Source organism: Xiphophorus hellerii, chromosome 7 (genome assembly GCF_003331165.1).
Source record: "Xiphophorus hellerii strain 12219 chromosome 7, Xiphophorus_hellerii-4.1, whole genome shotgun sequence".
NCBI classification, from domain to species: Eukaryota; Metazoa; Chordata; class Actinopteri; order Cyprinodontiformes; family Poeciliidae; genus Xiphophorus; species Xiphophorus hellerii.
In genome coordinates, this window is record NC_045678.1 from 30,043,487 (window position 1) to 30,290,163 (window position 246,677).

General features: G+C 38.8%; 1 protein-coding gene and 2 long non-coding RNA genes across 3 annotated transcripts; 2 read left to right on the top strand and 1 right to left on the bottom strand.

Annotated features, from left to right (window-relative positions):
* Positions 1 to 124,356: 124,356 nt before the first annotated feature.
* tmeff2a (transmembrane protein with EGF-like and two follistatin-like domains 2a) lies at positions 124,357 to 243,516 on the top strand. The gene is made up of 10 exons (XM_032567616.1): positions 124,357 to 125,030; positions 142,779 to 142,888; positions 171,911 to 172,040; positions 183,640 to 183,666; positions 220,590 to 220,686; positions 231,785 to 231,933; positions 233,016 to 233,066; positions 233,189 to 233,306; positions 240,555 to 240,713; positions 242,754 to 243,516. The coding sequence occupies exons 1-10, from the start codon at positions 124,853 to 124,855 to the stop codon at positions 242,848 to 242,850; spliced, it is 1,116 nt and encodes a 371-aa protein (XP_032423507.1). The 5' UTR covers positions 124,357 to 124,852; the 3' UTR covers positions 242,851 to 243,516.
* On the bottom strand, positions 208,379 to 210,544 carry LOC116723070 (uncharacterized). Its single transcript, XR_004339897.1, has 3 exons — positions 209,580 to 210,544; positions 209,372 to 209,484; positions 208,379 to 209,266 (listed from the first exon to the last, which is right to left on the bottom strand). It is a non-coding gene; the product is annotated as an uncharacterized LOC116723070 (long non-coding RNA).
* LOC116723068 (uncharacterized) lies at positions 213,132 to 220,240 on the top strand. The gene is made up of 3 exons (XR_004339896.1): positions 213,132 to 213,142; positions 215,340 to 215,346; positions 219,737 to 220,240. It is a non-coding gene; the product is annotated as an uncharacterized LOC116723068 (long non-coding RNA).
* Positions 243,517 to 246,677: the final 3,161 nt, after the last annotated feature.

Sequence of the window (246,677 nt, forward strand, 5' to 3'; positions counted from 1 at the left end):
TTTACGTAACCAGCTATGTAAAACCATTCAGCTGGAGGTTTTTTCAGTATTTTATCCACTTTGTGAAATTCAGCACCACTTGGAGCAAAACAGACAACTGACACAAAATGATTACGTTTATAAAACTCTCCTTGACTTATTATTTATTTAACATTTTTGAAAAAAATTACTTTTAGGAGTATTTTTACTTTGAGTAATTGTATTATGACGTACTTCTACTCTTATGTGAGTACAATTTTTGGTTTTTCTACCCACTGAATGAAAAACAAACATGTTTTAACCTAAAATTCACCGGACTCAGACACACACCTGCAATTTCTGTTAAAGTTTTATACGTTTTTATTGAAAGAAACTGATTAGTAAATATTTCCTTTTGCCTGATTTTATTATATTTTATTACTTATATGAATTATTATTTTCATCCTGAATATACCAAAATTTCCACTTAAGTTTATATTATGATGATGTATTTTTAAATATTAAACGATTGACAATATGATCCGTCACCCAGTAAACTTTTTACCAAATACTTTTTACTTGAATAATTTCTTAGATGACTACTTTTTACTTTTACCTGAGTAAAAATATGTTGCAGTAGTGCCAAACTTATTTGAGTATAATTTTGGATATTTTACCCACCTCTGGATATAAAAGCATGTGGTCCAGATGCAAACTTCAAAAAAATATACAGTTAGCCCCCCACCCAAAAACACAAACCCAAAACTGTTCAAACAAAAAGGTCAAAATGAAAGTGACATTAATGCTAATCAATAGAAAATGCACATTTCTGTTTGCACTGATTTATTTATAATGTTATTGTGCATCAAAAAGAGAAAATGGTTCCGATACGTGAACCATTTCCTGGAACAGAGGGGGATTCTGCCAGTGAGAACACTTCCTATTATTTATGCAGAGCAAAGAGGCAAGCTGAGGCCAGCCTGGGTCCATTTAATTTCTGGGCTCATCATGAGGACAGTTTCTATTTTTAGCCTGAACACGGGGAAACTGAGAAAGATGGAGAGGCTGAGGGAAGCGGAGACACGCAGGGACAGAGGGAGAAGAGAGAGTCTCAGGGTGACAGAGGGGTCCAATCGGTCATTCTGACAAACCTTATTATAACCTCTAAAGTGCAAGGCTGGAAACACTCCCGCTGTTAAACAAATAGCACCCACTCTCTGTTTTTCATTTGCCTGTTAAATGGTGCTAATATGTTTGGGGTAATATTTCCAAAGCTAAGAATATTCTGTCTCCATAACTTGTAATAAGATGTGCTAACATTCAGACTAACCACATTATTGTCTCATTGGTTCTGTTTTTACTGTATTTTCAATTAAAATCTCCCTTTTTGCTGATAAATTATTGAGTAAATTGACATGTGAGATCAACAACAAATATATTTAAGGTTTTTAATCTGTTATTTAGGTTATTCAGCCATCAAATTGGTTCAAAGTGCTTTTACACCCATTTTATTATTCATGGAACTAGCTAGCCACTACATGTTTATCACTGAGATGCTATTTTAGGCTAGCATAGCTTCTTTGCTAAGCTAACTTGTTTTAGCACAGGTTGAACACAACAATAGTCTTCTCCAGCTGTGCATCAGATTGTTTTTTAAGCAGAAATTAATCCCCACCGGGTCAGGAGAAGCAGCTTTGCCGTCCATTGATGTTAGCGAACGTCTCAGATTTACAGCGTGGAGCATTTATAAGTAAAAAAAAAAATCAATATGTTAAAATCTGTGTAAATAATTAATCAAAATCAAGGCGTTAAATATAACATTTTATGTACTTGGTGTCAAAAAGCGGCTAAATTAGTACAGCCTAGAAATGTAAATACAGCACAGGCAGTAAATATAATTGGTATGCAAATTAGCAACATTATCCATTATTGGACACAACTCTGACCACTAGGTGGCAGTAAAGTGCTTTGAATCTCATGGACTAACTATGAATATAGTTCCATATAGTGACTGTAGTAACATCTGCTAGTCTCCCAGCAACCACAGCGATAAGACAGATTTTATTTTCTACTTCTCGGAAGCCCCGCCCCTTTCTAATGCTGCCCTGGGCAACCGCCGATGCAGTCCATACCTAAAAGCACCAAAACCTACAGAACTACAATGGGCTGAAATGATGTAACCAATGCAGTTTAATCAAACTGCAGCCAATGAGAGGTTAAACTCCATAACTCGGAATCAAACATCAAAACATTTAAGGAGGTTTTTAAAAAATCCCTGATTCATTTGGAGTTTAACCTCCAACTGGATGTTAGCCAGTTGGAGGTTAAACTCTAATTGGTTAATTTGAGTTTAACTCCAAAAACCCAATCAACTAATTGGTTATTTAATTAACCAATTGGTTAATTGAAAGTATTAACCAATTAATTACAGGTATTTACCAATTAATACCACAGATTAATTGGAGGTAGTACCACATATGACCACTTGGTGGCAAAAACCCATTCCTGGCTCTACAGGTTCAGGGACTCAAGAACGGAGAATAAAACTGGCTTTTCAAAAACCTTTTCTTTCTTCAGACATTTACTGTCTTTTATTAGATTTATCACATCTGATTGGTGTGCTTGTTCAAGATGTGGTTTTTTTTAATCAAGTTTCAAATGTCAACTCTGCTCCACCTTCTAATTCAAACACGGTAAAGTCTTCAGACTCCGAAACGTTAAAAATAGAATCGGCTGAATGTCAAACTCAATGCTTCAAACTCAATTTAATGTGTCTGCAATTAAATTGGATTGTAGACACAGTACTATCTTTCTTAATGCAACTTTCTTGAAAATGTACTAAACTAACAAAAAAAGTGAGTTATTAATGACTTTGCTGAAAGTGATGACCACACAAACAATCGAGGAAAAAGCAAGTAAAACAAGCAGTTAAGATAAGTTTAGTAACATAATAGCACAGGACAAAACCGAATGAAACATAGAGAATATTTAAAATTATACTAATTAAAAGTCATAACTCAGCTCACCTTAAATGGTGCAGAATCAAAACGTTTAAGGAGGCTTTGAAAGAATCCTCGGTTCTTCTGAGAACGTCTGCTCAGCTGACCTCACCGACCTTTTTGGAAGCACAAAGTGAAGAGAAATGGCAGATGAGACGTTGCAAATTTGTTCAATAATTTGAAAACAAACAGGAAAGTGAATAGAAAGTAAGTTCAGAGGAGTCGGGGCAGATAAAATCTTATATTTGTCTCTTAGAAGTTGAGTTGTTGCATATTCGCTGTAAATCAAACACCAAAGTAAGAAAGGAAGGAAAACTTTCTTAAAGCCTGAAAGTCATGTTTCTGGCATTTAGCATGGCTCTATTGTTCATTACTCTGCTAATTGTAGGAATAATTGTTGTCAAAACATCCCAGAATTAAAACTGTGGGACTTTTGCAGAAACTCTTGGACTCTGTGTTCTTTCAGACAACCTGCTAGTTTTTTATTATTTAGATAATCATGAAGCATTTTTCTCAAAACAATAAATTGTTTCTGCAAACAGAACCTCTGTCAACTGTTAGCCACTGTCAGCTGCACTGAATTTTTCATGAATCATAACAGGAGATCATGAAGGTTAGTTTCTTTATTCGCTTTTAATTAAAATAATGCATCATTAGTGCATTAATGTTCAATATTCATTATGAAGCCAAATGAAGCAGCATTTATCCTGTGAAATGATTACATGTGTTTGTGCTGCTGCTGCTTGGAAATGCTAACCAGAAAAGAGAGCGTACGCTACAAAGAGCTCCAGTTTCTAACTGTAGCTGTTTACCATTAGCATCAGGATCAAAAAATGGTTTGTTAGAAAGACAAAGATGCTTCATTGTCACTTTAAACATCAATTCAACAGCTTCCAGGTGGTTCTGGTTTGTATTAGCTCCTGTAACTGGCATTACCTCTAGCTGAAGGTGTTAACTCCATCTAATGGTGTTAGCTCTAGCTAAAGGTGTAAGCTCCTGCTAATTGTGTTAGCTTTAGCTAATGTTCTCAGCTTTAGCTGATGCAGTTAGCACCATCTAACAATTTTAGCTCCATCTAATCGTATTAGCTCTAGCTAATGTCATTAGCACCATCTAACAGTTTTAGCTCCATCTAATTGTATTAGATCTAGCTAATGTCATTAGCACCATCTAACAGTTTTAGCTCCATCTAATCGTATTAGCTCTAGCTAATGTCATTAGCACCATCTAAGAGTTTTAGCTCCATCTAATTGTATTAGATCTAGCTAACGGTGTAAGCTCCATCTAATGGTGTTAGCTCTAGCTAATTATGTGAACTCTTGCTAATGGTGTTAGCTCCCCCTAATTGTGGTAGCTTTGGCTACCACAATTAGGAACTAGCTAGCTGCTAGCTAGCTAGCCTACAAGCTCCTACTAATTGTGTTAGCTCTAGCTAATGTTCTTAGCTTTAGCTGATGCTGTTGGCACCATCTAACAGTTTTAGCTCCATCTAATCGTATTAGCTCTAGCTAGCGGTGTAAGCTCCATCTAATTGTGTTAGCTCTAGCTAATGTCGTTAGCTCCATGTAACGGTTTAGTTTTGTTTAGTTAGTTATATCAGGTTTAAAGGAACATGAAACAGTTGATGTTTTGTGAGCCGCCCTGCGTAGCATCTACACCTTCTTGTGTTTTGTTTATAGCTTCTAGTCTATAGACTATAACCGACCCTCATCATGGCCAACATACACGCATTGTGTAGGTAAAATAATGGTGACCTCCACAGGTGAAATATATAATAAAGATATAAAATTTTTAAGCTGTTTTGAGTTTTATGCACAAACATCATCTTTCAGGTTAATAGGAAACTTACATAATATTTAGGCCAATATGGTCAACCTGTCGTTTATCATTTTAATATCAATAAAGGTTTTTCTTCTTGCTCAGTATTTGAGTCAGCATGTCTCTCTTCTGACATTCTAATTTTCCATAATCATTCACAGCGCGTTCTCCTCTGATGCTGTCAAATGATGGTTTTATTTATTCATCCAAGCCTGAAAGTGTTTGCTTAGCCAGCTCATGTAAAGGTTTTTTCTCCTGCAACAAAAGCAATTCACAAAGAATAAAAATGAGTTCACAGGGTCTCCTGGTGTCTTTATCTGCCAAAATAAAAATATACGAGGAGCCGCAAAGCATGATCTTTTTATTTATTTATTTTTAAGAGAGGGACGGGAGATTGTTAGAACGGCATTAAACATTCACATAACTAGTCAACACAGTCCCAGAACTTATATTAAATTGAATATTGTCTGATATTAATGTTTCCATTCAAACTATGGAGAATAACACCGTACCTGCAGTCAGACGTGAATCACTGTGTGCTTCAGTCTTCAAGGCCTCGTCTCAAAGAGTGTAACTGTGCCTAAAACCCTCATCAAACGCCCATGACCACATCTCTGGTTGAAAGGATGTTTTCCATACAGAGGAAAATTAGGATCTCTCTCACGAATACAATGTCACTGGAGTGTTGAAATGCATTGGATATGGCCTCTGCAGAGAAGAGCCTTGTCAGGCTCTTTTCTGCTTTGTGGCTTTAATCTTAGGACCATTGAAAAATGAATTTCTCTCAGGGGGAAATGGGAAGCATGTAAAGTTCAACAAATGGACAGCAGACCCTGTTTTGTTGCCAGTCTGAGGGTATTTTTATAGTTTACATAGATGTTTGAGTTGATTTTAATTGTATGTCTAAATACGAGGAAATGAAGAATATTTTGTGGAACATTAAGTCATCTCATGTTTTTGAAAAATAGGTCACTTTTAATGTGCTCCTGTTCTCAGTAGTATGGGATCAATGGTGAGGAATTCACAGTGTTCTGCTGCACAATGACCGAGTACATTACTTTAATTTCAGTGTTTTCCATATATAAAAAAATAAGTTTAACAAATGGGAACGAAATTACATAAGTGCTCCCAGGTGGTCGGATAATGATTTAATCAGGAAGTAAGCGATGCCCTTACATTCAGTTTCAATCATTCAGCATCCTGAGGTGAGTGAAGTATCTGCGTAGTGTATAAGAGTTTAGATTATGTTGTTTCCAATATTTGCTGCTTTTGTAGCAACTGCAGCTTCACACATAAAATATCCCATTTAGATTTAAAATCTCTTTTGCCAAGACCAACAGCAGCACAGAGTTTAAGACGATCATAAATAAACACATTAACCAATAAAACATGTATATGTAGCTGGTTTTGTTGGTGTTCCACCAACAAAGCTCTGCGTTGTGAAATCAAGATAGCGCCTCCATAGCTCTCATCTGGTCTTTCATCATAGTATTGAGCATTAAATTATAAGCATTTGACTTAATTTACATCAGGACAGAACAAATCAAAGTAAAAGAAAAACACCACCGGCTGATCCCTGTGATTAATAACAGAAATTCATAACAATTTACATATTATGAAACTATATATAAAATCAACAATAAAGATTAATAAACAAAGACAGATGAATGACAACATACTTGCACAAAATGGAATTAAACAGCTCAGCAGGACAAAAACACCCAGGAAAAGCAGTTAGCTTGTTCAACGGTAAGGCCTAACACTCGACAAAATCAATACATTCTCCGCAAAATTACATACAAAAAAATTTAACTAACATCTTAAAATCACGTTAGCCAGAAGACTGTAAAAACATTTTGTCCTCCACAGCAACTTCTAAACACTTTTTCTACAGAAACTCAGTGAGAAACTCACCTCTCTCCGTTAGAGCCATTAACGGTCTGGTGAAGAAGGAAGTGACGTCACATGTCACGAACGCAAAATAAAACTAAACTTTCCCAAAATTATTATTTAGATTTTGTTTACATTATAATGTCAACATAAAAATTAAAGACAATGAAATTAAGAACATAATTTTGTAAATAAAAATATCATCATAAAAACAAGTGAGAGTTTCTACATACAGACAGATTCTTTCTCAAAATCATTAAAAGCAATCTTGAAAACATCTAGTGTAACTGGTTCTATGAGGATGGATTCTTGTTCATAACTAGGTTGGACTTTTAGCATGGAAGTAAGTTCCGGAGAGGATGACATCTAGTGGTCACGATTGTCCACGCAGTGTTGTTTTGTACCTTTATCGTTTGAAGCTGTTTGAGGAAACTGAACGCTAACGGTTTTCTTACCCTGCATTATGTGGCCAGGAAGACCTTTGCCTGTGAGTATGATTATGTTCACTTGCTGTATAACTTGATACTGAGCCTATCTTATTGTAAATCTTGTTTATTAAACAAAAATAAGTTTTATATATTTTACCCGTTTGAAAATGCTAACCTTTAGCATTTGTATAATTTTTTCTATAGGCGTTAGCATTAAGCTAGCGGTCCGGTTTTCCATTAGCGTTAGCATTAAGCTAGCGGCCCGTTTTTTATTCGATTAATGGACAGTGTTACTTACATGAAGGGGACAAATGTAACAGTGAGCTTTAAGCTCACTGTTACATTTATTGAGCTTGTGTGCAAAGCTAAAAAGAGAAGCCCAGCATGCTGCTTTTCTTGAGAAAATCTATTTATTTGTAGAATTTGCCGAGACATGCAGGCAGGGGCATAAACAGAATATCCTCCAGTGGCTTTCCAGTTTATTTAGGCAAACAAATAAGTATGAAAAAAAAAAAAATCCAAGTATGGCCTTAGAAATAAAAATGTTCCCCTCATGGAGTCTACCTCCTTATTAGATAAAATTGTTTGTTTAGTTAATCCATAGCATAGTTAAGCAACAGTCTAAGGCTGAGTGGGCTAGAGTCCCTATATATATATATATATATATATATATATATATATATATATATATATCAAGCTAATATATCAAGCTAATACTTGTTTGACGTCCTTTTTGGATTTATTTTCAGTATTCACATATCTTTGGTAGAAGTCAGCATCCTGCATCTCGACTTGCTGTGTTTGTTTAACTTGCCTTCATTAAGTTATCCAAATATATGAGATCCTGTCAGAAGTCATTCCACCTTTTCTCTTATGAAGCCAATCATGCATTGATTTGAAAGTATTTATGCCTATCAGGTAGTTTGCTAGATCTGGTTCACTGGGGAAAAATATTGCAACATTTGTTTCATTTTCAGCTGCTGTTGTTCACTTTCTCTCTGCACTGTCAAATGATCCAACCCATTGAAAAACGTGTTCTGCACCAAGAACCTCTGAAGTAGGGAATATGAAAACCTCTGAAGAAGACACTGCACACAACTTTCTTCTTCAGGAAATGTAAACAAAAATGGAGTGGCGTCAGAGTTTAGCTGTTTAGGATTTCTCTTTTGTCTTTGGCTAAAGATCAAAAGCCATTTCTCCTGCTAGAGCTAGACTTGTTTAGGTTGAATTTACCCAGAATGCCCTGCACTCCTTTACGCTTCCTGCTTTTGGAGCAATCTCTAGTCCACTTGATGTTCACATATGCATTCGAACTGCAACAGAGTTCACTTTAACCAAACTAAGACCAAGGTTTGCGGACCAGAGTTAGCTTTTTTGGTCCACATCAGAGTTCACTTACATATTCACACCTCCACAAACGAATTGAACTTTATAGACAAATGGGTTGGAGTTGGATTAAGGTGGACTGAACAGGGCTGATTACAATGGACCCTAACAACAAAAGGTATACAAGTATACCCTTTGCTAATTAATTTATTTCCAATATGAAACGAGTTAAAAAAGCTCTCGATTTAGTTAAATTGTGCTTTGTAGCACTGTAGAAAGTGTCTGAGCTGTACCATAATTCTTCCCCAATAAAACACCTTTCCAATAACACCTACACCAGTTTTAGTCAATGTCTGTTTTAGTCCCAGTCGAGGCTCTTGTTCAGTCTCTGTTCAGATTGGATAAAGTTAATCCTGTGATTTGTCTGGTGATGCAGATGCAGTTTTTCTCTCCAGAGTGACATTACTGAATCCCCGATAAGAAAGAAAAAAGATGGGGAAAACTAATTGCCTGACCTTTATCGACTCCTTTAGAGGAGGAACACAGCAACGTGCACCAACCCTCGTTACATCCGCATAATTAACGTCAATCGATCCGACTGCCGTTTTCCTCTCCGCTGATGTACGCTGATGTGCCAAGAAGGAGAGTGACAGCTGTCCCGCAAAGTGACACGAGGCAGATTTCTTACCCGATGAATCATTGACCGCAGCTAACGGGCAAGAAGAAGAAAGAGCAAGACAAGGAAAATCTATTAAAACCCTCAAACAGACCCGAGCTGTCAACCAGAAGAACTATCGACGATCTTTATTCTGGGATCAATGGCTTTGTCCAGCTTATTGATTTAGTTTTGTTGCCTTTCTTTAGATGACTACTTGAATGTCAGATCAAACATCATGTCATTTATAAAATATCCAGGTCCAGACAACCTACAAAAAGATGATCAGAGCAGAGAGTATTCCAGAAATATGCCCCATCTTCAGTACTTTTTACTCTCATAGAAGAAACTAAGGGGTTACAAGTGAAATTTGTTTCCAGAACAAGGAAACACATCATCATGAATCTGTTACCGATATTTAAAGGTCTTATTACCGTCATCCATGCAATCTATCATGAGGGTCGCGAGGAAAAGAAGCCCTGCCACTGACTCATTATAAACCACTTCAAGTTTAACATTAAACATTTAAACACGATACGGAGAAAATAAAGAGCAACTCGAGCCTAAAGCTTTATTGCTCCAGTATCTAAATTGCTTATTGTTGAAAAAAAGCCCCACTTAGAAGTTCATCGTACATTTCCCCCACCTGAAGGATATAACAGCTTTATTTCCTCTCGGGAGCCCGACTCCTTCTTCACTGTCAACCCTCGACGGATTTGCATATGCGGTCAAGAGGTCACCGACTCAGAGGCTCAGGCTGACATTTTAATTCTGCACAGACAGCCAGAGTCTGGCCCAGTCCATTCCCGCCCCGTCTCCACACCCGTCTGACAGGTAAAGTAATGCCAAAGTTGGGGGCGTTCAGCCATGAGGAAGCAAAGGCAGCAAACTTTGTGCATATTTGACATTGAATCACCGCTTCAGAGTGAGCGGTAAAATTCATTCTGTTCTTCCAATCATGCAGTTTAAATGTTCTGCTCACACTGACAAATTTCAAATATGATTATATGCTGCCTGGCTAAAGAAAAGTCTCCACCTGGATTTAACTAAGCAAATAGGTATGAGCCTCCTGTTGGATGATTGTCTTTCAGCTGCAACAAGTTATTGAACCTCAACTGATGCAATGAGGAGCTTCTCATTTCGTAAGCAACTATGTGGAAAGACACATCCTGTGGTCGTGGAAAAGATGTTGGTCTGTTTAAAAATGGTCAAACTCCATTGGCATCAACCATAAGAAACATCTGAGATGATGCAGAAGCTACTTGTACTAGATTAATCATGGTCCAATTCATCATTTAAAACTGGAAGGAAATTTGGGAAACCATCATCTGCGAGGAAGTTGTCCTGCATCAGTTCTTCTGTTTCTTCTTGTGCAGTCTGCTGTGTTGTGACAGATGGTCGCTTGTCCTGAGCCAGGTTCTGGTTCTTCTGGAGTTTTTCCTCTCCACTGCCACTGCATGCATGAGGGATTGCTGTAAAGTCAGCGACTTGTTGCATTCTGCTGTTAGAAAACTTGATAGAAAACTTTTTAAACTCATTGCAACAATGAACTGATTTGATAACTTGGCTCAGTTGGAATGTATGTGACTGAATTCAAATTAGTGTTGTTGTAAAGTTCCTTGAGACAAAATTTGCTGTGAAGTGACGCCATATAATAAAACTGAGTTGAATTTCCCAAAACTAAACATTATGATTATGTTTAAATGGTGGCCAATATTGGAATTGGTAGATTGGCTCTATTGTAGTCCAAGAGAAAAGTGAAAAATTTATTAAAGCTACAACTTGTTCACCTCTGCTTGTCTCTTCTGGGCCGGGAAACCCTCTGCAACTGCAGACTCTTGCAAAGAACGGAAATGTCTACCCTAGGCTATTTGCAAAAAGTAATTCTCTACATCAACTTGTGTTTGCTTATTTAATCTGTAGCCCTTATCATAATTTAATCACTTTAATGCAGCAGGGAAACCCTAGAGTTTGGCATAGCTTATAGGAATAAAATCAGTCTCTTCTGGTCAGGCAGGCAGCTCTGCTCTGACTTTGCATGTCTTATTCTGGGGATTTGTTTGAGCATCTGCAAACTGTTGAAGTTTATTATGCTGCCTTGTGCAATGACTCAGAGTCTTACATTCCTTCCATAATAAAGTTAAGTTAAAAATGAAGCTCTCAACAAAAGAACAACTATAGTGAAGCTAAAGTAATTTTATCATTTTATTTGAAGAAAAGAATGAAGACAGATGTATGGACTTTAAAGTAAGACATTGATAACAATGAATATGGCGAAGATTTAAGGAGAGATAACTATGTAGGACATTAGTTTGAAGGGGGAGTCCTGCAGATAAACATTTCTCTATAAGTTTATTTTAAGTATTCCTGATGTTCTGTCACACCAGCCTTGTTGTATTGAAGTCTTGTTAATTTGCTCAAAATGTCCAGTTTATTTAGGGGGTTTGAATGAATAATCAAAACTCTGCTGCAGATCAACAAAGCGAACACTGTTCAGCCAATAAAAGTTATTGCACTTCAATTGAACCAATAATAAACGGGCAACAATAGAAAGTATTGTGGGTAGACCCAACCAAACCAAAGACCATTGTAGCAAATGGCAGTGAGAATTCACTCCAGGACTTACATGGAGGGAGATACGTCATGGGAAAAGTCTGGTTTGTCGAATGTGCTTTACTGTAGCTGAGAGGTGGATTGGTTTGTCCACCCAGTGTGGTCAGAACCACTCACAGCTTAATCTGCTAAAGGCCGTGAAGATGATGGTAGATGTCCGGAGAACATCCTCCATCCTGCCTCCCCTCACCATCCTCAAGAACACCATATCTACTTTGGATCACTTCCAGTTCTAGGAACCAGCCTTCTTTTTTGAGACCTGAGATGGTTCTCACACATAGACACTGGTCAGAAGACGGCCTAACAGGGACCGGACTTCCTGTGGAAACTCTACAACCTTCAACAGAAACTGTTCCGTGCCACCATTACTCTTTACTGTGCCCGTTCATCATTGTGTGGTTTGGTTCAACCACAACAGGACAGGACTAGACGGCAAATTTGATCTGCAAAGATGATCATCCAGTGTTGTCACATCTTTCAAAATAAAAGTGTTTTGCTTCATTTTTGGGGAGCTTGGAGATGTATATATATTTTTTCAGAAAGTCAAGCCCAAATAAGCAACTTCACATTCAAAAACAATCCCAAAGAAGCACAACTCGTGACAACTCTTTTACAAGAGACTTTAGAGAAAAATAAGTCCAAAGCGGACTTGGCAGCAGTGATCGGGACTGACCTTCTCTCCTACAGGGACTTGAACAGGTCTACGGGCAGGAAAAGAGCAGCTAACATCTCTGGACACAGACTGCAGAAGGTAGTAGTAGTAGTCAGTCCAAAATCACTCCTAGGCCCCATCATTTTAGAAAAGTGATTCAAACAAGTAACATTTTATCTCCATTAGCCATATTCTGGGAGTGTTTCATGATTGGTCAGTGCATTTATTCTGACCAATCATGGTCACCATAAACATGGTGACACACACCATGTTTATTTGAGTAAAGGGACAGCGACTCTACAAGGAACAAAAATGAGGAACGTTGCTGATGTCATCTGAGATTGTAGTTATTTGTAGCCTTGAATACTAATTCATCCACCAGTTTTTGCTTCTACTGTGAGGCGTGACTGGGTGCACTGGGGTGAAACCATGTGTTCGTCTGTTCTCATTAGCCAACCCTTTTGGTCTGTTGTGCATTTAGCTGCTACATGTCTTGGCATGAACTGATCGTTTTATCTCCTTGTAAAGCTGTTTTTAATCATTTATGCTTACTTGCAGGCCCTTTTTCAAGTAACAGAACAAACTTGTACCAAGTAGCTAAAACTACTGCACTACTTTCTGCTCTACTTTTGAGTGTGCAGATGTGTTTATTCTAGCTTTTACCTGAATTGGTAACCATCTGAAAGAAAAGACATTTTGGTGATTTCTGACCAGGAAGTTGAAAAATCTTATAGTTTTTGACTGATGAATCCTTAAAGCTTTGAAAACAGCCTCTTACTGAAACGAGAATACATGTTCTTCTTTGTTCTGCTTCTGGCCATTTTCATAATCGTTCTTGTGTTCTTTCTTTTTGGCACCAACTTGAAGTTGATAGAAGTGTTCAAAAATCGGACAAAGGGGCGTGCTGTGGTGGCGCAGGGGGTTAGCACGCCCCACGTTTGGAGGCCTTAGTCCTCGATGCGGACGTCGCGGGTTCGACTCCCGGTCCCGGCGACCTTTGCCGCATGTCTTCCCCCCTCTCCTCACCCTCCTTCCTGTCTGCCTACTGTCGAAAAAATACGAGCCACTAGCGCCGCAAAAACTCTTCGGAAAAAAAAATTGAAAAAAAAAAAAAATCGGACAAAAACTTTTCGACTCCAAGCAGGTGGAAAAACTAGAGGAGCTTTTACCATTAGAGTGGTTAGAGTTTGTGGTACTTCAGCATCTTTATAAGTATTTCTGTAAATACATCTTGAATAAATCTTTGCTACAAAGGACTTGCTGCTGAAGACCATCTGCTGCTGGACTCCTTAGGAGTGGCATGTAACTGTAAAGTTGAAAGTGATTTATAGAGATTTAAGAAATGATAAACTGGGAACATTCCCATGTCACACATCCATTTGTGCACTTAATCAAAGATTTCCTGCTGAAGACGTGGTGGAGCAAACTCCCTAATGAAAGATTTCGAATTCATCGTGAAACCATCCCAGATAACCTTGCAACGCTCCGGCTCATCTGAAGCAACCCAGCCATAAAATCATTCCACTCAACGTGTCGTTATATCCTAATTCATCTCAGAGGAACTGTGAGTCAAAGACTTTGTTTAATAATCTTGTTAAAGTCACTCTGAACAGAAAAAGCTCACTATGAACGATAAAATCCTTTCTGTCTTTATCACTGCAAACGATGATGAAAACACTGCTGCAATCTGCAGTATCAGCAACACCTTCCTGATTTAAACCACCAGACTTGTGTCCACTCACTTGATGACCCTGTCAAAGCATTGGCTGTTGCCTTCTACTTATCTGAAATCAACTACTATGACAGAATATTAAGGCCACGCTAAGAAAGTAAGAAAAAATAAAGTCAAAATAATACAAAGTAGAGCCTCCTGCACAACCAACAAGAATACAGGAAGTTATTTCTGGATGCTAAGTCAACAACAAAACGCCTGTCTTTTCCAGAATATCGCAGTAAAGCAAGCTGACCAAACATGCTGGAACTCAGCTTGAGTTTATCTTTATAATTCTAAATCACGCAGTTTTATGGTCAATGGAAATACAGCTAATGTAAACTTAGAGCAATACATAAGACCTAAGGAGCACAAAATGGTCACTAAGTCCTTCACACAACATCAACTAAACTGAATACTACTTTTTCATTTTAGAGTTGCTTTAAGTCGCCCAGATAATGAGCTTTTAATTCATTATTACTACTATTTTTTTGGTTGATATGAATCATACTTGTCCAGTAACATCTAAACCACAAGGAGTTGATCATTGGATCTGTTCTCTTGTTCTCAGAGACAGAAAATGGAGCTGATTGCAGAGGTCAGGGGTGAACTGCTTCCACCATGAAGCAACGCAGCAGAGCCTGAATCTCAAGCACTCAAATCATTTAAATTTAGGATGTGCCTGATGAGGCCTGACACGCTGTGGCCGCAGCCAGCGCAGATGTGGAGAGAGCAGAGCATGAACATATGAAACACGTGGAGTAACATATGTACCGACATACACACAGTATCCCCAGAGGGACGGGGAAAAGGCCATGACGCTGTGCCGCACCACTCCCAGCCGGGCCTTTCGGAAGAAGAAATACGGACCCCCGGAAAGGTCTGCTTCTTCTCCTGCGTTGGCGCGTTCCCCACGCATCCATACATCACATGCCTCCTGCGTGCCAGCGCAGGAAAACCCAAACGCCTGAGACCGCTGTGGAAAATCACTAAAGGAGGCGACTGGAACAGAAGGAAGAGAAAATTAGACCTGGAGCTGATGAGGGAACTGGCACAATGGTCCGGGACGGAGAACAAGTGGTATGTGGAACGCAGTGCAGCGTGAGTGGAGGGATACGTCCAAAAGAAGAGGGTGTGCTGGTCAGCGAGATCCCTAGATTGTCCTTTGGGTGTTGAAGTGTGATGCCAAGAAGAACATTATGTGCAAAAACACAAACACACATGAATATATTTAAATCTTAAAGGCACAGTATTTGAGTGTTTGTGTCTGAATGGGAATATTTACTCAACCTTAAAATTCTGTGCAGTTTTAGAAACTCATCCTGTGTTTCTTTCCAACTTGCCACACGTTCCTATTTCTTGTCTTGGGGTTTTGGTCACCATGTTTGGTAGACAGATTTTTTAGAGGAATGTTTTTTAGTTGTTAAGCCACTTTAATCTGACCTTTCCCCCCAAAATACTCCAAACATCCACTGACTTTTTAACAACCTGTCAGAAGAATGTACGTTCGTATCTCATTAAAGCAAGAAGCTTTCTCTATGAAGTGAGAAAGTTTCTTGTTATAACAAGATATAAAATCCATCCCGTGATGACAAGACACCGCTCCTGAATTGGCGGAAAAATTAATTCTAGTTTACATTTTATTTAAAAAATATATGCAAAGTCGTTGCCTCAGTTAGTTGTAGGTTTCATCAAGTCAGTTGAGTAACATTAACTTGTACAATTTTAGTGAGCGTAACTCAAGTTAACTTAATAAATCTGAGTATATTGTAATTACTTAAATAGCAGCCAGAGCTTATTTTTTTATTATGTAAATAAATCCCAAAGCTTTTCGAAGACATTAAAAAAATTAAAAAAAACTTGGAACTACTTGTATAAAAAGAAAATTAACTAAAACAGTTCCTGGCTCCCATTCTCAGTAAATATGCAACCCTGCAAAAATGTGTGGTTGTTTTTATCGGCACCTTAATGAGATTGTTGTGTTCACATCCCCAATGGGGGAAATAAATCTGAATTTGTTTCAAATAGACTGATCTTAAATAAAATAATATAAAAAACACCCTTAGTAAAGAATGATGCAACTCTCAGGTTTGGTTTAGATCTTGACTTTTAGATAGTTTTGATACATCTTAGTCCAAATAATAATAATACTGCACCTTATTTGGTTGAAGCATCCTACCTTCAACTGCCATAGCGTCACATAATGCTGCTATCAGGGAAAAGGACTGCAGAGAAAACGAGCAAAAAAGCAGGTAAAACTGACAGTTCAGTGAACCATAGCTGTGTCTCCATTGACCATAAAATTGAGCATTTTGACATTTTGAAAATAAATGTGCTTAATGGAAACATGTCAATTAAAAAAAATAATACTCGTTTGTTGATAAAAAGTTTGTGGATGAGGTGGGTTTTTTTGTTGTATCGAAATTCTTTTATTCTGAAAAACTGCAGTGGAAACATTTTTTTCACTTCAGAGGAGTCACATGATTAACAACTGGATGTTACTACTGGCAGAAATGACAAAGAAGACAATGACAGGAAGTAATTAGAGCATGATGTTTTTTAAGTGTGATTAAACTTATTCACGTGTGACTTTAATTGTGTTTTGTTTTTTTGCTGCAATTCTGAAATTGCATATTTTTTTTCAACATTAGCGGGATATCAACAACGTTTTGCGAACATTTGTAACGGAATCGCGACTCTTGAGTGCATCATGATAAAAAGCTGCTATTATTGTGAAATCAAACTTTGGGAAACGTGAAAAACTTTAAAAACAATTTTCTTTTGACGTTCTAAAACACTGAGCTTCATATGATTTTACTTTACGGTTTGTGCAGCAGTCGCCAAGGTTACCCGTTCACCCCATAAATCTGCGGCGCCATAAATACAGCACACATTGAGTCCATGTGTTCTCTGTTGCTTAAAGTCAGCTCCACCTCATCTGTTTTAAATGGATGAGCTGCTTTTGACTGACCTGAGCCTTAAACCCCAAACACTGAAAAACTGCAGCAATCTGACTCGTGATTCACTGCAGCACTCAGAGGGTTTTTTTTACCGTAAATTTCAGCGTCGTAAAAATCTAGAGACAAACTTTTATCCCCTGTAATAACTCGAGTAAACTTGAACAGGATTGCTTGTTCAGTGCCAGACTTTTGCAGATATTCATTCCCAGAAAGTTGATCCTGTTTGCGTTTTATTATAATAACATTGTTACTGTAGAGGGGGTCGTCTCTAACGTCCGCGCTGCACAGTTTGATTCTGTAAACTTGATATGAGATGCAGGTATTCAGTATATCCTACGTCTGTAAATCAAAAGGATCTTTAGCGGGCCGATGGCAGTTTTTATTAAAACAGATGTTTTTGTATTCGTCAGAGAAAATGAAAAGAAAAGAAAGAGAAAATGATTCCTCAGGGGAAACGGAAACATTTTTGCTTTGTTTTTAAGAAAGAAAGCCCAAATATTTTCTTAGAAAAAGTGCAGCTGCTCATGCTGCCTTCATAACTTTTCATGAACAGTTTCATGATTATAAAATTAAAAAAACAACACAAAATTTGTTTGATTTCAACCACTGATGTAGTAAAAGTAATTATGAAGATTATAATGTTGAATAAAAGTTGTCCCTGTTTATGATTACTGTGATTTGCTAGATTTAATAATCTGCATTATATGCATATTATTTTAACATGGTATATGTTATAAAATAAAAATGTAATTTTTCACATAAGATTTGGTGTAAAATTGACTCCATAAAAATGACTACAAAAACATTAGGGCCAATGTAGATAGAAAATAAAAGTTTAAGCCAAAAAAAATCACAGAAATGTTCTAGAAAAAAAAGGAGTTTGAAAAGTCGATCATTTTCGACTTTAAAGCTCAGAAACTTCCCCCAAAAAATCTTTAAAATTCCTGAGATTAATTTAAAACGTTTTCCTAGGAAATCTTCAACTTTTCAAACCCAGAACTGTCCTTGTTTTTTCTGCTAAATGTAACTCCAAATTCACAGATTCATAAATTTTCTTTTTAGCAAATCTAAAGTATTCTAGAGAAAATCCAGGTTGGGTAGCCAATCCGGGAGCGGCAGTCATCATCCTTGGCGTTAATTAGCTAAGCCATAGGAGTCGAGATAAGGAAGACTGTAAATGTTAGCTTCTGTTGTAAGGCTAACCACTGTGGGTATTGATGCATATTAAGGTGTTTTCTCAGCTGATAGGCCGGTAGACTCGGTTCAGTTGGGCACCAAGATCTCAACATTTGTCCCATTTTCAGCTGTTCTCTTTCTCTCTGCTCTGAGTCAAACCAACCAAACCCTTGGAAAAACCTGTTCCCTTCCTCGCCTGTGGGGGCGCTGCACCAAGAACCACTGAAGGAAATGACACTAATACCTCCACAGAAGACACTGAACTTCCTTCTTCATAAACTGTAAACAGAAATAGTAGCATCATATTTTATCGGTTGTAGGATTTCTCGAGCCATGTCTTCCGATAGCGGTAGGCTAACATGTTTGTTTTGGTTGTATTTACCCAGAATGCCCTGCGCTGTAGCCCACTTCCTGCTTTTGGAGCGGTCTCTGGTCCGGTTAGCGTTCACATATGCATTCAAACCAAACCAGAGTTCACTTGAACTGAACTGAGACCGAGATTTGTAGGTGGACCAGAGTTTGATTTTTTGATCCGATTGCACGTTCATACCTCCACAAACGAACTGGACTTTCTAGGCAAACAGACTGCAGTTGGATTAAAGCGAACTAAACAGGGCTGTCCATCAACCTTCCACTAAGTTTGGATTTTTGCAGTTTTCACGCTGTGACCTTGACAAAAAAAAATTTCCGTTCCTGGGAAGATTAGCTGCTGTCTGAAATGTTTTCTGCTCTGACTTGTTTTCAGATTAATTAGCATCAACCGTTGCTTCTAAACTATCACTGCTAATGCTAACAATATGATATAATGCTAATATACTGCACTTATAAGCTATTCTTTGTACAGAGGTGCTCAAACTTACATATAATTCACTAATTCATGCATTCTCTGTTAAATTCTGCAGAATTACTTTTTGTTTTTCCTTCCTGTAAATCACTTTAAACTACCCTGTGCTTCTTTTTAAAGGCGTTTCCATCTAAGTTATGAATGTTTTCCCTTTCATTCGACAGTTTTCAAGATTCTTTCCTCTCCATCTTTTAATTATTCTCCCTTAGCCGTGCTTTTGATGCAGCCAGCATCTGAATTGTTCATCTCTATGAAGAGTGTTATTTATGCCAAGACATCTGGTCTGCTGTGGTGATGTACTATGTTAGGGAATGAGATAAATGCTCTTATGACATACTGTATGCGCTGATGAATTGATCATGCCTGTGTGCTAACGACCAGAGTGAGCTGCTGGGGACGGCGTTATGCCAGTAATGTGTTTTCCTTTGACACTGGGAAGCCTCTTTATAGACGTGAACACACACCACTGCTTTTAGATGGCTTAATTAAGACTGTATCATTGGCAACAGATGATTCCGTGGAAGGAGACATCATTCTCATTAAAATATTTCCAGCTTTGCAGCCTCAACATAATGGTGTTTTGTTGTTATTTCTTTTGCTGCATTGCTGTTCAGCTTTCCGACTTTACTGCTGGTTTTGTAGTTAAATATGCATGGTCCTGCAGCCATTACTGTTTGGGGAGTTTGCAGTGACAGTCAGGTATATATTATTGTTGGTTTTAGAGCCCAATTCAGCCCAATGCAACTCTTCCTGTGAAATTCAAGGAAAGCCCCAACTTTCTTGGGTCTTCTCAAGTTTTACAATAACATGAAAGCACAATAATATGAAATATGGCCCAGAATAAATCAATAGCTTGGATACAAACCAGTTTTTCATTGTAACATAAGCTAGTAGCCACAATGTCAACATGGCACCATAGACCAGCAAACATCTAAAACACATTTAAATATAACCTAACTTTGATGGTGCATTGCCGCTTCTTCTCGTATAATTTGGATTAAATTACTAAAACCAACAAAGGAACAGTTTGGATCAATACTTACTGTATTTTCCAGACAATAATTCTGTTTTCCCACCTGATAGTCCGGTAGACTCGTTTTGACTGGGGACCAAAACGGCATCATTTGTTCGATTTCCAGCTGCTGTGGTTCTCTTTCTGTCTGCTCTGAGTCAAACCAACCAAACCTTTCAAAAAATCTGTTCCCCTCCTCACCTGTGGGGGCGCTGCACCAAGAACCACTGAAGGAAACACTGAGCGCAACTTCCTTCTTCATGAAAGGCAAACAAAAATTGGATTAGCTTCAGATCTTAGCAGTTAAAGGATTTCTGTTTCGTCTTTGGCTCAAGACTGAGAGCCATTTTTCCAGGTAATGCTAACGTAGCAAGTTTGTTTTTGTTGTATTTACCCATAAAGCCCTGCGCTGTAGTATGTTTCCTGCAGTCGAGATTGATTATGCACTCCCACCATCCCTGTTTAGTCCGCTTTAATCCAACTCCAGTCCATTTGTCCCAAAAGCCCGGTTTGTTTTAGGAGGTGTGAATGCGAATCGAACTCTGATACAGACCAAAAACTCAAACTCTGGTCCGCCTACACACCTCAGTCTCGGTTGAAGTGAAGTCTGGTTCGGTTTGAATACATATGTAAATGCCAAGCGGACCGGAGACTGCTCCAACAGCAGGAAGTAGACTATAAAGCAAGGCATTCTGGGTACGACACAAAAACACGCTAGGCTAGCTCTAGCAGGAGAAATGGCTCGTGGTCTTTAGTCAAAGAGAAATCCTATAACCACAAAAATCTGATGCCATTCCATTTTTGTTCACATTTCATCAAGTAGGAAGTTGCTCTCGGTGTCTTCTTCAGAGGTTCCTGGTGCAGCGCCCCCACAGGCGAGGAGGGGAACAGGTTTTTCCAAGGGTTTGGTTGGTTTGACTCAGCAGATCTTCTGGACTATCAGGTGGTAACACGCTGTGTTCAGTTGTTTTTTAACAAACTACCAGGAACTGCTCCGGTCAGTTAACGCATCAGTCAGAAAAACTAATAGGAAAAAAACATTTAAATGTGTTTATATAAGCGAATCTGGGAGATTTTGCTCCAAACCAGCCGTACTTTTCTCCAGCAGCTCCTGAAGGACAGCAAGACAAACCTCAGGTATATGTGTAAAGAAATGAATTCACGTAAATTTCGTTTGTGGCTTTCATGCGCCGACGACTGAAGAGCATCAGGCCGCATATTAAGCTCGGCTGTCAGTGTTTTCCTCTTTGAATGAGAACCCCCTTGAGCTGAAAACTAACTTTCATCCAGTTAATGTCAGAGGTTGACAGCATCATTCGCTGTTTGACGGGACGGTACTGTTATGAGCAGCAAAAATCCTCACTGAAATATTTTTGATCTTCCATCCAAGAAAATAAAAAATAATAATAAAAAATAAAGCTTCTGGCTTATTTCTGCAGTGTCTGTAATATATTTGGAATAATTACTAGACCCTGCACCATCCTGTGGCCATCTGTTTACAGAGGCAGAGGGAGAGGCTTCGCTCCGTCCGGGGGGTAAATGCCATTCAGTATCAGTTATGATCAAAGAGTGCCAGGCTCTGCCTCCTGGGCCACCATGTGCTGATAATTACACGGAAACTCTGGCCAGCGGGCTGAGAGCCGCAGACCGCAGCTACAAGGTGGAGAGGAATGAGAGCCACAATAAAAAGGTTAAACATGACATTTCTACGGCTTTTTTTACCCCATGGCTCTGAACGCAGAGCTTTTTGGGAAACAAATTTGTTTTTTTATCTTTATTGATTCCAATGGAAGCTAATTTATTCTCAATATCATAATGCCAATTTCAATACTTAAAAAAAAAAAAGTAGATGTGCATCATCAACGCTAACTTTGTTTATTTATTAGGTTCAAAGCGCCCAAAAATTGTCCTTAAGAGTAAAAAAAGTATTTGGTAAAAGTACTGAGCGACCGATCAAATTATCAATCATTTAATATTTAAAAATACATAACCAGGCAGACCAAAATATAAAGTTAAGTGGAATTTTTTTAGGGATGAAAATGACAATAATTCATATAAATAAAAAATAAAATAAAATCAGGCAAAATAATTTCTTTCCTAATCAGTTTCTTTCAATAAAAAACTTCAGAAACTTAAACACAAACTGCAGGTGTGAGTTTGTGTCTGGTGGATTCCTGGTTAAATCATGTTTGTTTTTCATTCAGTGGGGAGAAAATCCAGAAATTTTACTCAAGTAAGAGCAGAAATACTTCACGATAAAATTACTCAAATAAAAGTAAAAAAAAATTGAGTAATAAAAATACATATATATATATATATATATATATATATATATATATATATATATATATATATATATTTTGTTGGGTTTTTTTTCCAAAAAAGGTACTCAAGTAAATGTAATTGAGTAAATGTAACTATACTACTACTGTTGGTTTGTCTTCTGATAATCATTCTCTGTTCTCTTGCTGTGTTGCCATCAGATATTTGTTCTTTTTTTCATGATGTATTTTGAAGAAACCTTCCGGTTGTAAATATCCTGCAGGGCATTATTAATCTCTTTCCAGTAATCTCCAATGGCTTGACAGAACATGATGGTTTTCGTGCAGAAACTTGTTTTTCTAACGAGCGCTGAACTGAGTGCTGCCGGAGCTATCTGCACTAATTGCCTCTATACCCCACCGCGAGTTTAAACTACCCCGACTTCCTGCGGCACGCAGCGAGTCCCCAGCTGCGTGTTTGACCTGCTGGCCTGCAGCCCCACATCGCAGGGTTAACGTCCCCCAACGCTCTGCAGACGCCCGGGCCCTCCACCAGCAGCCGCCTGGCCGGCCAAACCGCAGGCGCAAAATCAGGAGCGGGGGGAGAAAATACGCTTGTTGGAAACCTTTTCACATTTCAGTTACAAACCTCAGTATGTTTTATTGGATTTTAATGTGACAAACATAATGTGGTGCACAAAATGGGCAAGACAATTATACATGGTCTTTAAAGCGTTTCAAAAATCTGAGGAGTGGGAAGTGCATTATTTTTTTAATTCAGCAGGAAGGCTACACATCTTGTATCTAAAGTTAAAGCTGCAGTATACAACTTTTATTTAAAAAATGTTTTTCATATAATTGTTCAAACTGTAACAATGTTGGGACAAAATATTTTACTCGCTAACTGAATATTTAGTTTGTAAACAAAATATTTATTTAGCAAGTGAAAGATTCAGTTTGAAGATAAATGATTAGCTATTTAAGCTAAAAAGGCAAATTATTTTGCTAACTAAATATTTAGCTCCAAACTAGATATTTAAGTAGCAAGCAAAATATTTAGTTCTGAACTAAATATTTCTTTAATAAGCTAAATATTTAGTTAGCAAGCTAATTATATAAATATATATTAGTAACTAATCTTTAAATATATTTTGAATCTAAATTTTTGCTTCAATTAGAATGAAAATGTGATATTTTTACTTTAGCTTATTGCACCGTGTTCTGACCAGGTCCAGAATAAAACGTGTTTCTATCATTTTTACCCCCGTTTGTTCCTGGGCTTTATATAGCTCCAAACCCTCATTAACATTATTATGAGAGAATCCTGTGCGACCTTGGCTCTCATTAGTTTAAATCCACTTGTCAAGAAAAGAATCAACTTAAGCCTGAAACAGATGGAGCCAATATTACAGCTCAGAGTGAAAGCCAGAGCCTGGTGATTGGATTTAATATGAGCCTGGAAGCAGGTTTATGGCAACAGCCCCAAGCTTAAATATTATTTAAATCAAACCGCATGCAAACAAGGAGAATCACAAAGAAAGATGGAGGAATTTCCATCGTCCCTGTCGGACCGAGAGACGATTATTCATGGGTGAAATGGAGCATGTACTCTCCTTTTTCAGAAAAACAAGAACAGGGGAAATTAATTAGAGAGGTTAAGGTCAAAGAGAAAAAACAAAAGGCTAAATAACAGGAAGGGAATCTGATTACAATGATTAATTTTGGAGATTGGAAGGTGATTATGCATGGAAATATGTGGTTAATTACTTCTCCTAAAAATATTCTCAGCAACAAAGACAGAGGCAAGAATGGAGCTTTAAGACTAAATATATTAACCATGTTGAAATAGACACACTAATATATACCTTTCTGATCCACGACGAAAGTCCAGAGATTTCAGACAATCATTTATTATAACTGTACAAAAAATATACAGTTATGCTTTGTAAGATGTTTACACACAAACAGCAACATAACTCAAAGTTATTCATGGAAATGTATTTATTGCCAATTTATTTGTAAAATGTATCTGGAATTTTTAAAAGAAAATGTAGCATGGAAAGTTAAAATGTCCACGAAGCTACTTGATAGGCTATTGGCTGGTGTTTATAAAGCAGCCAATCCAGGAGCGGCATTTATCTTTCTGGCCACTGATTGGCTGAACCAGAAAAAGTAGGAATAAGGAAGACTGTGGTTGTGCTTTGACTGCTTCCAGTTAGCTTATTAAAGCATATGAAGGTATATTCGGTGTTTGAAACGTTAAACTAGGCAGTCATGCATGTTTGTAAGTTGTTTTTACATTAATCACAGGTCCTAAAGATTTTGTGAGGCAAAAATTTGCTTTCAGAGTCGAGGTGGTTCCAACTATGGTTAACTAGCTGCTAATGTGCCCTTCCTAGCTAGCTAGCTAACTAGCTTTTTTTTACACCCACTTTGTCTAAGTTCAAATTTATCGCAAGTTAACTGGATGATGTTCATCTGAGCCACTGGCTAATTTCTGTTTCTGTTTATTTATTAGTGATTTTCTTTTGTACATCTGTCGTGATTCAAGCCTTAAATTTCATTCTTAATGGTCTTTTTAAAAGTCTTAAAAAGCCTTAAATCTGAGTTGCTGCAGAAACCAGGATGTGAGTTTTCATGCTGTAAAGCAGCAGCATTAAAACCTGCCTCCACAGAGGGAAGCCTGTGTGTTTTGTTTCTGTGTGAGAATGAGAAAAATGAATCAGGAAGCTGAGTGAATGAGAAAATATTTGTTGAAAAGCTTCTGACCTTTCCGTCCAGCAGAACGCTTGTAGCTCCGGTCAGACGGTTATTTACCATCGTTTAGAGTCAATGTCAGGCTTGACACTGAGAGCAACACTACACTGCTAGACATTACTGAAATATGGCATCAAATTCTGCAAAACAATGCAGGTTGATGCCAATAAACAGCATTCTGTTTGTGTTGAAGTAGTTTTCCACAAATTTTCACTGGTGGCTTTGTCTGGTTTTCAGAAGTAGTGACAGTGTTGAACGTGTTTTTGTTTACATGCCTGTTTGCTTCTGGCCTTTCATTCAACAGGAGTCTCATTTTAACATATATTTTACCAAAATTAAACATAAATGTTCTCAGAACTGTGACGGCGTAGTAGGGAAACTGTAGGTAAAAAAAAAATACATTTCTGCAAAAAAAAATCTCATAACTGTGAAGATTGATCTCAGAACCTTTTTCAGAAAAACAAGGACATTTCTGATTCAAATTCTCAAGCTCAGAAATTACCTTGTTTTTTGGGGTTTTTTGTAGTTTTTTTTGTGTGGAAAATTTCTAAGAATAATCTCCAAATTTTTTTGTCTGAAGTGTACTCCAGTTCTTTTCTATCTGCAGTGACCTTGATATAGTTTTGTACAAAACATCTAGTCCTGTTTGCATGCAGTTTTAGGAAGTCAGCAGTGTTCTCTGTTAAATATGAGACATGACCAAGTCCAAGAAAAATATTACAATTTTATAATTATTTATAACCAAATGGAGTTTAATGGATTGAATTTAGTTTTCTGGACTAATTAATAGAAATTGATGGAATGAATTGAACTGAATGGGATCAATGGTAGTTTATGGCATCGCATTCATAGATTATTTCACTTTTCACTTGTAATAAGACATTTTTTATGTTATAAGTGAAACTAAAACTTTTTAAACCAATACTAACAAATTATTGACTTAAAAGAAGCTTCTGTCGTGATTCAGCTGAAAAGTTTCCTATAAGTTAGATTTGTTTTATTTTAAGTGTGCAGTAGAAACCACACCAAAATTATTGGTAATAGTTTTTGTTTTTGCAGTGAATGACTTCATGTTTCACAGATTTTCCTAAAGTTTTTCATGTTTTGAGCCAAATAACATCAAAATATGAAAAACTTTTGTGCACACAGTAAATATTCATCTTGAATCTGCTTCAAACATCCCAACACAAACATTTATATATCACATTTTCCCCAATTAGTGCATAAAAATGTTGATTTGGTGAATATTTGATGCCCAACTGCAGATATATTGCTCTGACAGATTCATTTTTGTGAACTGCTCTGCCTCTGACTTTAAGAAACCAATAATCAATTCATCTCTCACACAGCTGCCTTTTTCATAAAACCATCCAGTGATCTTCAGGAAACAAACAGAGCAGACACGAATCACTCGGCAGGTACTGGACCGTCCAGAACCCGTCTCCCTCTCTTCTCCAGTCCTGAATTAATTCAGTGGTACCTCCAGACTGAAGGACCATTTAACAAATCCTCTTTTGATTCTAAGTAGCCCTTAATGTCCCTTCTTGGTGCAGCTATTTTCAATTAATCCTCCTGCATTATGCATGATTACATTAAACAATCCAATAAATTGATATGGAGTCTGGGGTGACGGAGGGACTCTGTTAATGGATATAAAATGGAGTCTGGGATGAATTCATTATTTCTCTTGTTGTTTTTAAAGGCAACATGGAGACTTTTATCCCTTCACATTCAGACTCCAGCATCATCACAGCTTTATTAGTCCAAACTGATCAGGTCAGGATGTTTTTCTAGTGTATATATTTGCATGTAAGTAATGGATTTGCTAATTATACTTTATTAGTTAAAGATTTCCAGATGTGCCTCAGCTGTTTCAGCAGCCACACATTTAAAATGCTGATTCATGCCACAGAACCAAGCTGAACCAAAAGTTGGATTTTTTGGGTTCATTTTGTTGTTGGAACACATTTCAACCTTCCAAGAGATGGAAAACAGTTTCTTAGCTCAGTTTAATCAGATTTAATCCAACTACAGTCTGTCTGTCTTGAAAGTCCGGTTCGTTTGTGGAGCTGTGAATGCTAATCGGACCAAACAAATCGAACTCTAGTCCGTCTACGAACCTCGGTCTGGGTCCGGTTTGAATGCGTATGTGAATGAATCCTACAACTGCTGAAAACTGACATCACTCCATTTCTGTTTATATTTTCATGAAGTTGCGCTCGGTATTTTCCTCAGAGTCTTTTTGTGTTGTTTACTTCAGGTGCTTCTTTCATGGTGCAGCGCCCCCAAAGGCAAGGAGGGGAAAGGTTTTTTCAAAGGGTTTGGTTGGTCGAACTGAGTCCACTGGACCATCAGGTGTCTTAAGAAATGACTTGAGAAATCCTCCAACCTTTAAAATCTGATGCTGCTTCATTTTTGTTTCCATTTGGTGAAGAAGGAAGTTGCGCTCGGTGCCTTCGTCAGAGTCGTTTCCTTCAGTGTTTCTTGGTGCAGCGCCCCCACAGGTGAGGAGGGGAACAGGTTTGGTTGGTTTGACTCAGAGCAGAGAAAGAGAACCACATCAGCTGGAAATGGAACAAAGGCTGCAGCTTTGGTCCCGAATAAAACCCAGTCTACCTGACTATATTGGTATTAGATGGTAATACTAATTACCATCTAATACCAAAGATGGTATTGGATCTTTGGTAATTGGGCGTCCCAACTGGACACTGACAGTAAACATTAAAATCTAAAACAGTTTTTTAAAAGGATAATCAGTTAAAAGTCTGGTGTAACCTGACTGCATTTGGAGCAGCGACAGCCACTATTACTGATTCAATATCTTTCTTTTAATTGGTCATTGTCTTTTATAAAGTGTCTCTCTATTGGTCTTAGCAGTTACCTCATGTACTTTAATATGTAAATGACTTTGTGTTGCATTCGCTTATAAATAAAATTTAGTTTGATTCACTGATTTTAACCAAAGGTTATATTTTACGTGTATTGAAGTATTACGTATTTTATGCATAACTTCAAACCTGTTCAACCTTTTGCAGTTAATTCTTACTTTTAAAAATTCTTGTGGTTGTAAGTTGTATAAATATTTCACAGCTGACGACGTACAGTTAGAATAAACCATTAAAAACCAAAATTAGATGAACTCTAATGGCCATAATGAGAGGATGGAAAAGTCTGACCACAGCTGTGCTTCTGAACTGTGTTGAAAAATAAATGAATCCAGTCCAGTAAATGTGTTGTTCAGCCAAGTGCTTGTTAAGCTGTTGCAGAGATTTGTAATTTGCCTCAGGAATATTTTAATTAGGCAGAGCTGGATTTTTTTTTTTTGGCCAAGTTGAAAAAGGAAAAGTTGACGCGAAGCCAGAACATTTCAGCTGCAGCCAAAATAAAAACATGAGTAATTGCCTGTTAAGTACTTACAAAACTTGCTGACACACAGTTCAGGTGCTGAGTGTTCAGAGTGCAATAAGAAATTAATTTGCCCACCAAGTGATGCTTTTTGCTTTTCTTCTAGCCGCTCAGAAAAGCTTTGAGAAGCTCTGATTTGGGTCGCTGCTGAGTTAACGTCACCAAAGCTGTAAAAATGAATCTCCTGATAAAAACGTGTTTGTGGCTAAATTATATTTACATGCTTTAATTTTCTCACGCCTTTCTTATTGTGTAGCTGCCTGCAGCCAGACCAGCCAATCAGATTAAAGGCCTGCGTTCAAAACCAATGCAGTGACATCATTGTAAAATTTAGCAGTTTTATACATTTATCTTTCATAAAAATTACTTTTAAAGGCGACCTATTCTGCAAAATATATATTTTACACATTTTTGTTTCTACTGCTTCTGAAAACAACCTAAGTGCTTGGAAAAAAAATCCTACCAAGCCAGTTTTTGGCAACAAGTAAATGTTTTTCGATGAGCCGTTTCGAAAACCTTCCAAATGTAATGTCACAATCCACCGTTACTTAGCAACGCCTGCTGAGCCCAGCCCGTTGCCTAGCAACCTAACCTGAGTTCCAGCACATTTTGTCAGCTGGTTTTATCGCTGTCTGCGCTGTACAATGGCTACTGGAAAAGACAAATGTTTGGTTGTTGACTTATCATCCAGAAACCACTTTTCTGCATTTTTGTTGATTGTACAGGAGGCTCTACTTCTGCTTTTCAAAGCTGTACAGTTGTATAATTGTGCTTTGGCATTTTCACGTGCGATTGTAAGCGTTGAGTTGAAGGGCGTGGCCAGCAGCAGCTTGTTTGGATTTAAAGTGACAGGAGGACTTGGTCGCCTCTGATTTCAACAGAAAATGTTTATTTTTGTTGGGAAAAAAAACAAACTAAAAACGTTTTATAGACCAACAAAAGAGAAAATAATTAGCCTAAAACAGTAAAATATTACATGTTTATTTCATTGCTGTGCAGGTATAAGAGAAATAATTAACAGTAATATTATTTTGCATTTTTAATTGTGGCAAAATAAGAACATTTTGGCCATGTGTCACTTTATATCTACATTCGGCTAATCTTTATCACTTAGTTTGAGCAGAAAGCTGGATAACATACATTACAAAACCCAGATCTAAAATGTGTTTTTCACTTTAGAACAGCTAAATAAATACACAAAAGAGAGGAAATAAAAATTTTTAAGGAGTTTTCTGGCCGTCATGTGTCACATGACACATCATTTCTCCTGTACGCCGAATTCGCCTCTGAGATTATTACCCAGCAGCGACAGATGCAGAAGGCAGTAATAAAACGTTGGGAGTGTTGGCAGTAACTCAGAGCTAACTTGACTATCAGAAGGTGTCTTCTCCAAACCGCCTGCTGTCTCACCTCTCATTAGACTCCCTTCTCGCCTCAGTCCTGCGCCGACCCTTCAGTCCCTTCCTCTTCCTCTTCCTCCTCTGCTCTGTTCAGGCTATTAGTGCCTCATAACTGTCAAGAAAGCCTTGGCTTGCCCGAAGCGTTATACATTACTCTACCCCCTGTGGTGCTGAATGTAACTCAATTCCAGCCGTTCTGAGGCAGACAGTTAAATGGCGCTCAGATTGGGAAAAAAGTGAAAGTGAGAGACTTCCAGTTAGAAAAAAAACCAAACTGAGGGTTTGGAATATTTGTTTCTGTTTATTTGTTATGGTTTTTAAGGTGAGAATGTGAGTAGAAACTTTAACTGAGAATATTGAAATATGGTTAAAAAAGTAAATAAATTAATAAAAAGATCGACAGGTTGAATTGTGATCCCGCCCCCTACTGGAGGAGAAAAAAAAGCTGCTGGCATGACTAGCATCGGCTTTTACGACGGCGTATGAAAGCCGTTTTAGATTTTTTAAAAATCTGCCAAATAACTCAGAAATATTGATATTAATCTCAGAAATGTTCTACATAAAAGAAGGAAGTTGCTCAGTTTTAAATATCAAAATTCTTGCTTCTAGTAAAAACTGGTCAGTCACGGCGTCCATTTTCTTTTTCTTCCATCATTTTAATGTCTGTATTTTGATGCTGAAATCACTTCAGTCCACTGCTTTAAACTTTGGGTAAAAGTAAAAGTCCTGATAGAAAGACATCTGCCTATTTCTTATATATAGATGTTTCCAGTAAAGAGGTTTGTTTAACGATCTGTAATTTAATCTGGCATAAAGCATAGCTGTGACATACGGCTCACCAGAAAGGCACTGATCCCACAAAATGGCTTTAATGGCCAATTATCAACACTGATTGAGACACTTTTCACTCCATTACTCTGAGGAAGATTATGTTACTTATGTTCATGCAGATCCTACGAATGCAGGCCAAAAACAAACGAATCAATGAACCAAAAAAATAAAAACTCAACACCGTTTTACACACAGTTTTAACATCTCTGAACCATTAATACGGATTATTGTTAATCAGTTTTAGAACAATTTTACCTCACTTACTGTCCGACTCCAATGTTCTCTTGTCTTTTCTATTTTTCTAAGACACAGAAGCCTGTATATTTATCCATCCATCCATCCATCCATTTTCTGTTCACCCTTTGTCCCTAATGGGGTCGGGAGGGTTGCTGGTGCCTATCTCCAGCTACGTTCCAGGCGGGAGGCGGGGTTCACCCTGGACAGGTCGCCAGTCTGTCGCAGGGCAACACAAAGACATACAGGACAAACAACCATTCACACACACACTCACACCTAGGGAGAATTTAGATAGACCAATTAACCTGACAGTCATGTTTTTGGACTGTGGGAGGAAGCCGGAGTACCCGGAGAGAACCCACGCATGCACAGGGAGAACATGCAAACTCCATGCAGAAAGACCCCGGCCGGGAATCGAACCCAGGACCTTCTTGCTGCAAGGCAACAGTGCTACCAACTGCGCCACTGTGCAGCCCCTGTATATTTATATTTATATTTATATAAATAAATATAAATATTTATATATATATGTATATTTATATTTATATTTATATGTGTGTTTATTGGTGTTGAATCCTCATAATCTCTGCTCTGTCGGCTAGCGGGGCTGTTGTCTGTCGGTTGCCATGACAACAGGTGTCCATGTGGAATAAGGCCGATGTAGAGCAAGACAAAATCAGAAGACGATTGTTTTTAGTCGTTTTTCTGCGTTATTTTCTCCTTACTGGGGCGAACTGCAGCGGCTGGAGCTTAATAAAGTTTAATAAACAACAAACCCAAACTAATTTAATCCATCTATTCGTCACAATATTCAATTATAGTTTAGGGATATTTTGGTTCTAATGAAAATAAAAAATTTTTTGTAATTAATCTTTTCATTTTAAAGTTTATTTTTAACTTTTTAAAATAGTTTTCTGGTTTAAATTCGATGCGGCTCCTGAATTTCTTTCCCAGCCAGTCGAAGGAACTGAGACGAATCAAACACAAGTAGATGCAAAATGTTTGGGAATCATTTGTGAGCTGCAAATAACACATAAACACACAGACCTATGTTTGAATTTTAACCAATTAGAATCATTTTCAAAATGCAAAAAACTGAAATTTGATGAAATTATTAATCTGTTAAGTTTAAATTTAGATCTGATGTGTGTAGCTTTTATAAAAATGTTGGTTTTTTTAAACTTATTTGTTAAAACTGTCACAATATTGTGACAGTTTGTTATGAGACAGATAAAATGGAAAAAAAATCAATCTCTGTCACCAATCAGAGCCAGGAGGCGGGGCTTAGCGCTGTCAACCATCCTCATGTGCTTGTTGCTAAATTTGCTAACAGCGGAGAAATAACAGAAACAACCATCATCAAAGGCTATGCTAACTAGAATTAGCATTCATAACATGCTAGTCTAGCTGCAGCCTAGCATGAGATTGTGATTGACAGCCCTAAGCCCCGCCTCCTGGCTGTGATTAGTTGTTTCTAGTTAGCACAGGAAGAAAGCACAGAAGAGACTTTCTTCACAGGTTTTCTGTTTCATAACAAACTATTTCAATAAGTATCTAAATATATATATTTTTAATAAAAGTTACATACTGCAGCCTTTGTGTAAAATGTTTCATCTTCAGCAGTTTTTGGTTTTAGCTGAAGTTTTAAGCATTTATTCCCTGTGTGGTTTTTCCCTCATTGTTCTTCCTGTGAGGTTTCAACATGGCCGCCGCTCTCTCTTTCTCTTTCTCTCTTTAGCAGAGAGAGCGAGGCGCAGCGCGAGGCAGAAGTGAGAGCGAGGGTGCAGAGATGAGAGAGAGGGAGCGAGAGAGAGAGAGGGGAGAAGGAGCGGAGGGAGAGGAGAGAGCGAGGGAGAAACGAGAGGGAGAGAGAGAGAGAGAGAGGGGAGGGAGAGAGAGAGAGAGAGGGAGAGAGAGAGAGAGAGGGAGAGAGAGAGAGAGGGAGAGAGAGAGGGGGAGAGAGAGGGAGAGAGAGAGAGAGGGAGAGAGAGAGAGAGGGAGGAGAGAGGGGGAGGAAGCGGGCGGAGAGAGAGAGAGAGATAGGGATCAAGAGAGAGCGATCGTGAGAGACGAGAGAGAGGGAGAGAGAGCGGGGAGAGAGCGGGAGAGAGAGAGAGAGCGGGATCTTATCTCTATCGGATAGCTAGCTCGATATCTCTATCTCTCTTCTCTCTTTATCTCTCTCTCTCTTGTCTCTCTTTCTCTATCTCTCTCTCTTCTCTCTCTCTTCTCTCTCTCTCTCTCCTCTCGAGTGCGCATGTGTGAGCGTCTGCTGCATGTGTGGAGTGGAAGAGAACGAGTGTGAGTTTTTTTTAAAGGTTTGATTGTCACTTTTTACAGTGGTGTTTCATCTGTTTCGCACGGTAACACATTTTTGTTTTCACTGGTGTTTAAATAGTGTTTTTTCCGGCAGCACCGAGTTTTTTTAGCTCGGTGCGATGGCCGGGAAAAGTTACGGTGCTGCTGGTTTTAGGAGCCTTTCACGCCGACATGGTATTAAAATACCAGTTGGCGTGGATTTTTCGGTTGAGGAGTGTGGGTTGGCTGTTGGGGAACTTGTTGGGTGTGACAGTGTGAAGGCAGCGTCCAGGATGAACAATGCAGTGGTTATGTTTTTGGACTCGATTGATAAAGTGAACAGCGTAGTTGAGAGGGGAATTGTTTTGAAAAATACTCAAACTACTGTTTTCCCTTTAATGAACCCTGCTAAAAAAATCATCTTGTCTAATTTGCCACCTTTCATCAGTGACGATGTGTTGTTAAAGGAATTGTCACGTCACGGTCAGGTCGTGTCGACAATGAAAATGCTCCCGTCAGGTTGCAAATCAGCAAAGTTGAAACACGTTGTGTCTTTTAGAAGACAAGTGTTTATGATTCTAAAAAATGATGTTGAAGAATTGAGCATTGTGATGAAATTTAAGGTTGATGGTTTTGATTACACTATTTTTGTGACAACGGAAACTATGAAGTGTTTTGGATGTAACCAGGAGGGCCATACTGTCCGAAATTGCCCTGAAAATATTCAAAAAGAGAATGTTCAGGTTGATGAAAATCCAGAACCAGGAACATCAGCGGATGCTGCGAATGGAGCTATAGTGGGTGTAACTGAGGAGGGAGCTTCGGTGGCTACTGCTGGGGAAGAAGCTCAAGAAATTAATCCTGAGGAAGGAGTTTCAACGGGAGAGCAAAAACAGTCAAATGTTTCAGAACATGTCATTGAGGATGTCATTACTTCTGTTGAAGGGAGTAAGGAGAGTCAAACAACGACACAAGAATCATTACAAGAAGAAATGGATGTTGAGGATTTAGTTCATGGTGGAGGAAATTTGATCAGAGATGATGAAAGTGTTTTTAAAGTACCAATCACTAAAAGAAAATCTAAAGACTCTAAAGGGGTTAAACCGAAAAAGGCTCAGTTTAAAGAAAAGAGTGGGAAAGAAAGTGATTCAGAGGCTGTATCTGATTCTGATAGCGATAGAGAATCTTCTGATTCCTCTATTCCTGATGGTCAGAGTACCAATGGTTACAGTCTAGAACAGATTAGAAGGTTTTTGGAAGTGACAAAAGGGAAACGGGATGTGGTCATAGATGATTTTTTCCCGAATAGAAAATTATTTGTGGACTCAGCTAAATGGTTAATGAGACAAAGGACATCTGATGGGTTAAGGGACACTGAAGTATTCAGACTTCGAAAACTGGTGCAAAAAATCAGGGCTCGAATTAAGTGAGTTATATGAAAGTTAAAAAACAGCTGATAAGATGCTGTATTTTCTTTCTTTTTTGGATCTTTTTTTGTGTGATTATGAGCAGATTTAAAATTTCATCTTTGAATGTTAATGGTGCAAGAGATGTGAAAAAAAGGGCTATGTTTTTTGAATTTTTAAAATCTAAAGGCATTGATATAGCTTTTGCTCAAGAAACTCATAGTAATGTTGATAATGAGGTTGATTGGAAGAAAGAATGGGATGGAAATATTATTTTGAGCCATAACACCTCGCTAAGTGCAGGGGTAGCTATTCTTTTTTCAAGAAATTTTCTTCCAGTTTCTATTGAAATTGAAGATGTTGTATCTGGAAGATTGTTAAAGGTTATTGTCAAGTATGAAAATATAAAGTTTATTTTACTGAATGTATATGCTCCTGTGAACTCAAGTGAACGTTGTGTTTTCTTAGAAAAATTAGCAAATACACTATTAAATTGTGTGTCAACAGATTACTTAATTTTAGGAGGTGATTTTAATTGTACAATAGATGATTTAGATAGGAATCATTTGGAGCCACATTTACAGTCAAGGAAAATATTGAAACGTATTATTGAAACTTATGATTTAGCTGATGTGTGGCGTTTTAAGAATGGAAAGATAAGGCAATACTCATGGGCTCATTGTAAAGAGAATTATATTACTTTGGCAAGATTAGATAGGTTTTATTGTTTTGGGCATCATTTGCAAATATTTAGATCATGCACTTTGTGTCCAGTGGGTTTTTCTGATCATTGTATGATCATAGGAAATGTGTTTATAAATAATTTAAGACCTAAAAGTGCATATTGGCATTTCAATACTGTTTTGTTAAATGATGGTTGTTTTAAAAAAGGATTTTGTTTTTTTTGGAAACAGTGGAGACTCATGAAATGTCAGTTTGCATCTGTACAGCAGTGGTGGGATATTGGTAAAATTAAAATTCAACAGTTTTGTACTCAATACACTTACAATGTTACAAGAGAAATGGTAAAATCGATTGAAGAATTAGAGACTGAAATTGTGGATCTTCAGAGTTTTTGTGAGTCCACAGGAAATCGGGGCCATATTCAGACGCTCAAACAAAAAAAAAACGCTTTGGCTGATCTGCTTGGGCTCAGAGTGCAGGGAGCTCTGGTACGTTCACGTTTTCAATGTGTCTCTGAAATGGATGCTCCCTCAAAATTCTTCTTCAGTTTGGAGAAGAAAAATGGACAAAATCGTCTCATTCATTGCATTCGTTCTGAAGATGGAAAAGAGTTGACAGATCCCACCGAACTGAGGAAAAGAGCTGTGGACTTTTTTTCAACGTTGTATGCCAGTGAGTTTAAAGAAGATTCTGTGATAACAGAAGAGTTTTTTAAGGACTTGCAAAAGGTGTCAGACCAAGACAATCTCATTTTGGAGCATGCTTTGACGTTGGAAGAACTGCAGGAGGCGCTGCTGAGCATGGAAAATGGCAAGGCTCCAGGAATAGATGGCTTGTCTGTGGAGTTTTATAAATCGTGTTGGCCTGTGTTGGCTGAAGATTTGTTGGAAGTTCTAAATAACAGTGTGGCAAGAGGAATGTTACCCCTTAGCTGTCGCAGAGCTGTGCTTACTCTCATTCCTAAGAAGGGTGACCTTTATGAAATAAGGAATTGGAGACCTGTCAGTCTATTGTGTACTGACTACAAGATTTTTTCAAAAGTTTTGGCATGCAGATTGAGAAAAGTGATTGATCAAGTTATACATGTTGATCAGTCTTATTGTATCCCTGGCAGATCAATAAGAGATAACATAACTTTAATTCGAGATTATTTGGACGTCTCTAATTTATTGGGTTTAAACTTTGGTCTGATTTCTATTGACCAAGAAAAGGCATTTGATCGAGTGGAGCACCAATATTTATGGAATACTTTGAAAGCTTTTGGTTTCTCCCCTGGGTTCATTGCCATGATTAAAACCCTCTATTGTGACATTGAAAGTGTATTGAAAGTCAATGGTGGTTTAAGTGCACCTTTTAATGTAAAGAGAGGTATTCGCCAAGGTTGTGCAATGTCAGGAATGTTGTATTCATTGAGCATTGAACCCTTGTTATGTCAAATCAGGAAAAGGTTGCAGGGTATAAAGTTAAGTGAAGTTTCTTTACCTTTTCAACTTTCTGCATATGCTGATGATATTATTGTGGCAGTCACAAAAGAGTCTGATGTTTTTACTTTAATTAAAATTATTGAGTGTTTTGGTAAAATTTCTTCATCCAAAGTTAATTGGAGCAAGAGTAAAGCTTTGTCAGTTGGTAAGTGGACAAAGCAAGAACCTAAATTACCTGATGAATTAAAGTGGTCAAAAAATGGTTTTAAATATTTGGGTGTTTATTTGGGGGATCAAATAGAGGTTATGAAAAATTGGGAAGGTTTTATTGAATTAATGGAGGGCAGATTAAAGAAATGGCACTGGCTTTTGCCACGATGTTCTTACAGAGGCCGTACACTAATTATTAATAATCTGGTTGCTTCAACTTTGTGGCATCGCTTATCTGTTCTTGAACCCCCGCCAGGTCTTTTGGTAAAATTACAGACTATTATTTTAAATTTCTTTTGGGACAGATTACATTGGGTCCCTCAGAGTGTTTTGTTTTTACCAAAGGAAGAAGGAGGGCAAGGCTTAATTCATTTAGAAAGTAGGAAAGCAGCCTTCAGATTGCAGTTTTTGCAGAGTTTTTTGTATGGTGATCAAAATGTTTTGTGGAGACAAGTTACAGAATATTTCTTTTCGAAAGTTGGTAATTTAGGTTTTGGTAAAACTTTGTTTATTGTTGACTTTTCAAAACATAATGTAAAGTGTTTGTCATCTTTTTATGTTAGTGTGTTAAAATCTTGGAACCTCATGGAAACGAAGAGAGTTGGAACGTCCACATCTTTAAATTGGTTATTACTGGAACCAGTCCTCCAGGGATCTCGTTTGGGTTCAGCGTGGGACAAAATGGCTATGATTTCTGAACGTTTGATGAAAAGTGGGCTGTTACGTTGAAACATCTGCTTGAGCTTGTTGGATCTGAGATGGATGATGTTGTTCCTTTGGCTCGAAGATTGGAGATTCACTCTTTAAGACTTGTAAGCATTATGTTGGCAACTTTTAAGCGAATGTTATCTGAAGACGACAAAAGACTCATAAAGGGATGGTTTGATGGACGTCTAACACCTGATGAAGCAGATCCCTTCTTTAAGCTGTGTTTTAAGCCACAAATGAAAGACATTGAATGTCCTGGACCTTTTTTAGAACAAGGAAAAAGTGAATGGACAATTTTGGAATCTGTGAATGGAAAGTTAATATATATGAAATGTGTTAAGGCTTTGAACAAAGTCAAATTAAAAGATAAAAAAGATACTCCTTGGAGAGATTATTTTAAGGCTGGTTTTGATGTGAAACCTGTGTGGGGATTACTTTATAAGCCACCATTGACGAAAAATGTTGGGGATTTACAATGGAGAATTTTACATGGTATTATTGCGGTTAATGCTTTTGTTTCTATTATTAATCCTGTTGTTTCCGATAAATGTCCTTTTTGTTTATTAAGAGAAACTATCTTTCATTGTTTTGTACAATGTCTTAGATTAATGGATTTATTTGCGTTACTAAGAGATATTTGGAAATTATTTGGAGAAAGTTTTATAGAACAGTCTTTTATTTTTGGTTCTTTATATGGCAAAGGAAAAAAGAAAATTGGACGGTTGTTTAATTTTTTTTGCGGTCAAGCGAAGCTTGCAATATATTTGAGTAGAAAATTTAAAATTAGTAATGAACAGAATACTGATTGTGTAAAACTTTTTAAGAGTATGGTTAGAGCAAGAGTGATGTTAGAATATAAATATTATTTAAAAGTGGATGAGCTAAATATTTTTCAGAAGATTTGGGATTATGAAGGTGTTTTATTTACTTTAAATAACTCAGAACTTTCATTTATGAATGTGTTAATTTGACTTGGTGTTGATTGTTCCTATGTATCACCACTGAGTGAATAAATGAGTTTTTAAAAATCAAAAATCTCTCTCTTTCTCTCTTTCTCTCTCTTTGTCTCCTGACATTTGAGCTGCTGTTGCCGCCTCAGCCGCCTGCTTATCCAGCCTGTCACCTGTTGGTTCTGTTCTGCTTCCTGTTTGGATTTTTATCAGCCTGGACCTCTTGCGTTTCCTGGCAGAGCCGTTCTGGTTCCTCCAGCAGCTCTGATTAAAAAGCTGCTGCCTTGTTTCTCTGGCTGTCAGGCTTCCCGGCCGGTTGTTGGGTTCTCCTTTCAGTCGCAACCTGACGGGTTTTATTTTGTCTTCACATGGCATCATATCACACAGTCCAGGGCTTTCCTGCCATGCAGCGTTTTGCTTCGACGGCAATCTGTCGAATTTGGTTATTTAAAGCATCTGCAGGAAGGAAAGCAGGACGCTCCGAGGCTTGTTGCTATGCACATCTGTCCCCGGCAACAGGCCGATGATAATCACCATCATGCGGAGATACTGAGAGGCCTACCAGCGAATATTTCCTTAAAATTATGAGAATAAAGTCAGAATATTAGCTGAATAAAGACGCAATAATATGAAGCAAAATCGGGGCCATAAAATTTGTTCAAAAGCAAAAATATTTTAAACTGTGTCAAAACATCATCTTTTAATAATAATAATAATAATATTTTTTATTATTGATCAACATCATATTGGAGCCACTAGAAAGAGAAAAGGAGTAAATTTCTGCCAAGAAGTTCCCAAAAATCTAATAATTTAGAAAAAAAAAAGAATATTTCTGAAAAAACTCAGAAATTTTGAGATTAATCGCAGAAATCTTATAAGAAAAAACTTTAACATTTGAAAAGTCAAAAATTTGCACAAAAAAAGAAGCTTAATCTAAAGCCTTTTAGAAAAAGCCTGGAAATTTCTGAGTTTGAAAACTTTTGAAACTCCGAAGTTTTAAAGTTTCTAAGATTAACGTAAACTTTTCTGCATTTTTGACTTTTCAAGAAAAGTTCTGAGATGACACAAACCGACTCAAACCATTGGTCCACTCTCCAATACATCCTGAATTATGTTCACTTTCTTTGAGTTCATATGAACTGGTGTGAAATATTAGACCATCAGGTGCTCAGTTACTAATTTGTTTCTATAATTAGGTCTTAAATGTTCATTGGGTTTGTTAATAACTTCAGATTAATGCTCTGTAAAATGTCACAATGTTTTTTTTAAGTTTGATAAGACGATCTGCCAACGACTGGATTAACATTTCTGGTCTCTGCTGTCCATATTTAAGATTATTAATAATAGAGTTAATAATATGGAAAGTGAATGAAACAGGCCTGGGGGATCTGCCTCTGATTGGCTGTTATGAAATCTGCAGCGTGGGTTTATTGTTCCAGCTAATGAAAAGAGACGCACACATCAGATTAATAGATCACACAGAATGAACTCAGTTTTTAGAGTCGTAATGAGCAGTCGGCGTTTTGACATCGTTCGGCTGCAGCCAGGAGACAAAAGCTGCAGCTGATGAAGACAGAAAGAAAAGAAACGGAGGCAAAGAAACAAACGCTGCCCACCGGTGGACAGGAGGCTTTTATGATCTCTGTTAGTGCAGCAATTAGCAGCGTTTCAGACTAACGCTGCTAATTAACAAGCAACAGAGATGAACTGAACAGAGCATTCATTACTATTAGAATTATGAAATTACCCAGAATTATGAAATGAAAGGCACAATTATGAAGAAAACATGAATATTTCATGATTTAAAGTCATGATTATGTGGATTTTTTATTTTATTTTATGACTAAAGTAAAAATTAAGCAAACAGAATTTTAAGATTAAAGTCAAAATTCAGAAGAAAAAAAGTCAGAATTTTGCGTTAAAAGTAAAAAAAGTAAAAGTAGTAAAAGTAATTCTGGAAAAAAAGTCTGAATTTTATGATTAAATTTAGAATTCTGAGAAAAATTGTACATAGAATAAAAAAAGATGAATAAATTTCCATTTAAAATCTCTGGAATTTTGACATTAATGTCGGACTTTTTTGGCAGAAAAACCTTTTGAAATTTTGTGAGTTTCAAAAGTCAAAAACTGTTTGACTTTTGAAACTCACAAAATTTCCAAGAGTCGAAACTTTTCAGTCTCAGAGATTAATCTGATTAATCCAAGAGATTAAATTCTGACTAAGCTCTGAGTTTGAAAATATTTTGACTTTAGGATATATCACAGATTTTTAAAGCAAATTTAAAACTTTTGAAACTCAGAGATTTCTGAGATTAACCTCAAAATTTCTGAGTTTTTTGTTGCAATGTTTTGACTTTTAGAACTTGGAAATTTCCAAGTTTTTTCTAGAAAATTTCAGGGATTAGTCTGGAATCCATTTTTCTGTGCCAGCTTCTCCTGACTCTGATCTTGTGTTTTTACCCCTTTTGCCTCCTTAGCAGCGATTTTCTTTAACATAAGCATCGTGTAAGATGAGGGATCTCCTCGGCCGAGGCTGCAGGGCAAACTACATCATTTATGTGATTTATGTAATTTATCCTCATCACATTCTGCACATGGCTGAATGAAGCGAATATCTGCACTGCTGGGAAAGCAGAAGGTCAAACGAGGCTGTTGATTCATTCTGAGGAAGACTTTTTAAATTCAGAGCGACGCTGTTGAACATGATAAACGTCTGATTGAGGTTTTCCATTAACACCAGGACCTGTATTCATTCATAACAGTAACATATAGAGCTGCTCTTGTAGGGTTCAATTAGAAGAAGAAAAGAAAGATCATAGTATCTCCAGGTTGTTCAAACCAGCGTCACATATTTCTCTGAAAATCAGAAAAATGGCTCAGAGATAAAGTGGAGTTTGTATTCGGTGAATCAGATTTATTTCACCATTTGTCCTCCTCAGTGTGTTGCTTTAATAAGGAAGACGATTAGAGATACTGGAAAGATTATTCAGACGTTTTTTCTCAGAATTGGGATTTTGAGGCAGTTTGGAGCAAAAGTGAGAGACAGAGAGACGAGAGTTTTACAGCAAGAAACTTACTGAATGGTTCAGGTTTAGGTTTGGTTTTTAGGTGGCTGATTAAAGTCAGGATTCTGGTATTAATTCAGAAAAAAAAAATCTGAATTCTGCAAAAAAAAAAAACTGAATTCTTTGAAAAAGTTAGAATTCTGCAGAATAGTCCGAATTTTGAGACTAAAGTCTGAATTTTGCGAATAAGTAAAAATAAGACCAAATTTTACAATATGAGAACAAAATTATTTTTTGACTATATTCTCATAAAAAGTTTTAATATTACAAGAATACATTTGTGACATTTTGACTTTTATGCAGATAAATTCGGGACGCTGTGGCTTTTTGTTGGTAACTTTATTGTTTTCTTGGCATGGTCCTAATATTCGTTTATAATAAAATAATGTAAAATTGTATACTTTTCCTTTAATTTTCTTTAATTTCATTAATTCCATCCAGTTTTATCATATTTTCCAGCTGCAGTGAATATAACTGCAGTAAATCAGTCTGAGATAATCTGACAGATTAAGCGATGCTAACCCCTGGTAGCATGTTCCTACTGAATCCTCCCAACATGGCCGCCGTCTCAGCTGTTTTCAGAACCATAATAGGTGTGAAGCGGTTTGGACTGGTAAACTGGGCTGAATGGGAGCAGAACTCCTTTGTGTTTACATGGATCTGTAACCAAATGGACATTTAGCAGGTCTGAGAAGCAGATTAGTGTCTCTCTGTTTTTTTCTCTGGGGATTACTCTGGACCGCTCCTTTCCTGTTTGCTAATTATTTGGATGTTGGGGTTGCTGCTGCTGTTCTTGTGAGCTTTAGGGATAATCTGCCAAGTGTTGAAGGCCAGCCAAGGAACAAATGCAGCCGTTTGGTGTTTTGTCAGAGTCTCTGTTTGCCATTTCGGTTTCAGTGTTTCCCTTTTCATTCTATCTTCACTGCAAAAACACAGAATCGCTCCAAGTATTTTTGGTCGAGTTTTAGTGCAAATGTCTTAGTACTTACAAGTTTCAGCAAGATATACCAGCTTATTTCCAGTCAATAATTCCTTCTAATTGATGAAAAAGTTCTAGTTATTCTGGCAGATTATTTCACTTAAAACATTTTAAATTTATGACTTTATATTTCATTATTATGACTTTGAAAGACAAAATTATTACCATCTATATCATAGTTGTGAGTTTAAAACATGAAATTATGACTAGTTTTCATTGTTATGACTTTAAAACTTTTTCTTTCTTGGCATGAATGGGCTTCCATATTTAGAATGTAGTATAAAATTGAAAAATAAATAATTAGGAGAATAAAGTAAGTAAACTTTAAAATAGACAAAACTGACTTATAAATAACTTTTCGACAACATATAGGAGCTTATTTAAGTCAATCATTCCTTAATATTGATTAAAAATGTATTACATTTTTTTATCAATATTAAGGGAAAAAAAGTTACTACAACTTGCAGAAAATTTACTTAAAAGTTAGTTTTGTTTTATTTTAAGTGTATTAAGATACTTGCACTAGAAACTAGATCAAAAATAGAATTATTTGGTGTTTTTGCAGTGAGTTTTATGGAAAATAAACCACTTTGTGCCTCTGCAGGATTGAAAACATGGAGCAGTTTAACAAATCCAGTGAATCAAACCAGCATGCAGTGAATTATCGGCTGCAGATTCTGTGTCTAACTGATCATGTGCTGCCTGGTATTTCTTGTTTTCACCGATAAATCTGTTTTTTAGGCTGATCGGTAGCAGATGCGTCTCTCCTGCTCGGCTCTGTGACTGAAAGTGATGCAGAAACGACCTTTGCTGTCGGAGCAGCCGGGCGGCCGCCGTCACACGCAGCGGCCAACGCAGCTGAATGCCTCACTCAGGTCTGCTTTTGTTTTATGCTTTTGGATTTTTTAATTATTCATCCGACAGCGCTATGATTCACTTTAGCACATCTTCTGTGGAACAAGCAGCCTGGAGAGACGGCCAGCTTCGCTTTTCGCTCTTAAAACCTGAATCTGCTGCTTCTAGTGACAAAGGCGCAGTGAAACTTTTATGAAAAACGTTTATTAAAACTGACAGTTTATGAGATAATCTGTGAAAAGATCGATCTCCCTGAGCTGCAGTTGCCTTCTCAAGAAATGCACCAAAAATAACCAGGAGGTGGGGCTTAGCGCTGTCAATCATCCTCATGCACACTAAATGTGCTGATGGTGGATAAACAACTCACCGTTACAGGAAAACTGTTTCTCTGTCGTCATCAGTGGCTATGCTAACTAGCATTAGCATGGAGAACAGGATTGTGATTGACAGCACTAAGACCCGCCTCCTGGCTCTGATTGGTTCTTTTTAGTTAGCACTGAGAGAAGGCAGACCAGATGCATTTTTTACAGGTTATCTGTCTCAAACCAAACTACTTCTACACATATGTAAAAATCATAAATAAATAAAAGTTAAGTTCTCAAGCATGACTTTTTCTCCAGATGAAATTAACTTTTTTTCAATTCAACAAGTCAATATTTTGCTGACATTACTAATATTTAATGTTTAAGAAAAGCAGAGTTATGGATAAAATAATAGATACATATTGTCGTAATGGGTGAGATTAAGTGAAAACAACCAAGGGATCAAATACATAAAAAAAAAATAATTTTTATAAAAGTTACACTTCAGCATGACTTTTTCTCTGAGTGGACATTCAGTAATTAATTTTTTTTAATTAACGTGACAACTTATCAATATTTCTCAGATATTTTTAAGAGTTAATATTAAAAATTCAGTTAATGGATAAAAATAGATACGTACTGTCATGAGGGGTAAGTTTGACACATAAACACTTAATAATTACACTTAACACAAGTTGCTTAATGAGTCAGAAAAGGTGACATATTTAAGCCAACAATGAAAATAATGAGAGCCGTATTTTCCTCAGCAGCTCTGCGAATTATTATTCGAGCCAATAAGTGAATTTCTTCCCAGTGCAGCTTCGTATTTGCTGCTCAGCTTAATGTTTGAGCTGATCGTGTTAATGAGGCTGCGCTGCTTCATCGCCCTCTGGATTTGGGTTTGTCGGTAAAGATGTGGAAACTGTGACAAGAGTTTAATTCTGCATCATTATTTGGTTTGAGCATGGTTGTTAATTAAGGAGGATCACTTGTACTTGTGCCAGTAAGTCTTCAACAGATGTGTGACCAATGTTTCATTTCACAAATCTGCGTAATTTTGTTAATTAATTTCCTCTTAGCTTGGAACAAGAAGGCGAACAAAATGGTGACGAGTTAAGCACTATTATTATTTTCCTGATGAAATAAGGAAATAAAGATTCATAATAATGTTTGTCAAAGACCTCTCGGGTCTTCTGGTTCTGGTTCTGGTTCTGGTCTGCCTGCCCAGAATCAGAACCTAACATGGAGAAGCAGCATTAAGTTTTTATGCTGCACAAATCTGGAACAAACTTCCAGAAAACTGCAAAACTACCGAAACAATAGTCTCCAAAAACCATGAAATTGCTCAAATTGTTATTACAAAACTACATTTGCTTCATGGAATCATGCCATTTTTATTTTACAAAACTGCAATGGAAACAGTTTTTCATGAGTCACATGAGCAACAACAGGATGTTACTACTGGTGGAAACAACAAAGAAGACGACAGGAAGTGGTGGGAGGATGATGATGGCGTAACATGTTTTTTAATAACTTATCTCGTAAATAAACTTATTTCCGTGTGAATTTAATTATGTTTTTCATTTAATGGAAACAAAGCAATTGTGAAAATGAGTATTTTTCGACATTAGCAGAATATCATCAACGTTTTGCGCGGCTATTGAGAGCTAGTCTGCACATAGCCTCATAAAGTCCAGGAAAATAATTACATTTTTATGCATTTTGGACTTTCATCCACCAAAAGCTCCACTTAATATCACTAAAAACAATTATTTATATATAAAAAAACAGATGAAAACAGAGATGTGAGAAAACTTCATGTTTGTGTTTGATTGTACATTGGAAATCAGAGATTAAGGGTCTCTGACAATAAATCCTCAAACAATCAACGTTGTTTTGTGTTTTATTAACTTTATATTCCAATATGCTACTTATAAAGTTCAGCCTGTCCATAGAAATGAACGTCTTAGCTCCATGTTTAATTCCTAACAGGAAGCTGCTGTTGTTTTAACACAATTTGATTGGCTGACAGGTTTTAGCTTTGCGCTACACTGCCCCCTATGGGTCTGGCATGTTTAAACCTTTGGTCAAATGAAATCGAAGAAAAACAACAGCAGAACTCAGGAGTATGTTTAATTGTGAACACAAAAGCATTTCCACACGCACAATGCGAAGGGAACTCAAGGGGTTGGGATTGAACAGCTGTGTAGCCGTAAGAAAACCTCTAATCAGTAAGGCTAACCAGAAAAAAAGGCTTCAATTTGCAAGGGAGCATAAAGATTGGACTCTGGAGGAATGGAAGAGGGTCATGTGGTCTGATGAGTCCAGATTTACCCTGTTCCAGAGTGATGGGCGCATCAGGGTAAGAAGAGAGGCAGGTGAAGTGATGCACCCATCATGCCTAGTGCCTACTGTACAAGCCTGTGGGGGCAGTGCTATGATCTGGGGTTGCTGCAGTTGGTCAGGTCTAGGTTCAGCAACATTGTGTGCCCAAAGAATGAGGTCAGCTGACTACCTGAATATACTGAATGACCAGGTTATTCCATCAATGGATTTTATCTTCCCAAATGGAACGGGCATATTCCAAGATGACAATGCCAGGATTCATCGGGCTCACATTGTGAAAGAGTGGTTCAGGGAGCATGAGACATCTTTTTCACACATGGATTGGCCACCACAGAGTCCAGACCTTAACCCCATTGAGAATCTTTGGGATGTTCTGGAGAAGGCTTTGCGCAGTGGTCAGACTCTCCCATCATCAATACAAGATATTGGTGAAAGATTAATGCAACACTGGATGGAAATAAATCTTGTGACACTGCAGAAGCTTATTGAAACAATGCCACAGCGAATGCGGGCTGTAATCAAAGCTAAAGGCGGTCCAACAAAATATTAGAGAGTGTGACCATTTTTTGGTGGCGACTTTTTTTTGGCCAGGCAGTGTATTTGTTACTTGAGCTATTTTCTCTGGCCGTAGCTTACAAACATATGAGCTGTTTGCTCAAAATAGCTTTAGAAGCATATCTGCCTTCGCAAATCACTGTCTGCTCGTATTACCGTAATAACTTCATAGACAGTCCCATCAGTTTCTTAGTCTCCACTAACCTTTTAGGTAAAATTGCGGTCCAGTCGAGTTCTTTGGAGTCCTGAGACTCTCTGAACTCATGCAGCCTGATAGCGATGCCAGATCCAGCCATATTTGACCACCGGATGACGTCAAACCACTTCCGGATCTGAAGAAATTCACCAGCGATTCAAGGATAAGATAACTGCAGCTCACTCTGGGGATCTTACTAAGGAAGAACAAACAGACTTATGAAACATTATGACTAACATTGTGATCCTGTGTGCGCGAAAGTGTGAACTATTAATGACTGATAAATTCACAAATATGAACTTGACGCTCAAAAATGGCGGCCGTATTTCATGCGGCTCAACGGCCAATGCGAGGTCTACTCTTTTTTATGTGTATTTTATACTTGGTACACCTCGCTGCAGTACCAAGGTGTACTGGTCCGACTGATGTACACAAGCTGTTCTGTCTACAGCTACAATACATAATGTAATGCTACATTCACATATGGGCTAGCATGGTCTGCTGTTAGCAAAATAAAAAAACAACAAACACTGAAACAAAATAAACACTGAAACATTTCTGCTGATATAAGTACAAACGGGAATTAATGCAGAAAAACTATTTATAATAAGAATGACATTGTGCCGTTAAAAAGCTAATGAAAACAAACTGAAAATATAGATTACAACTTTCTTTATTTTAACTGACAGCCATCTTGGTAGGCAGTTGCTATGACAACAATAAACAAGACACAACAATACTAGTACAACTATTGCTCATTTACAATTTTTGAGTCTTAAGCCTGATAATAAAAACAAGGCTCAATCATTCCGACCCAACTTTCAACAAGATTTAGAAATCAATAGTTATAGTTTTTATCTTTTACTTTTTCATGTTGTTATAAATAAATAACCACAAAAATCAACAGATCCCCACATTTTTTCTGAGTTTATCAAAACTTTTTCTCAAAATTGGCCAAAAACATTTGGTGACCGCTGTCTCAGCCTCACCTGATGTCAAGTTATAGTCCATGACCTATAGAGTGATTAATAAAAGAAAACATTTAACATCATATATTAGCTCAAATATCGTAAAAATTCCTTACAAATATTTCTAAATTAGCGCCACAAAATCTGTGATGATTGCAGAAAACCACAAAAACAATCCTGGACGGACTGATTAGTGTGAAAAGATGTTCAATATTTTGTTATTTTAAGAATTATTGAATGCTGAAACACCTATATATTGATATTTTAACAACTGAATTGGTTTTTATCAGTACGATCTGGTGCAACAGGCCCTGTATGAACATTCAGATTTTGGCCCAAAATGGAAATGAGTTTGATGCCCTGATATTTGGGATAAAAACGAGTGAATCATGGACTATTTTGAATGTAAACAAGAATAAATAGTGAGATATTTGGTGGTGGAATGATGTCACACCACCAGCAAAGGAAGACTCTGTGATGTCACTGGCGATGCAGTCTGTGATGTCATCAACTGCAGAATTGTATGCAACACAATTCTGCATATTTTTCATTGCTTGCAATATCACTGACCAGTTCAGACGTGCGCAAAGCTCTTTAAGGTAGTTTACCAATCGACAACTTTAGTGATTGTATTGAGGAGAAATGTTTCACTTATTTCAGCAATACTGCAACAAAGTGAACAAAATGCCCCAGGCGAGAACGGGAGTCCAGCAAAACCCCCAAGGCAGGTTCCCTCCTGCACACCCGAGAATCTTTCACGGGGAAATCCAAGAACTCAGCTACGCCCTGGAAATGGAGAGTGCCGGGAGGGTTGAAGACAACCAGAAACTGGCCCACCTGGAGCCTGAGCTGGAAGAGACGAAACTCCAGTTAAAAAAGCAGAAAGCTCTCAAAGAAACATTGATCAACCAGGCCAAGGAGGCAAAGAGGGAACTTGAGAGACTAGAGAAGTTCAGCGATCCAGCAGTCCTTAACGCTGCGGTTCACAACGATGTGAAATACATGAAGAAGAAGAACTTACAACAAGACTTTGAGGAGTTAAAGGTGGCCCACCTCCTCAGCCGGGAGGCATTTGTAGCTGACATACAGGCTGAGCGAAAGAAACGTCTGGCCCTCCAAGAAGAACTGAACCAACTCCAGACTTCATACGAGGAGCTGCGTTCCCAGGATGAAGCAGATGATGCTCTGCTGAGGCAGGAGGCCGAGACACAGAAGTATGATGAAGCGAGGCTCAATGAGGAACAACAGCTGCTGGAGAACTTGAGAGCTGAAAAGGATAAAATGTTTCAAGAAATGTCCCAAACGATCACGTTCCTGCAAGGCAGTGAGAAACTTTTGCAGGAGGAATTAACTCAGCTCAAATGTTCATACAATGAGCTCAATTGTAGATACGAAAGGGATGTTTCTGGATTACAGCAAGACGTGGATAGATATCAGGAGGAAGTGAGACATGAGAAAGAGGCCAACATAGAAAGAGACAACGAGAATCTGCAGCTCATCAACAAGCTGAGAGCTGAAAAGGAGGAGCTCCTCCAGAAAATGTCAGGAGAAATCGAGACATACCAGCATCAGGTAGAGCAGGAGAGAAAAGCTCACCTGGAGAAAACAGAGGAGGACAAGAAGCTTCTAGACAATATGAAAGCTGAGAAGGAGGAGCTCTTTCGAAAAATGGCTAGAGAAATAATAATTCTGAGAAAGAGAGAGAAGCAGATGCTGAACGAACTGGATCAGGTTCACATTTCGCACGAGGAGCTGAAACGTAGGTTTGAAAGAGACAATATGGATTTACAGCAGGAGGTTGAGACATACCAGCATCAGGTAGAGCAGGAGAGAAAAGCTCACCTGGAGCAAACAGAGGAGGACAAGAAGCTTCTAGAGAAGCTGAGAGCTGAATATGCCATCCTCCAAGAAATCACAACATCAGAGAAGAAAATCCTGCAAGATAAGGAAAGGAGTGCAAAGGCTGAGCTGGACAATGTTAACGGTTTGTACATGGAGCTAAACAGTCGGTTTGAAGCCGAAGTAACTGCATTAAAACATCAAGCAGAAAAACACCAGGAGGAGCTCATTTGTGTAAAAAATGATTTACAAAGAGCAAGAGACGATCTACTGCTGGCCGACACTCTGAGAGCCGAGGAAGAAGGTTTCCAACAACAACCCATCACAGTTTCCCAAGAGAAGGAAGAAAACCAACAGAACCAAGTTAAAGTCTTAAATCAAGAGGTTTCTTCAGAGGAGGATCTCTCAGGAGAACCTTTGCCAGGTTCTTCCATGGATCCAGAATCCTCAGAAGAGACCGAGGTCGCTGGAGAAACCATCCTGGAGGATTTGGACAATCCAGATGGTAAAAAGATAAAGTCTAAAATTTCATTCTGGAAAAAAGTACAAAACACTCTGGGATGGAAGAAGCCAAAAAAGAAACAAACAAGTGAAGACAATCAAGAACGTGTCTAAAGTTCTTGATTGTGATATTTAGAGAAGGAGAAAGACGTGCAGGAGACGAACCGAGGACTGGAATCAAACGCATGGAGGTTGTAGCCTCTGTGAACGGGGCGCCATGCCACGCTCCGTCAAGACCAAATTTAAAAAGTTCTTCCCCCAATTGACAAACTAGAAAATAGATCCCTTCCCAACCCAATTGGAAAAAACGTGGGCAGCACGGTGGTGCAGCGGTTAGCGCTGCGTCTTCACAGACACCATCTGTGTGGAGTTTGCATGTTCTCCCCGTGTTTGCGTGGGTTTTCTCCGGGTGCTCCGGTTTCCCCCACATCTCCTAAAACATGTAGGTCAGGTCAGTTGGTCACTGCAAATTGCCCCCAATGATTTGAAGAAACCCCAAACACACGTGCAGCTTTATTGTTAAACTTTAAAATTAATTGAATTAGCCGTACGTTAGCCCTTTTCCCTTCGCTGCTTTAGCGCCGCAGCAACACTGGGCTCAATTTTTATAGCAACGTATTGATTTAAGAATTAAAATTTCTTCTTTTAATAGTAATGATTTCTGTTTATTTCCACTGTACTTGTGCTTTTATGGTTTGTCCTTTAGTTTACCGTTTCTACTCACTTTTTATATTAAATTGCTCTGAATTGTAGCTTTTAAACTGTTTAAATCTGTATTTTAAAGAAGATTAGCAAAAGGATCATGCAGTGGCTGTTTTAGTGCGACTGTGGATCAGTGGGTAGAGTGGTCGTCTTGTGACCAGAAGGTTGTAAGTTCGATTCCAGCTTCCTCAGCCACATGTTGAGCTGCCCCAGGGCGGGGCACTTAGCGGCAAGTTGCCCCCCGACCTGCATGTCGGTGTGAATGTGTGTGTGTGTGAATGTGACTGTAGTGTGAAGCGCTTTGAGTGGTCAACATGACTAGCAAGGCACGACACAAGTTCAGTCCATTCACTGGTTTTTCTTTGATAAATCCTGTTTTTCTTTTTATACCAAACAGAAAAAGCTGATTTAACAGGTTTGGATTCTTCAGGTTCCAGGATGTTAAATGAAGATTAGAGTTCAATCTGTACATAGTAATAGATGATAATTGTGATCATAATTTAATACTCCGGACCCTGAAGAAGCTCAAACTTGTTTTATCTGGTTTGTTTGTTATAAGGAAAAAACAGGTTTTATCAAAAATAAAAGTTACTGTGATCTTTCAGTTAGTCTTTATTTAGAAATACAGATTCAAGATAATATTAGAAACTTAACAAAAAAGTGCAATTTAACATGAAAAACTGTAGAAAAGGTAAAAAGAAGAACAATCTATGAAAGTATGAAAACAGAGAACTTAATCAGAAATCATTTCCACTACAGGAAGAAATCGATTCTTAGATAAATATTTTGTAATAAATATGAAGCTTTTGTGTTGTTGAGCTTATGTGCTGTCTGCTTGTATAAAAGAGAAGGAAAAGGAGCTAAGAAATGAATAATTCAGTTATTTTTTTAAACCAGATTTACAGTAAAACTGTAAATTATGTTTTGTTTAGGACGTTACTTATAGGTTTTGTTTTGTCAACCTGGGTTCAATTCCCAGTCCTGGGGAATCTGCTGCATGTCATTTCCTTCTCTCTCCTCCCAATTTCCTGATCAGCCTGTTAAATAACGGCCTAAAAAACTTTATTAGAGCCTAAAAAAATTTTTTTTTAAACTACAAAGATACATTTCACCTCACAACTGGACCCAAGGTCAGAATTTGCTTCCCACCACATTGAGTTTGTTTCCTCATCTTAAAAAACAACTTTCTTCCTCTCTCTCATTTTCTCTCTGTCTTACATAATTAACAGGTTACTTCATATTTACACACACACACACACACGCACGCACACACACACACACCCACACACACCAATTGAGTTTGTTTCCTCATCTTAAAAAACAACTTTCTTCCTCTCTCTCATTTTCTCTCTGTCTTACATAATTAACAGGTTACTTCATATTTACACACACACACACACACACCCCCGCACACACACACACACCCACACACACCCACACACACACACACACATTTACACGTCCCCTCCATGGGCTGCCACCTTATCGTGGTGGGGGGGTTTGAGTGTCCCAGTGATCCTAGGAGTTATGCTGCCGGGGCTTCATGCCTCTGGTTGGGCCACCCAATGCAGACAGGTCCAAGGTGAGGAACCAGACCAAGTGCAGCCCAAAGATCCCTTATGATGAAAACGACCGTTGGAAACAGTGGTTCTGCTCGCCTGTACATGAGGTCCCACCCTGGAGCCAGGCCTGGGGTTGGGGCACGTTGGGGAGCCCCTGGTGGCCGGGCTTTAACCCACAGAGCCCGGCCGGGCTCAGCCCGAAAAGAGCCGATGTGTTCCGGCTAGAAATAGTCGGACTCGGGGCGTGCTGTGGTGGCGCAGGGGGTTAGCACGCACCACGTTTGGAGGCCTTAGTCCTCGAAACGGACGTCGCGGGTTCGACGACCTTTGCCCCCTCTCCTCGCCCTCCTTCCTGTCTGCCTACTGTCAGAAAAATACGAGCCACTAGCGCCGCAAAAACTCTTCGGGTTGAATGTTCTCCCACCCTGGAGTTGCCCCTTGTGAGAGGCGCTGGGCAGGAGTGGGCTGACTTGTTGCCTCCCGTCTTGGTGCCTGTACGTTGGGGTGAACACGAGGACAGCCTCTCCCTCTACCTACGGGTTTGGGTCGGGTTCTGACTGTTTACCCAGCCTTTTTAAGTCCTTGGAGGGGGTACTGGAGAGTGCCCCTCCTGGGAACTGCCTTGTTATCCTGGAGGGGTTTTCTCCGTAGGGTCTCCTTAGAGACGGGGTGAGAAATCCAGAAATCCAGGAGTCATTGATGTTTATACATATATCCAGGGTTTCCCCCAGCACATCTGCTGGTGTCGGCCAGCGGGTGACCCGTCAGTTATTCAGTTGGCGAAACCTCAAAAAAGCAAATAAACCGGCGACCCGCCAGAACCGCACACTGTAAGAAGCTCAGGCGGGATCTTAGAACTACGGGAGGTTCAAACTCCACTCATTCATGTTTAGCTTACAGAAAAACGCCAACCCGTGAAATAAACAAAAGCAAACTGACCAATCAGATTTAGGCTTTATGCCCCACCTCACCCCCACAGACTCTACACAGCTGTGTGTACAATATCTTTGGACACAAAATATATTTTTTTCTCCACAATTTTGTTAATAGTAAAGAGGGTTAGATAATAAAACAAGAACTATTCTTTTCTTTTTTTTTATTCAAAGGAAAATCTCAAGGTACTCAGTTCGTCCAGCCGTGCAGCTGCAGCACCAATCCAGACTCTCAGTCACTGGTGGGCAATTTATCATCACACAGAAAATCTCCAAAAGGGAATCAAACTTAAAACTCTGAGCCAAGAACTTCTGATCACAATATAGCAATTAACCATATCTGCCATGGTAAATTATTACTGATAACTACTGTGAGTAGTCCCTAACATTAATATGATCAGGCAGCATGTAATCGTATATACAGTATATATATTATTGTTATAAAGGCTGAGCCAAGAACATTTATGTCTGTATCAATAAGTAGCCCTTCGTGTTACTCTGGACCCGTGAAGTAGCTCCCAGTCTGAAAAAGGTCGGTGACCCGTTTTAGACATTTCAAACCCAGAAATTGTCAAGGTTTTTTTTGCTGTTGTTTTTGGGGGGTTTTTTAGGTTAATCTGAAAATTTCAGAGTTTTTCTAATTTGTTCTAGACTTTTGAAACTCAGAAATGTTAAAGTTTTTTTCTACAAAATTTTTGAGATTAAGTTAATATTTTTTTCAGCTTTTTAATGGAAATTTACTCCTTTTTTGTTCTAATACACTCTTGTATATACTACGGCTTATTCCTGCTAGATCAGGGACGTGCGGTGAGGTTCATAGCTGGTGAGGCACTGACTTAATCATATTCAGATTTACAAATATAGACCCCCTGCATGTTGTTTATGTAAGGAAATTGCGCGCATGTGGACAACGCTGGAGGGCAAAAAGACTATTTCCGTTCACTCAATCAAACTTGGACATGTAGATATTATTCATTTCGTGCTGTGCTCCACAGCGAAGGGGAAACCCGTTAAAGTACAACTCAAAACCACGTCTTTTGTCGCTCGGTATCAGCGCAGCTACGCACAGACTCGTTGCCATAGCAACTGACAACAACGACACAATAAAAAACACTCAAATATTTCTCACGCAAAAAGCAGAACATTCAGTCTGTTGCAGTAGTATGGTTTTAGTATTATTTTGCGATTATTAATTGCTGTGGTAAGAGGAGAAAACTATAAATATATCGCTGCACTTGACCTTATTGTATGGCTAGCTCCATGGCTAGCTCGCTTACAGTATCTTACTCTGCAGTTGTGGAATCACAATGTCTGGGATCATGAGCGCCTCCTGCCATGAGGCAAGAGAACTGCCTGCCTCACCTCGAATCTGTTCTCTGCCGTTTTTGATCGCTCTTCAGCACATGAAACACGTTACACACACAATTGGTGACAAAAAAAACCCACTGTACATTATATACATAAGTTAAATTATGGAAAATCAGCTCATACATTAAATGTTTTTTTAGCCATTTTATTGGCGAACACGCTCTCAGAATGGCAGCCAGTGCAGTTAGCGAGAAGTTGCGCAATCCCAGGTGAGGCTCAGCTCGCTGCTGCCTCACCAGCTTCGCTTCCGAGCATTTGAATGGGAAAATGCAGAAATTCAGCGATTTTGAAGAAAAAATAATCTGAACTTTTTTAAATTAAATGAAAAATAGGTATAGTACAAACCACAGGGTGAAAATAGCAATATAAACTAGAAAATTTCGGAAGAAATTTAGCCGGGGCCTGCCAAGGCGCGCCCGTGGGTCTGGGCCCGGCGTTGTCACGCTACAAATCGGCATCGACGCTAAAGAACGCCGCAACGTAATCAGTGGCACGCGGAGAATCGCAAGAACGTTAAGTAAGGCGGACGTGCACCGTTCAGTATTATAAAGTAAGTATATCAGCTAAAATCAGCAGAAACGCTAATGTTTGCGTCATTGCTTTCATCAGTATGTGGGAAATCACTAGGATATTTTCTGTAATTGATTTACTCCATTCAGTATACTAAACATTGCTAAAAAGTAAAATAAATAGCTAATAGCTTATTGAAGCTAAAATGCTAACGCTAATGAACCTTGCATTGAACTGTTTAGTAACAGTTCAATGCTCATAAACTGCAGGAAGGCAGTTCATTAGCATTTACCTAATGATTGTCACAAATATAAATTTTCAATAACGCACACACACAACATATTACAGTTTAAAAATATATATTGACCTTATGTTAAAGATTTCTACAAACTTTTTACAGGTAAAGTTTACAATGAACCAAAATTACAACATTTAAAGAATACCATAAATTTAAGAATCTAATGTCTCTGCAATAAAAAGAAATTGCTATCTTTTTTATTTTTAAACAACACCTCATATTGTTAAATAACTGATTTTATGTATTCAAGTTTTAAATATTACATTTGAGTTTGCATGGATGTAAAATTACTGCTCAGTTTAAAAATTACAGTATTTTTAAACTGAGCAGTTTAAAAATATGCTCAGTATTTTTAAACTGCTCAGCTAAACTTCGCTCTTTAGCTCGTTAGCTTGTCGATGTTTCAGTTTTATTCGCTGGGAAAATTATTCTTTGTCTGCTTTGAAGATAAGCAGACAAATAATAAAAAACAAGTTTTGATATTAACTCTCAACTTCATTCACAAAACCTTTTCGTTATTTATTACGCAACGAACATGCATTTCACATAAGAACAAAACAATGAGGTGATGTTGCCTGTCCTTGAACACAACGCTGATCCCTCTTCACCCTGTCACCAACTCACACACATCCTCATTGTGTTGTGTTCTGTAAATAAACAAAACACAAGCAAAATCAATAAACTATATGCATATTCCAGTATACTGAGTTTTGGTTTTACATTCATTCTATTTAAATGTAGTTTGTTTGTGCTTACCAATGTTTTCTGGCCGGATGTCAGGCACCGTTTTCCCCTGGTCAGTTCGTCCATGTCTGGTTTTAGTTCTATTCTGTGGCAATCCGCAAAACGGCGTGTAGGTTTTCGTCAGTAATGCGCGATCTGTGCTTGGTCTTGTTTAAAGTCATTATTGAAAACATCTGTTCGCACAGATAGGTGCTTCCAAACGTGGACAAAACACGAGCTGCATGGAGTCGAAGCTGTGGCATCAAATCAGGGGGCAGTAGACGGTAAAAGTCCTCGATTGAAACATCACGGGACTTCGCTCTTTAGCTTGTTAGCTTGTCGATGTTTCAGTTTTATTCGCTGGGAAAATTAATAATCAGCTTGAGGTGACTCTGCTGCACTCTAGTGGCGAGAAGCCGTAATGTTGGTTGGTAAGAATCGGAAGGCATTATGGGATATGTAGTTTGTAGTCAATTCGTGCTCAAAACCCATTTTAAGTCAATCAATGGGGCTGTAAAACGGTGGTAGGGGGGAGAGGGCCACATAAAATGACGTAGCGGGCCACATGTGGCCCGCGGGCCTTGAGTTTGACACATGTGCAATAGAGGATCTATCTGCTGCTCATGCAAAACAGTCTATTTTAATCCCATGTGTAATAGTCATTGGGTTAAATCAGTTATATAATGCTGAAAACGCAAGTAGTTGATGTAAAAATATTCAAGGCTTTTATTTTGAAATTTTCAGTATGCTTCATTTCAAAGGGCCAAACTAATACCATGTGTAACAGTGCTTTGGATGAAAAAGTCAAATAAAGCCAAAAACAGCAATTACCTGATGTAAAAATATTCAAGGCTTTTATTTTGAAATTTTCATCAAGCTTAATTTTAAATTGCCACACTAATCCCATGTGTAACAATTGCTGGGTTAAATCAGTTATATAAAGCTCAAAAGAGCAATTTTCTGATGTAAAAATATTCAAGGCTTTTATTTTGAAATTTTTGTTAAGCTTCATTTCAAAGGGCCAAACTAATACCATGTGTAACAGTTACTGAGTTAAATCAGTTATATACAGCCCATAGCAGCAATTAGTTCTAAAGGCCAGTTCAGTCCTGATCTGTTTCAACTGAGGGGTCCACTATAGATAGAACTACAGTGATGCGTATTTGTAGTCCAAACCAGCAGCCAATAGCCTCTTGAGATCCGTTGCTATGTTAAATAAGTTTCACACCAAGGTGTGAAGTGTTACTGAAAGAGCCTGAGAGCCTCAGAAAATCCTGTTGCATGACTTTGCTCTGAAGCACCGTGACAGAAAACCGTACGGTCTAGATAAATTTCGAAAACATTTTACCGGAGCAGACAGGCGTATCAATGTCAGGACCGATTTTGATACTAATCGTGCGATATTTGTGGCCGTGATGGCGATTTCAAAAATGATTTGGGCTGAAAAAGTTGTCTTCATCTCTCACTCTAATCAGCCAGAGACGCACTCTAACTTTAGGAAAAATGAGAAACTTTGGGTCGCTTAGAGACAAATTGTGGACAAACCGTAACTGGTATCGACGAGCCGTCTTCACTTTCGAAGAGATCACAGACGTATCTACAAAATGAAATTTGAATGGCATTTCTAGGTGAATTTGTGACGACACAGAAAATCCTCAAAAATAGGGTATTTCTAGGATTTTTCCCATTGACTTATAATGGGGTTTTTTTCGTAGTTTTTTGCGAATTATGTCGCCACGTTAAGCCCAAATCCCACCAAAAGTAATAGCTGGAATGGCGTGAATTTTCTGCACGTTTTGATACCTCATTTGTAGGTGTGCACCCAGCGGTACGAGCCGCATTAACGGTTACGGAAGAAAAATAAAGAAGAAGAAAGAAACACTTTCTCCGACAATAGTAATAGGTTCCTGCCATTGCTTTGCATGGCAGGCCCCAATGATTTTATCATTATTATTTTTCCATGATTACAGGTGAGGCTCTGCCTCACCTGCCTCCCCTGACCGCACGTCACTGTGCTAGATAGAGTCTGCCAGGAATGCTAAAGCTAGTTAGCATGGCAGATAACAGTTTTTCCTGAAACTGTAAGTTGTTCCTCCTCCATTAATACACTAAGCAGTGTACAGGAGCTTGATTGACAGCACTTTGGCCCTCCTTCTGGTTCTGATTGGCTGTTTTTGACCAGATCATGCACACTTTGTGACCATTTCTTCAGATGGCAATAGCAGCACTGGAAGGAGCTGAAGCAGATCGATATTTTCACTCTTTATCTGTTTCACTCTAACATATCCTCTTCATGAGATTGCTTTGGGAAAATAGAGTGTCTTCAGTCAGAGGCTTCTTCAAATTTGCTGCAATGCAGACCGCTACAAGAAATCTTTCCTGCCAAAAGTCATCACTGTCTACAATAACTCTTTGAAGAATTTGAATTAATATTAGTTACAAAAAACATTTAATTTGCTTTTGGAATCAATTAAGTATTTTTGAATTTGAATTAACAAGTATGTAAAAAACATATTGACAGTATATTTAAAGGGATTTTAATCAGCATGTTATTTCTGTTTAAGGGTTGGAAACAACTCTGTTCATGTGGAGGATGTCAACTTTTCCACACAAAATAAATCAAGCTAAATACTTTGTTTTAAATGTAGAAAACTTACCTGCAAACGTGAAGATCACTTCTTTTCCTCTCTTTGCTGAAGAAACCTTACACTCGGCATCGCAAGCTGACACTGGCGGCGGCAGCCTCTCCCTTACAAACAGGTAACATAATAATGTGATTCACTGAATGCATGGTTGTTCTACGTTTTAAAATGAGAAGCCACATCAATGCTGGTTGTTTTTTTTTCCATTTAAAACATATTAATTTAATGTGCAAATAAACATCCTTGTACTTTTGTGCAAACTGAGGATTTTGTATTGACTTCTATTCGTTTTTGCTACGCCTAACCCTAACCATAATTAACTAAGTGAAGTCGAATCACTGAATTATTCAATGAGAATGGTATTATTTTTTTCAGAATAATTGTTTCTTCATTGTTTCTCTATTTTAAGCTCCATAATTGCGAGGAGTTTCTGTTTTATGTTTTATTCTGTCTCTTCATGAACCAAACATCTGTTGTGAATTTTTTTTGTTAGAGAACTGTAAGTTGTGCATAAAAGGCTGAAACACTGAACAGTTCAAAATGCGCATGCAAAGGTTCAGAGAAGGTCACATTAAGTTCACCTGTTGAAGTTCATAGTTCAATTTGATCAATTAGACCTCTACAAACATGCTAGACCAGGGGTCTGAAGCTCAATTTACCCGGGGGCCACTGGAGGTAGAGTCTGGGTGAGGCTGGGCCGCTTTCACACACACGGCCTCCTCAGCCGAACCTTTCTGATTGCCTATTACCATATTTGGCCGTAGTCAGGCGCTGTAACAGCCGTAATTGTGTAGTGTCTCTTTAAGATACTCTAGTATTGCTAATGATGTCAGAAGTATGCGCCACGGCTTCTCTGTAGAGAGCGTGGGAGAAACGTGCTAGACGGACATGTTAGCTCCCTAACTTTTTAGTAATGTTCCGGGTTGTTTGGACGCTGCTCAATTTTCATGTCTGATAATATAGCAGCCGTTCAACCGGCTTTGTAAGGTTGGTGAAGAGCGTATTTATTAAAGGACAACAGATTTGTGTTGGTTCATGTGCATGAAAACGTTTTTGAAAAATTCTGTCATGGTATTTTTTTAAACAACGTGGCAGAAATATTCGTTTTAATGAAGATCTGGAGTTCTTTTAAATCAAAGCTAAAAACCCTCCTGTTGGGTTGTTATTGATTTATAACATAATAATTAATAATAAATGGGATATTGATCTAAATATTTGATGTTGGCATTTGACAAAATGTTATGTTTGTTGCTTGTTTCTTCTCAATAGCTTCATTTCTCTACAAATATGAGCAAAACTTTATCAATATTCTGCTAATTTAAAAAAAACCCACAATTTTCCATTAAATAAGAAACATAATTAAAATCAAACCTCAAAAAAGTTTGTTTACATTATATGTTGCAAAAAAAATCATGCTGAGTCTTCATCCTCCAACCACTTCCTGTTGTCTTCTTCATCATTTCTGCCAGTAGTAACATCCTTTTGTTGAACATGTGACTCCTTTGATTGAAAAAAGTTTTTTTCTTTGCAGTTTTGATTAACTTTATTCTAGCACAAAAACGTCTTATTAAAAAAAAACTTGTTATTTTATAATTTGGTGTTTCAAAATTTATTTTTGTAATTTGAATTTCTGTAATTTAATTGTCAGTGGAAACACATCTTGTAGCTGAAAAGTTTTACACAAATAAACGTCATTTAACTAGCTAAAAGATAATCAATAATCATCGTATCTTTCAGTTCAGTCGTTCATCAAACTGTCATCTTTAGCGAATAAATACATTTTCCAGCTTTCAGGGACCATAAATGTTTCCAGTTGCTCTTTTCCACCAGAATCTCCAAATATTAATCCTGTTTTTACTGTTTACCTCCCAGCAAACAGCCACAGATTATTTTATTGTAACAGAGAAAACGAGAAAAAGACCAAATTTTACCACATGAGAAGAAAATGTTTCCTGCCTCTCAGTAACAGCTGCTGTTTTGTAGAAAACCTCCTTTAGTGTTTGGGAGGCATATGCTGCATTCATATTTGTGTTTGTTGTGAGAATATTATTCTTTTGTGATTGTCGGTGACAGTTGCTCGGCTCTTCGGGTGTTCGTCTGGACTCAGTTTGAGTCTGCAGACGTTTCCCTCCTCGTGTTTATGGTTACTGCGGATGAACTGAAACTCCATCACACCGCGGGAGTTTAGTAGTCATCACTACGAACATCTGGCAAAACAAAAATAACACAATCAGTTAGGAAGGAGGGAACAAAGGAAGAACTACTATGGAAAAGGATTTGCCTTTATTTGATGTTTATTTTGGGTAAAGTTTGAGTTACCAACAATAAACTGTATTTGTGTGATAATTTATGGTTATTTTTCACTGTGGTCATCAGAAAACTTCAGAAGCAAACGATTAATGCATGTTGTGTTTTACACTGTATGGTGCAGATGTAGAATGTAAACACTAGCATGGTGGCTAACGAACATAGAAACTTGATACAATTATGTTTAGTTCGCTTTACTGCGACAGACTGGCGACCTGTCCAGGTGACCCCGCCTCTCGCCCGGAACGTAGCTGGACCACCAACCCTCCCGACCCCATTAGGGAAAGGGTGAACAGAAAATGGATGGATGGATGGATAGTTCGCTTTAATCCAACTCCAGTCCGTTTGTCTAGAAAGTCCGGTTCGTTTGGGGAGGCATGGATGCTAATCGAATCAAAAAATCCTCCTCTGGTCGTCCAAACCTTGGTCTCAGTCTGGTTGAAGTGAACTCTGGTTCAGTTTGAATGCCTATGTGAACACCAAGCAGACCAGAGATTGCTCCAAAAGCAGGAAGTGGACTACAGAGCAGGGCATTTTGGGTAAATGAAACCAAAACATTATGTGTTAGCCTAGTGCTAGCGGGAGAAATGGCTCAAAATCCTACAACCGCTAAAATCTGACGCCTCCATTTTTGCTTCCATTTTGTGAAGAAGGAAGTTGCGCTCAGTCTCTTCTTCAGAGGTTTTTGTGTGGATTCCTTCAGTGGTTCTTGGTGCAGCGCCCCCACAGGCCAGGAGGGGAACAGGTTGCTCAAAGGGTTGGTTTGGTTTGACTTGGTTCAGAGAAAGAGAACAACAGCAGCTGGAAATGCAACGAATGTAGCCATCTTAGTTGCAAATTGAACAGAGAATACCGGAAAGCAACATTAAAGACCTTACCCAAGTTTAGTTATTAAAATGTCCATTCAAAGGAACTTTTTATTCAAAAATATATGTGCATTCATTTATTTCATGGCTCCTGTGCGAGCGCTGTTGTCATAAAATAATTTAAACTGTCTAAGCTAACAGAAGCTAACGCTATGGATGTTAGCTTCTGCGCTAACATTAAAGCGTGTCTACGGTGCATATTTGTGCATTTTATGGTAAATTATTTTATGGTACATGTTTGTCTGGAGACTCAAACGTAAAGCTGATTTTAGTGGTGAGAAGTAAACAAAGTGAAGAAAAGCACAGAAAGAAACAGAGAATCTAACAGGTTGTTAATCATCACCAGTCGGACCAGAGCAGCAAAGCAAACGGAGCCTTTGATAATGGGACACCAGGAAGGACAAAGCAGCAAAATTAGTTTTGGGACTAGGCGATGAGCAAGCAAGCAATTAGTTCCCAAACACAATAAAGTGTCGCCGTGCTAAACAAAGGTCCGGCGTGAGCCGGCGCATATTCTGAACAGCTTTCCCCCCGTGACACGAAGATGTTAAAGAAAAGAAAAGCTGCAGGATCACAACCTGACTCTGGATCGTCCAGAGAGTCGTTCCGATCCATTCTCATCGCATCGTTTAAGTTCTGTAAGGATTTATTACTCTGCTTAGGATCCACTTCCGCTGTTTCATAACCACATTATGTTAAAGACACAGAAGTTAAAGTTTAATCAATGAAACTGAAATGTTTTCAATGATTCCACTGCAAAAACACAAAACTGAAGTATTTTTATTTTCTACTGCAAATGTGTTAGTACAGCTGAAATAAGATAAAACTAAATTATAAGTAACTTTTTAGCAAGATAAAGAAGATAATTATTTCATATTAATTTTAAAAACCAGTTCTTTTTTATATCTTTTTATATCTATAACCTAAACCTTCCTGAAAAGTTACTTGCAAAATATTTGATAAAATATTAAATAATATTTTATTTAATGATTATTTGTTTAATAATCATTAAATAAAATATAAATGTAATTAATAAATTATTGAAGTATTTAAATGACATATTTAAATATATATTTATATTTAAGCATTTAAATAAAATTAAATAATACATTTAATTTAAAAGTAATAATAAAAAATATTTACTTAACTCAATATTATACTATTTATTAAATACTTATTTAATAATTTAAATAATTAGTAATTATTTAATTTCCTTTTGGGATCAATAAGTTATTTATGAATTAAACTACAGCAAAAATACTAAGATTTGGTGTTTTTACAGTGTGCAGTGGGAGGCAGAGACATGAGGGAAAAATTAATACATTATAATAAGATAATACATTTTTTATCATAAAATAAAATCTATTGCTCAGTCATTAATCTAAAATATAAGTTAAAGCAACTTTTTAAATATTATTTGACATGCTAGTCAAGCTAGCATAGCGGGGCAAACTAAAATCAGAAGGTTTGATGCAGCATTTATGCCAAACAAACATAACATTTATTCTGAACAAAGAAAAATTAGAAAAATCTTTGTGAAAGTTGATGTTTTTTAACATTTAAAAACTGTGATTTCGCGCCCAGAAGCTAACGCTGTTTGAGTCGGCCATGTTGAAAGGTTTTGCAGTGTTTCCTGTCTGCTGATACTGAATTATTGTTACTTTTGCTCCATTTCTTCGATTTAGTCTCAACATTTTGCAGCTTCCTGATCTCTGCTCTCACATGTTGACGAGCGAATCAGCTGCGAACAGATTCAGTCCCTGATCATATCCATGTAATCTGATTACGTATCACATCGTTGTTTCCACCTGCAACACAGCTGTAAACATAATTATTCATTTGTTATTGTAAACAAACCGTAACTGCTTGTGTTTCTTGTTTTCTGCGTACAGACATTAAATTGTCAAGATTTAAAATTCAAAGACTGAAAGGAGCTCTGAGAAAACGGCACATCAAATGAAGCCGTCTTTTAGTTTCAGTTTATTGCTTCTGGCTTTTGCATTGAAATTGTTTTTGGGTCATTTAGTAAACCTGTTCACTGGCAGCATTTTCTCAAGAAAAACACAAAAGTTTAACGTTTCAACATCATGAAACGGCTCTAAAAACACAGCCGGGTCAGAAAAGGGTCGAATTATTTACCTTTAAGAGAAAATGACAGTCATCAGAGTGAGTCTTTTAGAGAAAACAGAAGAAAGGTGGATCTGAGAAGGCCTGAGAGGCAGCTGACCCCGAGGCGAAAAGTTCAGAAAAACGCCTGACGGATATTTAAAAGCTTTGCTGCTTCCAGCGTGGGCGGCGCTGTCAAACGGGTTCACCAGAACCAGCTTAAACCGTTTTAATGGAGTGTTTTGTGCTAAGCTGCATCTTTTGTCGCAGCCGTAGGAAAACAGACTGTTTTATATCCCCTTATGCAACATTTGCATATGAAAGCGCCGCATGTTTTCATATCATCTCGTTGCTTGAAGTGGGCAAGAGCGCTGGGATTATTTCATAAACAAATCAATGGCACTTTAATTGGGAAAATCTGATGTCAGGTATTTCAGACTTTCTTTGCTCTGGAGCAGCAGTGGAAATTTGCATCACAATGGCTGCTGCGTTCACAAACCTCAAACAAGCCGGCTCATTAGCATTCCAGAGGCGAACGCCAATTTACCGGGTGATCATGAGAGGAGACGCTCTCTAAAGTTGTGGGAAACAGTAACGATAATGCAGCTTCTTACAGGATGAATAACTAAGCCAGGTAAATCAATGTGTTGAAATTCACCGTAATCCTTCCTGAGGATCAGACTCTCTTCTCGAATATTGAAATTTTCACATGAGAACCTAAAATACTGCGAGGTTCTGTTGGGGATGTTTTTGGGTTTTACGTTACATGGACTTTAAAAACTTTAAAACAAACTGAAAGTTTACAAAACAGCCAATCCCTGTAGGATTTAAATTAACTTAGGGGAATGTTTTCAAGGTAACCAAAGCGCTAAACAAAACATTAGCTCCACTGTTAGCGCATTAGCGGTTTAGCTAAAGTGTGGCCATTGCTACCAATAACTTATTATTACCTGTTTTGTTTTTGAGACAAACTTCCTTAAATAACTGTAGAGGATTTATTTATTTGTGAACACGGCGAACGCGCGCGCACCCTAACTAGACTGAGCATTCACAACAAGCTATACTAGCTACAATTTAGCATAGAACAAGGGGGGGAAAGAGAGGATGAGCAGCGCCACACTAGATTGTGATTGACAACTATCTTCTGGCTCTGATTGGTTGAGTCTAGTTAGCACAGATGAGTTCAATTTAATGAATTAAGGAAATATGATCATTTCTAGTTATTTTGCTCACAATCAGCAGACATTTTGACTGCAGGGAGCTTCTCGCTGTTTTAGTTCTATTTTTCTGGCCATTCAAGATAAAGCTAAATGTTTTAAGAGAAAATCCAACATTTCCACTCAACTTTATATTTTGGTCTATTTGATGGTGTAATTTTTAAATATTAAATGATTGATAATTTGATCAGTTACTCCATACTTGAGTAGATTTTTTTACCAAATACTTTTGACTCTTTTTTGATGGCAGTCCAGTGGATGCTGACGTAGCGTGACGTCCTCTGAACCTGCAAACTGCATAAAATAATTCGTTTTGGTGCTTCACGTCACGGCCTGTAAACGGCTAACAGCTTCTAGTTTTAGCATCATCAGTCCATTTCCCCAGAACAAACAGATTAACTAAACACTGCAGCTGCTTTATTGTCTAATGATTTCAAATCTCTTTTGATCCCTGCAGTAATAACTCAACATGTTTCTGAATAAGGGCGGATAAATATTTGTTTGATTACACTGAGATGTTTCCCTTTGGATCCGCTGTGGGATTTGGACTCGGTGAGTCTCGGTTTGTGTTTTGGTCGTATAAATAATCATCTTAATAACCGTGGGAGGAAAAGTCAGAATGCTCTGATGAGGCAGAAGAATCAGATTTGTGCTGAAGCGCCGGTGTTTGACACCCAGGCGTGATCCGGGGACCCGGTGGCTCCTGGCGCCGGAGAGGCAGCAGAACCAACATGGGCCTGTTTGAGCTGAGGATTAGACCCGTTTCACTAAATTAGCTGCAGCTTCTTAAACAGGATCTGCAGCAGTTCATTATTCTGCTTCGCCTTCATCCACAGCAACACGCGAATTTCAGATAAACCTTCAATTGTTGAATAAAAAACCTTCTGCGTTTCCAAAACATCACTTTTTTCCACACTATGTCAAATTGTTTCTGGTTGTCATTGACTCCATTTTACTGATTTACTAAAAAACTAGAATTGAAAAGCTAATTTGGTCCAAATAAAATGCAATTTAGTAAGAAAATATTTAGTTACGGGTGGATTTTTCTCTCGCTGTCGTTTTATTTTCATAAAATCTTCTCATGCAGAAATGTTTTTTTTTATTTGCTCAATCAAAAATTAATGCTGTAAATAAATTCTTTCCTCTTTGTGTTTCCACAGCCAGAAGTTTGTTATATCACTTCTTATTCTTTATAAAAGTAATACCTGCACCACATTGCTAAAAAAACAGTATTGTACACAAAAACGTTTTCATCCACAAAACCAACACAAATCCGACCTTGAGCGTTGCTACAAACATGCCAGACCTATAGGGGGCAGTGCAGCGCAACGCTAAAACCTGTTAGCCAATCAGATTGCTTCAATACGACAATGACTTCCTGTTAGGAATCAAACATGGAGGTTTATTTATGTGGATAAAGATTGTATTCATTGTAGTTTAGTTTTATTTAGGTTTTAGAGTCTGTTTGCTGGTTTTATTAGTTAAATATTATTGAGTATTACTTTAGTTTTTATTAGTTATATTAATAGTTTTAGTTTTCCCATTTTGATTCATTTTTAAGTGCAGAATTCAAAACTTTCAAAGTATTGTGATTATTTGCACATCAATTGGGTAATAAATACTGAACAGAAGAAACTATTTTCAGAAAATGTGAACAATAATATTTACGTTAATACGAACAGTTAAGATTAAAATCTAAACTGCTTCCTTTATTCTCCTGTATTGATAGCATGACTTCATAAATTAGGTCTGTTTTTATTTTCATGTGTGCAGCAGTGACAGAATCATTTTCATGCGTATGTCAGGAAATAAAAAGGATTTATGTGTGCGCCGCCGCCGCCTCCGCCGCCGCCGCTGCGTTTCGATCAGGATGTGGGCCACGCAGGAATCCTATTGGCCGACGCCTGAATGAAGGAGGGACCGTTTACGGGAAATATAAATAAACCTGCAGGCGAGATTTCTTTCTTTCTTTCTTTCTTTTTGGTAATGCGGGCCGGACAGAAATCCACCAACATGACAGATGACGAGAATTTGTTTTGTGTAGCAGCGATGAGAAGCAGAGCCTTCGTGTTTTTAAAGAGCCAGACGGTTTTTGGCATCTCCATTTTTCCCACTTTGCTAAAAAGAAATGAAGAAATGAAATAAACAGACCTAAAGAGCTGCTTTCAGCGGCTCCAGCTCGCCATGAGAGTCAGGTTTCACACATAAACTAAATATTTTTACAGAAAAATGGATTTTAATGTCAAACTTATGAGCACATCTTTAATGGAGGACATTTTTCTGCCTACAAGTTTCAAATTGGGTTGATAATGGATGAAACCTGGATTATTAGTGAAAATCATTGAATAGAGTGTGTTTGGAAACAATTTCCAAACACACTCTATTCAAGTAAATGCTCCCATGGCTTTAGCAGGAGATTGAAAAGAGTTTCTAAGCCCCGTTTAGTTCACTTCAGTCCAACTCCAGTCCGTTTATCTAGACAGTCCGGTTCGTTCGTGGAGGAGTGAATGCTAATCGGACCAAACAACCGAACTCTGGTCAGCCTACAAACCTCAGTCTGGGTTTGGTTGAAGTGAACTCTGGTTGGTTTGAACGCATATGTGAACACCAAACGGACTCAAAAAGCAGGAAGTGGACTACAGCGCAGGGCATTCTGGGTAACAAATGGGGTAGCTTAGGATTAGCGGAAGAAATGGCTGCTACAATCACTAAAATCTGTAGAGTTCGGTGTCTTCCTCTGAGGTTTATATGTTGTTTCCTTCAGTGATTCGTGGTGCAGCGCCCCCACAGGCGAGGAGGGGAACAGGTTTTTTAGAAGGTTTGGTTGGTTTCAGAACCAACCAAACCTTTGTAATGTAACAAATGTTGCAACTTTGGTCCCAAATCTACGACGACATATTAAGACCATTGTAGATAGAAAAAAAAGAAGTAAGTTTCTGCCCCAAACTCTTTTAGATCAGACTCAGAAACTTTCAAGAAAAAACACAAAAAACGTGAAAATCTGCTGGAAAAAACTCTGAAATTTCTAGAAAAAGTTTTTCCTAGAAATTTCTGAAATTAATCAAAAATTTTTTGAGTTTACTCTTGGGTTTTTTCAATGGCCCTAATGCACTGCTGTACCAATCAAACTGAGTCTACTGGAGTGAAACTCACTAACATGGGAACATATTTAAGGAGCTGCTGCTTGCAGGTGGACCAAAACATGAACGTATCGACTCACTTTTACATACTTTAACTAGTTTAATTACAACTTGCTTTTGTTGACTTTTAGTAAGCAGCTTTTCATTGGTAATTTTAATGCAACAGCTGAGAAACACAGCAGAACACGCCCTCTAAAACACTCATTACTGACTCATTCTGAACTCAAAGAGCTTTTAGCCGCATCTCTCCTGCTGCGTTTGGTGGGAAGGCACCTCCCAGTTTGCTTGAGGAAATAATTGTAACCTTCTTTTCAGTGTTTACACACCGGTTGGCAGTTCTGGGCCTTGAGTACTGTGTCCTTCATGTCTGAAATGTTTCGCTGTTTGAACACGGCTGATTAAAATAAATGTGTTATTAGCAGCAGAACTGGGAGACAGGCTGAAGAAATTAAACTATTAGATTCAGACATGCTGAACACTGCTCACAAAATAACTAAAAGATAGCTATGCTAACCCTGAAGCCCTTAGCACAAGCTAATGCTGAAGCGCTAACTTTAATTGCAATTTGATCCCTGAAGCACAATTAAATTTTGACATTTATAATTTACACATTTTATAACATCCCTAGGTATTTATCTGACTGTGTTTTATTCTGTTCCTGTATGTTTCCTATTTTAAACAAAGTTATTGGGGGGGAAAAAAATTATAGAATGTGAAAAGAGGAAGCAGAACTACTGTCTTCCTGCACTTCAAAATAAGAGCAGAAATGTAAATTTTAGGATACTTGAATAATTCTTAACAGTCGATAACCAAAACTTCATCACAGATGTCAAACTTTATTCAACTGAAAGTTTATAAAACAGCCAAATAAATTAGCGCTTTAGAATTTATCTACAAAAAAATAATAATTTAGGGGAAGCTAAGTATGCTACATATTTTAAAAGCAAAGTAAATTAGCTACAAATTTGCTCCATTATTAGCGGATTAGCCCACCACTGATGATAAACATTAAATTTCTTTCATTTGGATATATTATATCCCTCTAAAAACACTAATAACGGACTATTTTAATTATGTAAACACCAAATATACCTTAATATGCGTTAATAGAAAGAGTGTTAGCACTACCGTGGTGTTAGCATGGTCAGTCTTCCTTATCATTAGAGCTGAGGCTTCAGCCAATCAGATTCAAGGAAACTGAATGGTGCAACTGGATTGGCTGTTTGGTAAATGAATACCAGCCAGCTCTGTGTCAGGTCGTGTCTTTAGCTTCCCAAGCTGCATTTTCTTTTAAATATTTTAGAAATGCTCGTTAAAAAAATAAGAATATTGGTACATTTTCCAGAAAAATTCAGAAATATTGAACTGTAAATAGAAAATTAGCGAAAATCTCATGTTTATTACGAAAAACTGTCCGATAGTTTGAGCTAAGAGACGTGTTTATGCAAAAACAAATTGACCAAGTAAAGTTTTTCTTTTTGATCTACCTCAGTAAGTTAAATTGTACATTTGATCTCCTCCTCCTGATGTATGAATGTGACTTGAATTTATTTTACTGAACAGGTTTAATAAATATGCCATCATAATGATGGGCTTAGACAGATTCTTCAGGCGTAACGAGTTACACCTTCTTCAATTCAACGGCGTCAGATCAGAGCTTAAATTGTGGATTTTTTTTTCAGGGATTGAATTTATGAGGCTGAATAAAGACGAAGATCTGCTGTTAATTATGACAGCAAGGCTGAGAGCCGTCACTGGAAAACGGATCAGAACTCATTAAACCTTTTAAAACACTACAAGCAACAATAAAAAATTATTAAAGGAGAGTTAATTAAAACATGATAGGATATCATGTCAATATCAAACATTAAAAATTAATTTAATTGATTTCAAGGTTAAGAAATACACAAAATGACTAGTAATGAGAAGCAATTAGCATGATGGGGATAGTCCAACTCATCAATATTTTTTGAGGTTTTAATTAAAATATTTCTATTATTACATAACAGCCCAAGAGATCTTAAGTGGTCAGCTTGGACTTTTTAAATATTTAAAATGGTTTTTAAAGATTTTTAAATATTTTCTGATCACTGCATTCAAAATAAACTTTATTTGCATCACGACTGGAGAACATGTGGAGAGGAAACAGAACTGCTGCTTCAAAATAAGAGCATGATAATAAACATTTAACTGTTTGAACAATACTTAACAGTCAATAACAAAAACTTAAATGCAGATGTTGACCTTTACAGAAACAGCTAAGTAAATTAGCATAATTTAGGAGAAGCTAACGGCGCCAAACATTGTAAGTTAGCAGAAACACAGTTTGTTTTGTTTTTGTTGTTTTTGTTTTTTTTGTTTGCCCTAAAAGCGCTTTAGGAAATAAAAAAATAAAAATTAAAGTTAGCATTTAAAGCATCAAATTGTTGACTTTTGAATGTTAGAAAACTGTATTACAATGAAAACAACTTAGAACAAATTTATTTGTTTCTGGAGAATATGCTGAGATAATTGGTGGTCTGCATATGAACCTTTGGCACCTCTATGAGGGAACAAAAGATGTTAAACAGAAAAAACAGGCGCAAGCATGAAAGGTGGGATATTTTTCCCTTGGTCACCATTTTTCTTAACAGTGGATTATTGTGAAATTTAAGTGCTAAGCTCACAGAACTGTTGACCCAGCCTCGCTGCTGTGCTGTGGCTAACAGCAGTGAACAGCAGGTCTGGGAGCCTGGGACTCTGCAGAGCCCTGAACCCTGCGGCAACCCAACAGCAGCTGGGTCCAGTTCCTCCGGGAGCCTCGTCTCAATTAACACCCAGCTGTTTTCCTCCGCAGAGCAGGGATCAAGGCCTCTGTGGCCTCTTCTTCTGCAACAATCTGAAGAGTCAAGCCTCACACCGAGGATCTGCAGCCTTTTTCACTCTTCAGAGCCAAGGCTGATGTGGCTCTGCAGTGCAGTGGTGTCAAGTGTGAAAGGAAAGGATGACAGGTCGGGGATTTTACCTGGAGATCAACCTCTGAACTGTCAACAGAACCAAGTCAAACTGGCACCAACACTCTGCAGACCTCAGAAAGTCAAATTTAAGACTTTTTAATGCCATTTACATTAAATTTAAGACGAAAAAAACTAAATGTAAGGGTTGGGAGGACTTGCTGCATTATAATCAAGCATAGCAGAACCCGTAAACCTGGCTTCAGGTAGCCCGTACTGCCTAGTTTTAGGTTTTTTGCAACTAGCATCATATGGACAACAGAAGTGAGCCAGTGACGAAAACAAACGTCATACAGCCAATTGCAGGTTTTAATGCTAAATTTTAAAAATTTTATGAAAAAGAGTATCAGCTCAAATTCAAGACTCTTTAAGACCTTCTAAAGGTCTTAAAACTATAAGAATTTAAGACCTGTATCTCCATAGCAATGTATGAACTTCATCCAGCAACTGGCAAAAAATCTGCACTTTCCCATTATAGTTGCAAATGAGCTAGCTAGCTACTAGAGATGTATTAGCAATTATTAGCAGCTAGTTAGTGTATCCACAGAAATCAATCAATCAATCAATCAATCAATCAATCAATCAATCAATCAATCAATCAATCAATCAATCAATCAATTAATCAAAACTTTTGCCTGACAGAAAAGTCCCTCAAGAACCAAAACTATATTAAATAGTCCTGCCACAGCATAATTTAAGGCCTTTGATTAAGGTCTTTAAGACCAACTTACGTGTTTTATTATGATTTTAAGGCATTTTAAGGATGCACGGACACCCTGACCAATGAGTGCTGAGCTAACGCTGCTCGCCACTTCAGGTCTGCAGTGGTTTAACAATGATGTGCTTTTCTACGCCAATAAAGTTCAAGTAGTCTCTGAAAGGCCTTGTTTCATGTAATGATGTGGATGAAGTTGAGCATTAAACGCCGATGAACAACACTTCCTCCCCTGTGCAGTTTGCTGCAGTGAATCAGAGCCAAACTGTGATTGAAGCAGAACAATCCAAGGAGCTCAGGCAGATGGGACGGCCTGGCGCGGCGCCACGGCGGGCCTCGGAGTTGAGACGCAGCACGCCTGCTGCAGGCGCCCAGGAGGGCCTGACCTAATTGACTGACGAAATACAAATGTAAACCTTCATGCCAACATTTACAGCGTTTTCATCTCGCAGACAAAAGAGAGCTCCAGCGGATTTTTACCCTTTAAACTTTCACATTTTGTTTCGTTCCAACCACAGACAGCAGTGTGTTTTGTTAGGATTTTATGTAATAGAGCAACAAAAAGTCATCCATGTTTTTAAACAAGTTTTTACAAGTAATATTCTGAGCTTACCAGCAAGGTAAATCTGATTTTTTTCTCCCATAGTCAATTCTTTCATCACAGTTTGAACGGCCCAAAAATTTATTTATTTTTACCGAAAAATAAAGATCAGATTTGTGCCACGTTTGTATGTGGAACTGGATTTATTACTGTTGGCTCTCACTGCTGAATAAACTCTAAAATCGATCCATAAATGGCGGCGTCCATTATGAGTTCTGTAAACGTTGCGTTGCCGTGACGTCGTCGTTCTCCTGCGGATCGCTTTGGAGTCGTAAACAGAAGTCTGACTGTAGTTGCATTTAATTAGAAGTATGAACGACGACGTAAAAAATAATCCGAATTCAGCAAAAACATTTCGATTGAGCGAATGCAATCCAAATCCGGTTTCCTTTGGTCACACTCAGCTTTTACAGGGAAGTCTGAAAGGCCCGGTTCTGATCAAATCAATGTTGAGCCTCTTTCATGTAAGTCTGACATGTTTCCGATTGTTTTCACAGCTTTTTCGTTACGTCATTCCACACATAAAGAATAATAAAAGCAAGCAGCGCTAACACTTAGCGTTCCTTTTCTTAGCGTCCATTGTTTCGTTATGACCTTGTGCCGATACTGTTGCTTTCTATCACTCAGCAACTTTAAAATCAATCCGTAGCCGTTGGCGTCCATTATTGCTCCCCGTTACTTCTGCTGTTGTTTGACGTCAACGTTTTTCTGACTCTGACTGTAATTAGTGGAAGGAACAAATATCTCCCAAGCATTTCAAAAAGAAACTTTTCACCTTCTGAAAATGAGTCCGAAATGATTTTATATTTGTAATAAAGCTCTCTGAAATGAACTTCAAAGCAGAAAGGTTTTTTTATTCAGTCGTCGTCTCGCTCTCTATTTGTGTCATCTTGACAGGATCAATAGATAAAGCAGCTACATCCAGAATCTGATGCCTTGTTGGTAATTTTTAGCCCAACCTGGAGATAAATGGCTGAGCGTTTTATCACTGATGTCATCTGAAAACAGAAATCAGGCAGCAGTGAGCTGCGCTGCCAGAGGTTTGATTGACAGGTGAGCCCAGCAGGAGTTTGTCCTGAGGGCTGGATCTTTAATGTTGTCTCCCAGTCTGGATTGTTCTTTTTTTCGGCTGCTGAGAGGAGGGAATCGCAGATAAAAAGCCAGAGCTTTAGGGGAAGAAGTCTACTCTGCATTTTTAAGCTGCATTTAAACATTTTTTGACAATATTTGTCAGAAGAGAGGCTGGTGTTTGCCTTCAGTTCTCAGCCATCTTGGTTAAAATTCAAAGCCGTCTCCAATCAGACGTGGGTCAGCGTGCCGTTCCTCCATCCACTGTGATTATCCAGTTACCCAAATGGATCCCGACAATCCGCCACCTAATCATTTGTCTCATTCTTGAGACGTGTTGCTGTGTGAACTGAATATCAGGTTGGAAGCCTGTCATTTTCCATTTTTAAATCAAACCCAGCATGACAATGTGTGCACAGCCCACAGATCCTCCCAACAGCTTTTGTCCACACTGAGAGGGAGCCGATGTTGCAGCCAGTGATGCAGGGTCACAAGCGACAAGACGAGAGCACTCGGCTTATTTTCTGCCTGTGCCTTTCCATGCTCCACCGGAGGGCATGGCGGAGTCCTGCCACTGTCTCCATCCATCATTTTACCTCATCTTTGATCGTCCTTTATTCCTGTTTTGGTCTGCTGTCCCCCACAGAGGTCTCTCACTGATCTTTTACCCTCTTTTGTTCTCTCTGTTTTCACCTTGTAGCCTGAAACTCCTCTGAAGGTTGAATAAAGGATTTAAATGCTTTACTCCAAAATAACTGCCTCCGCTGGTACGCATTAGCCCCCAAAAGGTTAAATAAATGCACCTTTTAGTGCAGCAGCATGAACTCAGAGCACAGTCAGTTGGAAAATAGCTGCACTGCAAAAACACAACATGTCACGACCATTTTTGGTCGAGTTTCTAGTGCAGCTATATTCACATATTTGAAATACAACAAAGTTAGCTTACAGGTAACATTTGGATTAAAAAGTATTAGTTCCATATGCAGATTGTTTCACTTAAAACAATGTTCCCATATTACAGGTGAAAACTCTACCAGTGAAACAACTTTTAAAATCAATATTCAGGAATTATTGACTCCGATCTCGTTGCTGAAAAGTTAATTTTGTCTTATTTCAAGTATGCTAAAATATTTGCACTAGAAACGAGACTAGTTGTAATATTTGGTGTTTTTTGGTTTTTACACACTTCTACTAATGCGCTTAAAGTGGAGCTAATTTTTTGTTTTAGCACGTTAGCCATTTTGCTAACTTTGAAAACGTTTAGCGCACTGACGTTCCCCTGCATTCATTCTTATTAACCCTAAATTATTTGCCTTTTTTGTACATTTTCAGTTGAATAAAGTCTGAGATGTTACGACTTCTTTAAGTAGTTAGGTGTTTACATTCATGCTCTTATTTTGAAGTGGACGCAGCTGTTCCAGTTCCTCTCCACACGTTGTCCAACCATGATGCGGTGCAGCAAATGATGTTTATTCTGTACCCATAATGCATTGCATCAATATTTTAAAATCGGCTGATAGCCTGTGTTCTTTCACATTAGCTCCTGATAAATACAATGATAGCGCTTCAGCGTTAGCAGAGCTAATGGTTATGATTAGTGTTTCAGTGTTACCGCAGCTAACGTTTAAGCTAGCAGTAACTCTAAAGCAGTTATTAGCTCTCCCAGCAATTCCTATGTTAAAGTTAACGTATCTGAAGCATTGTGGCTTTCATGCCTGACGTTTCAAGATGAATCAGAGTTTTTATGATCTTCAAAGATTTCTTTTCCTTGAGAAAACGCACGGAGGAGTCTTAGCTTACTAGCTAAGACTGCTAGCTAAGACTCCTCTTAGCTAGCAGGATGATGGCAACAGAGCTAAAAACATCTCAAAAGATATTTTGTAGAAAAGTGCATGGATTTATTTATGTTACAGCATTTAATTACAGTAACATTAGTAAAAACTCTTACTTAAGTTTTGGAATTTACAGTAAGGAATCGAGTTTAAAGGAGAAACATGATAAAACCATAACAGATACAAATATCTTCATTTATTTATCAAGACACGTTTTACACTAATTCATGTTCTATAAATTATAAAATCATAAATTTATGCAGCAGGTATTTGACCTGGTTCATGTTTGAATTTATTTCAGCCGTGTTTGATTAAAGTGACCTTTAACTGGAATAAATCAAACGTCAGAGGATATATGGATTGTATTTCATTATTTATTTGATTTCCCTTTTAAAGACGCCTCTCTGTCAAATAAATGTGAACAATTTACACTTTCCATTCAGATCCATTCTTCCTCTGCTGCAGCTTAGAGGTTTCTGATAACCTGCCTGTATGGTGGAATATGGATACATGTTAGAAAGCACTTAAAATAACCCCCAGTTTGAGGCTCACATAGCGAGTGGAGCTCAGCCTGATCAAAGAACATCAGTCCCACTGATTGTTGGTTACAGCAGCTATCAAAGCCTCTTTGTGCTACCTCAAGCAATCCTGCAGCTACTGAAGTGTGCAGAGCTGAAATAATTCAACAATGAGCTGAATGTCTCATTTCAATAGTCCACAGAGTTGAGTTTGATTCTGCAGAAACGCTGCCTAACTGGACTGAAATATTCACTGGTACAATGAGGTTATATTAATTTGAGCTGTTCATTTCATTTTTATTTCTTTATTCATTTATAAGTATATGAAAGAAAATAAAATATAGATTAGAAGAAGAGAGATACCTTTGTTGTCCTGACAATAAAGGATGTGAAATATATGAAAGCAGAATAAAGAATAACATTCTGTACAGTAAGGGCAATATAGTGTAGTTTTTTAAAAAAGTCATCCAACGGAATGTGCAACTGGGTAGGTTCATTTAAAAAAAATATATTTATGCATTCAATAAGACTTTTTACAATAAGCTACTGTAAAAACTGTGGAACAACAGAAATGTTCTTTAAAATGAGCAAAAACTGCAAATACCAGCAGAGATTTAGACACATTGAATTTGATGCCGGGAGGAAGGATCTACGATAATGTTCCTTTGTGCATTTTGGACGCAGCAGTTTATTACCTGTGTTCCCATAAATGTTTTTTTATGAGCATTTAGAAAAGGTTGATGGAAATGGTAAAATTCAAAATCTTCAATTTCCCCCAAAATATTTTACTCTCACTTAAAGTGGTTTTAATGCGATGAAGGCGAAACGGAAACACATTTAAAAAAAATAAGGTCTGACCTAAAGAACAGACCACCACACATCGGTGGGTCTGTGCCTTACCAGAGGCATGAAACTCTGGAAAATTTCCCAGTGCGAACCTCCAGCTCGGACAGAGGACTTTTCTGAGGTGTCTCATCCATGCTAGTTTGCTCCGTCTACTTCCTGTTTATTGTTAGTCATTTGTAGCATCAACATCTGACAAAATGAAGCAGATCTTTATTTTAGCTATTTCATGTTTAGCATTTCCAGTTACAGAAACTGGCAGTGAATCAGAAACGTGACAACTTAAAAAAAAATTAAAAAGACATCTTAAAATGGTTGCTATCTGCTCTAAGTTAATCATATTCCATTGAAGAGCCTCTGATTTGATGTAAATGTTTAAATAATTTCCAGAAGAAGCAGTCCCAGTGACCAGCGCTGGACAACCCATCCTCAGTAAGAACATGCGATGCAGAGATTAAACAGCTGCAGGGATTTTGAATTAAATCTGAAAGTATACTGGATGCTAACCAAGAACACTATGCTTCATCATTAAATTCACGTTTGCTGTCAGCCGCCAGGAAGCGCTGGATAAATCCCGGCAGTATCGCTCCTAAAGGTGTTTTACTGATGCTGTTTGCTTTTTATAGTGTGTTCTTAAACTTCCCTTAAATAAGAAGCTTAAATATTCTGTTTAATATCATCATTATAGAGCCTCGTTGTGTGGAGATGCGGATCCAGAATCCATGTTTAAACACGTTGCTGCCAAGAGGTGTGACTTCAAAGCTAATTATGTAACTAAATATATCCAGAAATCCAAGGTTGGAGGCAGTACACCTTTGCTTACCGGGCCTTAATAGCAATGGTTCAATAATGGATTTATTCATAAGGAGAGCAGCCTTATTAAGCTAATGATGCCCCTTAAATTGGAGTGTATATGCAAAAGGGAGAACTGGCAGAAGGTGTTGGAAGCGCAGCTTGAAGGGGTTTTTGGCAGCATTTCTGCAGGTTTCTGGTTCCTCAGCTGGAGAGATGGAGCATCAGTATTCCAAGAGACGAGGAAACAAACGCTGCCATACTTCCTGTCTGCGCCGAGCGCACTGGCAGCGCGGAGACATGAGCAGAGTTACTTCCGGTCAGAAGTGAAGCCCAGAAGTTAAATACTTTCGACAGCTGCCTCTGTTCCAGTTTTCAAAAAAAGGGCAAATTCATAATTGAATGCCAGATTTTTAAAATCCAAAAATGTGCTTCAATGCCTTTTCCAGCTTAAATGTGACATACATTTAAGCCTCAGTCTGGTTTTACTTTATACCAAACAGATTTTATGCTTTGTTTTTACTTTTAAAGAACAGAAATGCAAATAAGCATAAACACCATTTTGTATCTGTTGCACAGAACACATGGTGATATTTTAAATAAATGAAAACTGGTAAAACATGAGAAAAAACACAACTCAATTAGATTTCTTAAGTCAACCTGAAAAAAATTTTTTATTTTAAAAATAATGGTGGAAAAGCTAATAAGTTTTTATATTTTTTCTTCCAAAACAGTAAATTAAAGGTCTATAATTGGTGCAGGTAATAACTGTGAAACCTGAGAATAATCAGGCTTTAAGTGATGCAGCATCTCTGCAGACAACCAGCTGAAGCCAGTGTGAATTTATTCACCTGAAAATCTCCAGAATTATTCATATCTTTGGAACAAAACTTAATAATTCATTTGGTTTTATTTAGACGAAGAGGGAAGACGCTGAGCCAAATTTCAGATATAATTTTATCTCTCTGAAGCCTCAACTTCTGCAGATAAAACCCCAGCACATTTAACTTACAAGAAGTTGCTCAGCTTGTTTTGGAGGTTATTCTTCTAAGCCAATGCGGAAATTAGAAACTATTTTTATTGAACAAAGAAATATCCGATTAGATATGGCAACAACGGATTAAAAATAAAATATTTTCTCAGCATTAACTTCCAGGTTGTAAAAATAAAGCTTGATGGTGTTTCAGAAGCATCCCTTTGTGGTATTTTATCACAACAGGAACCTGAATCTCTGTGGCCGGCTGACACTAATATATTGGCTCCTGGTGAATCGAGTCTTCAGACGGAAAGAGTAAAAGCGCCGTCAGCGAAGGCGATGGCGGCTGATTACACCCACACACTCACACCTGAGCCCTTCCCAGCCTGTCACACGCTGCAAAATACAGCCTGATGCACACGTGCAGCTACATACAGGCCATGCATAAACATGTTAAAGATAATTTCACCATGGCAACAGAGATGTCTGGGCCTCTGTCCAGCTTTTACAGGTGCAAACAGCTGGTTACGCTTTCATCTTTTCATTTATTAAAGTAATAAAACCTGTCCTGTTTTGCTCAACGCGCATGCTTTCCACCGCAACTAGATCTTTATCTAAGAATTTTAAAAAATAGAATATATAAAAAGTTGACTAGAATTCATTGAGTTTAAGTGTTGAATATGTTGGAGATTAAATATTTAATTTCTTTGTTCAGATAAAGTGAAACTAGAAAGTTGGTCCATTATCTGTTTCTCTTTGCCAAACTATTGGTTGTTATATAAATAAACCTTATTGAATTGAATTGCTAAGCTCTTCACGTATTTGCTCTTCTAACGCTCTAAGAAATCTGTATTTATGCTTTTATTTTGAAGGTGTTCTGTGCCGTTGCTTCCTTTTTTCACGTTTTCCACCGGAAGTCGGTGCGGGCAGCGTCTCTGACATGTAAGTAGAGTTCATATTTACATGAAATTAATATGGAAACGTTGCTTACCACTTCTTATGGTGTTGGTTAGTGATGGGTGTGAAATTACAGCCTTTAAAATGTCCGTTTTTACTTGTTAGCATGATCGCGATTTAGCATCATTTAAGCTTTAAGTATGTGTGGATGTTAGCCTTTAGCTGCTAGCCGTTAGCACTTAGCTGTAAGCTGTGGAAGCTATATTGCTCAGCTTTAAACAGTATTTATGAATATTAGATGACGCCTACTGAAGTATATGTTTATTTATTCACTGGGAAGTGTTAATTTTTCAATTTAATTCACCACGATGCTAACAAACTGCTCTCTTTGTAACCAGAATGCATCGCTGTAATCTCTGTTATACAGTAAACAAGTTAAACCTTCTGATATTTTATTTTCTGACTGAAGCCCAGCAGCGCTCTATTAGGCTAAAAATACATTAAAAACATATAAAAGAACAAATAAAACACATGACTCAGAATAAACTGGTCAAAACCGATTTATTTTGAGCCAAACCATCAGAGTGCTGCTACCACTGAAGTTACACTGATTTTATGAGTCAACTGTTAAATTAGATTCAATCATTAAAGCCATACAAAGCACAATGTAGCAGGCATCTAACAAGTTTGCCCGTCTAAAATCATGTTTTTATGCCATTATGCATCGGTTTTATTGTTGCTCCTTCTCCTGGTGCTTTCCATTATGTGGAAGAACCGCTCCTATAAAAGCCTGTGTTCACATAATGACACAGGTTCCTGCTTCACAAAACAAAACCAGCTGAATGTAACATCAGAAATGTCATCTCTGTTCATTGTTCATATCTTGTGGCTCCGGTGGAGCCCTGCGAATGAGCAGGTACCTCCAGCCTTTCCGGGTGTGTGTAATTGAGGAGGACAGGTTGAATCGACTATGGCAGACATCAAGTATCTCTGCATCACAGAAATGAGACAATGAAATGCACACCGCCTCCGTGTCAACAGGCTGGGAGAAAGGTCATCTATTTTTGAGTCAGAACGGAGTAAATGTGATGGAAAGGTGATTTTGATTGAGGTTTGAAACTTTTGGTTTGTTGGCGGCAACCAGCTTAACTTCAGTGGGTTTAAATGTTTGTGGGCAAAAGGCCGGAACAAAGTGAGTTATTATTCTGAGCTGAAAGTATTTTATCAGCATTCCATGGTGGAAGAATGTAAATTGTGTGAAATAGACCCATTTTTGAGCACATGGATAATAAGGACACTTTATCGTTTTAATGAGACTTAATAGTTGTAAATTGCTTGGAGACATACAGTATTTTGTTTCAGCTGCAGATCCAAAGGTACATTTACTTTTTATAAACCAACATCAGGAGCAAAGATTTCATTTCCAAGCATTTATATTACATGTTCTAAAAACCACAAACATGTCAGACATGATATTCATGATGAACTGAAATTCTCCTCCTCTCTCCATGCTACTGATGGTTCAGACTCTTTGGTTTAAACCCTGCAGTCGGATGTATCATGAAGACTCTTCATCAGTCTCAGTTTTAACATCATATTGATATAAATATAAAGGCAACTGTTGCATTTAGGATTAACTGAACTTCATAGTTTTGAGTCAGAAAAGGGAGAAAGGTAGATTGAATCTCTGAATCGGGGAGGATGTGGGGGAGTTTAGGCATCTAACCTTTGTTTACAGATGAGGAAAAAAATACCCTCATTATTGTCTTCCTTCATATTTATGTGAAATTCTCATCTCCTTTCAGTTCTCTGTCTGGGATTTCTCCCATTCAGCTCAGTTTAGATTTCAACCGGGCCAATCAGAGAACAGAAGGAGTGAACGATGGCGTTAGTTTTCTGTTTGGAGTTATAGTTTGCTTTGTAGTTTACCAAGGAAGTGAACGAAGCCATTCAGTGCTTTCAGATTCTGAATTAACATCAGCAGCCATCTTGTTCAGCTTGGTACTTCTCTCTTCGCTGTTCACAGCGCAGGCAATTTCCAGTAAGCTTCATAGCGTCAAACTGGCGCATTGCGTATGCCACAGCCAAACGTTAGGGGCAAAATTTAAAACTTCCTCCAGCAAGCAATCGTTTCTCAATCTGAAGGGCCAGACTCTTCGTACAAAGCAAAGCGTAGAGCAATGGACTGATAATTACCAGGATAGTGAAGCAGGAGATCTGTAGGCATCTGCAGTGGTGCAGCGCAGCACCAGTGTGTTGTCATGAAGAATCTATCTACTTTCCTGCCTTCCACCTGTGGTCTCGATGTCTGGGTAGTGACCGAAAGAACAAGATCGTGAAACTGGTTTCGCCTTCAGGGTGTCTGGTTGAGGAGCTCGGTCAATCAGGAGGGGATCAGAGTAGTAGTCCTCTCCGAATCCAGACAACTACTACTGTACATCTGGTTAGGATGCCTCCTCGGTGAGGAACAACCCGCCGGGATGAGACCCAGAGGAAGATCCAGGACACGATGGAGGGACTGGGAACGCCTTGGGATTCCCCTGGAGAAGATGGTCCATGTAGCTGGAGAGAGGGAAGTCTGGGCCTCTCTGGTTAGCCTGACGGATGGTAGAGAACCCAAAAGTTATACTCTAGTACCAAGTAAGAGTAACAAGCTATTTGGTAAAACGTCTAATCGAGTACTGAGTAACTGATCAAATTATCAATCATTGTATATTTAAAAATTACATCATTACATTCTTGGATCAAAATATAAAATTATGTAAACATTTTTGGTATTTTATGGACCAAAATGAAAATAATTTACATAGATAAACAAAATAATAAAATCAGGCAAAATAAAATTTTTCCAAATCAGTTTCTTTCAATAAAGAAAATCAAACAAACTGCAGGTGTGTGTCTGTGTCTGGTGGATTTCTAGTTAAAACATGTTTGTTTTTCATTCAGTGGGTAGAAAATCCAGAAATTTTACTCAAGTAAGAGCAGAAATACTTCATAATAAAATTAAAAAGTAAAAATACTCCTAAAAGTACATTGTCTTTCTCCAAAAAAAGTTACTCAGGTAAATGTAATTGAGGAAATGTAACTAGTTACTACCCAACTGATTAGCTTACCGCTGATCAGAGATTAAGTGGAAGATGATGGATGGATGGATGGATGGATGGATGGATGGATGGATGGATGGATGGATGGATGGATGGATGGATGGATGGATGGATGGATGGATGGATGGATGGATGGATGGATGGATGGATGGATGGATGGATGGATGGATGGATGGATGGATGGATGGATGGATGGATGGGTGTGTGGATGGGTGGGTGGATCGATCAAGCTAAGCTGATCTTCCTGCTGAGCTTGATAGAATGTTGCTCAAGATGTTTTGTGAAATTCCACATCTTTGTACTTTTCCTCCCACGTGCAAAATGGCAACTAAAGTAACGTCTGGGGAGAAACCGTGGACATCTTGACCCCGAAGCACTGAGGTCATTCCTCCATGTGAACCTTTCGCTCTGCAGCAGCAGAATCAGCATGCGTTACGTGTCGACATGAATTCAGTTTCTTTAGCGGCTTTCTTCATATTTTCTTTGATTTGTTGCAAGAACTAAAAAAGAAAGCATATCTGTTAAAAATGGTCAGTCGGGGGATTGGAGCTCTCTGCAGATAAGACACAAGTCAGCAAAAAGATACAAAGTGCACACAAGAAGCTAAAGGCAAATGTCAATACTATACAAGACTTTGCAAGAAGTTTTATTTGGTTTCTGGTTCCAGCAGAAATAGTTCGAGTCCAACCTGCTGAGTCATTCACATCCCTATCAAAGAACTGTGGAGATTAGCAGAGAGAGACAAAGCTAACTGAAAGGAACGGTCTTCCTTCTGCAGTCCTGCAGAGTCAGACTGCGCTGAAGCAATTACTGTAATGCTGCAGGGAAATGTATCACTGCACATCTCTCATATTGGTAGTAGAAAATAACAGATGTAGTCATCATGCTGCACACTCATCCACTCCACCCACACATATGCATCTCAGTTACTCCATTATCAACAAACTGAAGAAACGCTCCGAAGCTAACACCACTTGTTGGAACATTAAAAGACATTTTAACACTTTTATTAATAGTTTTATTGATAAACAAAGTCAGTCGTTATCTGTTGGGTAACTCCTGTCTTTCCTACCTCACCTCGTTTCTGCAGCGCTGCATCCTGCGGTTTCTCATTTATGGAGCCACATTCCCAGAAACTGTACAAATATGCAGGCAGGTGAGCTGAAAAAACAATTGTCATCATTAAATTTAATGTTGAGTATCTTTCCAGGCGGGAAGCAGTTTGAATGTGAGCAGAAGATGCAGCGGTCCACGCTTAAATTAATGTAGGAGAGGATGTCATTTATAGTCATACTGTGAGCAAGCCAACCGCACACACACACACACACACCCGCACACACACACACACACACGGTGTCAGCCATCCGACCACTATCTCTGTTGGTGTTCACGTTTCCCCTGGAGTGTTTGTTTCCGGAACTCAATTATGCCGTACGAGCAAATTAGCCACCATTAGCAAGCCACCAACGTGCCTCACTGGGGGAGGAGAGTAAGGCCTTTATCTCATCTTGTGGCCTGTTTTCCTGCACACCAAAACACTGATTAGCTTATATTTCACACTAATGCAAAAGCAATTGCCTTAGATCTCCACACTCTTATTACTATCCAGAGTTATCTGCGCACATTACGCGGGTTACATCATTCTGTTTTTCTCACCTTAAGCTGAGCTTGGTCTCCTTGTGTGATCGTTTGTCGCTACATTTCAGGAGTGGGGGACTGTGAAAGATGCCGTGTACTGTAGGCACGCTCTCAGAAAGTAAATACAGTTATTTTCAAACAAGGTCCCCAGGAATGAAGCACACAAATGAAGCTGTTTATTTTATCTTTCTGCCACCTTGAGGCGTGTTAATTACATGTGCAAACAGCATGTGGCTGCTAAAGTTTTCTCCAGACATGTAACAGTGGATCTACATGCTGCTAGATTCTCCTGAAGGCGATTGTTTTACAGCCATGGCTTCTACTGTTCAAGTCAAGCTAATGTGTCTGTGGAAGTAGCTCTCCTCATTGGGCCTCATAGACGGAGGTAATACATCGCTAGCTTAGAAACCGACTCAAACCTTCCTCCTCCTGATGTGTTTGTTGATTTGATCAAATCTCGACTTTGCCTGAATTCACGCCACATAATTTATACCATTTAATCATAAAACCACCTACACCAGGAAAGATTTAAATGCTTACAACTGTCCGGATGCTTAGCAGTGTTTTTTGTGTATGGCTTCACGATGGAGGGACGTTCTCTCCATTGCTACTGATTATACCTTGACCATAACGCAATATTTGCGTGTTGACCCTTTGAACGTGACGTCTGCAGAACTCCGCCCACTCCGCCATGATGGACGACAAAACAAGCAGTGCCTCCTTTAAAGTTAGTCTAAAAACAGACATCTGTAATCTAATATCGCTTTTGTCTAATTGATTTCACTTTTAAAATGGTCTCAGATTGCTGCGCGGTCGGCTGCACAAAGCAGACAAGGATGCAAACCAAACTTGCCAATTTATTGTTTAACTTTTAATGAGGAAAGATACGGCAGCGATTGATTTCAGCAGCCAATCATAATGACTGTCAGGCCTCGGTGTAATCGCGGATTTGCAGCAAAGACTTTTTACAAGGTAAGAAAACTAACGTTCATATACTTTATAAGTAAGCATGATTAGAAACATATCAAATATCGCATTATGGAGAAGGGACGCCTCTCTAACCATTGGTAACCATGGAGACAGTGCGGCACCATCACGTAACCTAGCATGTATGGAAAAAAATGGTTAGCATCTTGTCTATTGCACGTTTGTAAGGCTTCACTGGCGTAAGGAGAAACGCTGATTATGAAATGGTGATATAAACCATGTGGTGTGAATTCAGGCAAAGTCGGTAATTTGATCAACACGTCAATTTTCATGTAATGTAATGGTAAAATAATGCAGGTACACACTTTCAAAGATTAATAAACTTTAAATTCTTATGAACCTTTAACACTGGAGCTGGAAGACATTTTAAACATCCAAAATAAAACAACAGAAACAACAAATAAAATGGATTATTTAGTTTCTGCAAACAAAACTGTCCTTCAGAAATAAGACTAGTTGAGACCAAAACACCAGACTGAAGACTTTAATCATTCAGAAAGAGAAAAACTATAAATCATCCAAATGGAAATCCTTGAGGTTGTTGAAGTTTATCATGCGATTAACTGAGTTATTGCTAATTGCGACAGGCCTGGTCGTAACTTACTGTAATTTGGTTGGTTTTGGAAGTTGTTGAAATCCAATTCAATCCAGCTTTAATTATAATGTTTTTTAAAACTACGCAGAACCAGAGAGAGGTAAAAAGGCATCAAAGAAGGCCAAGATGTAAAACAACAACTAAGACACACATAACAGGGTTAACAACCTGCCTTGTCCTTTGTGTTTCTTGCATTTGGTTTTTTATCTTGTCTGATCTCTGAATAAATTGTGTCTTTGCAAAGTTGCTGTGCCAGTCCCTATTATAACCCGGCTCTTGCTGTTACAACAGACTTTAATGGCAAAATATCCCTCTGGAGAAAAATTCAGCCTCATTATTTAGAAACAGGAAGCCATTAAGGCTTTGTGGAGGAGAACAGAATAAAAGCAACATGTTCATTTGGCTTACTTTTGACTCTAATGTGAAACTGGCACATCTCACTTTGTTTTGGCTTCGTGAAAGGAGTTTTCATCACTTTGTTGTTTTTATTTTCATTGTATTTGCAATTTTAATGAAGATGTGGTAGAAAAAGCACGGCACTATGTTTACAGGGTCATGAAATAGAACATGCTAAGATAAAACATATCCTATATATTGTGAAAACTATTTAATTTGTGTAATTGCACTGATCACATCTGTGTTATTAGTCATCTTAATTAAACAGCACTAAACAGCATTTATGCAACATTTGAAAGATAGTTTAATGTTTTTCACAACGCCTCTTTGCATTTTTGTCTTTAGAGTCGACACCAGAGCGAGACAGAACCAGAAATTTACTCAACCAGGAGAAACCTTATGTCAACATATGTTTACTCTAAGAAAAGTAAAAAGTAGTCGTCCAGAAATGACTCAAGGTTAAAAAAGTATTTTGTAAAACGGCAACTCAAAACATCAACCATCCAATATTTAAAAATTACATCATCACGCAGACCAAAATATAGAGTTATGTAGAATTTTGGTTATTTTAACAACCAAAATGACAATAATTCCTGTAGATAACATAATTACAATATAACACGATCAAGCAAAAGAAATGTTTTTTTAAAATTTCGTTCAATATAAAACTTCAGAAACTTTAACAGAAGCTGCAGGTGTGCGTCTGGGTCTGGTGAGTTTTGGTTAAAACATGTTTTTTCTTCATTCAGTGGGTAGAAAATCCAGACGTTTTACTCAAGTTAAAAATATTCTTACAAATACAGTTTTTCTCCCAAATGTTACTTGATTAAATGGGACTGAATAAATGTAACCAGTTACCACCAACTATGGTGGACACGTGACAGGAAGTCAGAGCTTGTATTTTGACATTATTGCATATATATCTTGTATATATTTATTTTTATATATTTTTTAGTTATTCTTTAATGGTTTTCCTGAATAACTCAAAACCACTTTTTCTCACTCTGTCAACTGCATTACACACTAACTGACTTGTTGCCATAGAAATTGATGATCTGTCAAAGTTGGTGTGTGGGACGTCTTTTTTATGTTTTAACTAAACCGAAACACCGAATTCCACAGCACATCTACATGTTAAGGTTGTCATAGTCAAGCTAGCATGACCTACTTCCTTCTCCCTCGATAATTTTCTCTTAGTTAAAACTTTTCCTGATCGTATTATCTAGTTGTCATAAATCACTGCATCCTTTTTCTTTTAAATATCATGCATATTTTTAAGATTTAGGGCGTTATGTTGATAACATAACAGCTGAAACCAACGCTAGTCATCATTAGCCATTGGCTTTTTGCCCTCCAGCAGGCAGACAGGGATGTGACGTCACACTGCACCGGGTCCATTGCTCAAACCTCTGGATAAAAAGCCTGCAGTTCTTCACTGTTTAAATATAAACAAGCAGTTTAAATAAAAGTCTTTAGTCCAGTTGTTGCCTCTGACTAAATGATCTGAGGTTTCTGGATGCGTTAAAAGGTCAACAATGTCAGAACAGACCAAGCCGGGCTTTAAAGGCGAAAACCAAGATCTTTAATAGAAACATGAATATGGAGCCAATATAAAAGCACCAGAACAGAAGTCATGTTCTCTCTGTGTGTTTTGTTTAAAAGCCTCACAGCAGCGTTTTGGACTGACTAAGGTCTGTTACTCTCCGTCTGTGAGCTCGTTAAAAGACTCTTCCAGAAACCCAGAAAAGAGGAGACAAATGCGTGACTAATCGTCTCCATCTCAGTGCCGTAGTTTGGAGACATTCCTCAACTAAAAGAAGAAGTTATTAATCTTTTTTTATTTTTTATCTCCAGGGACAAATCAGAGTCAAAAACCACAGCAAAGTTTCTGATGTTTGTTGATCTGTAGAAACGAACAAACCTGCTGGAAATCAGAACAACGGCTGTCAGGAGCCGTTATCAGTTCCTGATTCATCCCATCAAACCAGCCAAACCCTTTGAGCAACCTGTTCCCCTCCTGGCCTGTGGGGGCGCTGCACCAAGAACCACTGAAGGAAACAACATGAAAACCTCTGAAATAGACACCGAGCGCAAATCGTAAACAAAAATGAAGTGGCGTCAGATTTTAGTGTTTGGAGGATTTCTCTTTAGTTTTTGGTTAAAGACCACGAGTCGTTTCTCCCGCTAGAGCTAGCCTAGCGTGTTTGTTGTGATTGTATTTACCCAGAATGCCCTGCGCTGTAGTCCCCTTCCTGCTTTGGTTCAGTTGGTATTCACACATACATTCGAACTGAACCAGAGTTCACTTCAACTGAACTGAGACCAAGGTTTGTAGGCGGACCGGACTTGGATTGGCATTCACATGTCCCAAAACGAACCGGATTTTCTAGACAAACGGACTGGAGTTGGATTAGAGCAGATTAAACATGTCTGGTGTGATTTTAATGGTAAACTGGAAACATCCTGACAGTGGAACTGAACTTCAAAGCTGTACCTGGAACCAAAGTTTTAATTGTGCTCTATTATTCTCCAATGAAAATGTTCTTATGAATTTCCAAACGGGTTTGACAGGAAGTGGTTTATCACCCTGACAGACGGTTCAGGTCTCCAGAGACGCACTGTGAGGAAGACGTGTCACGTTTGAAGATTTCCTTGCTGTTTCTGAGAAACGACCCGTTTTCGGAGGCCATCTTGCTCCTCAGCTTCTCAAACTCTTTTTATTTTATTTTCTGAATTAGGATGGAAGTGCTGACTCGTATCTCTGAGCCACTGACCCGCGCTGCATTTATGAGGCGTTCAGCTTCAAAATGTACTGTTTAACAGTCGCCTGCTTTACAGCCTAATGAGCTGCGTCTCTGGAATATCAAATCAATACTGAAAGGCATCATCGGGCGAAGTGAAGTAATTGGATGTTTGAAGGCCTCCTGCATTGTAACTGTACAACTTGACAGTATTTATATTAATTTTGATGGATTGAGCTTTAATTAAAAGGGGAATATGCGTCAGGCAGTCACATTAGCTCACTGAAAAGAACAAATCCTTCATTTTAAACCCAGTTCAGTCTGAATAAAGACGTCGGCCGGTAAAATGGTGGTGTTTGTAGTGTCCTGGTGTGTTTTCAGAGGTCAAGTAAGGTTCATATCAGACACAAACATCTGTGGATGCACCATCTATCATTTCTGTTCAATTTTAAAGTTTATTCAGCAATGGGAGCCGACTGTATCGTCACAAAATCATAACAAGACAAGGGAAGCTGATAAAAACAAAGCATAACAAACAGCAACGGCCTTGGGTTGAGAATTAAGCTTTTGTAGAGAAATATATCTGGATGTAATGTGGTGAGATTGTGATTTCACTGACTCAAACGTCCTTCATAATTTAATAATTATATTTTTCAGTCGTTTACGTCCAACACATCGGACTTCTGGTGCAGAATTATGACACGTTTCTCACGTTTGTTACATAAAAGTTGGGTTAAGATGGCCGTTCAGACGCTTTGAAAACTATAAAATAATTTAGTTTCTCACAACGAAGTGGCTCAAAGTGGGTTTCTTTTAGAGTGAAAAGATCAGCATTTGATGGTTCATTCTGCAGTGAAAAAGTCAGATTTAGCTGCTGTGCGACTGAAGTCTTTGCCACTTTGCTGTTGTCATTGAGTAAAACACTTACTTAGGGTCAGAGTTCAAACCCAGACCCTTCCTGCTACCAACCGCTCCGCTGTTTAGCCTCAAACTTTACATTTGCTGGGTTTTTCGCAGGATTTCCAGCTTTTATTTTCTAAGACATAAGCCTTTTTACAAATATTTACCAACGCAAAGATGAACTGTGCCAGATTTTGCTTGATATAAACAGATTGGACTCGGTAAAAGCAGCAGAGGAAGACGCATCAGCAGCTTTTAGAGATCAAGACAGAACCTCTGATTGGCATCATTCTGCAGTTTGTGCTGCATGTGTAACGCCGCGTGTTTCACTTCCTCCCCTTCTCTCTTTAACCAGCCAGTAATGTAACGTGTAACACACTGCAGGCCTTCGGCAGCCATGCAAAGTTTGATTCATTACATTTCTGCATGTCTTCAGACAAGATGAAGCTATCAAAGCTGAAAATCCTCCTTATTCCTCCTCCACGCTCAGTCTGAACCAATCAGTCCTGGGAGACGCGTCTGTCAGCGTCGGCGGTCAGCAGGAGCTCTCCTTTGATCAAGTGTCATGCCGGATGATACTCGCTGCTTTATGAAAATGGAAAGAAAATTCAATTATCCTCAGCTTTGTTGTTGCATATTAATTATGGTACAAAGTGGAAGCAGCGGCGGCGGATGGTGTGACGATGGATTTAAATAGATTACAGGGCGACTGGGTGAGTGTGTTTGTATGCCTGTTAAGTGTCGCTTTTACACATATTTGTTTAGCGAAATTGGGAATGTAGTGTCGAAGCTTAATGGAGATAAATGAGCGCCGAGGCCAGCGAGGCTTTTAGTGACCGGCTTCTGTAGCAGGCAGAGGAGGCACTGCGGTCATCCTGAGACGGGTTCCCCTCCAGACGAGTGGTTCTGGCCCAACATGAGCGGTTCTGGCCCAACATGAGCGGTTCTGGCCCAACATGAGCGGTTCTGGCCCAACATGAGTGGTTCTGGCCCAACATGAGCGGTTCTGGCCCAACATGAGCGGTTCTGGCCCAACATGAGTGGTTCTGGCCCAACATGAGCGGTTCTGGGGATCTAATCAGTTAAAACACTAAAGCTGAAACCAGATGTTTACCTGCACCAGATAAAAAAACAAACATCCAACACAACCAGTGAGAGAAACTGATCAAATTCTGATGAACTTTCGTTTAACAAACGTTCTTGTTTGACTCAGAAAATGAAAAAAAATAGTTATTTTAATGCATTAATTTTGATTAGTTACATAGATTGTCACTGTTATTCACTCTTTTTTTAAATTATAAACTCCTAAGCCGGAACCTTTGTTTTGTGTTTCTGCTACGCCAATTAATCTGACGCGCCATCTACATCCACTATCACCAAAGGACGATGAAACTTCATCTCTTATTTTTATTAAATAATTACACAACTTTTACTGTAATTAATCACTTTTTTTTTCTCTTCATATACAAAACTCCCAAGCCGGAACCTTTGTTTTGTGTTTTCGGTACGCCTGTAAATCTGATGCACAAGCTACATCCGCTAACAGGGAATGACAACGAAGCTGCTTCTCGTGCCTCACTGGGGGTTAATTTCTGCTTCTAAACGTGATCTGATTGGACGCTGGAAAAGACTATTGTGTTCAAGTTGTGCTAAAAGGAGTTAGCCTATCAGCGAAGCTTTGTTAGCCTAAAGTAGCACTTAATGCTAACGGTTAGCCGGTTCTATGAATGATCAGGTTAATGAAACACTGTAAAGCTGAAAACGTGCCAATCTGATGTTTGATTAACAGATTAAAAACAATAAATTTATTTGTTGAGTTCATATTTCAATTCAATAATTTAGCAGCAAAAAGAGTTTTTTAATTGAAAATGTTGTATTCCTGCTATAAAAATCAATTTGTTCTTGTAAATCCATGTCATAATTCATGACGCCTCACACAGGAAGTGCGGTTGACTTTTATTCATGTTCATACGGACCATGTGATCTCCATCATGTTTATCAGCGTGATTTTCTGAGAACTCACTGTTTTGCCTGGAAGCTCAAACCCTTTTAATACTGACACATGCATTGCTAATGATGTCAGCAACACAAGGTATTAATAATTTATTGTAGTTTCTGTTGAGTGGTAAAGGGTTATTCTAATGAGAATATCTGGAACTTCAGGATTGGAGGAATCATGTCTGCTCTCTGAATGTTTGAAGTTATCGCTTCTCGTCCGTCGTCCTCCAGAATCTGGGAGATGATTTTAACAGGAGAAAAATGAATCCATGCACAAAAACTAAAAAAACAAATGATTGGATCTTCACAGCTCCTGTATTTACTTCATGTTGACGCAACCAGTTGCTCTTTTTTAATCACAGAGAGGAACTTCCTGGCTAATCCGCTAACAGTGGAGCTAATTGTCTGTTTTTGCTTACTTCGAAACACATAGCTTCCTCTGAATTAATTTTCCAGATAAATTTTAAAGCTCTAATTAATTTATCTGTTTTGTAAACTTTTATTTGAGTAAAGTTCGACATCCATGTTTAATTTTTGGTTATTGTCTGCTAGGAATCCTCCAAGTAGTTTGACGTTTCTCTCTATTTATAAAACAAATTTAAGTTTGTAATTTAGCATTAGCTTCTGTTAAACACCATGTTGGTGTGACGCTTTAGCATTAGTGAAACTATTGTTTGTGATTAGCGCTTATGTATTAGCTTCTTCCAAATGCCTTGTTACCAAGCTAATTTTTACCTTTCGCTGTTGCTAACGTTGAAAACAATTTGCGCACTTAGCTTCCTGCTAAATACATTTTTCCAGATAAATTCTAAAGTGCCGTCTTGTTTTGCTGTTTTCTGACCTCTCATAAGGACGCCGTGGGTTTGATGGGTGAGAAAAACAGTGGGAGAAAAAAATTTAATGCTTAATTTATTGCATGACACAACAGTACAATTTATCGGTTTCTCTCCCTAAATTAGTTCAGTAGAAGTGGTGATAAAGTTCTGTGCAGAACCTTCCTAAAGTGAGTTTAAATTCATGAATCAGGCTGAAACGGTCTGATGGGTTCCCATCCATCCACAATGATGTGCTGTGTGTCCCTGAGTATTTACTATTCAACCCGAAGCCTTTTATTAGCGGCGCACAAATCAATATTTGCCTCTGTTCCCTCCCTCTCCTGCAGATTTCCAGACAAGTTTAGACTTAGGTGATATCACAGATGAAACAAAGTCACTTGAAAGTAATTCAGACTTAGCCGCAGGCGGCCAAACTCCCTGACAGCTCAGCTTTGTAAAGCAGAGGAGCTGTTTTTTCTCTCTGCACTGACCTTTGTCGGGTTTTTGCAGCGTTGGAGTAAGCAGTCATCTGCAGAGTTCTGAACTTTCATTAGCTGGATGCTTTTACATCCCGAGGCCAAAGAGTCACCGCGGTTCATCTTAACAAGACAAGACTAATGTCGGCTGTAATTAGCAACCAGAAACGGTTGCAGCAATCAGAGAATCTCCCGGTTTGTTTGAGCCCGCAGTTTGATTGATTGAAGTTTTAACTTTCAAACAACCGTGGTGCAAATCAAAACGTCAGCCACATTGACGAATGTCTTGCTTCCCGGTGTTGGCAGACAGGTTACACACACACGCTGGAATGTGCAACCCGAGCGGCTTCATCTCGAAGACAAACATCCTGAACGCGGCGTCGCCTTGGGCCTCGGGCCGCGGCGGCGGGGCGGGGGGCCGGCTCTGGCTCCTCAGTCTCCTGAAAGTCTCAGTCGGGTGCCAGGAGTGAACGCCGTGTCTGTCATCGGCCGTTATCCTCCGTGTTTCAGGTGATTGTGGAGACGTTGCTAATCGTGTTTTAGTTTCATCCAAACAAGCTCCAGGTTCGCCGTGACGACGGCGGCGGCGGCTTGCTTCTCGTCTCCAAGCTGCTCCGTTTGATTTATTATCTCGATCGTTCCAAAGCATCAACATGTGACGCTCGGCTTTCAATGGGAGGTTAACTCCACAATTAACCTTGGCGCCTGTGGAATTAACAGGAATGCTTGCATAATTCTCTTCCCATGGAAGCCGCTCAGCTGGAACTACAGCAGTGGAAAAATGGCTCCTGTTGAATTATTGGAGGGACAGTTGTAGATCAGTATGGATTATTTTGGTATTTTGTATCTTTTTGATCATTGTTCTGAATTTAATTTAGCAATGATTCAAGCAGATATTTCACTATGCAAGATGGAAGTTTTTGCAAGAAATGTTTTAAATTAAGCTGATGTTTTTGTTCTAACAAATATCTGAAAAACCGTTTATTTTGGAGAAAGTTTAAGATTACGTTCTGAGGTGGATTAGGCGCTAAAGTGATCCATGATCAGCAATAAACTTTGAGAAATATTTATTTCACATTTGAAAACAATGTAGTAAAAATATTGAAGGCTGTTTTGTTGTTATACATTTAAATACAATAAGTTACCACATGGACGTTGCCATGTTTGCGCTGCAATGCATCATGGGTAGCTGAAGTATGCTAGGTGCTACAGCGCTAGCTCCATCCGGCTGTAGCAGTTATTTAGTCACATTCAGCCCTTTCAGTTTAAACTGCAGTGCGTTGAAATAAAAAATGGTGCATAAATGATGAGGATACATGAGAATGAGGAATACCAAATGGGTGAAGAGGAGAGACTTGTCTTGAAAAGCTGCTGAATGATTTGGTACAAACATTTAGAGATGCTAGCTCCAGCTTAAAAAGGTCAGTGAAACCTGGATAAACACAGAGAGACGTAGAAATGACCAAATATTTACAACAAAACGCCTCATAAAAGCTTTTTATTGCTCTACTTTCCTCAATGAACAAACTTGGTGATAAATTGTAATATTTAACAGCAGTGAGTTTATCCTATAAAGGTGTTGAAAAGTAAGGTGGTCAAACTGGTTTGGGTTCTCTGATTAAATTTCCTGCTGAATCACATGCGGTTTGGACCAAGATTTCTAATTAAATTTGAAATCCAATTATGGGAATGGTAATGAAATTTCCAAGTGGGGAAACTCATAATCTGCTCATTGAGGTGTTTAATTACGACGAGGTCTGCTCCTCTCCGATACGTTACACCTCAGGATTCGCTGGACTCAGTTTGATCGTCAGAGTTCGTCAGAATGATGTCGGCACTTTGCTAAACGTATTTATTTTTCTGATTTTTATCACATGATATCAATATGGACTAAACTTAACATCTGAGTTCCTGTTCAGGACATAATTCAACATAGTGGGTGAGAAATTTTTACTACAATAAAATCAGAGAAAGATAACATATAAGTTTGTAAATAAACTGCTGAAGTATTTATATTTTCATTTTAAGCCCAGTTTTGAACACTTCCTCTGTTTAAACCCAGATTTCTGTGATGAAAACTGAACTGGGTTATCAATTATTCTACTAATTTATTAATACTGACCTAATTGTTTGGTGTAAGTGGATCAGAACAGTTGCTGCTCTAATTAGGATCGTCAGCCTTGAGAAAATGAGTTCATACGTATGAAAAACTGAGTAAATAATAATAATAGTTTCATTATTACTGGATGGATAAAACCAATTAAAGCCCAGTGATACATATTAGGATGTAACAAAAATAATAAATTAATCAAACTTTATTGTTAGATCTGTTTGCACACAGTGAGTCAGAAACAAAAAGAAAACAGACAAAAACCAAGTGGTGTCCAAACTGTGGTTCGGGGAACATTTTTGGTCCTCAAAGTTATTTTCAGGGTCCAACAACTGAAATTCATGAACATAAACCAACCAAAATCACAGCTTTTCTATTTGAACTCAATCTTTGTTTTGTAAATAATTACAATGTGGAATCTGTTGTCTTTTTGTTAAGTTGAGTTTAGTTTAACAGAATCTTCGATTTGTTGTTATATTAAACTTTATTTGAGAAAAATGTATTCCATATGTAAAAACAATACAGTACAATACTGTAGACTGCTTAGTTTTAATAATTTGAATTAAAATATTGTCTCACGGATGGCGCCATGTCATTTACGCTGCAATGAATCCTGGGTAGATTACGTACGCTGTTAGGCTAGCTCTTTCCAATCAGAAACTGTAACTTTTGAGCAATGTGCAACCTTCTGGCCTTTTAATTAGAACCAGAACGTGTTGAAATAAAAAGAAATACAGAAAGGACAAGGAAATGGATGAAATGGAGAGAGTCGGCCAAAAAGCTGCTGCTTGTGCCAGGAAATGCTAACCAGGAAGTAGAGCGAATGCTTCAAGTAGCTCCGGTTCCTAACTCACCCGCTTACGGTTGGCACCACTATCAAAACATTTTTTCAAATATATTACAATAGTTTGTTGCAAAGACATGTTACCTCTAGCTAATGATGTTAGCTCCTACAGATTGTGTTAGCAGGAGCTAATGTTGTTAGCTCCTGCTAATGGTGTTAGCTTCATTAGCAGTAGATCACAAGCCGATCAAGTTTGTTTGTTTGAACAGATTTCTCGTGTTTAACGTCATGAAAACATTGACGTTAAAAGTTTTCCTCAATTCAGATGTTTTATCAAGTAAAATCGAGTTTTAAGTACCACAAACAACTTTTAGGTTGCAAAGTATTTAGGCCAAAATGTTGAACTAGTTGGAGATTATTATTTAAAAAAACTTTGGAACCTGGAACTGGAACGTTTCTTTATTTTGGGAAATATTTGTTCCTCACTCCCTCCCGACCCCATTAGGGTGAAAGGTGTACAGAAAATGGGTGGATGGATTTATTCCTCAGAACGGCCACATGGTCCAAAAGTTAGAAACGGAGGTAAATAAGTAGAAGTAATGATGATTGAGATGAATTTGTAAAACCAACCAGCCGAGGGTTACAGTTGCAGATTCATGCTGTTATGAAACCAACTTTGGCCGGTCTTCCATGGCTCTGACCGTAAATCCACGTCGTTGTAGCTCGACTCAACGGTTCTGGACAGTTTCTTAACCTTTCGCCAACACATGGTTGTTCTCAAAAACGTCGTCACAGCTGGAAACACTCACCTTGGTGTTTCTCCAAGTGTCAAATATTTAACTTTTGGCCCCACATCCTTGGGAATTCATCCAGCTCTTGTTGAAGTAAAACTGAAATTAGCCGTAAACTGAAGGCGTGTGGCTGTGATTAAATTCATATTCGGTATATTCTCTTGCCGTTTATCTTTCAGTTCCTGCTTGAGGCTGGGGAGATTTCTATCTAACTCTGTTCCTTATCGCTGAGACTCTCTGAGCTCTCTGCTTGTCCAGCAAGCTGATCTCTGCGATTCCCATGTGGTTTTGTTTTCATGCCGCTTTGAGTCTCCTGCGGTTATTTCTGTCTCCCTCCAGTTTTGTTGTTGTCCCGATCGGCTGCCCTCCCATAACTCGCCTCGTTTGCGTCTCTGTCGCTCGGTTCATGATAAAAGCCATCCTTCAGGGTCTCTACAACTTGCGACCCGGCTCTCTTCAAACATCTCTAACGCTTGGTCACTGGAAAACAGAAAACATCCCAGATGAGGTAACACTGAGAGCTGTTGAAGAGTTACGGATAATAAGAAAGACGTGTGGGAAAAGATAAGAGTAAAATTAAAAGTTAAGCTTCTAAAGATTAAAAAATAACAATCAATGAGATGAATATTGGAAATGAAAAACCGTTTTTAAAAAGTTGAATTGGGATTTTAGGCTGTTTTTCAACCTAAAACTTCGGTAGAGTCGTTTTGATTGGGAGAAAAATCGCAGCATTTGTTCCTCTCCAGCTGCTGTGGTTCTCTTTCTCTCTGCTCTCAGTCAAACCAACCAAACCTTTTGAAAAACCGGTTCCCCTCCTCGCCTGTGGCGGCGCTGCACCAAGATCCACTGAAGGAAACTGAAAGTCCAACTTCCTTCGTCACAACTTCCTCTTAAACAAATGGAGTCGCATCAGATTTTAACGGTTCTAGGACCACGAGTCATTTCGCCCGCTAACGCTAACATGTTTGTTTTGGTTGTATTTACCCAGAATGCTTTGTACTGTAATCCACTTTCTGTATTTGGAGTGGGCTCCAGTCCGCTTGGCGTTCTCATACCACACCAGAGTTTGATTAGCATTCACATCTCACCAACTGAACCGGACTTAGTAGAAAAACGGATTTGGGTTTTCTTTGTTCAGTAGAACATCGTTGCTTGTTTTGCTGCATCAGTCTGTTGTTGCACGACTTTCCATCATCAGGAAAACAGTTTGGACAAATCCAGGACTTTCTCATGACATTTATTTATAACACCAACTCCAACCTGTCCATCCGTACCAATATTCTTTCTTTTTTTGTCTTGTTGAAACTGGTTGACAGTTTAACAAACTGCAGTGACATCCTGTTGCTTTTCAGAAAACACGAGGGTTTCTGCTGAGCAGGGGTAATGTCCACCCAACGAGGAATCCCAGTGTTCCTGGAAAATAATGACTGTTGGCTAAAAGATGAAGGAAATGATGACATAAACTCAAAGAAAATGAAAATAACTCAGTCAACCACGATTCTACTAATTATCATCTTCACTAGAGAGCAATCAGTGGTTGTTGCTCAGATTTCCTCCATGATGTAAATTCTTGGTAACATTACTATTTTTTCTTTATTGTTTTGTTTCTTGGAAGTCTTTACAGAACATGAATCACAGTTGGTCCAGTCCCAGAACCCTTCTGTTTATCACAATGCATGCCAACCGATAACTAAGCCGGCACCCACTCTTTATTTTTTCATGATTTGATGAAATGTAAATACTGCTGTATTCTCTTTAAAAATATCTTGGAAAGGACGGTGACCATGAGCGGCGCTGAGCGATTAGAGGGAGACAAGATTAAGAGAGAAGAAACGGTGCAGCTGTCATCATGTGCAGGAAAATATCAGTTTTTATCAACATTAGTTAAATCATTTTTAACTCTTTTGTTGTCCTTCATTTTGTCGGCCTGTTAGAGATGAAACATTCACCTCAGTTTTGCTGAAAATAAACGGTTATATAACTGATCTTCTACATAAACAGCCAAGCCAAAATCCTTCTTTATTACTGACATTTCAACTGTTTCCCCTTCGCCCAGATTATGGGTCTTGGATAGCAATTTCTTTCACAGCTCCAATAAGTAATTTCATCTGGGCTGTTAAATTCCCCCAACAACGCCTTTAAAAAGTGTACACTCCTCTTCATCTATCCCACATATTGTCAGGTTTCAGCCACATATTTCACTTTAATTTATTATGACTTTATGTGACTTTGTGTTCAACCCCCGTGAGTCAGAGCTTTGTAACCGCAGCTTCACATCAAACTGGTTGGAGGAACGATAACTAACAACCTTTAGACCTTTTTCTCACTTTTAACCTGCTTTCACACCGGCCCTGTTTAGTCCAGTTTAATCCAACTCCAGCCCGTTTGTCCTGAAAATCCGGTTCGTTTATGGAGGTGTGAACTGAAATCTGATGTGAACCAAAAAAGCGAACTCTGATCCGCCTAAAAACTTTGGTCTCAGTTCGATTCAAGTAAACTCTGGTTTGGTTTGAATGCATATTTGAACACCAGTTGGACTGGAGACAGTTCCAAAACTAGGAAGTGGACTACAACGCAGGGAATTCTGGGTAAATGCAATCAAACCAAATGCAGTAGGTTAAAGCTAGCAGGAGAAAATCAAAAGAGAAATCTTCTTAAATCACTCAAACCATTTTGGTTTCCATTTGGTGAAGAAGGAAGTTGTGCTCAGTGTCTTCTTCAGAAGTTTTCGTATTGTTTCCTTCAGTGGTTCTTGGTGCAGCGCCCCTACAGGTGAGGAGGGGAACAGGCGGCTCAAAGGGTTTTGTTGGTTTGACTCAGAGCAAAGAGAAAAAGAACCACAAATGTTTTAATTTTGCTCCCCAATCAAACAGCATCTACCAGACTGTCAGGTGGGAAAACATCTCAAATCCAGACCATAATATTCCTTATTTAATCAGAGAAAGCATACACTTCTTAATGCTCCTGAATTAAAATGTTTTCCCTTGTACTGTAGCCAGACCTGGATCCCATATCCTCCTGTTTAGCTGTTTTTTGCTAATGAAACCCAAATATGTGTTTAAGATCCCACTCACTGCTTGTTGCTGTTTTGTTCTGAACAGAAATTCAACAATCAGAGACCATAATTCATATCCTGTTCATGCCTCTAGACGAAAAACAATCAACTGTTCTGGGGTTTGTCAGTTTAATAAAATAAACATATTACCTAACAGAAAAGTTGACTTGTATCTCTCCTGCTTTGCCTTGTAAACATTTCTTTGTTGAAACGTCTTTCACAGCCGTTTCAGCAGCAGACGTTTTGGGTTATGACTCCAGCAGCTTCACATGCCAAGAAACTGAAGAGTTTTTCCATTAATGCTTTTTTATGCACATTTGAATGTGTCACAATAGAAAAGTTTTATAGAAATTACTAAATAACTTCCTCATTTTTGCTAAAATGTTGACTGCAGTTGGTAGAGGTTGTTTTGGCTTTTCCAGAAAAATGGAGATGGAAACACATTTTCAGCCTAAACTTCCTGTTTTTAGTGTCTTTTCTTTTTACATCTTTTTAAAAGTTTGCTCAAAATTTGCCAGACAAAAGAAACAGCTTGACAGTTTTTCCCATTTGCCTTTGCAAAACAGCACAAACTCGGTGTGACTGGAGTTTGAGGATGTAAGCATCAGATTTAAACTCTTTTTTAGGTCAGTTTGAACCGACGGCCATCTTTTGTTGGGATTATTTTTAACGATTATGAATATTCTTGTCGCAATAAATCAGTTAATCACATGATAAATTAAAACAAGCTCCATGATTTCCATTTGCTTTCTACCAAAACCTGGATGCTAAAAGTTTTCAGTCCGGTGTTTTGGTCTCAACTAGCTCCGTTTTTGAAGGATAATTTTGCTGACAGAGACAAAAACATTCATCTTATTTGTTGTTTCTGTTGTTTTTTGGGTTTTTAAAAAGGATTTTCAGTTGTGGTGTTAAATGTTCATTAGAATTTAAAGTTTATTGAATGCCATTACAATTATCACTGGAAAAACACAAAATCTTACCAGGTATTTTGATCTATAGTGTCTAGAGAAAATATCTTTGTAAACTTGAAATAAGACAAAACTAACATACAACTAACTTTTCTGCTAGATATGCAGATTTGTTTTAGGTAGAAGTTACCTAAAATGAAAAAGTTCTTGTTCTTGGAAGATAAATTAACTCATAACATGGAAAAATGTCTTCTTATTAATTACATAATCTGCCAATGAAACTAGAACCTTTTCATCAATATTAATGAATTATTTACTTAAAACAAGCCTGTATATCTTGCGGTGAAGTTAGCTGTAAGTTGGTTTGTCTTTTTTCAAGTGTGCTATGTTATTTGAACTAGAAACTAGACCAAAAATACTTGGTAAGGTTTTTGTATTTTTCCAGTGAAATGGCCTCAAAACAACAACATTATTATTTATTGGGACAATTTAGTCCGGTAACATAATTTTTAGTTGTTGCTACAGGCCTAGTTATGGACCACTTTGTGCTTTGGAGCGTCTAGTATTTCCAGGAGATAATCTGTTTTTATTAACACATGAGGGGAAGACGTTGGTTGAGATCTGGCGAGGAAGGAGAAGCGGGGAGCCGGCGGTTTGAAGCCGGTGGGCGGAGACCCTGTGATGAGCCTCGGATCAAACATCAAGCTTGGGTCGGGAACAGAATCATTTGTTCCTTTGTTTCCGTTTTTGTTTCCTGGCTCGGCTGGAGCCGGCTGCTTTGATCATTGCCTCAGAGGCTGTAATGCTGCAAAGCGCCGCATATGTCAGATTACTGAGGAAGGGCTGGAGGGGCGTTCCCAGCTTCGCCCCCCACAGAGGCAGCCGCCGCAAAAAGATCTGGGACTCCTCTCAAATCTCCAGCCATTGATCTGGATCCTTATTATTAGGTTTCACTTTGGTTTCAAGGCATAATGGAAACCAAAAGAGACAAAACGGTGGTGGAGTCTTAAGTTTTTACACTTTTGTCTAAGTTTTTGTGGAATAAAAAGTCTAAAACATATTATCCTTCCGAACATTCAGAAAAATTACCAATACATCTCTTACTAACATTAAATACAAAAAGAAAAAAATCTCAAAACCAAGAGCTTTAATATACCTTTTTAAAAGTTATTTGAATGTTAACTCTGGAAAGCAGGAGGTTGGCAGTAGATTGGCAGTAGGTTGGCAGGAGGTTGGTAGGAGGTTGGTAGGAGGTTGGTAGGAGGTTGGTAGGAGCTTGGCAGTAGGTTGGTAGGAGGTTGGTAGGAGGTTGGCAGGAGGTTGGCAGGAGGTTGGCAGTAGGTTGGTAGGAGGTTGGCAGGAGCTTGGCAGTAGGTTGGTAGGAGGTTGGTAGGAGGTTGGCAGTAGGTTGGTAGGAGGTTGGTAGGAGGTTGGCAGTAGGTTGGTAGGAGGTTGGCAGTAGGTTGGCAGTAGGTTGGTAGGAGGTTGGCAGTAGGTTGGCAGGAGGTTGGCAGGAGGTTGGTAGGAGGTTGGCAGTAGGTTGGTAGGAGGTTGGTAGGAGGTTGGCAGTAGGTTGGTAGGAGGTTGGCAGTAGGTTGGCAGTAGGTTGGTAGGAGGTTGGCAGTAGGTTGGCAGTAGGTTGGTAGGAGGTTGTTTATGACACCACTGAGCTGCTGCTTCTCTCAACCTGATCAAAATGCTGATTTTTTACTTTGGCACTGCAGGTAGACAGAGAAGATGGTTACATTTGCCCGGCAGCTCTGCTCTGCTAAAAGGATATCTAAAGATGCTATCATAAATGCATGATTGACTTTATTGAATCAAGACTGCAGCTGGTTTCAGAGCAGACAGGCCACATCAAGGGCATAATAACCTGGATTTGTTTGACCTTGAGCCATTTTGAAGTGTGTTTGTGTCTGGTGAGACCCAGAGAGGCCGAGACGTCTCACTGATACCAAACCAAAGTTTCCGCCAGTGTATCATCAGCCTGGCGGGCCACCAGGTTTTATTTGCTCCACCAGGCTAAGCATTCTTTATTTATTTGAATTTTTTTATATATATACACCAGTAATAGTGATATTAAAAACGGGTTGAGCTTGCTTTATCAGCAAGCTTATGTTAATGTGAGAAGGTGAATGCAGGTGTGAAGTTCATCAGAACTGGGGTTACAATTTGAGTTTTGCAAACCCAACTGCTTCAGTAGCAGTCTCTCTGCAAACTAGAAAAACTGAGGTAAGAGAAAAGACAGGCCTGTAGGGAGGAGCCTTTATAATAACTTTTATAAAAATACATAAAAACAGCTCTAGGTTTATCAGAATCAACCTTTATTGTTGTACAGAAGCACAACAAAATTAGTTTCTGACATATTTGTTAAAAGTTTCACTGCTACGCTATAGCTAGTTCAGACTAATGAAGCTTGTTGTGAATGTTAATGCTAGTTAGCATAGCCACTTATGATGGCTGATAAATGGTTTTCCATTTAGTATGAGTTGTTTCTCTGCCATTAGCACATTAAGCAGCACTTACATGAGGATGATTCGCCGCGCTAAGCCCCGCCTCCTGGCTCTGATTGGTTGTTTTTGTGCATTTCTTCAGAGAGCAACAGTAGCTCAGAGAGGAGGTGGAGGAGATCAACCTTTTCACAGATTTTCTGTCTCATTCTGTCACAACATGTTTTAACAATTATGGAAAATCATTTTCTTTATAAAAGTTAGATTAATTCTCATGCTACGTATTTTGTGTCTCTTAAAATGACTTCATTTCCACCTTCACCGCCTGGTTCTTGTTTTTAGGTGCATTACCTCCTAAAATGTCTTCTCCAGTCGATCAGGCTTGTACTTTAGATGAACATTAGAGCTAAAAACGAACCCAGCATCATTTGACCATGACCGCACTCTGGGATATTGCTTTGATGAGCCCGACGTTTGGAGCTCCACTGAATATTCTCCACACGAACCTTTTTGGAAAAGTCTTTGTTACACAGTTTGGACCCAATTTCCCTTTTTACTAAAAAAAGAAATTCAAAAAAATCGTTATCAGTGCTCATTTGAGGCAAACTGTTGAAGGAACAAACTGTCCAGAACCATTACCACGCAGGACTCCATCAAACTTCCAAATTAGAGCAAATTACAGAAAGTGACTATTTAGCTTTAAGGAGAGTTTCACCGCCCATTAAGCCGACCTGTGGACAGATTGTGTGCCATCAGAACTCTGAGTCATTTGTGAAAGCTACATTTAATTCGACTTCATAATTACTCTCACTTCCTGTCCCCAGTGGCCAGCCAAATTAAAGAGGGGGCCAAATTAACTCTGCCTAACCAATTAGCCGAGTGGGCCGCTCAAGCAAATGACATGACATGTCTGTGGTTGCTGCGCCGCTGCCGGAAACCCCAAGGTCTGCGGCGTCCCTCCCTCGCAGATGAGATGATTTAAAAAGCATTTCAGAGGCCGGGCCAACTGGAGTTTTAATTACTTTAAGGGGTCTGGAGGATGATGTAGCTTCTCCGCCCTCCGGGGCCACAATTGAATTTAGTTCAATTGACCTGTAGCAGAAGATTTAAACAAGCCGACGATAAAAAAAACGCTACCTGCAGAGAAACGAGCCTCACATATACTGAGCAGAAACAATCCGGCGTTGGCTTAAGCACAAACTGGATGGCCTTATTTCTTTTTTTATGTTCCCCTCCCGCCCCGCGGCAGCCTGAGGCCAGAGGAAAATGGTTCCTGGATTGCTTCCTACTGGTATGAAATTCATTGTAAATGGTTTAAAATTGTAATGGTCTCATGCCGGGGAGTCGGTGAAGCTGCGGGTCACATTTTATTCACAAAGAGAGAGAAAGCTGAATATCTGCAGAGAAAAATCATTGTCCTAATTTCAGCTGTCAGGGTTAACAATTTTATTCTAACACAGAAAGATCCAATAACAATAAATTCATTTCATAATATCGACATCAAAAACGGTGAGAAGATCTTCAATCGTTCTATAAAACTAGGGCTGAAACGATTGTCAGAATAATCACTAACTAAAATTAAACAATATACAAAACATTCAGGATTTCAACGTTTATCTGAAATGTTTGTCAGCTGATTTTACCTGCTGTGGATTTAAGGCGCCACGTTTCCATCACTGATGGTGGTCAGCCATTTTGTTAGCATCCTCTGGAGCGTTTACCTTCTTAGTTGAAGTTGTTTATGGGAAAGATCAACCTTGTTGGTTTCCATAGCAACCACCAAACCTATCAGATCTCTTTCTGATGCTCATCTGTCATCAGAAAGAAACTCCAGTTTCCTCTCCATGTCGCTCTTCTCATCTTCTTCTGTTGAAAAGAGACAAACCTCCCTCCGTTGTCCACATTTATTTATCTGTTGCCCTGTTAATAATTCAGAAACACGACATAAAGGATGTTTACGTAGCAACTCCATGGAATAAATACTCGTATTTATACATCTGAAGGTTTCACCACAGCTTTTCATTTCATTTCATTTGCCCAGGAAATAAATTCATTGCGATTATAAATCTCTTTTCCAAGGATGTCTTGAGCAAGATAAAAGCACAAGATGCAAAAAGTGATTATACAAACACTAACAATGTTATCAAATTACAGAAACTGCACAGTAATAAACAATAAACAGGCACAAGATGCGACTAAAACCTGAATCTGAGGTGAAAACTCTATGGAAGATTAGATTGGGTGTAACATTTATCTCCTTATAATAATGATAGTTTAGAAATAACCCCTTAAAGCTCCTCCTCCTCTTTTCTATTGTCCCGACTACAAACTGCCCATAACGCTTCATCGAGATGCTAACACTGATGATACTCTAACAGATCAATGCATTTGATCACCAATTTCTGGAAGCTACTTCCCATTTTTAATCCCAGAGAGAATTTATTTCATTTTCCACCTGACTTTATTGACATTAACAGTGGTATGCTAACAGTGGAGCTAATTTTTAGCTTAGCATTTTTGCTAACTTTGAAAACATTTAGTGCACTTGGCTTCCCATAAATACAATTTTCTAAAGCTCTAATTTACTTGGCTGTTTTTTAAGATTTCAGTTGAATAAAGTTCAACATCTGTGTTAAAGTTTATTTGGTTGTTGAATCTTAAGAAGTAGTTAAATGTTTATGTTCAGGCTCTTATTTTGAAGAGAGGGAGGCAGTTCAGTTTTCTCTCATCGCATTCTCTCTTTTTTATTCAAAGAAACTTTATTGAACATATGGCTAGTAAACAACAAATAAATGAATGAGGTTTACAGAAAAATTAAACAGCTGAGCAAAAAACACAGGGATAGTAATTAAACAAATACATGCAGAAATTCACATATGTGAATCGTTTTGAGAGCCTTTTAGTTTGTACTCTTGACAAACTAAAACTAATAAATGACGTTTATTCTGTAGGTTTGGTTTACCCAGAATGCCTTGCTAGCTCTGCACTAAACAGTATAAAATCTTCTGGTATTTTACCAAAAACTCTCCAGTCAATTAGGCAGAATCACTTCCTGAAGAGCAAACTGTGTGTAATAACAAACCTGACCCAGAGGAGGTGATGCATTATGTTGTAGCACATGGTATTTAGCATTAGCTTCTGCTAAATACCATATTGCAATAGCGCTTTAGCGTTAGCATAGCTAATGTTTATGATTAGTGGCTTAGGATTAGCGAACCACTGGAATGCTTGCCATTAAAAAAAAAGAAATGGCTAAAATTTCTCTCAAAATTCACTTTATGCTGTAAAAAGAAACATTTTCAGGTTAAAATGGGATTTTTTTTTTTAGCTATTTTCTTCTTTTCTCCTCATCTAGCATTCACATCTGGGTGGATTCAGTAACCAGAGCTCTAAATGTTTTTTTTCTGTTTGGGACCTCACTGGAAAAATTACATAGATATTGGCACAATGTGACAAACCCAACTATCTGTTTAGTTTGAATTTACTCTCAGATGAAGTCAAGAAGTGAGGAACCACTTAGCCTCAAAGATTCACATGAAAATTATTTCCACAGGCAGTTTCTCCTGGTTTAGTTGCATTTTAAGGACTTGTCTCTGGTGTAGACTAGGATTAAGAAGAAAAGGAAAGACTTGGTAATTGATGTTCAGGTATTCCAGCAGCAGTGGATGTGAAGTTAAATCTCAACCAAAAATAAATCCTTAAATCTATGAGAAACCCTTCCTCTCTGGACATGACCTCATTTATGTGTGACTGACAGATCGAGGCAAAGGAAACAGTCCTGAGGCCTGAATCCAAAGTTGAGATTTTCTTGGAAATCAAGGCTCCAGATCTTAACTTCTTGTTAGAAATAGCATAAGACCTTGAAAGTCGACGCATCTTGTACAATGACAGCTCTGTCGTTTGTTTTTGCAGCTATTAGAAGTATAAAAAGCATTGCTAACCACTCAAGATATGAGAAAAATACTACAAAGACGATGTTATTGTGGAGCATATTTAAAGAGTGTTAAGCCTGAAGGGATTTGCTTCGTTTGACTCAGAGAAGCTGTTGGAGGAAACATGCAAAGAAACTGTAAAATTGATTATCAGGATGAATCTAAACTCGGTTAATAATCTGCCGGGTTATGGGTGTGGACCTCTTGAGTTACAGACGCCGAAGGGAACTTTTCACACGCATGGCTTCATTTTCACTTTGACAAACACCTTTGGCTCGCTGCTGACAGGTGTGTGATGTTAATTATGTGGAACACGCTCAGTTGGCTCCACAGGTGGATTCTTGTTTGGAAACAGAAGCAGCACAACAGCGGCTGGTGAAACCATCAACCGTATAGGGACTAATACTTAAACACAGAGGAGTTTCTACATTTCCTTATGTTTATATTCAACTTATTAAAGGTAAAATCAACTTTTTTATCTTTACATCATGTTATAATGTTATTCCCTCATCAAAAACAGGGAATATTTGCTGGAGGTTTGCAACAAACCTGGAGGATGAAGCTCCTCCCCCACTCAGATCCTTCAGACTAGCCAGCAACAATTAGCATCTGCTGCGCTCATCATAGGAGCTACTTCTCAGAGCAGTCGGGGATTGAAGCTGTTAGGAGTTTCTAACTCAACTAGAATAAAATAGAAATATCCTTTATTGTCCTAAATTGGGTAATAAACAAGCAAAAGTGGCAGGCAACACAGCCTGGATAGATATAAAAACTGTTGTCAGGTCTTTAATGTGTTAATTCTGATTAATTACATAGATTTCATTGCAATTTAAAGCTTCTTTTTTTTTTTACATGTAAACATTCCTGCCAGAACCTTCGTAGTTGCTCGTTTCTTGTACGCCTGTAAAATCTGACGCACAAGCTACATCTGCTAGCAGCAGCCACTTCTTTTGGCCCACTGGGGGTTAATTTCTGCTCCTAAATCCGATCTGATTGGACGCTGGAAAAGACTTTTGTTGTGTTGTAGTTGTGCTAAAAACTGTTAGCATATCATGTCACTGCTAATCATGTTGCAGCTAGCTAGTTCCATAGATGATTGGTTCCTGAAACAGCCTAAAGCTGGATGGCTAGAAAATAACTTTGCTCCAATCTAATGGTTGGATAATCTGAATTACAGATTAAGAACTATAAATAAATTAGTTGCTGAGCTTTTATGTCTTTTTATCCAATAATTTAGCAGAAAAAACTGTTTTCGAATTGAAAATGTTGCTCATTTTGATATATAGTTTTCAATTAAATTGCGATTAATTACATATCCTCCGATTAACTCGATAACATTTTTACTCACCACTAATAACAAAATGGACAACATAATGGACAGTAAGGACAAAATATCAAGGTAAATACATTTATTAGAAAACAGAATACTAATATGTAGTTTAATTTAAAACATTTACAAAATGGGAATTTTTGCCTTTAACTGCAAATTATCTTAAAATTATGAAAAACTGCACAAATAACAGCAGGAATGAAAACTAATTGAGTTTGTTGGGAGCAGTAACAGTGAAAACATCTGGGAGGAAGGATCTGTGTTAATGCTCCTTTGTGCACCTCCTGCACTGGGTCAAAGGTCATCCCAGCACACAGCTGGCCGTCCTGATTTGGTACAAAGCTGGACTGTCTTCTCATCATGCTGGAAAATAAAGAAATAAAGGTTGACGTCTTTAATGTTTTGCTAAAAAACAAACTGTCCCATCCATACACATTCAGTCCTGGTGGGAAACTAAAACACTTGGTGGAACTGAACTGACGACCTTCTGACCTCCAGTTAATCAACCAGGTCAAAACCTGGATACATTTGATGAAGTCCACTTTCATCCCGCCTCCGTCTGTAATGTAGCCTAGATTCACGACTATCATCTCAATATAGTTCTTCCCTTTGCCATTGGCTGTTGCACTAATTTCTCAGATAGGAGCGCCCTACAAACCCTGTTCCAAACTAAAACAGTTAAAGTGTAACTCCAACTAACGTCTGTAGAGATGGATTCACACTGAAGCACCTTCATGTGAAGAAACAAACAACTTTCTTCTGTCAGTCAAAAACTTTTGATTTTCTCTCTGGGTTTGGTTTCAAAGTTGTGCCAAGCAAACAGGAAAGTTTTTATCACAAGAAAACTGATAAACTTTTATTTCACTTTTTACTGACAGAGTTTTGCGCAGATTTGCAATGGAATCGTAATTGGAAGAAAATTACTTTTTACTGAACCACCGATAAATTTCCTGGTTGTTTGGAGGATTTTTAAATCTGATTGCCTTTTTAAAAATGTTCTCATCAGACCTAAATTTGAGTTTTGTAACCAGCCATTCTGAGCCGACCTTCAGCCTGGTGGAGCGTTAGTTAGACCTCATTCAGACCAACCTGGTTGAGCGTTAGTTAGACCTCATTCAGACCAGCCTGGTTGAGCGTTAGTTAGACCTCATTCAGACCAGCCCTTCGGCTGTTCCGTTTTGCAGTCGGTCAGGTTGGCTGGCTGACATTGCAGGCTTCGTGCCGTCTGTCCTTCTCATTAAAACAAACTGTTCTCAGTTAGAAAGGACCTGATTGGATCAGAGTGCATCTAGTTGGCTCAGTTGATGTGAAAGTTGCTGATGCACTGAGCCTCACACATTGCACCAATGTGAACATCTGTCCCTATATAATTACTTCAGAGCATATGCCCATGAATGCACACACTCAGGTACATGAATGTAATTACAGCAGGGTGTGCTGATTCTTTCCTTTACAGGAAAAATAAAGCAAGTGAAGCAGAAACCATATTGTTCCATTTTTCTGGCCATGATTCATATTTACCGACACCAGCAGTGAATATGCAAAGTGAAAAGTGATTCGAAAGTCCAGAAAAAATTTACATTTTTAATGTTTCAGGTGTTGAACAGCATAAAAAATCTACCCAGAGTCGGTTTGTAACATTAAAATGTTGAGTTTTAATGGCTTGATGATGTTTTACATCCTGCTGTTAAACATGTAGCATTATGTGTTGTATCCTACCTGATACACACACAGGCACATTTAACGTATTTCTTTTTATTTTTCACCCAGTTTATCTCTTTTGCTGTATCATCATTACTCGATGCTAGCCAATGGTGGCTAGCATCGGGTTTAGCTGTCACGTTATCAATATAACTCACTAAATCTTAAATATATGAAGGAAAAATAGACGCAGTGCTTTGCTACTAATGGTCAAAACCATGATTAGTAGATAAGTTCAGTAAAAAGTTTTAATTAAGAAAGAAAATAACGAGGGAAAGAGATGCTAACTCAGTTATGCTAGCTTGACTTTGACAATCTTAACATGAAGATGTGCTGCAGAATTCAGTGTTTAAAAAAGAAGATAAGGCGACTCACACCAACTCTCATCAGATCATCAGTAGAGCAGGAGTTTAAATTGGTTTTGTTCAGATGATCAATTATTAATAATTGCAAAATAAACAGCAAACCTGAAAACATTAAACTGTAACGCACTGAACTCATAATTGTGAGAATAAACTCCCAATATTACCATAACAAAAAACGTAATAAACGAGAATAAAGCCATAATGTTTTGAGAATAGTCATAATATTAACAGAATAAAGTTATAATATCGCCAATAATGACACATATTAGTAGTAGAAGTCATTTTAATATATAAATAAAAAATTAAGTGCAGAATGTCGAGCATCTTGTAAAGTTTTGCTTCATTATTGGATATTTGAACAATCATTTTAAAGTCCTGCAACTGATAATAATAATAATTTGATGCTAAAAGATAAAGTATGTCCTCATTTGTGGAAAAGAAACAGACGGACTGAACTTCATAACTACATCAAAGCTTTACTCTCTTTAAAGAAACTTTTTTTTCTCATAATTTAACAACTTTCTTATGGTAATATTATGACTTTATTCTCATAATTAAAAGAAAAAAAAAACAATTATCTGGCTCTAATACTTTGTCATAGTTGCACAATTTAAACCTTTAGGTAAAAACCTTTAGTGCCATCACTCCCTGTATTTCCCAGCATGCCTTGCGGTTCTCCGGCAGCAGACAGAGCTTGAAGCGTTTTGCTGTTTGAGGCGTTAAAACGCTCAGATCTCTGTCACAAAGCTCCAGAGCGACGCGTTCAGACGTGTTCGCTCACAGACAGGTATGTGAGCAGAGTAATTAAAATGCCTTTTGGAAGTGAATTCAGATCATTTTCACTCATAATTCCTCAATAACTGACTGATGTCATGGAAACGCTCCAGGATTTTACTCTGATTTCAGCGAGGCGAGCGATCGACCAGAAACCTCTCAAATGAGCTGTTCACACTGCAAAAACATAAAATATTACCAAGTATTTAGGTTTAGTTTATAGTGTAAATATTTTAAAACTCTTGAAACAAGACAAAACTAACTTACAAGTAACTTTTTAGCAAGACGTAGGGGTTTGTTTGAGTCAGTAATTCCTCAATCCGGATAAATAAGTACTAAGGAGTGAAATAATCTGCCAGTGGAACCAGTGTGTTTTCATCATTATTAAGGATTTATTGACTACAACAAGCTTAGATTTGTTGCTTAAAATTTACTTTTAAGTTAGTTTTGTCTTATTTCATGTATGCAAAGTTTTTTTCACTATAAACTGAACCAAATAACTTTGTGAAATGTTGTGTTTTTGCAGTGCTGATGGTTGTTTAGAGCGTTAGCGACGCCGAAGCTCACAGACGTTTCCATTTCCCAGATTCCCACAGCGAAGATGCCTGCTTCTTATTTTTGGGCACACACACATAAACAGTTTCAGGATCCAGGGATCAAGTTGTGATGAAGCTTCTCAGCAGCAAATGACACAATCACACAGCGCGCCGCCGCATGTGCACTCCAACCTTTCAGCCTTCGCAGCGGGTAACGTACACCAGCCACCGATTCCCGAGACGAGGCCAGCTCCAGGATTTTCAAAATAAATGGATGATTTATTAATACATCAAAGTAATTATGAGGTAAAAAATCAATCAGCAGCTACCCAATACAGGGTTGAGTGTTATTCCAGAACGTCCTCTCAGGAGACGGTGTCCATTTCAGCAAGTCAGAAATGTAATTAGCCTTTCGCCTGGGGGCTGCAGGCTGCGTTCAGGGCGACCTCAGTAAGCAGGCGTGTCACTGATAGCAGACCTCATGTTCAGGCCCACTGCTGCAAATACAAACAAGCCAAAGAATAAAGACAGTTTTTATGCAAAGTCTGGTTTAGCCCATTCACACATTTATTGATAAGTTCAAGAAAAAATCAGCTGTAGCATTCCTGAACTGTTCATAAACTCATGTTATGAATGGAAACATGGAAATCCGAAAAGCCAGAAGATAAACAACATGGCTGACGGCTCACAGGAGACAAATCCAGACTTCGACTGCTTTAAAGGTGCAGAGTTGTCTGCTGCTAAACACCTCATTCAAGAGTCAAACACCAAAATGCAAGAACATAAGAATATGTGGTAAAATGAGAGTAAAAAAGTTAGTTGCGCTAACTCTAACGTAGCAGTCATAAACATGAGTTCTGCTAACGCTAATGCGCTACAACAACACAGTATTTAGCTGGAGCTAATGCCAAACGCTAAATTCAACCATGTTGATTCCCACCAGGTGTCGCCAGCAGAACGTGAAAAGGCTTTCAGAGCAATTTATATGTGAAGTTTTTTTATGGACGTCTTTAACACAATAAACAGTAAACAGTCTACTGCCACTTCAAAATAAGAGCATGAATAGAACTGTCTAACTTTTTTTTTTAAATCCCTAACAATCAAGGACCAAAACTTCAACACATGTTGAACTTTATTCAACTGAAAATTTACAAAACAGTCAAAAATTATTGTCAAGGTTAGAAAAATGCTTCTGGTTCTGGAACCAGTCCCCTTGAGAGGGGCTGGACATACTTCCACTCTGGAGTTGCCCAAGGTGAGAGGCGTCGGGCAGGAGTGGGCATACTTGTTGCTCCCCATCTCGGCGCCTGTACGTTGGGGTTTACCCCGGTGAACGAGAGGGTAGCATCCCTCCGCCTACGGGTGGGGGGACGGGTTCTGACTGTCGTTTGTGCTTACGGGCCGAACGACAGTTCAGATTACCCACCCTTTTTGGAGTCCTTAGAGGGGGTACTGGAGAGTGCTCCTCCTGGGGACTCCCTTGTTCTGCTGGGGGACTTCAACGCTCACGTGGGCAATGACAGTGAGACCTGGAGGGGCGTGGTTGGGAGGAACGGCCCGCCCGACCTGAACTCGAGCGGTGTTCTGTTGCTGGACTTCTGTGCTCGCCATGGATTGTCCATAACGAACACCATGTTCAAGCATAAGGGTGTCCATATGTGCACTTGGCACCAGGACACCCTAGGCCGCAGTTCGATGATCGACTTTGTCATCGTTTCATCGGATCTGCGGCCGTATGTCTTGGACACTCGGGTGAAGAGAGGTGCGGAGCTGTCCACTGACCACTACCTGGTGGTGAGTTGGCTCCGGTGGTGGGGGCGAAAGCCGGTCAGACCTGGCAGGCCCAAACGTGTTGTGAGGGTCTGCTGGGAACGTCTGGCGGAATCCCCTGTGAGACGGAGCTTTAACTCCCATCTCCGGCAAAACTTCGAACACGTCCCGGGGGAGGTGGGGGACATGGAGTCTGAGTGGACCGTGTTCCGTGCCTCCATTGTCGAGGCGGCCGATCGGAGCTGTGGCCGCAAGGTTGTCGGTGCCTGTCGCGGCGGCAACCCTCGAACCCGCTGGTGGACACCTTCGGTGAGGGATGCCGTCAGGCTGAAGAAGGAGTCCTATCGGGCCTTTTTGGCCTGTGGGACTCCGGAAGCAGCTGATGGGTACCGGCGGGCGAAGCGGCATGCGGCTCGGGCGGTTGCTGAGGCAAAAACCCGGGCGTGGGAGGAGTTTGGAGAGGCCATGGAGAAAGACTTCCGTACGGCTTCGAGGCGGTTCTGGTCCACCATCCGGCGTCTCAGGGGGGGGAAGCGGTGCAGCACCAACACTGTTTATAGTGGGGATGGTGTGCTGCTGACCTCTACTCGGGACGTTGTGGGCCGGTGGGCAGAGTACTTCGAAGACCTCCTCAATCCCACCAACATGCCTTCCACTGAGGAAGCGGAGCCTGGGGACTCTGGGTTGGGCTCTCCAATCTCTGGGGACGAGGTCGCCGAGGTGGTTAAAAAGCTCCTCGGTGGCAGGGCCCCGGGGGTGGATGAGATCCGCCCGGAGTTTCTTAAGGCTCTGGATGTTGTAGGGTTGTGTTGGTTGACGCGACTCTGCAATGTCGCATGGACATCGGGGGCAGTTCCCCTGGATTGGCAGACTGGGGTGGTGGTCCCCCTGTTCAAAAAGGGGGACCGGAGGGTGTGCTCCAATTATAGAGGGGTCACACTCTTAAGCCTCCCTGGCAAGGTCTATTCAGGGGTCCTGGAGAGGAGGGTCCGTCGGATAGTCGAACCTCGGATTCAGGAAGAGCAGTGTGGTTTTCGTCCTGGTCGTGGAACGCTGGACCAGCTCTACACCCTCGGCAGGGTCCTGGAGGGTGCATGGGAGTTCGCCCAACCAGTCTACATGTGTTTTGTGGACCTGGAGAAGGCGTTCGACCGTGTCCCTCGGGGAGCCCTGTGGGGGGTTCTCCGGGAGTATGGGGTACCGGGCCCTTTGATACGGGCTGTCAGGTCCCTGTATGACCGGTGTCAGAGTCTGGTCCGCATTGCCGGCAGTAAGTCGGGCTCGTTTCCGGTGAGAGTTGGACTCCGCCAGGGCTGCCCTTTGTCACCGATTCTGTTCATCACTTTCATGGACAGAATTTCTAGGCGCAGCCAAGGTGTTGAGGGGATCCGATTTGGTGGCCTTAGGATCTCATCTCTGCTTTTTGCAGACGATGTGGTCCTTTTGGCTTCATCAGATCGTGATCTGCAGCTCTCGCTGGAGCGGTTCGCAGCCGAGTGTGACGCGGCCGGGATGAGGATCAGTGCCTCCAAATCCGAGGCCATGGTCTTGAGCCGGAAAAGGGTAGAGTGCCTTCTCCGGGTCAGGGGGGGTGTCCTGCCCCAAGTGGAGGAGTTTAAGTATCTCGGGATCTTGTTCACGAATGGGGGAAGAAGGGAGCGGGAGATCGACAGGCGGATTGGCGCAGCGTCTGCTGTCAAGCGGGCGCTGTACCGGTCCGTCGTGGTGAAGAGAGAGCTGAGCCAAAAAGCGAAGCTCTCGATTTACCGGTCGATCTACGTTCCCACCCTCATCTATGGTCATGAGCTTTGGGTCATGACCGAAAGAACGAGATCGCGGATACAAGCGGCCGAAATGGGTTTTCTCCGTAGGGTGGCTGGGCTCTCCCTTAGAGATAGGGTGAGAAGCTCAGTCATCCGGGAGGGACTCAGAGTAGAGCCGCTGCTCCTTCACATCGAGAGGAGCCAGTTGAGGTGGCTCGGGCATCTGGTCAGGATGCCTCCTAGACGCCTCCCTGGTGAGGTGTTCCGGGCACGTCCCACCGGGAGGAGGCCCCGGGGAAGACCCAGGACACGCTGGAGGGACTATGTCTCTCGGCTGGCCTGGGAACGCCTCGGGATTCCCCCGGAGGAGCTAGAAGAAGTGGCTGGGGAGAGGGAAGTCTGGGCCTCCCTTCTGAAGCTGCTACCCCCGCGACCCGACCTCGGATAAGCGGAAGAAGATGGATGGATGGATGGATAGAAAAATGCTATTAGCGAGTTAGCGGAAGTATGTCCTTTGTTTTAAAGTAAATAAAAATGTATTCTAAACAAACGCCATAGAAAACTTGCTAGCATGACTTTCATTTTTGCATGTTGTTGACTCTACTGGGATGTTAATGGTTAATTTTTCTCCCAGTGCGTCGCAAAGTTCAGGTAGTGACTCATTCATTAAACAACAGAAACTCACTGCTGCTGATCGATTCTCGTTCTGTTGAGCAAAACCAGAAAAACTGGAAAAAATAAAACATGGAAGCTGCAAACTTCACCTCAGTGTTTGTAAAGTGTGCCTGAAACAATAAAACAAAATGAAATATGCAAATGAATCGATAGTTGAGTGTTTGTAGATCTTAACAAGCAGGAAACATCAACAGGAGAGCCGTCAGAGCGAGTACTGCCAAGAAGTTAAGAAATGAAATCAACCTGGAGCTCTGAACAAAAACGGAAAACACACAAACACGCTCAGGAGGCTTTAAAGTGTGAACAGAAAGCTAAAAGCAAAGTGTTTACTCCTAAAAAAAACAATTTTTTAAATATTTCTGACCCAGGAGAGGATAAGCTAAAAGGAAGTGGAGTTTAAACAGAGAAATTATCCAAAATACAAATGCAACTAAAAGAAAGTTGAATTCTTAAAGCTTAAAATGTGAAGTTTTTCCACTTTTAATGTAACATTTAACCTTTACAGCTCAACAGAAAACAATACTGGTTTTATCACACCTTCATGGTCTTCAAGCTAAGGCGTACAGGACACTATGGACTTTGTTTAACCCTTACCCTGACCAATACCTTTACAAAACGATTATTTCCTATATAGCATCTCTGGATTTTGCTACAAGATGAGCAAATATTGAGAAAATCCAACTAAACAAACTAACTTTATTTCAGCTTAATTGGATTCTTTGTATTTAATTACATTGTGATTCCACGATGAATTAATGCTAAAAATAAATCAAAAAGTTGCTCAAAAATTAAGTCATTAGTTTAAAAAAAGTGACGTCACATGTAGATTTTGTTTGGGTTTTTAGTTAAATTGTACCAAAAAAAGGTTTTTTTCACTAAATATTTAATAATTTCTCCACTTATATTCAACACTTTTCACTTTTCTCCCCTTTACATTTTATTTTTTGCTTTTTAATTTGCTGTTCTTTGTGTGGATTACTTAAATTGTTGCCGACATCTGGTGTGGATTTCGTATGTTGGAAATTATATTTGCTGTGAAAATATAATAATCCTTATTTTACCCGTTTTGTTGCACATTACTGTGATTACTTTAACTTTCTGGCTGCGTCGTTTTAACAGAATTACACCAGGCTCTGGTTTTTACGCAGCCATTTTTACGTCCAAAAGAAAAATGAAAAACATGTGGTGTGGTTTCACAGCTCAAACTTTTCTTTTAAAAAACAGCTTAAACTCTACAAATCTATGAATATTCATTGTTTTGGTAAAACTTTTCTGCCAGAATTATTTATTTCTCCATGTGTGAAAATTGATTTGATTCTCTGAAGCAGAAACTTGTAACTGTCTCTGTCCTTCCTCGTCATGTTGACTAAAAACACTCTGACTGTTTTTGTTGGTGACTGTTTGGGTTTTGTTCTGGTTCCGTCTGTCTCTGGTCCAAATCCTGTGAGTCGTTCTGGAGACTCTTCCTTTCAGCCGAAGCTGAATTTCTGATGACGCTGCTCTGCTTTGTTTACGTTACCTGCAGTTAAATAATCATAAACAAACCTGCAAATGTTTGATAAAATTAGCGTTTCTAGAAAGGCGTGTCTGACAAACTATTGATGAGAAGTAAAAATATTACTAAGCTTTCATAAAGATGACTGAATCAGAACATCTCTTGATTATAGATAGATAAATCTTTATTGTCATTGTCACAAGCACAACGAAATAGAAAAATCTGAAACAAAGAAAAATATTAAATCCTATATTGGTGTAGAGCTTTAGCATTAGTGGAATTATTGTTTATGATTAGCATTTTATAATTACCTTTTCTTAAATACCATACTGGCATAACGCTTTAGCATTAGCAGAGCTAACATTGATTATTAGCGCTTTAGCATTAGCAGAACTAACATTGATTATTAGCGCTTTAGCATTAGCAGAACTAACATTGATTATTAGCGCTTTAGCATTAGCAGAACTAACATTGATTATTAGCGCTTTAGCATTAGCAGAACTCACATTGATTATTAGCGCTTTAGCATTAGCAGAACTAACATTGATTATTAGCGCTTTAGCATCAGCAGAACTAACATTGATTATTATCGCTTTAGCATCAGCAGAACTAACATTAACAATTAGCGCTTTAGCATTAGCAGAATTAACATTGATTATTAGCGCTTTAGCATTAGCAGGACTAACATTGATTATTAGCGCTTTAGCATTAGCAGAACTAACATTGATTATTAGCGCTTTAGCGTTAGCAGAACTAACATTGATTATTAGCGCTTTAGCATTAGCAGAACTAACATTGATTATTAGCGCTTTAGCATCAGCAGAACTAACATTAACAATTAGCGCTTTAGCATTAGCAGCATTAACATTGATGGTTTGCGCTTTAGCATTAGCTTTCCCTAATTGCTATGTTTTTGTAGTGATTTAGCATTAGCATAACTATTGTTTACGATTAGTGCTTTTGGGTTAGCATCACTAACTTGTTTGTTAGTTTAGAGCTAATATTCCCATAAGAGCAAAGTGAATTATTTTTCTCAAAAAAGGGAAGCCAGAGTGAAAAATGTGAGACCCACTAATGTTGTAAACAAGCCAAGAGGAAAGGGTTAGAGAAACAATCCCTCTTCTGTCGGGGTTTTAAAAAGCATAATCTTGTTTTTCTCTTTAAGAAATCAACTGAGACGTAACACCATGAAGTATAGAAAATAAGCTACAGCTCAGATTTAACAAAGATTGGCAGCTTTTCCTACTTCTATTTTATTACTCAAAATAGAAACACAACAAATTAAGGACTCTGTGGCTTCTGCAGCTATTGATTGAAGCCACTTCACACATTTTGTCACAGTGAAACTGTGACGATTTTGTTTTTTCTTCTTCTCTGATTGTATTTACAGATAATATACGGGGTTGAGTGGAAAGCAGCAGCGGCGGCTCAGTTTGCCCAAATGATTCATGGGACAAAGAAAAAACGCTGCAAGCAAAGAGAGCAAGCTTCGTTTGAAATCAGAATTAAACCAGAACAAAGCAACCCTGGTTCTGCTTTCCTCCCGCTCTGTTGGTTAGCCTCGTGTTTCCACTTCCACGCCGCTCTTTAAACCCACTCTGTGGATATTTATTCAGCTTACGCTGCACTTCGGTGAAAGGACTGAAACAAACGGTAGCATGGACTTCATTTACATGGCACTCTCCTTGTGTTCTTGACCTCTAAAGAGCGCTTTACACTACAAACTATACTCACTCATTGATATAACACTTAGCGCTCCTTTACAGGTGGTGCAGCTGGAGAAAAGCTACCTGCAGCTTATTATTTAAAAAATAAAAAAGCAGAAGTGAGGAATCAAACCCGCGACCTTCAGGATGACAGACCATTAAACTTCATTTTCATCTGCAGCTGACCAAAATACAAATCACAATTTAATGTTTCAGAGGCTCTCAGGAAATCACTTGACCGTAGTTTCATAAATGGCCTCCAATTAAGGTCGTTAGCCTTTAGTTAGCGCTGATAAAACTCCGTCTGCTGAAGGAGGACCAGAGGTGTGAAGAACAATGTTGTTTTTGTACCAAGATGGTCCAAAAAGCTGCTAAATATCTACACATTTCTGCAGTGGTAAATATTTTTAATTTGCTTCATTGTTTGCTCTCCAAATACATTAGCATCAAATAATTATCATCTACATTTTGAACAATTTCTGCCTGGTTAATATGAGGTGAAGCTATACAGTCAAAAATTAACCATAATTATAATTTTTATGAAACAAAAAGATAGTGGTTAAGTTTTCCAAATAACATTTACACAATGTTATTAATCCATTTAGAAATGTTAACACTAAAAATATCATTAATAAACAAAATATTTAGCAAATTATGTATGTTTACCAAGCAAACCAACTTTAGCTTCAAAGTAAATATTTAGTCAGTCAGCTACACATGCTACTAGCTAACATGCTAATTTACATGCTGACAAGTGGAAGTGGACTGTCAAAATAAAAGCATAGTCTTGCGGCCTCTAAATAAACTCCTGCTGGTGATGAAGAGGTGACATGAGCAACAATTGAAGTAAATCAGAGACACCACCTGGCTTTTATTTTGACAGTCCACTTCCACTTGTCAGCATGTAAATTTGCATTTTAGCTAAATGTTTAGCTCTGAGCTACATATTTAGTTTGGACCTAAATATATAGCATGTTAATTAAATATATAGTCTAAAACTGTGACATTGAAAGAATAAGATGTTGAAATTTATCCTCATTTTTTTCTCTTAAAACAGAATAAATAAAACAAGTTATTGCTGTAATATTTGACTGTGTAACTTTACAAACGGTTTGAAAAAAAAAGTTTAATAGCTCAACACAACAAAAGGTACAAGCTTCTTCAGGAGGTTTTTGTGTTGTTTCCTTCAGTGGTTCTTGGTGCAGCGCCCCCACAGGCCAGGAGGGGAACAGGTTTTTCAAAAAGTTTGATTTGTTTGACTCAGTTGAGAGACAGAGAACCACATCAACTGGAGATGGAACAAATGTTGCCGTTTTGGTTCCCAACCGGTCCGAATCCACTGGACTATCAGGTGTGAAAACGGTCATAGAATCAGACGTTCTCGTCCAACATCAGTGTTTGACCTCACAAATGTGCTTCTGAAAAATACCTTAGATTTACATCTGAACTTTGTAAACGGATTCCTAGGAGAGGTAAGGATGTTTTAGCTTTTATTTCAACAACTGGAGATGAAGAGTGGAAGAACTGCTGGTGTTTGTCTGAAAAGCTGTTACTAAGCGAGGAGAAACCACGAACTAATCCGTAATCAACGAGCAACAAAGCGATTATTTGTTTCCAAACATTTGCAGCTTTTCTCCCCCAGAACATCATGAGGTCATGTTTCTTTCCCAACCGATTTGCTCCAACGGGGGCAAATCGAACCCTTGACCTCTTGAACTCCTTCAGATGTGGGACGCGTCCAGATCCACGACAACAACGGCTGATTCCACAATCCGTCCCGGAAATAAAGCCGCAGCCACTGGAGTTATTTCTGGAGCGGTAGAGACAGAGGCTCCGTGTTGTTTCAGAGAGGAGCCTGCTGGACAATAACCACGCTGTGTGTGTGTGTGTGTGTGCGTGTGGGTGGGCATGCACACACACATGCCCACATGCCTCTGTGTGTGGCAGAAATCAGCAGCACACTGAGCCTTTTATAGCTCCTCTCTGGTTTTGCCTTCAGGCTGTAGCCGTTCACTATGACGGAGTTTTAGGACCAGGCTGACAAAATTAAGAAAATTTAAAAATTCAAAGAATAAAGTCATAGTTTACTTTATTCTCCAGATATTGACTGTATTCTTGTATTATTTATACTTTATTTTATTTTTTTTACTTTAATTTAGTATTTTTTAAATATTTTTCTATTTTTTGACTTTATTCTCCCATTTGTCCGACTCTTACGATTGGCTGAAACAAAGCAGGTATCTGATTGGCTGCAGATCATTCTTTATTTTTTTTTTTTAAAAAGTCATGGAAGTCTGAAAATTCACAAACCTTTGTTCATTTATTTCAAACTATTGTTTAAAAGCAAGTAGGACAAGAGAAAATGTGCATACATAACAAAAAACAAAATATTTACCTTGCCCTTACTTTTCTGTTCAAAAAAGAATAATAATAAGTGAACGATTTTCTCAATTTAATGAAATATATTCAGTAATTATCAGAAATGTATAATTAAAGTTTGTAACTCCAGATCTGTTTGCATGTGAATCTTGTTGTTGTCATGATGTGTAGATTTACAGTGAACCCAAATGCAGAGGCAGCTTGTAGACGAAGGTTTAACGACCCAAAGATGATGGAGGACAACAGGGAGCCAGAGCAGAACAAAAACCAGGGACAACTGGGAAGTAACAGGATCAGATGGGAGGAAACCAGCAAGGAGGAACCGAGAATGAAGTGCTTAAATACTTGGAGGTCGAATGCTGAACAAAGACCTGGGCTGATGAGCTAACGGGTTCCAGGTGAGGAGAGAGAGAGAGGAAGTGACACAGGGGGCGAGGGAGAGCAGACTTTAATCTGACTAAATAACTAAACACAAGAAACACGATAAAAACTGGAGTGACTAGACACATGAAATAAACGTAACTAGAATCACTAACCAGTGGCGGTCAGGAAGTAAAACTAAAGTCATGAGAAGTAAAACAGATGCTAACAATTCTGAAATAAATTAAATCTATCCTCTTTAGTTTTCTACAAATTTATGTCCTTTTTGTTTTTTATGGTAAAATCGCTGAATTTATGCGTCTCACTACAGAGAGAGGCAGTGTAGTGCTCAGCCTCACCTGTGGGGGCGCTGTGTCACACGCCTGAATGAAGCAGACATATCATCATTATATTTGTTTAATTACACATGTTCTACGTTCCACAGTCTGTGTGGAACATATATTTATATATTTAGTCTTTCTAATTGCCGTGAAAATGCGGCGGCTGAGGCAGAAAGTACCGTGATTCACTGACAGGGGGCACTGCTGAGCCCCGTAGACACAACAAGCAACTTCTTCTACGCTCTTCTTCTACGCTTTGAAAAGAATGAAAACTGTGAGGATTTGAGTTTTCTGTGTGTTTATTTTGGTTTCTGTGACAGTTGTGTCTCCATGTTGTCCCGTCTACCCCCTGATTGATCCCAGCTGTGTCTCGTTCCCCTGATTATCCTCCGTGTATTTAAACCCACCTGTGTCTCTTGTTCCTCGTCTATCCAGTCGTCAGATGTTATTGTCTGTAGCTGTGTTTCCATCCGCTACCAGTTCTGAGCTCCTAGCCTTCTGCTCACCTGTGCATTATTCCTAGACCATCATTTTCTCTACTGCGTCTCCCTCACTGTTCCACAACTGCAAAACGTGACAAAAACAGTCGAGGAGGAAAAAAATACAGACGGAACAAAACCATTCAAGGCCACTATTTTTGTTTGAAAGCAAGAAAAAAGAAGACATAAAAAACCCAGAATGACAGGAACATTTATGGACCTCATTTAAAATAAGATCATACAGGATTTTAATCAGAAAAGAGAAGTCAGCCAAAGAAAACAGACACATAATTTAAAAAAATGTGACCTTGCTAAATTCTTTTATCTTTATTGCTATATTGTTAGATGTAGTCAAATTAAAATATGGCTTCTATTTTGGGTTTTGGATTTGTATGTGTGACTCTGGTGGCGTCTCATCGCCGCTCGTCACTGAAGGAACTGAAGTAAAAACAGAAACAATGCAGAACTAATAGACAGAACCGACAAAATATCCCGACAGTTTTCTGTGTTTATTGGCACTGTTGTAGCTCCATATACTCCACTGAACTCCTCCTCTGAAACTCAGACATTTTAATGTGAGGAACTCTCTCTCTCTTCTCTCTCTCAGAGAGAGATCTCTGAGATAGAGAGATAGGTAGAGAGAGTAGAGAGAGAGGAGAGAGAAGAAAAAAGAGAGAGAGAGGAGAGAGAGAGGGAGAGAGGGGAGGCAGAGAGGGGAAGACAAAAGAGGAGGAGAGGGAGAGAGAGAGAGAAGAGAGAGACAGGAGAGAGGAGAGAGAGAGAGCGAGGAGAGAGGAGGAGCGGAGAGAGAGAGAAGAGAGGGAGAGAGGGAGAGAGGGGAGAGAAGAAGAAGAGAGAGAGAGAGAGAGAGAGAGGAGGGAGAGAGAGAGAGAGAAGAGAGAGAGAGGGAGAGAGGAGAGAGAGAGGGAGCAATAGAGAAAAGAGAGAGGATAGAGAGAGGGAAGAGAGAGAGAAGAGAGAGGGGAGCGAGAAGAAAAGGAGGGAAGCGAGGAAAGGCAGATGCAGATAAAAGAAAAAGAGAGAGAGAGGAGAGAGGGAGGGAGGAGGAAGGGACTCCAAAAACATCTATCTCCCCCCCTCTTTCTTTCTCTCTCTCTCCCTCTCTCTTTTCTCTCTCTCTCTCTCTCTCTCTCCCTCTCTCTCTCTCCACGTGACCAGCGGCAGCTGCCGGAGAGCCAGGCGGACAGAAACATTGTGGCTGCGGCTCTGAACGCACCGGAGGAGCTGCTTCTGTCTCACCGCGGATATTTGACCACACGCCTCCATCCTCCTCTCCCCTCTTCCTCCTCCTCCCCCCGCTGGATCCCTTCTTCACTTCTTTTTTGTTGTTTTTATCCCTGAATCACCTGTTTCCTCCATCCCTCCATCCTGCCTCCTTCCTCCTCACAGTTCAGCATCCTCTCCTCCAATCTGCCTCGCCAACTTTTTCCATCTCACTCATCCTCCCTGCTGGCTCCCAGCTCTGGTTCTGGTTCTGGTTCTGGTTCTTGCTGTACCGCCTCGGATCGGCTCCGTTGCTCCGGGCCGCTGCTTCATGGGGCGCACCGTGTCGCTCGGAAAATGCTCCGCCGTCGGGCTGTAGGCGCCCCGCTGCTGCGCGCCGTTCCCCCGCCTCGCCCGAGCTGCGGCCGGGGCCACTGAGAGAGAGAGATGGGTCCGTCCGCTCCGGCTCGGCCGAACCGGTGTTGGGTTACGGCCGCGGCTCTAACTGGAGGCTGGATCCGGATCACCATCGTCTCCTTCCTCGCTACTTTACCTGTGGAGCAGCTGCGCGCCTTCCCGTCCTCCCTCAGCGACTGCCAGACGCCGACCGGCTGGAACTGCTCCGGTGAGACCCGATTCGGTTCCGGATTCTCGGTCCAAGTCCCGCCGGACTGGAATAAAAGTTTATGGTTGTGCTTTTGTTTCGTGTTGTGGTGCAAAACGTCACAATCTGACAGTTATTGCAGTTGCAGATTATTAAAATGAATGTATGAAAAAACATTGATTAGGATCTGCAGAAACCTGAACAGTAACATCTGGAGTTTTCTCCGTTTTTATCCACATTTTGTGGCTGTGAAACCTTAAAAAGACGTAAAGAGAGCAGACACGTTTCCCCTGCTGCCCGTCCGAGTCTGAGCCCTTAAAAAAGCTCCAGGACGATCAGCGGCAGCAGCAGCGGGTTGATGTTACAACATCCACACCGATATGGAGCCATGCTGCCGTTTCCGATTTAAACACCTAAATCATCCATTTACGTCTAAATGCTGAAAGAAAAACTCAACCTGATTGGGAAAGCAGAGATTATTTCCTTCACTTTCTGCCTTAAAGTCGCAGCAACTGAATGAGCTCATCTGTTTAAACCTATTAGTGATATTTTCCGGTCATTTGTGCCGGAGATCGATCATGTGTTGATCGAGATACGCCCCTCTGATAATCTCCACCCTGCATTATGCATTGAATCATCTGATAATGACGCGCACACACACGCACACACACACGCACACTTCCTGACACTCTCATATGCATTTCAGCGAAGCCTTTTATCCAACACGCCTTGAGGAGGCTTAAGTGCATACACTACACACACAAACACAAACACACACACACACCCCTACACACACCCCCCCACACACACACACACACACACACACCCCCACACACCCCCACACACACACACACATCGAGAATCAATTGGATTGAGCAAACCGTGACGAGGAGAATGTGGGTCCACTGGAACAAAAAGATAAAGCTCTCTCTGTTATAATTATAGCGCTTTAATAAACTCTCTGGCTTAATTATTCTCTCATTTCACGCACTTTAAAAACAAAACCACCTTTCTGTTCAGAGATTAACTGGAAAATGTTCAAGAGTTGGTTCAACAAAGATTTTCACTTGGTTTAAAATCTAAAAGTCAAAGAGTTGTGATGTAACAGCCTCAGGTCAGGACATTTTGTCTAATTCAGGAGGTTTTAATAAGTTTATAGCGTGTCTGCTGGTTTTTATTAATTATTCAAAGTATTGTGATGATGTTTGCATCGACTAGCTGATGAATACTCAGCAGCTCTTATTTTTTAAAAATGTCTTCCTCAACTTTTGCTGCCACCATTTTGCGACTTGCATAAGCGCCGTAAATCGCCGACCGCTGACGTAAACCGCTGGTGTTTATGACATCAATTCCACGTCTGTTTGAAAGGCTAATAAATAAATTCATAAACACAAAAACGAAGGTTCTCTCTATAATTTATGTACGTTTTAGTTTTATAAACGCACAATTTAGTTGCAGTTAATTAACTACCTTTTCATTTCAGTTATTGTTTTCTCAATAACTGAAACTTCATTAGTTTTAGATAATTCTAATAATCATTTGGATTATTATATGGTTATATTATATGGTATGGTTGGATTATTTGGTTGTTACGTTCTGAGAGTTTCGGTTTGTGCAGAGTTGGAGTTGGTTGTGAGTTTCTGAAACTTCTTGGACACATTTCTTGATTTGGGTAATTTATGCTGATTTTTTGCTTCTTTCAAACCAAAACTTGTTGTTTGTCTTTGTCTTCTTGACATACAGAAGAGAAAGCAGCCAATACGAGGCAGCTTTTTATGGAAATGTGTTGTTTTTCTCACAGTGGAGGATCCTGAGCAGCTGGTTCATTTCCATCAGATTTAAAAAAGAAAAGAAGAAGAACCAGAAGCGGTCAGCAGTTTCTTACGCACGCTTCAGTGAAGCCACAGTAAATGGACGGACGATCCATTTAATGGGACTACTGCGTTAGCACGGCGGAGGAATTGATCTATTGAGCGAAGTCTGTCAGATTCCAGTTGGATAAGTGGCAATATTCCCAGTTTCAGCTCATTACTCCCAGGTTTTTCCAGTTCACGTAATATGTCACTGACCCAAAGAATTGGAAAACAATCTAGCTGGTGGTAAATTGGGCGGTCAGCTGGACATTTGTCTCCACTGTATTCATAAATCTATAGGCTGTTTTATTACGTTTAGCTGTGGTTAGCAGTTGTCGTGCTTTGGGATCCATATGCAGCTTTTAGAGTCACAGAAGTGATGAGAAACCCAACAAGATTTATCATTTAAAACATTTTTTCATGCTTAGTGAACCGTTTACGTTCACAGGTTTTTCTGTGGAAGGTAAATCCAAATTATTTGTGGAAAATTTGCCTATTTGGTAGCAAAAATGCAGCGTGGGAAGCTAAAATACCTAGCTTAAATGCTACTTGGCACGCTATTGGCTGGCGCTTTTGCAAAGTAGCCAATCCAAAAGCGCTATTCATATTCATATAAAATCGGAAACAAAGAAGACTGTAGCTGTTAGCTTTTGTTGGAGTGCTAATACGGTTTCTGCTGAGTGTTTTGATGAATATTTGGTGTTTAAACTGTTAAAACATTCAGAAAATGACAAAAAATATATAATTTAGCAATTCCATTAAATGAGACACAATAAAACTCACACGTGAATAAGTTTCTTCAGGCGATAAATCATTAAAAAACATGCAATGACGTCATACTCCAAGTACTTCCTGTCGGGGTTTTTTGTTGTTTCTGCCAGTAGCAACATCCGGTTACTGATCATGTGATTCATTTGATGCAAAAAAAGTGTTTCCATCAGAGTTTTGCGAAATGAATTTCAATACGGCCAAAAAAAGGTGCTTTTTCAAAATTGCCGCATGTCCATTGAGCAAATTCATTTTCATAGTTCCAATTTGGCCAATAGAAACGCAGCTAGTGATTTATAAATTAACAACAGTATTTTAAGGTCTATTTTCTGAGTTACACAGAGCCAATTTATAAATCTGGTTCCCTGGTTTTAGTCAGAGCTTGAGCAGCAGCGATCAACAGCCGTTACAATTAACTAGTAAAATTCAATAAAGTTTAAATTATTGAGGTGTGATGAGATACAAAATCAAAATCAGCAGGTTAGACATTAAAGAAAACCAAAAATAGATGTTAGTCAATAATAGATGATACTAAACTTAATATATCTAGAACAGAGGTGTCCAAAGTGCGGTTCGGGGGCCATTTGTGGCCCTTGGGATGATATTTTTCTGACCCCCAACTGGAGTTCAACAAAATACAAGTTTGTTTATTTTACTTTTTATTTTAATCACGGTAAAATTATTCCAGACATAAGTTTTTACAATGGAAAATGTTAAGTACAACATCAAGTATTTGTATTTTAATGATCAAGGTTTTACAGTGAGTAGAAATAATTTTATCCTGAGACGTTGCTGGACCCAAATTAGCTAAAAATATCAACTGATCTGAAAGAAACTGACCCAAAATTTTGTTCTTATTACTGAGAATAAATCATTTAACTTAAAAGACTTTTTCTTTTAATACAGCAGAAGTGTGAAATCCTTTTTATCTGTTGGATCTACAGTGAATAAAATCCCCTTTTTTACTAAATAAATTGAGAACTGTATCTTGGTTTTTTTGAAGTAAATTTGAATGGACAATTATTGCATGTAACAAAGTTTTTGTCACCCCTGACCTCGGATGTATGGCTACATAGCAGCAGCTATCCTGTTGAATTTATTTAAACCTTAATGGATTTAAAGTAATTTTACTCCTTTGCCTCTTTTCTGACCTTTCTGGTCTTGAACTTGTTGCGTAGCCTTGAGAGAGGTCACAAAAGGATGTTTCACCACTGTGGTTGTTCTGCCTTCATTACTAATTCATGGAGCTTCATTATTGATCAGCGCGATGCTTAAAACACCAAAGCAGGACTTCTTGATCTCCAGGTAGATGGAGCTGCATTTGGCTGACATCGTCTCTCTTTTAGACCAGAAAGTGCTTCTCCTGCCGTCTTAATTGTTCACATATAAACATTATGTGTTCAATATTTGATGTTTGGCAGCTTGTTTTCGTTAATTATTCAGGCGACTGTAATCTCCTCCTGGAGCGGCAGGAAGTATAGGCTTTCCCGGCGGCCATGTTCAGGTGTTATTTGCAGGAAGATGACATAATCGCCAGCAAACCTGTACAGTTCATGTTTAATAAAACGTTTGTCTGTTTTTGCTAAAACGATTCTCAGCAGAACAAACGAGATTTTAAATTACAGCAGCTGAAAAATAAAAAGTGCTGACAGCTAACAGGACGTGCAGCAGAAATGTTATCAAGATGTTTTTGTAACAGAGTTACTTGATTCACTTTTTTTTTTTTTAAATACATAGTATTTTTATGAGTAATTTTATTTCTTCTCTTACTTGAATAAAATTTCAGCAGCTTCTGTTAAAGTTTCATAAGTTTTTTTATTGAAAGAAACTGATTTGGAAAAATGTTGTTTTTTTTTACTTGATTTTGTTATTTTTTTGTTACATATGAATTATTGTCATTTATGTCCTAAAAATACCAAAAATTCCACTTAACTTTATATTTTATTCAATGTAATTTTAAAATGCTAAATGATTGATAATTTGATAAGTTACTCAGTACTTTAGTAGACTTTTTACCAAATACTTTTCATACCAAAAAGTATGATGAAGTAGCACTACTCTTCCTTGAATGATATTTTTTGCTTCTTTACTCGCCTCAGTTTTTTGTGTCATTTTTGTTTATTTAATATCAGCCAAACAGAATCTGTAAAAATTAATGCAACTAAAGCAATTTGAATTTTAAAAAGATTTCATTTGTTGTTATTTTTTTTACGTGTCTCACAAGTGGGGAATTACAGTTTTCACTAGAATGCTGGAATACAATCATATGCATATCAACACCTTTGAAATCTGTTTCTACAGAAAGAGAGAAAAAAATTAAAACCATAGCAACATAGGCATGTATAATAATAATTACAACATCACAGAAAAGTACAGCTTAATGCTAGACGTATTTAGTGGCAAAGAAGACCAGAAATACCTTTAGCACAATGCTAATAGACATGCTATTGCTAATGTTTGCAAAGCAGCCAATCCAGGAATGCGGCTAAGAAAGACCGTAGATGTTAGCTTCTGTGGTAATGCTAAGACGGTTTCCACTGCATAATAACTTATATTTGGTCTTCGAACTCTTGAAATATGCGGTTGTAAGTGTTTTTAGAGGGAGTTTAAAATTTTCAGGTGATTTTAGCTGTTAGAATAATTTAATTTGAATTATTATAAGGTGCATTCACACCAGCTGTTTAATCCCCGGTTCGTTTGGAAGGAGTGAATGCTGATCCAACCTGGAACCAGACTCTGCTCCACCTCCAAACCTTGGTTTTGGTTCAGTTGAAGTGAACTCTGGTTCAGTTTGAATGCATATGTGAACACCAAGCGGACCAGAGACCGCTCCAAAAACCGGAAGTAAACTACAGTGCAGGGCATTCTGGGTAAATACAACCAAAACAAATGCGCTAGGCTAGCACTAGCGGGAGAACTGACTCGAAATCCTCCAAGTGCAAAAATCTTACACCACTCCATTTTTGTTGTTGTGCTCAGTGTCTTCAGCGGTTTTTGTATCGCTTCCTTCTTGATGCAGCGCCCCCACAGGCCAGGAGGGGAACAGGTTTTTCAAAGGGTTTGGTTGGTTTGACAACGAGCAGAGAGAAAGAGAACCGCAGCAGCTGGACATGGAACAGACGTTTCAGTTTTGATCTCAAATCGAACCGAATCTACCGGATTATCAGGTGTGAAAACATTTCTGGCCCAACAGAAATGGAAAAATGTACAAGATGATCCCCTCAGGAACAAAGCATGTGTTTGTAGCATCGATCAGATTGTTGGTTGATTTATTGGCTGAAATTTATGGCAGTTTTGATTCATGGAGCCGATTTGCTTAAAAAAAAAAACATCCAGAGTTTCATATTTTCTGAGCATGAAGCTGCTTAACCAGCCTGCACCTCAACTCCTATCTCCACATCAGGAACTTTAACCAAACGAGTCGTAACTGGAGTCCCGTCGGCTCCGTCTCTTTAAAACAAACACTGCGTCCTTATGCTGATTATCTAAACCTGTTGCATCATCTGCAGAAAGGTCACGCATCTGGAATCAGAGCCTCCGTAGCGAGTGTCACATCGCCGTGACCTTTCGTTATGTTGCTAAGAAACAAAGGAAACTTAGGCTGTGTGGTAAACACCAACAGAACAGGCGAGGACCACCAGACGAGAGCAGAGCTGATTACAGAATATTCAAACATGCCTCCGGTAACAAACCTGCCAGATCTGAAGCGGACCAGACAAACTGTTGTCCAAACAGATGAAGCACAGACAAGCAGACGCTTTCTTTGATTCATCACTGAGATTCTGGATGAAGTTTTGACACGACTGGAGCTGCTGAACTTCTAACCTCCTGCTCCGGGAAGAAGATGCAATCTCTTGCAACATTTCCTTTATCTGTTTTTATTTCATAGTCATGTGTTTGTTTGGTTTTTTGTTGTTGTTGTTTTTTCCACCCTAAACAATATGCAGAAATCTGAGCCTACAAGGCGCGGGGAAAAAAACATGCCGACTTGGCTTGAGTTTCAAGTATCGATGTCTTCCAAACATATGCACAGCTGCTTCTGCAGGGACTCGAAAGTAAAGCTGCAGAAAGCAGAGATTGTTTTACGCTCAGAAACGTGGTTGTGATGAACAGCTAACATGTTTGCATGTCTGGAAAAACTGGCTGTGAGAAACGAAGGGACTGCAGACTCAGCAGGAAGATTCATCGGAGCCGCCGTTCCTCCAGAGTGGGAGCGTTTTACAACCGGCCTGCACGGATTTCTAAAAACAAGCTGTGTTTACATACACCCAACCCTTATGAAAGGGGCAGGATTATGTTTTCCAGGCATGAAGAGCCAATTTTGTAGCACAATCAAGTAACTATGTTAACCTCAGATGTCATAAAAATGCTAAAAATATCAAAGATAACTTAGAAATTTTAATTCATAATTTAATGCCTTGAAATTGGGTCTCTGTCTCTTTAAAAATTCCTGCTCTCTCTGAAGTCATCCCAACATATTAACTCCTTAACAAAGTATCTACTAGTGATCCTCTGAGAAGCAGCTCCTATAACGAGCTCACCAGGTGTTTGCTAATTGCTAGGCTAGTCTGAAGGAGCTGAGTGGGGGGAGGAGCTCTGACTAGAAGGCGGAGCTAAGCCCATTCAGTCGTTTTTATGCAGCTGAATGGTTGCCATGGAGATTAAAGGATTTCTCAAACATGAATAAAAGAATCAAAGCAACACTCCAGGATTGTTTGTCTGATGAGAGAATAACATCAAAACATGATATAAAGCTGAAAGAAAAGACGTTGATTTCACACAATACTGCCCTTTTACTCAAAATACACATTTTCTATAGACATTTTTTAAGATCCAGAATCATCAGCTCAAACAACTGAAGTTCAAACCTGACATTAACTGGAATATCTGAGCTAGGTTCCTGAATTTTGAGCGAACTTTTGAAATGTTGCTAAGCAGAAAGAAAGAAGAAAATGTGAATTAAAGATGTTTCCATCAACTGGTTTGGAGCGAAGAAACCAGGCTACGATAGCAATGTAGCTTTGATTATGTAGCTAGCTGCTAATCACTAGCTGTGTTTCCATCCGATTGTCATGCAAATTTTAATTTAACTTTTAAAAAGTTGTGAAAAAGAAAAAAGAAAATGTGAGTTATGTTTGTTCCCACTGACTGGTTTGGAGCAAAGTGTGATTTCACCAGATGCATTACGGTAACAAACAGGAAGTAGAGGAGGTGGCCTGGACCAGAAAATCTCAGAAAAAAGTTTTGGTTTGTACCAAGAGATTTTTCAGAGTTTGATACCCCTGGTAAGGCACAGTAAACCTGTCACGTTCCACAATTAAGCAAATGTTCAAAATGTCAACATTTCTGGGATTTTGTGGAAATTTGCTCCTTGGTGGCCAATTATTTAGTGTTTTCTTATAAATTTGGTTTTATTTTTTTGTCAGATCTTCAATTAAAATTTTTTTATTCCAAATACATTAAATTAATCTAAACATTTCAGATTTTGTGACATAAATTTACACCTTGATGGCCAATTATTTTCTATTTTCTTATCTAAAACACATTGAATATAATAAAAAAAACTGTAAAGTGATTAAAATACAAAAGCGAGTTTACAATCTTCCCAGCGGTTTTCACTGAAGCTTGAAGCCTACCTCCCGTTTGTCTGAAAAATCGTCGTTTCATCGTCGGTTCCTTCAAGTCCTGAGAGATTTACGTCGGTAGGAAACGGCGGCGCTCCTTTGTGGCCGCTTCACAGAGACGGTTCCTTTGTGTTTGTGGTGCAGACGGAGTGACTTCCTGCGTGTAAGTCATGATTGGATTGTTGTTCATAAGACGATGCGAGAGCCTCCAGCGGTAATGAATCCCTCGGCGGTTCTGTTTACGGTTTTCCTGTAGTTTCCAGGCGGAACATCTGGTTCTGGCTGCTGCAGACGGTTTAACGGCATTTCTTCTTCTTCTTCTTCTTCTTCTCCTTTCATTTCAAAACACTTCAGTGTATTTACCTCTTGGAGAAACTGACACTATTATCAGATTTTACTAAAATGTTATTTCTTGTTATATAGCACACATTATGAACAATTTATACATTGGCACAGAGTTGGTAATTATTCTGATGCTTGACATTTATGATGCTCATTATTATTATTATCATTATTATTATTATTATTATTGTTATTGTCCATAGGTTTTCTTGTCTTGACAGTCAGTTTATAATAATTCTGTTTATCTAATATAATATTTTTCTTGGTTCTTTAGCACAGTAAATTGAACAGGCATATGAATACCATAAGATAGTTTTGATTACAAATTTCTGATAATTATTGAGAAGGTAAGTAATACACTACTTAGTCTGTAAGTAAAATATTACATACAGACTAAGAAATATATTGATAAGTAATATATTCAGTAATATTTGTTGCTAAAGAAGAAAACATCAAATAGATAAAATATTGATATTTAGGTAATATTTAGAGACTAAAGTAAAAGTTCAAGAATAAAACATTTTAAAATGAAGTCATAATAATATAATAAAAATACCTCAAAAAGTCTTAATATCTAAAGTATAAAGTCATAATCTTATGAATCTTGTTATGAGTTAGTTTATAATCATTTTGTTTATATAATTTAATATATTTGTTGGTTCTTTAGGACAGGATATTGAACAGGCATATGAATACCATAACATAACTTTAATTACAAACTTCTGATAATCGTTGAGTTTTAAATTGATCGATTTAATGAAACTGGAAAAAGCTTCAGGATTAAAACGTCTTCACTGAAACAGCCGATCCTGGAGTGTTTGAAAGAAAACTGTAAGACCGACAGCAGTGACACTAACATTTCCTCAAAGCAGACATCTGTGGCTACGTTTTGATGCATAAATTATTTCTGCAGACTGAAATATGAATGAACAGCAGCATTTTGTTTGTGAGAAAGTTATAAATCTTCAGTCGCTGTAGCGCACTCTGTCAGTCCCGCCACATTAGAAACCTGGAAACGGGCAAAGATCTCATTTAAACTTAAATTGAGATTTTAGAAAAGCCCTAAGAGATACCAAAAAGCTGAATCGTTTGAAGATAGTTGAACATCTTGTGACTTGTTTAAAAGTTGAATGGTGTTTCTAAGTTGAAGAAGGCAGAAGTAACAAGCTGTGAAAGAGCAGAAAGTTTTTGCTGAATTTTGTGGAATTCTGAAGAATTTTAATGAATTTCAATGGGGCTGAAATTCTGAAATCTGAAACAGAAAGGCTAATTATTTTGTTCTTGGTTAAGTATGCAGATGTGTTCTTTTGTCCTGCTGATTACTTGTTTTATTGAAATAAATGAAATGAAACCTGAAAACTCAGCAGGCTGTAGTATTTGTAGTTTTTGTTTCCAGCAGCTGAAGGGAATCGGATTTTTCCGCGGTGTGGCCGCCGCCGCCGTCGTCAGCGTGCCAGCTGCCTGACCGCCAGCCTCTCTGGCATCTTTTTATTTTTTTTTGTTCGCAGCTCTCAGCCCGCCTCATGTGGCCCTCTCCAGGCTGAGGGCCTCGTTCGGCGCGCGGCACTCGGCGCGTTGAGGCCTCTCATGTCGGCGCTCTTGGCTCCATGATGGTATATTTGAGCAGAGAAGTGACTCTGCCAAGCAGCAGGTTGGTTTGCAGCAGCCTGATGAGGCGGCGCCGTGCCAGAGAGGGCTTTTACGAGAGGAAAGGTGTATCGATTGGTGCGCTTCGTTTACAGAGGGTGATGTGCATGAGTGTCCATCATCATGAGACATGCAGCTGAGAGAGGAGGCTTTATTAAACATCTGGCTGCAGATTCTACAGCAGAGAACCAGACTGAGCAGAAACATACAAAATAAATAAAATTACAAGAACAGAGTCAGACAAGAAGAAAAGAGTAATAATACGAGAATAAAGTCATAGTAAAACAAGAAAGTGTTGCAAGAATGAAGTAATAGCTAAAGAATAAAGTCATATTTTGAGTATAAAGACATAATATTGCAGAAAATAATATTGTACAGGAATAAAGTTATAATATTACCAGAATAATGTAAAGTTATGTCTTCATAACTTTTCCTTTCGCCTCAAACGATGTTAACGTTCAAGTTACATTTCAAAATAAGAGCATCAATGCTTATTTTGATGCTCATAGGAGCTAATACCGCTAAGCTGTTTTAGTAGTGATTTATTATAAGTAGAGAAAGTCAAATATAGATAAACAAAATCTATTTCGGTACCTGAAAAAATGTAAAACTGACGTACGTAGTTAAACAAACTATTAATAAAGTAATAACAAATAAAATGGTCATTTTGAAATCAATGTTAGAGGAATGATTGCATCCTGAACTTTGATGTTCCTGTTTATCTTCTTCAAGCGATCACTTCAGATGATTTCTGAAGACATTTCATCTGAAGTAAAAGCTGCGTGTTTGGTGAAAATCCGGCGTCTTCACGCCGTTCTCCCGGGTTACAGTGATTTTCCTGGAGGCGGCACCACATGAGCAGAGACCAACACGGGAACAAAACTCCCTCTGTTTGTCTGGAAACTTTCAAAATGACCATCTTTGATGTGCAGACGCTGCTCGGAGTTGTAATTGCGCTGCGGCTTCTCGACTTCAAGCGGCTCCTGAGTGGCGCATTATGAAAACTGGAGCTTCATTTATCGTCTTTTCAACGCTGAGAAGTCTGCAAGCTGCTGCAGGTCACGGCTGGCTGCTCTTAGATGAGGTCAACTACCTGAACAAACAAACACTGAAGGTTTTCCTGCTGCGTTGCTTCCTGTGGAAACGAGATAATATATATACTGAGCCACAAATAATTCAGCTTTTTAAACGAGAACATAAAAAGAACAAGTTTTAAAAGAAACACGCAGAAGATGTGGTTATTATTTACAAATATAAACACATAGGAGAAAATATATGCAAGTCCAACCTCTCTGCTTCCTCTGTAATGCTCCTGCACTGCAAAACACACAAAATCTTACCAAGTAATTTTTGCCTAATTTCTAGTGCAAATATATTAGTAAACTTTAAATAAGACAAAACTGACTAACAAGTAACTTTTCATTAATATATAGAAGCTTGTTTTAAGTCAATAATTCCTTAATATTGATGAAAACGTTCTAGTGAAAGATTATTTCAATTATAACAAGATATTTTCCTCACATTATAAGTAAAATAATCTTCCAGTCCCTGCTCCTACAAATATCTTGGGCTGTGGCTGGACAGTAAACTGGATTGGTCAAAACACACTAGCCACCTGTATGGGAAAGTGCAGAGCAGGATGTACTTCCTGAGGAGACTGCGGTCCTTTAACATCTGCAGCAAACTGCTCTGGATGTTCTACCAGTCTGTGATTGCCAGTGTCCTCTTCTACACCGTGGTGTGCTGGGGAGGCAGCATATCCAAGAAGGACACGTCCAGACTGGACAAACTGACCAGGCGTGCCGGCTCTGTGGTCGGCATGAAGCTGGACTCTCTGGTGACGGTGGCAGAGGTGAGGACACTGAACAAACTGCTGGACATCATGAACGATAGCAGCCACCCTCTACACGCCGTCATCAGCAGCCAGAGGAGCCGGTTCAGTAACAGACTGCTGCTTCCCAAGTGCCGGACCAATAGATTTAAGAACTCTTTTGTCCCCCATGCCTTCAGACTGTACAATTCCTCATTGGGGGGGGAGGTGACACAGGACAGAGGGTAGAGAGTAGTGACCCCTTGTATTTTTCTCCATACTTATCAGGTCAAACCACATAGTGCAATACGATATCACTGGTCAATCTATCCGTCAAATTCTTATATTTTTTTTTGTGTTGTATTTATATTTACTTATATTCTATATTCTTATTCCTTGTTTCTTGCATAATTTAAGGTTTTTCTTGCATAATTTAAGGTTTTGGTTACTCACATTTGGTGTGTACCTTAGTATTTAATTTGTATTTTGTATTCTTTTGCACTTTTGCTTACTGTGTGTTAACTTTGTGTTTTGCCTGGGAGCTGCTGGTAACTTCAATTTCCTGAGGGAGTCTTCCCAAAGGATCAATAAAGTCTAAGTCTAAGTCTAAGTCTAAGTCTCTTTCTGAAGCTCAGCCTGCAGGAAGTCATCCAACATGGCTCCTTTATTAACCCTTTAACAAAGTTTATATCAGCTTTTCACTAAGTAGCTCCTACAATAAGATCTATTGGCTGCTGGCTAGTCTGAAGGAACTGAAAGGGGGAGGAGCTAGGTCCACCCAGGCGTTTTGTGCAGCGGAATGGTTGCCATGGAGATTAAAAGATTTCCCAAACATGCATGAAAGAACCGAGGCAAATCAAGGGAATAACATTATAACATGTTATAAAGCTACAAAAAGTTGATTTTACATGATGCTGCTCCTTTAAATCTCATTCTGACTGGACTCTGAATAAATCCAACATACTTCGGTTGTAAAATCCTCCTGACAAAAAAACCGGATGCTTTGTTAGCATCACTAACATCCGGATCTGAGCTGATTTTCTCTCTGATTTGACATCTGCCACTGAAACATAATCCTGACTAATGAGAGAAGAGTTAACGTCCTGTCAACGCCGTCCTCTGTCTCTGGGAGACACGAGACTCAGCAAACAGAAACGGCGAACAGAGTCAAAGCTGGAGGAACGTCAGAGAGAAAACAGGAAAGTCTGAGTGGTTTTAATTTCCCCCGTTAAGCTGCAGCAGAAAAGCAGTTCCTGACGTGTTCAGTCACATTTAATCTGAAATATATCAGATTTATTCTGCTGTCTGACATCTGAATGCAGATTATTTTATAAAGGTTGAGTTATATCATGTTCTCTGTCACTGCTGGTTATGCAACAAGGAGGGCGATTTTTATTTATTTTTACATTAAAGCAAAATGGCTGGAGGCTTTTTCTGAAATAATACAAAAATAATTACCTAATAATAGGAATTAGTGGGAAAAAAGGTTTCAGTGACTGTAATTAGAGGATGCAAAGCATTAAGATGCTTCGTTAACTGAAGAATAATAATCACATCCTGAGGTCAGCCAGGATTCACAGCTTTATTTCTGTTTCTCCTGCAGTCGTTTAGTTTCTCCTTCTAACCAACTTAGATCTGCAGAACGGAAATATCCGTGACGAAGCTCCTAGAAGAACCAAAGCAGCGTCAGCCAGCCGATTGTTTTCTGTCAGCGAATGTTGTTCTGACCTGAAGTGGTTCATCAGTTTCCCTTCCACCAATAAACCTGTTTACAATCATAAAAATAAAAAAAACGCTTAACCATGATTAATTTACCTTAATTAATCATGGTAAATTAAGGTACCATGATTCCATGGTACCTTAATTTTCCATATATACACAATATATGATTGTGTATATATGGAAGTTTCACCAATTCAAATTTAATATGAATAAAATTTAAGATATAAATCACGACAGAAATTTACAAGAAATGCCTATATGAATATAAACTGTGATATTTCTGGGCTGTTTTATGGCATGCCACAGCACAGAAAGGAACCAGGCTAACTTCACATCCATTTGAAGTGCAGAACCTTTATTGTGGCTTGTCAACTACTTCCACTAGGTGGCGCTTTTTCACAAAAAATACTAAAAGAAGACAGTTTAGGAAATATCTAAATATACAAAAGGTAATCATACACAATAATAAACAATGTTACAAGATGACAGTTTTGTCTCTTAAACATGGCATATAGCTCTCTAGCTAGCTAGCAACTATTAGCAGCTTTTTGCCTCAACGAGTCAAAGATCTCAGTGAGTGAAAATATCAGCGTGTGATTCAAACTTTTGTCTGACAGGTTTTTTTCTCGTGGGACTTTTTCATGTGAATATACAAGATTAAATAACAAACTTGAGTTATTTAAACCCAACGTACATTTTCTTTAATGAATTTAAGACATTTTAAGGCTTTTTAAGAATGGATGGCCACCATGCTATTCATTAGCGTATATGCTACATACAACAATAATATGGTGCAAACTCTGGTTGTTTTTGGTGGATTTCTTCAGATGACAGGAGCAGCTCAGGGAGGAAGTGGAGAGTCTTGTATCATACGGTCACAATATGGTGAAAGAGGTGATGGAGTACCCAGAAACTGTACTCAAGTAAAAGTAGCACCACTTCAACATGTTTTTAAGCAAGTAAAAGCAAAAAATAGCCGTCCAAGAAATTACTCAATGAAGAGTAAAAAAATATTTGGTAAAAAGTCTATTCAAGTACTGAGTATCTGATCAAATTAACAATAATTTAATATTTAAAAACTACATCATCAGATGGACCAAAATATAAAGTTAAGTTGAAATTTTGTTATTTTAAGGAACAAAATGACAATAATTCATATAAGTAACAAAAAAATAACAAAATCAGGCAAAAGAAAAATATTTCCAAATCAGTTTCTTTCAACAAAAATCTTATGAAACTTTAACAAAAACTGCAGGTGTGTGTCTGGGTCTGGTGAATTTCTGGTTAAAACATGTTTGTTTTTCATTCAGTGGGTAGAAAATCCAGAGATTTTACTCAAGTAAGAGAAGAAATACTTTGAAATAAAATTACCCAAGTAAAAGTAAAAAAGTGGAAATACTCCTAAAGTTACCTTTTTTCACTTAAATTACTGAAGTAAATCTGCAGCTGGTTGTGTGTTTGTGAATGTCCAGTCTTGGTTCTGGTTCTGGTATCGGGGTTTAGCTGGTGGCTCTAAATTGCCTGTAAATCTGTCCTGTTGTCTTTCTCTCTGCATCATGATGGAGCAGCAACCTCTCTCCAGCTTCAGCCTCAACAACCCGACACGTCGAGTCTGCATCAGCTGGACGATGCTTTAAAAATAACCTCCGCTCTCCTATTTTAAATCAGAAATGAAGGACATGCCTCTGCCCCCAACAAAGACATTTCCATCTCCTGTCAGCTGGAATCTGTCTGAATGTAAACCATTTTGCTTTCTAAATGGCTTCATGTACATAGGGGCGGCTTCTTGTAAGCAATCATTCCAGGTAGACAAATCGCCCTGAGCTGAGTGTCTCCTCCTCGTATGACTGTGATTTGATTCGGAATGCCATTTGAGATTCATAACACGGCCTGAATTGGATCATGTCCCAGCACCTTGCCCTGAGAGTCCGCCAGCATTCAAACAAGCAACTTAAAGAAACGCAGGAAAATAATGCAGTAGTGGCTCTCCAAAAGCAACCAAAAAGCATCCTTAAGGTTGCTATTATACTGCCACAATTAAATACGATGAGGTGAAATAGAAATGTAGTATTTGTAATGATGTAAATGTTTCAATCATTTATGAAATACATAAGTAAATAAATGCTTAAATGAGTAGTTCAAATTAAATGTACTATATTTATGTATATAAGCATGTATAATTATTTCAGTATTATATTATTTCAAATATTTCAGCATATATTTAAATATTTCAGAATATTGTGTTTAAGTATGATGGTGTATTAGGGCCATATTACAAAAATAAATTAAAATACTTATAATAATAAAGTAATAAAATTAAGAAAATAGTTATAATATTATGAGAATAAAGTAATAAAATTGGGAATAAAGTTATAATTTACGAGAATAAAGTCGTATCAGAGTTGAAACAATGTGAAAGTATAGTCATATTATGAGAATATAGTTTTATAGCTTTATTTCCATAATATTTTGACTTTATTCTCATAATTTTTATAATTTTTTTAGAATGGCCATAATACTCAGTTATATTTAGGCCACCGCACCAGGGCTGTAACGATTCTTTGGAATGATTCGAGTACCTCGATTATTAAAATTCCTCGAATGCTTCGTTAAATTGTGTTTTATTATTTAGCGCACCGTGTTCCAGCCGGGTGATTATTTTTGTGGCACCACGCTCTCGCTTCCGGCTACGAGTGACGAATGCTAAGTGCTGCTAGCATAACATGTCCAGTTTTCAAGTTCGATCCGGTGCATCCGGGTGGATTTCATTGATTGATAATAATATCCGGGTTTTAATCGTTTATCGGTGTATCAATTGGCATCTTTAAAATAACTGGCGCCGGAACACAGTAGCCGGTGTTCTGACTACTTGTGCTACCCAACAATCCGTCCTACTTCGTGGTAGTGCGCATGCGCACAGCGATGTTCGGAGTGAAAGGCGTAGAGCTCGGTAGGTGTATTTATACAGGTGGAATAGATAGACGGAACGGCTACTGTAGTCGATGGTTAGCTTAAGTATGGCTTTATGAACGAACTAGAAAATAAATTTCAAACCATGTCGGTCACAACAAATACGTGGCGGAGCGCAGTGCGGCGCTCATGGACAAAAAAGCTACAAATGGCTGGACGAAGTGAGAGTTAATCTGTTAAATTGACTGAAGATGAATACAGAAACTAGAGATTAGACATTTTTATAAGTGTCTTTGTGAGCCTGCTGCTTTTTATTATTAAACTGAATATAACTCCGTTTTTTGTAGAATCAATCAAAAAATTGAGCTACTATTGTAAGAAGTTGATTTTTTTAACTACAGAAAAATAATTGTTTCGGATGCACAAATATGAAAAATTGGGCTGTTGTTGATCTCCAATATTAATACTGCTGTTAATTCAGTATTTACCGCTATTTTATTTGACCACATTTAAAAAAAAATTTAATTTCTTGGTTAACTGTCAGAATAATTGATAGATTACTAAAATAATCGTTTACAACAGCTTTAGACATCTTTTCATCAGTTGGCTAACTCTGTTATAGAGAAGTACATTGAGCTGCAGTAAAACTGTTGTTCACATTAACCAATCAGGTTCAGGCTTATTGGTTAATCAGACCAGAACCAGAAGACCAGAGAGGTCTGGACGGTTGATAAAACAACAGCAGATATTAAATATATTTTAGTGCTAAGCTGGTCAGAGATTTATAAACTGACAGAAGTATTTTAAAGTTTATTCTCTGACCTGTGAAAACACTGTTGCAATAATCAATGCGATAAAAATAAACGCATGGAGGAGTTTCTCTAAATCTAGCTGAGACGTTATTCCTGTTAATATTCTTCAGGTGATAGAAGGCCGACTTTCTAACTGTCTTTATGTGACTCTGAAGGTTCAGCTCTGATCTCTAGTCTCTGGCTGTAATAACTGAATCTGTGCTGACTCTATATGGTTCCTCTTTGAGTCCAAAGATGATAACTTCAGGTTTTATGTCTGTTTTTGACTTCCTGTGCTTCAGGTTTTGATGACCGGGACACGGACCTGTTCTTGTGCGACACCAATACCTGCAAGTTTGACGGGGAGTGCCTAAGAATTGGGAATATGGTGACGTGCATTTGTGACTTTAAGGTAAGAAGATAATCTGGTTCCAGATTGTAAAGAAGTTCTTATATCTGCTGGTTGGAGAATTAGTGACTGTTTTTCATTATCTGTGTTGTGTATCATTGTCTGGAGCATAATGTTGTGGAAAGAGGCATCAGATTTCAGCATAAAGGACTTGAAATGTTTTATTTTGTTTCCAGACCGGTTGATTGAAGTGATGAAAGATGTGAATTATGCATAAGGTTGTGTTTGACATGCGGGCAAAGGTCGACTTATGTTTTCAATGTTTGTATTTTGATCTTGTTTGGCTGTTTTACTTTGTTTCCATAACTGGAATTAGAATTTTGTTTGAGTTTGAGACGTTTAGGGTGACACACATGCTTCATGTTTACCTCCAGAAGAGAGAAACCGTCAGTACAGACGAAAACACGTTGCTCCTGGAGCAGCTGAACCCCAGATGATTGACAGCTTGACGTTAATCCAGCAGCTGTCAAAGATGGCTGACCTAGCGCTACACTGCGGTCATGGCTCTTCCTCACCTCCACAGCAGAAAAATACCAATGAAATTCACCTGGAATTAATTTTATCAACATTTTGCACCTTTTCTTGCTAAAAGGACTAGCTGTTAGCATCTGTTTTTAATTGGTTGGCTTCAGCAGTGGGCACATTTCTGCTAATAGTGAGGCAAATTTTCAGCTTAGCGCTTTAGCTGAATGTTGACTTTTGAATTTGATTTTTCCAGATAAACACTAAGCGCTAATTTATTTTATAAACTTTCAGTTGAATCTTTGTTGACATTTTGGTTTTCGTTCGACTTTCTCCTCTTTCTCCTCTTTCTCCGTTTGATCTTCCTCATCTTCTTTTCCTCTCATTCCGATTTCAAAGCGCTTCGGATCAAATTGAAGGGAAAACTTTTTATTTTTGCAGAAAAATTACTATTCCAGATTGGCAGAGCTAGCTAGCGCTGTAGCACCTAGCATACGATATCTACCCAGAATGCATTGCAGCGTAAACAAAATGGCGACGACCATGTGGCAATATTTTATTTAAATTTCTAAAAACTAAACAGCCTACAATATTTGCACTGTATTATTGCATCTGAAATAAATGTTTCTAGAATAAATTTGCAACTCTTTAATACGAGGGTGTGCAAACATTTCTGGACACAAAACTGACAAATTTAAAATGAGTTTATTGCAATTATTGTATTTCTGTCACTATAACAAAGCTTGCTGGACGATAAATTTACCCCGTATTTACTGCTTTAACTGATGATTTTTATGTTTGAGACCATTTTCAAGTCATATATTGTTAATAATAACAATGGAAGTTAATCTTCTCACAGACTAATAAACTTTTACTTTGTAAAGAGCAATTGACGCAAAAACTGAAAGATAATTTAAATATCCAAAAGAAAAGAAGATATTTAATATCTAAAATAAAACACAAAAACATTAAATAAAAAGACATTAAAAACCTCACACAACTAGAGACCATAAGTAAAATGGATTATGAAGTAAATAAAATAATCAGAATGAAAATTATTAATTTATCATGCGATTAATTGATTGTTTATTGCATCAAACTTAGTTCATTGTGAGTTTTCTTCTAGTCTGTTGTACTTGCTTGATAATAAACTAAATATTTATGAAATCTATGAATTCTTAAATAACATCAAAAAATATAAATTAAAAGAATAAAAAATTTTTTTGTTGTTAATCAGTTGTTTTTTGTTTTGTTATTTGTGATCTGGGGGCCGACCAAAATCATTTCAAGGTCCGCAAACGGCCCTTGAACCACACGTTGGACACCAGAGCTTTAACTTATTGAAACTTTCTGAGCTAAGAGGACCAGTGTGTTCCTGTCACCGTGTTAAAGTTATGGCTGGTCGTTTCCATGAAATACAAAGTTGGATAATTAGTTAGATTGAAGTCAGACATTTTAGTTTCATAGTCAGAATCCGGTTTATTTGTCCCTGCGGACTCTTCTTCTTCTTCTTCGTCATAAAACCTGGGCCACACACACCACTGACGGCATTCCTGTGAATTTTTACTGTTCCCTATAATGACTCATACTTTGCTTTAACAACCAAACCTGTAATAAAAAAGAAGCAACCCAGTTATCCCAGTATTGATTCTGGTGTAACAACTACAAGCGTCACCCAGATGAATGAAGCCGGGGCGGTTTACAGGCGTAGCGCGCCTCCACATCCATCGTCGCTATCGGGACGCCATCAGTCGGCACGCTGACACTCGATTGGCTGGCTTTTATCTCCATTTCCTGCTTCCCTGAGAGCAACGCTAACAGATAGATGACATTACGGCTTCATTCGTCTGCTGATGCTGCTGGTTTCTCCCAGCAGATTACCTGAAAGTTTCTGTCCTGACATGGTGTGAGTCTGAGGTCGACTCGGATTTGTGTGTTCTGGGTTTGTTTGCACGGCGGTTTCTGATTTATTTCGTCAGACGGAGGAAACGTGACCTTTGTGACACCATCGATCACTCTCAATCAGCGTCAGATAAACGTGATTTTCCTCCTGTTGGCAGTTTGTTCAGGCCAATCAGGGGAGACTTGGGATAAATCCTCATCCCGGATGGATTTCCTCTACTACAGGGATGTTCAAAGTGTGGTGCGGGGGCTATTTGTGTCCTCTGGATGATTTTGTTTGGCCCGTTGGTTTGGCTGGTTGTCTTTGGGGAGTTTGGCTGGTTTTGGGATTGTGGGGGGATTTCAGCTGGTTGTTTTACAGTTGTGCTGTTTTTTTGTTTTTTTGGGGGGCTGGAAACTATCAGTCAGATCTGGCAACCTGTGCCTCTCTCTCTCCCTCATGCTCAAAATGCATGCAGGGCGCTCTGTGAAGAGGAAGTGAGTCTGATGTGGTTGAATCAATGGACACTATTCATTGCCAAGAAGCATTAGAGTCGCCACAAACTGACTGGAAGGAACCGAGTCTTTCTCTCACCGCTCCAATCTGACGTACTTCAACGCTGCATTTGTCTAAAAGCGATTCATTGTTTTATTTTCACCGTTTCCCTGGATGCCTGCGGTAATCACGTAGCATTTCCTCCTAATTCCTCTCATAACATCTGTTGGGAAAGCTTTAGTTTCCTGGTTTGGTTATGTTAATGCCAGGTCACATTGCCGATTCCCAAAGGGCTCGTCCACTCTAAAAATATGTGCGCTCACGGAGCTGCGCAGCACTTGAGCTGAAACAGAATAAAGAGCACATTTTACTGTTCTGTCTGATGCTCTGTAATGTAATGTTTGAGCTGTGACTCATAAAAAAATTCTTTGAACAACCCACTAACCACATAAAGTACTCCACTCGATTTATTACGCTTCAAATGACATTGAACAATATAATTTATGCAGCAAACACTGTTTTAGAAATATTGCTTTGCAATTTTATTGTTTGTACTCCCATTTTCCACAGAAATACTATAAACGGATAAGTTTGTTTATTTACATTATATAGAAAAAAGGGAGTAGCAACTTTTCGCCAAAAAAACTCAGGAATTTTCTGGAAAAAAACAAGGACAAATTGTCGACTTCTGAAACGTGCTGAAACTCTGCAGGGGTTGCTAGGTAACGGGCAGAGCTTTGCTGGGGTTGCTAGGTAACAGGGAGTTCCTGCTGATTTATGATGTTACATTCTGAAAGTTTTTAAAACAGCAAATTTTCCAGACACCAAAAATATTAACTCATTGCCAAAAACAGCTGAATGTTCTTCTAAGAACGTGGGCTATTTGTAGAAGCTGCAGAAACCCAAATAGAAGTACAAAAATGTGCAAAATGTGAATTTCCAATCATATGTCCCTGCCAACCATATTATGAAAAATTCCAAAACTCCTAAAAAGTTTTTCTATAAACGTTCTGAGATCAAGCTGAAAAATGTTGACTTTTTTCGAGCAAATTCTTTGACTTTTGGAGCTCGGAAATTTCCTTGTTTTTTTTCTTGGAAATTACTGAAATTAATCAAAATATTTCTAGTCATAACCAGTTTGACCTGCTAAAGTCTATCATGTTGGCAGCACATTCAGAAAGGTTCCTGCTGCTTGTTTTAATGCAGCCTGACCTCAAATCTCTCCCACCTGATGTTACACTGGAATGCTAACTGTTGATGCTAACCGTGTGACGTTGGTGGGAGGGTGGAAGGGCAGCGCGACCTTCAAACCAGAAGCCGAGAGAAGGTTTTGTTGCTCCTTCCCAGATCACACATGAGGTAACAGTTTCACGACTCCGATCCCAGCAGCAACATAAAGTAGCTCTGCCCTCCGATTCTCCCAGGAAAGGCTGGTAAAGATAGCAGACCTCGTTCCATATATTTGCATCCCATCAAGCACCGTGTGAGCGGACCGGAGATTTTTACAAAAAATATGATTGATCTTAAAATGTGGGTCAGTAAACAGTACACATTTGTAAAAACCTACGTTTAATAAATTAATTGTTCTTAATCTGGTCTGCCTGTTTAAGTATAGTTTAACAGGAACATATTATGGAAAATAAAATTTTTGGTACTTCTGTTTGGATCTCTGCTTCTACAAACAGCCCACGCATAAAAAAAACAAAAAACATCCAGCTTTTTTGGCAGTTAGTTTATGTTTTTTGGTGTCTGGAAAATGAGCCGCTTTAAAAACCTCCAAAATGTAATGTCACAAATCAGCAGGAACTCCCCGTTACCTAGCAACTCCAGCAGAGTTCCGCCTGTCACCTAGCAACCAAAGCTGAGTTCCAGCACATTTGGTCAGCTGGTTTTACTGCAGTTCAATGGTAAAAGACAAGAGTCTTATTGTTGACTTACCATCCAGAAGCCACTTGCTTCATTCTCGTTGGTTGTTCAGGAGGCTCTACTAACGCTTTTCAAAGATGTACGGTTGTATAATGGCGCATCTGTTTGCAGCCATTTTCACATGGCGATTTTGAGCTACCCTGGAACACAGTGCAAGAGCAACTTAAATTTGCTTCCCAGTTCAGGCAGTTTGATGGAGAAACACGTTTAAAAACTGTAGTTGCCTTCCCATTAAGCACAAATTTAAATTACAAAAGTAAATGGAAAACCTCTGGTTTTTCGATAGAAGCCACATCAGTACATTAAGTCTGTAGAGCTTTAAATCAATATGTAGTTTCAGCTGAATTATTAGAAATCCTGACAATTTCTGACAATCTACTGTTTTTGTAATAAATGTTTTTTTATGAAGTGGAACCCACAAAGAGTAGCCATTGTTACAAAGGCAACGGGAATCCAAACAAACGTCATTCCACCTTTTGTCTGTCCGCCCGTCCATCCATCATTGAATATAATCCTTCAGTTATTAGCACTTTCTGTGTTTTTATCCCTTCATCCAGTAGCATCAGAGGAATTTTAATTATTTAGATTTTTCTAAATGCTTTAAATTCAAAACATGGTAAAGCGTTGATTAGCTTCTGTAAATGTTCCTGGGATCTGAAACCAGAACATGGAGTTTTATCCCCATGTTGTTCTGCTTGTCATTAATGTTGCCATCTTGTTATTTCTAACAGCAGCAGAAATATTACAGTTTAATATCTCTGGAGCAGAATGAATCCCGATTAGCCCAGACAAGGTCCACTGCTGTAAAAATAAAGTGTGTGTATATTTTATCTGTTTGGGTGATTTGGGTCAGTTCATTTGTCAGGTAGCTGTCGCCGGCTCTCTGCGGCGCTGCAGTCACCTCTCCTCGTCTGAGAGAGATAAATATACTAATTAAACGCAGTGGAATGAGCGAGGAGAGGTTCGGGTCTGAAGGACGGGAGCGTTGAACGAGAACTTGGTGTTACAGTCAGTCTGAGCAGAAATCGCTCCTGTGTGCTGTTTACCACCAAGTAGCTTCACAAATTAGCTGCAGTTAGCACAGATAAGTTGGTATGAGCTCTGAAATGCCTTTAAGGGGACCTGCTCAACAAATTTCACCTTTTGCACCTCTTTGTTCTTCCATTTGGGTTTCTTCTGCTTCTGAAAACAATCCACAAGCTTAAAAAGAAACACCCAGATATTTTTGGCAAATAGTTCATGTTTTCTGGTGTTTGGAAAATGAGCCGTTTCAAACACCTCCCGATTGTTGTGTCACATTCCACCATTACCTCGCAACCCAGCATGTTTGGTCGGCTGGTTTCACCGCTGTACAATGGCTGCTGGAAAAGACAAGTGTTTTGTTGTTGACTTACCATCCAGAAACCACTTGCTTCATTCTCGTTGGTTGTGCAGGAGGCTCCACTTCTGCACAACCTGAAGTGGTTGCTTCTGGTTGTATTTTCTCGTGATTGTAAAAGTTGAGTTGGGGGGCGTGGCCAGCAGCAGGACCTTGTTTGGATTTAAAGAGACAAAAAACCTAAAAAAAAGGTAAAATCTCATTATCAGAGAATAATTTTGTCCAAAAGGTGTAATGAGCATGTTTTGTGTAGACCATAGATCTACCCTAACCATAATAGGTTACCTTTAATGATGTGTTTGGGTTTAAAAATAAAAGCCTGTTAGTTTGAGGCGTATAAATCCAGATTTAGAGCAGAAACCAGGAAAGGAGATGCTGGACTGGAGGAGGAATTGTGTCAGGCACCTCTGCTGAAAAAACGTAGCATCCGTGTCAGTTCCTCTGTGGCTCTGGCTGGCCTGTCACACACCATTACAGAGCAGAGCGTCTCCAGCGACTCGCCTGGGCAGACTCCACCAGGACTGGCAGGCTGGGCCCTAATCAAGAGGAGACTGCCAACGGTTAAAGAGCAGCAGCAGCAGCCAACCACCTCTGAGTCTCCCTCCATCTCCCTCCATCTCCCTGCTGTCACGCTGCCGCGCCGCTCTCCCCGCCTATCTCTTTGTGTTTTTCTTCCTTGGAAGTGCTCGACCGGAGTCTGTAAACATGGCTGGGTATCATGGGAGAATAGTTTGTCACTTGCACAGACAGCAGTTGACACATTTCCGTCCAGGAGGCCTGTGGAGAGACAGCGGTGTCAGGCACAGAGCAGATTTATGGCTGTTGTTCCTCCATGTTTCCTCTTCTGACCTCAGTCTGGTTCTGATGCTGCTCAGATCTGCGACTCACTGAATCCATTTCTTGCCCACGTTTGGTTGCTCCAAACCTAATTAGGCTGTCCGTAAAAATGTTATGTTCAACTGTATACTCCCAACTTCAAAGCAGAGGAAATCGCATTTATCAGGCTTTGGTTTGTGCTTTAGCTTTAATTTTTATATGATTGATGAGATTTTTGCCTGAAAATAAGGTGGGACCACCAAGGATCCAACCTGTTTCTGATCTGCATCTGGAGGCATTTCAGGTCTTTCTTCAACTGTTTCTGTAGTTTGTGTTGTGTTAGTTTTTCAAAAATACTATGTAGAATATACGAGATTACATAGTTCAGCCACGACAAAATGAACAATTAACAGTTAACATATGTAAGACCTATGTAAACTTATATTTTTGTCGATTAATTTAAAAGATTTTATGGATGCATGGAAACCCTGTGTAGATGTTAGCTTCTGCTGCTGCGGGTTCTGTTGGGCGTTTTAATGCATGTTTGTTGTTTGAGCTATTAAAATAAACATTTTTAAAATGTGGATGTTAGCTAATCGTGGTTAGCTGCTGTCCCTTTAACTCCAGGAATACCAGGAATTCGCTGTATATCGATAATCTGTGTTATTGCTGAAAGTCAGTGATCCATTTCAAGTGGACTGTATTGTATTATAATTAATCTGAACTGGATTAAATCTGACTTCATTAGTGTAATTTGAGTTGATCTGGATGTGAATTGAAACTTCTTGGGCTGTAAAGTGCAGTGAGATCAGATTTATTGGGAATTGGTGACGCATAAACAAACCGAATTGAATCAAATTAATGAACTGAACTGAAAGGTAATTTTAAGCTGTAACCTAAAATTTGTGCAGCAGACTGAATGTAATCTGTCTTCATTTTTAAACAGCATGCTGTTGCTGAAAAGCCAAAAACAAAACAGAATTTATATCAGCCATTATTCAGTCTTTATCTCAGTGAGAGACTAAAATAATTAATAACTGTGACTTGGTGCTTCCTTCCTTATACATTATTCAACAAGTGACCAAACAAATGGGGGAAAAGGCAATTATTCTGCAGAGATTGAAAGCTTTACAGGGCATTAATAATAGCCATGTTGGTTCGCAGGACAAAATGCTTCAGTTTCACAAAAATACTTAAAATTAATAACTTTTTCCTCCATTTCCTCACTAAACACAGACAATTGTTTACATCTTCCTCTTGGTCTACAGAGATTTTCTGTCTACGTCGACATAGACATGGACAGATGATGTCTACATTTGACCCTGATTCTTTAACAAGGAGAAGCAAGGAGGAATTATTAAAAAAAACCAAAAAAAACAAAGAGATGCCATCAATAATCACACAGTTATGCTGCTGGAGAGCTGGATTTATGCACACTTTCTGTCCAATACAGTTTAGTTGGAAATGTTTGGAGTTTTTCAATGTAAAAGATCTGGTGAAAATACATACAGTAGTAAATTGCTTCAGCTAATGTGCAAATAGCAAAGCTATTTTTTTATTTTGTTTGCTAACTTTGTAAACCTTTAGCATACTTAGCTTCTCCTATTTTAATCTTTTCCAGATAAATTCTGAATTGCTAATTTACTGTTTCTTAAGCTTTCAGTTGAATAAAGTTCGACATTTGTGTTGAATCTTTGGTTCTGACAATTTTTCAGTTAGTTAGACATTGATATTCATGCTCTTATTTTGAAGTGGAGGAAGAGTGTTTACTTTCCCCCCCAATAAATATATTTAAATCAAGACACACACAAACAAAATGAAACATGGACAGTAGAGAACTAGATATAAGTGCAAAATCTAAGATTAAAAGCATTATAGAACATGTAATTATAAAGTAAAGGGAAATATAATTTGAATTGAAGGTAGCACTTTAGCATTAGCTTCTGCTAAATACCACAATAGTGTTGTGCTTAAGCATTAACTGAGCTAATGTTTATGATTAGTGCTTTAGCGTTATCACTGCTAACCATTTAGCTAGTGCTTCCCACCGCTGTCTTGTACTATTATTTCCTTACGATTATATTTATAAAAGATACAACGCACATTAATCAACAAAAAACACAAATCCAGCATGTAAACGTATTTCTTTTTGTCTGTTTCAGCTTTTTACACAATGACAACCAATAATTATTAATATCATCTATTGATATTCGTTTCTATATCAATTTAATATGTCAGTCTCTCTTTAAACACCTTATGGGAAAACATACAAATAGCTGCATTACTATTAAGATGTAAACATGTATTATGTATCCAGTCTTTAATTGTAGTTATTATCTTTCTTTTGTTTGCAACTCACTGATTGGTTTTTGCATTTAGGTATAAAACACTATCATCCACATATCTGAGAAGCTACATTTAGGAAAATGTTTTTTATGCCAACCAAAAACCAGAGGACCGAATACACACCCTTGAGGTACAACAGTATTGGTGTCAGCCATTTCAAATATTTGGCAACCCAGATGGACTTGTTTCGTTTTTCTCCATTTTGATGACATGGCATCCTCATGGTCGACTCTTTTCAAGGCTTTCCTATGATGAAATCAGATGTGTTTCAGTAAAATGTTGTTTTAAAGCTCCATAATATTCTAAACTATGACAAATGTATGTATTAATCGTTTAGCAATGGTTCACTATTATGCAGCATACTGTGGAAAGAAAAATATTCTTGTGTTTTTGAAGGTTTTATGAGAGTGAAGCTGAAAATACAAACGCAGCAGTTCCAGAATGAAATACTGAGTCAGTAGAGCTACGTTTGTGTTTTTATTTATATAAAACACCAGGACCAGGACTGTTTCCCTGTTCCCAGTCCACAGTCAGTTAAAACCCAGTGAGACTCTCCCATCCCATCACATGCAGGAATCTCAGACTTGAGCGTCTGTCTCGTGTCAGCGAGCCTCCGGTGCCCTCTGCAGCCGCCGTCGGCACTCACACGTCTCTGTCACAGTTGATGAAGCTCCGGCTTTGATGAATGTGAGAAGCAAAGGTTTCGCTGCTGTTGGGTTCGGGTCTGAACGAGGACAAGGGAAGGGAACGGCGGAGGCAGCGAAGGTCTGAGCAGGCGCAGTGGAGCGCGCTGGGCGGCGCCGCCTGCATCCTGGGAGGCCAGCCCTAGTTTGGAGATGTTTATTATTGATAGAGGTGGATGATAGCCTTGGGATGGATTGCATAATCGAGGGCCGCCTCTAATGGTTACAGGAAATGGATCAGGCTATCAGTCAGGGCTCTGTGGATGAAGGATGCGCCTGTGTTTATACGTCGCTCTCCTCCTGCGAGTATACAGGAGTGTGTGTGCAGCTCGCTTACCGCGTACACACTGTGGCGTGGAGATGTTAGAAATGTGTTTCATACACTTTAAATGATTGAAATTAGTAAAAAATACCAAAATGAAAGTATGTTCTAAACATTAATGGGACGTAAACAGGGATGGAAGTTATTATTGATTAATCTCAAGTTGATTGATTCATTGATGCATCCAATTTCTTAAAAACCTTAGAGAGTTTTCTCTTGTATGTTGTGGATTAACAGCCTTTCAGTAACATAACTGGAGCTTTTTTTATAATATCCTGAATTTCTACATGTAGATATATAAAAAAATAATTAAATTATGTTGAGTCAGCTGTGTGATATACTGACTGCATAAACAGGAAATTGTGGTTTTGTCACATTATTAAACTTGGAAGCGATATTTATAAAATATAACCAAACAGAAACATTCCTGAATAGAAAAATAATAGATGAAAAGAATATAATATGCCAAATACTAAAAAATATATTTATACAGAAGTACCGTCAGAGTTGCTCTTGAATAAATGCTGAAACTTTGCTCCATGAAGTGCATTAACATCATCCTTGCTTATTAGCATCATGTTTTTCATCTTAAGCAGTTTGTTGAGTGTTTATATTTCTGAACAGAACCGCATAAAGTGAATTTTACGTACCAACCTCTAGTGTTCTGTGCATGCTTGAAATATCTGAATACATCAACTGACTCCATTTTAACAATGACCAGTGGCGCCATCTCCTGGATGGAGGCCAAACTACAACGCACAAAAAATGATCTAAGTGGACATTATAATTAATCAATTAGAGCAAATTTTAATCTAATAAATAGACAGAAAATTAATTGTAAGTTGATGAATTGTTTCCATTCCTACATAAAAACATTTTCATCTGAGGTGAAACTCTTAAACAAGAAGCTAATCATCACTATGCTAGTACATGAATTAATTTTCTTCTATGTTTAGTGAGAATTTGATCAGAAATTCAAACGATTGATGATTGAACAGGAAGAGAATAAAGAATCGTCCCTCCTAACAGGTGCAGCCTGTCAGCGTCTCCCACGCTGCCGTCAGAACCAGATCCAATCAGGTACCAACACCTGTGTGGGTGGACAATGAAGTGCATCGAATATTTGGAGGAGATCCTGACAATAACTGATAAACAGCCCAGCAAATGCTCTGCTTGGTGAAACACAATAGGAGACGGAGGATTTGGAAGGAAACATGGCTGACAAATGCGGATCTTTGAGTCAAATATGTTTGTATTAGTTCATCATCATCCAGCCGTGGTGTGGTGTGTTCATGTCCAGTGTTTCAGTGCGATCTGGAGGAAAATCAACAGAGGTTTTCTGAGTGTGTGCTAAATGTCAGACCACTATCAGGCCACTAATTATTTCTGCTCAGGCCAGCCAGCGTGTTTAATTAATTCTGCGAGCTGACAAAACGTATAATTCTGGGAAAGATATTAGTCTCAGCAAGGAAGCAGTTGTTATGATTAAAACTTCATTATTCAGTTGAAATAAAACTAGAAAAATTACCATATGTCATGTAGTTTTTCCTATATAAATGAAGGATTTTACCAGCAGCCCCAGTAGAAATCCAGTCATCGTTTATATAAAGTGTTTTTAAAGGGAATTGTCAGCGACTGCAGCTTTTTTCACTGAGGTAATACTGACATTCCTCTAAATAGTTGATAATTATGGGCTTAGCCCCACAAAGGAGGAGGGTAAAGCATTATTAACTCGGAGAGGCTTGGTGCAGAAAGCTGCTGCTCGTGCTGACTGAGCACTATTGTTGTTGGTAACTATTGATTCTTTATGAATGCCATTATACTTCCATTTTCTTTTAGCTGCTCTATTGCTTTTTTTAAATCGTGTTGTCACCAATGCCTTACAGCGTCTACTTTTGTTTGTCTACATGTAGCTGCACAATTCACAGCTTCGGCTCAGCATTTTCAAAAAATAAATAAATAAAAAGCTGTAAGTCCAGACTTTCTGTGGTAACATGGATACAGTTGCGGTAGCATTAGCTTGGCCTGTGCAACTCACAACTGTTTTTAATGTTATTTGAAATAGATTTTTAAATCTATTTTTAGAAATCAGATTTCTGTACTTCCATTTGTGTTTCTCCTGCTTTAAAAACAGACTAGTAGTAGGAAAACAAACAGCAGCTGTTTTCTGGCAGGAAGTTCATATTTTTTGATGTTTGGAAAATGATTTTTTTCAAAACCCTTCAGAATGTAACGTCACAAATCAGCAGGAACTGCCCATCACCTAGTGACCCCAGTGAATCCTAACCCGTTACCTAGCAACCGCAGAGAAGTTCCGCCCCGTTACCTGGCAACGCAAGTGGAACTCCAGCGTGTTTGGTCACTACCTAAGAATGATTTTGTGGATAGAAATGTAATGTACATAATTTGTTTTGCCTGTAGATTTGACCTAATCACAACAGCTCAGCTTTAAGGATAAAAAAATCAACTCGGTTCAGTTGATTTGACCAAAGGTTGTTTCTGTGACGGCCGTCTTCCTGATTCATGGCCGCTCTGTTTGGAAACTACATCTTCATCCTTCACCAACCTTTATATTTACATGTATGCACCTTTGACATGCTTGAGCCCGGTGATCTTGTATTGGTAATCATTTATCGTGATCATTTTTTTCTATTATGGACATTTAGATTCATTGTTGTCACTATAAAAGCCATTTAAAATCCTCTAAAACTGTCCATGTTGTTGGGACTGTTTTGTTGTACTATGTTCTGCACAGTTTTTCAATAATAGAGTTGGTAATTGTCAATAAATGTGGAAATATGATTAGATGCACATAAACTGTGCAGTTTAGTGATACTAATTTAACTTTTTTAAGTGTCTTCTGTCCTTAGAAAAAATATGAATGGGTAGTTTTACAAGAGTGCTGGTGTAATCACAGTTATCTAAAATAGCTCTTCAGGCTCATTTTAATCTGTATTTCCATGTCAGATTGACACAACTTCATCACAACAGCAGATTATGACGGTTAGATGGAATCACTGCTCCGTCTCTCCTTTGATATCTTCGACTTTCTGAGGGCCGTGTAATGAATTGTTGTAGCACCTTAACTCCCAGCGAAGATCAGTGGACTTCATCCTCTTGAAACAGTTTTCTGCTTCTGCAGAAAATGTCAAAGTTGTCATTGAAATTCATTCTATATGCCACACATGCTGATGAAGGGGGAGCAGCGTAGTGAAGCGTTTCATACTCCTTTTTATGTTGGGCTGGTGCCTGAGATGCCTGCACAAAAAGGTTCCCAGGAGTGTCCTTTAGTGGAAAAAAATCCCTTTCAGCAGTTCTGAACCACTGACTCTGTGTTTAGGAGGATAGCGAAACGGCCCACACACTCAGACGCTCTCTGGAGAAGTGTCGACTTGGTGCGGTGCTCACTGTGTTTGTAGACGGTTTGCTCCTTTATTGTTGAGTTAGACGGAGCTGGGAATATGTTGTTGTGTTGTTTTGTGTAATAAAATGAATTAAAGTCAGCAGCTTAAGCGCTGATGGTAAATTGGATCAGATTTCCTTTGTTTTGAGAGATCAGCTGATAGTTATTAGCGTTGATTGATACTAAGTAAAAACGGGGCAAATATCGCCAATACCGATACGATACCATACGGCTGGGCGATACGGACTCACAGTTTTATCACAATATTTTCTGGTACTATTCCAATAACAATAAAAGTGAGAATAATAACTATTTATAACTCCTCAATTATAGCCCCACAAACACACCTGAAAAACTGAATTTTTAATTTATTTAGGACAATACTCACATGAAAAGTGAGATTTATGTCACTGCACACAATAACTGCATTTAATCATATTTTAGATTAACTGATATTTATTGACAATATTATTGAACAGACGGTGAGGAAAATGGTTTAAAAACGCAACAATCCAGACAATAAGGACAGTCTGGGGGACATTTAAAAATCATTAATTGACAACAATAAATTAAAGTTAATATGATTTAAAAGAATTACCACAATAATTGATAAACAATACAATACAATAGATACACCCCCATAATATTGATACAACTTATTATTAATGCTAGATCAAACTTCAGACCTTTTGGTGTTTTTCTGACTTTTCCTTTTAATTGTTTTGCTTAAACCAAGAACAGAATTTTAGTTTATAAGTGTCTACAAAATATTTGAATGTAAAAACAGAAAGGATAGAAAAAAAAATCTGCATTTTTCCTATATAAACAAAGAGTAAAAACTGTCTGTTAGAGCGAAGCAAAACAAAATATTTTTTGAGTGTAGAGTTGAGAAACTACAACAAAAATGAAATTCCACAATGGAAAATGAAACTGAAGTATCAGTTTTACCACATTAGTTTGGTACCGATAGTATCTTGATATCGATGTTCTGATTGACTGCAGATGTGAACCAGGTGAAGCTAAACCTGCAGCTTGAGGAGTCTTTGGTGGAATATATTTACAAAGAAGATTTTTATCTGAAGTGCAAAATGTTTATATTTTCTACAGTTTTCACTTAATTACAGCTTTGAACATGCTTTTCTGTCAGCAAAAAGAGTCTGTCTATTCCAGTTAATGATTAATGGATTACTAAGTTAGTTGATAGTTATTTTAATAATGCATTAATCATGATTGATTTGATTCGTTTCAGGCCTAAAGTATTTCTGTAGTTAACCGTTTCCTCCTCTCTTTCTGTCCATTTCCTGTCTGTTTGCATCAGCCACTCTAACCCTGTTTTATGTGTTTTTGTTGAATTCACGGCCGATCCACCTAAATCTATCAAAAACTTGCCGTTATTTGTTATTGTTACAGTACGACTTGGAACTACAGCAGAAACACAAAGCATCTGCTTACATGAAAGGAGTTCATGACAATTTATGACTAATAGGCTCTGCAGCGGCTGTCCCATTTCTCAGGAGCATTTTTCACGCCGCTCCGCTTGTACTTTCTGAAGTAAGATAGTGATGACCTGATCCTGTGGGGGCGTATGCCCTGCTTTAACACAAATTCATATTTATTATTAGTGTGATGCAGAAACAAGTCCAGGTTGCAACAGGGAAGGCTTCAGTGGTGCCAACCTGAGTTACCAGGATGCTTGGTTGGCTCCTGCAGAGAGGAAGTGAGTCAGCTGTTTTACTCACCCGTGTTGGAAAACAGTGAAGCAGTTTGTCTTAGGCAAACGTGATTTTAACCAGACCAGACCGCCAGCAGCAGCTACAACGTGAGTGTTACATTGTTTTTACAAAACCAATATATAGGGTTCATTTTGTCTCCATACTTTGTACGACAACAGTGAAGTAGGGGAATTGTAGATAGAAAAATAATAGAGTAAATTTCCTCCAGAATATTTTGAAATTTCCTAGAAAAAAAAAAGAAATTTTTGGGTTTGAAAAGTTAAAAATTAGTTAGAAAAAAGTCATACATTTTTAAATTAATCTCAGAAATTTTCAACAAAAAGCAAGAACATTTCTGAGTTTATAATGTTTATTCTCTTTGTCTTTACAAGCCCAGGAAATGTCCAAAAGTCAAAAATGTTGGACCTTTGAAACTCAGAGATGTCCATGTTTTTTTTGTTTAGTTTTTTTATAGAAAATTTCTAAAATTAATCTCTAAATTTCTTTTTTTTTTTTTTCCATTTTTTTCTCCGAAGAGTTTTTGCGGCGCTAGTGGCTTGTATTTTTTAGACAGTAGGCAGACAGGAAGGAGGGTAAGGAGAGGGGGGAAGACATGCGGCAAAGGTCGTCGGGACCGGGAGTCGAACCCGCGACGTCCGCGTCGAGGACTAAGGCCTCCAAACGTGGGGCGTGCTAACCCCCTGCGCCACCACAGCACGCCCCAATCTCTAAATTTCTGAGTTTTTTCTAGTAAAAGTCTGACTTTTCAAACTCAGAAATTTCCTATTTTTTCCCCAAATTTCTGAGATGAATTTCACTCTTTTTTTCTATTCTTGCAAGCCGTTGTTTTTTAGCCTGGTGCTGATGCATATTCTATCCTGTCAGTAAAGTGTGAGGGTCATGTCAGAAAGGCTGTCGGTGTAAATCTGTCTGATTTAAGATCCTGTTTGGGAGAATCTGCCAAATTTCCTGCTTATTCTTTTATTTGTTGTTGAGATAACAAGCCAGAAACACTGAGTCTGACAAATCATCCACTTGATCTCTGTATTTGTGATTGCTTCTTCTCACTTCGATGCAAAGTGGAAGTGGCTGTTAGAAAACATCAGTTTTTACAATTTTATACAATTGGAAAAGATGCCAGAAAAGCCTTTTTTTGGCTTTTGAAACAAAAATATAGAAATATACTGTATATTGTTATCAGCACCAGAAAGAAAAGAAAGCATGAAACAAAATGACATAAATCAACACATTCGGGCCATTTTGCAAATATATAATAAGAGATTTGCTGCAAATATTTTCTACTGCTTCGAATTTAGTGTTACTCAAACGTTGCAACATTGATGGTTGTAATCTCGTGCGATGTAAAGCACATTTTTGTCTCTGCTGTTCAACATTTCACCACTTGAGGGAACTCTGGGACTAATAATAAAAATAAACATCGTGAACAAAAGAAACATAAAACGAGAACATAATGACACATTTATAGACACGTTACAATTAGCAAGATTCAAAAAACTGCTAGCCAACGATGACTAGCATTGGCTTTAGCTGTCAAGTTGTCAACATGATGTGCTACATCTTAAATGTACACGATGAAAGAAAAACAGCCACACAGCTTTGCTACTAATTGTCAACATTACAACAACTAGATAGCAAGGTTAGAAAAAAGTCTTAATTAAAAAAAATAGGGATAAAAAGGGAAAATAGTTCAGTTTTGCTAGCTTGACTTTAACAACTTTAACATGTAGCTGTGCTGTGGAACCTGGTGTTTCGGTTCACTTAATTTAAAAAAAAAAAAAAAAAAGCCGACTTTAAAACCAACTCTGACAGATCATAAGTAGTTCAGGTGTTTACGTTAGGTAATAAACCACAGCAGTTAGCTTAGCTAATAGCAGCTATAGCTAATCTATCACATCGATCACTTATTAATAATCACAAAATAAACATCCAACCTAAAACATGAAACTGTAACGGCCTGAATGTTCTGCTCTTTGTGTGGGAAATGTAGGAGCTTTTTCCGGTGTTCAATCCTGATACGTTAGTGGAGCTGTTGTTGTCAGTTGCTATGGCAACGGGTCAGCATGTAGCGTAGTCGACACGGAGAGAGAGAAAAAAAGAATACAGGTGGTTTTGAGTTGTTCTTTATTGTTTTTTTTGTGTTATTTTCCGCTTTCTGTGTTTCACTGCACTGAATTAATAATACCCAAATCTCCAGGTTTCATTGTATTGTATCGTTTCATTAATGGGATTGTTCAGACGATGGATGGCAGCTAAAAGAATCGTCATTTTGACCTCCAGCGTTGTGTGCATGTGTGAAACTTAATGATGTTAACAATAACATGCAACGTTTCTATAGTAACGTACCAATCCTGACGCTGTAGACAACCGAATTTTACAGCTTTCACCCAAACACCAGGTTTTCAGAAAGATTTAAGATCTACAACATGTATTTAATTCCTTCATGTTTACGTGGGTATATTGTGACTTTAGATGGTATTACACCAGTTTTACATTCATATTAGCAAAAGAAATCAACCAAACACTATGCAGTCTAATGATTGGATGCTTCTTGATTCCATCCAAAATGTCCACATGCTCTTTTATTGCCCTCCTGCCCTCTTCCATCTAAGGGGAGATCTTGATCTATATGGTCTCTATTAAATAAGCAGGCCAATAAATCCTCCCTCAGTGTGTTGGTACACTTTGGGGCAAGGTTATCTGCTGCTCACAGAGCTCCCTCTCTGCATCCAAGCAGTGAAGAAACTGGTTTAGCATACAGTTTTAAAGATAACTTGAGCGCCAAAGTGTTGGGGAAAAGGATAAAATGCCAATAAAATGGTTCTATTAAACATTACTTACAACTGCTGTTTGGTGCTTTTTCTCTGCATTTGAACAGCGTAAAAGAAAAAGATCCGAATTAGCGCCGAACTCTGCCTCTTCTGCTAATTTAATCCAGAAAATCTGTTAAATATTCCCCGTTAATGCCGGCTCAGATTCACTGCATGCAGGGTTAATTCTACCATATAAATCTGTTAATACCTGGATTCCCAAAGAGCAGCTCAGGGGGTAATGGCAGCTCTTCGCAAAGAAATGATACACTCCTCATTATTACACAAATTAACCATATCATGTAATTATGTGAAATTACAATTACATTATCTCACCTAGTCACTCCTGCTGTAAAACGACATAAATATGATTTTTCTGTGCAAAACTATTCATTAACCTGCAGAAATGTGAACACACCAACTTTAAGACTTTATTTTGATTGTTAAACTGTGACAATTTAAACATCCTGTCCTCCTGAAAGGCCAGATCAGAATATTAAAGTACTTTAACTGGAGTGGACAAATTATGATTTCATAATCTAACACAGAACTGTTCCTATGGTCTGTAATGGCTTCTTCAGAAAACTAATCGACGCTTTTATTCTCAGCTCCAACGCACATTATTTCAAGTGTCGTTAAAGCAGGAAACAACACCAACACTGAGGGATGAATTTCTGTTGTTCAGAGCCGCCGGTGAGAATAAAAACAGCTCATAAATTATAAACGTCTGATTCGCTAAACTACTGCAGAACGACTGCAAAACACAGAGTTTGAATTAAACAACATTTAGAATCAAATCCCATTTTTTCACTATCCATGACGGCACATGTAAGATTGATGGTGTATCAGGGTCATTTTAGGAAGAAAAAAAGAGTAAATTTATGACAAAAATTTGGCCATTTATGCTTCAACATTTGGAACTAAAGAATTTTCTTGTTTTTATAGAAAATTTCTGGGATCCATCTCAAAATTTTGGAGGTTTCTTGTTGCAAATTTTCTACTTTTCAAAGTCAGGAATTTTCTTATTTTTTAATAGAAAACTTCTGAGTTTTTCTAACAATTTTTCAACTTTTCAAGCTAGCATATTTTATTAGTGAGCTAAATATTTGGCAGCTAGCTGACAAATAGCTAGCTAAATATTTAGCTACCTTAGCTAAGTATTTTGCTTCAAATTAAAGCTACATGTTTAACTTTAGCTAGAGGCTAACTAATATTTAGCAAATATTTAGCTATTCAAATATTCATTTGCTAATTAAGTACTTAGTTATCAACTAAGTACTAGTCAGTACTTAGCAACTGAATATGTAGTTAGCAAGCTAGCCAAATATTTAGTTTGAAGCTAAATATTTAGCCTCAAAGCTAAATATTTAACTCACTTGTAAGCTAAATATTTCGCTTAGTGCTAAATAGTTAGCTAGCTAACTAAATATTTGTTTGCATTGCTGAATATTGATATCTGTTGTGTGAGAAGATCTAGTCGCTGTGATGGACTGATCTGTTTCCTGTTTTCCCAGCTTGTTTTCTTGGCGACAGTCATGGAGTTTGTGGAATTTTGTGGCAAAAGTTTTAGAAAGTTTGGTGATTATTTTGTTCCAGAAGTTTAGTATTAGTAGATTAGTGGATGGATTATTTTAGATTTAATTAACTGTATGTTGTTTTTGTGTGGACATGGTTAACGTTGATCATCTGTTTGTCAGTAAATAAATTTCTCCTATTTACTGATTGAAATTTGAAATGCATTGTTGTTTGAATATATTAGTTTGTCATTTTGCGAATGGTTTTGGTGGCTTTGCTGTCTAATAGTATTTCTTAAGTATGTAGATTTATTCACCTATATTTCTTGTCTTTATATACTTTATACTTGCTGAATTTCCTTGTATGTTATTCTATTGTTTTATTTCGACAGCCGTAACATTTTATGTTTTGGTTCAGAGACGGTGAGCATGAAGTCATGGAAAGTTTGGAGAAGTTTGGAAAATGTTGCGTAAATGTTCTGAAACAAAGCTGGACGTTCTAATCTGGATTCCTGTCATGTTTTGAAGGCTAAAGTTAGTTTCTTGGTGGTTAAATTTATAATTTAATCCATTTTCTGCCTTTAAATCACATCCAAATGAATTCTGATCACAGAACCTGCAAGAATATTTGGGCATAAAGCTTTGGATGTGTTTGACTATTTTTAATAACTCCTGTTTGGTTATTGCAGCATTTAAAAGCATTTTTAGATTTCCTGACATTGATTCTGGTTTTCTGCAGTCGAACATCGTTTTGTTTTGTTTCATGTTTGTTGCAGAGTAACGAACACACACCTCGGTTTGACTCCTGTGAGCGATTCGTGACTAATTGCTGCTTGGCTGGATGCTGACTTTCAGTGGGTTGATGATTTTCAGAGTATTAAAGCTGATATTGTGTCATGTTTTGGCCTCTCCTTCCCTCCAGCGATGCGTGAACCTGCCTTCTCTCCCCTCCTTTGTCTCCTGCTCCTGTGTGGTTTGCATTGAGCATCGTTACCTTCAGCTATCATCAGTCCACTTCTCGGTTTCATCCTTCTCTCCTCTGGTTCTCCTTTACCTTTTCGTCCTCCGTGCATTTTATTCCCGCTCCTCTGCGGATCTTTTTCTCCGTTTTTATGGATCTTCTGCTTCCTTTTTGTATATTTTGACCCACAAACTGTTCTGACAGTGGATGCATCGACAGCCTGCCCTACATGTTTTAGGGTTTGTGTGGGCGTGGGTGTGTGTGTGTGTGTGTGTGTAGGAGCTAAGAAAAATTGAAGCAGTGGAACCTGGATGGAGCGAGTAGAGAGCAGGCAGAACCACAGCGCCCCCTACAGGGGGTTTGCAGAAACTAAACTCTAGTTTGGTGGACTGAGAAAGAAAGAAATAAGAGAAAACAGTTTGTAAATTAAACGTAATTTCTGTGAAAATCAGCTGTAAATGGAACAACATTGAGCGCCTCGTTAAAAAATGTTGTTCTTTCAAAAGAAATGTTCACGTAACATGTTTTTTATCTATCCCTTTAAAATATTTTATTTATTAATCAGTGGACACAAAAATGTATTTTAGTGTCCCAGCTGAAGAGAAAGTTAGGACACCCTAACACAGGGGCGTCCAAAGTTTTTGTCCCGTTGGCCAAAATCGTCAGATCTGAAGTACATGGATCTAAAAAAATGGAACAATTAAAAAAAAAAAAATTAAAGTAATTATTGGCAAGTGAATTTAAATACTAGGTCAATATTTTGCTCTGAGTTAAGTATTTAGATTAGAGCTAAATATTTAACTTTTAACAAAATATTTAGCTAGCTAAATGAATATTTAGCCTCAAACTAAATATTTAGTCAGTTAACTAAATATTTAATGTAATTGAAATATTTCATGAAATATTACATGAAATATTTCAATTACATGAATATTTAGTGAGCTACCTGAATAGTTATCCTCAAACTAAATAGTTAGCTAGCTGATTACATGTTTAGTTTGGAGTTATATATTTAGGTTGGAGCTAAATGTTCAGCTAACTAAACATTTGGCTCATCTAGCTTGCTAACTTGGAACTACATATTTAGCTCCAAGCTAAGTATTTAGCTTTCTAATACAGCATTTAGTTTGAAGCTGATAATTGTTAATGAAAGATTAACATGGTGAAAATATAAAGCTCCATATTTTCCTCTTATGACGGCTAAATACTGTTTAACTTAAATAGCTGACGGCCAGTTTCAGTCATTCTGACATTTTGACTATGAAACCACTAACAGACTGTTTAAAAAACCTTGTCCTGATCTGACTTTAACTCCTGGGTGCTATCGCTTTAAATCTGGTAGAGACGGCGTCCAGGTTGTCTCAAATATTCGGGGAAAGTCCTGGACGTGAGCGGCGCCTCAGCCTGCGGGGACATACGGCCGGGCCATATGGCAGCGGCCACCGGCCTCTTTACTCTGTCTGCAGAGGATCAAATTGTTTCACCTTCTGTCTCATCCACCACTTCTCATTATCACCTCTTCATTCTGGCGCTTCCTACACAACCGTCTCCTCGCTTTGCATCATCTTGGCGCCTCCGTCTTTTTCATTTCTATTAAACCTGACAGTAACCTCGGCTGAGTTGCAGCAAAGTGCAACAGCTGACAAAGCTGATTTTTCTCCGACTGTCGACATCAGACGCTGCTGGTTATCAAGCCGAGGCGGGATCAAAGCGGCGGTGCCGCGGCGACGGCTAAAGCAACGGCGTGGCTGTCCAGCGCTGATTGAAGGCGATGCTGCTGAAAGAATCCCAAAGTTTTAAATCTGTAATACCAGCTCGCTATATTTGTTGCTGTCACTTCAGGAGGAGTTGTTACTGAGGGTAAAAGCAGTTGGCAGATCAGAGCATTATCTGAAGAATAATGCTACGTATTCCAATACATAGTTCCCACAAACCTTAACTGAAAGTGATCGGCGCCATCTTGGTAGGCAAGAGCAGCGCAAAGCATAGCAACAAATAGAAAATATGTGGACAGTCTTGACCAATGTGCGAGAGAAAGATACAAGAACAAAATGGCTACATGTTGATACATCTTTGTCTCAGCTAGCTAGTTTTGCTAGTTCAGCATTAAGTACTACAGTAAATATCACTGATATTTATCTTGGTGTCACACAGAGGTGGGTAGAGCACTCAAAAACACTTCCTAAAAAACCACCAATTCAATTAGGTTTATTTATATAAAAAAATCAAAGATATTTTATTGTATTGTGTAAATTAAATGTTGTAGCTCATTAAATCAAATTCTCCAGAGAGTTATTGTAGGTGACACCAATTCACAACAAATGTATCCTCAGGGCACTTTACAAAAAAATCATTTCAATTCAATCATAAAACCAAATGTTGTGCAAAGGAACTCAAATTCTAGCTTTTGAACAGGCAAAGTGTTCAAAAGAAGCCTAAATGGGGGGAAAACCTACCCAATCTGGCAACCGGACTGTGTTGGATGTCACGTGACTTTTGTGTGTCACACATGCTGTTGCTATGCAGAATATCTGCGGTTGGGAAAATGACACAGTTACGTAAAGAAGCTGTAAAAAGAGCGCAATGTTTTGCTGTTAATTGCCAACACTAAGAAAACCAGAAACGAAGGTCCAAGGGTAACACATTTCACAGGTCAGCGAAATGTTTAATTTTTTTATTTTTAAAAAAGGCAAATATGTCGAGGAAGTGTAAGTTACCTTTCCTAGCTTGACTGTGATAACATTAAGTCTGCTGGCCAATTTGGTATGTTTCGGTTAACTCTAGAAAAAGGCGCCCCACAAACTCTGACAGATAGTTAGTAGCGCAGGTGTTTAAATGAGCTAATCAACCGCCGCTAATGTTCAGACGATCACTTATTAATAAAAGCAAAATAAACATCAAGCCTGAAAACATGAAAACTGTAACCGACTGAAGGTTTTGTTCTTTGTGTAGGAAATATTTAATGTTTAATGTGTGTTTTTTGGTGTTGATGCTCCTGATGAGCTGATTAGCTAGTCCTATCGCTAACGGCGCTTTTGTCATGGCAACGAGTCTGCGTGGAGAAGACGCGAAGAGCGGGAAAAAACTCGGATACCAGTGTTTTTGAGCATTATTTGTAGCGTTAGTTTCCCTTTGCTGTTTCTTATTGCAGCCCTTCTAATTTTTATAAGTTTAATAATTGTCAAAAACTGAATTAAATGCTTTGATTGTTTGTAGAAAGTGGGATTATTCAATATTTCATAAAGTATGGTTGTTAAATTTGAACTTCCGATGGCTCCTACAATGGCAATTATGTAAAATTAAATGAATTATCAAATATGAAGGAGAAATATATGAGGTGCTCTCTTGAATGCTGACAGAAACCAAGCTGTTTATGGATTTATATGTAGATACAATACATATTTAACATGTTAAGAGATTGGACATTTTCTCAGCTGTATTTTAAGCCATATTTTACAGAAATAAGACAAGAAATAATGGCTTTACATGCTGGTCTTTCATTGGAACAGTTGGTTTTATATAAACATGATTCAGTGAGTAGTAATGGTGCCTGCAGGTGTAGATCACCAGCCATAGCGGCTAACAGGCGCTGTCCTACCCAGTCATATATGTCTATAGGTCTTCCTTCCAGCTTTTTCTGGAAGAAAGACAGAGGTTGAAGATGTGGCGCCCCTCCTCCGCTTTCCCCCGGGGTGGGAGCCATATTTTTGAGGGAGATCAAGTGAGGGCTCTGGAGAGTTTTCACGGAAAGGAAGGCACTCTTAAAAGACACCCACAGGGTTCTGCTGGGCAGCTTTTGCTTTGTGTTGCATCACGCCTGGCAGAAAAGCGAGTCCCCAGGTTAAGGACAGCCGGAGAGAGAGGAGGGGGAGCGGGATGAGAGGAGATGGCATCCAAATAAAAAAATAAAAACCCTGAGCCCTGCAGGAAGTTTCCCCAACCACCTTTGTGGCGTTGCCATATTTCCTGTTTTTCCTTTAAGCGGATTTTCTCCTTCTCTTTCTTTCAGTGTCTTTTTTCTTTTATGATGGTATTTTTTCCCCTCCTTTTCTTCAGGCGCTGCAGCTCTTTTTCATAGTGTGCCAGGTTTTTGTTGAGCCAGGACTCTGTCTCACGTCTCTATCTTACACTTTTCTCTCCATGTAGGTCTGTTTCTTCCTGTTAGCCCAGTGTCACTCGTCTTCTTTACTCCCAATCATTTCTGCAGACTCTTTTCTGCTTTTTCTCTGAATCCTTTGATCGGGAGCCAGAGAGGCTTCTTGTTCTCCTCCCTTCACCGTTTTTGTCTCCTTCCATCTCAGCTCGATTAAAATATGAAACACATTTCATTGTTTCTTCTGTCCTGAGATCCTGAAATCATATTTTCCTCCTGATTATCAAATCTTTGCTGTGTTTGAAGCAGAATTGGGCACGACGAGCTAAAAAGATAGGTGTGCTAACTCTAAACCACTAATCATAATTGGTAGTTTTGCTAACGCTAAAATGCTCTTGAAAGAATTTAATTTAAATTTAATTTATTTTTTTTACATGTTCTATAAAGTTCTTAGATATTGCACTTATGTTTATATCTTGTTCTCTACTGTTTCAAATAAAGTTATTGTGAAAAAATAACTAACTTCAGGAGAGGAAACAGAACTGCAATGTAGTTTTCACCCATTTCAGAATAAGAGCATGAATATAAACGGCTACTTCTACAATTCGTAAGTCATTAATCAAAACTTCAGCACTAATGTCAAACTTTATTAAAGTAAAAGTTTACAGAACATCCAAGTTAACTAGTGCTTTTGAATTTATCTGGAAAAATTTATTTAGGTATAGCTAAGTGTGCTAGATGTTTTCAAGGTTAGCAAGAATGCTAAGGGAGGGAGAAACAGTCAATAGGCAAAATTTCAAGACAGATGTTAAATTTTATTGAACTGAAAGTTTACAAAACAAATATGTAAATGTGATTTTTAAGTTATCTGTTCAAATTAATTTAGGCAAAGCTAAGTGTGCTAAATGTTTTAAGTTAGCAAAAACTGTAAGCTAAAAACTAGCTCTCTCATTAGCAGATTAGTGGAAGTTTGTACTAACTGCTAACACGATGCTAGCTTGGTGTTAACTTGGCTTAAAAACATTATTTCTTGTAAAATTCCATCTTTATTCTGCTAATATTATGTCTGTATTGTTTTACATAAAAAAGGTACCTTTTGAAAAATATTTTCTGTCATTTGTAAAAAAAAAAATGTTTTGAAAAAAACAAGCGAAGAAAAATAATGATTAAAGATCAGATCTGCTGTGAAAAAAGCTGGTAGTGATTACTGTACTGTTACAGTTGTGAGAAATGTTTCTTAAAAAGGTTTACTCTTAAAAATCAACTATTATTTCACATGTTGTGAATTATTTCTGACATAAAGATCCTAAATCGGTTGGTTGTTCCTTTTCCATGCTTGTGAAGTTTCATATTTTTTCACCAAACGTTTGTCACCGTATAATAAAGTAACCAGGTATCGTGCAGCGGCTCCTCCGACAGCTGCGGCCTCTTCCCAGGGAACTGTGGGTAATATTTTTCCACTGAATAATCACGTTTGTTATTCCAGCGGTGTAGCAGCAACGAAAAAAAAAAAATCAATATGAAATCAAATGAATATCTCTACCTCCCCAAAAAAAGGGACACAGAGACTGAGTCCTGCAGCGCCATCACTCATCTGAAAGAGCCAGGCGTGTTCTGCAGCCAGCAAACCGTGTGGGGATATGAATGAGTAATGTTCCTCTGTACCTTAACAGCTATTTTCCTGAGTGCCCTTGAGCAAGTCACTTAACCTCCCACTGCTCCAGTGGAGCAACACGAGCAGATCAGCAGGAGGTGAAAGCTGTTTCTCTGCACAGCTCTGCGGCCGTTCGCAGATCCAAAATACGGAGAACGACAAAAAGTTGCTGTTTTTATTCTGTTTAAAAGCTAAAAAATGATTAAAAAGCTGCAAAGCAGGCATCCTGGTTCTTTAAAATGGAAGGACTCAGCATTTTAGAGCTGATAGTGAATTAGTTTCCTCGCAGCTGAATGTACACAGAAAACAGAGACTAAACTAGAAAACGGCTGCAGGAGGTCATCACTTTTATAGCCTGTTCATTCATCCTTCTCTTCTTTACGTTTTCCCTCCAATCAGCCATGAATTCATCCTTTAACTGGTCTGGATTCAGCTCTTCTTTCAAATTTGGCTCCTTTTTCACAGTTTCAGTCCAGTTCTTAACCATGTTCACAAAAATATCAGACAGAGCAGACACAGAAAGAAAAAAAATCTACTTGAAATTTAGTCTTTATGATAAAGAATTGAGGAAGTGGGAACAAAAAGGCAAAATCGGGATTTTTACGGTGACCTATTAACGTCATTGTAGATAAATGAAAAAGATCATTTCTGACAAAAAACTCATAACTTTGAACTTAATCTGAGAGATTTCTATCATTGTTTTGTGTTATCTTCTTTTTACAATCTTTCGCTACGTTCAGACAGCAGCTCTTGATAAATTTTTTTGGATGAAATCCACAACCGCAGTCAGACTTCTGTGTAAACGGTTTACAACTCCTAATCGAAGAAGAGCGTTGACGTCACAGACCAACACGATGTTTATGGAAGTAATATGGCCGGCGCTGGTGGATCGATTTCAAAGTTATTCAGAGCCTATGGTGTCGTCACCAAATCATAACAAGATGAAGGAAGGTAACTAGAGAGCAATTGTCTTCAGTTTCTGTAGATTCGTCTGTTTGGATGTGGAGTCGGAACGAAGATCGATGGGTTTGTGATGTGATGCGTTCACTGACAGACTGCTTTCATAATGTCATGATTAGCATTTTCAGCCATTGTTTAGATTTACAGCGTCTGACTTCTTCTGGTGCAGAATGATCATGCATGTGTCACGTCAGACTGCAGACACTTTCAAAATAACCGGATACTATTTTGTTCTACGTATGGAAGTGGCTCAAATCGGATAATTTTGTGGTGAAGAAGTTGGAGTTGAGTCACATTTAGCTGCTGTGTAAATGTAGCCTTAGATCTGTGATTTATCTTTTTCCCTTGATTTGTAGTTTTGTTGAGTTTTTGTTCATCCTCCCTTTAGTTAGTCTCTTCTTTGGGTGCCTTAAAACCAGCTCTGTTTATTCCGCTTTAATCCAACTCCAGTCCGTTTGCCTAGAAAGTCCAGTTCGTTTGGGGCGTGTGAATGCTAATGGACCCAAAAAATCAAACTCTGGTCCTCCACACTTTGGCCTGGCTTTGGTTGAAGTGAACTCTGCTTTTGTTTGAATGCATATGTGAACGCCAAGCGGACCAGAGACTGATCAAAACCAGGAAGTGGACTGCATCGCAGAGCATTCTGGGTAAATACTTCCTAAACAGATGCGTTAGCTTAGCACTAGAGGGAGAAATTACTCCTGGTCTTTATCCAAAAACAAAAGACAAACCCTCAAACCACTAAAATCTGACACTTCATTTTTGTTTCCATTTTGTGAAAACAGAAATTGCGCCCAGCTTCTTCAGGAGGTTTTTGTGTCGTTTTTTTCAGTGGTTGTTGTTGCGGTGCCCCCGCAGGCGAGGGAGGGAACAGGTTTTTCAAAGGGTTTGGTTGGTCTGACTCAGAGCAGAGAGAAAGAGAGCCACAGCAGCTGGAGATGGAACAGATGATGAAGTTTTGGTCTTGAATCAAACTGAGTCTACCGGACTATCAGGTAGCTTATTAGTTTCCCAGCTTGCATTCTGCCACAGCTGTTCCTCGTCACATCTGACTGGTTAATTTGGTTCCCCTGTCGTCTCCTCCCCAGCCTCTGGCTTTTATAGTTCAGGTAACAGATTCTCCCGTTAACATGTAGTAGAGCTACAGTAAAATGAACATTCAGACTCCATGAACTAATCTAAAGATGATTCCTCCATGCTGGCTTCTGTTTTGGTTCATTCACAGCTCAGGAAGTTAACTTTTCTGTTTAATTTTTAATTTTTTAAAAAGGTTTTATTGGCTCTAGTGGCCTTTATTTGATAGTTAATTGACAGAAAAAAGGGTAATGAGAGAAGGGGAAGACATGCGGCAAAGGTCGCCAGGCCGGGAATCGAACCTGCGACGGCCGCGTCGAGGACTAAGGCCTAGTCCGCAGGGTTGCCACCACAACCCTGCGCCACCACAACACATCCCGACTTGTTTCGTTTTGAAAATACTGAATGTACTAAATGTAAGCTTGTTGGTCAGTTTCATTTCAACCTTGGACTTTAATGAATTCAGGTATCAGTTTCTGAATGTGTTTTCATCCTGGTTTTCTCTTTCCTCTGCAGTGCAACAACGACTACGCCCCGGTGTGCGGCTCCAACAACAAGAACTACCAGAACGAATGTTTCCTCCGCAGAGACGCCTGCAAGCTGCAGTCTGAAGTCCTTATTATGTCAGAGGGAGACTGTCCTGCCGGTACGCGGATTTACATCACAGCACACACACACAGCTGCAGAGGAGCCTAGAACACTGAGCAAATGCACAAACATGTTTGGGAAGAGTTTATTGTTGTCAAGAGGGAAAGTTCCTACAGGTATGAGGTGAAAGTATCGAGCAAATCCTAAAATAATAAAGAAATTATAATAGAGTTTTAACTTTGTTTCATGAAGTAGATGCATTAATCTGAGTTAAAATAAATATCGATGCTTCCTGTGATCCTGTCCATCATGCTGCAGATAAACCTGAGGATCAAACCCTGACTGATATTGACCCACTCGTGTCTTTTTAGTGCTTGCGGGTTTTCAGCTTCTGTTTCTACATCAGCTTTTTGCTCAGATCAATGGCGTTTCCTGACTTGCTCTGATCTTTGATCGACTTTTTCACAACTTTACCCTTTTTTATGCTGGGAAATCCACTGATCCTCATCAAACTGCGCTGGAAGCGTTGGGAGAAGTTTCTCTTGCATGATGTTTTGATCCTAATTTCTTCCATGGTGGTGTTGGTTAGCTGTTGGTCCTGGTTCTTCCTGAATCTCTGAGGTTGTTTTAATGCAAAGTTATCATGGCTGCAGCTTTTCTGCTTTTCTCTGGATTAAACTATTGCTAACGCTGATCAGTAAAATTCATTTGTTAAAAAAATTAATTGTTTACCTTTCAAACATGGTAAAAAATTTTCTCAAAAACAGAAAAGGGATTTATTCTTTTTAAAAATATGAACAATCTGGGGTGCTGTGGTGGCGCAGGAGTAAAGGGGTAAAGCACGACCCATGTTTTGAGGCCATAGACCTTGTCGCAGGTTCGATTCCCTGCCTGGCGAAATTTGCCGCATGTCTTCCCCCTCTCTCATTACCCTGTTTCCTGTCGAACTACTTTCAAATAAAGGCCACTAGAGCCAATAAAACCTTTTTTTAAAAAAAAGAACAACCTAACAACTTCCGCTATTATGCTAACAATATAGCATAACAATATACGAGTGTTTCCTCCGCAGAAATAACTAAAAACTCAAACCATGAGAAAAAGGTCTGTTCCAAAGAGTCACTTAATGAAGGGAGGTATATTATGTAACTGAATATTTACAGAACAGCCAAATAATTTAGTGCTTTAGAATTTCTCAGAAAAAATTAATTTAGTGAAGCTAAGTGTGCTAAGCATTTTCAGAGTTAGCAAAAGCGCTAAGTGAAAAATTAGCTCCACTGTTATAAACGTTAGCAGAGGTTTTTGAATTGTTCATATTTAAAAACACAACATGGGACGTGTTAACATAACTGAGGTTAGCATGTTAGCATTAGCTTCTGCTGAATATCATGTTGCTTTAGCGTTAATGGAACTACTGTTTATGGGTTAGCGCAGCTAACTTTGAGTTAGTGATGTCCACCACTGGACTAAGGTGACATGAATTTAGGGGATTATTTTGTTTCAGGGTCAAGATACAGTATTTAACTGATGTTTTAAGCTTTTGATACTATTTTAAATGTATAATATGCATTAGGAAACCCAAGAATTCTCATTCAAACCTCTACATCTAAGAACAGGAAGGATAATTCAAAACAAAAGTTACATGACTGATCAACAAGTGGAAGTTATTAAGCTAGCGAATTTATTTTAACATCACTGGGAAGAAAAATGCTGTTATCTATGCGTTTCAAAGCCAATCAGAAGTCATCTGGGACATTCAAATGTGTGAAAAAAAGTGGGAGGAGCCAAGAGACAGTTAGGGGTGTGGCCAAATGTGGGGAGGACAAGAGTGAATAAGCAGAGCCAGGAAGTCAGGAAGAAAGACAATATGTTGCCAATTTGGCACTTAGTTGCTATATTTAGCAACTTTTTAGATCAGTCCAGTGACTTTTTTTCAAACAGTGACAAATCTAGACATATTACTGGAAATATTTATGGCGACAGTATATGAAGCAGCGATTTCTCTGCTGAACATTTGTAACCAATAGGAAAATTCAACTGCAGTAGCCTCTGTTCAACCCAAAGAGGGCAGCACTGAGACGACTTTCAGGCAAAAATACTGCAGAACAAAACAAATTTACACTAAAATGTCAAAATCAGCACAGAAACATGAAGGTCAAACACTTAAGGACTAATTTAGAGAATTTATTAGCCAAAAAGAAGTTCATTTATGGTTTAGTTACACTTTAAAGAAACATTGCTGTAGAAATATTGTCCAGATTCTGTACTAATATGAATCTATCTAATGCATATCATCGTGTTGTGTTTAATTCTACTCTCTGGTTGCATTGTGATCCTCTGTTAGCTGCAGAAAACAGCTAACATTTAATTAGCACAGATTTGTTTTGTTGCAATAAAGGCTGTTTATTTGACAGACCAACAGAGACTTCATATAATTACACACAGAGTTAATCCAGCTGATTCCAGTAATTTATCTATGAAATTTATCCAACAACCTTTTTCTTTTTTTGGTCTAACAGCCTTTACTCATTGTGTTTTTATGAGACGGTTTTATTGATGGCATCACCTGAGCCTCGTCTTTCCCCTGCTGGAAAGAGAAAAGACTTGGTGTCATTTTTATACATAATTGGGATTAGAGTTTGCTGATGAAGCTTGGTGCTGAAGCGGCTGCGTGGGCGTCGCAGGTCGGAAAGGTCGCGCTCTCCATTAGCCGTGCTGTGAAGAGCAGGAGTGCTGCATAAAGAATGCATCACTATTTCTGATCACTCACTGAGCATTCAGCAACATTTCTCTGTGAATTTTAGTTCCTGTATTGATTTGTTTTAGATCAATACAGGAAGCTGAAATTCTCCTGGATTTCTGGCAACATTTAGACCAAATGAAGCCCAATAAGTTTAAACTTTGTTCGTTTATTTGTACTTAAGACAGCTGCACAGCTAACAGCTGAAGATGCTGATTTCTAGTCAACATGTCCTTCATTCTGTTTGTTCTGTCTGTAATATTGATGAAAAAGTACTAATTCCATTGATAGGTTAATTTACTTATAATGTGGGGAAAATATCTTGCTGTAAGTGAATTTACCTGCCAGTGGAACTAGAACTTTTTCAATAATATTAAGGAATTATTTACCTAAATATTTATTGCTGAAAAGTTACACGTAAGTTGTTTTTTTTATTTTTTATTTCAGCTGTACAAACATATTTACACAAGAAACTAGACAACAATATTTGGTAAGAATCCGTGTTTTTGCAATGAACATATTAAACTACATAAAGATTAAATAAAATTACAATAAATTGAACAGAAATGAAAGTAAATTAAATCTCAATAGGAAAATAAATAAATAATTAAACTGGAAAACATAAAAATACAAAAAATCATAAAATTAAGTGAATTACAATTAATTAAAAAATATTATTTTAATTAAACAGAATGAGAGATGTTCAGTAGAAATCAGCCTTTTTAGGTTTTAGCTGAGCAGCTTTAATTTTTTTATTTTATTTTGTTTTAGACAAAAGCAGTTGGCAAAACGTTGTGTTTTTGCAGTGTTTGGTTTGTCCTCAATAAAGCTCATCCTTTTTAGTGACTTATTAAACTTATTCATATGGCACTTTTACACCATGTTCCAAATTATTATGCAAATTGGATTTAAGTGTCATAAAGATTACATTTTTTGTTGTGCTATTAAATGTATAGATGGTATTGTGTGTCAGGGCTCTTTGAATCACTATAATTAATTTCAGAGAGCTGGTTGATTAGTTTGTCTGCTGAGCTCAATTAAAGGAAATGTACTTAAGAAGGATGTTCCACATTATTAAACAAGCCACAGGTTTCAAGCAATATGGGAAAGAGAAAAAATCTCTGCTGACGAAAATCATCAGATACTGTAGTGCTGTATGACAAGGTATGAAAACATTAGATATTAAACAAAAACTGAAGCGTTATCGTTCTGTGAAGAGATTTGTGGCTGATTCAGAACAAAGATGGTTTGTACAGATAAAGGCAGAATGAGGAAAGTTTCTGTTAGAAACCACAGAGCAGCTGTTAAAATGCCTTTACAAAGCAGCAAACAGTTATTTGAAGCTGCTGGAGCCTCAAGGTGGAGGATCCTCCAGAGCCTTGCGGTGCAGGAACCTACTATTGGGCCCCTAACCAGAGCTCACAAGCAGAAACGGTCCAGTGGGCCCAGCCGGACATGAAGATTAATTTTCAAAGACTTGTTCACTGATGACTGCTGTGCAACCCTGGATGGTCCAGATGGACGCAGTAGTGGATCAGTGGTGGACGGCCACCACGTCCCAACACGGCTGTGACATCAGCAAGGAGGTGGTGGAGTCATGCTGTGGGCTGAAATCATGGGGAGAGAGAGATTGATTTTTGATTGAAATAGCTTTTGATTTTAGTACATATGACCACTTAATGCTGCACATTCAAAGAATGACCGTTTGCAGTTCTATATAATCCATAAAATGTTTAGAAAATCTGCTGTGCATAATAATTTGGAACATTTTGCATTTTGAGTTTATTTTTGAAATCAATCCTGTTCTCATGGGGATCTTTGTTCAGTAATATTTGATTTATACTGTAATAGTTCATGACTTGAAAATTATACTGACCGTCATTTGCATTGACCATTTAGGAAAATCTGAGAAAATATCACTTGCATAATAATTTGTACTTTCTTATTTAATGGAAAAAACATAGTTACAAAATTGGTTTTTCTCTCCATTAGCAGCATAGCGACAAACATTTGCGCACATTTGTAATAGAAACTATTTCCATTAGCTTATGTTCGCTCACGGTGCGTTTAAAGACGGCTTGGAAAAACACGGTCCCTCCTGTTAGCATCAGATTAAACCGTTGTAACGGTGGTCCGTTGCTCCGTGGCTGTTGGTGATATAGAAACTCTTGATGAATGAATTTCTCCCCGGATGACTCTGAGATCAGTGGCAACCTTAAAAATGGCCTCCAGGGCCTGAGTGTGAATAAAACATTTGTTGTGAAGCAGCATTTTGGGCAGAAAGAAAAATACAGATAATTTCCTTTCTTTGAATCCTGGCAGGTAACAGGGTTAATATAGTTCTGGGTTTTTCATTATAGTTTAGGTTTTATTTAGGTTTTTTTTGTCTAATTCAGTTTTAATTAGTTTTTAGAGTGCATTTGCTAGTTTTTATTTGTTGAATATTGTTTAGTTTCAGTTTAATTTTTATTAGTAGAAGTTTTAGTTTTTTCAGACTTTGATTCATTTTTGGTGCAGAATTCAAAAAGATGAAAGTTTTGTGATTATGTTTATTTCAATTGGGTAGCGAAACAGAAGATACTATTTTCAAATAATGTATTGAATTATTGTCGGTGTTTTGTCGCCATTTTGCATAAGCGCCGTAATTTGCAGAAAGCTGATAAACTGTTTGTGTGAAGGAAAAAAAATAATTTCACATCAGTTAAAAAGGCTAAAAAATAGATTCATGATCACAAAAATAAAGGATATTATATCTGTAATTTTAGTATGTTTTAGTGAGTTTTATAAACACACGATTTACTTTCAGTTTATAGTTTTTTCCATTGATTACAATCAGTGAAATTGTTTTGTCAATTTAAGTTTTTGTACGTTTGTTTGTTTTAGTTAACTATAATTACTTTGTTATGGAGCTGATCTCTATAAAAACATCCCATCTGCACTGAATTACATCTTGGTATTAATTTCTTTAATTTTTGTGGCTTTTTGTTTTCTGTCTTTGCCACTTTAATCCTTAAGTGACACGCTTAAAGGGATGAGCAGGTTGAAGGAGGAATCTACCAGTTAATGAGTCACGTTGTGAATAATGTGCTGATGGTTGAGCAGCTCCGCCGGCGAGGTGATGCGCGGCGCGTTGTAGAGCTATGTGAATCAGACTGGCTGACTCAGTTAGCCGCTATGACAGAAGTCCATTAAAGGAGCCGTGAATGGAGAGGAACTGTGTTTGTGTGTGTGTGTGTGTGTGGGGGTGTGTGTGTGTGTGTGTATGCAGTCACATGAACCATCCAGCCTGTTTTGAGCTCCTGTGTTTGCTATTGAAGCCATGTGATGACTGGGTGTGTGTGTGAGTGTGTGTGTGATCCAGTTCTGAATTATCTGGCAGAGCAGCAGCATAAAGACTCTTTTCTTTCATGCAGCATTTAGAAAAGCTAATTCAGGATTTGTGAACAGGGAGGCTGTTGTGGTTCCTGTCCCGTTATTCTGGCTAAACGAGGTCACTGTACACAAATATTCAGTGTGTGTGAATGAATAGACGTCCTGCAGCGGCCACGCCGTCTCTTCTCAGCTGCTTTCTTACACACTCTGATTTATGACTGAATTAACTTTTCCTGACAACGACACAATGACTGCAAGCCATTTCATTCTCTGTTAAAGGGCCGGCGTCGTGTTTTCAGAACACATAGAGACGTTTTGTAGCACAGCAAAGTAGGGCTGAAAAACGTATCACAATATAACATGATGGAAAGATATTTAAAAAATGATTTGACATAATACTGCCCCTGTAATACAGAAAAGCTTGAAAAGTCAAGCATTTTCAAGTTTTGAAACTCTGAAATTTTCAAGCTTTTCTCAAGAAAATTTCTGAAATTAATCTCAAAATTTCTGAGTTTTTTGGTGGGAATATACTCTTTTTGTGTAAATGCCAAAAATGGCCCTAATGCGCCGTCATAGATTTTACATTCTTCTTTTAAATGTCTTTAATGGCTGGATGCTGTTTATCAATAACAGCTTTATAAAGTTTCACTCATCACTGCGTTATAAACCGGGTTGGATGGACGGCTTCGTCCTCTCTGACTCCATCATCAGCATAGTTTTATTTATGAAGTCATATTTAGACTTCCTCCTTCATCTTGGATTTTCTCTTTTTGTGAGAACTTATTTTTGCTTTTGGTGCCTAAAGTCTGGAATAAACTTTAAATCTTTTCAGTTTTCTGCTCCGTCTTGTTGAAACACTTGAACTGTCTGAGGAATCATCTGCAGCTCAGCTATCTATTCCTTTTTTTTCTCCTTAATTTCGACCCACTGCTGATAAATATCTGTTTGCTTTATAATAATCAAGGTGTGAAATGAAAACAAAGTTTCAGTGGGGTTTGTGTGTCGCCCATGGTAACCACGGTAACCAGGACGCCCCCTCGCCTGTGTGGGAGCGGCCTTACGTAACTGTTAAACACGACACTTTCACGCGGGGGAACAATGGTGGGCGGGACTTCCTGTGATGTAGCCCGCGTTGTGCTGCGATTGGTCGGTTTTCTCAGCTAAATCACCATTAAATCTCACAGAATATGAAGAGACGTTACGCATACGGCAGCTGAGTGACGGTGTTTATCTCCCGATCTGTTTCACTCGCTCTCCGTCCTGCTAAAATCCTGTTAGCAGAAAGCGAGCATCGTGTGATGGAGACGCTCTTAAAGCCGGTTTCCTGCTGAGGGCCGGGAGATTACACAACAAAGCTGCCGGTTAAACAGGAAACTCCCAGTCAGCAGGAGACGAAGGAGAAAAAAACATCAACCTATCTTTAAATCTGCAGAAAACGTTCAGCAGATCATCATTAAATAAATCAGTCAAGTTTATTTTATATAACATTTCATCAACAAGGCAGTTCAAAGTTCTTCACATCATAAAAACAAAAAGCACAGAACAAAGTTTTAAACACATTAGTTCTGGAAATGTTCTTCAGGTGACAGAAGGCTGATTTTCTGTCTGTCTTTATGTGTCTCTGAAGGTTCAGGTCTGTTTCTAACTTTTATCTGTAATAACTGAAGCTGTGTGCTGACTTTAGTGATCATCCAAAGATAAAAACTTCAGTTTTGTTAAGGATTCTGATATTTCATCTCCAACATCACTTACTCAGTTAATCATATCTAAAATTGAAAAAAGATCTTTGGTTTAAATACTTAAACCTTTTTTGACAATATTAGAAATGCATTAAAATATGCAAATAAACAAATAAATTAATTACTTTTTTAAATAAGAAAAATATTTTGTCGACTAAAATGTATGTTTAATCTAATATATTTATATATATATATATATATATACATTTTTGGTTTGGTTTTGGCAGTTTTGGTTATTTCACAGAGATTTGTCCTGAATGGCACCACCACTGCTAATCCACCTCCTTTGCTTTTGCCGCTCTCCTTTCGATCTCTGCCTGACTGAAAAGAAATTTCTGCGAACTTTAATCTCTCTTTGTGCAAATCCCGTTTCCTTCCTGATGGAAATCCTGACCTGACGTATCTGGAGGGAGCAGCAGGTGTTTGCAGAAGCCGACCGGCTCCCAGACGGTCCGGTCCAAACAGCAAACAGACGGCCTGCTGGGAGAAACCTTCATGCTAAGCATGCAAACATGGCCGCCTTTCATGTTCTTAACAGCAGCAGCTGCAGGGAGCCGAAAATATCAGATTGTGACATTTACTGAAAACCGGAATTAGAAGGAAAAATTAAAAAGTTCTTTTTCTGTTCTGGTAACTTTCATAATAAAGTTGTGATTTAAAGTCAGCGGACGGGAAAGCTCCAGAGGAAGCTGATTAGCCCAGGATGTCAGCTCTTCCTGAAAACACAAGGAGGAACAGTTAAGCTTTAGCTTAGCCAAGCGAAGCAAAACCTCCACGTCTCCCTGCTTCCTCCCCACAGGAGAGCTGAACATAAAACGACTCCGTCCAGACGGATCAAATCATTACAACCAGCGCTGTCCAAACTGTATGAGAGCCAAAAGACCTAAGTTTAAACTATTCATGTCATGTTCCGTGTTTTTCTTTGTGTTTATTTTGAGTTTCCTGTGTCTCTGTGTCTCCGTGTTGTTCTGTCTCACTTTGATTACTCCCAGGTGTTTCTCATTCCCTGATTACCTCCTGTGTATTTAGTGTCACCTGTGTGTCTGTGTCTTTGTCGGGTCTAATGTGTTCTCAGTCCTTCGTGTGTCCAGTCGTAAAATCAGTTGCTACCGGCGTTGAGCCCTGGCTTCCACTCAGTCGTGCTGCCTGTGTTTTTGGACTGTTTGGATGTTTTTTTATCATTAAAACAACCATCAATCATCTCAGCCTGGGTCTGCAGCGTTTGCCTCACCACCTTCATCACACCGTTTCATGACAATTCAGGGGCCAAATTTTATTTTCCCCTTTTAAAAAAATATATTTAAAAAAATACTATTCACTTTTTTACCTGCACAACAATAAATAAAAGTTAATATTTTGCATCTGACTTAAATTTTTTTTTACAGTTATTTAGCTTTTTTTTGTTCTCAGTAACAAAAATAAGAATTTTCTCCTACAAACTTGCCATATTTAGCCCAAGGTAATGGATGGGTGTGAGTAAAAACTTGCTAAATTAAAAGTAACTAAACTAAACCTAACATAAGAAGATGTAAACTTGCCATAGAAAATCTCATCCTTAAAAAATAAAAAGTGTCGGAGAGCAAATTTGTACCATTCTTGAATTGCCACACAAAACTAATAAATTTTTTCCATTTGTAATTTTATTTTTATTTTTTGAGTTGAGGTAGGCCAATCATCTAAACAAAGAAATGTTAATTATTTAATTTATGAAAAGAGCTTATTATGGTCTTATTAAATGCTATTTTGTTTCTGGGTTTTTTTCTGTGTGCGCAAGTAATCTGAAAGTGTTGCTTGAGGCACACTGACGAAGAGCATTACTGTCCACAGGAAGAGTGATGCTTGCTCTGTGGAACTTGTTTAGACGTGCTAAATATTGTATTCGTTTCTGTTTTGTTCTTGGCCCCCAAAAATGGTCCCCGGGCCGCACTTTGGACCCTCCTGCTCTACCCAGAGACGTCACTGGTTTTCTTCTCCATCTCTGACGGTTCAAACTGCGATATGTTATTCATCTGAGCGCCTCCGCTGGTATTGTTCTGAAGCTAAAGGTTTTTATTGATTTAACACGAGCCCCTTCTGACTGCAGCCTGATCCTCCAAGCTAAGCCTTTTCACGAAACACTGCACACTTAGTGTCCCGCATGCTCCAAGGTCAATAAAAGCCCGCAGCCTGAAAGGCGATGGAGGAGGCAGCGCTCTGCAGACAAAGTTCAAAGAAGGATTTTCTTTTTCTCTTTCTGTGATTAAAGATGTGCGTCGGAGTTCAGTTTGAAAAGAAAATAAAACCTTGGTTAATATTTGGTGTTGGAGGGAAAAGGTTGACTTCTGCAGAGGCAGCTACTCTGTTTTAGTTCAGAGTTTATTTTATATTCAGAGCAACCGCTTTCTTTTTTTACCTTAATTTCTATCAGAAAACAGAGTGAGCTCAATGAACACAAACTCATCCTTGTGAAAAAGATCTTATATTTAAAGTAAATATAAAAAATAAAGCTCATTTTCTTCTGCTCATTTTTCCTCTTTTCTGCTTTTCAGTCTAGAAAAGAAAAATAATTTTACACTATTGAAAACCAAACATTGATCTAATTGGTTTGGTCTCGTTTTGTTGTAAACTTTCTGTTTTTCAACAACAGTAAATTGATTTGATGTAATTACATTTTTGCCTTTTTAAATCAGGCAGAGCAAAGTTTGTATTAACAAGCTAATGGATAAATAACCCTGAAATTAAAACCTGCATCTATTTTTATTGAAATTTTAAACTGAAAGCGTAATCCCGCCCCTAGAGAAATCTGGAAAAATCCCCCCTAAAGTGGGCGGAGCCAGCATACGCAGCATATGCATCTGGCCTTGTGTGTTTCAGCAGATCGCCTTATCAATCAATCAGTCAAGTTTATTAGTACAGCACATTTCAGCAACAAGGCTGTTCAAAGAGCTTTACATCATAAAACACCAAAATCAACAATTGAATTTTTACCATCGTTTCAAAAGCAGCTTTAACCAGGTGAGTTTTAGTCAGTGTTTCAGCTATTTTGCAGTTTTTCTTGAAGTTTTGTGGCATGTAGAAGCTGAATGCTACTTCTTCATGTTTGGTTCTGGTTCTGGAGATGCAGAGCAGCATCTCCAGAAGATGAACAGCAGCAGATCTTTAAGCCGTTCAGTGATTATAAACTAACAGCAGTATTTTAAAGTCTATTCTCTGATCTACGAAGACACTGTTGCAGTAATTAATGATACTGGATCTCACTGAGACATTAGTCCTCTTCAGGTGACAGAAGACCAACTTTGTAACCGTCTTTATGTGGCTCTGAAGGTTCAGGTCAGAGTTCGTCCTGATTTTTAGCTTCCAGCTGTAGTAACTGAAGCTGTGCTGACTCTAGGTTGTTTCTCTCCAGGTCCAAACATAATAGCTTCAGTTTTGTTTTATGAGGCTGATCGGGTTACTGCGCTCCTGAAGATCCGTTTACAGCGGTGTCTCTGATCGGTTGGGTGAGCTGCTGCTGTTTCCATGGCGTTACGTTGATTCAGAGGGAAAACCGTGGAAAAGCATTCGCTGACACGCGAACAGCTGGAAGCGGAGCGCGCTCAAAGTCTCGTCCTCCGCTTGTTATTCCAGCCTTTCACTTTTAAATCTGAGTTGCAGTATTGCTTTCTATTGTTGGAGAAATCTCATCTCCCCACAACAGAAAACAACCTCCCAACACGACCACAAGCCGATAGTCAAATAGACAAACACTTCCACATGCTGACCCAGGCTCATTCAGCTAATGTGTGTCTGCAGCAGCCCGTGGTTAATAACTGTGTTTGTTCTCTCTGCAGATGCCGGGTCGGGATCGGGAGACGATGGTAAGATTACTCACCTTATCGGTCCTCCTACACCTCCTCTGCTCCAACTCTGCATACGCTGCTGCTGCTTTTCTTCAATATGCTTCTCTTTATGTTCTTCTCTGTGACACGAAAAGTTTTATTTTCCTCACGTTGAACACAACTTTACTTCCCGATAAGTTTAGTCTGTGCGGTTGAAGTCATTGAAGCTCTTGAGACTTTATGACTCAAGAGTCATTCATAGTTTAATTTGTTGAAATGGTTCAGTTTTACCTGCTTTTCAACAAACTCCTGGAAACTGTCGACCTTGGCTTAGAAATTTGATGTCAGTTTCTGACGCACAGATTTTCGCCCAAACTCTGATGAGACGAATCCGTGTTTCATAAAACACTCGCACCAAGACGGCCCACACGCAAAGTCATTTATATTCGTCTCCATGGCAACTACCACGGCATTCAGATGTACCGGTCCACGATTGGTTTTATTCTCCTCAGCTTATTTAAGTAAGTATTCATGTGAAAATCATAAGTAAGTCGCACCTGACAGGATGAGCTGCAGTCTGGAAAATATTATATCTGAAGTCCATTAAGACAGGACCTGAAGGTTAGAGAGATTAGAAAAATATTCCAAGAGCTCCACGCCAGATGCCAAGTTAGCATGTTAACTGTTTTCACTCACTTCAAAATAAGAGCATGACTGTAAAAGGCTAACTACCTGAAGAATTTAATAACCAAAACTGTAACATCGATTTCAAACTTTACTCAACTGAAAGTTTACAAAACAACAAAATAAATTTAGGAGAAGCTAAGTGCGCTTAACATTATTAAGGTTATCAGATGTGCTAAACTGCTAAGCTAAAAATGAGTTCTGCTATTAGCGCGTTAGCGGAAGTATACCCTCTGTTTTAATCGTATGATCAGAGCGCGTGAAGATCCAGCTGTAATCCCTGACCGATTGCTCTAAAATCAGGGCTGATGTTTTTCTCATTAGCTTTCTGAGTTAGCGATGGTTTCCTCTGAAGAACAGCTGCAGCCGGAGTAACTTTGCATTAAAACAACCTTGAATGTTTCTGAGAACCTCAGAGTGAGAGGTTCATCAGATGAAATGAAGCTTTTGAGTAAATTAGTGCTTTAGAATGTAATAGTAAAAATTAATTTAGGAGGAGCTAGGTCCGCTAAACGTCTTCAAAGTTAGCAAAAGCAAAAGATAAAAATGAGCTGGAACTGGAGCTGATCCACAGTCGACACATTGTGATGAGTTTTGTATGCATTTCCACAGCCTGCACATAAACTAACAAGTTGCTTTTAAACCCGGTCGAGCTTCTAAAGGACAAATATTCATGTTTTATGTGCAGATGTGTTACGACTGTAGGTGAATGCTTATGTGTGACGGATGTGTTAGCCGACACGTCTGGCTCCTGATGCAGCCGGGTCAGTCGACCGGCTGATTGCGCTGCGTTTGCTCGGACGAAGCAGCTTCTCTGCCGGGGAATTTGCTCGGCCTTGTTGCAGTTGTCAGTCAGTGAAGGTGCTTCTTGTTTCTGCTGCAGACTGTTCACACAGAGGGAGGACATGACACTGCTCACAGGTTTATTTCATGACCTCGGTTATTGTCTCGTCACTTGGCTTCATTTCGCACCGTAATGCAGAAGGAAGCAGGGAAAAGGTTATTGAAATTCTCAAGTGTCTACAAGGTAATAGTTTTGTTTAAGGTCTCGGCTATCGTTAAACTGTTCTCATGAAGAAGCTATTATCTTAAGATCTGGATCTGATGAAGGTATGGAGCGATTTAAGACAGGATGTGTGAGTTTTAAGTCTCAGGAAAGCTTCTGGTTGGTAAATCTTCCTAAAAGAAAGGAATGATGAATGGATGTGAAGAGGAATCAGAACATTGGCAGGAGGAGGCACCGGATGAAAGATGAGAAGCATAAGGGAGGACGATATATTGGATTGTTTTGTGGTTGAATTAGATTTAACGGTAATGAAATGAATTTGAGTGAACTGGACAGAAGGGTTCTCAGGTGGAAAAAGGTGAAATATTCCCTCTGGGTCAGGGAGCGAGTTGGAGCTTCCTGGAGAATCAAATGTTTAAACCTCTAAATTCAAGAATTCAACCCTCACTTGTGGTCAACATTTGTGGATCACAATTCAAGATCTTGATTATAAAAAGATAGAATGAGTTTCCTTGGAGAACTCGGATAATTTCCCCATCTCCTGGTCATTCTTTAAGTTCTTCCTTAGGGAGTGAGAGAGAGAAACTCTGGAGGTTTCAGAGATAAACAGTGTAAATTGAATCCATCTTTGTAGTAGACTTATGTGGCTTTGGTTTTATTATTTAGAATAAAAAGACTCTTTTTGTGTCATTCCACCATGAAGCAATGATTCCTGTTTAGTCCACTTTAATCCAACTCCAGTCAGTTTGTGTAGAAAGTCCGGTTCATTTGAATGCTAATCGGCCAAAAAACTGAACTCTGGTTTGCCTACAAACCTCGGTATCGGCTCGGTTGAAATGAACTCTGGTTCGGTTTGAATGTATATGTGAACGCCAAGTGGACCAGATACTGGTCCAAAAGCAGGAAGTGGACTACAGCATTCTGGGTAAAACAAACAGTCAAAACAAACGTGCTAGCCTAGCGCTAACAGGTGAAATGGCTTGTGGTCTTTTACTAAAAACAAAAGAGAAATCCTACAATCGCTGAAATCCAACGACACTTTACATTTTGAGTAGAAGGAAGTTGTGCTCAGTGTCTTCAGAGGTTTTAGTGTTGTTTTCTTCAGTGGTTCTTGGTGCAGCGCCCCCACAGGTGAGGAGAGAAACAGGTTGTTAAAGGGTTTGGTTGGTTTGACTGAGAGCAGAGAGAAAGAACCACAGCAGCTGGAAATGTTACAAATGTTGCAACTTTTCCCCCCAACTGAACCAAATCTACCGCATTATCAAGTGTGTAAACGGCCTTAGCAGCTACAGGGAAATCCCTGGTGACCAGAGTGACCTCCATCATAACCCTGAGTTATAAAGTGTTTATTAGAGCATTCAACTGGATAAAAGCTGCTCCACATAGAGCTTTGTGAGATACCGTCAGTTTCTGAAACTTGATGCGGTCAGCTAACGGCCTGAGAAACTGACCTGTTTTGGCAAATCAAATGGTCTGCATAGAAGTTAAACATGTTAAAGTCAACGGGACTGTTAGCGACTCCAACTGTCCGACCGAGATAAACCTGGCGTGTGTTTGGTCCAGAGCAAGGGAATGTTATGAATGAGACAAGAAGTGAGATGCTATGTTTCCATCCAATTTGTCATGCAAATTCTGAATGAACTTTTAAATTGTTGCGAGAAAATAAAAGGTGAATTTGTCGTGTTTCCATTTACTGGTTTGGAGCGAATCAACAGGCTACAGAGAGCGTAATGTCATCAGATGTTGGCGCTACGCATGGCTGTAAGAAACAGGAAGTAGAGGTTGCAAACTAGCAACGACAACACGTCTCAATAAAGGAATAGAGTACCCCCTCCGATTTGGATGTTTGTGCCTCTGGTAAGGCACAGAGTTTTGCTACATTAAATGTGTTTCCATCTCATCTTCTGTGCATTACCTCCATCTCAAGTGAGTGTATCTAACTTTGTTTTTGCAAGATTGAGGAAGTTGTTTAAAATTTTTGTTTCTATCAACCATTTTTAATGTGATGCTTCAAAATGTGTCAATATGTTGGAAAAACAGACGGCTAAAATCAGCACACATGCTGATATTCCGCAGTTTATTTGCATATGCAGCTCCTGCGTTAGCTGTGGTGCGTTTGAGCTTCATTAGACTTGAACACAAGTAAGAGAGAGATTGAAAGAAGAGATAGAAATGGAACGGAGCGATAGAGAAACAAAAATATGGTCTGAGGCCGAGGGGCTGTTGATGTAAAAACGCTGCAAAGCTGATAACAGAGGAGAGGAAATGTAAGGCTGAGATTAAAAAACCTCCTACACATATGTGAGCTGGTCACATGGAGGCAGGAGCAGGACGAGCCCACTCATCGTGACACCGGCGTTCCCATCATGCTTTGTTTGTCCTGCTGCGTCGCTCTGAGGATCCCGTCTTAATAAAACTTAAAAACTGAGAGGAAATGGAGCATGCAGACTAAAAACACTCAGCAGCAAAGTTAAAAAGCAAAGTTATTCTCTGCTTGGACGTTGTTTTCAGCTGGAAATGCAGTGACGTCGTGGAACAGTGACGTCATACAGTTTCGAACAAAACTGTACAAAACATTACAGTTTTATAGCATCTCAGGACTTTACTCTGTAGATTTAATAAATTAGTTGCCTTTTAAAGTTTTTAAACATTTTCACCTTGAAGGATTCTTAATAAAACCAAAAAAACGACAAACAACCCCGACCATCCTCTTCATGTGACTGTCTTCAGTCAGAGGCTTCTTCAGATTCACTGTAATACAGACTGCTACTGGAGCGCTTTCCTCCCAACAGCCACCACCTTCTACAACGACTCAGAAGAATCTGAATTAATATGAGTTACGCCAACATTTAATTTAAAAAAAATGACATCATCAGACTGATCAAAATGTAAGGTTAAATGGAAATGTTGGTATTTTAAGGATCAAAACATCAATAATTAATACAAGTAACAAAATCCGGCAAAAGAAAAAATGTTTCCAGATCAGTTTCTTTCAGTAAAAGACTTATGAAACTTTAACAAAAACAGCAAGCGTGTGTCTGTGTCTGGTGAAGTTTTAGTTAAGACATGTTTGTTTTTCTTTTGCTCAAGTAAGAGTAGCAGCACTTCATAATAAAATTACTCAAGTAAAAACACGAATCGATCATTCAGGAGGGAAACGGACGGACAATTAGGAAACAACAGCTGATGGGCAGAGAGTGTGTTTCTGCACCACAGGAGGAAACACAAACAGCCTCGGTCCACATAGAGCGGGAGGAGAGGTCAGCGCAGGCGGAGGAAGCCTGCTGGTGCTTTACGAGCCGGGGGAGAAGGTTAAAGCAAGAGGCTGTAAAAGATGGCTTTGAGGGAAGCAGCAGTGGAGACCCATCCTGCTGAAAATCAAATATATTTTAACGGCTCGCCATAAATCCACACACATAAACCGGGATAAGCCAGGAAGTTGCCAGTTTCATTGGCTGCAGGCAGTTTGTCTGACTCGGGGTGTGCGTGTGTGTGGAGTAAAGCTGCAGAGCATGCATGGTTGCATTCATGCTTCAGAGTGTGTTCTCTTTTATTTATCTTTTCTGCATCAGATAAGTGAGAACACGAGTCAGCTGTGCAGAGCGGAGAGCCGGCGGTCATGAGAGCGGTCACATGGTCTGACGCTTGTCCAAATCAAATTGTACAGTGGAGGGGAAATTGAGTTTCGCTCACATGATCACATGAAAAAACGACAAAAGCTTTAAACGGAAGAAGGTTTCTGAAAATTCACAGATTAAAAGAAAACAACGTTAAGTCAAGTCTGATTCTCTATGAGGCTAAAAAAAGACGGACGGCTCATAAAAATATTATATTGGAAGACAAGTGTATTTATTATCTATCCTATGGGTGTCCAAACTGCGGCCCGGGGGCCATTTGTGGCCCTTGAAGTGAATTTGCGCGGACCCCAACTGCATTACAAGGAGGATATTTTCAGTCATGTAGTTACATTGACTTGAGTAAATTTTTGGAAACTGTGAACTTTTAGGAGTATTTTTACTACTCTGTACTTTGAGTAATTTTATTATGAAGTATTTCTGCTCTTACTTGAGTACAATTTCTGGATTTTCTACCCACTGAATGAAAAACAAACATGTTTAAACCAATAATTCACCAGACACAAATACAAACCTGCAGTTTTTAAGTTTCATCAGTTTTATATTGAAAGAAACTGATTTTGATCAAAAGATTATTTTGTAATCATGTCATTTAAATTATTTTCATTTTGACCTTTCAAACACCAAATTTCCACTTAACTTTATATTTTTGCTCCATTTTATGTAATCTTTCAAATATTAAATGATTGATAATTTGATCATTTACTTAATACCTTAGTAGACTTTTTAGAAAATATTTTTTTTACTCTTGAGTAAAAATTTCACAATTGCATTGTTTCCATTCACTAAGAAATGCAGTTAAAATCACATGTGAATAAGTTTTTTCACTCAATAAGTCAGTAAACAACATGGTGGCGACGGATGTAAACAGTTAAATAAGATGTTGTTTTTATCAGCCATTCTAACCGGCGTGATGCAAAAGAACTGTTTCCATTGCAGTTTTGCAAAATGGCTGAAAAACCGTCTCATGCAGCACAAAAGCTTCAAGAAAATGTTTTTTTATTTTAAATTGATGTGGTACTAAAAAGTGAATTAATTTTTGTAATTCCAGTTAATAGAAACGCAGCTAATGTTGCCAACGCAGCGACTTTACTATTATATTTAGCAACTTTTCAAACCCAAAAAGATGTTTTGTTTTTTTGAAATGTCATCATCAGTGATCAGTTCTCCTCTGATAAAACATGGTGGGATTCTGACTAAAATAGAAAATCACAGAGGAATAAATTTAGCTGCATCTGGACTTTCACCTTATTTTATTGGACTGGTCCAACCGCATGAAGCTGCCGTCCACCAGACGACCTCCATCTTGTTTTTTATTCATTTCCTACTGCAGAGGAATATTAAGTCTCATCGACTATTCCCTCTTCCATCATCTTTCCACAGAACTAGAACCAGAAGTGATTAGATCTCATCTCCCTCCAACGTTTGGATCTAGTTTTTATTAGTTGATAAAAAATATGAATACGTTTTTTCATGGTTCTGGTCAATAATGCATGAATTTTTATTTATTTCTTCTGTCGATTTCATTTGGAAAAGAGGAATATTTGTTGAAAAATGTTCGTCAATGAAAGCTAACAGATTAGTTTTGTTAGAGAAGCACAGTTCTGTTATTCCCACTTAGATGTCTGAATAAATATGTTGATATTAATAATACTTGAACATTTAAATGCCTTTCAAACAGAAGAATATTCAAAAAACAACTTAGTAACGTCATTAAAACCTGTATAGATTTGGACCTTATCTGTCTCCGTAGTTGTTGAAGATTACAAACCATCCGTCCTTCCTGTACAAATAGCCCATCCAGACCAAATTAATCACGACCCTTTTAGGAAGAACTTGCCCTGTAGAACCTCTGTTAATTATTCAGCTTTAAAGCCCCCAGATGTGCATCCAGTCTGAGTTTTTCTTGGTTTATTAATGCCTATAAACATCATTTGATCCGAGGCTCTGGTTGTGAGTCAGCAGGACTCCGCCGCCGGCAGCCTGACCTGACCTGACCTGACCTGACTCCAGGTCCGATCCCGACGCTCATCCAAACCAATTGCTTTGTCAAGGTCAGAGCTGCCATTTCCCCAGTAAATGGTAAAAAACGGCTCCATTATGACTCCTCAGTGGAGTCTAATTACCAGTATTTACATCCAGCTCTAACCTCTCGCTGCATTTCCTTTGGAAAAATAACTTTTAAATGTAACATGAAGATCTTTTTCTCTGTCTCCACTGTATGTGTAACATTTATTTTCGGTGCCTGTTGACTAATGAAAAGATGAGCAGAGTATTGGGGCCTAATTGAAATACAATAGCCTGACTGAGGTAATTAATCCAATGATCAGACCCACAACGCTATGGATTTGCCAGCACTTCATTAGTTTGAATTAAGGAGCGAGGCTCCACTGTGGTGCGATTATGAATTCAATATCAATTGATCTTCCTCCGTTGGAAGCAGCCCACAGAAATAACCTTATGAGGAAGCAAAAAATAACACTTTATTGTTTTATTGACTTTTCAAATATGGTCGATGAATCTTAAGGTGCCCAAAGCACCTACATTAAGAATAAATGGAAGAATAAAATGGCTAATTTCTGCATCTCTAGTGGATTTCAATATAGAGGGATCCATGGTAAGCTAAGCATGTGCTGTAATTTTTCTATTAACCTAAAAGTTGTTGTTTGTCTGTGATCTGTAAAAACTCATAATAACTTCAAAAATCACATTTTTATTATATTTTTTACCTGCGGAGGTCGCTATTTTATTCACCTGCACAACACATGCTAGGCTGATGACACGGGTTGACTATAGTGGGCTGGAAACCATTGGAAGAAGCTAACACCATTAGCTACAGCTAGCATCATTACCTGGAGCTAACAGCATTAGCAGGAGCTAACATAAAATCAGATCAAACTGGGAGATAATGAATGGATGATTAAAGTGAAAGTTGAGAAACTGTTTTGATCCTGATGCTAACTGTAAACAGCTCTTTGTAGCAAACATTCTCCTCCTGGGTTAGCATTTCCATAAACTGCAGCACAAACACCAACGTTTTTGGCCCACTCTCTTCCTCTTCGTCTATTTCCCCTCATCATTTCTGCATCGCCTTCTATTTCAACTCACTCCGGTTCAAATTGAAGGGCTGAAGGTTATTTAATGCTCACATATTACTGTTTTGACTGTACAGAGCTAGCTAGCTGCGTAGCACCTAGCATGCATTATCTGCAGAGAATTCATTTTAGTTAAAGACATCATGGCGACATCCATGTGACAATATTTTATGCCAATTTATTAAAACAAAACAGCTGCGTTGTTCCTACACCTGAAATAACCGTTTCTTAAATAAACTCTATTGTTACAATTAATCATTGATCCTTTAAAATACGGTTTTAACACATTTAGTAATAATTTTAGTAATAATTGTCCAAGAAATACCAAAATGTAAAATGGATAATTCAACCATGTCATCAGTCTCCATTCCTCTGTTCACTGAAGTACCGTACTGTAGGGTGTTTCCATTAAACCACGTGTCAAATTCAAGGTCCGGGGGCCCAATGTAGCCCGCCACAGCTTCATATATGGCCCTATAGAAATTGTTAAAAATTTTTTACCCCTCCAGGGGGTCTTTTGTGGGCTCTAGTGTCCCTTATATGACAGTAGGCTGACAGGAAAGAGGGAAGGAGAGGGGGGAAGACATGCGGCAAATATCGTCTGGTCCGGGAGTCGAACCCGCGACGGCCACGTCGAGGACTCAAGGCCTCCAAATATGGGTTGCGCTGTCCCCTACGCCACCACGGCACGCCCCGGTAGAAACTATTTTATCAGTCAAATCAATGATTTCAATTTCATCCAAAGTCAACAGATTCCAAGCATGTTTTTGCGCTAATTCATAATTATGAGTTTATTGCAAACTTTCTACAAAAATGTTCAAAAACATCAGATTTAAGCGATGCTAATTCCCACCTGCAGGTGGCAGTGTTTCTTACTTCCACTGCTGCCTCAGACATACTTGATGTCAGGTTGTAGTCTGGGATCAACGTGGAGAGTGGCAAAAAGTCTCACGTAAGCTTAACTATCGTAAAATTCCTTTCAAATCTTTCTAAATTAGCACCACAAAATCACAAAACAATCGCAACATGCTGGAGGGACAGATCAGGGTGAAAAGACGTTGATATTTTAACAGTTTCTTCATAGGTTTTATCAGTGCATTCTGCCACAACCAGCCCTTTTAAAAACATTCATTTTTTAGCTACGGAGCTACAACCTTTAGCAGGAGCTATATGTTAACGACTCTGCGTATTTCTATTCACCACTTAGTACTTTCACTCACTGTATTGTAGATCGATACAGTGAGTGAAGGAGCTAATCATTTCAATCTAAGCAATAGAATAAAATAAAATAGAAAGCGAATGTTAATGCAGCAGCCTGACCTTTGGTTCCCCTGCTGATCGCTCCATCTAACAGCCTCCAAAGTGGCGAGCTGCTGCCCCAGTCACAGCTATCGCTATGGTAACCACGTTAGAGGTTTAGGGAAGTGAGTAATCTAATCTTCCCACTTTGTGGCACAGCGATAAGGCTCACCACCACCAGCCCGCCCATATCTGGGTGTGTGTGTGTGTGTGTGTCTTATTCGGTTATTCTACGCTGCAAATCTCCCTCACACAGAAAGCCTATGGAGCCACTTTGTTCCCGTTAATAAGAGGAAGACTCCGGTTAAAAAGTCCGAACCCGGCTGAAGTTGACATTTGGCACCGATGTCTTCAGCATCACAGCAGAACTTCAGCCTTAAATAAGTTTAACATTTTCATACAAATGACTGATTGCTCATCTCTGCACTCATATCCAGCCGTCATATGATTGCATTTGTTTTTAAAAGATGAGATGCCTGCAGAGGAATGAGAATGATGACTGCAGGTGTATGAGACATTTATTCGGGTAACTTTCTGGAAGAAAGTACTTTTATCAGAGTAATATTATTATGAACTAATCCTACTTGAGTAAAATTTATAGCTACTTTACTAAATGAAGAACAAACAAGTTTCAACCAGAAATGAAGACATAAAGCCATACACTGAGTTTATGTCAAAGTGAGACATCCTGTTTGTACTCCAGCTTTGTAGCTCCCTAAAGTGCAACTTGGAGGTCCATCCATCCATCCATCCATCCATCCATCCATCCATCCATCCATCCATCCATCCATCCATCCATTCATCATCCATCCATCCATCCATCCATCCATCCATTCATCCCTCATCCATCCATCCATTCATCCATCATCCATCCATCCATCCATTCATCCATCATCCATCCATCCATTCATCCATTCATCCCTCATCCATCCATCCATTCATCCATCATCCATCCATCCATTCATCCATCCATCCATTCATCCATCATCCATCCATTCATCCATCATCCATCCATCATCCATCCATCCATCCATCCATTCATCCATCATCCATTCATCCATCCATCCATCCCTCATCCATCCATCCATTCATCCATCATCCATCCATTCATCCATCCATCCATTCATTCATTCATTCATCCATCCATCCATACAAACTTATATGAAAATGTGTTAGTGATGTCGAAGAACAATCAGCTTCAGTGCCAGTGAATAATGGCCTTATATAGATATTAATCGATCAGACCAGCTGATTAATTGATCAGACCAGCTGATTAATCGATCAGACCAGCCTCTGTCCTCAGTGGTCCGGATGGTTCTGCTCTCCATCCTTTGGTTCCCATCATCCATCCTTCAACATGTTTGGATGTAAATGTGGATTTCTCAAAGTCTCTTTCCCGCTTATGTGCGATAATAAACAAAACACAGACCCACTGTTGCCATGACAACCCCTCACCTTCAAAAAAAGAAGAATACTCAACACCAAAGCACCAATGGGAGTGAAATTACAGCAGGATGTAAAGTTTCTGATTGTTTTCAGTGTTTTTTGATTCCTGATGTGGTAACAGTCAGATACTGACTGCTCAGGCAGAACCGCGTTATTTACTGCGATTTCTAGAAGCGCTAACAGAAACAAGCAACAAAATGAATGGAGGAGGTGTTTTAATAAGCTGTTCATCTTTAGATACACCATTAAAAAATAAAAAAGCAGCATAAAAGCTCGTCGATGCCATTTAGGAGATTGCGTTTTAATTCCATCATATTTGAGCTAATGGCGGTGAAATGAAGATTGTTGACGGGGAAAACGAAGTGGCCTGTGAGTTCACTGCGGCATCGGAGAGCGGGCCTTTTATTGAAACACAGAGCAGAGCGCGGAGCAGCGGCTCGGCCGATAAGCCTTTCTTTTGGCACGGGGGATAACGGCGTAATCTGGGCCGAGAGGGAGAGGATCTGCAAATGAGATGGAGGCAAAGTCGTTAGATCCCTTCATCCACGCAGGTTCTCCGCTTCCATTCCCATCTCTCACCTCGCCTGCTTTGCTGTTTCTTTATCTCTCCATGGGAACGTATCCAATCATACCACTCTGAAATTATTACTGAGATTTCCTCTATCACTCTGAGTGTGAGTGTGTGTGTGTGTGTGAGATGAATTAGAGCGAGTTTCAGGCCGGGTGTCTGAAAAGTGTGACGGACGCTGATGAGAGCCGCCAGGTCACCTTTCGGTCCAGCCCTCCCTCCTGCCGGCTTCAGGGGATTTTATTGTCTTTTTTTTTTTTTTCATTTCTTGAAAATAATGGAACCGGGGCAGAGAGAGAAAATCCGTCAGGGGAGCGGTGAAGGATCGCTGCGAATCGAGGCAGATATTGGGGTGGGAGAGATGGGAGGATTGGGATTATACTCTGTGTGTAATAGCAGGATTTGGCTGGGATTAAAAGAGAGAACAGAGGAGTCTGCTGGGAAGTTTAGGAGGGAATGTCAACGATTCGCGTGCGTCAGAGACCAACTCAGCATGAATATGCAGCAGGTTCATGTTGACAGAAAACACTCCAGATAATAAGACAACCAACAAGCTTCCAGGTTAAACATCAACATTTCAAACTGGATCATAGTGCCTCTAATACGTCATGACAGACAAACAATTCTTCTCTCTGTTTTTGCATTTTCAGTCATTTTATCTGTAAGGTTTAAACTTCTCTAAAGGTTATTTCTTTTGGAGAGTTTTCCAACTTCATAGTCCTGTAGATTCAGTTGGATTGGGACCAAAACTTCAACATTTTTTACATTTTCAGCTGCTGTAGTTTTCTCTTACACTTATCTAAACTAATTGAAAAACCTGTTCCTCTCCTCACCTGTGGGGGCGCTGCACCAAGAAGTACTGAAGAAAACGAAAAAGAAACCTCTGAAGAAGACACTGAGCACAGCTTTCTTCTTCACATCACTTCTGCTACCTTACTCTCCACAAACCTCTCTCCTCCATCAGCTGTAAGTCAGCTACTTCTTCTTCTACTGGGTTGATTAGTTAGAGCACTGCTGCCACCTGGTGACCGGAGGTTTATTTATTCTGATTCTAAAAAATATTTCTACTTTTCTACTTCTCCACTACTTAAAAAGTATTGGTCTTCAGTTCTTGGTGTTCATCCTATTGTTTTCCTGGATGTTTCCACTGTGACTCTGTCATGGTGTCCACGTTGATTTTCCTTCGGTTTCTGTGTCTCAATTATCGATTATTAAAACCCGTCATGGTTGAAGTCATCTCCAAAGCACCAACTAATCTTTGACAGCGTTGTAATGGCGTTAAATATAAACTTCAGCAAACTGAATGCTGAAATGAAAAGAAAACCAATGTAGCCCACCTTTTTTGGATAATCCTTTAAACTTTTTTTAATAAATGTTGATTAGACATGGAAAAGGTTTTCAAATGATTTATCAGTTTCCATCTGAAAAACCCGGCCTCTGCTAATAAAGCAGGTTTAGCTGCTGCTTCAGTTTCCAGCTGTACAGACAAAAAGGAGGGACGGATAAAGAAGAAGAGGAGAAATAATGAAGGCAGAGAGAGGAGAGGAGGGGAATAACAGAGGAATAAGAGCTGCTCCTCCGTACCTGTTTCAGTTGTTCTCTTGGTGGCTGAAGAAGAACATTTTCTCATTATCTCCTCCATAATTGCAGCCGTTATTATTATTCTGCTGATGCTCGGCAAGGCCGTAAAATCCAACCACTGAGCTTCATATGGATCCAATATTCACAGCTCAGGTTTAATATCCTCTGGACAGCTTGTAGCTATTTGTTGGTTTGTCATTGGCTGATTTACGCCGGCCATTTATACAGTCGGCATTGATGGTGAGGCGGATGATCTGCAGCTGTTTACCTGAGCGGATCGATGAAGTTTCTCTGATTATAACTTCCACGGTACACAATAGGCAGAAAAAGATAAGTATGATCACTGATCAAATGGTTGAATATTTTTCCCACATTAAATGACAAAATGTTTCAACGTTTTGCCAGTGATAAAGCAGAAATGACCAGAAGCTTCAACTGGACCTGGATTTAATCCCAGCTCTGATGGCAGTGACAGATTAAACGCTACACAGACAGCCATTCATGCTCTCACACAACTAATCCGACACTCAGTATGGTGACCTTTGACCTTATGTGCATGATCCTGGGGAAAAAAAGCCAAAGTCGACTGTTTAGGAGTTTTTTTCAGTAGCTAGTGATATGTTCAAGTTAACCTTCATTTTAAAAGTCCAGAATATGTCCACATTTTGCTAAAGAATTGGGCCATTATTACAGTGTGGAAAAAAACTCCATGATGCAGCAAATAAAACAGCTTTGACTAAATGAATTCATCAAGAAATTAAAGCTTTCTTCTCAGACCCACAGAATAATTCTGCTGTTGAAACTCAGTTTTATTACGTTCAGCATTAGTTTACAAGGAATATCATGCTGCTATAGCGTCTTTATCGTTAGCTTACACTAAACACCATGTTGATATGGCATTGTGTTGGTATAGGACTTTAGCATTAGCCAATGCTAATGTTTGAGTAGTTCTTTAGGGTTAGCACAGCTAGCCCTTTAGCTAGCGGTGCCTACTAGTGCAGACCGTGAACATCCCATCATAAAAGCAGTATTGAGAGCTTGGCGAAGCCTCCAGGTTCTCCAGATTTTAGTCCAGTCCATCTGATCTGTTGGATCCAAAGTCCAATTCGTGGATCTAATGGAGTCCAGGTCCAGCTGGATCTGGAGGTTTTAACCACAAAAACAGATCAGGACAGCGTTGTTCATAATGTTATGCTGTATTGGAGTTTTACAGGAGCATGTTAGCAGCAGTAGCAACAGTTCCATTATTTTGTTTTTATACGAGAATCGCAAACCGTGTTGTTCCCGTATAAATCTAAACTTAAACATATTGACGTTTCCAGTGCAGCCCAGAATCTTTTCCTCTCAACCAGTCATCACACAGCCACGCAGCCTGTTCTGAATCTTTGCATTGGCGCCGTAAATGAGCTTAGCGCTCGCTCTCTGGAGGCCGGCGGCGGCGTGCTCCGTATGCAAACGTCTGAAGGCTGTTTATTTGCGGGTTTCGGTGCTCGTCTCAGGAGGAGCGGGTGAATCCCCTCGTGGCGTTAAAGACTCTGCGCGTGCCGAGCGCTTTGTGTTGTGAGAGCAGAACTTTGACGCTTCGCTTTGGGAGAGCGCGGCGCGGCTGGCGGTTTGTTTACATCACAGGAGCAGATCACTTTGCGGCTTGTAATGGAAGATTGGCGGAGGGGCAGTTCACTTGTTTATTTACTCACTGAAATTGCATTTGCAGAGGCGGTGCGGGAGTGCTGCATGATGGGAGGGAAGCCTCGTAATATTACAGCGAATTATGGCGGGGATTAACTACCTCAGCACTGATCTTTGAGCTTTGAGTCGTATGAAAGAAAACATCAAAACATTACTGAGTCTTATTTGTTTTGCTCCTTTACTTTCAGGAGTCTTTTGATGAGAGTCTCTCTGGACCAACTTCTAAACCTAAACTACTTTCTAAAAAGAAGATTTCCATTTTTATTGCTCTTAAACTTACAGCAAATCAATAAATCAATGCTGCAGTTTAGCTGTAAAATTCTTAATTTCTGCGCTGATTATTAGATTTGACTTACACAGCTGAACAGAGCAGCTTAATTAAGCTGACAGGTTGATTATCAAGCCTCCGACTGTGTGGTTTTCTAATCTTATAAGACAGCTTGATGTGTTTATTTTATTCTTAACTAAAATCAATCTTGCAGTGCACGGTTCACAGTCGAAGCATCACAATGTATGTGTCAAACTCGCCTTTTCTCATTTCATGCCCCTGCTGAGTTCCTCAAATTAGCAGAAAGGACCAACAGGAGAATGATGAAGCGCCGGCAGCGACGCTTCTACTGCAGGTGTTGATTATAAAAACTGAAATAATTAACACTTTTTGTTGCATCGATGTCTCAGACTCTATTGTTATGCAGCGATGGACACCTATCGCTTCACTGTGGGATCTCTGACTCCTCACTGGTTAATTTGAATGAGGTACATTTTGTCCGTTCTGGATTTTTTCCCCCCAATAAAGACAGACTCAGTAGGTCAGACGCTGAGTAGAGACCAGAAACAATAAATATAAAAATCCTTCATGTTGGATAAAGGCCCTGCTCCTCTCTGCACTGCCTTTCAGAAGGTGAATAATTTGCAAAAACTTCAATCACAGCAATCAGAGGAAGGAGCCGAGAATTTAAAAGTTTTCCTGCTTATTTAAATGGATATTTCCTTCTTTCAGGTGGGGTTAAATAACGGTTATTTTGAATAAATCGAGCTACTTTTTCTGGAGGCACCCAACTTCAAAACAGAGTGAACAGAGTTTGTTTTCTTTTAACCCTAAATAGGGATTGTGTCATCTTTACAAATCTATAAAAAGTGCTAATCTTTCATGCAAAATAAAATGCGTTAAGACTACCTGGGCCAATTTTTTTAAATAGAAAAAAAAAGAAAATTCCTATTAAACACTAGTGAGAAGTTGTAGCTATTTGAAGCTGTGAATTAGAACATAAAATCTTTTTTTTTAAATGCCATAGTCAGACTAGCCATTAGCTTGTCTGTACAATAGAACTGATCTTTGTTGATCTAAACTAGACGGTTATCGACTTAAATCAACCTGAGCTATCACTTTAACTGTTAATGATGAAAAATGAACTCATGAAATCAAAAACTTCTGTAAGAAACGTGACAAAATGTTGAACCTGAAAAGGCTAGGCTAATAACCTTAGCTGATGCCTGAAGCTAATTAGCAACAATCATCCCAGCAGTAATTAGAAGCTGTGAAGTTAATTCTGTTTCAAGTAGTTTTATTTTTGTGAAACAAGTTTTATTCGAATTTAACACTTGACTGAATAAATATGTTTAGCTAGCCTACACTAACAGCTTAAGATTAGCTCAAATGCTAATAGAATTAGCAATGAATTCATCTAGCATGCTATTTATGGAACTTTTCTTTCCCTTGTTATACAATCAAATTTAAAACTAAAATATTAAACGGTAATTTTACTGTATTTAAATTCTGTATATTACACCGATTTTAATTTTTCCGTTTCATATTTATTTTTGAAACAGATATTTATTTATTTCTGAAATCACAGTAAGACTTAAATCAGCTCAGAAAATATGTTTAAATACATCATAATTTAACCCGTCCAGCCACCCTGAGTTTCTCCGTTAATGTAGCTGCAGCTACATTATTACTGATAATATTACTATAATATTACTGTTATGTAATCACAAAACTTCAGTGCATTTTTGAATTAGCTAACACGATTTTACTTTAATAAAACCTCAGTCCTCTTGTAATGTTGCTGTATTCGGTTTAGTTTTTCAAAAGATACTGATATGATTGCTAACGCCATTGTTTGACATGGCAGACATCTTCCTCGTGCGGAAGACCGACCTGCATGTGCTGATGTCAGCTATCGGTTCAGAGGAAAAAGTCTCAGTCGGACGGCAGCCAGGCTGTGAATTGGCAGCGCCTTGCTGCTCTCAGGTGGGGCTTTTCCCTTTTTAAGGAGCTAAATGAAGCGTGAATTTTTTAGTCCCACAAACAGCTGCACTGAAACTCCACTCCAAATGAATATTAACCTCTGTGAACCATGCATATAAATAAATTACGGCTTGCCAACAGGTCAGTGCAGTTCATGGCTCGTTTCTTTAGGAATGGACTCTCTACTCTGTATAGTTTTATACATTTTCCCTCCACAGCACTGGCTGTGTTTTCTGCTCACCTGGTTCGGTTTCCAATTCTCCTCTGCCTGTGTATCTCTCCTAAGCCCCGGCCAATCCTCCCCGGTGGTCTTGTGCACACAAGATTAGTCTTTCCTCCTCCGCCTCTGAGACCAAATCCTGCCACTCTCCAGCAGCCGCCCGGCTGTCTGCGTCTCCACTCCAGAGCGCAGCGGCCCAACAGGCTGGGGGCGAGATTAGAAGTGGCATGTTGGGGGTTTGGCTGTGCAGCCGGCTGACGCGGCGCAGTGAGTGCAGGCTGGAGGCGGACGTTTCCTGAGATGTTCTGTCACTGCTGGAGCCAGCAGGTGAAAGGGGCAGAGCGGGTAGCGCCACGCTAAAGCCCGCAGCGTCGGTCCAGGTGAATGTCTTCTTCTTCTGCTCTGTAAAGTTGGTCCCAACAGGTGAAATAATAATTAAGCCTCCCTGCTGTCTGTTATAGTTTTATTCTCTTTGCAAAGTTGAAGTCGATGTTAGATTCGCACGGGAAGGAAAATGCAAAGACGTCATAAAAATGTAGGACTTACCAACTCTATTTATAAAACAATAACAGCTGAAACAAAGTGCTTCATATAACCAAATACTAAAAACATCCTGTTTATAAAACTACAAGGTCAATTTTTTTTTCTTCATTTTTTAAAGTCATATTTTCATAATGTTATTAATTTATAAAATATCACAGTTTCAAACTAAATATTAATTAACAAGCTAAACATTTAGCTTCACACTAAATATTTGGTTTGGAGCTAATTATTTAGCATCAGGATAAATATTTAACCTCAAACAAAATGTTTAAATTTAGTTCAGAGCTAAATATTAAGTAAGAAAGCTAGACTTTTAGCGTAAAATTAAATATTTGGTTAGCAAGCGAAATGTTTAGCTTGCTAACCAGCTAGCTTGGTAATTTATGCTAGTCTCCAAAAAGAAATGAGAGAATTGTTGACTTGCACAAGTCTGGTTAATCTTTTCCAGATTTCTGTCACATGATCAACTGAAATGAGCATCATTTAGTTTTTTTTCAGGTGTTTGAAGAGATTAACGACTTTATTTGGTTTGACAGAGTGACTTATTTTCAGCGAAGCTTGTACTGAAAGCCTGTTCGGGTTTCTCAATGAAACAAGCAGGCAGATTTATTTTGCAGTCAAAGTGCCCGAAGAGCTTTTAAATGCCTCATTTCTTCTAAGTGGAGAAATGAAAGTGGACTTATTTTGGGGTGGCGTGGTGGGAGGGGTTGCGTATTTGGACTCCATTCACACACAAAAGGCTCCTTAAGAGCAGCTTACCACAGCATGAAAGGAAATTTGTTATATTTATAGCTTTGATCGAGTAGAATTGACCATCTGCTTGAAGCACTCAAAATTTAATAGTAGTCTGGAGCAATGCCAGTTTAATTATACACACAGTCCTTACCTGAAAAGGATTGTGAACAGTTACATTAAAGTTCCCCACTCAGGTAACCTCAGCTTGACACTGTTATTCATAATTTCCTCCGCATGTGGCCCACACAGAGACAACAGCGTCTGAAGCACCGAGTTGCAGAACAAAAGCTTGAAATGTTTTTCAGAGCCGCTGATTCAGGTGTTAAAACACATGGATGAAGGTAAATCCAACTGGATTCAATATTTATGTAGCCACAATTCACGACAAATGTCTCATTCATTCACTTAACGTTTTGAAGCAGACCTGATTCATGAGCAGATTCAGATTCCTCAGCAAGCATGTGGCGACAGTAGAAAGGAACGACTCCCTCAGGCTCATTCTGACCAATGCTAACGCTAGCAAACCTGTGCTAATGGACAGCAGAGGAAGTAGGAAATCCAGCATATGCATGCTAGTAGCCTTTCCAAAGCTAACGCTAGCCTGTCTGTAACGCAGTATTATCAGAATAAATTTGTAATAATACCAGAAAAAAATTAATAATGAGAAAAAAAGTCATATGAGAATAAAATCATAATATTACCAGAATAAAGCTGTAATTTTAGTCGAATGAAGCAGTAATTTCATAACTCCTACATGAAAAATAACAAATTGAAATGAGGAACGTTGATCTTCTAGTGAATTTATACTCTGATATAAGTTTTACGAATAGAACATATTTAATCTTTTATCATATTATCTGATGAAGGAAAGAACCACCAACTGGACGATCTGGCTGTCAGTAAACAACTATTTTATTCTAGGTTTTCGACTTTCTTCTGGTAATACTGTGATTTTGTTGTCATAATTTTAAGGCTTTATGGTCGTAGCTTCAAAACTTCTGTGTTTTTAAGTGAGTTTGTTTCAGTTGCAGGTTTGTTAAAACGTAGTTGTTTCTTTTCACTGTCGCCCCATGCTCACTTAGTTGGAGGGTTTGTTGTAAAGTCATTGTCTCTGTAATCAGACGGGTTTCTCAGATGAAAAGTGTTTTTACCAACTTTAATATCAAACTGAACTGGACAGAAATGTCACAGCTGACGTCTCTGGATGGAGTTAAATGGACGTAAGCAAGAGTCAAAACTGAGGCGAGTTGTTTAAAGTTAATCTGGGTAGGTGTTAGAAGTGCTTACCATCTGGAAGAAATGCAAAATATCAACAAAGCCTAAAGGGCCAGTTGATATTCTGTCCTGTCTCTGTACAAAGTGTTATATTTACACCTTTAATTTCCTCACCTAATGCTAAAACTTTTTGTTTTGATCTATTTGTTATGCTTTACTAATGCGGCTTTCACCGAACCATCTTCTAGAACGTTTTAGTGAACCGTCATTTAAATTAATGGGAATGTCACAGTAAATTTACCAGCATGGCTCAGTCATAAACCCCATCAAAGCATTTACTGAAACTGGATAATTACTCCAACCTGTTTAGATTTAAATGTCTTTTCTCTCTGTGTGTGTCTTTGTTCTTCCCTCTAGGCAAACACACACAGGCAGCGAAAACAAGAAGCATTTTACTGCTTGTTTTTTAACTTCGTTCAGATAATGCTTTGGGGCAAATATTTCTTAGAAGAAATTAAACTTTGCTTCACTCAGAGAAAGAGTCGCTGCTGTAATGGCCTGCTGGACAAAAGGGACATGAATGACTTTTATATTATCGAATGTTGTGATCATTTTCTATTCATTAGCAGGACAAAGGTTGTTTGAGCTGCAAGTAATAACTACAATAATTTACTCTGAATAATTACACTGCTGGACAAACGTAGCGCTGGATTCCAGAAGCAGCCATTAGTCTTAGCTTCCCTCTTATAGATGTTGGGTCTCCAGCCGTTTGTTCTGAGTTTAATGGAAGGACGTGAAGGCTGAGATTATTTTTACTGTTGGTTGGTTTGTTTCAGGTAAGTGTTTGTTAAACACAATACTATATGGTGCAATATTAGTGCCAAAATTAAGGCACTAATATGTATGTATACTATGTAGAGCACCTAGTGATGGCTACTTCCTTGTAGCAGGAGGCTATATCACTTTTGAAGTTAACTACTGATATGATTGCTAATGGCTAGCATACATTGGCTGAATTTACTACTTTCTCTGCTGGTATTTAGTGCCGCTAGTCTAGCATTGTCACTGGGTAGGCTAGCAATTAGCATGCCTAGGCTGAATTTCCTTTTTTTATCTTCTGTCCATTAGCATAGACAGGCTAGCAACAGCACTAGATAAGGAAACAACCAGCATGGCTAAGCTGGATTTTCTACTTCCTCTGCTGTCCGTTAGCACATATAGGCTAGTGATGTCATTGGATAAGCTAACAGCTAGCATTCCTAGGCTGGTCAGCGACCTGTAAGAAATTTTGATCATGAAAAATGGTACATTAGATGCTTTGACATGTTATTTTGTCAGTTTATTGCAATCCAATGCATAACATAGACATACTGTATAATATGGAGCATTTTTAATTGCCTCTAGTTTAAAAAACTTTTAATGCTTAAAACTTTTCAAACCTGGACTAGATCATTCTGCAACAAAACCAGAATATTTAAAACCTAGTTTGGGGTTTGTGAAACATTTATTTGATTTCTGAAAGTTCTATAAGTGACCATATTAGTACAAACAAATATTTAACAAATCACAAATTAGGTTACAAATAATCTACTTTTAGTGTGAAATAGTCCACAAATCTAATCACTGGAGACCAGTTTGGTTCTGAAAATGTGTTTTTGTGTCAATCAACACATTCAGTCCAGACACATAGCTTAAACTTTTGGCCATTAAGTTGTTTTTCTGGGTCATGCAGGGCTGGAAACTCTAATTTATAAAGTGTAAAAATCAGATAATGAACATATTTAATGTTATTTTTGGTAAAAGATGTTATTTCATATATCAAGTTGAGCCACAATGTAACCAGCATGAATATTTAAATGATCCAACCGTGTTTTAATCCTTGATTTTATGACCAGTTTCCTTTTTTCCGGTCCATTTCAGCTCCATATAGGTGGCCTAAACAAGCCACACGAGACGGGAGTGTTTCTCTGCACAAGGACCACTCAGAAAAAACAAGAGTGCAACACAATTTTCCACCAGAGTGAATAGAAAAAGATGGGGAGAGAAAAACGAGAGGGTGTTTGTAACCGGCTGCCAGCTCATTGCTGCATTCTCTGCATTGTGTTGGAGCTCTGAGAGTAAATATGACAAGGTTAGCGAGGGCTCGACTCCACCGCCGCCGCCGGTTGAGAGGGAAATTAATTGAATTTCCAACAAGCATGTCGATGTCAGATATGGATGGGAAATTCAAAATCTTCGGCCACTGTGTGAACGAGGGCAAATAGAGGAATTGGAGAAAAACGCTGCACAAATATTCCAGCAGCTCGGCTAGCCGCCACATTTATATAAAATTAATTAGACTTAAAATTAGGCGCAAGGAGGAACATTAATGATTTAGCGCTGTTTAAAATTTCACATCCTAACCGGCAGTGAATGTTTTGGGTGGATGGTGCTGGTTTGTCTTAATGCATTAGTAAAATCAGACGGGAAACGCTTTCTTTCTGCTGGATGTCCAGCCTGATCTCTGCAGTGCAACTTCTGCACGTTTCAGGACGGAAACGGCACAAAAAGAGCCAGAGAGACGCCTGCAGAACGGCCGATCACACAGCCTGTAGATACCAAACGGCGCTTTTTAAGGAATCCACATGAAGATGATTAACTTATTGAAGCTCACCCCGAACTGCCCTCTGCTGAGTGAGTCTGTGCTGGAAATATGAAAAAACAACAAGTTCTCTGCACAGACTGAAGGATCTCAAACCGCCTGCTGAGATTATTAGTATTTTTCTATTTTTAGACCGATTTTGTGGGCAGCAGGCCGAGGTCCTTCATACACAACATAACTGGATGTGATCTATTGGAAAATAAAGAAAAGAAACGGTATGAAAAATACTGAAGCTTTATTTGAAGAGAAAAGAAGACTACACTTGTAATTTGAGTAAAAATATGAGACATAATATTTATGGCCTGACGAAGTCATTAAAAACTTATGTGAAATTAATAATTTTCCCACTAATCCACTAATTGCAGAGCTAATTTATCATTTAGCACTTTTGCTAACATTTAGCACACTTAGCTTCCACCAAATAAAACTTTCCAGATAAATTCTACATAATAATTTACTTGGCTGTTTTATAAACCTTCAGTTTAATAGAGTTGAACATTGATAAAACAAATGTGTCATTGGCACATGGTGAGTATAAACATGGTTGAATTTGTTCTTTAGCATTAGCTTACACTAAATACCATGTTGATTCAGCATTTCAGCATTTTTGTTAACTTTGAAAATGTTTAGCTCACTTAGCTTCTCCTGAATTAATCATTTTTTTGGAGGCTAGAAGTGTAATATTAGCTTGTTCCAAAAGCAGTTTGGGTGTGTTTGGGTTCGTTATCCACAGTGGTGGGAACAGTTCCACCAATAGTCTAGCTAATGTTTCCTTGTATTTACCCAGAATGCCTTGCGCTGTAGTCCACTTCCTGCTTTTGGAGCGGCCTCTGTTCCGCTTGATATGCATCCAAACCGCATCCCTGCTCTGGTTCCACCTACAAACCAGAGCAAGGTTTGTAGGTGGAACCAGAGTTTGATTAGCGATCTCCAAACAAACCGGACTTTCTAGACAAACGGACTGGAGTTGAATTGAAGCGGACCAAACATGGGTGGTATGAATGCAGCCTAAATTTCATCACTGCTGGGACAAAAAGCAACAGGACTTATTATTGCCTCAAAACTTAATTTTGTGTTTTTATTTGGTTGCTAATGGAGTCCACAGTTCTGTGATGGACAGGTGACCTGACCCACCGGGTTTGATGCAGCTGTTTGATAAGCGGTCCAGTTAAAGTCTTGTGATGGATTCCTGAGAAAAACTCAAAGCTTGTCTGAGCTCTGGCTGACCTCAGATCTGTGCTGGCTTTCCGTTGACAAAAGAAGAAACTTCAGGGTCCAATCTTATAAAACATAAAGAGACACGACTGCTATTTTTAACCTTTAGTTAGGATTTAATTTAAGGGTATTTATTATGTTACCTTTTCATTTTTTAACACAAAAACGTCAGTATTTGCTGACCTAAATTGTTTTCTGACGTTAATAAAATAATACTTTTGGCCTTCATCACAGTGAAGTGGCTCAGTAAATATCCCCCAGAACCGATGGGACGCGTCAGCGTTTGAATCATATCCCTCCGTGACGGCTGTCACTTCTGACTGGAGCGCGCTAAAACCTGGAGGCCGATCGGCCGTAAATCCAGGCTGCTGACGACGCGGCCTGAGTTACGGCGGCGGCGCCGAGTCAAAGACGTCCAGGAAGAATTTAATGTTGGTGCAGCGGCGGCATCAGGACCGATGCTGCATGCAGAACAGGACCTGGTCACATGCTAACGCTAACGCTACTATTATGACCAAAACAAATGTAGGGAATTATTATTATGAATATTAATAAAATAATTGTTATATATTTGTTGTAATTTTATTTTGCTTTTACAATCTTTTCACATTTTCTCTAAGTATTATTATTTTCATTATTATTATTTATAGTAGGAGTTATTTTATTTTATTATTGCATTTTTCTCTGAGATTTTCCTTCATTCATTTATAATTTATCACCACCTTTGTTTTTCATATTTGTAGTAATTCTATTTTAATTTTGTATTTTAAAAGTTTTTTGTCTTCAGATTTTATAATAATTTAAAATAATTTTTCTAATATATTTTTATATTAATCTTTTATTATATTGCATAACTTCCTATTTTAGATTTTTTAAATTTTATCTTAGATTATTATCATCTATTTATTTACTTTTTAATAGTCTCATATATGTTTCGCTTCCTTCAGATTTCTTTAAAAAATTTCTTCAAATTCTTTTTATAATTGATATTTTTAATATTATTGCATTTTATTTTATTTCTTCCTCTTTAAAATTTGTTATGTAGAGTAAAATCGTATAAAATTATCAGCAGCTTAAGCAGAACATGAAGGTCTGATCAGTTGGGCTGCAGGTTGCCAGGTCAGCCAGGGGTCAGATTACATCCTGGATTATAAACCATCAGATTATAAACCATGGTAGCGACGCTGTGGGTTCAGTCGGAGCCTTCGGTGGGTCTGATGTTCTGTCGCTGTGGCGCTCTCACAGGCAGGGAGCCCACTGCGCTCTGGATGCCATCATTACTTATATCTCAGTCATTATTGTTGCGCGCCTGATTCATTTTGTCGTTTGCGTCAGCCGTCGGCTCACATGTTGCGGCTCGGCTTCTCGCCGTCGGCCTGCCGGCTGATAAATGACTTTGTGAAAAGCGATCCGGCCTCCTGCAGGAAAAAAGAAGAATAGAAATTGAATCCCGGCCTCTGCTGGCAGCCTCATCTGTCATCTTTTCAATATTGATGTCCATTATGTTTATGGATCGTTTGGCTGTCGTCTCGTCTCCGGCCCCGTTCGGCCACTGGGGGGCGGCGTTGATAGCTGCGTTTTGATCGATGGCCGTCGTGGTTTAATTGTCAGCGCCGTCCGGTCGTAATGGAGCTCGCCGCGCGGCGGACAGATTACATCTCGGATGAGTCAGAGTTCAGCGCGCCGGACGCTGCGGGACGGATTCTGGGCCATTATCAGTGCCGCGGCTCGTGTTCATCACTTCCTGTATCGCCTTTCATGGATCACATGTCCTTTTACTGGAACCCAGCGGCGGCTCCGGCTAGATTTATCACACCTGCCAGGAGGAATAACTCAGTTTGCTCCTGGAACTATATTTATGCCCAATAATTTATTAGCCACACATGACCAAAAGTAGTGCATTTAAACAACAGCGGAGCACCTTCAGGAAGGGCGCCGAGGTGTTCCTGCGACTGCGTCCCCCTCGTTCATCATCGGCCTCAGCGGCCCGCCGTCCACCACTTCCTGTGTGTCGAATTGGAGCTTCTGGACGGGCTAACGTAGGGAAACAAGCAGAACAAATGAGTGAAAGCTGCAGAACCACGTGGGGTTTGGGCGGCAGCGTCGCCGCACCTCGTCTCATCTCTCACCGCGCCGCTCCGCCGCTCCCCTGCGTGTTTGCAGCCAAGGTCGGAGCGGTCCTGCTCTGTTTTCCAGCCGTGTGTGGGCTTCATTCATCATCCGGGTGCTAGCGTGCCCTAAATCTCTCCACCGTGTGCGTGAGGGTGTGTTTGTGCGTTTGCTTTTGTCTTAAACTCTGTGATTTCACAGATGTGCCCCACTGTACGATACGAGTTATTATGCTGGGAGAATAATGGCTTTAAAGGAGAGAAAGGTTACAGTCAAGTTTATTTGTAGAGCAACATTTCAGCAACAAAGTGCTTTACATCGTAAAATCATCATACAGTCACCAACTGTTAGTAATACTAACCAGATTTTTAAAAAAAGGTTCAGATCTAGAATTTCTTTTTCAAGAGGAACCTGGCAACAATCAAACATTTTGACAAATTACGTCATCAAAAATGTCAATATTCCACTTGCTATAGATCAGATCAGCTGTAACCAGGTGGGGTTTTAGCCTTAGTTTAAATTAACTCAGTGTTTCAGCTGTTTTACAGTTTTCAGGAAGTTTGCTCCAGATTTGCTTATACAGCAGCAGATCTTTAATGTGTTTTTTTTCTAATCCGTTCAGTGATTTATAAACTAACAGAAATATTTTAAAGTCAATTCTCTGAATTAGAGGGAACCTATTGAACTAAATATATATTTTGCATATTTTTTATTCTTCCATTTGTGTTTCTGATGCTTCTAAAAACGGCAAAAGTGCTTAAAAATAACCACCCTGACATTTTGTGGTAATAAATTAATATTTTCCCAAATCCTCCTAATTAAGTCGCGTTTCACCGTTACCTAGCAACCACAGCAGAACTCCAGCACGTTTGGTTTTACTGCTGTTTGTGCTGTAAAAAGTGTTTTGTTCATAATAATAATAGTAATAAGAATAGTAATGATCTTTACTGTTTTTGACGTTATTGAATTTGCTGTTGACTTACCATCCAGAAACCACTTGCTGCATTCCTGTTGGTTGTGCAGGAGGCTCTAATAATGCTTTTCAAAGAGGTAGGGCTGTATAATTGTGCATCTGTTTGCAGCCATTTTGGCAGTGAGTGTAAACGTTGAGTTGAGGGCGTGGCCACCAGCAGCTTATTTGGATTTAAAGTGACAGGACACGCTAAAACAGCTAAAATTTCATGATTTTGTATAAAAAATGTAGTGAACATGTTCTGTATGGGCCGTAGATTTATCCTAAGCTGTTCAGGGAAGCATAATGGGCCACTGTTAGCAAATAAGAGGCAGACTCAGCCATGTGTGGTCAGCCGGAGGCGGTTTTTGGCAGCTGGTGCAGCCTTGGGCCGGTTTCAGTGGATCTATATCAGCTTGGTACATCTGGACACCGCAATCCGTCCATTCTCCTCCGCCGTCAGGTTGCCTAGGGACGGAGAAATCTGGAACAGATTGAGACGGAGCTGCTTGTTTTTAAGTCATTACAGCCACGCCAGCGCTCCCACCACAATCTGTTCTGCTGGGATGGCTTTTTAAGGCTGCACAGCCTCCGCCCCCCCTCCCTATATATCGGCAGGTAAACACTCGCCAAGATGTCATGGGAGTTTTTTCAGCATCCATAAAACAGTGACAGGTGAATCATCCCTGCAGCAGCAGCAGCAGCATCTCCCATCTCAGCCGTGAAACTCGGTTGTTCGTTCGGAGAAGTCATTACGGCCGCCTCACTCCCCCCCTCCGGTCCTGACAGGTTCTGATGAACACCTTCTTCAGGAAAATTGTTGTTTGGGTTCGCTTTAAGGTTCTGGAATCTGAAGAAAATCTTCAGCATCTTTTAAATTTTCCTCATTTTCAACTCATGCATCACAAAACAGATCAGACTGGGTGGATCCGCTGCAGCTTTTTATTTGTTATACGAATATTGAGATATGAGCAACAATAATAAAGCCACCAGCAAAACAAAACGATAGTATTAGCATAGTATTTAGTGGAAGCTAATACACTAAAACAGCAAAGTATTTAGTGGAATCTAATGCACTCCAACCATACTTCAAACATACTTTTTATAATTGTCGTAGTTTTGTCTGTTTTGTTTTTTACCGTTTGTACTGATTGTATTTATTGACAAAATGTGTATAGTTTGGTCATTTTAACCTTGTTTTGTATAACCTTTCTCTGTTTTTAGCTGGATACTCATATTATAGCTAAAAATAATAAGCAATTTGTTTACTCATTAACAAAGATGAAAAATATCATTTTGGCTAATTCTGCTGCATTTACAGTCATGCTAATATTTATAGTTCCTACCAAATAGATAAAAAAACATCATATTTCAAACCCACAACATCTGTTGTTGTTTACACAACATCTGTTGTTGTTTACACACATGCTACAACACAGCATGTCGCCCTTAACAGGGTTGACTCTTTACAACAGACCGTTCTCTCATAGTTTCAGTTGAGTTTTACTAATTGTTGCTGATTTGGGCTAATTTGATCACAGTAGAGCTTCGGTCAGAAAACTTCAGTAGGTTTTACCGCATCACTTCAAAATAAGAGCATGAGTATTAACGGCTAGCTACTGGAAGAATTATTAACAATCGCCTAAAAAAATATTCAAAACAAATGTTGAACAAAAGTTTGCAAAACAGCCAAGTACGTTAATTTTTGACTGAGTGTGCTAAACATTTTCAAAGCTAGCTAAACAAAAATTAGCTTCACTATTAGTGGATGCTAAATGCTAAATTGCTAACTTCAGAACAAACTAATACCTTGTTCTCTACTGTCTGTTTTCTTTTGCTCCTGTTTGTTTCTTGTTGTAAATAAACTATTGGGGGAAAATCGCAGTTTCTCAGTGATTACTGCTTCCTGTAGGATCCTCCAGGCGTTCAGCTCCGTTTTCTAACATCTATCCGTCCAAACTCAATCTGCTCCTGCTTCTGTTTACTTTCATTTTATGGAGTTTTTATGCAGCAGAAATTAAAAAAGAGTTTTTTACTCCTTGATTTCCTCCATTCACGTTCTGAATTTGGTGTCGAGACCTCTGAGCGATCCGGCTGAATAAAGCTTACAGTGGATGATTCAAGCAGAGTAAAAATACTGCTTATCCTCAGGCTCTATGACTGCATACTTTTATAGATGGAACCAAAATTAGACAGGACTGGAGGAAATGTGTTAGTCAAGGTCAATGAGAGACTTTGCAGTCGCAGAAATACACGGAGAAAGTCGCTTTTAGATTCTATAAACGCGTTTCCAAGAAACTTCACTGTTATGCTAACTTTTTATCTCTGTTACATAACAGGCTTTGCGCTTCATAAAGTCCATTTTATTTTCAAAATTTAATTTATTTCCACATTTTTTGTTTTTATTTTTCTGAATTACATTTTTTTTCTCCGTTTTACCCATTTCTATTAATCCAAAAGTATGTAATTTAGATGTAAATGAAATGTAATAAATCAATAGCTAGATACATTTTTACTGTTATTCTGCTTCATAAATATAAAATACTGCTGGTTTTACAAGGTATTAAAAACTGTTTCCCTCTCAGTTTTTTAAATAACTCAAACATTATTTCGAAAACTACAAATGTAGTTGTTTTTTGTTTGTTGTTTTTTTTATCAAAATAAAATCTCCCTTTAAAGCTGCTTTAGAGTTGAACATTTAATGGATAATAATAATCCAATGAATTGCATAATAAATTAAAATCAGGTTGATCATTTCCAGTCGCTTACTTGTTTGTTTTTGTCGCGTAAAGAGAAGAATCCTGACTTTTTAATGTAATTAAAAACCAAAAGATGCTGCAAATATTTGACACTTTGGCAACTTGACACTTTTTTTTCTTTTCATAAAAATCCTAACGTTTAATTCTTCCCACTCTTCCAGTCTGATTAAAAATAATGATTAATTATTTTGAAGGACGAGGTTGTTTGCAGACTTTGTAATTCATTTTATCTGTATATGTATTTTGGATATTTAAAATGTTTTTCAGTTCCAATTTTAAATGTTTGTTAGAAATTAACACAATAGTTCCCACTAGTCTGAGCTACATTAGCTAAGCTAATTTGCTATCACTGATATTTATCTTAGTATTGCATGGAGTTGGGTGGAGTACTCAGAAATTGTGACTGAGTAATAGTTGTAATATTCTCACATTGTTTATATATTAGAGCTCTAGCTAGTTCTAAGCTTGCGTCTTGTTTATTGTTGTCATAGCAACCACCTACCAAGATGGCTGTCAGTTACAAAGTTCACAGAAGTGACGTCACAAAAGAACTTTGTATTTGTTGATCTTTGAGTGTTGGTACTTGTGCTATTACACAATTTTTATGATTTTAGTCAACAATGGTCTCAAAACGACAATGTTATTGTTTATCGCAATAATTTCTGGGACATTTAGTTGCCCAGTAAAATTTGTGCCAAACGTCTAACTCCAGTTAGGAGGATTAAAGATGTTCTACCTCAGTTTCTTAGCGCATATCTCCCTCATCTCATCTGCCCTCTTCCTCACACTTCCTCTCTAATCTCTTCTCATCACGTTAGTCAAGCCGAAGTGTCCGTTAGCCGCATCGGAGAAGCGCTTTAAAACGAAACGATAGAAAACGAGGAGACGGCTCGGGTCCGACCGTCGGATCGATGCGGGGTGATGTAGCAGCCGGCGGGGGGGCAGATCATTTCCGCCATTACCCGGCCGCATCTCCTGATCCCGGGATTAGCAGACACAGAAACAGGGGAGAGCGTCAGGGGTGGAGGAGAAGCAAACACTGCTGTCCCCAGCCTGCAGAGCTGAGAGAGTTTAGTTACTGTCACATTTTATTAGGAAAAAATAAAACAGTGTAGATAAAAGAACGAAGGAGAAACCAGGAGGGGAGAGTTTAAAAAAGTGACTGTTAATATAAAAAAAAAAACTAAATAAATACAGAATGTTAGAAAAAATAAATAATGAAATAATATATGTGAAAATTAAAATAAATAAAATAAAAATTAATAATAGTGAAAATGTTAAATTAACACTGTTGAAAATTATAAATAATGTATGTTTCTCTTTGAATGCAGTATTTGATGCATTAATTACTTTATCATTTATCTATATATTTATTACCAGTTTTGGCATGGTCAGTCCTCCGTACCGCCGCTCTTCTTCTCTTGTTTGCGGTGTGGGAGAGCTCACACACTCGCCTTCATCCAGAGCGGACCATGACAGAGAATAGAAAAGGCAGAGAGGCGTGTGAAGAGCAGAAAAAGTGTCGAAGTCAGAGGAAGCAGGTTCAAACCTGCCTGGACACTAAATTAGTTCAATTTTAAAAGGAAGTACTTTATTTTTTTTAATATAATATCAATATTTTATCATGAAAACTCTTTGAGTTCTAAAGTCCCGACCTGATTCCTGGATCTCGATCTGCTGCCTTTGATTAAACGTGTTTACAGCTTATAAACAAAAGAAAGAGCTTTTAATGGCTCAATCTATTTGTTTGGTGCAATAAACTGCTCTAATTCTAACAAGAAAGCCTAATGAGGTCATTTTCTAAACAATCTCAGCTTAAACTCAACCAGCTTAATTACTTGTCCATGCCTCAGCAAATAAAGTGCTTTTCTTTGCCTGCTGGAATAAATAAAATGAACATAAGGAGCAACAGGACGACATAAAGTTAGAGCTTAGAAACAGTTGGAATAACAAGCAACATAACCAGTTTTTTTTACTCCATTAAATTTGTCTGGAATTTTCTAGAACTCTAGAAAATATAAGATTATCAAGTTAAGGCATAAACTCTTCATCATAGCTACTGATAGGAGTAAAAATGTGTGTTTTTTTTATCTATTTCAAATAACTTATTGATATTTTTTGTAATATCAATATTTTTTTAAGTTTCTCTGCAGGTTGAATTTAGCACTTTAGCATTCACTACTGCTAAACACAGTGTTGGTGTAGCATTTTAGCATTAGCTAAAATTTACTACTGCTTTGCTGTGATGTCAATAAATCAAATACTAAGGTTATGATTAGGTGAACAAAGACAAAAACAATATGTGTAAATCACTTCAGCATTAGCTACGGCTAAATGGAGTATTGGTGGCAGCATTAGTTTTTGCTAAATACTGGTGTAGCGCTTCAGTTTTAGCAGAGCTAATGTTTATGATTAGCGCTTTAGGTTTAGTGCAGTTAACGTTTTAGTTAGCAGAGTCTACCGCTGATGGTATTAATTTATATAGTTAGGTATGGAAAAGAGAACCACCTGTAGTTTACCTTAAAGTTATCTTGGATAATTCAGACAGTCACTGGTAGCCAGAACCTAAAAATATCCGGGAATAACAAACTGCTCCTAGTTCAGCAGAACAGGTCGGGTTCAGGGGAACCTAGAAACTGTCAGCAGAACCACCGTTCAACCCGCCACTTCCACCCACGTCCCCACAGCAGCTGCCACCTGCTTGGGTCTGAAATGTCGTGGGAGACTCTTGAAACGGTGAAAGATCAGCATAGATTATAGACCATGGCTTATGTAAGGTGCAGGCAGACACTGCCTGGTACGACATCACAGGAAGAAATGCTGGAAAATAGAAATAAAAAGCTGTTTTCAGGTGCTTTATACACCGCTGAGGCACTTTCTACAGCCTGTAAAATTATAGGAGTCATCTGTTTTTGTTCTTTTATGAATATTGAGAAGTTGACTTTGCACAACTTCTCTATTTTCTCCCTGAGCTCCAGACTCATGTAGCAGATTGTCTTTCTAGTAATCTCCTCCCTCCGTCTGCTTAGCTTACCGTTTCAGAGCAGTGGACTTTGGATGGACCCCTCCATGCAAGAGCTTCCTTGTCTTAATTTAAGAGGTTGAATATTTTTTGGCCTGGATATTACACCAAGAGAGTCTTGATGGCCTGGATTTTATTTTTCCCATTTGGTATTTCAGGATTTGCCTCATTCTGTAGATTCTTGGTCCTGGCTGATTTCCTTGTTAAGGAAAATCTGCAACGTTGTCTTCTGGTGGATAAACATCATCTTACTTCTCTTGGACAGCGTCCTCTCACTCCCCTCTCTGTCCGTCTAATATCAGTTAAATACAACCTGAGTTGATACAGAATTACTTTTTAAAATTATGATTTAACAAAAACAAGTGACCAAACCACAACAGGAAACTTTTAAATGTTCCAATTTAGCCACTTTAGAGGGTTTTCCATTGTTTCAGATCAGACCACAGCACCTTTATCTGCGCCATGTAGGGATGGACACACTGCTAATCTGCTAATAGCAGAGCTCATTTTTGGTTTAGCATTTAGCTTTCTTGCTAACTTTGGAAACTTTTAGCACTGTTAGCTTCTGCTAAATTAATTTTTCTGAATAAAGTTCTGATTTATTTGGTGGTTTTGCAAACTTTAATTTGAATAAAGTTCAACATGATCCAAGTTGACGTTCTGGCCACCAATCGTCAATTTGCCAAGTAGTTAGATACTTATATTCATGCTCTTATTTTGAAGAAGGTGAAGACAGCAGTTCTGTTTCCTCTCCTCACTTTCTCACAGTGTTAAATAAATAGATGCTAAAATTCACCTATACTAATTGTTTTGAGAGCCTGGTTGTGTTTTTGTGGGTATCATCATGGTTGAATTTAGCTGAACAGAATGTTGCTATAGCGATTAGATTTGAGTTTAACTAATGTTTATGATTAGTGCTCTAGGGTTAGGGTGACTAACTTTTAGTTTGATCTGCTAATCGCTGGTTCTAGGTTTATAAGGTCACTCTACCTCCTTAATTTTCTTTTTTCTGAGCCAATCAGAAGTTGACTTGCAGCTGTTGTTTTGGTACACAACCCAAGCATGCTTCAGCTTAAGGTCACAAAATGGTGGCAGAATGATTAGTACAATTAAACTAGTCCAGGTCATAACAGTACCACCTCATTATCTCACTGCTGCTAAATGCTGCTAGTTTATACCAGACGTAACAAAATAAAAACCTTCCAAAATCTTTCACTTTTGTCTCAACAGAATATTTTTGTTAAATGTGATTTTTGGCCTTCCAGTTATATCCAGTATCTATTTTTTATTGAATCCTGAACCGTGACCTTAAAGCTGCAATATGTAACATTTAATATTAAATATTACATATTTATTGAAACTGTCACCATGTTGTGAGATAATCTGTGGAAAAAATTGAGCTTCTTTTCCCAGTGCAAACTAGAATCAACCAATCAGAACCAAGAGGCGGGTCTTAACGCTGTTAATAACCCTCCGTGTGGCTCTCTGCTACGCTACAGCTAGCATAGCTGTAACTAGTCAACTAAGACTAGTTAGCATAGCCATTGATGATACAAGGTAAACATTTTTCCTGTAGCAGTAATTTGTTTCTCTGCCATTAGCACATTTAGCAGCAAGTACATGAGATTGATTGATGGTGCTAAGCCCCGCCTCCTGGCTCTGATTGGTTATTTTTGATCGGGAGTGGATTAACAGATTATTTGTCACATACCAGACAGTTTTAACACATACGCAGAAAACATATTTTGGATGAGTTGTAATCAGTAATTTTGGTTAAGTAGCCACTCCAGAGAAGGTAAAATCTACTTCCTGTTGTCAGAGAGGTTGTAGTTGGATGATTTCTTGAGTAACCCTGACTGAATACGGTAAAATTAACCCAAAAGCTTAGAAATCAGTGTTTTCAGAAAACATGTATTTTTTTTCCTGTGAACTGAGAGGATTTGGCATTCATGCTCCACTGGTCGCCCTCGGCTTCACACCCGGTCATCTTGGCGGTTCTGTGACCCGAAAGGTGAAGCTGTGAATACTGAACGTAAACCTTTCTGCATGACTGCAGGCGTCCGGCTCTCAGAGGACGCTCTGCCTCGGCATCATGGCAGACAGAAAAAACAGAGTTCAAAATCAGCTAATCAGTCTACGACTCGATGGCAACAAAGTCGCTCATCTCACTCATAGAAGAAAGTAAACTCTCCTGACTTTGACTTTAAAATCAGACTGAACTCAACCCGGTGAGCAGAAAACAAGGTTACGCCGCGCTAATGGCGCTCTTTCAGTCCAGCGCGTCACAAGGGATCACAAAAAATAACAACCGTTTCGGGGGGGAGAATGAAAGATGTGACACGGGGGAGCGCTGCGAGGTGGCGCTGGTTAGACAGATTAAAGATATGACACGAGGAAATGATGCCAACTTCCACCTCTTCCTCTCGTCCTTCCATGTTGCTCTCCTGGGTCCCAGTGAGTCAAAAATAGAGCTTGTTTAATAGAGAAGAGGAGAGGACTCCGCTGCGGAGGGAGAATGCAATTTGAGATTGGCCAGATTGCTTTTATTCCTCCTTTTCTTCTCCCCGTCGGCCACTCAGGAGGGGCGACGCGCGCCGCCGGGGCCCCTAAGCCGCAATAAGCCCGACGGCCGCCGCCGCACTCGCAGCGCGATGAAATAAAAGAGGGACTCGGGGAAGATCAGCTGGGATTTGAGAGTGATAGATGAGAGTCAGGTGAGGAGGAGGAGAGATGAAGGAGATGCTTCAGGTGGGATGTGACTGGATGTAAATGCAACAAACCACTGAAAGGTGGGAATCATTGTTGGTAGAAACTAAAGCGTCTAAATAGGAACATTTCAGTTCTGTTTGTAGGTAGGCCTGTCACAATAAATCAATTAATTAATCTCATGATCAATTAAGACAAGCTCAATAACTTCCATTTACATGATTTATCATTTTGCTGTTTTCTCTCTATCAAAACTGGTCCTGTTTTTTTAAGGTCAGTTTTGTTTACAGACTTTATGATTCATTTTATTCAGGGATGCACTGATTGCAGTTTTCTGGCCGATCGCCGATTACCAATCTCTAAAAGTCTGGTCTGCCAATTAAGATTTTGGGACCAGTAAGTCGGTGCACCCCTAACTTTATTTGTGGTTTCTTATGTTTATGTATTTTTGTATATTTAGAATATCTTCCTGTTGCAGTGTTAAATGTTCATTAAAACATAAAGTTTGATCATTGACGATGTGTTCTTGCGTTATAGTGCCATGATTATCATTATATTTGTGGAAAATGGTCTCAAAATAACAATATTATCGTTTATCTCATTAATTTCTAACTTGAGATTTAGGTCAGGCGGCGTGAAGAATAGAGCAACGCAGGGTTATTACATTAAAAGATTTGTTGAAAATAAATGTTTTAACTTGACCTCGAAGTTGATTATTTTATTTTATTTGATAAATAGAATTCAAATTTGTCCCGTAGATGCAGATGGAGAGTTTTAATTTGTAATCAGGGTAAAAATTGTTACCAATATAATTGTCTTACACAGGAAAATGTAAAGTAGAACAAAAGTATTAATGCTTTTATAACCAAGTTTTAACAAAAGTTCAAACTTGGAGAGACTTTTACTGAAAAGGCAACTTTGCTGCACCTAAATCAACTTTTGTTTTTCGTTAAACTTGGCTAAATATAGCAAACATTTACAAGCCAAATTCTGTCCTTACTGAAAATAAATTTAATAAAAAAACCTGAAAACTAGAATTCTTTCTTTTAATTCGGCAAACATGCTAAATCTACTGCAGCGTATTTGGGCCAAAAAAAAGAAGTAAATTCCTGCCAAAAAACTCAGAAATTGAGCGTAATCTCATAACTTTTCTAGAAAAGAAACAAGGAAATTCGATAGTATAAAAGTCAAATTTTTAGATTAATATCAGAAATTAGTATTATAAAAGCAAACTTGTAAGTTTTCTTTTGAAAATTTTACTAGAACATTTCTGAGATTAATCAAAGTTTTTGAGTTTTTGGCAGAAATTTGCTCCTTTTTTTCTATCTATTTACGACGGGTTTTAATACACCGTCGTAAAAATCAGTCATGTTTTGGATCAACAATAAATATCAGGAGAATTTTGGCCCACATGGAAAAAGGTTTGTACACCCTGTATTAAATTAAATTAAATGTCCTTTTACTGCCAAGTTCCTCTGGAGCCGGGTCTGGTTTAACCAAGCGACCTTGCCACTCACAATATGGCGGACATGTTTCTCGCAGCGGCCTGTCTGGTGGAAACCGTCACACACGCTCTTGTTTTGTGTTTCAGGAGGTGAAGGTTCAGCCGAGACCGGCCAGAAGGAGACGTCCACCTGCGACATCTGCCAGTTCGGAGCGGAGTGCGACGTGGACGCCGAGGACGTTTGGTCAGTCCGAACTCTTCCTCTTCCAAACCACCCGACCCGGCTTCTGACTCTTTTCAAAAACACGTACCATCAAATCAGTCCAAATATAGCCGTTCGCCTCAAAGAACTGGAAGCGTCGCTCCTCTGTCTCCTGCACAGAGCCGCCGCTGAACACCCACCCAGGGTTTTTATTGCATGGCTGACCATTTCATTTAACCTCAATTACCAGAGCAGGGCCGGGAGAGAAAGGAGATTTTCGCTTATGCTGGAAATCCAATTACTCTCCTTACAGGACTTGGCAATGTCAGAGCAAAAAAAAAAAAAAAAATGTCTTGGACTCGCACAGGAGAAACTAGTTCAGTGATGAAATAACATTTGTTGAAGGTTTAACCATTTCCTGCAGGTTCTCCAGCCTTGTTGTTGTGTAAGAAACTATTGGAATCAGCAAAGAAATCCCAGCTGGAAATTAGGAGCGCCCTGAGAGTATGACTCCATCAAACGGCTTGATGTAATGGAGAGATAATGTACCCCAGTGTGCAATAACCATAATGCCAAGGAATGGCTTCATGATGCGTTTTGAGCCTCGTTGCTAATACTAAACAGCCACACTCCTCCCGATGCCACCCGCTTTTGCAAATGCTCCGTAACACGCCTCTAAAACCCAGAAATTGATTTAATGGCACTTTCCGAATTCCCGGCGGGGGAATTTACCCAATCACTGCAGGACGGAGCTGACGGTTTGCGCACATGAAACTGAAACAGCGAAGAAAATGGAGCCTCAATCTTACCTGAAATGAAGACATTTACACATAGGAGAGCAAGTCAATAGCATTTAGAAAATTGAATTTGACATAAATATTATAACAGACATTAATATTTCAGCGTCTCCTCATGTAAAAGTGAAACTACGAGTGTTTAATCTTTAAAAGCCCCAAGGTGTGTTGATGGGAAGGTTTGTGGTGGATAATCAGGGAGGTAATTGCGACCCAACGGTGGGTGATTTTCCTGAAACGGCAGCCAGCGGCGGCGGCATCGCCAGGCTGTTTTGATTAAAATGACAGGTTAGTCCAATCAGGCGGCAGCTGGTTTTAATCAAACACACTGTCAGTTAATCACACCGTGATTGGAGAGAGGTGGCTGTAATCAAAAACCGTCTTATTTTTACACAAACAGCCCACATTAATAAACAGTTTAGTTCTTAAAGCAACTTTTAAAGGAGGAATGCAGCATTTTGTTGGTGCCTGAATGGGCAATTATTAGTTTCAAAGGGGTGTTTTAGCTTTTTTGTTCTGCTTAAATGGTTTTTCCAAAGAGAGTAATTAGCTTCCAGAGTGCTATCTGCAATCCCTGCTTGGAAATCCAGGCTGTGCTTTAATCTGCTCTGGTCAGAAATATGCATTCACTCATCAAGAATGTCTAATTTCTTTCTTTTAATGATTTATTTGAAATGTTTCTTTGACACAGTGGAGCGATTACATGGCTTATAGCTGCAGCTGTTTTTAAAGAAGAACTGGGAGCTCAAACTGCAGGGCTACCTGCTGCGCTGCTGCTCAGCAAAGGCTCAAATATATCCATACCACCAATAAAAGATATGCTGGCCGGGGGCGTGCTGTGGTGGCGCAGGGGCAGGGGGTTAGCACGCCCCACGTTTGGCCTTAGTCCTCGACGCGGACGTCGCGGGTTCGACTCCCGGTCCCGACGACCTTTGCCGCATGTCTTCCCCCCTCTCCTCACCCTCCTTCCAGTCTGCCTACTGTCTAAAAAATACGAGCCACTAGCGCCGCAAAAACTCTTCGGAGGAAAAAAAAAAAGATATGCTAGCCATCAGCAAACCTCTGGCTCAATATCCAACCCACCTCTTGGTAGATATTATTTAAATGGTTTGTATTTAAATCACGGAAGGTTGAAATTTGAGTTTTAGGGAGGCTTTAGGTTCGTATTAACCTGTTTCATCTGTTCTAAATCCAATTTGGATGTGTTTGGGTCCATTATCCACAGTAGTGGTTACGGTCCCGCTAATCGGCTAATAGCATTTAGCTAATTTTGAAAACATTCAGGACACTTAGATTCCCATGAATCAATTTTTGCACATAAATTCTAAAGTGCTAACTTACTTGAGTGTGTTTCTAAACATCTGTGTTGAATTTTTGGCTTTTGATTGTTTCTTGTTAGCATTAACTTTAGCTAAATATGATGCTGATGTAGCATCTTAGCATTTTTGCTAACTTTGAAAACATCCAGCGCACCTAGCTTTCCCATAAATCGTTATTTCTAGATTAATTCTAAAGTGCTAGCTTACTTGAGTGTGTTTCTAAACATTGGTGTTGAAAATTTGGCCTTTAGCCATTTCTTCATTAACATTAGCTTCAGCTAAAAACCATGTTTATAAAGCACTTTATCATTTTTGCTAACTTTGAAAACATTTAGCACATGTAGCTTCCCATAAATTGTTATTTTTATATAAATTCTGAAGCACTAAATAACTTGGCTGTTTTGTAGGTTTCAGTTGAGTAAAGTTGGTGATTGATTGCTAAGAATTCAAGTATCTTAACATTTACATGTATGCTCTTATTTTGAAGTGGGTGCAGCAGTTCCACTTCCTCTCTACTTCTCTCTTTTTTCAAGAAACTTTATTGAGAAAATGGCAAGTATACAACAAGCGAACAAATTAAGCTAACAGAATAATTTAGTCCTTTAGCGCTTTAGTGTACGCTGAATACCATCACATGTAGTGCTTTTAGTGGATCTAATGTTTTTGGTTAGTGTTATAGGGTTAGCATGGCGAACCCCATCAGATTGATGCCATTGTTTTTACTCTGATATAGTGCATAATGGCTGCTGGCTGTAAGAATGGCATGTTAATGTTAGCGCTGTGTGCTAGCTTTTAGCTTCTTGAGGACATAACCGTACTATTTGGTGGTGTTTTTCCCATTTTTGTTTTGGGGAACACATTCAGTTACGTTTTTAGCACTAGCGTTAGCTAGCCTGCTAACTACCTTGAGACCTTGTTTATAACATTTGTACATTCATATTGCTATAACATTTTCTGGCTCAACAAATCTACCGTTGTTGACATATTTTAATCAATTTGAGAGTAAAAAGTTTCTGCTCCGATAGATAATCGTATCTTTGCTGTCAAACTACAAAAATGGCTGAACATGGTGGAGTGGATCGCTCTGCAGCCTGGAAAGGGGCAGATTATTTAAATACAATAGGTTATTTAGGGTTGTATCTTCATGTTTCTGTGTGAATTTTGACACGTTTTCAGTTTATAGAGACCAGTTAACCTTTTGAACTGTGTAATACTGGGAGAGAACAGTCAGGCAACATTCAAACACCTTATTGCAGCTGCACCACAATGGAGCCCCACTTTAGCAGTCCTTATTTTCAGACCTAATTCTTATGTTTATCCATTTTGACAGCATGAAATAACCCGTGTTTGCCTGCTATAATAAAAGGTTATGCCTGGTCAGGAGAAAATTGCCATTTCAGCCCATTCTCTCCCCAAAGTATTATTGATTCCATTCGTCATCATTTGTGATTCACCAGAAAATGAATATTTTTCCGTCTCTTGCTTCATGGATTCAGATAAAGAAAAATGTCCGGAGTGTTGTGGTGAAGATACCGCAGCGCTGAGTGAACCTCATTTGGCAGAACGCTTCACAGCCTTTATCTGCACTCCGCCCTTCTATAGCTCCTATTCTCTGGAGCCGAGCAGCGGGCAAAAAAACACTAATTTGCCCCAGAGGGATCAATAGAGTGTCACAAAATCCCATTTAGATCCATTTGTGGTGTAAAACTGTAATTACCCACAAAAATCTATGCTTTCAAACCCATCAATAGCGGCCATCATTGTTGATGGAATTAAAGGCAGTCTGGAAGCGGCCGCTGGACCTCCTGAGGCTTCAGACCCACAGATGTGTCCAAGACTTTTCTCTGGAAGTTAAGTGAATTTAAAATAAAAACACCAGGTTGGAGGATGGAAAACTGCCTTTGCTGTCAAGTCTGCTTTTCTTTGCAGCTATTTCTGAGTCTGATGTTTGTGTTTTTATAACTCATAATGAATGTTTGTCAGAAAATGATCCAAGCAATATTTTCTCTCTGTTTAATGGGAGATGTGAACATTTGTTGGGTGTTTTAGCATATTTACCGTTTATATTCATGCTTTTATTTTGAAGTAGGTCAAGGCTTTTTACACTGCAGTTCCATTTCCTCTCCCCCCCATTCATTTTCTTCCACCAAAAACTTTATTTTATAAAAACAGAGGAATAAAATAAGACATAGCAGCTGAAAACAATGACAAAGAGCATAATATCAGGTCTTTCAAGGGCAGATATAACTTAAATCTGAAGTTAGTGGTGTAGCATTAGCTTTAACTAAACACTGTGTTGGTGTAGTGCTTTAGCGTTAGCAGAACTAGTTCTTAATGGTTAGCACAGCTAACTTTTTAGTCAGCGCCGTTCCTTCAGCATTATCTGTAGCTATTCTGACTGCTTTTTAAAATAAACTTTAATAATTTGCTAGCTGTACATCTGGAAGTGGATGACTTATTAGGAAAGTCTAGTAGCACCAAAAATGTCTTTTTTTTGTGATAAATTTCCAGCTGTTTTTTATTCTGTTTTTTTTTTTGTTTTTTTTTTTACATTTAATCCCTTTAGCATCTCTTTGTCAGCTAGCTGTTATCCTTTACGTGATCTTACAGACAGTTGTTATTGTCAGATTGAAGTTGGCTGCTCAAATTGATACTATTGCTTTTACTCCAGAGCAGTTCATACTGGCTGATTGTGTGTTAAGGCTGAGCTGAGTGTTTGGTTTAACTTGTTGGCTAACAGGCTGTTTTCCTGCTGATAATAAAAGCAGGTTTAGACTCAGTCGACCTGGAAAGCTAATTAACTGTAACACCGGTGGAAATGTAAAAAATCTCCAGATAAAAGTAGAAATGGCGGCTGGTTTCTGGCGTCGGGGCGGGTTGATGATTGGTTCAGGATGAGCAGACCTGAAGCGACCTGAAATCAAACTTCTCTGCGCAGACAGCCCTCAGGTGAGGCAGAAAATAAAAACAGAGAAGAAGATCCACGGAGGAGAGACGGAGAAACATGATGTTTAAATCACACAGCTGGAGCACAGCACTCATCCCCAGACATTCATTTATTTCTTACTGCAGCTACAATAAAACTTTGCTTACTACAAATTGAATTTCTATATTTGGAGGCGCTCACCTGGCAGTGACACCTCAGAAGGAGTTATCCCCCCACCGCTGCAGACAAACAAACACATCTGATCGTTTTTCCCTCTGAGCTTCACCCTGAAGTCATGTCTCATCTGAAACCTGAACAGTCTCACATTGATCTCTGTATTTCAGCGCCGCTTTGAACCACCGCTTATTTTCTAAGTTTTCCTGCTTAATTTGAAACGATGCATTAAAAAAACTGGGAATTAAATCAAAATTCAAAACTTTGCTACTTCTCAGCAGCTTCCTTTGCTTCCTGAACCGTTTAAGGGAAGGATTAGGATTTCTAAAACTTGTTTCACTCTACTCCAGGGGTGCCCAAAGTGTGGCTCGAGGGCCATTAGTGGCACTTTGAATAATTTTGACTGCACTTTAAAAAGGTACAAATTTGGTTCTCTGACACTTTTTGTAATTTTTTAGGGTGAGGTTTTCATTCTAAAAACTTTAAATCTTCTTAAACATAAAACATTAAGTACAACACAATTAAGTTTTTTGTTTATTAGCGTTTTTCTTTGTGCTTTTATTTTTATTTTGTAGTAAGTTGTGCCACATTTTACCAAAAATCTTGCTTGACTTGGTCACACAAAGCAATATACTATATAAAATTCAGCAAAGGTTTTAGAAGGAAATTCTCATTTTAGTTGCTGGAAAAAAACTACAAATATTTCATAGACCTGTTGAAGCGCACAAAATCCAAACAGCTGCTTGCTGACGATGGCTAGCATTGGTTTAGTTGTCACCATAACACACCAAATCTTAAAGTATATGCGATGTATAAAATGAAAAGGGATGCAGTGCTTTGCTTCTAATTGTCAACACTACAAAAACTAGATAAAAAGATCAGGAAAAAGTTTTGATCCAGAAAAAGATATCGAGGGAAGGAGATCAGCTATGCTAGCTTGACTATGACAACCTTAACATGTAGATGTGATGTGGAATTCTTTGTGTTTTGGTTCAGTGAAGCATAAAAAAGGCGACTCACACACCAACTCTCTGACAGATCATCAGTAGAGCAGGTGTTCAAATTAACAAATCTAAATTAGCTAATAGCAGATAATCTGCCACGGTGATCAATTATTAATAATCACAAAATAAACATAAAACTCTAACGGATTGAATGCTCTGTGTGAGAAATGTTTGGCTGTTTTTTAGTGGTGAATCCTGAAGCATGAAGTGGCGGTGTTGTCGGTTGCTATGGCAACGAGTCTGCGTGCAGCGTAGCCGACACAGAGAGCGAGAAAAAGAAGACTACGGGTGGTTTTGAGTCGTTCTTCAGTGTTTTTTCTGTTATTTTTCCCTTTGCTGTGGCGAAATGAATTCATACCAACATCTCCAGGTTTCATTTTATCAGTTTATAACATGAAACAGTTTTATAGACCAACAAAATAGAAAATAATTAGCCTAGAAAGTTAAATAACTATGAAGAGCATGGCAAATGTAAAAAAATATTATGTTTATTTAATTGTTGTTCAGATAAAAGAGAAATAATTCACCATAATATTATTTTATGTTTGACATTAGGGCAAAAAAGAAAACTTTGGTCCTGTAAATACTTTCAACTTGGGGATTTTGACCCTCTGTACAGAAAGTTTGGACACCACTTCTCTAATCATACCTACTTTTGCTTTGTGTGTTCATTATGCTGCAGGAACTACAACAAAATTGCTGCTTTATGGGTTTTTTTCACCAGCGATAAACAGCGCTGTGTCCCTGATGGCATTAAAATTCGGTCTTATGCTGATTACAGTAGTTCCTGGGAGATGTGGGATAATAATTATGTTTAATGAAATCTGGGCTGCAACATTTTCTCCATGCACAGATGTTTTTAAAAGTGCGGATTTAAATGATTCAGTGTCAATGTCATGCAGCCTGCTTTAGATAACAGGAGAAATGATGATGACACTGCAGAACATGATGAAGGTGTTCCTCCAGTAAAACTGAGAGAGAAAATATTTTCTAACAGAGATGTTGAGAACTCACAACATGAGATATTCAGCTCCTAAAGAAGGAGAACACTGTGGTTTATCTCATTTAATTCATTAATGTTAGTTAATTAGTAGGTTTCATTGAGCCAAGAATTTACCTTTATTATTATTTTATTCCAACTCCAGTCAGTTTGTCTATAAAGTCTGGTTCTTTTTGGGAGGTGTGGACACTGATTGAATTCTGGTCCACATCCAAACTTCGGTCTCGGTTTGGTTTAAGTTAAATTTGGTTCGGTTTGAACGCTTATGTTAACGCCAAGCGGACCGGAGACCGCTTCAACGCAGGGTAGGGTAAATACAACCAAAACAAACGTGTTAGCTTAGCATTAGCAGAAGAAATGGCTTCCGTTCTTTAACCAAAGACAAAAGAGAAATCCTACAACTGCTAAAATCTGACGCCACTCTGTTTTTGTTTTACGCTCAGTGTCGTCTTCAGAGGTTTTTGTGTCGTTTCCTTCAGTGGTTCTTGGTGCAGTGCCCCCACAGGTGAGGAGGGGAACAGGTTGCTCAAAGGGTTTGGATCGTTTGACTTGGTGTGGTGAGAAAGTGAACCACAGCAGCTGGAAATGTAACAAATGTTCCAACTTTGGTCCCAATCGAACCAATTCTAATAACTCTCTAACATGGAAACGGTTCTGCTTCTTTTTTCTGCCATGCTGTTTCCATCGATAGTCTCTGGACTATTAGAGTTTAACGTCACACAGCAAAGCAGCAGCATTCACCCGCATGTCACGGTGGGTTTTTATCGGATGTTTTCTATTCACCTTCTCCTGCTTTTCTCTCCTGTTTTGCTGCGTCTCTCTCTTTTCTCTCGCTCAGTTTTCCACAGGATTACAGTGAAATTTGAGGCAGAGGATTATAAAAAAATCAATGCAGTGTTCAGTTGCAACTGGGTTTGCTGCTGGGGATTTGTACACAACACGGAGCAGTTAGTGGGAGACGCCGGCTTCGTTGCTTGGTGTGTGTTGGCGTGTGAAACGTGGCTGAAATGCGCGTAAAGCTGCCTTTTTTAGCTGGGAGTCTGCAGACCGTCGGGGGACGAGGGAGGCTTTGATTGCAGGGAAATCACAGGGAACTAATCAATACGACACATCCTGCTAAGAAACTGTTCTCTCTCACACACACGGTGCTTTTCTACACATCCCTCTCCGATAACGCCCCCACCTCTCCGTACCGATCCACGAACATGCAGAAGAACGGGAGCGAAGCTGCTGCTGAAACACGGATTATCACCAGGCGACTCTTGTCCCAACCATGTGTGTGTGTGGGTGTGTGTGGGGGGGCGGGGGGTGTGTGTGGGGGTGTGTGTTGGCGCACTGCAGTCAGGTGGTACCATGCCTATTGTGGAGACAGTGAGAGGCCTGATTAAAAATGTATGGAGGCTCTCAGGATGGAAGGCTCCTCTGTGATGGGATTAAAGCGCATGAATACATACATATGATGATGATGATGACGGTGATGAAGCTGTGGCCTGTCGTCTATTTTTAATTTGTGGAGAAATTTGTTTCTTTGAGGTTAGTCGCTTTGATTTGTATGAAAGAGGATTAGAACCGCTGAGAAGAAATAATTTGGATTTCAATCTCAGAATATTGAGAATTTGGGTTTTTATCTCAGAAATCTGACCTTAATCTTTTTCTTTTTCAGAATTCTGATTTCAATCTCAGAATTTTGAGATGGGGGTTTGAGGAGAGAAAACGAGAACTTCTCTGTAAACACTTCAAAATAAGAGTATGGATATAAACGTCTAACTACTTGAATAACTTTTAACAGTCAATAACCAAAACACAGATGTAGAACTTTATTCAATTGAGAGTAAATTAGCTCTTCAATTTAGCAGAAGCTAACATTTACAAGTTAGCTAAACGGGAGATTAGCTCCTATGTTAGCGGATTAGCTTAAGTGTTCCATAAAGCCACAATTTAAAGACAAAGGAGGCTCTTTGTTTATATATATATGTATATATATGATAAAATAAGCTTAGAAAGATCATTTACAAAGCTGTTATTATTATTATTGTTGTTATTAACTGGTCAGTAATGTAAAGCCGTCTTTAAGACACTTTTTGTTCTCAACTCTGTAAAACCATCCTGGATCACAGAACTGTTGGAAACAGTTCTATTTAAAAGGCTGTTGTGATTTTATCTTTCTGTTTTTCCAGACGTCCTGCCGTGTGTGTGTGGGTGTGTGTGTGGGGGTATGTGTGTGTGAGTGAGGTCCGGCGCCCACGGGGGTGTGTATGCAAAAGTAGCGTTACCGCGGCACTCAGAGACCAGTGACAGTTATAATTACAGAATCAGGCGTTCTGTCAGGCGACGGCTGTAATTTCTGCTGATCAGGTCTAACACAACAGTCAGTGTGCACATTTCAACCACACACACATTCATAAACGCAGGCGTCACTAAAAGACAAGGCTGTTCCTCCCTGAAATGTCAGCAAAAACTGCATGGTGTACTTAATTTTTTGCTGCTAAAACTTAAAAATTAAGAAATGACAGGATTTTATGGAAGGATGTAAATGATGTCCAAGGAAACCACCGCTCTGTTAGCTTAGCTACTAGCAGCAGTAGCTAATCTCAGCAATCACTTACTAATAATTGCAACGTAAACATCAAGCCTAAAAACATAAAAATGTAACGGACTGAATATTCTGTGTGGGAAATGTTTGAGTCTTTTTCATTGTTGAGTCCCGATACATAAAGTGGCGTTGGGTTCAGTTGCTATGGCAACGAGTCTGCGTGTAGCGTAGCCGACACAGAGAGCGAGAAAAAAAGTGGTTTTGAGTTGTTCTTTAAAGGTTTTTCTGCGTTATTTTTCCCTTTTCCCCAGCAAGTCAAGTTGGCAGTAATTGTGCGAGTCTCATTTTTCTCCACATAATCAGTCCATGTTTTACTGCTGGAGGTTCAACACCATCAGCCACAAACTCTGTCAGAAACATGCAGCCAAAGTTTATTAATAAATATTCAGGAAATGCTCAACTATTTGAACAAGTTGTAATTTTTCTGTTAATCTTAAAGTTGTGCTAATGCTTTGGCCTTTAGCATACATCAAGTGTCCAGGATAGTATGAAATTTATGGAAACTTACTGTAACTCCCTGTGGTATTTTCTGGTACTATAAATGTTTCTCAAATAAAGTCTATTCTGTATTACTGGATCTCATTAAGAGATGCAGGACACAAAAAAGTGAAAATCTCAGTGAACTTTATAAACATTATGCTCACAAACAACACCCGTGGTCCTACTGCTAAATCCCTGCTTACATGATGAAGTCCAGTGTTGAACTAAGGATATTTTTGTCCAAAAAGTGCCTTTTTTATCTACTTTGAAAATGAAAACCAAATAATAGCTATATATTTGCTGATTTATGTTCAATCTTTATTTCATACTTAAAACATTGTTGCCTTTTAATTAGTCTACAGTGTTTTGGGGTGTAATTATGTATTCCCCTCCCTCTTTGCAGCACTTCAGTGATTTCTCAACCCATTTTGCACCGTTACATTATAATCTTTCACTGTATTTTCCATTTGGACTTTTCTTTATGTTATCTAATATAAAAGTTAGAAGTTGAGTGACCACTCTTTGTCCCAAAGTTAAACTGTACAGCTCTGTTATCGCCGGTTCTTTCATCGTTAATTGCTTTCTGAACACCATTTGTCTGTCAGCCCTCTGGTGCAACTGATCCCTCTTTGCAGAGTTAAATTCGTTTTTCTGTATTGTGTGAAACCTGAATGAGCTGAAACACGGTCCAAAGTCCTGCCTCAGTTCAAGCTGTGCTGCTTTTTCCCTCTTACGCTTTCAACCTCATAGTCAAACACTCCGCAGAATCCAAATTTATCCTTTTAAAGATGCATCAACGTGGAAAGGAGCAGAAAAGAGCAGAGCTGTAACGTGATTTCTTGCTCTCCAGGTGCGTCTGCAACATCGACTGCTCTCACATCAGCTTCAACCCGGTGTGCGCCTCCGACGGACGCTCCTACGACAACCCCTGCCAGGTGAAGGAGGCGTCCTGCCAGAAGCAGGAGCGCATCGAAGTCAAGTACCTGGGCCGCTGCCAAGGTCCGACGCTCAGACACAGACGCATGCATGCAGTCGCAGTGAGAGGTGGAAAAACACTCAGACACAGAGGGAGGTGTCGGCTCGTCTGGAGGAGCAGATGCTCGCTTCGAAACAAAAAAACAAAGAAAACACTCTGATTCTGTGGATTCTACTTAAAGGGGCAGTATTACAAGTAACTGAAAAATGCTGTATATATCACCTCTGTCTCTTTAAGAAACTCCTGCTCGTTCTGAAGCTCCGCCTTCAGGAAGTCATCCCAACATGGCTCCTTTATTGATGCTTTAACAACATTTTTCCAGCTCAGACGTAGCTCCTATAATGAGCTCAGCTGGTGTTTGCTAATTGCTGCTGGCTAGTCTGAAGGAGCTGAGTGGGGGAGGAGTTTCGCCTCGAAGGCGGAGCCAGGTCCACCCATGTGTTTTAACAGCTGAATGGTTGCCATGGAGATTAAAGGATTTCTCAAACATGCATGTAAAAATCAAAGCAACACTCCAGGTTTGTTTTTGATGAAAGTAACATTTTAACATGACGTAAAGATAAAAGAAAAGGTTGTTTTTACTTGATACTGCCCCTTTGATATCAATCCCTCCAGGATGTTAAGATGATTTCTTGATTGTTGCAAACGAAAATTACAGATTTTGCAGCTTCTGGGTGATATTGGAATCAGTTTTATACAAAAATATGCACAGCTCTAGTTTTTAGCTCATTCAAACTCTCTGTTTCACAACCTTCTCATTGTGCAGCCCTTAATATTTAACACACATAAAAATCTGAAAAATGTTGACCTATTTGAGCATTTTTCTTCAGGACTCACTCAATTATTTTCTCTGGGGTTTGTTAGAGAAAAATTCTCTTTTATAACAAACTTATGCAAAACACTTTCTTCCCTCTGAAGTGAGCAGCAGATCGGCTTTTCTGCTCTGTGTTCAGAGTAGTTCATCACAACAGATGATATTTAACCTCTGAGCAGAACGGGTTGCATTCAGGCGTCAGGTGGACAGGTGCAGGGATGATCATCTGCGTCGGTTTGAGGCTAAAATGGCGGCCTGAGCCGGGCTCTGATGTTTCTCTGACCTTTCCAGGCGACATCACTACTGGGAACAAAGGAGACGGACACTTTTCTCACACAACGGGTGAGTGCTTCCTGTCGAAATGAGGATCGCCCAGGTGGCTGCAGCATATGTGCATTTAGGAATGCTGAGTGTGTGTGGGCGTGTGTGTGTGTGTGTGTGTGTGTGTGTGTGTGTGTGAACAGAGGACTCGGGGACAGGACTGGCCCGCGGCTTGTACATCCCCTGTCCGGATCACTACAAGAACTACTGCGCCCACGGAGACTGTCAGTTCCCCAACATGCTCTCCCAGCCGTCCTGCAGGTACACACACACACACACACACACACACACACCCACACACGCACACACACACACACCCACACACAGCAGTAATGCTACAGAGCTTCCCACCGTCTGCCGTTCTGTTATTTAACATAAAATGCAGAACTTTTAACATTCACATAACCAATTTTTGTTCACTGAAATACATTTATTTTGTGTCTCATTTGACCAATTTGTGACATGTTGTATTCTTGCTAGACATAACTTTAAATAACAATAATAATAATAATAATAATAATACAATAAAAGTATAATCGGAAATCTCACAACCCCCATGCAGTACCTCCGGATCCCTGTAGGGGTCCCGGCCCCCATGTTGAAGAGCTCTAATCTAGGCTTAGGTGGGCACAGCCAACTAAAACATTAGCTGTGCTAATGCTAAAGTAATAACATTGAAGCGCTACGCTAACATAGTGTTTAGTGGAAGCTAACGCTAAAGCGCTAATTTCAACCATGTGTTACAAGGAGAACTTGAACAATTTATGTTTGTGAATTTTTGCATGTTTTGTTAACACCGCCGGTTATTTGTTCATGTAAATGTTGTATTCTCCTGGATGCCTCATTCATTGGTTTATTGTAAATTTGCCATTTGATTAATGAATTTTGTAGGAAAGAATGAAATAAGAGAACGGGAAATCGAACTGCTGCATAAACAGTCTTCCCCCACTTCAAAATAAGAGCATGAAGAGAGTTGGAAGAATTTTTAATAATCGATAACCAAAACTTTAACAGTTCAATTTTATTCATGAGACTTTGCACTTTTTTGGCGACGCCAATCACAGCTCAGAAAAATTTGTGGAAGCTAAGTGCGCTAAATGCTAAAGTGCTATATCAACATCTAATTTGGCAGAAGCTACTGCTAAAGAACAGGAGAGAGTCAACAGCCAGAATTTCAACACAGATGTCGAACTTGATTCACCTGAAAGTTGCGAAATAACCAAGTAAATTTAGGATTTATCAATCAATTTAGGGAAAGCTAAGTGTGCTAAACATTTTCAAAGTTAGCCTACATGCTAAAGTGCTGTATCAATTTTATATTTAGTTGAAGCTAAGGCAAATTTCAACACAGATGTGAAATTTTATTCACCGGAAAATTTACAAAACATAAAAATAACTGAAATTTATCCGTAAAATTCAATTAAGGGAAGCTAAATGTGCTGAAAGTTTTCAGTTAGCTTAAGCGCTAATGAAAAATTAGCTCCATTGTTAGCGCATTAATGGAAGTGTGCCCAGCACTGGAAAATATTAAAAGAAAATATACTGTATGTGTTTAGAAGGAGCAACTGTTTTCAGTCAGAGGTCTTTTCAGATTCACTCGAGACTGACTGCTACAGGAAACTTTACCATCTACAGCGACTCTTTGAAGAAACTTGCAGCTTTTACTTTCCCTTTACTCCACTCAGATAACTAACAGTAGAGTAATAATAGCCGAATACGGAGAGTACTGATTATTAATTTTTTTTACATTTTCTCAGCTTTGTGGATGTGATATTGATGTAACTTTTATAAACTGTATTATTATGTAGGTGATGTATTTATCAGAGTGGAATCAAAATTATCTGCAAACTAAAATAAAAGCCTGAAACGTAACAAAGCTAATAAAGTGTGAAATTTTACAGTTGCTTGGAAATGCTGGAGCCTTTTGCTTAGTTAATTAGACTTGTTTATGCTGACTGAATGTAAGTGCAGAGTGGAGTTAATATAGAAGCTCTCCTCCTGCTGAGGCGATACGCCGAAGACGAGCCGCTCCGCTCCAAAACGAATCCCATATTGTGGTTCTCGCAGCTTAACGAGGATGCCGGTGTTCCCCGGCGCCCACGCGTTACGATCCGGGTTTTTGAGGGGGCGACGCCAATCACACCTCTCGCCTTTGTTCGCATGTGTGCAAAAAACAAACAAAAAAAGAGCTGCGTGACGCGGATCAAGAGGCACTGGAGACGCTGATCAGCCACAAGCTAAATTAAATTCTACCTCTGATACGGTGGAAGGTTCTGCGGGGAAACATTAAGGTCTGCAGGAACGTTAAAATGTCCCTCATGAGGTAAAACAGCAGATATTACATGATAGACAATATCCAATAACTGCTAAATGCATGGCAGCAGCTAAATACTTTTAAGACCTGGGCAAGATGTCTGACAACAAAGCGGATTCAAGTGACTTTAAATTTGTTGTTTTAGTTTTGTTTCAGTAAAAATACTGTAGCCTGTTAGGTTTTATCATTTTAAATAAAATATTTGTCCCATGGACGTTTCCAAGTTGTTTACGCTGAAATGCATCCTGGGTAGATGATGTATGCTAGGTGCTATGGTGCTAGCTCCATTCAGACAGAACAGTAGTTTTTGAGCAGTGAAAATTGTTGAAATAGAAGGTAATGCAGAAATAACGAGAGGAAAGGGAAAGGAGGAAGAGGAGAGTCGGCAGAGAAATACCTGGAAATGACAACCCAAAAAGGAAAGCGTATGCTACAAAGAGCTCCAGTTTCTGTTTACGCTGCTTCATTCTCACTTTAAACATCCATTCATTATCTTCCATTTATTTTGATTTTGTATTAGTTTCCGCTACTTGTGAAAAAAAAAACTTTTTGTCAGTTTTCCTCAGTCCAGATGTTTTGTGGGCTGGACTAGTTATGAGTGAAATAATCTGCCAGGGGAACTACTTCTCTTTTTTTACAATCAATATTAAGAAACTATTGACTTGAAACAAGCTCCTATATCTTGCTGAAAAGTTACTTGTAAGTTAGATTTGTCTTATTTCAAATGTGTTATTTGCATTAGAACTAGACCAAAATTACTTGGTAAAATCTTGTGTTTTTGCAGTGAAGCAGCCATTACACAGCGCTTTCAGCGGTAAAACCAGCTGACCAAACATGGGTAACGGAACTCTGCTGACGTTGCTAGGTAACGGGGCAGAACTCTGCCGGCGTTGCTAGGTAACGGGGCAGAACTCTGCCGGCGTTGCTAGGTAACGGTCAGTGCCTGCTGATTTGTGATTTACATTCTGGAGGTTTTTGAAAAGATTTGTTTTCCAGACGCCCTTTAAAGTTTACACTGTGACAAAGTTAATGGGGAGTGAATACTTTGGTAAATGGCAGTGAGCAACACAAGCATTGGGTAAAAAGTAAAGATTATCTGAAACAAACCGGATCCACTCAGGTCCAAACCGAGGATCTGGTTCTGCATCCCAGCTGGATGGGGAATCACTTCCTCCCTGCTCTGATTGGTCCGAGCTGCCTTTACCTGCAGACTTTAGCCAGGTGGTTCTACCCTCAATCAGCTGTTTCACCAGCAGGATGGCGGATCTGCAGGAAGTGACCGTACATCTGCATCGTTTTCTGCTGAATCACTTCTCCATGATAGAGCCTAATAAGAAGGAAATGTTGGTGAAACAGCTTACACGGCAGAATTAATTAGCAGTTATACGTTGCCGTTCCCGGGTTTAGTACTTCTTTATTTCCTGCCGTAAATGCTCACATCAGATCGTAAAATGGAGACAATTGTTTGTCTGAAATTGCAACGCCGCTCCGTTTCTGCACAGAGGAAACAGGAAAGGCTCGTTTTTATTGGCGAGCCAACCAACGCTTTCTGGAAGCTTTTTTTTATAAGCACAGTGAACGACTGTGCATAATAACTCTGTGCTACGGTGCTAATCTTCCCCAAGCAGATTTATCAACATATCTGTCCTGCTGGCCTCAGATCAGCCTCAGGATTTAATGAAACTGTTCAGACTTTTGATCACAGATAACCTGGAAAAATACCTGCTTTTTTGCCTCCCTCACTTTAAATATTAATTTGTGACGCTGAATTAAATTCATCTGCTGGTGCTTGAGTGATTGTCTATAGGGGCATTTCTTATCGTCTGAGTATCATTCAGTTTATTGGCTCCAAGTATCTAATTTGCATTCGTCAATAAAATGTAATAAGTAACAGCAAAATATTCGAGAAATGAAGTTGCATCATTAATATAACTCTGTTATCGCCTCTTACTGATATTTAATCAGTATGACTGGGAATTACAATAATTCAGTCTGTGAGGAAGAGGAGAGTTAAGGTTAAACTCTGAAAGGGTTTGGCATCTCTAGAGTGATTTTTCAGATTTTAAGCCCAAAACAAACACACTTATAACTATTTAGCAGTGGTGTTCCCAAAGGGGGGCCCACAGGGGCCCATGGCCCACCTGAAAAAATGCTGCTCCGCCCCAGAGTTTTGTGTTTGGTTCATACAAAGACATGCAGTCAACTTCTCCAAACAAGACATAAATGTAAAGTCAAGCCACGTTTTCTAAAGAAGTTCTATAAATAATCAGGGTTCCTGGAACACTTGGAATAGAATATAATATTACTTTGCATCAATGTGGTGGTTTAATAACCTGAATAACAGATTAAAAACTATAAATATATTTGTTGCTGAGCTCATATATCTATTTATTCAATGCTTTAGCAGCAAAAGGGGTTTTTGAATTGAAAATGTTGCTTATTTTCTAGACATAAAATGTGATTGATTCATTAAGTATAGACCCTACAAATAACTCAATTAAAAGTGTTAATTCCCACCTCCAATAAAAATGTTGCTGTTATCAGAAAAGAACAAAATGCTTTCAGTTAAATAGTAAAGAACATGATTTTGCACCAATTTAATCATCCTTCTGAAAATACTTGGCAGATCAGATTTTTGGTGAAAAACTTCGTCCTTGTCAGGTTGGGCTTGAGTTTAGTGGTAGAACATGTTGGAGCTCAGCGGACTACAGTAAAACTGGGTTAGTTTTATTAAAATGAACCAAAGTAGCTTTTGTTTACTGTCCACCCAAAGTCAAATGTTTAGGGGTGTAAGTATCACCAAGCCATATGCTCACAAAATGGCTGATTCTGCCATGGATTAATACTTACTTTTGTGAGAATAAGCTCTTATTTTGAAGGGCTGGCTTTGTCATATCACGAACACAAACATCTGTAATCCAGCACAGAGTGCAGGTACAGTATATTTTATCCATAAATAGCAGTGATGTTAAGACCTTATTGATGTTACGGACCTTAAAAAACCCACAACTCAGATAAATCCGAGCGAAAACATCTTTCAAATAATTTCCAGCCTCACATGGCAGCAGCAGGGGTTCCTGACGCCTTTCAGTCCCTCCTCCGTTGTCTGCAACCTCCATCGCCCCGACTCGCCCAGACAGACCTTCTGGTTGCATACTGAGCAGCGATTATCAGGCTGGCCGTGCGGAGGATCTCTGCTGCCCCCTGCTGGCTGCCCAAACCAGCCCAGTTGTTGTTTTCCCCCAAATAATGAGACCAGAAAGCAGAGCGGTCTGGATTGGGAATGATGAGTGTGTGTCTGTGTGCAGCACAGCGTCCCAAACAGAACAAGGTTGCACTGTGCTTCCTCACATGCTGTCGGGTGGAGCGGGCGGAGAATAGAAAGGAGACGGTGTGTTTGTGCTAAACAAGGATGCGCAGGTGTTGGTGGGTAACAACCTCCCCGGAGACGGCAGGAGCGGCTAGAGAAGAGGAGCTGGTGAGGGATATTAAAGGGAGGACCGTTTTAGCTCGTGTCTGACAACAAAGATCACCTCCATTAGTCTCTGAGTCCATGTGCTTCTGCCGGAGAGAGACGGCGTTCATGTCTGCACCGTGATGAACAAGTCATAACCTGATAAGAGTCTGCACAGAGGATTCCACAACAGATGCTGAGCTCTGCTAGCTTAAAAGCTAGCTCTGGCAACGCTAAACATGCTAATGTCAACCGTAATGACATAAAATATGTTATATTGCCCTCCAAAGGGGTAACTGTGTTATTGCACTCCTATTAGCATGGTTGAGCTTTCAGGAAGTGATTCGTTTTATTCTTTTTTTTCGCAGTTTTACGCTTGTTTAGTTTTGCTAGCTCGGTTGCTAATAACAGTAGGGCTTCGAAAAAAAGCTCAACTGAACAACTAAAACTTAAAAAACACAGTAAATTAGCGCTTCAGAGTTTATCCAAAAAGGGAAGCTAAGTGTGCTTTTCAAAGTTAGCATAAATGCTAAAACGCTAAATGAAAAAATTAGCTCAGCTAAAATTAGTGCAAATGTGCCCAACACTGATTCCACTCAGTTTTTACTCACTAGGAACAATAATTAATGTCTCATCAGTCAGTGGTGGGAACACTTCTGCTAATCCGCTAATAGTGGAGCTTATTTTTCATTTAGCGTTGTTGCTAACTTTGAAAACATTTAGAGCATTTAGCTTTCCCCAATTTAATTTTTCCCAGTACATTCAAAAGCGCTAATTCAATTGGCAGTTTTGTAAACTTTCAGGTGAATAAAATTTGAAGTTGAAGTTTTGTTTATAGACCGGTAAGAATGCTTCAAGTAGTTTGACGTTTATATTCAAGCTCTTATTTTGAAGTGGCAGCAGTTCCATTTCCTCTCCTCATGTTCTCTTTTTTCAAAGAACAAGAAACATACAGAAACAAAATAAAGCAAACAATAAAGAAAAATATAAACATAAATCCAATTTTTTTCAGGAAGCTACTGAGCAAATGGCAAAAACACAATAAATAAACAAATTAGCTGTACAGAAAAATACATTTACATGGGATGTTAATGAAAAATACATGCAAAATTTACACATTCTTTTGAGGCATGGTGGGTATCAACATGGTTGAATTTAGCGCATTAGCGCTAGGATAGCTGAACTAATGTTTATGATTAGTTGCCCTTTTTCTCATTAACACAAACAGTTCTTGTCAGTGTCAGATTATAATTCTGGAACGACAGATTATATTGTTTTAAAGCTTTTGTACGCATCTCTGCCGCCTCGCTCTGGACATTCTGGTTTCATAAAAGAGGCAGCAGAGGAGGAAGCTCTGCTGTCAGCAACAGACAGTCTGTGTAATCAGTGTCACTGTAGTACTCAGAGTGAAATACTCAGCGCCACTTTTATCTGTTAAGTAGGCCTGCAGCTCCTTTATCAGGACGAGGAGCCCAGAACAAAGAGAGGATCATGCACGTCTCGCCTCTCCGTGTGAACCCGCCGCCCTCTCCTTGTTCCCCGTCACTCACTTTCATCAAAACAGTCACAGCAAAGGAGAAAAAACAGACACCATGTTGAATTCAACGAGAACGTTTCAATTAGAACGCAGAAAATTATTAACCTGTCGCTCACTGACTTTTCCTTCTCTGCCTGTTTCCCCTCACTTCTGTATAAATGTGTGTGTGTGTGTGGGTGTGTGTGTGTGTGTGTGTGATCTCAGCTGTCACTCAGGCTACATGGGCCCTAAATGTGACATCAAAGAGTACAACGTGCTGTATGTGGTGCCGGGTTCTGGGAAGCTGCACTACGTCCTGATCGCCTCCATCATCGGAGCCCTGCAGGTGGTCATCATCTGCGTGGTGGTGCTCTGCATCACCAGGTGAGTCTCACACACACACACACACACACCCCCACACACACACACACACACACACATCTATCCATCCATCCATGATGACAAGCACAGCGGCCTGGTTTCCATTAAGGCTGAAACAGTTAATCGTGATTAATCCGCTATTTAAAGAATCGTCATCTAATTTAGGAATTGATTAATTAACTGGATTATAAAGACTCAAAAAATATTCAAATTGTTTGAAAGAACACAGTCAGAGCAGCAATTAAGCCAAAACAGTATAAAAATCTTAACATTTTGCATTGAAGATTTAAAATAAACCATCTTCGTCTATAAATAAATACCCAGAACTCTTGAAGTGGAAGTTTTAGCTTCTCCTGGTTCAAATCCTGTTTAAAAAATCTCCTATTTTTGTAATTTGACATCTTGAAATTGGGGCTCTGTCTCTTTAAAAATTCCTGCTCCGCCTCCAGGAAGTCACCCCAACATGGCTCCTCTATTAACCTTTAACAACGTTTTTACCAGAGTTGCTCTGAGTCGTAGCTCCTATAATGAGCTCAGCAGTTGTTTGCTAATTGCTGCTGCTAGTCTGAAGGAGCTGAGTGGGGGCGGGGCTGAACCTTGAAGGCAGGGCTAGATCCACCCAGGCGTTTTGCACAGTTTGACATGCAGGAAAGAATCAAAGCAACACTCCAGGTTTGTTTTTGATCAGGAAAAACATTATAACGTGATGGAAAGATAAAAAACATCTTTTACCTGATACTGGCCCTTTAAATAGTTGACTTCAATTACTTGTATTAAAGAAAACAAGTATCCTGCAGTCAACTCTGAAAGTTTTCATTGTTTCGTCCTGTTGAGAAGACAGAGTCCACGATAATGCGGTAGCAGTTGGTATTTCGGAGGACCTTTTCCTCAATAAGGAAGAATGTCAGGAACAAGAGTCAAAGCGCAGATGTGACCCTTTTTCTGCTCCTACATGTTTGTCCTTTACGTGAATCGGAAATAAACAGCAAAATCCCCACAGAATGGGCGAAAGTTTTGACCTCTTGTAAATGTGAGCGCCACCTGTTGGACAGGAAGCTTCTGCAGGGGTTTTAAAGGATCTGTTAAACAGGAAGGAAACGTTAGCGCGGCGGCTGTACTTGTTGTAAACTGTCTCCTCTTTATCATCCCTCCTCACCCTTTAACCACCCACTCTCTCATTCAGACCCTCCTCTGCCTCGGCCAAAACCCTCAAAATATTTTATTAAATGTTATAAATTACTAAGGTCAGCCAGAGGCACGCACACTCCAGGCTAACACTCTCTCTCTATATATTATATATATTTGTGTGAGTATTTTACAGTGCACAGCTCACCTGGTTTGCTCATGCAGAGTCTTCTTCTGGGGAAAATGACCAAACGTTTTCGCTGAGGTCAGGAAGCTTTTCTATCCGCGAATAGTTGATCAAAACCACTTTTCTGGAGGTCATTGATACTTTACCACTTTAATCCAACTCCAGTCTGTTTGCCTAGAAAGTCCGGTTTGTTTGGGGAGGTGTGAATGCTAATCAAACCAAAAAAGCGAACCCTGGTCCACCTACAAACCTCAGTCTGGGTTCGGTTGAAGTGAACTCTGGCTCGGTTGGAATGCATATGTGAACGCCAAGCGAACCAGAGACCGCTCCAAAGGGAGATCGTGGACTACAGTGCAGGGCATTCTGGGTAAATACAACCAAAACGAATGTGCTAGCTTAGCACTAGCATTTAATAGCTTATGGTGTTTTACCAAAGACAAAAGAGAAATCCTCCAACCTCTAAAATCTGACGCTACTCCATTTTTGTTTACATTTTGTAAAGAAGGAAGCTGCAATCAGTGTCTTCAGAGGTTTTTGTTGTTTCCTTCGGTGGTTCTTGCTGCAGCGCCCCCACAGGTGAGGAGGAGAACAGGTTTCTCAAAGAGTTCATGTTGTTTAAGAACCGCAGCAGCTGAAAATGTACCAAACGTTGCAGCTTTGCTCCCCAGTCGAACCGAGTCCATCAGGTCATTAATGTCTCTCTCTGTCATCCTTTCCTCCTGTTTCTGCAGGAAGTGCCCTCGGACCAACAGGATCAACCGGCAGAAGCAGAACAATGTCCACTTCAGCTCTGAGAACACCATGCGCGCCTCCACTCGTCTTATCTGAGCCCAGACTCGCCGGACAGCGTCCAGCCCCCCAACGTGACGCAGCGCCGTGGCGTTTGATGTTTCCTTCGTAGGCCAACCCTGACCTTTAGCGTCCGCCTCCCTTCACTCGGCTCCCCCTCTCCTGGGTACTAACGACCACAGAGGACGCTGGCTCAGCGACTTGTACGTCAGGACGATGTTGTCGCCATCGGACGCCGACGCTGTCTCCCTTTTTCCGAGGATTTTTTTCTGAAAAACTGCAGGAGGAGATGGGGGCGGGGGGAGGCGTCCAGGACACTGAATGTGAGTGTGTGTGAGTGTCTTATTAGATGTGTGCGCTTTGGTAGAGGCCGACTAGCCGGCGTCTGTTCTTTGTAGACGAGGGGCAACAAGCAAACCGGGGGTAGTGCAAAGCAGGGTACCGGGGCTTTAATAACCGCAGTGTGTGTTCAGTGTGGGAGGGGGGAGGGCGGGGTTTCGGGTTACACGTGATGCCTTGCACCTTGTGTTATAGGAAACCTTTGACGGAGGGCACAACGTCATTCTAGAGCTCTCTGTTCGGTTGTGACGACGACGTCAGCTACTGTATGTTGAGTTCTATTTCCAATAGTTATTACGACATTGTCTTGATGGGGTCCGTTTTTTCTGTAAATGTAAATAAATAATTTATATCATGAAATGTTTACATGTTGCCTCGGTCTGTTCACTTTAAAACTAGGATTCCCAAACAGCATTATCTCCTGGAGAGCAAACCCACACATACAAAATATGGAAAGAAACATTGAATTTTACACTTTTTTTAATCATTTTTCTTTATAATTCAATAAGTACCTCATTCACTTAGCATCAGTGCTGCAGAATACCTCCTGATTTTAGTTGGCATTGACTTCTGTAGTGGAAAATCTTATCAGGCTTTATTCATCTTAATTTAATATATCACCAGATACAATTTTCACCACAATCCCTTCTTTTGATAAGAAAATATGTTATGTTTTCATATTAATCCCAGCAAATTATGTTTAATCTCAACAGCAGGTCTTTTTCTTGTCAGAAATCTTTCGATTCTAGCTTGAGGAGCAAAGCAGCTTGATAAATTTGACCTGCAGCTGATCAGAAAAATGTTTTGCTTTCGGGGAGTAAAGGATGTTTCTATCTTCTGTTCTCCATCTATAACTTATATTTCATAATAAACAGATCACATTCATTTAAAATGTGTTGGATTCCTTTTTTGGTTTGTTTTTATTTTCCATCTTCCTACAAATTTCTTAGACCTCCTTTAGCGCCCCCTGGCGGAAACTATTGAGAAGTCCTGCTGGAAGAGCCGTTTTTTTTTTGTTTTTTTATTGTTTCATATCAGTTTTTATGACTCAAATTGTTCCTATCTGTAAATTACAGAAGCTCCAGTAAGGCAACCCAGAGGTTCACATAGATTTATTTAGTATGTAGAAGAACTGTTGATTTTAGTCAGATTGTTGGTTTTCCTTCCACTGCAGTTTACAGGAATTCATTCAACAAATTGAACTGTTTTAATTGAATTTTATAATAAAGTTAAAGATGTTAGAAGCTATAATTTTATGAATGTCATGTATCTGTTTTTTTATGTCTCAAGTATGGTTAATCATTTTTTTGTTTAGATATAGAGACTTTCACTTATTTTTTATGTTTGCTTTCAATCTTGGTTCAAATAGTAAATTTCATGCTGAATGCTATAATTCACTAAAAGCAAATATGCTAGTATAGGTATTTCTCCACTTTCTTTCTTATTTTTAAAAAGAAAATTATTTATTTTCCCAACAAGAAGAATTTAAAACAACTGGTGTGTTTTCTTTTTGAGTGTAAATTAAATTGAATCACTTTTTGCTGTGTTCAAATGAAACCTTACAAGTTTTAGCTGTCAGTAGTTTAGCTTGTTGCTAATCCAGTCACTGCCTCAGGTAACAGATTTGATTTAATTTGTGCTGATTGGATGTTCCACTGCTGTTGAGGCATACAAATAAAGCACAAACGCTGCACAAAATGTTTGATTCACTTAATTTCACTTGCAGCAATTAGATGTCCAAAACTGGACCCAAAATAAACTGAATAATTACAAAAACCATTAAAGTTTAAAGAATGAACATAGTTCCAGCAGAGCTGGGTCAGGATTCCAGCTGATCAGTTGTTGCTCACATTTTCTTGTTCTTGTGTTAATAACTTCTTTCTGACACGTTTTATCGCCTTAAATGTCGTTTTCTGTCAGGATTAAAAGTGATGGATGTTGGAAAGAACAATAAAAGCGTCTCGGTGAGGCTGGACAATAAATCAGTAACAACGTACATCATGTTAGATCAATAAATAATTCTTCTGGTAGAATATTCAATATGTAGAATATTCTGTCCATTCAAGCTCTCACAGCTAAGCTAGTTGGGTGGAATCAACGCTCTCACTCTTTGGTTGCTTAGCAACAACCTGCTGGGTAACAAGCAGTTTCAAGTTCCACCCAACTTTGGTTACCTAGCAACGGCCTGCTGAGTAGCTGACGCAGCAGAAGTTTCAAGTTTCCCCACCGAGGCTCAGAACTAACGCCAAATCCAGTTCGGCTGCATTTCAGATATTTAAATCAGAAACTAATCAATAATTATTGATGTTGACAATTATTGGTATGGACTGATGTGAGTCGATTTTCAGCCGTACGTTTCAGATATTCCTCTTCCTGGTGAAACTCTCCAACTTGTTAATGGCCAACCCGAGTTTTCCCCAAGCAACAAATTCTTTCTTACACGATCCAGATGTGTATGATATGTATCAAAAATTGTTTATTTTGTAAAACTGCAGCGGCAACATTTTTTTGCATCACAGGAGTCACATGACCACCATGTTACTGCTGGTGGAAACAACAAAGAAGAAGAAGACAGCAAGTAGTTGGAGGATGATGTCGCAGCGTGAACAAACTCATTCACATGTGACTTTTAAATGTGTTTCTTATTTAATGGAAACCCCGCAATTGCGAAATGTTGTTCTTTTTTTCCAATACTAGCAGAATATTGACAAAGTTTTGCGTATATTTGTAGAGGAAATGCAGCTAATGTGTCAGAGTATGATTTTCCTTCATGGTTAGAAGCACTTTCTTTTAGATTTGGGGGATTAATCTTAGAAAGACCATCTGTTTTCATATTGCAACCAGCCAGACTACTAACGGTGGATTCCATCTGCTGTCAGATCTCAAGTCTTCATCTTCATCCAAGTCTTCAGTGTAAAGTCCATCCAGTTGCTTAAGCAGCTACAGGATGTTATGACTACAGACATGTGAGTGTTTGGTGCTTATTGGTTCTCTGTTGAGTAAATGAGGCGGTCTCTAACTTTGCTCTTGTGTCTTTCTTACTCTCCCACAATGAGGCGCCCATTTCTGCCAAGTGGTCAGTTGTTCTCTTAGGAAACAAGCAGTTCCCCTCCCAAACAGGTGATGGCAGCAGTGATACTATGAAGTGGGCTCTAACAATGGGCCCTTTGCATTTCTGCTTTCGTGTTCGGGGATTAACGGCTTGGTCGCTTCCAGTCTATTGAAAATGGCATTTTACACTCGGCACTTTTAGAGCTTGTCCAAGGTAACAATGATGTACATCGATCCGAAGCTCCAATAAGGAAGCAGGAGAAAGGTTTTTTAGAAATACGGCTCGTTATACATTCACAGATACGAAGGTGAGTTTTACTTTCTTTGAACTTTGTGGCTAACATTAGCTTTAGCTTATGCTAGTAGGCAATATTCTCGGACATTTTAATTATAAAATGTGCTATTTACGTATCTAAATATTTTTCAGTCATTCTAACGAACAATGTTTTTACCTTATTTTGCGTTTGTTTTGAAGT

What these genes read in the sequence shown, in the direction of transcription:
- tmeff2a (XM_032567616.1), top strand. Translation starts at nt 124,853, where the DNA reads ATGGGTCCGTCCGCTCCGGCTCGGCCGAACCGGTGTTGGGTTACGGCC. An exon ending in GTGGACGCCGAGGACGTTTG is followed by an intron (nt 220,687 to 231,784) that starts GTCAGTCCGAAC and finishes CTTGCTCTCCAG; the next exon opens with GTGCGTCTGCAACATCGACT. An exon ending in GTGGTGCTCTGCATCACCAG is followed by an intron (nt 240,714 to 242,753) that starts GTGAGTCTCACA and finishes CTGTTTCTGCAG; the next exon opens with GAAGTGCCCTCGGACCAACA.